The 288358-nt window shown below is 38.7% G+C and overlaps 2 protein-coding genes and 1 long non-coding RNA gene across 11 annotated transcripts in view; 2 read left to right on the top strand and 1 right to left on the bottom strand.

The window, feature by feature from the left end:
* The first annotated feature begins 9536 nt into the window (after positions 1 to 9536).
* LOC100665422 (DExD/H-box 60 like) lies at positions 9537 to 162248 on the top strand. Of its 5 annotated transcripts, none has more exons than XM_064273586.1 (41): positions 9537 to 9667; positions 18966 to 19044; positions 25819 to 25929; positions 26732 to 26830; positions 29220 to 29363; positions 29794 to 29863; positions 30447 to 30636; positions 36267 to 36608; positions 38409 to 38525; positions 39956 to 40117; positions 45181 to 45339; positions 48039 to 48180; positions 49272 to 49427; positions 63936 to 64041; positions 64695 to 64810; positions 69883 to 70037; positions 72014 to 72263; positions 75670 to 75836; positions 76420 to 76563; positions 78602 to 78751; positions 80809 to 80928; positions 81988 to 82083; positions 85931 to 86046; positions 88053 to 88195; positions 88305 to 88414; positions 93352 to 93456; positions 94044 to 94172; positions 95869 to 95993; positions 104614 to 104781; positions 108364 to 108511; positions 119133 to 119285; positions 122414 to 122518; positions 130452 to 130643; positions 139554 to 139658; positions 139920 to 140061; positions 141947 to 142059; positions 145061 to 145208; positions 154722 to 154864; positions 156427 to 156578; positions 157993 to 158055; positions 161064 to 162248. In XM_064273586.1, the coding sequence occupies exons 5-41, from the start codon at positions 29360 to 29362 to the stop codon at positions 161167 to 161169; spliced, it is 5112 nt and encodes a 1703-aa protein (XP_064129656.1). In that variant the 5' UTR covers positions 9537 to 9667; positions 18966 to 19044; positions 25819 to 25929; positions 26732 to 26830; positions 29220 to 29359; the 3' UTR covers positions 161170 to 162248. The 5 variants fall into 5 exon arrangements, with proteins under 5 accessions (XP_064129656.1, XP_064129657.1, XP_064129658.1 ...); XM_064273587.1 differs by having other exon boundaries at positions 76423 to 76563; XM_064273588.1 differs by lacking the exon at positions 81988 to 82083.
* Positions 162249 to 165726: 3478 nt separating this feature from the next.
* On the bottom strand, positions 165727 to 190693 carry LOC111752187 (uncharacterized). The gene is made up of 4 exons (XR_010318802.1): positions 190566 to 190693; positions 185994 to 186111; positions 182670 to 182742; positions 165727 to 166747 (listed from the first exon to the last, which is right to left on the bottom strand). It is a non-coding gene; the product is annotated as an uncharacterized LOC111752187 (long non-coding RNA).
* Positions 190662 to 288358, top strand: part of LOC100664849 (probable ATP-dependent RNA helicase DDX60) — a 103731-nt gene continuing 6034 nt past the window's right edge. The window contains exons 1-38 of one of the 5 annotated variants that reach the window (XM_064273584.1): positions 190662 to 190789; positions 191093 to 191150; positions 196074 to 196178; positions 196358 to 196421; positions 197088 to 197277; positions 199024 to 199365; positions 201537 to 201653; positions 206866 to 207009; positions 208700 to 208858; positions 211069 to 211204; positions 212813 to 212968; positions 215328 to 215433; positions 216424 to 216539; positions 218198 to 218358; positions 221626 to 221878; positions 223367 to 223533; positions 224220 to 224378; positions 225933 to 226082; positions 228012 to 228131; positions 229531 to 229626; positions 232305 to 232420; positions 233228 to 233355; positions 233458 to 233567; positions 240165 to 240269; positions 240809 to 240937; positions 242008 to 242132; positions 245469 to 245627; positions 247269 to 247416; positions 257360 to 257512; positions 260081 to 260185; positions 262411 to 262611; positions 266455 to 266559; positions 267107 to 267248; positions 268874 to 268995; positions 274485 to 274632; positions 275933 to 276078; positions 281269 to 281420; positions 281836 to 281898. In XM_064273584.1, coding sequence (XP_064129654.1) covers positions 196175 to 196178; positions 196358 to 196421; positions 197088 to 197277; positions 199024 to 199365; positions 201537 to 201653; positions 206866 to 207009; positions 208700 to 208858; positions 211069 to 211204; positions 212813 to 212968; positions 215328 to 215433; positions 216424 to 216539; positions 218198 to 218358; positions 221626 to 221878; positions 223367 to 223533; positions 224220 to 224378; positions 225933 to 226082; positions 228012 to 228131; positions 229531 to 229626; positions 232305 to 232420; positions 233228 to 233355; positions 233458 to 233567; positions 240165 to 240269; positions 240809 to 240937; positions 242008 to 242132; positions 245469 to 245627; positions 247269 to 247416; positions 257360 to 257512; positions 260081 to 260185; positions 262411 to 262611; positions 266455 to 266559; positions 267107 to 267248; positions 268874 to 268995; positions 274485 to 274632; positions 275933 to 276078; positions 281269 to 281420; positions 281836 to 281898 — 4997 coding nt within the window. In that variant the 5' untranslated portion in view covers positions 190662 to 190789; positions 191093 to 191150; positions 196074 to 196174. The other 4 variants (XM_064273583.1, XM_064273585.1, XM_023554969.2 and 1 more) reach the window with 4 other exon arrangements.

Raw genomic sequence — 288358 nt, forward strand, 5'->3', positions numbered from 1 at the left:
AACACAATCCTAAATATAGGAAAACCTTTATATAAAAACATGTTTAATCTCACATTATTTAGAATAGCAAAAACTTGGAACAACCTAAATGCCCAATTTAATAAACTCATAGAATTCTAAACTGTGATTTTTCTGAAGTATTTATAACAGCATAGAGAAATGCTCATTATATTATGCTAAGGGAAGTAAGAAGGAAACCAATTGTCTTTACAGTTTGAATATAAATTAAAAAAAAAAAAAAACCCAAATCTTTGCATGGCTGAAATTTTAATATTTTAAATTGAGTTTAATATAAAAAAAAAAAAATGAAGACTTCACAAAACTTGATGAGACCGTTTTGGTTTTTATTTCCCATTAGAGTGGAAGGGCAAATCTACCAAGATAACTGGGTTTTTAAAAATGGCTTTGGGGCTTATTTCACCTAAATCAAAACTAACAGCCTTTTGTTTCTCTTCAGGTTTCCATTTTAGTTGCCTCATGGAGATATAACAGGGAATACCAAACTGACAAGTAGAGTGGTCCCTTCCAGACAAATACAGACAGCTACATAACAATTTCAGAAACTTCTTGCCAAAGAAAATCTAGAGGAGAAGGATCTGGCTTTTCCTCTCAGGGAACACAGAAAGGAAGAGAGTATGACAAAAGAGGAAATCAGCCGTTGGACCAAAGAAGGATTTAAACACAGAAAAAAATGCCGACCACTGAAGACACAAAACCCTGAGGTCTGTCCACAGTCTACTTCTGTTAGCCTAGCAATTTGCTCAGCTATTGCTATTTTGGGAAAGAATTTCCACAGAGCTGGCATGTCTTCAGCCCCCGAGGTTTCCTCTGATTGACTGATCAACAGGTGTTGAAAAAGCCTGTGGCAGAAATATCACAGACCCAGTGTGTTCACTTGACTTCTATAACTGTGACAGCAGTTTCCTGTGTGCGTATTGTTTCTTAACCAAGCAGCCTTCCTGCAGTAGAAAAACTCAAAAGATTATTTGCAACACTTATAGGTAATTACTTTTTCATAGACACAGCATATATATTTATTAATACCACAGATTAATTTATGATTTTGTAAACTGACTATTGTACTAATAATTATACAACTGAAACCTAAATGAATGTGATACCGAGTGAACTTCTCAAAGAAATGTTGTCGGCATTGTAATTCTAAAAAATGTTGAACTACCTTGACTTAATTTTGTTTCCCATATAATTGTTGGAGAAAGAAGTAATATTGTATTTCCTTGAAAAGCTAACTGTCAAGAAAGCTGTTAGAACAATTTTCACCTCAGTATCAGAGATAAAAAAAAAATTTTTTTTATCAGAGATAAAGCAAAAAAGAAAAAACAGTTATATTGTCCAGCGCTTAAGTGATATAATTTATTATAGTCTTTTTACAATAAATTTTATTTCTTTTTTTTTTTCTTTAAAATCTATCCAAAGCAAAAAAAAAAAATGTACATGCATTTTTGGAATTTTCAATGAAAATAAGAAAATTTAAATAAGAACACAATTCTGGACTTATCTGTTATGTCATGCCTTCCTATCACACTCAGAAGTAAACGTCAAAGTCCCTATTATGATGTCTTCTCACTTTACCTTTCTGACCTTATATTCTACCCCTCTGGCCGTGGTGTTTCAGCTTCAGCCACACAGACCTCTGCTGGTTCCTAAACCCATGGGGCCCACCCCACCTCTGGGCTTTACTGTCACTCAGTCACCAGTGTTCTTTCTCAGAAAACAGAATGGTTGGTCTCCTCACGTCCTTCAGGTCTTCAGACAAAAGCCACCTTCTAAATGGGGGCTTTCCTGTCTACCATATTTAAATATAGTACCCCCCAACATTTTCTATTCCCTCTTCCCCATTGTGATTTGTCTTCTTAGAGCTTCTTGCTGTTTAACATAATGTATATTTTATTTAGTTATCTTGTTATTATCGTCTCCACTAGAATGTATGCTCTATGAAGGCAGTGAGTTGGCTTTTGTTCACTATTCTATCATTTGTGTATAAAAAAGTGCCTAGCACTTCATACAAAAAAAAAAAAAATGTTGTCATGGAGTCGATTCTAACTCGTGGTGACCCCATGTGGTGCAGAGTAGAACTGTCTCATAGAGTTTTCGTGGATGTGATCTTTCAGAAGCAGATTTGCCAGGCCTTTCTTTCAAGGTGCCTCTGGGTGGATCTCAGCTGCCAGCGTTTTGTTCAGTCAAGTGCTTAACCGGTCCTCAATGAACACGTGCTCAATGAATGCCTACAAAGAAATGCCTAGAAAGTATGATGCTTGAACGCAATTGGTTTGACGCTATTGTTACCACTCAAAGCAAGATTTTTAATACTTCCATCTGCCTCGTGCCTCAGAGAAGAACAGGTGAAGTAGTGCTTTATTCTTGATTCTCAGTCCTTCCCAAAGGGAACGATAAGGATACCTACATCCGATTGGTTTGTACCAGGTCACTTTTCAAAATTTAACTTACTTGACCCTTTAATAATTCTGTGAGTTAGGTCTTATCAGTTCTTTTTTACAGATAAAAAAGTGAGATTGAGTTAACTAACTTATCCAATAGTTGAAGCTAATATGTGGTGGAACTAATATTAGACAAGGAGACCTGGTGGCACAGTGATTAAGAGCTTGACTGCTAACCAAGAGGTCAGAGGTTGGAACACACCGGCTGCTCTACAAGAGAAAGGTAAAGATTTACAACCTTGGAAACCCCATGGGGCAGTTCTACTCTGTTCCATAGTTCACTACGAGCCAGAATTGACTAGAAGACACAATGGATTTTTTGATTTTCTAGTGTTTTAGCATGGTTGCACAGTGGTTAAGCTTAGGCTGCTAACGAAAAGGGCGGCAGCTTGAATCCACCAGCTGCTCCTTGGAAACTCTATGGGGCAGTTCTACTCTGTCCTATAGGGTCGCTGTGAGTTGAAATAGACTTGATGGCAATGGGTTAGTGTGTTAGCTGACCCCAAAACCTGAGGTACCTGGCATAACTAGAATAGCTGACCCATACCTAAATCGGACTCCATTCTGATTCACTCACATGACCTTAGTTAAACTTCTACTTATCACATGACTCTTTGTATGTCTGTAATTTAGGGTTGAAGCATAGCCTGTTACTTTAAGATGTAAGGAAGGGACCGGAATATGGTTGTTAGAGAAAGTTTGATGCAAATGCTCACGGAAGAGTGATTTATTCAGGGTGTTCCAGGATGTGATCAGACAGAATTGCTAATGTGAAGAAAGATTGTGGTTTGATGACCCCTTTATGACTTTTTGCCTTGCACCTCCCTCATACCTTTGACCACGTAGCTTTTGTTTATTGGACTCTGTAAAAAGCCTCACTCCCCTCCCACATTTCAAAGCACTGCTGTACTCTGCCTGAAGTGATGTACTGTCTCCTGATGCTATAATCTCTCTATTCCTCAATAAAACTCTTTACTTTCACTTGTAACAGAGTCTAAGTCTAGTGTTTCTTCTGCAACACTTGTATTAGTTTTGTCTGAATCAAAATGCTTGCTCATGATCACCAATCTATAGTGCTTGGTGGATCTAAAGAGATGAAATACTAACTGATAGATCTAATTTGGAAGCAATGAATAAACGTTAATGGATTTTAAACTAGAGAGGGACATGATCAGATTTACATGTTAGAGAAATGCCAGGCAGTAGAGTGGAAAATGGAAAGGAAGTGAATAGGCTGCAGCAGTAAACCAGATGAGAAAACATGAAGTTTGCTCTAGTCAATGGAAGAGGTGATAGAGAATATAGAATTTAGACATGTCAAGAGCTACAATTCATGGGAATTGAGGAAAGTGAGGGATCAACAATAGCCTCCAGACTTCTTACTTGAGTAGTTCGAAATACATGATGGAGTCATTAATCCTGACTGCGAATATAAGAAGAAAATTGGATTTGAAAGAGAATAGTGTGCTGAACTCAAGGGAGATTCATGTCCATCCCATGTACAAAATATATTCACCCCACTCCAATGTCCTAGAAAGCCCATTAGAAAAGGATACTGTTCCAAAACCTCAAATATTGTCAAGAGTCCCTAAGTCAAGGGCTAAGCAGTGTTATTTGGATTTGGTGATCAGTAGAGCAACATTGATGATGTTTGGCAGTGCAGCTTCAGGGCAGATTCTGGTCTAAAGGTTAAATTAAAAAAGTAACCATCAAGTCCAACTCACAATGACCCTTTAGGACAGAGTAGAACTGTCCCATAGGGTTTCCAAGGCTGTAAATCTTTACCTTTCTCCTATGTAGAGCTTAGAGTGGCTGGTGGGTTCGAAGTGCCGACTTCTCACTTAGCAGCCAAGTGCTCAACCACTGTGCAACCAGAGCTCCTTGGTAGACCAAGTCAATTACCTTTAAGAATTTGAAGAGGAAGAAGATAATGTAGACTACTCTCAAGGTACCAAGCTGAAAATGAAAAGGCAAATAGGACAGGGGTTTATTTTTGCAATTGTTGAAGATGGGAGTGACTTTATCATTTTAATGAATTAAGTGGTAAATGCCACTTGTACTTGATTCCTATTGCTGTTATAACAAATTAGCACAAACTTAGTGGCTAAAACTACAAAATTATTCTCTTTACAACTCTGGAGGTCAGAAGTAAAAAATCAAGGTGCTGTTCAGGGTGCATTACTTCTGGAGGCTTCAGGAAATAATCTGTTTCCTTGCTTTTTCCAGCTTCTAGAGAACATCCATATTCTTGGCTAATGGCCCTTTCCTCCATCTTGAAAGCCAGCTGCATAGTGTCATCTCTTCACTCTTACCTCCTGCCCCTCCTCTTCTAAAGACAATTATGATTATGTCAGCCCCATCTGGATATTCCAAGATTCTCTTCATCTCAAGAACCTTAAATTAATCACATCTGCAAGGTTTCTTTTACCATGTAAGGTAACACTCACAGGCTCTGTGAATTAGGACATGAATATCTTGGTGATGGTGGGGGGCATTATTTAGCTTACCACAACCCCACTATATGACTCACAATGATTCATGTCCATCCACATACAAAATAGATTCTCCCCATACCAAGGTAACTGAAAGCCTCAAGCCATTACAGCATCCACTCAAGTCCCTAATCTCATCAGCTCAAAGGTACCCAATATCATTATCTAAATCCGATATTGATGAGACTCTGGGTATCCCTGGGCAAAATTTCCCTCCATCTGTGGACATTTGAAACTAGGTAACAAGTCCTCTGTTCCCAAGTCTGTTCCCAAGATACAATGGTTGGGCAGGCAAATGATACCAGTTATAGATATTCCCATTCAAAATGGGAGAAAATGGAAGGGAAAAGAGAGTCACTGGTCCCAAGCAGTTTTTAGATACAGCAGGGCAAACTTTTATAGATCTCAAGGTCTGAGAATAATCCTTTGTGGTTCAACTTCACCCTCTAGTCTCAAGAGTCTGCCCCTGGACTCAAGGCTCCACCCTCGAGTAATCCTTACTTTTTCATGAAAGGTAGCAAGTGTTACAGCTAAGTAGTTTTATCAGCATGTTTTCTGCCTGTAGAATTTTGGGAGTCCTTCTGCTTCTTTCATTTTGTCCTCTCTTCATCCTCTTCAAACCCAAACTGGAACTGTTTCTGCTGATATAGCATTCTTAAGAACCTTCACGGTCTTCAGGAATTTACTCCATTAGACAACAGGCCCCTCCATAAATCTTTACTGATAATCCCCTATCTATTCCTTCCTTCTGCTGAGAAGACTGAGGGGGTTTATAAGTCATGCTTTTAATCTTTTCATGATCTTCAGTGTGATTGAACACTCTAACCTCTTAATCCTTTCGAGGCACTAGTAAAAGATTGTCCATCCATGTCTTTGGCTTCCTCTCCAGAGAACCTTTCCTGACAGTGAATCTCCTAATTTTAGCATCTTTTGCAATGTGAATAGGTTGAGATTTTCCCAATTCATCAGGTCCTGATTCCTCTTTGTTTAATAGTTTTTCCCTCTTCTAAGGACCCTTGTGATGACATCATGCCCACTTGGATAATCCAGGATAATCTCCCCATCTCAAGATCCTTAATATAATCACATTTGTAAAATTCTTTTTCTTATGTAAGGAGAGCGCTGGTGGCTCAGTGGTTAAGTGTTCAGCTGCTAACGAAAAGGTCAGCAGTTCAAGTTCACCAGCTGCTCCTTGGAAATCCAGTGGGGGCAGTTCTACTCTGTCCTATAGGGTCACTATGAGTTGGAATTGACTCAACAGCAACGAGTTTTATGTAAGGTAACCTATTCACAGGTTCTGGAGATTAAGACATGGACCTCTTTAGGGGGCTATTATTCAGTCTACCACACCAGAGAGAGTTTAAAAATTTAGGAGATTAAAGAATATCAGAGTGAGATTCCTGAGGAAGATGGAGGGAATCAAATCCAGATCCTGGGACTTTATTATGTCATGTATGGAGCTCCATGTTGTCGTTGTTAGGTGCCATTGACCCTACGTACAACAGAACAAAACACTGCCTGGTTCTTCACCATCCTCACAATCGTTCTGCTTGAGCCCATTTTTGCAGCCACTGTGTCAACCCACCTCATTGAGGGTCTTCCTCTTTTTCACTGACTCTCTATTTTACCAAGCATGATGTCCTTCTCCAGGAACTGATCCCTCCTGATAACATGTCCAAGGTATGTGAGATGTAGTCTCACCCTCTTTGTTTCTAAGGAGCATTCTGGAGCTCCCTGAAGTCTTAGATTTAAATAAGGATGCAGATAACAGATGGAAGTGTCAGACAGTTGAGAGCATTTTTTTATGAAACAGGAGGGAACTTGAAGAGAACAAAAATGCTGCAGGGTTATGATTGCAACTGTTAAAAAAAAATAAGGGAAAATAAAATATTATCAGCTGTGGTCATAAATAATAAATTTCAGGTAATAAATATTGCATAATTTCCTTCAGTGTCCTAGTACAGAAAAATAATGTTTTAATTGATAAGGCTGTCAAATTGCAGGGCAGGTGCAGAGAAAAGTCAGCGGATGAAGCAGTTAAGGGTGAGAGAATGGTTGAGTGACTGCTCACAGAGTTGAACCTGGAGGGGCAAAAGAGTGGGCTTGCTAAGGAGGCTGAGAGATTGAAAGGGAGGGCTCTGAAAAGGAGAAGTGTAGTTTATAATCCTCAAGCTCCTGAACAAAATCCAAGATTGGGTAATGAGAGCAGGTTGTTGAAGTGGAAGAGAACTGGATATCGGTTTAGAGTAGAGTTTATGTATATTGTGTACATACTTTGGTATGGAAAGTAGGAAGGGTGGAGTTAACATCTGGGGCCTCTCCACTTCATAAATCTATATCATTAAAATAGAAAACAAGAGAGGCTCATTTATATTAAAAACTTGTATGGTCCATTTCATAAAAAAAAAAAAAAAATCAAAATTAAATCGCATGTGCTTTGGGGTGGAACATTTCCAATGTAGCATTTAGCTCTTGTATGAGATGATTTAATAGGTACAGAAAATATTGCGGTTAGACATTATCTTTGGAGTTAGAACAAATTTTGAAATCTTGATAACCACGAACTAGCTGTAGGACCCTAGACAGATAATTTAATGTCTCTAAGCCCATGAGTGAAACCCTGGTGGTGTAGTGGTTAAGAGCTATGGCTGCTAACCAAAGGTTGGCAGTTCGAATCTGCCAGGCACTCCTTGGAAACCCTATGGGGCAGTTCTACTCTGTCGCTGAGTTGGAATCGACTTGATGGCAGTGGGTTCTTTTTAAGCCTATGAGTAGGAATTGACTTGATGGCAATGGGTTTTGGTGTTTTAGGTAAGCCTTATTCAGCAGTCCGTGGGTGGCAGAAATGGTTAAGCACTTGACTACTAATGGAAAGGCTGCTGGTTCGAATGCACCCAGAGGGACCTCAGATGAAAGGCCTGGTGGCCTACTTTTTAATGGTCACAGCCTTGAAAGCCCTACTGAGTGCAGTTCTACTGTGCACACAAGGGGCCGCCATGAGTTGGAATTAACTCAATGGAATGGGTTTGGTTTTTTGGTTTAAGCCTTATTTACTTCGATAAAATGGCAACAACAATAGTACACACCTCATGGGATTTTTGTGATAATTAAATGTAAAGACGCAGGTCAAGGGCTAGCATATTGCCTAGCACACAAAAATAGCTCAGCAAAAGCTATTATAAAAACCTAACCCGTTGCTGTCCAGCCGGTTCCAACTCAAAGCAATCCTACAGGACAGAGTAGAACTGACGACTAGAGTTTCCAAGGAGTGGACGGTGAATTTGGACTTTTGCTTAGCAGTCGAGCTCTTAGCCACTGCGCCACCAGTGCACCATTTTCTGCTGCTTAACGTTTTTTTTTTTTTAACTAAAGTGTTCCTACGCTACATAGGCCCAGAACAGTACCTGATACTAGTGAAGCGATGACATAAGATGAATTTATGACTTAATCATGGGCTAACTTCCAGGTTCTTTAGTTTTCTTTCTCAACATCATCATCATTAACAGACTATTTCCAATTAAAGAAAGAAAACCTGACAGAAGTGAGAAATGTTTGCACCACCTTTTTAAAAGAACTTGGTTTTCCAGCTTCTAGTAAGAAAATCTTTGCTATGTGGGGCTCTTTCCATTGTGGAAAAGCCACCCCTACCCTTTCTTTTCTTTGAAGATAAAAGTCCTGGTTTCCAATTTTCTCCATTATATTATAAATTCCACTCTGGGGTTCTCACCACCACCTAGAATTCCAAGATATTTTACATATGTACAACAGCAGGGAATTAAGTGCCTGGGACAGTAAATGGGAAAAATAGGCTGCTGTTGAAACCCTAATTGCAAACATTAACAGGTGCATGACAAAAATAAAGAGCATTTTTTTCTCAATTTAAATTCTTTGTGGTGTATGATTAGTGTAACAAATGTTCACAGTGCACTGCAACACTATTTAAAGTTTTTCATAAAGATGAACTTCTTAAAATGGAAACTCAAAGACTATGTCTTATATATATGCCAGCACCAGCACAGGGAAAGGAAAATTCCACCCCTTACCATGAAATTTCAGATTCCACAGTATCTGCATTTAATTTCTCAGCCTCTACATTTTCTTACTTACATTTGATTTAGATTAATCCCAGATTTTCCTGCGTTCACTCCTTTTATCTTTTCTGCCATTTGTTTTTCTTGCTAGTTGCCATGGAGTGGATTCGACTCATGGCACCCCAAGTGTGTAGAGTAGATGCAGAGTAGAACTGCTCCATAGGGTTTTCAAGGCTGTGACCGTTAGGAAGCAGATAGATAGGCCTGTTTTCCGAGGGGCCTCTGGGCTGTTCCATCTGCCAACCTTTTGGCTAATAGTTCAGTGCTTAACTGTTTTTCACCCCGGGCTCCCGCCTCTGCTATTACTTCCTAAAAATGCCCAGCTAGCTGGGGTGACGGACCAATCTCAGATGAATATTGTTGCTCAAGAAAATTGGGTAAAAGAATGCTGAAACTTGGGAAACATCAGGGAAAATGAAACCGAAACTCACTCCCTTCCAGTCAGGCTGACCAAGGCTGCTGGGCGCCCCGCCCCGCCCCGCCGGGAACACCCAGTTGGGTGGGCTCTGCGGTCTGAGGCACCTGCACCGCCCCCTGACTGCCCTCCCCTGCTTCCTCCCAGCAGCGTACACAGCACAGCGACACTTCAGAGGCTGCAGGCCCTGGTCAGGACGAGGAGCAGGAGGTACTCCGGACTGGCGGGGTGCTGGGGGGCTAAAGTGAGCAGTGTCCCTAGGAAGGGGTCTGGAACGGAGCTGCCCGGGGCGGTTCCAGATGTCGTTCTCCATCTGGGTGGCTCGGGCTGCCTAGAGCTGGGACCTGGGAACGCCCATCGCGCTTGGGAAGGGGGCGGGAAGGGGCCTCTACGCCCTGGGAAAGGCCAGGTGTGGGGAGAGACTGAGACCTGCTGGTGATCTCTGAGGTCTGGAGAAGAGGGGAGAAGGTCGGCTCACTGAAGTTACCCTCTTCAGACTTGTGTGTTTGTGGGCGGAAGTAGTTGTAATGTGTTGTATTGAGGAGAAAGTAAGGGAAGTCAGATCTCAGCACAACCAGTAAAACCTAGACTTTGACTGCAGGAAGACTACTTCTTCCTCCTGTCCTGCGTGTATGATATTTTTCTTTTCTTTTTTTAATATATATTTTTATTGTGCTTTAAGTGAAAGCCTACAAATCAAGTCAGTCTCTCATACAGAGCTTTATATACACCTTGCTATATGCTCCTAGTTGCTCTCCCCCTGATGAGACAGCACACTCCTCCCGGCCCTGTATTTCTGTGTCCATTCAGCCAGCTTCTGTCCCCCTCAGCCTTCACATCTCCCCTCCAGACAGGAGCTGCCCACATAGTCTCCAGTGTCTACCTGATCCGGGAAGTGGGAAGCTCACTCCTCACCAGTATCATTTACTGTCTTACAGACTGGTCCAATCCCTGTCTGAAGAGTTGGCTTTGAGAATGGTTCCTGTCTTGGACTAACAGAAGGTCTGGGGACCATGGCCTCTGGAGTCCTTCTAATCTCAGTCAGACCATTAAGTCTGGTCTTTTTATGAGAATTTGAGGTCTACATCCCACTGTTCTCCTGCTCCTTTAGGGATTCTCAGTTGTGTTCCCTGTCAGGGCAGTCATTGGTTGTAGCCAGGCACCATCTAGTTCTTCTGCTCTCAGGCTGATGTAGTCTCTGATTTATGTGGCCCATTCCGGCTTTTGGGCTCATACTTATCTTGTGTCTTTGGTGTTCTTCCTTCTCCTTTGCTCCATGTGTGTTGAGACCAATTGTTGTATCTTAGATGGTCGCTTGCTAGCGTTTAAGACCCCAGACACCACTCTCCAAAATGGGATGCTGAATGTTTTCTTAATAGATTTCATTATGCCAATTGACCTAGGTGTCCCCTGAAACCATGGTCCCCAAACCCCTCCCCTGCTACGCTGGACTTCAAAGCATTCACTTTATTCAGGGAACTTCTTTGCTTTTGGTTTAGTCCCGTTGTACTGACCTCTCCTGTATTGTGTGTTGTCCTTCCCTTCACCTAAATTAGTTTTTGTCTACTATCTAATTAGTGAGTTCTCCTCTCCCTCCCTCCCTCCCCCCTCTCATAACCACCAAAGAACATTTTCTTCTCTGTTTAAACTATTTCTTAAGTTCTTACAATAGTGGTGTCATACATTATTTGTCCTTTGCAACTGACTCATTTCACTCAGCATAATGCCTTCCAGATTCCTCCATGTTATGAAATGTTTCATGGATTCATCGTTGTTCTTTATCAATGCGTAATATTCCCCGTGATTTATTTATCCGTTCATCCGTTGATGAACCTTGGTTTCTTCCATCTTTTTGCTATTGTAAACAGTGCTGTAGTGAATATGGGTGCATCTATATATCTGTTCCTGTGACTACTCTTACTTCTCTAGGATACATTCCAAGGAATGGGATTGCTGGATCATATGGTAGTTCTATTTCTAGCTTTTTAAGGAAGCACCAAATCGATTTCCAAAGTGGTTGTACCATTTTACATTCCCACCAGCAGCGTAGAAGTCTTCCAGTCTCTCCACAACCTCTCCAACATTTATTATTTTGTGTTTTTTGGATTAATGCCAGCCTTGTTAGAGTGAGATGGAATCTCATTGTAGTTTTGATTTGCATTTCTCTAATGGCTAATGATCGTGAGCATTTCCTCATGTATGTGTTAGCTACCTGAATGTCTACGTTAGTGAAGTGCCTGTTCATATCCTTTGCCCACTTTTTAATTGGGTTATTTGTTTTTTTGTTAGTTGAGTTTTTGAAGTATCATGTAGATTTTAGAGGTCAGACGCTGATCAGAAATGTCATAGCTAAAAACTTTTTCCCAGTCTGTAGCTAATCATTTTATTCTTTTCATGAAGTCTTTGAATGAGCATAGGTGTTTGATTTTTATGAGCTCCCAGTTATCTAATTTCTCTTTTCCTGTTTGTACAGTTCTAGTAATATTTTGTATACTGTTTATGCTATGCATTAGGGCTCCTAGCACTGTCCCTATTTTTTCTTCCATAATCTTTATCGTTTTAGATTTTATATTTAGGTCTTTGATTCATTTTGAGTTGGTTTTTGTGCATGGTGTGAGGTATGGGTCTTGTTTCATTTTTTTGCAGATGGATATCCAGTTATGCCAATACCATTTGTTAAAAAGAGTGTATTTTCCCCATTTAACTGCTTTGGGGCCTTTGTCAAATATCAACTGCTCATATGTGGATGGATTTATGTCTGGATTCTCAATTCTGTTCCATTGGTTTATGTATCTGTTGTTGTACTAGTGCCAGGCTGTTTTGACTACTGTGGCGGCATAATGTGTTCTAAAATAAGGCAGAGTGAGGCCTCCCACTTTGTTGTTCTTTTTTTAGTAATGTTTTACTTATCTGGGGTCTCTTTCCCTTCCATATGAAGTTGGTGATTTGTTTCTCCATCTCGTTACAAAGTGTCATTGGAATTTGGATTGGAATTGCATTAAATTTGTAGATCTCTTTTGGTAGAATAGACATTTTTACAATGTTAAGTCTTCCTATCCATGAGCAAGGTATGTTTTTACACTTATGAAGCTCTCTTGGTTTCTTGCAGAAGTGTTTTGTAGTTTTCTTTGTATAAGTGTTTTACATCTCTGGTAGGATTTATTCCTAAGTATTTTATCTTCTTGGGGGCTACTGTAAATGGTATTGATTTGGTGATTTCCTCTTCAATGTTCTTTTTGTTGGTATAGAAAAATCCAACTGATTTTTGTATGTTTATCTTGTATCCCGATACTCTGCTGAACTCTTCTATTAGTTTCAGTAGTTTTCTGGAGGATTCCTCAGGGTTTTCTGTGTATAAGATCATGTCATCTGCAAATAGAGATACTTTTACCTCTTCCTTGCCAATCTGGATGCCATTTAATTCTTTATCTAGCTTAATTGCTCTGGCTAAGGCCTCCAGCACAATGTTGAATAAGAGCAGTGATAAAGGGCATCCTCGTCTAGTTCCTGATCTCAAGGGGAATGCTTTCAGGCTCTCTCCATTTAGGATGATGTTGGCTGTTGGCTTTGTATGTATGCCCTTTATTATGCTGAGGAATTTTCTTTGTATTCCTATTTTGCCGAGAGTTTTTATCGTGAGTGGGTTTTGAACTTTGTCAAATGCCTTTTCTGTATCAGTTGATAAAATCATATGATTCACGTCTTTTGTTTTATTTATATGATGGATTACATTAATTATTCTCCTAATGTTGAACGATCCCTGCATACCTGGTATGAATCCCACTTGGTCACGGTGAATTATTTTTTTGATATGTTGTTGAATTCTATTGGCTAGAATTTTGTTGAGGATTTTTGCATCTGTGTGTATGTGTATGTCTGTAATTTTCCTTTTTTGTGGTGTCATTACCTGGCTTTGGTATCAGGGATATGGTGACTTCATAGAATGAGTTTGGGAGTATTCCATCCTTTTCTATGCTCTGAAATACCTTCAGTAGTTGCGGTGTTAACTGTTCTCTGAAAGTTTTGAAGAACTCTGTAGTCAAGCTCTCTGGGCCAAGGCCTTTTTTTGTTGGGAGTTTTTTAATTACCCTTTCAATCTCTTCTTTCACTATGGGTCTATTTAGTTGTTCTACCTCTGTTTGTGTTAGTTTAGGTAGGTAGTGTGTTTCTAGGAATTCATCCATTTCCTCCAGGTTTTCAAATTTGTTAGAGTACGGTTTTTCATAGTAATCTGATATGATTCTTTTAATTTTGGTTGGATGTGTTGTAATATTGTCCATCTCATTTCTTATTCAGGTTATTTGCTTCCTTTTCTGTTTCTTTTGTCAGTTTGGCCAATGGTTTATCAACTTTGTTGATTTTTTCAAAGAACCAGCTTTTGGTCTTGTTAATTCTTTCAATTGTTTTTCTGTTTTCTATTTCATTTAGTTCTGCTCTAATTTTTATTATTTGTTTTCTTCTGGTGCCTGAGGTTTTCTTTTGCTGCTTTCTTTCTATTTGTTCAAGTTGTAGGGATAATTCTTTGATTTTGGTCCTTTCTTCTTCTTGTATATGTGCATTTATTGATATAAATTGACCTCTGAGCACTGCTTTTGCTGTGTCCCAAAGGTTTTGATAGGAAGTGTTTTCATTCTCATTGGATTCTATGAAGTTCTTTATTCCATCCTTAACGTCTTCTATAACCCAGCCTTTCTTTGAGCAGGGTATTGTTCAGTTTCCAAGTGTTTTTTTTTTTTTCCCTACTTTTTCTGTTATTGTTTTCTACTTTTATGGCCTTATGGTCACAGAAGATGCTTTGTAATATTTCAGTGTTTTGGATTCTGCTAAGGATTGCTTTAGGACCTAATATGTGGTCCATTCTAGAGAATGTTCCATGTGCAGTAGAAAAGAAAATATACTTGGCTGCTGTTGGGTGGAGTGTTCTATATATGTCTACGAGGTCAAGTTGGTTGATTGTGGTATTTGGATCTTCTGTGTCTTTATTGAACTTCTTTCTTGATGTCCTGTCCTTCACTGAAAGTGGTGTGTTGAAGTCTCCTACTATTATTGTGGAGCTGTCTGTCTCACTTTTCAATGCTGATAGAGTTTGTTTTATGTTACCTTGCAGCCCTGTCATTGGGTGCATAAATATTTTATATGGCTATATCCTCTTGGTATATTGTCCTTTTAATCCTTATATTGTGTCCTTCCTTATCCTTTATGATGAATTTAACTTTCAAGTCTATTTTGTCAGCAATTATTATTGCCACTCCTGCTCTGTTTTGATTGTTGTTTGTTTGAGATATTTTTTTCCATCCTTTGAGTTTTAGTTTGTTTGTGTCTCTAAGTCTAAGGTGTGTCTCTTGTAGGTAGCATATGGACAGATCTTGTTTTTTAATCCATTCTGCCACTCTCTGTCTCTTTATTGGTGCATTTATTCCATTTACATTCAGCATAATTATGGATGGGTATGGATTTAGTGCTATCATTTTGATGTATTTTTTTGTGTGTTGTTGACAATTTCTTTTTCCAACTTAATTTTGTGTGCTGAGTAGATTATGTATTGCCCTTTCCTCATATTCATTGTTGTTGATTTTGTTTTTTGCTTAATCTCTATTTTTTCTTATGTATTAGTATATTAGTTTGTCTCTTTTGCAGTTACGTTATTATTTATCCCTATTTTTCTAAATTTAAACCTATCTTTTATTTCTTTGTATCACCTTGTCTTCCTCTCCATACGGAAGATCTATGACTACATCTCTTAGTCCCTGTTTATTGTTTTAATGTTGTCTTCTTTTACATAATAAAATCACTGTTCCCCTGTTTTGAGCTTTTTTTATCTTGATTTATTTTTGTGCTTTCCCTGTCTGCGTTGACTTCTGAATGCTCTGCCCAGTGTTCTAGTCTTGGGTTGGTACCTGATATTATTGATTTTCTAACCAAAGAACTCCCTTTAGTATTTCTTGTAGTTTTGATTTGGTTTTGACGAATTCCCTTAACTTCTATTTATCTGGAAATGTCCTATTTCACCTTAATATTTGAGAGACAGTTTTGCTGGGTAGATGATAATTGGCTGGCAATTTTTTTCCTTCAATTTTTTATATAAGTCATCCCATTGTCTTCTTGCCTGCATGGTTCCTGCCGAGTAGTCTGAGTTTAATCTTATTGACTGTCCTTTGTAGGTGACTTTTTGTTTATCCCTAGCTGCTCTTAAAATTCTCTCTTTACCTTTAGTTTTGGCAAGTTTGATTATAATATGTCTTGATGACTTTCTTTTCAGATCTACCTTATATGGAGTTCGATGAACATCTTGGATAGATATCTTCTCATCTTTCATGATATCAGGGAAGCTTTCTGCCAACAAATCTTCAACAATTCTCTCTGTATTTTCTGTTATCCCTCCCTGTTGTGGTACTCCAATCACTTGTAGGTTATTTCTCTTTGATGGAATCCAACATGATTCTTAAGTTTTCTTCATTTTTTAAAATTCTTTTATCTGATTTTTCTTCAAATGTATTGTTGCCGAATGGTTTATCTTCAAGTTCTGAAATTCTGGCTTCCACTTGCCCAATTCTGCTCCTCTGACTTTCTATTGAGTTGTAGACTTCTGTAATTTTATTGTTAAACTTCTGAATTTCTGATTGCTGTCTGTCTATGGATTTTTCCAGCTTATTAAATTTTTCATTATGTTCCTGAATGATCTTTTTAATTTCTTCAACTGCTTTATCTGTATGTTCCTTGGCTTGTTCTGTGTATTGCCTGATCTCCTTTCTGATGTCTTGAAGGGTTCTGTATATTAATCTTTTGTATTCTGCCACTAGTAATTCCAGGAAGCCACTTTCATCTAGGAGATCCCTTGATTCTTTGTTTTTGGAGCTTGTTGAGGTAATCATGGTCTGTTTCTTTATGTGACTTGATCTTGACTGTTGCGTCTGAGCCATCTAGAATTTACTGTATTTGTTTAGTTTATGTTTGCTTGAGTGAGCTAACTTAATTATTTTTGCCTTTGGAGCTCTGACGTTCTTTCCCCAGATGGCTAGAGCTGTTATCTGTTATATCATTCCAGGAGTCCATTCACTTTTCATGTATGAATTCAGCTCAGGTGTCCAGGTAGCTGATCATCAAGTGTGTCCTACGGGCTCTGCCCTACAGTCTTAAAGGGGCAGGAGTGATTGGTGTAGGTACTGGTATCTAGTTCCAGCAGGGTGTCATGCTCTGAACAAGGCATGGGGCTGAGAATCGCCCCCCACATTTCTTCGAGGAAAGCGTGCCCCTGTTCCCTGGAGGAAACAGATGGGTGGGTTCTGCAGATGGACCATGGGCACCCAGTGTTTTTGGTTGTAAGGACTGGGAGGTACCAGCTATCCTTGGACCCTTGATGCTGGTGGCTGGGTGACCTGAGTGGAGCTACCAGTCCTTAGGCCTCTGATGTGGGTAGGTGAGGACCCTGTTTAGTAGGCAAAGCAATGTCAAACATCAAACACCCACCTCCCCACTGCACAGCTGAAACAGTTGTAGTCTGCCAACAAGGGCCTAGTCTCCTGAAATAGGCCCCCACAGATCCATGCAGAGGGGAAAGTTACTCAAAGTCCACAGACCATTTATGCCTGGACAGGAGCTGCTTCTGTCCTGAGCTCCCCCGGTTAGTAGAGATGTCAAATTATTTTTTCCCCCAATTGCAAATTTATTCCTTCTCCAAGGCTGGGAGGATAGCTCTAGGTGCTCAGCAGGGCCTATCTCAGGCCAGGGAAATCAGCCACTGAAGCCAGCTTGGGAGTGGGGGAGGGGTGTGGTAAAATATACACGGGTACTTAGCTTTTGCCGAGAGCACCATTCTTCTCTGGTTCCTGAGTAGGGTGTGTGGCTGGCTGGTTCTCCCTGAGGAAATTATCGCCAAACACTAGTACCAGCCTGCTGCAGTCGCTCCCGAGAATGGTGCCTGAGGGCTCCTGGCACTTCAGGTCTGGTAACTCCTCTCCCTTCTGAACTGTCTCTTCCTCCCCTGCCCCTCAGGGCATTTTCTAACCTTCCCTTTGAAGTTCAGGGTTCCTAGCTTGTGATACATATATTTGTTTAACTTGTTTTTCTGGGTCTTTGTTGTAAGAGGGCTTGCTGGAAGCCTCTGCTATTCTGCCATCTTGGCTCTGCCTCCTGTGTCCTAGTTTCTTGCTTTCTTTTGCTTTGGCATACCCAAATAGGCTACTAGAGTGAGCTAACTTGATTATTGAAGCCTTTGAAGCACTAATGTCCTGTTACCAGATGGCTAGAGGTGTTACCAGACATATGTATGAGCCTAGGAGTCCATTCACTATTCTTGTATAGATTCAGCTCAGGTGTCCTGATAGTTGGTCCCCTAGTGTATTGTGTAGGCTCTCACCTGCTGTCTTAGAGGAGCAGTGGTGATAGGTGTATGCACAGGTTTCTGGTTGTGGCAGGGGGTTACACTCATAGGAAGGCTGAGGGCTGACAGCCTTTCCCCAAGTGTCAGTGAGTAAGGAGTGTCCCTGTTCTCTAGAGTGTTCTGGTGGGTAGGCTCTGCAGCTGTACCTTAGGCACCCAGTGCTTATACTTCTAAGGACTGGTAGACACCACTATTCTTGGATCCCTTTCACAGGTACCTAGGTGATGTGGATGGAGCCTCCAGTCCTCAGACGTCTGCTGTGGGTAGGTGAGGGCCTTGTTTAATAGGCAGAGGTATCAAACCTCCAAAACCTGCTTCTCCACCATACGGCTGAAACAATTAAAGTCAGACCTCAAACAGATTTGCCCTTGCAATATAATAGCCAACTGTACCCATGCAGTGGTGAAGGATGAAGTCTGTGGATTGCTTGTGCCTGAACTGGAGCCACTCCTGCTCTGAGCTTCCAGATCAGGGGAGTTGGCAGAGTATTTTTCCCCCATTTGTTAATTTGTTCCTTCTCCAAGGCCAGGAGAATGGCTCAGGAACTGCAGCAGGACCTATCTCAGGCCCACGGAAATCTACTGTTAATGAAGCTGGCTGGGGCAGAGAGAGGAGGAATCGGAGAAGAGAGAGTTCTTTCAAAAGAAGGAGCTATTAGACTCATGCTCAGTAAATTAGACAAAATCACTTATCTTGTTCCGAGAGAGGTGTTTTATCTCAGATTCTGGAGGCGTATGTAGCCTGTGTGCACTGTCTGGGTCCCTGCCGAGATTGCCCCAGGGGATTAGGGCTGCATCCCATGCTTGCCTTCTTTCGCTGAAGCCGCTGTGTCCTAAACTCCACCATCAGTCCCGTGGCTGTCACACCAGGGAGTCAGGGGTGCACCACTCTGCTTGCCTTCTTTCGCTAAAGCTGCTGTGTCCCAGGAAACTACCATCAGCACCACCGCAGTTGCACCAAGGAACACGCCAAGGAATCAGAGCTGAGGCACTGCTATGGGCTCAGCAGCTCCTCACTGCTTCTGCACCGTCTCTCCCTCCCGTCACTCAGTCTGATTCCTTAACTTTGCCTTTGAAGCTCAGGGTTCCTTGCTTGTCATATATATAATTGATTCACTTGTTTTTTCAGATCTTTGTTATAAGAGGGATCACCGGAAGCATCTGACTACTTCTCCATCTTGGCCCTGCCTCCATATATGATATTTTCAGTGCGTATTTGGCATTTATCATTTTTCTCGGAAGGCCATTTGTTTGTCCCTCTCCCACTACCTTTCGTTTACAGAGTTGGATTTATAAATTCAAATTAATTTTCTAAGGTTTTCCATAACCAAAGAAGCTTATGTCATTTATGTAGGGGCCCTGAGAATCGTAAACACTTTCTTTAAACAGAGAATTACAGGTCTGAAGTTAACATTGGCATGACACAAATCTTCACGGGTTGAGTAATCTTCCTGAAAACATGGACATACCTTTCGAATCTAAGGTTTGCCATTTGCAGATTAGGAGAAAAATAGCTGCAGGCAGAAAAATAGCTGCAGGCAGTTGAGGGTGCTAAAATAATTGAGGATGGGTTTCTGCTTCCAAGGTTCCTGCTCTCCTCTAACTAAAAGATATTGTGAGTAGTTTGCTATGTATCCTTCCTGGTATTTTCTACTCAAAAACAAGTTTATGTCTCTACAAGTTTGTGTTGTGGCACAGCAACCCCATGTGTGTCAGAATAAAACAGTGCTCCATAAGGTTTTTAATGGCTGGTGTAGGACGTAGATCACCAGGCCTTTGTTCTGAAGTGACTCTGGGTGGATTTGAACCACCAACCTTTTGGTTAGCAACTGAGCAAGTTGTAGCTCCTCTCTCTCTCTCTATATATATATGTCTAATCTGTCTAGCTGTACAACTATACAGTTTTAAAACATAGTTGACTGTTAATCTGCTGATGTGCAACATGCTTTTCTTGCTTAGTGGTATATTGGTTCAAATCAGTCTCATTTAGGAATAGCTGTATAATATCCCATTGTATGCCATAATGTAATTGATTAGTTTAATTAGTTTTTTATACACATGGTTAAAAAAAAAATCAAGCAGAAGAGGACATAAAACAAAACAAAAATGACCGTCTCTACTAAACTGTGCCTCATAGTTTAGTCTCACATTTTTAGTTCTTTTGAAGGATTTATAAAGATATAAATCTATTTCTTGGCTATTTATATACTTATAACTATTTCTTATGGAGCTTTTGGAGCAACAGTTAAGTGCTCGGTCTGAACCCATCCCATCTGCTCCATGGGAGAAAAGACCTGTGGCAGTCTGCTCTCATAAAAGATTACGGCCTAGAATACACTATGAGGCAGTCCTACTTTGTCACATTGGGTCATGTGAGTTGAAATCAACTCGGCAGCAGCTAACAACGAGAAACTCTATCTCTTGGCTTATCATCTTTACACAAAATCTACTTACTTCCTGCTGTGAAAGAAAAGAGGTTTACCACATTTATCTACCCACCACTCCATCTTCCAATATGGGTTATATATTTTTAAGAATTCTTTTCACGGTTGACTTCATGAGTTTAAGTAATAGATCAGTGTTAGTTGTCCCCTGTGGTTATCCTCCCATGTGGTTATTCGAGTCTCTGCCTTCCATGGTGCTGCAGACTCACCTCCCACTCCTGTAAGTTTGGATACCGAGGGGGGTTTTACTGACATAACATCTCTTATACCAATTTTGGGAATAAAATTTTCTAAAACTGTATTTGGCTTCTGATTTTATTTGCTCAAGTCAGTACCCTGTGCCAGTAACCCCACCCAAAATTCTTATCTTCACTTCCTTAGTTCTCAGCCTCCTGCCTGTCTTAAATTAATCTATTGGATTTCCTGGGTGCTGCAAACGGGTAACACCTTCAGCTGCTAACCAAAAGGTCAGAGGTTTGAGTCTACTCAGAGACGCTTCGAAAGAAAGGTGTAGAGACCTGCTTCCGAAAAATCATGCATTGAAAACCCTACGTGGAACAGTTCTACTCTGACACACATGGGGTCAACCAAGAGTCGACTCGTTGGTGGCTTTTTTTTTCTCCCTCATTCATATCACTGTCAATAAGGAGTACAGAAATATTTGCTGTATGATACCTAAATTTCTCAACTTCTCCCATCTAACTCAAACCAGCCAGTTCTTTCGTAAGACATTTCTCCTTCTCACCCTCTTTCTCATTGGTAATAGCTTCCTCAAAATAGAAAGGCAGTAAACACTGATGTTATAACTTTTTTCAATCAGTTTCCCTAGAGCCTGGGACTTAGCTGGCATGTGGTGTGCTTCCTAATTTTGCAGGAGATTGATTTCACCAAGTATAGCTAATGATTGCTTTACACAGGTTTCCAGCTTTCAAGCCTGAGATACCTAGTTTCTCACTGTCTGTTACCTAGCCACAAGGCCCAAGATACATACAGGTAGTCTTCAACTTATGACCAGGTTCTGTTCTGATGTAAGCTGAATACTGCTTTTTTTTTTTAGGTTTCATTATCACTGCCTTTTATTATCAGTATTTTATCTTCATACATCCAATATTTGTCTTTGGGGTTGGAAATATTACATATAAATATCTGAGTAAATATCTGAGAATGATAACATCAGGAAATTACCCTCTGCAACATTGTATGTAGAGCATATTACTAATGATACGATGTAACAACAACAACAACAAAACACACATAGATGGTCATAAGTGCAGTTGTTTGTAACTCGAATACATTGTAAATCGGGGACTATCTTTACTGTTTAATTGATTTTATAATCCCTGTTTTCTCTCTTTCGGCATCTCTGAAATGAGGATTCATGTTAAAATCGGTGGCATATTATAGTTTGTCAATATTAAAAATATTTATTAGTACATGAAATAATTGTGCATCTTGCAATTTTTAGCTTATTATATTAGAAGAGGAGCCCTGGTGACACAGTGATTAAGAGCTCAGCTGGTAACTAAAAGGTCAGCAGTTCAAATCCACCAGCCACTCTTTGGGTCGCTATGAGTTGCAATCAACTGGACCACAATGGGTTTCATTTTTTTTTTTTAAATATTAGAAGAACTACATTTTTATAGAATAATGTAATGGCACCATTCACTTCTGATACTAATTTCTGTATTCCAAACCAAAAACCAAACCCAGTGCCGTTGAGTTGATTCCGACTCATAGCGACCCTATAGGACAGAGTAGAACTGCCCCACAGAGCTTCCAAGGAGCACCTGGTGGATTTGAACTGCAGACCCTTTGGTTAGCAGCCGTAGCTCTTAACCACTATGCCACCAGATTTTCCATTTCTGTATTAAGTGAAGTGAATATTAACTTCTGTAAAAATGAGAACTTCCACATTTCAGTGACATAACAAAATGGAAATTTACAGCTTATTCTTCTAGGAGTTCAAAGTAGTTTGCCCTGATCAACAGGTCACTGTCTTTCACACAGTGATTAAGGGACCTGATTCTTCCAGATTGTAGCTCCACCATCCACCAAAGTCTTAATATTCTTTCCATCGTGCTTTTTGGAAGGGAAATAAGATTAGAGAAGGCACACAACCCAAGGTCACACAACTAGTTAGTTGCAGAATTAGGAATTAAACTTGGGCATTCTGGCTTCAGGTCTGTCTTATTTATCTAGTGTTGCTATAACAGAAATACCTCAAGTGGATGGTTTAATAAAGAGAAATTTATTCAAGTCTAAATTCAGGGTGCCGGCTCCAGGGGAAGGCTTTCTTTTTCTGTCCACTTTTGGGGAAGATCCTTGTCATTAATCTACCCTGGTCAAGGAGCTTCTCAGTGCAGGGACCCCGGGTCCAAAGGATGCACTGCTTTCCTGGCTCTTGTTTCTTGGTGCTTTAAGGTCCCCATGTCTCCCTGCTTGCTTCTCTCTTTTGTACCTCAAAAGATACTGATTTAAGATAAAACCTAATATTGTAGATTGAGTCCTTCCTCCGTAACCTAACTGCCTCTAATCCAGCCTCATTAACATCATAGAGGTAGGATTTACAACACATACGAAAATCACATCAGATGCCAAAATGGTGGACAGTCACACAATACTGGGAATCATAGCCTAGCCAAGTTGACATGTATTTTTGGGGGACACAATTCAATCCATGACAAGGGCACCTGCTCCTACACACTTTACTGAACTGCCTCTTTCATTTCCATTGCTTTGTATCTAAACTGTCTTTTCACTTGGGCCGATTTTAGAATTTCTCTTTATCTTCGGAGCTCTGAATTGTTACCAGGATGTGTCATTTGAAAAAATTCTCTTCTTTCCTGTAAACATATCTGTTTTCTCAGAAGACAGGTCTTTTTCATTCTATTTATTTGGTTTATTTTCCTTGAATATATTCATATTATTAAAAAAAATATAGTGTTTAATAAAAATGCCGATTTTAGCTTCCCTAATTCGTTCCTCCCTTAAGTGAGAGTGAAGGCTGATTATGAAAGTCTAAGTGTATGTTTTGGGTGGAATCTGTTTTAAAAACAAGACTCTGAGATCCCATTCCTTCACACATCATTGCATGATGACTTATCTGAAAAATAATTTATAATATAAATTTCTGCGTGGAAATCCTCAGGCATGTCTAAAGGATAAAACATAATGATGTAGTCAGATCTTCGCTTAGAATCACAGTGGATTTAATGCTATAAATGGATTTTATTGGTGTTGCAAATACCATGGTCGATTTTACTGTAGCTGTTATAATCTTTTGAAATGGTGACTAACTTTGGGGGGTTAAGTTCCAAACAGAACAGGGTAATCTTTAGGTACACTGGATTGTATAAATTTTAAGTATATCAAAACTGTGTAAACAGATTTTATATTTATTTATGGGATTTAGTTCTAGGCTTATAAAATTATGGTTCTTTAACCTACATGAATGTCCAGTTAGACATTCAAAATTTATGCAAGATACAGAAAAATTTTTCACAGTCTGTGAATTGAAGGCATTTAGCATTTCTGTACTCCACCATTAAATACCAGTGTCACATTCAAAAGTTTTTAGTCCCATTTGAGAGCTATAGGGCTATTGTTTTCTCTCATTTGATTTATCCCCTTTTATTACTATCATTCAGGAATTCTCTTTTTCTTTTCTCGTACAGTTATACATATGTTATATTAAATGTATGAACTTTCTTTGACATCTTGGGAGGTAAGGGAGTCAGAGGTGTGCTTCACCCCATCATCTTGAACTGGAAGTCTCCATCTGGTACCCTTTCTTTCGTACATCTTCAGTCTCTCTTTCTACAGACTGTGCAAGCCTAAGGTCTGCTCAAGGTTTTTCTTCTTAAAAAGACCTCCATGGTTTTTGTACTCTCCACAAACTGTCCTATTTTTGTACTTTCCTAAAGGAACACACTCCTAAAGGAACAAGTAGGTTATCCTTGTCATCTCTGACTTCTCTCTTTTAATTCCTCTTCAAACCACTGATTTCAGGTTTATCCTCCATACAGGCATTCTTCCCTGGTGATGCAAATGGCTAAGTGCTAGACTACTAGCTAAAGGGTTGGCAGAGGTGCCTCTGAAGACAGGTCTGGCAATCTGCTCCTGATATGTCACAGCCTTGAAAACCCTGTGGAACAGTTCTATTCTGCACACATGGGGTCTCCATGAGTCGGAATCAACTACACAGGCATTCTCTGAAGAACACCCAAAGTCCTCAGTTTTAACAATGAAAATCTGATCAAGTCACTTACCTCTCAACCATGCAGTGAAGTCTGCTTATCCTTAGAATGAAACTCCTACTCAGTATCCTGTCCTAATGAGTCAGTCCTGGTCTAACTCTCCAACCTCAGCTTAGTTTATTCTATTTCACTTGACTCCTGTTATAGTGAGCCTCTGCCATTTCCTGGAGTATACCAAGCCTCTTCCCTGCCTTGGTACTTCACAATTTCAATTTCTTCTTGAAATACGTTTTCCATGCCTCTTTGCATGACTGCTCCTTTCTGTTCTTCAGGTCTCATCTTAAATATCACTTCCTTGGAGATATCTTTTCTACAGTCCTGTCTAATTCTTGATAATTCTCTATCAGCACCCATTCAGACTTTTTCATAGCATGTATCTTAGTCATCTAGTGCTGCTATAGCAGAAATACCACAAGTGGATGGTTTTAACAAAGAAATTTATTGTCTCACAGCCTAGGAGGCTAGAAGTCCGAATGCAGGGTGCCAGATCCAGGGGAAGTCTTTCTCTCTCTGTCAGCTCTGGAGGAAGGTCCTTGTCATCAATCTTTGCCTTGTCTAGGAGCTTTTCAGGCACAGGGACCCCAGATCCAAAGGATGCACTCTGCTCTCAGCGCTACTTTCTTGGTCGCATCAGGTCCCCGTGTCTCTCTGCTCGCCTCCCTTTTTTCTGTATCAAAAGAGATTGACTTAAGACACAACCTAATCTTATAGACTGAGTCTTGCCTTATTAACATAATGGTCGCTAATCCCACCTCATTAAAATCGTAGAGGTAGGATTTACAACACATAGCAAAATCACATCAGCTGACAAAATGGTGGACAATTATAAAATACTGGGACACTTTTTCTGGGGGGAAACGATTCTGTCCATAACAGCACATTATACCACTTTTAAATATATAGTTTTTGTTTATTTATTTACCCCACTAAAGTATAATTTCCCTGAGTCTGGAGACTACTTTGTCTTTTTGGGGGCCGTGTATCTTTATCACCAAGCACAGTGTCTGGCACACAGGAGGTGCTCACTAAATAGTTGTTGAATAAGTTTGTTCTTCTTTTTGTCCTGTCACTTTCCAGAGAATGTACTTGCTTTGGCTATAAGCATCTTCCTCATTACCAATCCTATCGCAATTTTTAGTCCTAACCCTTTTTCATTCCTTTGTGGCATTTGCCACTCTCCTTTTTGAAAACTGTGTTCCATTCTGTAATAACATTGAACTTAGTTTTTTCTGGTTCCTGCTCCACTCTGAATGACTCATCTTCTTCCATTGTCTCTTATTAGTTTCTTGAGATGGGAAAGAGATTGGTGCAGTTTGAAGAACTTGACAATCAATATGGCTAGTGTGATGTGAGAAAGGAGAAGTGAATGAAGGGTCTTTGAGTTTGTCCCAAGGTAAGAATTTGAGTGCAAATAGTTTGTTTTGGGATTGATCAGGCATGGTCAGGAGCTTATCTGGAGAGTGACCAAGAGTCACTGGCGGGTGAATGGGAAAGTAGACAGAAAAGGGAAGGCAACCAATAAAAGTTTTATTATGAAGCAGGTTTCCCAGTGCACAACTAAAGCCTGCTGGGAAACTCTGGAAGTTAGTGTAAAATATACACCTTACAGTTGTTTCCCTGAGGGTTGAGGAAGCTGGGTTATGTATACATGGAATCTCATTACTGGTTCTTTGAGTACTGTAACTGCAGAGAATTAATTCGCCATGATTTCTGGCAGGAAGAAAAGCTCATATCCAGAGTATGTAAGAATTCTAATAAAGGCAAATTTCTGCCATCTTCAGTATGGAAAGATCTGATATAATCAAGTGGCCAGTTGGTTTCCCTGAAGGATAGTGTCATATCAAGGGTTCAGCATAGGTCTCTGTTTTGAAAGCTCTGATATTCAGCAATGGCAGTAGCTAAATCAGCTTGGTGGGAGAACACCTGCAAAGCCTCCCATCTTCGCCACCGGAACTACTCTGTTCATGGCCCATTGTGCAAGCTCTAACAGGCGGAAGACTGAGATTGGCTGATATCTATTGGGAGAATCATTCTGCCTAGCTGGTGGTTTAGGCTCCTGAGTGGTGGATGATCTCCTATGATCATGGATTTGAGACACAAAGATCTGCACAGTTTGCACACACTCCCTTAGGTTGAGTCACATACTTCTTACCTAGAACTTTTTGCCTTCAATTTTCCGATCTTGCTTATTCTAGGTCCCTGACAAACCAGTGAAATCATTTGCCACTGCTCAGAAATCCCTGTATATCTTTACATCAAGTCACTTTCTCTTGCCCCTCCTCCAGCTGATGACCGTAAGTACTGCCAGAGCTCTGCCCTTCTGGAGGATGATGCCTCACTATTTTCTTGCTGAGCTACCACTGTTTGGAAATGTCGTTCAGCAACTGTTCATTGTAGTTTGCAACAACATATTGAGCTGACAAACCAAGAATGAGGCCCGAGTTTCTTTGCTGTGTCTCTATCAGCTTGATGTAGGAGACCTCAGGTGAGAGATGAGAAAGAGGCATCAGAACATCAGGGGTATGTGACATGGGATCCCCCAACTTGTTTGTGTAACCCACTTGTGTCCACTAGATCTGTTTGGCCATGATCTTTAACGTGCTGTGTCCACCATTCAATGGACTGCTGCGGAGCCTGCCTGACTTTATAATTTAGAAAGGCTGACAATACTTGGCTCCTGGTGGACATCTCTGATTGCATAGTTGCTTGATATACCATGGTAGAGAACTCCGTTACCATGAGAGATGGTAGAATATCAAGAGTTGCTGTGGAATAGGGGGCATGAGGGCCTTACTCACTTATGCCATTCCCTAATTTGCCCCACCTTCCCAACAAAAAAAAAATTTTTTTTTCCAACAGTTCCCTGCAGCTCTTCTTCATTATTCCAAATTTCCCTTTACAAATTAGAGTCCAAGACCCACCTCCTGACCCTTTTAGCCTGACTGTGGAACTGCTGCTCAGTGGTCACATAACTTTCTAAGCTAATTCTGTCACAGTGGTCAGTGTACTGTACTGTAAAGATTGATTTACTTCTCTGTAAAACCCATGAATTTTTGCTTCTTTTGTACCAAATATAATACTTGGTTAAAAAATATGTATGTATGGTGTTCAATAATTGAGAGAGAAAAAAACTGAGTTGAGTGAGTATCTTAATTTTCTAAGGCTGTTGTAACAGAAATACAAGAGGGTGGATTTAAAAAACAGAAATTTATTTTTTTCCACAGTTCTGGATCCTAAAAAGTCCAAATCAGGGGCTCGGCCATGTTGATTTCTTCCTTGTCAGTAGCCCCGGGCCTTCCTTGGTTCTTGGTGATCCTCACATGGCATCTGTCTACCCCAGTATGCACTTACGTCTATGTAACTCAGAAGTCATTAGCTTCAGGATCTACCCAATACTACTACGACCCAACTGATCGACTGATTACATTACATTAGATTGCATCATGGAAGGTTATTACATTACATTAGACTAGATTACATCCGCAGGTAGAGGTGTTAGAATTGCAACATATATTTTCGGGGACACGGTTCAGTCCATAACAGTGAGGAACCAAGCCCTAAACTTGCTCTTATGAACTCTTCTCCATCCACCCTAGCCAACTCTGATTTCTTCTACCTCTGATCTACACCAACTTAGTTAATTACCTTTAGTACTCAAAGAACTTACACATTTATATCTCTAGCCCAGAAGTCTGGTCCCTTTTCAGGGTGATCTCTCTTAAGTCCCACATCCATCCTCTTGTGTAATCTAGGGTCCAAGGAATCATCCTTGCCATCCCAACTTTTCCCTCTCTCCTGTATGCCATCTATCAACAAGTCCTGGCAAATTTATCTTCAAAACATCAACAAACATCCACATATCTTCAGCACGAAGTACTACCGTCTTATGTCAAGCCACCACCGTCTCTCTCCAGGACTATTTTGTAGCTTCCTGTGTGTTCCTCCACCTTGAATTTATGCCCTACTGAAGCCGGAGTGGAAACCCTGGTGGCATCGTGGTTAAGAGCTATGGTTGCAAACCAAAAGGTCAGCAGTTTAAATCTACCAGGCGCTCCTTGGAAACTCTATGGGGCAGTTCTACTCTGTCCTGTAGGGTTGCTGTGAATCAGAATTGATTTGATGGCACTGGATTTGGTTTTTTTGGTTTTGGAAGCCAGAGTAATCTTTTCCAAATACAGGTATAATCACATTATCACCAGCTTAAAAACCATCAATGGCTTATTTTTATTCTTAAGAGGAAAGCAAAACACCATGGTATGCCTTAAAAGATTCTACATAGCCTCCTATTTCTGTAACCTTATTTGGCACAACCTTACTCTTTACTCTGTCTGCTCCAGCCACACACTTTTTTTCTGAACCCAGTACTACCCACACTCTTCCTTGTCACAGGGCGTTTGCCTATGCTGTTCCCTCTGCCATGAATGCTTTTTATTGCTTTTTTTTGTCCAGTTAACTATAAGAAAATACTCATTCTTTAGATCTCATTTCAAGTATTAATTCTTTAGTGAAATTGCCTCTAATATCTGTGCCTTTTGTCACATTTGTGATTTTAAATTTTTGTATGATAATTTGATTAACGTCTACCTTGATCACTAGATTGTTTGCTTTGTGGAGGTTGTTACCATATCTGTCTTTGTTGAAGGAATAAATGCATTTCTTATTTTTTGTCTTCTTTTATTGCAGGGCTGCAATTTACATCAAATAATGTCATTTTAGAGGGGCCATTTGCATCAAATATAGTCATTTTAGAGGAGCCAAAATAGAAGACGTTCGCTATATTGAATAATTGCCAGTTCAATTCTAAGGCCTGCATAACAGTAACAATGGGTAATTTTCAATATTTGATGTTTGTAGTTTATAAAAGGAGCCCTTGTGGTGCAGTGTGTAAGTTCTTGACTGTGGCTCGAACCCATCTGCCACTCTGCTCCATGGGAGAAAGATGTGGTAGTCTTCTTCTGTAAAGATTACAGCCTGGAAACCCTATGAGGCAGCTCTATTCTGTCCTATAGGATTGTTATGAGTTGGAATAGGTTTGATTGGCAACGGGTCCCCTGCTCCAATGGGTAATTTATAAAACAACCGTCTCATAAAATACTCAGATCCAATAGTGTTATAAACGGTCGTATTGCATGTTCTCTTTCCCTAATAATAACTAAATGATACAGTTATTTTAAAAGTACTGATAGTTCAAAACAATTCAATTCCCTCCCTCCCTTCCTCCCTTCATTCCTTCCCTCCTTTCTTTTTTGCTTTTTAGGATTAAAACAACATACATTGTTTTTAGAGAAAATGACACAGTTTATTTTGCGTGAAATACCCAAAGCTCGGTAAGTACTGACGTACTGTTGAAATAAAAAGAAAAAAAAAAAAAACTTTGAAATTTTATGCTCTGTGTGTCCACATATCCATAAACTGATATGCGTATAAATGATTGCTCAACACTGTCATTTGGAACAACTCGATGGTGGTGGAATAGCCGTCTTCGTCCAATAGTTGTCAGTAGCTGTCATTGAACGGATTGTTTCCCAAAGCCATTAGATTTATGGAACGGGGAAATTGTGTTATGTATATATATTTGTGTCCAGAATAACAGGCTTTGGAATCAGATATTCCTGAGTTCAAATCCTGGCTCTGCCATTTAGTGTTAGATAAGTTGATTTGCCTTTCTGTGCCTAATTGTCTTTATGATGATATAGTAACTGTACTGCCACCTTCTTATGAAGGATAGCTGTAATGCTTAAAAAAAAGGAGGCTATATTTGAAAAGGCACAGCAGATCACCTGACATGAAGTAACTACTCAACAAATAGCTATTGATAATAATAATAACAATAATAATCCTGTCAACCACAGCATCTTTGTGGAAACGGCAGTCTGTATGTGATCTTTAACTGTTTGATTTTTATTTTAGGTATTCCAGTTTATTAAATGATTTTGTTGAATCTAATTATTTTGTGATTGATGGGGATTCGTTGCTTGTTACATGCCTGTGTGACAAATCGTTCAAGCAGGGGCAGGATCTGCACTTCTTCTATCTGGTTGAATGCTATCTTGTGGATCTTATGAGTAACGGAGCACAGTTTGCCGTAGTTTTCTTCAAGGTAATATATGGTGTCTAATGTCATTTTAGTCATTTAAAAATAAAACCTACTTTAAAAGCTACCTTTCTTAAAATAAAATCATTGTAGAAAATATAGGGAACGCAGATTAGCAGAAGAAAAACATCACTTATAATCTCACTACTCAGTTTTCAACGTTTTATTATGAAATTTTTCAAACGTAGAAAAGTTGAAAGACCATGCAAGGAATATACATATCCCCACCATCTAAATTCTGTAATTACATTTTATTATACTTGCTTTTTCATGTATCTATAAATATACCCAGCCTCTATTCGTCAATCCATATTGTTTTCAGTGCATTTCAAAGTAATTTGCAGACATTACATTTTACTCTTAAACATTTCAGCTTAACTAGGGTTCAATGTTATTTTACGGGTTTTTTTTTTTAAAGAAAATTTTACAGGAGATGAATCATACAAATCTTAAGTGTACCATTCAACAGGTTTTGACATATGCACTGCAAAGAGCTTTGCCAAATGCATGACTGTGTAGCTCCCAGTCTTATCAAGATATTGAACATGACCATCACTTTAGCATGTCGTCTATGCTTCTCCTCAGTCCATCCTATCTCCCCAATCCAGAAGCAACCAATGTTTAGATTTTTCCCTACCACATATTAGTTTTGCCTGTTCTAGAACTTCTAATAAATGGAATTGTAGAGTATGAACTCTTTGTGTAAGGCTCTTCCACTCAGCATATTTTGAGATTCATTCTTTTTGTTGTGTTTATCAGTACTTTGTTACTTGTAATTGTTGGATAGTATTCCATTGTATGGAGTTCTGGTGGCTCAGTGGTTAAGAGCTTGTCTGCTAACCAAAAGGTTGGCAGTTCGAATCCACCAGCCTTTCCTTGGAAACCGTAGCGGGCCATTCTACTCTGTCCTATAGGGGTCACTATGAGTCAGAATCGACTTGATGGCAATGGGTTCAGTTTTTTTTTTTTTTTAATTGTATACATGTGCTACGGTTTATTCATTCTCCAGGTGAAGGGCACGTAGGTTCTTTCCATGTTTCGTTTATTATGAATAAAGCTACTATAAGCATTCACATGCAAGTCTGGGAAGACGTAGGTTCTGGTGCTCTACATACTTGCCAACGTTTGCATTTGGTCAGTTTAGCCGTTCTGGTGGGTGCGTAGTACGTTAGTGTGGTTTACATCAGCATTTTCATAATAATTAATGATGTTGACCACTTTTTCAAGGGCTTGTTGTCTATCCATTTATCTTCCCTTATGTAGTATCAGCTCAAATCTTTTGCCCATGTTTATTGGATTCTTTATCTTTTTATTAATTTGTAGGAGTTCTTAATATACCCTGGATTTGGTCACTTGTCATATGCATATATTGCAAATATGTTTTACAAGTCTGTGCCTTGCCTCTTTATTTTCTTAATGCTGTCTTTGGATGACCAGCCATTTTTATTTTGATGAAGTCTAATTTGCCGTTAATTTATGGTTATTGTTCCCTGTATCCTGCTTAAGAAATCATTGCTTATCCCTTAGTCATAAAGATATTTTCCTGTATTATTTCCAGAAATTTTATAGATTTAACTTTTGCATTTGGGTAAATTTGTGTGTGTGTGGTATGTGAGGTAGGAATTGAGATTCCATTGTTTCAGCACGAATTGATGAAAAGATTTTTCTTTCTCCGCTGGTGTCTTTGTCAAAAATCAAATGACCATTTCTGGGCTCTTTTTTTTAAGAGTCAGAATTGACTTGATGGCACTGGGTTTTTTTTTTTTTTGATTATTTCCTCAAAAGATTTAACAATTTTTATATCACTACCACAATGTTCTGATTATTTTAACTTTACAATAAGTCTTAGAAAAACTTTCTTTTTTGTTCAGCTTTGCTATTTTAGGTTCTTTGCATCTCCGTATAAATTTTAAAATCAGTTTGCCAATTTCTATAAATAAATTTGGTGAAATTATATTCAATATACATCAAATCTGTAGATCAATATAGAGTCTTTCAATTTCTGGACCTAGTATATATATTTATTTACATATTCTATAATTTCTTGTGGCAACATTTTGTAGTTTTCAATGGAGGGTTTGCACATTTTTTGTTAAATATGTATCTAAATATTTCATGTTTTTGATCCTATTGTGAATTGAAGTTTTAAAAGTTAGTTTTCTTTTTACTGCTATTAGTAGATTGAAATGCAAATAGTTCTTGTATATTGACCTAGTATTCTGCAATCTTACTAAATCCACATATTAATTTTAGTATCTTTTTTGTAGATTCCTTAGAAGTTTGTACAAGTCTAATAAATAAAGACAGTTTTGTTTCCACTTTTTCAATTTTATTTCTTTTTTCTTGCCTTTCATAGTGACTGGTAACTTCAGTAAAATGTTGAAGTGGAGTGACTGGGCTTTTTTACCTTATTCTTGATCTTAGAGGGACAGTGTTCAGTATTTCACCTTTAGCTCTAATATTAGCTATGACTATTTGCATCAGATTGAGGAAATTCCTTGGTATCACTAGTTTTCTGAGAATTTTTATCATTAATGAGCATTAATTTTTTAAAAAATGCTTTTTCTACATCTGTTGAAATTACCCGAGCCCTGGTAGTTCAGTGGTGAAGTGCTGGGCTGCTAACCAAAAGTCAGCAGTTCAAACCTACCAGCTGCTCTGTGGGAGAAGGACGTGGCAGTCTGCTTCCATAAAGATCAAATCTGTTGTGGTCCAGTCAGTTCCCACTCACAGCAGCCCTATAGGACAGAGTATAACTGCCCATGGGTTTCCAAGGAGCAACTGGTGGATTCAAACTGCTGATGTTTTGGTTAGCAGCAGAGCTCTTAACCACTGTGCCACCAGGGCCCCCCATAAAGATTATAGCCTTGGAAACTGGATAGGGTAGTTCTGCCTTGTTGCTATGAGTCGGAATCGACTCCACGGCAATGGTTTTATTGAAATGATCACATGACTTTTCTCCTTTATTTTAATTTGGTGATTTATGTTGATTGATTTTTGAATACTGATTTAACCTATAATTCCAGAGTATGCCCAAATTGGTCATGATATATATTCTTTTTTATGTATTGCTGGATTTGATTCCCTAATATTTTGCTACACTTTTTTTTTTTTTGGTATCTGTATTCATGAGGGATATTGACCTGTAATTTTTTTTGTAATGTCTTCATCTGGTTTTGATGTCAGGGTTATGCTGACCTAATAAAATGTTTTGAGAACTGGTTCCTCCGTCTTTACTTTCTTATTGATGTTGTTATTTCCCTCGTAGATGAATTTGATAAAATTTTCCAGTGAAACCATCTAGGTCTGGAGTTTTCTTTGTGTGAATATTTTTGATAACAAATTCAATTGCTTTAATAGATTTAGGGCTATTTAGACTTTTTATTTTGTCTTGTGTTGGTTTTGTTAGTTGTATATGTCGTGGACTTTGTCCATTTTATTTTAAGTTGTCTAATATTTTTTTAATATTTTGGCATAAAATTGTTTATAATATTCTCTTATTTTTTTTAACATTTGGAAATTTGTAGTGATGTTTCCTCTTTTACTCCTTAGATTATTAATCTATGTATTGTCTCATATTCTTGATTACTCTAGTTAAAGGTTTATCAATGTCATTGATTTTTTTCAGACCTAGATTTTTATTTGCTTTATTTGTTTTATTTTATTTATTTATTGTCTATATTGTTTTTTTCTATTTCATTGATTCTTACCCCATCTGTATTCATTCATTTGCTCCCCTTCTCTTGTTTCTGTTTTCTCTCTTCTTTCTTCCTTTCCTCCCTTCTTCCCTCCCTCCTTTTCTCTCTCCTTCCTATCATCCTTCCCCTTCTTCCTTTTCTAACTTCTTATATTGTTACCTTAAGTTAAGATCTTTCCTCTCTTCTAGTATGAACATGAAAAATTTCATTCTAAGCACTACTTTTGCTGCATCCCATCAATTTGTATCTTTTTTTTTTTTTACTATTTAACTGGAAATATTTTCTAACACCTTTGTGAATTCCTCTTTGACCAATATATTACTTAGAAATGTATTGTTTTAGTTTGCAAATACTTTTTTTCCTACCTATATTTGATTTCTAATTTAATATCATTGTGGTCAGAGAAAATATTTATATAAAATTTCAGTTATTTTGAATGTATTGTAACTCATTTTATGGCCTGTTTTGACTACTGCATTATGTGTCTTTGAAAAGAATATATATTCTGCAATCCTTATTCAAATCCTTATGTGTAGTGTTATATATAAATGTCATTAAATCGAAGTGATTGATAGCTAAAATTAGTTTTCATTTTTGACGATGGATGTTTATCTTAAGGGCACCCAGAAACATGAAGTAGGACAGGAAATTTGTCAGTAGCCTCTTTGCTCTATGGATTCCCATCCTTAAACTCTAGGAAGCACTGTAGGATTCAAAACTCAGCATGAATTTTACTTACAGTGCAGTAGAATGGCAAATTCAAGGGAGACACCATCCTTTTTGTTGAGTTTATGTTGAGTATCTCTGACAGCATAATATATTCTGTTTTTTTTAAAAAATACAAATTGAATGGATTACAGTTTTAACAAATCCCAATTCAAAAACAGAAGGGTGTGATCACCCTCTGTCTCTATCCTACTCCACATAAGCAATCATTATTTTACTCTTAAGGATTCTGGTATCTGTCCATTCAATCTTTACAGTATTTTAGTTTAACATTACTGAAGGGGTAAGTATTGTTCTGATTTACACAAACAGAAGATTCAGGGTTCTTGTTTACTATTTATAATCTAGTTTAACCCCCCCAAAAAACCAAAGCCATTGCTGTCAATTCCGACTCATAGTGACCCTATAGGACAGAGTAGAACTGCCCCATAGGGCTTCCAAGGCTGTAAATCTTCACGGAAGCAGACTGCCCATCTTTCTCCTGCAGAGTGGTTGGTGGATTTGAACTGCTGACCTTTTGGTTAGCAGCTGAGTGCTTTAACCATTGCACCACCACAAGGGTTCCTATAATCTAGTTTACTTTATTAAAAATGGAAATTTTAACCTGCTGAGAAAAGACTTATTTGTTTAAGGAGGAGGCATAGTGACCTGGAACATTTTTATCTACCAGTTGTGATCCATGTCATCTTTCTAATTCAGGTGAAATATACCCATCCATTTGCTACCTTGACCCCTTTTGAAAGTGTAGGGTGAGGGAATGAGAAGGTGGAAATTGAAAGTGGTGGGAACTCTAAGTAGTGTCAAAAACAAAACGAAACAAAAAACAAAACCAAACCCATTGGCATCAAGTCAATTCCAACCCATAGTGACCCTAGAGGGCAGAATAGAACCGCCCCAGAGGATTTTCAGGGAAAGCTGGTGGGTTCGAACTGCCAACCTTTTGGTTAGCGGCCATATCACTTCACCACTGTGCCACCAGAGCTCCCTAACCAGTGTACGCCTGCTTAAAAGTGGACAATCTGTTTAAATCCAAATTTTGACTTATGAAAGGAGAGACTACAGTTTGCAAGCCTAGGCCCTGACTATATTTCAGAACAAAACAACTGGTCTACATGTAGTTTGATCCTATATCCCCCTGTACTCTAACCAACAAAATTAACAAACCCCTAAATGAAAAAACTTGAAATAATGTAATTTGTTTTTTCCTCACAGGATGCTGAATGTGCCTATTTTCCTTTTCCTGAACTTCTTCCACTGAGAACGGCTTTAATTCTCCACCTTCAACGCAATACTAACCTTGATGTACAGACGGAGATTTCTGGATGCTTATCCCTGGAGTGGGGACTTTTCTTGGAAGAGCGTCACCCATACTTCTTGATAGTTTCAGACGAAGGCCTGAATGATCTACAGACGCACCTTTTTAACTTTTTGATTATACACTCCTGGGGAATGGGGGTCCATGTTGTGCTTTCATCAGGGCAGGAATCTGATAGTCTCAGATTTTACGCATATGTTATGCAGAGCAAGCAGAGAAACCAAAAGTTTTCTAAGGAGGTAATTTACATTAATAAATCTCATTTGTTTTTTTTGTCCTGAAATTTTTCTTTTTTAATTCTCAAAATGACTTAACTCTATTCTTTCCATGCTATTTCTGGAACTTTTAGTCTCAGAAAAAGTGATAAATTTAACAGCACTAAAATGATTACAGTAGCTATATATTGAACACTTATAATGTGCTAGGTTCTTTCAATGAATTATCTCAAGTCTCGTAGTAATCCTATGAGGTAGATGGTAGTGCACAGATCTTCATCTGTAAAATAAAAGCTGGAGAGGTGAAGTCACTTGCTGAGAGTCGTATTAATGAATGGTTGCCAATGCATTTCAATAGAAAGAGTGTGACTCTGGCTTCTGTGGATTGATCACTAGGGGCTCTTACCTTTGAAAATAGTGGAAAGCTCACAATGTATTTAATTGGGGCCAAGTTTAGAGGTCCATGTATCTAAGATGAAAACCCTGGTGGTGTAGTGGATAAAAGTTTGGCTGCTAACCAAGAGGTCAGCAGTTTGAATCCACCAGGTGCTCCTTGGAAACCCTATGGGACAGTTCTACTCCATCCTGTAGGGTCTCTCTGAGTTGGAATTAACTCCATGGCAACTGGTTTCATTTTTTTTTTTTTGTATCTAAGACAGGCTAGTGAAACAATGCTAACGCAGAGGCCTTTAATGGGGAGTAAATGAAAAAGGTTAATAAAGAAGGAAATAAGTATGATGCTTTTACTTCTTCACATTAAGTCACCATTTCTGTAGGATTTTCAAGGCATTTTAGAATTTTAATTCCACAATTTTCTCAGCATATTGGTATATTTGGTATACGTTTTATACAGCAACTGGTGTGTAAAACTTTGGGAGTCTGAAATGTGTTAACGATTTTCTGAGTAAGTCTAGTTTTTATTTTAATTTTCACATTTTAAAATGAATTCTGTTGGTGGATGTTATTCAATATTTCATCAGAAATGATCTTTCAATTCAATTTATATTTTAGCTGACTTGTCGCAAATCCTCATCTTTTTGTAAATGTGACACCACAATTGTTTGAGTTTGAAAATCGTCTTCTAAATGTGCTGTATGGCAATAAAAAACAATGAAAACTCATTTTTCAGAAACACCCCTCCTGACAATTGGAAGCATACAGATGACAGTCATGCTTTTAGAGTGGTCCTTTTGCTTTCATAGTATTTCTATAACAATATTTTCCAGTATTTTTGCCGAAGCTGGAGAATTCACTTTCACGTTGGGGGAGGTACTGCTCTGGGTAAATCTCTATTTTGTGTGAGAAATACCAGCCTCTGCCTTTTAGGAATGCAGTACTAGTACCCTGTTTGGTCTCTCTTAAGAATATATGCATTTTTTTGCTTTTCGATAGACGATTTTATTTTCCATCAAATTATCTTCTAATTCATTGACTGTAATCACCTTCCTAAAAGAAGTGATTTTTGGACTGTTCAAATCAGTTTCTGAATGAACACTAAAATGGCATTATATGTTGAAATTGTTGAGGTTGGATGACGGATGCATGAAGGAGGGTTATGCTATTTTCTCTGATTTTCTATACTTTTGAAAACTTCTTAATAACAAGAAAATGCATTGTACCCCTCAATAAAATTTAAGTAGGCAAAGAGGAAATATTAATGTTTATCATAGCTTAAATAAAATTGTCCTCAAGACACATGAGTGTGATTTTACTTTAAGGTACATTGTAACATATATAGAATTCAAATATCTCCTTTTTTTTTTTGTAGTTGGGAAAAATGGTAATTCATTTAAAGTGCTTTATATAATTGTCTCTCTTTTACAGAATCAAGAGATGATTCAGAGTGCTTATAAAAGCCTGATACAATGCTTGGAAGAAAACAAAATGGTGGCATTAACACCTCACTTTGGACATTTAAGTTGGGACGATATGGTGGAAGAGGTACTGAAACGTTTATTTAAGTAAAAGTTTGAAAGAATTTGATAAGTCAGAAGCTATTTGTGAGTAGTCTAGGGCTTTAGACTAGGTTAGACTGCCTGAATAGATAAGTAATATCTGAATCTTAGAATATCACGCTCTTAATTTAGCTTGAATTGATCAGATGGCATACACCATACCAAAAAACCAAACCAAACCCAGTGCTGTCAAGTCGATTCCGACTCATAGCGACCCTATAGGACAGTGTAGAATTGCCCCATGGGGTTTCCAAGGAGTGCCTGGCAGATTTGAACTACCAATCTCTTGGTCAGCAGCCGTAGCACTTAACCACTACGCTACCAGGGTTTCCGACATACACCATATAATGTTCATTTCCGGCAACCATATTTTAAGGCATCTGCCATATAAACAGCCAAAATGAGAAATTAGTTATACCTTAAATCTAATTTCCTTAATACGTTTTCAAACAATGCTTTGCAATACTGCTTCCTCTGATGGGCAGTCTCTAAAAGCAGTCTTTTTATGCTTTATTCTTATTTGTAAATATTAAAAGATGATGCATCAGGAAGTTGAATACATAGAGAAGTAAGGAATATTCATCATTTACACTACTTGGAGTTTTTTTTCAGGAATTTAATGCCATATTTTTGCATAGTTGAGGACATATTGTGTATACGTTTAACACACACTTCATTAGAGTTATCACGTAAACATGATCTTACGGTATTAAGAATTTTTCTTAAGTTTAATATTTAATTTCCCTAATGCTAGACATTTAAATAACTTCAAAATGTTGGCTGCTATAAATAACCCTGTGATGAACATTTTGAGCTATACATCTTTTGTTCACATTTTGGATTATTATTTCTATACGCAGAATTCCCAGAACTTGAATCAAAATTAGATCAAGAGGCATTGAGACGTTCAATGATACTGATATATATTGCCAAATAGCTTTGCAGAATTCTGTATCTACCTGTATTTTCACTTGAATATATAAAAGAAATGATTCATCACACAATTTTTAATGTGTTTTTTTTTAAATAATTTGATGTTTTGATATTTAAAACACCATCGAATTACCCTTTTAACATATATTTCTTTGATTGTTAGTAATAATATTTTTATCATTAATTTGTATTTCTTGGTGAATTGTTCTGTTCATGCTTTGCTAAAGTCATGTATTTCTTGCTGAGTTACTTGAGTACTTTCCGTGTTCAGGTTTACAGTGAATCTCTGGCATATCGATTTTATTAATTTTCAGTTTTTTATCATTAAAATGATTATAAATTTTCAAACATAAATACTTAGAGTTCTATATAGTTAAATCTATATATATTTTTTCCTATGGTTTCTTCTGTCAGTAACATTTCTGAGTAAAAAAAAAAATTTTCTGAATAATTTGACAGTTGAAAAATTTTCTTCTCTGACAGGCATGTAAGACTTTGTCTCTGCTTAAGCAACTCTGGCCACAAGGGTCTGATATCCGGAGTGTTCTCTGTGTTACTTTATGTTCATTGTCCTTGAGAATGTACCATTGCTTCTTAGAAAACAAAAAGAATACGGCCTCTGGTCAGGAAACTGACGTTCATCAGGTGTGGTTGGTATAACTTCTTTTGGGCTGAACCTGGGTTTTCGATTTTGAAATGCTCTTGGCTTCTGACTACCATTTTCCTCACTGGGCGTTTAGCCCCCCCGCCTAATTTATATGTATTGATTAACAAAAAAGGGAAATATTAGAATCTATTTATAAGAAAACAGTGTGCTATATAACTTAGTATTTTCCTTAGAAAATAATGCACAGGAAGTTTTATCTGGTGTTTCACCTAGTACTTGTTCAACCTAGTTCTTCAAATCATTAGAGAAAGGAAGAAGAAATGCAGCAAATTTGGAGGGGGGGGCCTACTATGTTTAGGGATCTTTAAGTACTTTCCAACAACTTTTTAGTATAGGCATTATTGCTCTCTTCTGCCAAATTCGGGACACTGAGACTCAGACTTCAGTGACATACCTAAAGTTACCTGGCAAAAGGCAACCTGGGTTTTTACCAGGATGGTTGGCCTGGTTCCGCTATACACATACACACACACACACACACACACACACAGAGAATTTTATATGCAGTCTGGATACTGCTGTATTCTAAGCTAAATAACCCATTCTAAGAAAAAAAGGAAATATGACTGCACAGGATTCAATGAATTAGTATGTGAGAGGATTGTCAATTTTTAAAATCGATCAGTGTGTATTCACTGAGTAGTTATTCTTGGTAATATGCTATGCACTTTGGAGAGAGAGAAGCAATAGACATAGTACCTACCAAAACTGGTCATAAATTTCTTGGAAGGCAATTTTGATTTTTCTTTGAAACTGCTAGAGGAACTGCAGATTTATATACCCAACTGCCTACTCAACATTTTTGGCTGTGTAGTAGACATCTCACATTTAACACACCTGGAACCAAATCCCTCCCTCCAACATTCATCTTTTTCATTTTTCCCCATCTCAGCAAGTGACAGCACCATCCTTCTAGTTAAAAAAAAAAAAAAAACAAAACCCAGTGCTTTCTAGTTACTCAAGCAAAAAAAAAAAGGGGGGGGCGGCTATTAACCTTTGGGACATACCACAGAGAGCACAGTGTGGAGGACAGGAGAACCGCAGCGAGCTGTAAGCTTTTGGCAATTCTTTCTTCTTTCCTTTATTTAGATTTACCCTCTCTAGCTTTAATTTTACTGAGAGTGTATATCGATTTATTCATTCACCTAATTTTTACTGATTGGCTAATATGTGACAGAGGCACTGGTAGTTCAACGGTAGAATTCTCATGCCCCGTGCAGGAGACCTGGTTCAATTCTTAGCCAGTGCACGTCGTGTGCAGCCACCACCCATCAGTTAGTGGTAGCTTGTTGTTGTGAAACTGGTTTTAGCAGAGCTTCCAGACTAAGAAAGACTAGAAAGAACAGCCTGGCAATCTACTTCTGAAAATATAACAGTGAAAATGCTATGAATTACAATGATCCATCTGCAAAGATCAACAAAGACAACAAACCAAAGGCCAAACTGACAAAAGAAAAACAGGAGAGGAAGCAAATAACTGAAAAAGAAATGAGATGGGAGACATTATAACAAGCCCAACTGAAATAACAAGGATCATAGCAGAATACTATGAAAAACTGTACTCCAACAAATCTGAGAACCTAGAGGAAATTGATGAATTTCTAGAAACACACTACCTACCTAAACTTACATAAACATTCAGAGAAGAGCTCACACCAGTACTACTCAAACTGTTTCAGAGCATAAAAAAGGAAGGAATATTCCCAAATTCATACTATGAACCCAGCATAGCCCTGCTACTAAAGTCAGGCAAAGACACCACAAAAAAAGATATCATAGACCAATATCTCTCTTGAATATAGATGCAAAAACTCTCAAAAAAATTCTAGCTAATAGAACTCAGCATCATAAAAAAAAAAAAAAAAAAAAGATACACCATGACCAAGTGGAATTCATACCAGGTATGCAAAGATAGTTCAACATTAGAAAAGCGATCAATGTAATCCATCACATAAACAGAAAAAAAGAAAAGAATCACAGGATTATCTCAATTGACACAGAAAAAGCATTTGATGAAGTCCAATACCCATTCTTGGTAAAAACTCTCAATAAAATAGGAAATACAAGGGAAATTCCTCAGCCTAATAAAGGGCATCTATTTTTATCATCAGCTGATCTTTGACAAAGGACCAAAATCCTTGGAAACTCTGTGGGGCAGTTCTACTCTGTCTTACAGGGTCGCTGTGAGTCAGAATCAACTCTACAGAAACAGGTTTTTGGTATCAGCTGATCTTTGACAAAGAACAAAATTCCACTAAATGAGGAAAACACAGTCTTTTTAACAAATGGTGCTGGCAAAACTTGATGTCCATCTGTTAAAAAAGAAACAGGACCCATGCTTTACACCATACACAAAAACTAACTCAAAATGGATCAAAGGCCTAAATCTAAAACCTAAAAGGACAAAGATCATGGAAGAAAAAATAAGGACAATGCTGAGGGCCCTGATATATGGCATAAATAGAATATAAACTATAACTAACAGTGCACAAACACCAGAAGATAAACTAGATAATTGAGAGCTCCTGAAAATTACACACAAAAGACTTACCAAAAGAGTAAAAAGAGAACCTACAGACTGGAAAAAAATTTTTGACTATGACACATCCAATGAGGTCTAATCTCTCAAATCTGTAAAATACTTCAACACCTCAACAATAAAAAGACAATTAATGCAATTAAAAAATGGGCAAAAACTATGAAGAGCCATTTCACCAAAAAAGACATTCAGGCAGCTAACAGACACATGAGGAAATGCTCGTGAGCATTCGCCATTAGAGAAATGCAAGTCAAAACTACAATGGTATACCATCTCACCCCGTTACTACTGACACGAATAATAATAAAAAAAAAAACAGAAAACAACAAATGCTTGAGTGGCTACAAGGAGATTGGAACTCTTATGCATTGCTGGTGGGAATGTAAAATGGTACAACCACTATGGAAAATGATATGGCGCCTCCATAAAAAGCTAGAAATACCATATGATCCAGCAATCCCTCTCCTAGGAATATATCCTACAGAAATAAGAGCTGTAACACAAATAGACATATGCACACCTATGTTCATTGCAGCATTATTCTCAATAGCAAAAAGATGGAAACAACCTAAATGCTCATCAACAGATGAATGGATAAACAAATTATGTACATACGCACAATGGAGTACTACACAACAATAAAGAACAATGATGAATTCGTGAAGTATCTCACAACATGGATGAATCTGGAAGGTATTATGCTGAGCCAAATAAGTCAATCACAAAAGGGCAAATGTATGAGACAACTATTATAAAAACTCAAATAAAGGTTTATACACAGAAAACAAAAAACAATCTTTGATTGTTACAAGGGTGGGAAGGGGTTGGGAGCGTAAATCACTAACTAGGTAGTAGAGAAGTGTTAACTTTGGTGAAGGGAAAGATAACACACGATACAGGAAAGGCAGCATCTCTTGACCAAGGCAGTTAGAGAAACTTCTTAGATATGTCCAAACACTTTGAGGAACTGAGCTGCTGGTGCTGAGGGCTGGGGTCCATGGTCCTGTGGGACTTCTAGGTCAATTGGCGTAGTATAGTTCATAAAGAAAATGTTCTACATCCTACTTTGGTGAGTAGCGTCTGCGGCCTTAAAAGCTTGTCAGTGGCCACCTAAGACACATTTACTGGTTCTTTCCTATCTGGAGCAAAGGAGAATGAAGAAAACCAAAGACACAGGAATATATTAGTCCAAAGGACTAATGGACCACAGGAACCACAGCCTCCAACAGCCTAAGACCAGAATAACTAGATGATCCCCAGACACTATCACTGACCTCTCTGACAGGGATCACAACAGAGGGTCCCAGACAGAGCGGGAGAAAAATGCAGAACAAAATTCAAATTCACAAAAAAGACCAGACTTACTGGTCTGACAGAGACTGGAGCAATCCCTGAGTTTATGGCCCCTGGACACCTACTAACTCAGAACTGAAGCCACTCCTGAAGTCCGTCTTGCAGCCAAAGATTAGACTGGCCTATAAAACAAGCAATAACACATGTGAGAAACCTGCTTCTCAGTTCAAGCAAGTATAGGAGACCAAACAGGCAACACTTGCCCAAAAGCAAACATGAGAAGGCAGGAAGGGACAGGAAAACGCATGGTGACCCCATGCACAGCGGATCAAAACACTTCCCAGTTCAGAGTCATCGTCCCCTATGATCAGTTTCAGATTGTATCATTGTGATCCCTATGCTTTCCACTGGCTGATTTTTAGAAGTAGATTGCCAAGCCTTTCTTCCTGTTCACCATGATAGCAACACTCAGGCCTCCACTGACACACAGGTGGTGGCTGAGCACGTGGTGGGTTACCAGCCCTTCGCATATTTGGCTCAGATATCTACCACAAGAAGCTGAACATAACCATTTTCTCCCCCCCCATTGCTCTTTGACATGTTTTTCAGATAAGTGAACATGCTATGGTTTTGTTGTTACTGGTTTTAATGCTCTGAACTGGTAGAGCGTTTCTGTGGGGCTCCATCAGAGCCCTGGTGGTGTGGTGGTTAACAGCTTGGCTGCTAACCAAAAGGTCAGGAATTCAAATCCACCAGCTGCCCCTTGGAAGCCCTATGGGGGCAGTTCTACTCTTTCCTTCTAAGGTCATAAGGTCACTATGAGACAGAATTGACTCAACAGCAGTGGGTTTGGTTTGGTTTGGAGTATTAGTGCAGAGGAGCCTGGGTCAATGACTGTCTTTTCTGTGGGTGCAACACCTTTCCTTATCTGTTTTCTCAACTCATTTCAAGTGAGGCTTATCTGAATACCCTGAAAAATGCTCATGTGAACTGCTGTTAAGCCAAGAGTTTCCCTTCCCTCCCCCATCTCCTGTAAAGATGCGATTGAGTTTGTGTATGAAGAGGACTTTTCAAAAAGGTAGACTGAAGAATTTGATCATGTGTGACTCCTTCACAGCCAAACGCGGCTGCTTACTTTTGTGGGGCTGCCTGTTTATACACGATTTCAGAGCCTGCTGTTCTCTGACTTGCCTTCTTTATTTCACCCAGGTGGACAGTAATTGCTCAGGTCTGCAGGAGGTGGAAGATTTGTGTAGACTACATTGTCTCAGCGTGGCTCTTCTACTCTGCTTCCCTCTATCTCAGAGAGCTCGGACTCGAATCATCACTTCCCACTGGATTAAGAATATTCATACTTTCTTAAAAATGGTAAACATACTTTATATAAGTTGATGGTTTCAGCATGAGAGATAAAAATCATGATCACCATTAAAAGTATTCTGGAATAATGTCGGGTCTACTGAGCTGTAATAAATTAGCTGTATTAAAGAATACCATGATATATCTGTTCTACAGAGACATGAGAACTTTCGTATTTTTCCTTCCTTGATTCTCTGACAAGACCATGTTTTTGTTTAATCAACCACAGAAAATTACTTGGTTGAAGTTGTATTCTTGGTTTAGTTATTGAGTGCTGCGGTAACACAAATACTACCAGCGAGTGCCTTTAAAGAACAGAAAATTGTTTTCTCACAGTTCAAGAGGCTAAGAATTTGAATTCATGGCATGGTTCCAGGGGAGGTCCTTCCTGGTCTATTTCAGCTTCAAGCAGCTGCCAGCAATCCCTGTAGATGCATCTGCCTCCATTGCCTGTCTCCCTCTTTTTGTATGTGTCTGTGTCCATTCTGCTCTTTTTATAACTCAGAAGTGACTAGATTTAGAACGCATCCAAGTTGGGTATGACCTTGTTAACACAATAATGAAAACTCAGTTTTCAAACAGGATTATAGTTACAGGTATTAAAAACAAAAACAAAAACTACCAAACCTGTTGCTGTCGAGTCGATTCCAACTCATAGCAACCCTACAGGACAGAGTAGAACTGCCCCATAGAGTTTCCAAGGAGCTCCTGGTGGATTTGAACTGCCAACCTTTTGGTTAGCAGCCATAGCACTTAACTACTATGCCACCAGAGGGTACAGTTTAAGCTGTATAATTCTGTTCTTAGAGAAACTGAGAAAACCAATGTATGACTTCATTTTTTTCTGTTTATTATAAAAAACATTTGAAAGAAAAGTTGAAAATTGTAGAAAAATACATACTATGTACTCATAGTCCCACTACTCAGATCAATACTATGAACTGTTAATACTTCCGTTTAATTTCTTCCAGCTTTTTTTAGGGTATAGATTTGCTGTGATTATTTCTCATACGATTACACTCCTATGTATTATATATTATTTTATTTTAAAGCTCTTCTCAATTTTTTTCACAGTATTGGTTAGCAACTTGATAGATTCCCTGAAATAGGATTACTGTCCAAAAGCGTGGAAATTTTTGAGAATCTTGATACATATTGTCAAATTGTCAGCAAAGATGTTTTATAACCAATCTGTCAGGCAGCCAGTGTACGCTTGTTTACTGAAGGTATATTCACTGTGACAAACCCAGGGGTAGGGTGGAGAAAACATACAAACACATTTCCCCTCCCTACTCCTTCCATGGAGCTTTCCTTTTCAAGGAATTCAGATATCACTACAATCACTAATAAAATAATTCCAACTGTGAAAATGGTATGCAAGGGGAACTAGAGGACACTTTAGAAACTGGTGTTAGTCCAGATTTACTCAGTGTGGAAAGGATGGTTTCTCTGAAGAAGTGAAGAGAAGTAAAGTAACCCAAGGCCTGAAGAAGAGTAGGAATTAGCTAGGGAAAGAGAGGAAGCAAAGATTTTTGAGAGAGGAAACAGCATGTGTGAATGTCCCAAGGTCACAAGGATCTAAGATAATGTTCAGTGTGACTAGAGAAGAGAAACGATGACAAAACTGAAGAGATGGATATGAGAGGAACCGTTTATTACTATCTGTGGCTGTTTGGATTTAGGAAACCATAAAGATAATGAGCAATTACTGAAGGGTTTCAAGCTGGGGGTGACGTTGTTTAAAAAGTTTTCTGGTTGCAGTGCATAGAGTGCATTCTGGACACACAAAGCTAAAGATGAGGAAACCACCGAAAGGTTGATTTATATAAGTGATGATGGCGACATGGGTGAAGCTGGTGGCAATAGGGATGAGTAGAAGTGGAAAATGCAGGAGTTATTTAGGCTGTGGAACTGACAAGGTTAAGTAATTGGATGTAAGGCGTAAGGAAAAGGAAAAGTGGGAAAGGCGACTTCCATATTTTTTGTTTGACCAACTGTGTGGATGTTGCCATTGGAAGAACATTTTGAGGTGGAAAATAATGAGTTTTGGAAATAGTATGAGGCAGCAATGAGGAATCCAAAAGTGTATATCTAGAAGGCAGTGTAAGTGTGCTTCGGGCTGGAAATAAGGATTCAGGGACTCATTAGCCTATGGATGGTACCGGACACTATATCAATTACGCACTGTAGAGTAAAGAGAGAGCAGGTCTTGGTTCAGCGTCTGAGATATTCCAGAATTTAATGGTCAGGTGGAGGTGTGAGAATTGGAAGAAGACACTCAAAAGAAGTTACTGTAATAAATGGTAGAAAACTAGGAGAATGTGTTATCATGGAGGTCAAATATATAGTTTTTTTTAAAAGAGGTAGTGGTTTATATGCCAAATTCTGCAGATAGTTTAAGGAGGTTGAGTAGAGAAAAAGTGTACTGAACTTAATGACATAGGAGTCATAGTTGGTTATTATTATTTAATATAGAGTGGTGGGATGCAGAATACACAATGAGTGGAAGGTTATAAAATAAGGATACTGGAGGAAACTCTTTTCTTGGAGTTGGTTTTGATTTTAGTTCATCTCTAATCTTTGTAATTTTAACAACTTTATCAGGTTACCCAGAAATATCCCCATTGACATGTCTTATGGGGAAGTTATAAAGGTTATGAAATGATTATATGACTCCTTGCTAATAATGTTTAATTTTCAATTTTCAGAAAAAATGGTGTGAATACTTTATTCTAAGAAATATAAACAATTTTGGATCTTGGAATCTGAATCTAAATCATCTTTCTGACCTAAACGATGAGAACTTGTTAAAGAATATTGCCTTTTTCTATGAAATTGAAAATGTTCAAGGTAGTACCTTAGTAGACATTAAAATTATATCGTTATGTCAGAGATCTACCAAAATTATAAAAAACCCTTCCAAATTTACCAATACATAACACAATGATACTTTTGTTTCCTCCAGTTTTGGTTGTATATATACATAATGGAAACCCTGGTGGCATAGTGGCTAAGTGCTACAGCTGCTAACCAGAAGGCTGGCAGTCTGATTCCACCAGGTGCTCCTTGGGAACTCTATAGGGCAGTTCTACTCTGTTCTATAGGGTCACTATGAGTCATAATCGACTTCGATGGCAACGGGTTTTTTTTTTTTTGTATACATAATTATTGCATATTTTGCCTTTTCTTAGCTCCATATTATTTTTAAAAATTGAGTTTGATGTTATGATGTAATATTGATAGATGTATTTTTCATTTAAATGGATTCTTTTTTTATAATACTGCAGTTAATACAATCTTCTCACTATTATTGAATATTTAAGTGTGCTTTTCCTTTTCCTAAAAACAAAGCTTCTTGAAACATCTTGTAAATATAATTTTTCCTTCTTTGGACTGATTTTCTTAGAATAAATTTCCTGAAGTGGTTTATGTAGTTGAAGAATAATGAAACACTTTTTAAACGTTTTTCCTGAATGTACATTATTAAAGTTTCTTTGGCCCCTGGGATTTAACTGCCTTTGATGGCAAGCATAAAATTTAGCAACCATTACTATTTTTTTTTTTTTAATTCTCACCCTACAGGAATTCTGTAACCTCTCAAGAAACTGGTTTTTAATGTTTTTAAATTGTAAACTTTTATGTGGCATATTGCTCTTCATTTTTTAAGAGAATAATTACATGTTCATCATTGACATTATTTAATAAGAGAGCTAGCTATAGTTGTAACCCTCAGTAATTAAATTTATAGAGAAAATGATTTTTAAAAACCACTGCTATACTGTCATTGCTAATTTTTATGTAGCTGTGCTGTGGGACACACTTTTACTATTTGACAATCTTTCCAGAGCTCTATGAATTTAGTCCAAAAATGGCGCTTGTGTGTGTAGAGGGTGGGAGGAGTAATGACCTTTCAGGCTTTAATAGTTTTAATTTTTATGCAGAGTTACATATGAATTTGGGAGATTTGATTAAGAAGGATTATGAACACCTGTGGAATTCTGTGTGCCACCTGGTTAAAGAATTTGATGTTGGAAAACCTTTTCCTTTGAGAACAACAACAGGATATTTTCTTGGAAGGGCACTGTCACCAGTTCGAGGTAATAAGTCACCAGATTAAATTAAAATAAAAGCATGTTTACCCTGCAAACTGTTTAGAAGTTCTAATAATTCAATTCTTAAAAGTATATGTAATTGTATTTTATTGTGCATTTTTGTTTACTTTCGAATTGTTATAAAATATGCACATTTAAGTGTGTAAAGTGAACCGATCTGAAGTGTACAGCCCTATGAATTTTTACATATCTGTGTATATCTATGGGGTTGCTATGAGTCAGAATTGACTCAATGGCAGTGGTTTTTGTTTTGTCTGTATCTAGGAGGCCTGGTGGTACAGTGGTTAAGAGCTCAGTTTCTAACCAGAAGAATGGCAGTTCAAATCTACCAGCGGCTCCTTGGAAAGCCTATGGGGCAGTTCTCCTCTGTCTTGTAGGGTCACTATCAACTCGATGGCAAAGGGTTTGGTTTGGACTTTTTGATCTGTATCTATATCTATGTCTGTATCATCTATATCGAGTCATCACCCATATCATGATTGTCTTAGGCTGAGTTCTCTAGAGAAGCCAAACCAGTGAAGCATCTATATATATACACACAGAGAGAGAAAGAGATTTATATCAAGGGAAAGGCTCACGCAGTTGTAGAGGCTGGAAAGTTCAGCCCATGGGTCAGGCCAGAGGATTCTCCTGACTTACATAGCTTTGGGAGTTGGAGGAACCAAGATCCGAGGAATCCCAAGATCTGCAGTCAACCTGCTAGCTCAAGTCCCAAGAACTGAGGTCAGACAAATAGGAGCCGGCTGCAGGTTCCGGAGTGAGTAAAGCCCATGAGCCTTGCCAGAAAGTCTGGCTATATTGGATGTAGGCCACACCCCCAAGAAAACTCCCTTTCAATTGATTGACTACTCACAGCGGATCCCATCGTGGAGGTGATCCCATTATATCAGATCTCATCATGGAAGTGATTACATCATTATGCAACTGCCAAACTACATCATAACTGCCTAACACTGAGAGTCATGGCCCAGCCAAACTGACACACAACCCAAACAATCACAATGGTATATAATATTACCAGTACCTGAGATAGTTCCCGAATGCCACTTCCTGGTCAATCCTATCCCTACCCTCTCATCTCTTCAAGGTAAACACTATTCTGACTTTAACACCTATTTTGAGCTTCGTTTATATCTGGCTTTCTCCAGTCAACATAATGTATGAGAGATTCATGCATGTTGTATTTTAGGAGTATTTAGTTAAAATTATCATTGCCACAATGTGTCCCCTTGTATGAATATACCACAATTAATTTATCCATTTGGGACATTTCCCAATTATTGACTATTATGCATAAAACCATTAATGAATATTCTTATCTTTTTTTGGGTTTTTTTTTTAATACATATTTTTAGGTAGATATGTGCCTTTGTTTATTTTTTTAGTATGCACATAGATGTGCAGTTTTAGGAGTGACTGCTGCTGTCGAAATGTTTTCTAAGGTGGTTGTACCAGCTTATGCTCCACCCTCAATGTGGGCATTTTTGAGTTGTGAACATTTGTAATAGCTGATCTTTTTAATTTTGGCCATTCTGATGGGTGCATAGTGGCGGCTCATTGTGGTTTAAATTTTCATTTCCTTTGTGAGTGATAAGATTGAGTGATATTTCATATAAAATTGGCCATTTAGATATCTGCTTTTGTGAAGTGCCTGTTAAAGTTTTTTGCCCATTTAAAAAATATACATTGTCAATATTTCACAGTTAAGTCTGTGATTCTTAAATTGCTTTTTGTATATGGTGTGAGGAAGGAGTTATTTTTGAACCTCCATTCTATTTCACTGGTCTGTCCTTAAACCTTCGTTTATCCTTAAGCCAACCACATGACAAGGTGCAGAAACAAATACAAACATATTCATAACACAATAAGGAAGAAATACTCATAACTATTACAGTTCTTGTTTCTGCTCATGGTCACGTGGTTGTAGCTGGTATTTATAACTACCTTCTCCCACTGCCCATTCCATATTCCCTTTGCCCTTAGCAAATATTTGTACTAAGAAGGCCCTATGGGATATCTTGATTTCAGGCATACTCTTTGTTACCTCCACTGTGTAGTAGCAACCCAATTTCCCCTTAGTAATCAGGACCAATCAATCCAGCCAGTACAGTAACTCTCTTCGGTGCTACTGATTCATAGAGAAAGAGCCCCAAATGGCCAGTTGCCAGTCTGAAGTTACAATTCAATAGAGTCATAGTTGTGTCTCCTGGTGGGAGCATTCTTGTCTTTGGAATTAAGATCTCTAGACCAGCAGAACATAAGGTCACAAGGACTGAAAGCAAAATTTTTGCTAGTAGATCACTGGAGGTAATAGTGAGTAGAGCCACTCCCATGTCCATCTTTTGATTCCTGGACCTGTGAATTCTGACTGTGAAAGAAGTACCACCATTTAGATGCTGATTTAGAGCATATACAGCCTCCTGGAGGGAGCCCTGCAAGATATTGCCAGCCCTGTAAAGTATTACCACTTAGATCATACTGTAACTGCCTTCAGAAGGCCATTCCACTGTTTTATCAAGATAGGTGCTTCAGGATAGAGGGAATATGATAAGACCAGTGAATTCCACTAGCAAAGCCCATTGCCAACATCATTTGCTATGAAGTGAGTTTCTTGATCAGAAGCAATGCTCTGTGGAATACCATGACAATGAATAAGGCATTCTGTAAATCCATGGATAGATTTGGCAGGGAAGGAAAATCTACATCCAAAGTGTCTATTCTAGTAAAAACAAAACACTGCTTCTTCCATGATGGCCAGATTGTTTTTGGTGAGTGAATATCCATGTTGTTGAGCCCATGTATAACCTCTATCCCTGCCACTATGGCCGCTTTGTTCATGAGCCCATTGGGCAATGAGAGGAGTGAATGAAGAAAGAAGTTGAAAAGTATCCACATAATGGATCATCCTATCTACTTAATTATTAAAACTTACCTCTTCTGAGGTTACCCTTTGGTTAGCATTCACATAGGACACGAATATCTTGACATTATTTTCTCATTCAGGGAAATTACCTGACTTCCTTGACACCAATTTTACCATCATGTCCCTTCTGAGCCCCTGACCATCTACTCAAATCATTGGCCACAGCTTAGGACAGTATAGACTCATACCTCCAGCCATTTCTCCTTCTAAGCAAAATGAACATTCAAATGCACTGCTCAAAGTTCTTCCCAGTGGGAGAATCCCCCCTTCATCACTCTTGAAGCATGATTAATTACTTTTGTGTGTGGCCTTTCTAGCCACGGTCTTGAAACTCCCACCCGGGTGATTGGGCAGGACTATGTGATAAGGTAATTGTGGCCCACCAAGGGGATTGATCAGTTTTGCCTTAAAAGAGAGCCAATTCCAGAGTGGAGAGGAGGATCCTACCACCACCAAAGAACAGCCAGGAGTGGAGAGTGAGTGCTTTGGACCTGGGATCCCTGTGATGAAAAGCTCCTGGAAACAGGAGACTGAGAGAGAGAGATCAAGCTATAACCCTGAAGATAGTGAGAAGTGGTGGCAGGAGAGACCTGGCAGCAGAAGACAGCACAGTGAGCTTCCTGGTCCATGGAGAGAGAAAGCTGAGTGCCTTTGGGGAGAAACCTGGGGCCAGGGAGAAGTGTGCCTGTAAACACTGGGAAGAGGCTGTCCTGACGAAAGAACTGTATCCTGAGTGTTTCTGAGCCAGACACTGCCCCCAAGCCATTTTACAACTGCCCTTCAAGAATTTCTCACAAAGGCTCTGTAGTTGTTCAGCTATCCACTTTTGGGTGGTGCCTGCACATCATGCAAAACCGTCTGTAAACCAGGCCCAAGTTTTCTTTTCTTCAGCCAACGGGTTGTAGGAAACTCCCAGTTAGGCCAGAGATGCAGGCTGGGAGAGAGAATGTAATGTAGCAAGGGTAGGGACCATGGGTACTTGGGCCACTTCCTCCTGTAACATACTTATGTATTCAGGGCCTGTTTGAGCGTGATCTTATATGTACCATTTCCACTTTATAATACAGTGCTGCTTTGCATACTCAACTTTATGGACTGACAGGTCACACAACACCAGTTCATAAAGTGTAGTTCAGTTCACATGGCAACTTGGTGGCCCATGTTTAAGCATTCAGTCTCTATTAAGGCCTAGTAGCAGGGAAAAAATACTTCTCAAATGAAGAATAATTACCTGCAGAGGAGGCAATGCTTTACTTCAAAATTCCTAATTCTGCGATTAGGAGGCAATGCTTTACTTCAAAATTCCTAATTCTGCGATTCACCTACAGCAGCCTGTCAAAGACTCGGAATAGCCTCTCTATTGGCCACTGCCCCTTTAAGCACCATCACATTTGCTGGATCATATAGTCCAAGTGGCAGAGCGGCTTGCACAGCAGCCTGGACCTGTTGCAGAGCCTTCTGTTCTTGGCATCACTCAGACTAGCAGCTTTTTGGGTCCCTTGGTAAATGGGCCAGTGTGGCACACCCACATGAAGAATAATGTTGCCTCTAAAATCCAAAGATGTCCACTAGACATTCTGTCTTTTTTTTTTTTTTTCCTTGTAAAAGGGGTCTGATGCAGCAACTTAGCTTTTACCTTAGAACGGCTATCTCAGCATGCCCCATACCACTGGGCCCCTAGAAATTTCACTGAGGTGGGAAGCACCTGAATTTTTGTCCGGTTACTTATCCACTCTCTGGCATGCAGATGTCTTACCAATAAGTCTAGAGTTGTTGATACTTCCTCCTTACTAGGTCCAATCATTATAACGTCATCAACGTAGTAAACCAGTATGATGTCCTGTGGAAGGGAAAGGTGATCAAGGTCCCTTTAAATTATGGGCAGTAATTTAGTCCCTGGGCTAAATCCTTTAAGTTATGGACTGTCATTTAATCTCTGGACTAAATTATGAGGTAGGGCTGGACAGTGGATATACCCCTAAAGTAGGGCAGTAAATGTGCTTTGCTGACCTTGCAGGTGGAAAGCAAAATGCTTTTGGTGGTCTTTACTAACAGGTATGGAGAAAAAAACATTTGCCAGATCAGTAGCTACATACCAGGTACCAGGGATGTGTTACTTTGCTTAAACAATGAAACCACATCTAGAACAGCAGCTGCAATTGGAGTCACCACCTGGTTAAGCTTATGATAATCCACCGTGATTCTCCAGGATTCATCTGTGTTCTGCACAGGGCAAACAGGAAGTCACCACCCTTGCATCTTTTATGTCCTTGATGGTGTCACTATCTCTGCAATCCCATTAGGAAGTCCGTAGTAGTCCAAAGTATCTAAGACACAGTCTCCCCATCCTTTCTCCTAAGAGCATTTTGGTTGTCCTTCTTCCAAGACAAATTTGTTTGTTCTTTTGGCAGTCCATGGTATATTCAATATTCTTCATCAACACCACAATTCAAAGGCATCAACTCTTCTTCGGTCTTCCTTATTCATTGTCCAGCTTTCACATGCATATGATGCAATTGAAAATATCATGGCTTGGGTCAGGTGCACCTTAGTCTTCAACACTTTAAAGAGGTCCTTTGCAGTAGACTTGCCCAGTGCAACGTGTCTTTTGATTTCTTGACTGCTGCTTGCAGGGGTGTTGATTGTGGATCCAAGTAAAATGAAATCCTTGGCAACTTCAATCTTTTCTCCATTTACCATGATGTGGCTTATTGATGAGGATTTTTGTTTTCTTTATGTCGAGGTGCAATCCATACTGAAGGCTGTGGTCTTTAATCTTCATTAGTAAGTGCTTCAAGTCCTCTTCAGTTTCAGCAAGCAGGTTGTGTCATCTGCATAACGCAGGTTGTTGATGAGTCGTCCTCTGACCCTGATGCCCCATTCTTCTTCATATAGTCCAGCTCTTCGGATTATTTCCTTTTCCTCAATAAACAATCATCTTTGTAAAAGGCCATGGGCTCATTTGAGGAAGGCTGGGAGAAAGACTAACATTATACATTTTTGTCAGTGTAGCAGGGTCCTTCCACAAGGAGATTTGGCCTCCCTGTGCTTCAAAGGGCTCTGGGTCTATAAAAACAGGAGCCCTGGTTGTGTAGTGGTTAAGCGCTCAGCTTCTAACCAAAAGGTCAGTGGTTCGAACCCACCAATCACTCAGTGGGAGAAAGATGTGGCAGTCTGCTTCTGTAAAGATTACAGTCTTGGAAACCCTTGAGGCCAGTTCTACCCTGTCCTATAGGGTTGCTATGAGTCAGAATTGACTCAGCAGCAATGGGCTTGGGGGAAGCTTTAAAATGGCTCAAGTTTCAGAATTGATTGAGGGGACATCCCTCCCTGTTTTGATGATTCAAGTCAGGCTTATGTTCACTTGACCTAGAACCCTTCCTCTTATACAGATCAAGTAAGAATTAAGTAGACTTTCCATCTATTTCACATCTAGGGATACTGTGATCAACTAGGCAATGCCACAGATCCCTTCCAGTCAGACTATTCTGATTACTGCTTTGACTGTGCTGTCCATTACAGTAACCATGCCCACCTTGTCTTTGGCAATTAAGTGCCACCATTTCCCCTCTGACACACTTGGATCTAATTTATCCAATTGCATTTAGGGATTACAATTTGATGAAAGCAATTCCCACTGTACTTTTGACCTATAGCTTTTCTCCCCTCACAACTTTATTTCTCATAGTCGTGGTGAAAGGTGTATCCTCATTTCCTTCCCAGGATGGGTGAGCAGGTGTTAACATTACTATCACTCTAACATTTCAATCTCCTCAAGCCTTTGCATACCTACCTCTACCAAGACAGCTCTAGCATTTCAACTTCATTTACTGTAGGCCACCTTTTGGTCCATGTGTCAGCCAACCAACAAAACAAACTATTGGAGCCCTTTCTAGCCCCTCAAGCTACAACACTGAGTCCATAACATTTGGTGAGCCTATAGCAGTAAATTCAGCCTGATCCAACTTCATGGTCCTTCCACATTATCCTACATTCTTAATTCCCACACGCATTCCCCAGACTTATTTCTGTATAGAATTGAAAAGTCATGCACTTATTGTTGTTCTTGTATAGTTCATTTCCTCATGAGTTACACTTTGTACCGCACCCTTTAGAGCCTGCTGGGACTCAAGTTTAGTTACAAGTCTAGAAGCAAAGAGGAGTGGCAAAAAGGTCTTGAGGAGAATCAGCAATATTTTCTTGCAAAGCAACTACTTCAGAGGAAGTCATTAAAGATTCTTCAGGCAAAGCAGGATTAACTTATTCAAATAGTGATAGATGGGCTGCTGCTTCTACTACAAAGAAGACCCAGCAAAGTTCAGTGATTCCATGTCTTCGGCTTCACTGGGATTTTCCCATATATTCCCATACCAGTTTTCAGGATCTCACTCCTCCCCAATCAATGCCCTCACTTTAAGAGAAGATACCCTCTGAGGTTACACATTCAGTTTGTAATTAAGCCACTTACAGAATGACACTTTGGACTTCCTTTTCAGAAATCTCATCCCTGAGGTTATAAAAAAAAAAAAAAAAAAAAAGAGGTTATAGGAGGTGTTTATTTTGGGGCAGACATAGAAGCTTTAAGGTCATTTATGCATTGATAGAGCTAGGAATTTGAAGCCCGAAGCTCATCCTTTTCTTTCTGGACTTTGTCAGTGTAGTTAGGAACAACCAGCAAATCTCTTCTTAGTTTGACTAATATGTTCTATCAAATACATTGTCACTCAGAACTTTGCCTTTTATAGACATTTTATTAAGAGTAACCAATGGTGATATTTTGCATTTTTTGATTGCCACATTATGACATGGTCTATAAGTGCTCTCTATTCCAATGGAAATATAGTCATTATTGTCTTTAAATCTTTTCAGATCAGAGAACCAATTCCAGAAAAGCCAGAATCAATTCAGAAAACTAACCTTAAGATTCTGTTACCCTGAAACCACTTCCAATACCAAAATTTGTGTCAGTCAGGATTCTAACAGTGCAAAAGAACCAGTAGAATGTATGTGTGTATGTGTGAGTGTGAGTGTGTGTGTGTGTGTGTGTGCGCGCGCCCTGGTGGCTCAGTGGTTAAGCTCTTGGCTGCTAACCAAAAGGTCAGTAATTCAAATCTATCAGCTGCTCCTTGGAAACCCTATAGAGCAGTTCTATCTACTCTGTCCTGTAGGGTTGCTATGTGTCAAATTTGACTTGATGGCAATGAGTTTTATATACATACATACATATATATATATATATATATATAATGTCTGGACCAATGAGCAACATCATGATGAATGGAGAAAAGATTGAAGTTGTCAAGGATTTCATTTTACTTGGATCCACAATCAACACCCCTGAAAGCAGAAGTCAAAAAATCAAAAGACGCATTGCATTGGGTAAATCTGCTGCAAAGTACCTCTTCAAAGTGTTGAAGAATAAAGATGTCACCTTGAAGACTAAGGTGTGCCTGACCCAAGCCATGGTATTTTCAATCGCATCATATGCATGTGAAAGCTGGACAATGAATAAGGAAGACTGAAGAAGAATTGACTCCTTTGAATTGTGGTGTTGATGAAGAATATTGATTATACCATGGACTGCCCAAAGAATGAACAAATCTTTCTTAGAAGTACAACCAGAATGCTCCTTAGAGGCAAGGATGGCGAAACTGTGTCTTACATACTTTGGACGTGTTGTCAGGAGGGATCAGTCCCTGGAGAAGACATCATGCATGGCGGAGTACAGGGTCAGCGGAAAAGAGGAAGACCCTCAACGAGGTGGATTGACACAGGGGCAGCAACAATGAGTTCAAGTATAACAACGATTGTAAGGATGGCTCTGGACCGGGCAGTGTTTCGTTCTGTTGTGCATAGGGTCGCTATGAGTCGGAACCAACTCGACAGCACCTAACAACAACAACACAACAATATCCCAAAAAACCCAAAAACCAAACCCACTGCCATCAAGTTGATTCCAAGTCATAGTGACACTATAGGACAGAGTAGAACTGCCCGATAGAGTTTCCAAGGAGTGCCTGGCAGATTCGAACTGCCGACCTCTTGGTTAGCAGCCGTTGCACTTAACCACTACGCCACCAGGGTTTCCAACAACAGTATATATATTATTTTTTACATACATACACACACACACACACACACACACACAAAGACATTTATTGCAAGTAATTGGTTTACATGATTGTGGTATCGGCTAGGCAACTATGGAATCCATAGGGCACACCGCAAGGAAGGGCATATTAGAACTCTCCAGCACAGGTTGAAGCTGCAGTCCACAGGCAGAATTTCTTCTTCTTCAGCAAAGTCTCAGTTCTGCTCTTAAGGCCTTTCAACTAAATGGATCAGGCCCACTAGATTATCTATGATAATATTCCTTACTTAAAGTAAATAGATTACAGATTTTAATCATATCTACAAAGTTCATTTATAGCAACACCTAGTTAGTGTTTGATGGAATAACTAGGAACTCTAGTCTTGACAAGTTAACATGTAAAACTGACCATCACAGGGAGAACTGACACCTCAACAATATTGAGTCTTCCAGTTCCTGAACATAGCCTATCTCCCTATTTATTTAGGTTTTCTTTAATTTCTCTCAGCAGTGTCTTGTACCATTTAGTGCAGAGATCACATGTATTTTTTGTTATATTTCTAGGTATTTAATTTTTTGATGTTATGAATTATATTTTTTAAATTATTTTTCAATGATTTATTACTTAAATATAAACAATAGATGATTGTATGTTAATCCTGTATTTAAAGGGTTTTTGCTTTATTTTCAAACATTTGGGAATTTTTTCTAGCTGTCTCTGTCATTCAATTTTAGTGTAATTCCTCTGCAGTAGGAAAAAGCACTCTGTATATTTTCAATCTTTTGATATGCCCATATGTCCATTTTGGTAAATGTTCCATGTTCACTTACCACGAATGTGGTTTCTATACATGTTTTGTGCCGTATTCCATGTTGTTGTTGTTAGGTGCCATTGAGTCAGTTCCAACTCATTGTGACCCGGCGCGCAACAGAATGAAACACTGCCTGGTCCGGCTCCATACCGACAGTTGTTGCTTTGCTTGAACCCATTGTTGGGTTCCCATTGACATGCAGCCACCATGTCAATCCATCTCATTGAGAGTCTTCCTCTTTTTTGATGATCCTCTGTTTTACCAAGCATGACATCTTTCTCCAGGGACTGGTCCCTACTGACTACATGTCCGAAGTATGTGAGACATAGTCTCACCATCCTTGTTTCTATGGAGCATTCTGGTTGTACCTTTTCCAAGAGCAGTATTCTGTAGAGGTCATTTAAGTCAAGTTGCTTAATACAACCAAAAACTAAACCCATTGCTGTGGAGTCAATTCCTGCTCATAGTGACATAACCAAAAAACCCTTTGTCATCAAGTCGATTCCGACTCATAGCAACCCTATAGGACACAGTAGAAGTCCACAGGGTTTCCAGGGAGTGGCTGGCGGATTCGAACTGCCGACCTTTATGTTTAGCAGCTGAACTCTTAACCATTGCACCATCAGGGCCCCCATAGTGACAGAGTGCTGTTCAAATATTTTTGTACTGTTTCTGATTTCTTTTTTTGTCAGCTTATCCTATCATTTACTAAGAGAAGTATGTTTAAATGCTCAGCTATGACTGCGGAGTTGTCTATTCTTTTGTTTCATAAATTTTGTCTTATATAATTTGAAGCTATGTTACTAGGTGCAATTGAATATAACATTATATCTTCATTTTGAATATGCCATTTATCATTATCATTACGGATCATTATCATTATGTATCTGTAGAAATATTTCTTTTTAGTTTTTTTGTGGTGAAATATATGTAACATAAAATTTACCATTTTAACCATTTTTAAGTATACTATTCAGTGACATTAATTACACTAATATGTTGTGCAGCCATCGCCACTATTTCCAAAACTTTTTCATCACTTCAAACAGAAACTCAGTAGCCGTTAAGTAATAACTCCTTCTTCACTCCTTCCCCTAGAAACTAGTAGTCTACTTTTGTCTCTGCGCATTCGCCTATTATGGATATGTAGAAACAGTTCTTGCCTTAAAGTCTATTTTGCCTGATAAACCGAAAAAATGAAAGAAGAAACCAAACCCATTGCCATTGAGTTAACTCCAACTCATAGGAACTCTAAGGACAGAGTAGAACTGCCCCCAGGGTTCCCAAGGAGTGGTTGGTCGATTTGAACTGTACAACCTTCTGGCCAGCAGCCAAGCTCGTAAACACTACATCACTTTGGCTGATATTAATATACTAATCCAGCTCTCTTTTGGTTTCTTTTACATGGTCCATCTTTTTGCATTTTTTAACTTCCAACCTATCTGTATTTAAAGTGTATGTCTGTAGACAGCATATAGTTGGGCCTCATTTTTTCACATTGTCTGACAACTGTTATCTTTTACATGGAGTGTCTATCTTATTTATATTTAATATAATAAATTATAAAGTTGGGTCTAAGTTTACCATATTGCTATTTGCTTTCTATTTGTTTTTCTGTTCTGTGTTTTTTTTTAATCCTCCTTCGTATTAGACAAGTTTCATTTTGTATCCTCTGTTAGGCTTCCAATTACACATTTTTGTATTATTTGTGTAATGATTACTACAGAGGATACATTTTCGTTATTAATTTTTTATTCTGCCGTAAATTAGAACTCTTGACATTTCCTGAACATTCCAAGAACCTTACAACAGTTTAATTCCATTTTCTCCCCTCCTGTCTTCTCCTATAGTTTAAATGTATTTTACAACTGTTATGAATCTAAAAAATACCATTTTTATTGTTGGTTTAATAGGTCAATGTTCTTTTGTGTTTTTCCACCAAGTTACCCTTCTTGGTGTTCTTCATTCTTACCTGAAATTCCCTTAATTCACTGGAATTATTTTTCTTTCAGCCTGAAGGACTTCCTCTAATATTCCTTATGATGTGTGTCTGCTACCAATGAATTCCCTCAACTTCGTTTGCCCAAAATGTCTTTATTCCACCTTCGATTTTGAAGGATATTTTTGTGGTTAGAGAATTCTAGGTTTGCAGTTTTTTCTTATGGCATTTTAAAGATATCATTTCATTGTCTTCTGGCTTCCATGAATTCTGAAGAAAAGACTGCCCTCTGTGTTATTGGTGATCCTTTGTAGGCCCTGGTAATGTGATTTCTTTTCTCTTTATCTTTGGTTTTAAGCAGTTGTGTGTTAAAGTACCTAACTGTGGTTTTCTTTGTATTTGTACTGTTTGGGGTTTACTGAGCTTGTTGGATCTATAAGTTTATTCTTTTAATCAGTCTGGGCAAATCTTGACCATTGACTTTCCCATTCTTTCTCACTCTTCTTCTAGGATATCAAATTCCAGTATATTGAATAATTTGACTCTGTCCCATATGTCTCTTTCAGTCTATTTTCCTATTTCCATTATTTTTCTCTATTTCTGTTGGATATTTATCTCCTGTAATTAGGTTGATTCCAACTAAACTAGACCAAACCAAAAAAGCAAACCCATTGCCATCGAGTTGATTCCAATTCATAGTGACCGTATAGGACAGAGTAGAACTGCCCCACGGAGTTTCCAAGGAGAGCCTGGTGGATTTGAACTGCCAACCTTTTGGATAGGAGCCCTAGCATGTAACCACTAGACCACCAGGTTTTCCAACTGAACTAGATAATCAAGAACAAACTGTGTATCTGATTTCCATTTGCTGAAAATGGCTCTGTACATAGCCAGAAAAAAAAAAAATTGATACAATTTATCTTGAAGTAATAAACTCTTTGGATGACATTTAGTAAATATTTCGGATAATATATATTTTAAAAATCCTATTAAAAGCATAGCTGAAGTTAAAAAAAAAAAAGTAAGGAAAATATAAGGAAGAACAGGGATTAAGTCAAAACTGAAGCTATACTTCCTTGGAGGCATTTTCTGATCTCAGTGACGGAGGCAATTTTAACTGTCTTGTGTAGGGACAGGGGACAAGGGCAAACAAGGGAGGAGGAGTATCTTAGATTGTTGCACAAAACTGAGACACAAAGCTTCCACCTCAGGGACAGTGTGAAACAAATAAACAAAAAAGAAAAACTCTACCTTCAACAGAAGCAGATAAACTTATAAGAGTTTGAGACTACAGGGTTGCTTTACTCTTCCAGGAGTCTGGGATTTATATAATATGGCATCAGGGACCCTCAGTCAAAATATTAACTTTTCCCCATTTTTTGGTGTCCCCTAAGGACCTGCTAAATATTCTCTGTAGTAACATTCTATCAAATGGGCCCTCACACATATAAAGCCCTTCGATTGGTCTCAAATAGGACATGCACCCGTGCACACGCATGTGCGTGCACACACACACACACACAACTAGACACATCATAGTGCAACGGCAGGATATAAAAACAAAACTCTTCAAAGAATTGAGAGAAAATGGCTAAGTAGATAGAATAGATAGAACAGATAAAACACACTTAACAACAAAAGAAGGAAAAGATAATAGAGTAAGGCCTGTTTTCCAAGTTATGAGACAGAATAATAGTCATTGTAGGATAGTTACCCAGAAAAAGTACAATTTAAGAATGAGGAAATAATACAGGTTTTTCAGATACCTAAGAGCAGAGTTAACCACCATCATGCCCTCGCTAAAGATACTAGTATAGGATATAATTCTGGGAGAAGGAAATGATCCCTGAGGAAATGTCATACATGCAAGAGGAATACAAATAAATATTGTATGCATTAAAAGAAGGGTATTGTCTAGAATGGGAGCCTTGGTGGTGCAATGGTTAAGTCCTTGGCTGCTAATCAAAAGGTCAGAGGTTCGAAACCACCAGTGGCTCCGTGAGAGAAAAGATCTGGTGCTCTTCTCTTGTGAAACCTAGGAAACCCTATTGGGCAGTTCTACCCTGTCCTATAGAGTTGCTATGAGTCAGAACTGACCCGACGACAAACAACAATATTGTCCAGGATATAGGGGTGGAGGAGGTTATAATGATAACTTTAGTTGTCAAAATGTTATAGTTTTCTTCAGTTGTAATTACAAACAAGACTGAATAAAAATAATCCCCTTCGTCCGTCCGTATCATGTTTAGCTTGTAAGCCATATATAGGAACTTTGAAACTGAAGTTCATGAAGACCTGAAGAGTATTCTGTGGTGGATAAAAAAATTTCATTTTTACTTTTTCTTATTTGTTCTCATCATTTAATTTTCAAGGACATCTATATGTAGGTGATTCTTCTTTCTTTAACCGCTATTTATTTACCTTGACATAAGAAATAATGATACGAGAATTTGGAAATAGAAAGCCTGTATGTTTTTCTGTTTGTGTACCTATCTCTTGATCCATCTACTGCCGTTAACTACCAGCCTTTCTATATGGCTGTATACTATTTCTTTATACTCTGTCTTGCTTTAAAATGTTTGCCGTAAGGAATATTTCCTTAGGAAGAGCTAGATTAGTAAACATTAATAAGATTAATCTAAAATTATGTTTGTGAAATGTTGATAATAATGTTCAAAAGTCTTATAGGATAGTTACATACTTCCTTCCATTTTAATTTATATTTCAGAAACCTCCTTGGAAAACATGCCTAATTTGGGTTTTATTCCAATGACATCCGCTGTAATTGATGCATTTGTTGGAGACATGCTGAAGGATTTGCCTATTCTAAAGAGGTGCTTAATTTAGTGCTATAAACTTAGCGAATACTTGTGAAATGAATGATCACTAAAATGTCTATGTAACACGTTATATCTGAATACAGGAAGTTAGACATAATAATATGACTGTTACATATAATATATTTAAGTGAATGTGCTATCTAATGTACAAGCATGACGTGAACATTACTACCTAGGAGGCTGGGTGGAGCAAGCAGTTTGTGACTGGCCACTAACCTAAAGGTTGGTAGTTCAAACCCACCCAGTGGGTCCATGGAAGAATGCCCTGGCACACTGCTTCTGTAAAGCTTATAACTTACTCGGTGCCACATGGGGTCTCCGTGAGTCAGGGACCAACTTTACGGCAGCTACCAGCAGCAAGAACAACAGATAAAACTCTGTATAGTGTAAGCTTTGTGTGTAATCATTCAGCTCTGTGATATTTAGTAAACAGTTGTCAAGCTTGATGGAACTTGTATGGGAATAGTAGTGATTCGTGGTTCTTATGTCTCTTGAAAACCACTTGGTTTCTACCACCCACATCATATCAAAGAAACAGAAAAAAGGGTTGTAAAAATTTTGTATTATTATAAACTGGATTTTATGTGTGTTGATCTGCATTTGAAGGACTTAAAATTTAAAATAATGTTTTTTTTTCTTTTTTACAGTGATGATCCAGTTGTTACTTCACTAGTTAAACGGAAGAAATCTGTTGTACTTTTTCAATGGCATGCTCACAAGCTCCTTAGTGATGACTATGACAGGACCAAGTGTCAGTTTGATGGTGAGCTCTGTGACCATGATAAGTTAGAGTTTGTACGAATTGACTTCTTCTCTTTTGTTGAATGGGGGAAAAAATGCTATATTACAAACAAAGATTATATTTTTGAATGAGACTGGTCCACACATAATTAAGGAATCACTTGAGGAAGTATGCTATTTGAATAATTCCCACCATATTGACTGGCATGCAACTGTAGGTGTGCATACAGACGTATCTATTAAATGAAATGGAGATTTGGTCACCTTTTAGGAAGTATGCATACGTGGTCTTGTCACCAAAAATATGAGATGCTGTTACAAATCTGTCAGATTCCTAAAACTATGAATTATCACTTATAAATCCCCGGATGACACAAATGGCTAAGCACTCAACTACTAGACAAACGGTTGGTGGTTCGAACCCATCTAAAGGCATCAGAGCCATGAAAATTCTGTGGAGAACAGTTTTACTCTGAAACACATGGGGCCACCATGAGTTGGAATTGACTCAAAGGCAGTTTTTCGTTGTTGTTGTTTCTACTTCTGCAAGTCAAATATGCCAATACAACCATAGCCTTCTTAGAAATTTCAGCTCTTGCTACTCAGTTTTCTGGTTAACTGCTTGCTGATAAAGGCCAGCATAATTGTGCCCAAAGATACGGTCATGTGCCACATAATGTCCATTCAGGCAACGACCGGCTGCATATCTGTCTGTGGTCCCATAAGGTTCCAACTCATAGCCACCCTATAGGACAGAGTAGAACTGCCCCATAGAGTTTCCAAGGAGCACCTGGCAGATTAGAACTGCCGACCTTTTGGTTAGCAGCCATAGCTCTTAACCACTACGCCACCAGGGTTTCCAAGGTTATAATAGAGTTCAGAAATCCCAACTGGAGAACGGGACATAGTGGATGTAACCAGGCGTAGCAGATGCAACAGCTTCCCACAGGCAACACATGTATCTCATGTCTCATGTATACAAAACAATTGCTCTGTCAGGTGTATAATGGTACAATACGTATATAACCTATAATAAATATGTCTTGATCGTCATAATAAACACCTATGTTAATGGTTTATGTACATAATGTACTGTACTTTCTATCGTTCCCGGGTTACAAATGTCAGACTTACGTACAACCAGTAGTTACGAACCAACCCCATAAAGCCTATCACGTTAAAAATTCGAGGTATAGACAATAGTTTGTAATAACAAATGGGCCCTACTTTGTGACGTGCATGAAAACATTATTATTATTATTACAGTATTATTATGTTAAAGATGCTTTGTTGTATCTGGAAGTGTTTCTTTAATATTTTTTATGCATAGACAAGCACACTAAATACTGAGACAAACATTTGATTAACTGTACCTAACTGTTCTGACCATCAATTGCTCATATGCACGTTCAACCTAAAACTGAAGAAAATCAGAGCAAGTCCACGAGAGCCAAAATATGACCTTGAGTATATCCCACCTGAATTTAGAGACCATCTGAAGAACAGATTTGATGCATTGAACATTAGTGACTGAAGACCAGACGAATTGTGGAATGACATCAAGGACATCATACATGAAGAAAGCAAGAGGTCATTGAAAAGACAGGAAAGAAAGAAAAGACCAAGATGGATGTCAGAGGAGACTCTCAAACTTGCTCTCAAACGTCGAGCAGCTAAAGCAAAAGGAAGAATTGATGAAGTAAAAGAACTGAACAGAAGATTTCAAAGGACAGCTCGAGAGGACAAAGTAAAGTATTATAATGACATGTGCAACGAGCTGGAGATGGAAAACCAAAAGGGAAGAACATGCTTGGCATTTCTCAAGCTGAAAGAACTGAAGAAAAAATTCAAGCCTTGAGTTGCAATAGTGAAGGGTTCCATGGGGAAAATATTAAATGACACAGGAATCATCAAAAGAAGATGGAAGGAATACACCGAGTCATTATACCAAAAAGAATTAGTCGATGTTCACCCATTTCAAGAGGTGGCATATGATCAGAAAGTGATGGTACTGAAGGAAGAAGTCCAAGTTGCTCTGAAGGCATTGGCGAAAAACAAGGCTCCGGGAATTGATGGAATATCAGTTGAGATGTTTCAACAAACAGATGCAGCACTGGAGGTGCGCACTCATCTATGCCAAGAAATATGGAAGAGAGCTTCCTGACCAACTGACTGGAAGAGATACATATTTATGCCTATTCCCAAGAAAGGTGATCCAACTGAATGTGGAAATTTTAGAACAATATTATTAATATCACACACAAGCAAAATTTTGCTGAAGATCATTCAAAAACGGCTGCAGCAGTATATTGACAGGGAACTGCCAGAAATTCAGGCCGGTTTCAGAAGAGAACATGGAACCAAGGATATCATTGCTGATGTCAGGTGGATCCTGGCTGAAAGCAGAGAATACCAGAAGGATGTTTACCTGTGTTTCATTGACTATGCAAAGGTATTCGACTGTGTGGATCATAACAAACAATGTATAACATTACGAAGAATGGGAACTCCAGAACACTTAATTATGCTCATGAGGAACCTTTACATAGATCAAGAGGCGGCGGTTGTTTGTACAGAACAAGGGGATACTGATTGGTTTAAAGTCAGGAAATATCTGCGTCAGGGTTGTATTCTTTCACCATACCTATTCAATCTGTATGCTGAGCAAATAATACGAGAAGCTGGACTATATGAAGAAGAACAGGGTATCAGGATTGGAGGAAGACTCATTAACAACCTGCGTTATGCTGATGACACAACCTTGCTTGCTGAAAGTGAAGAGGACTTGAAGCACTTACTAATGAAGATCAAAGACCACAGCCTTCAATATGGATTACACCTCAACATAAAGAAAACAAAAATCCTCACAACTGGACCAATGAGCAACATCATGATAAACGGAGAAAAGATTGAAGTTGTTGAGGATGTCATTTTACCTGGATCCACGATCAACAGCCTTGGAAACAGCAGTCAAGAAATCAAAAGGCACGCTGCGTTGGGTAAACCTGCTGCAAAGGACTTCTTCAACGTGTTGAAGAGCAAAGATGTCACGTTGAAGACAGTTGCGTCTGACCCAAGCCGTGGTATTTTCAGTTGCATCATTTGCATGTGAAAGCTGGACAATGAATAAGGAAGACCGAAGAAGAGTTGATGCCTTTGAATTGTGGTGTTGGCAAAGAATATTGAATATGCCACGGACTGGCAAAAGAACTAACGAATCTGTCTTGGAAGAAGCGCGGCCAGAATGCTCCTTAGAGGCAAGGATGGCAAAACTGTGTCTTACGTACTTTGGACATGTTGTCAGGAGGGATCAGTCCCTGGTGAAGGACATCATGATTGACAGAGTACAGGGTCAGCGGAAAAGAGGAAGACCCTCATTGAGGTGGATTGACACGGTGGCTGCAACAATGAGCTCAAGTATTACAAGGATTGTAAGGATGGCGCAGGACCGGGCAGTGTTTCGTTCTGTCATGCATAGGGTTGCTATGGTCAGAACGGACTCGATGGCACCTAAGAACAACAACAGCAACTGTTCCGACTTAATATACAAATCTGACTTAAAGACAGATTTAGGAATGGAACTTGTTTGTAATCCAGGGACTGTCTGTACATAATACGGTGTTTGCACAGTGCCCAAATCACTTAACGTCCTGTTTCACAGATTGTACTATGGATGTTAAGCAACACATGACTGTAGGCAATAATGGGGCGGTGGGGTGGGTGGAGGCATGAAACCATTAAGACTGGGTCCTAAGAAAATGAATTAGAAGATCTTTTTTTCCCTGGTTCATTCTTTATCTTTGTTTCTCCAACCTCGTGTTTATTTCCACCATTTTGAAGACTTGTTAAACTTTTCAAAAGAATCTAGAAATATGTAAAGGAAGCATGTCAATTGTATTTACTAATCAGCTTGCTCATCTAACAAGGTACCGTAATTTTGGGTGGTGTACTTACAAATAGTTTGATTTATGGCCACGTGTGGAAACCCTGGTGACGCAGTGGTTAAAAGCTACGGCTGCTAATCAAAAGGTCAGCAGTTTGAATCTACCATGTGCTCCTTGGAAACTATGAGGCAGCTCTACTCTGTCCTTTAGGGTCGTCGTGGGTCGGAATCAAATCGACGGCAACAGGTTTGGTTTGGGTTTTGGTATAGATAAATACAGAAAAAAAAAAATCACCTCATTTTTAGCTTTTGTTTTTGCAAAGAATATTTCTTAGGTGTAAAATTACTGGAATTTTCTGCGTCACTTGAATTTATGTATAATCAACACCAAACCGTTGAGTCGATTCTGACTCATAGCAACCCTATAAGACAGAGTAGAGCTGCCCCATACGGTTCCCAAGGAGAGGCTGGTAGATTCAAACTGCTGACCTTTTGGTTAGCAGCCGAGCTCTCAATCACTGGGCCACCAGGGCCCCAGATTTCTGCATGGTGGAAGATAATTACTATTAGCTTTTTCCCTCAGGTGTCAAGCTCCTGAACATTTGGCTGTGGCCAGAAGTGGAGGTTTTCCTTTTTCAGGAATGCAAATATCCAGTATATTCTGTATCAGGAGTCCACAAACATTTTTCTTAAAGGGTCAGCTAGTAAATATTTTAGGCTTTACAAACTAAGGGGCCAAACGGAGGCTAATATGTAGATACTTACGTAACCATGTAGAAATAAAACCTCTGTTAGCTCTCAGGCCGTTGAAAAACAAAACAAAAAACCGGCGGCTGGTTGGATTTGACCTGTGGGCTGACCTCTGTTCTAGATGAATACATTCTTTGACTCTGCACTGACTTGCTTCTCTTCCACCGTCTCCTCCTGCCAAGTGGCAGATATAATGCCAAAGTATTCTCGAAGGTGGCCATTAGCAGAACTTTTTTTTTCCTTTCTCTTACTCAAATAAGGTACGGAATTATTTTCAAGCTTGCAATAGCCTGACCACCTTAGAAAAGGTAAGCAGACTAAATTACTGTTCTGGAGTTAAATAAAAAAAAAAAAAAAAAGAATATGTGGGGGGCGGATGGTGTGAAGAAGTAAGGAGAACATGATCCATATATAGTAATGTTTTAAAGTGTACTTTTACATTTTAAGTTTTTCTGTTTCAGAAAAATCTAGAGACCATCATGATGTTAATCTCCTGCAGAAGGATAGGACTTTTCAGCAATTTTATGGGAAATCATTAGAACCTGTCTTTAGAAAATTCATTGTAACTCAAAGTGCCCACCCAGAGGAAGAGTCCAGTGGAGGGAAAATATCACAGGTAGGCTCTATACATTTTACCTAATTTTTTTTTTATATCGTTTTACTTTCCTGAAGATGATAGTTACACATCTCTGTGGTATTCCTTCCCATACTTTTCTTCCTTATGCTTGCATATAAATGAGCTATTATATTACTTACTTGCTACCGGAAATTCCAAGAAAATCATGTAAAATTTAGTATTTTATCTTCTTTATAATAATGAAAGATTTAGCTAATAAAGTATGTCAGGCATGAATGGATCAAGAGCTTGGATCAGGAAATGTTGAATGAAAGTTAAAAGAAATCGTTGTTTATTAGTGAATTACAGGGAAAATCTTTTAACGTACAGGTAGTAAAATAGGCCTAAAGTAATCATCATCTTTATTATTCTACCTAAATTGTGAAAATTGTTTGTAATTTTATAAATCATTTATGCCCTTAATCTATCGAGGAGTTCTGTTTGGGCTGTACTTGTGGATGTACTTATTTAAAGAAAGAAAAAAAAACTTGCTATGAGTCAATTATGACTCGTAGTGACCCTGTGGCACAGAGTAGAACTACTCCGTGGAGTTTCCAAGGAGCCATTGTTGGATTTGAACTGCCCCGCATTTTGGTTCGCATCCGAGCTCTTAACCACAGCACCACCAGGGCTCTATGGATGTACTTGAAAACAAAAAGTCAAACCCACTGAGTCAATTCTGATTCATAGCGACCCTATAGGACAGAGTAGAACGGTCCCATAGGGTTTCCACAGAGCAACTGGTGGATTCCTAAGCTATTAACCACTTTGCTGCCAGCATCTCTTAGCACTGCTGTGAGGTCTCTCCTCTAGAACTTTTTTAAAGGTCCATAAGCTGGTTCTCCCACCACTTAAAACACTGTTTTTGGGTGAAAAGGCCAGAGACCTTACCTCCTCCAGGTAGTTGTCCTAAGGGTGGCCAGGTTTCCCGGCCTGGGCAGAGGCCCAGACTTTATTTAAGCACACGGATCAAAGGGAGAACAGGTTCAGATGCTGTCCCTGTCCACAACCATTCTGCAGGGGCCTCTAACAACTGACCCCTGCTCCAGAGGCTGGCCCCTGGGACAAGGTCCCTGGGATGAGGCCCTGGAGGACCCGGCAGTCCTGCCTCTGCCAAGAGGGTGCACCAGTGCTCAGAGCAGTTTCCCAAGGCGGTGGGAGTGGACAGCTCAGAGGAGCTAGGCCAGGCCGCTGGTAGGATCTCCGCAATCCAAACCAAATGAGAATCAAGTATTGCATCCAACATTTGGTAAAATTACCACCACATCCCAAGTGTGTATGACTTCTCTATTTCTCATCACGATTTCCGTTTTTTAAATAGATTTTATCCTTCCTCGTTGTTTGAGAGGTTAGTGCTTTACAAGGTGAAACTCCAAATTGTTGGTGGGGAGGTTGGGGGCTGGGGGTAGAGGAGACTCTGAAGGTTTTGTGGGGGCAGGGGGGAATGAACGCATGCGTGAATGAATGAATTAATCAGTGAATAAAAGGCTTCCCTATGGTAAAGCTCAATGGCTACTCTCTTCTTGAGGTAGGTGCTTCTTTACAGCCAAGGTAACCAACAGCGAGAGCCATGGGTTGCTGCAAACTATCCAGTGCTTGGCTGCTAACCAAAAGTTGAAGGGTCAAGTCCACCCAGAAGTGCCTTGAAAGAAAAGCCTGTTGATCTACTTCCAAAAAAAGTCATTGAAACCCCTGTGGATCCCAGTTCTACTCTTAACACACATGCGAACCCCATGAGTCAGAACGGACTCATGGGCACTGGAGGGAAAAAAAAAAAGACTGTGAGGACATCCAGTTGCAATTGTTTTCTTTCTCTTTGAAGGCCCCGAAAGGTGCATTTTCTTGACACAGACATTATAGTCAGTTTGGCAGTTCTAGTTATAAAGATCAAAGGGCATCTCATACTCTCACTGATGAAATTTCATCTTGGAATATTGCCGCTTTTTTCATGACTCACTTCTTTTTCTATTGAACAGGATACCAAACCCAAAAAACATACCAAAAAGCAAACCAGGAGGCCACTTTGCCAAAAACAGGAAGAAGAGGACCAACGGGATGATCTAATATCTTCTGTTGAAAAAGAGATGAGAGAGAATTTAAAATCTGGAATTAAGAAGTTGGAAGATTGTTTGATGTCATGTTCAAGGGGTCCGGTGAAATTTGCACTTGAAATGGTGGGGCTAACTGTCTGCTTTGAAACATGGAAAGAACACTGCCGAAGTGAAGGTATGTGACTCTATATTTTATGACTAAAGAATAATAATAAAAATTTTAATGATTATGTATATTTATTGAATGCATGGCTGAGCTAAAAACTTTACATACGTTATCTGATTTTATTCTCAATACAAATCTCTAAGATAGTTATTACTGTACCTATTTTATAGATGAGGAAGTAGAATTGTAAAAAAGTTAGGAGATAAGGTCTCAGCAGGAAAAAGATGGCATCCTCAAAAAGAATTTGAAGGAAATGTAGTGAAGGGACTCTTTCCAAAGGTGTGAACACAGTTAAGGGAATCAACAAGGGATAATGGGCTCAGCAGCAGCAGCATGGCCCATCAAAGCAAGGAAGTTGTTTGTAGTTGTTTTTGTTAGGTGCTGTCAAGTCGGTTCCAGCCCATGGTGACACCATGCACAATAGAATGGAACACCACCTGGTCCTGCGCCATCCTCACAATTGTTATACTTGAGTCCACTGTTGCAGCCACTGTGCCAATCCATCTCATTTAGGGTCTTCCTCTTTTGTTCTGACCCTCTATCAAGCATAATGTTCTCCAGGGACTGGTCCCTATGTCCAAAGTATGTGAGAAGAAGTCTCCTCATCCTTGCTTCTAAGGAGCATTCTGGATGAACTTCTTATAAGACAGATTTGCTCATTCTTCTGGCTGTCCCTGGAGTGTTCAGTATTCTTCACCAATACCATTATTCAAAGGCATCAATTCTTCTTCAGCCTTCCTTATTCATTTTCCAGCATTTGTATGCATATGAAGCAATTGAAAATACTGTGGCTTGGGGTCAGGCGTACCATAGTCTTCAAAGTTACATCTTTGCTTTTTAACACTTTAAAGTGGTCTTTTGTAGCAGATTTGCCCAGTGCAATGAGTTGTTTGATTTCTTGACGGTTTCTTCTATGGGTGTTGATTGTGGATCCAAGAAAAAATGAAATCCTTGACTACTTCAGTTTTTTCTCCCTTTATCATGATGTTGCTTATTGGTCCAGTTATGAGGATTTTTGTTTTCTTTCTGTTGAGGTGCAGCCCAAACTGAAGGCTATAGTTTTTGATCTGTTTACTACCCCTGACATCTGAAGTGGCTGTTGGGAGAAGATTCTCCGTGGGTCTTTCATGTTTCTGCAGGACTTGCAAGCAGAGGCACTGACCACTTTTATGGTAGACTATCTTTTCCAGGATGTTTGAATAGCAAATAGTCTGGAAAGATAGAGACGGTATCTCCCTCAATGGTTTGCACTCTGCTTCTACCTAAATGGAAACCCTGGTGGCGTAGTAGTTAAGTGCTACAGCTGCTAACCAAAGGGTCGGCAGTTTGAATCCGCCAGGTACTCCTTGGAAGCTCTATAGGGCAGTTCTACTCTGTCCTGTAGGGTCGCTATGAGTTGGAATCGACCCGATGGCACTGGGTTTGGTTTGGTTTTCTACCTAAATGTTGATGGTTCAAACCCACCCAGTGGCACTGCAAAAGAAAGGTCTGGTGACCTGCTTCTGTGAAGATTATAGCCAAGAAAATTCCATGGAGTAGTTCTACTCTGTAACACATAGGGATACCATGAATCAGAATGGACTCAACAGCAACAGAATTTTTGGGGGGCGGGGGGTTTAGAGTCAAGGGCAGATTTGTTTACTCTCCAGTGTAGTAAACATAATGTCTCCATCTAGAGCAAAGGGGCAGGATTGCATGAAGCCCATTATAAATGATTTGGGTTTTCAAAGTTTAGGGTTCCTCAGCTGTTACACAAACCCACTGTGCGGTCTCTCCCTGGTATCTGATTGTGGAGGATCTCCGTATCCACCCCCATGGAACTTAGGAGAAAAGGAGGACTGACACACACATGATGTCCATGCTCCTTGCTATGCCATAAATAATAAAACGAGAGACAATCTGTGCCCCAAGTGTCTCACGTGAAACTATAGCAGGCTAAATTGTTAACTTACAGATAGGGTCAAATCTCAGCCCTTCATAGTCCTGGAAAGGATCCAGGGAAGAGAGTGGTTGTCAGAACTCCCTGAGAGCTGTAGCTGTACAGGAGTAGATGTCCAATGGCTGCCCTAGATAGCGGAACGTAAGCATTGCCAGATCATGGCAGAAAGGGAGTGGAGTAGAACTGGGTCCTGCCTACCTAACATTCTACGTGCTCCCTGAGGCTTTGGTGACTCCTATGCCGTGCTTTATCAATGTCTCCAGTAGGTAGTAGAGGGACATTTTGGCTAAAGGTTTAGCAGAAATGAAGCATGCTTACCATTTTCTGGTATTATATCTCATATAGTCTGTGTTTTTATTCTTTATTTTCCTCAAGATTGAAATGTGGAAAGGTCAATTTTCTATCTCTACTTCAGAAAGAACTGGGACTGAGTAAAGATACATAATTGTGATGCTACATGAAATTACCTGAAGACTGACATGAGGAAGGGACAGTTTTCTATCTCTACTTCAGAAAGAACTGGGACTGAGTAAAGATACATAATTATGATGCTACATGAAATTATCACGTCTTTACATCTCCAGTTTGACAATTCCACCCTCAAGTAGTTCTTGTTGGTCACCTTGTTTTGAGTATCTTCCCATTCATATCCTTTTTGTCCATGCCACATGACTCCTCCCGTATGTCATTATTCTACTACCCAGCATCTGCTGTTGCAGAGCCAGTCCTTCAGTGGGCCCTTACATACAATGCTCACTACCATCTCTAGTTTATGTATTTTTCCTTATCCAGGATGTTGTATCAGTTAGGAATTGCCGTTGGTTTCTATTAACAGAGAGATGAATTAGCAATGGCTAAAAAAATTAAAAGAAGACAGAAGTGCATTTCTCTCTTGTGTCTGAGAAGTCCAGAGTCAGGCAGTCCGGAACCAGTTGCTGCTTTGGCAACTCAAGCGTGTCACTGGGAACTTAGTGGTTAAGAGCTATGGCTGCTAACCAAAAGGTCAGCAGTTCGAACCCACCAAGCACTCCTTGGAAACTCTATGGGGCAGTTGTACTCTGTCCTATAGGTCACTATGAGTTGGAATCGAATCGATGGCAACGGGTTTGGTTTTTTTTCATGTTTCATCGTCATTCTTCACTGTTGCTGGTGCATGGCTTGCATTCTGAATGTCATGTCTGGATGAGGTTGGCTGCTAGAGTACCAGCAGTCAACAGCAACTAAGAACAACAACACACTTACACAGCTATTTCTAAATTATTTAAAATGATAATAATGTATGACTAGGTGTAGGACTATTTTATTTTATTTAATCATGAGTTTTAATTCTTTATGCTCTATGACCTCCATTAAAGCCAACTAAAATAGTGCTTTAATCTAATTAGGTTAATTGATTGACTAGACGATTGTCATGAGTAATCAAGCATTTATTATTTTTGATGCTCTTTGTAACAATTTTTTTGTTTCTTTTACAAGGCAAGATTTCGAAAGATCTAAGTATAGCTGTCCATATGATGGAAAGGATCCATTCGCTCCTGCACAGATACCCAGAATTTTTATTAGAGCAAGATTATCAATTTATAGCCAAATGCCTTAAATATTTAGGTTTTAATGATGTGGCAAAGTCTTTAGATCCAACCCTGGTAAGTTAATTCAGATTTCTTATTACTTTTATATTTTAATCAATTTTAAAAATATTATAGAAAAATCGAAAGGGATCATAAAGTAGCTCATATATCCAATTATCACCTGAATGTATTTATTTTGATTCTAGTTTATAAAATGATAGTTTTGAGGCAATTTATTAGTAACCTAGCTGCCAAATTTGAAGTTAGAATTGGCAAATTTGTACGTATGTTTCCTAGAAGTAGAGATTAAATACCAGATGCTCTCCGGACACCACTTTGAACTGTCTTGGTAACAGAAAATGAATTCTGTACTTAACTCTAGCACAATATCTAAAAACTGTAGTGAGATCGAACAATAGGCTTTAATAAACTTCTAGTTCCCAGTACCAAGAAAAACATTTTTAAAATCAATATTTTCTGTTTCTTTTATCTGTAGAATGATGTTGTAGATGGTAAAAAAATCTTTTAACTTAAATATTACACTATTTTAAAAGCATGGTAAGAATGTCTCGTGCATGAATGTGCTCAGTAAATATGAAATGTTTATTCAATTTTGTAATTCGAGTTTATTTCAAGTAAAAGATCATTAAAATAATAGCAGATGACACATCATAAGAAGAAATACTCAGTTGACATTGAACCAGCTAGGTTTCAACTACAATACCTGGGCCATTGCTTGATACGAGATGAGAGAGAAGATCCAGATCCCAGGGTCCAGGATTTTAGTCCAGATACGTGGCAGGTAATGAAAGCAAACATTCTACTACTTACTTATTTAGTGTGATCTTAGGAGCTTCTTATTGCTGTGTCCCTACATGTTATATTTTTCATGAGCTTCTCAATCTCGAGTAATACCATCTGAAACAGTTTCATGGAAAAGGTTAACTGTAGACTTTTTTCCCATTTAAGGAATGTGACGCTTCATCTGTAAACTGTTTTCACGTGGGTACTGTGAGTGTTGAGGCTGGGTCTGCAACACCCAGTCATCTTAGTATAGAGGAACCTCCAAGAATTGTGTGTGGCAACAGAAATATTTGTGTATAGATGGAAATGTGCAGAGAAAAATTTTGGCTGTCCGAACAGGGACCTCATATCTAGGTATTCGATCATACTGCCCATGACTAGATAAGATAGTTAACCTGATGGTGCATTATATTATTGCAATTTATTAGTAACCTAACAAATTCCTTTGCTCTGTGATTGGTAGTAATCTAGTCACCGTCCAGGTTGGGTGTTTTCTGAAGAGAGAACTTTTTTCTAATGTGATCCCTCCACATTGCCTTGGATTTCTGTAGGAGAGCCGTGGGCAAGTAGGCTAAAAAAAGCATTTTAAGTGAACAGAAATAGGTGCCTAAGCCTTAGATAATTTGAACACTGAACTCCCAACATTTTAGCTGTTCTTTAATAAGCTTACATAAAATTGATAAAGACTGACAAATGAGGAAGCTGGAACCTGATTTTCTTTGTTTCTAGAGCAGGAGGATCAATTCTTCACTTTACTGTGGGTCACAAGGCCACCAGTTAGTCATCAGCCCTGTGCAAAGTGTAATTCTCATGAGTGCACTCTAGGGGTCACTGGGACAGGATCCTAAGTAAAAAGAATGTGTTCTTCCATCTTCTGCCCATCATACAGTGAGCAAACAGGATTAACATTGTTTGACTAGTCATAATTTTAATGTGGTATAAGAATAGGTTGAAGGAATGAGAATGAGTGATTCTGTCACACACCCTCAAGGTTGTGGTTGTTGTTGTTAGGTGCCATTGAGTCAGTTCTGGCTCATAGGTACCCTGTATGACAGGGTAGAATTGCCCCATAGGTTTCCAAGGAGCAGCTGGTGGATTTGAATTGCTGTTCTTTTGGTCAGCAGCCAGCGCTCTTAACCACAACACCAACAGGGCTCCGCCCTCGAAGTAGCTAGATGATTCTCTCCCATATCAGTAACGTAAACAGAATGTGATGAGCCATTGACTTTTTTTTTTTTTCCTTCTTGGCCTTATTTTCACCATTAGGAAAAAAATTATTGACATAGCATTACTAACTTAGAACTCAATTTGAAAAGCTTTTTAGTAAATGACAAATAATTGGGAAAAATGTTTTGAGAGTGAAAAGAATGTCTCACTCAGCCTCACTTCCCATTTATTCAGAAGCAAAACTCTCCCTCATGCTAAAAAGTAAAATAAAACCTTTTTTTTTTCTGAGGCAATACCATGAGTAAAGCAGACATTCTCCTGAATCACCCTTTTGGGCGTTTATCACATCCAACCTTCAGAGCTTCAGAGAATTCTCCTGAATGTATTGTAATTACAAAAAAAAAAAAAAAAAAGTTGCAGCTGAGTCAATTCCCACTCATAGCGATCCTATAGGACAGAGTAGAACTGCCCTATAGGGTTTCCAAGGAGCGGCTGGTGGATTCGAACTGCCAACCTGGCTAACAGCCCAAGTCTTTAACCACTGTGCCAACAGGGGCATCTAAGATAGAAGGCGAGGCCCTGGGTAATGTGAATGCTTAAGCACTGGGCTACTAACTGAAAAGTTGGCGGTTTAAATCCACCCAGAGGTGCCTCGGAAAAAAAGGCCTGGTGATCTATTTCTGAAAAAAAAAAAAACAGCCATTGAAAACCCTATAAAGTATAGTTCTAACCCAATACACATGGGGTCGCCATGAGTCTTAATCCACTCCTTGGCAACGGATTTTATTTTATTATGATAGAGGGTGCAAATGATACTGTCTTTGTTTGGTAACATGCTGTTTACTTCTGTGACACTCTGAACCCGACAGCGAGAGCTCCTGGATGTTGTGGATAATAACGAGTCAGCAGTGATTGTTGCCCCAACGTCCTCAGGCAAAACCTTTGCTTCCTACTACTGCATGGAGAAAGTGCTGAAGGAGAGCGACGAAGGGGTCCTTGTTTATGTTGCACCCACAAAGGTAGAACTCAAGCTAATACAAATCTCTTTCATTCCTGCGCCTCGTTTTTAAAAACCGTGCGTGTGGTCGTGTCGTGGATCTATTTTTCACTTGATTTTTTAATGTGCATGTTCACCTTGCAGTTACAGAGGGCATAACAACACTTTCCTTTCTTTTAATTGAGAGTCACCCGAGGTCCTAGCAGCTCTGCAGGGTTTACGATCTGCTGTTGGGCATTAACAGCTGGCCTGCCTTTGAAGTCGGGTTACAATGAAATATTTTCTTCGCGTCTAATACTGCTTGATGTTGAACTTGAGAATAAAATAAGCACCTCACACAAACCTTCGGCCATTTAGGCAGCATTTAGGTGGCAGTTTGATTTACACGAAGTATAAATTTACACATTCTCATTCTCGATGTTTGGACTTGATATATTTATTCTAAAGAGGGCAGACTTATTTGGGTGCCTGTCATTCTTCCCTGTTTGGTCTACAGAAAGTAGAATTCATGGCATTCCCTGAATGAAGGTACTCAGCTTTTTCTTCTGATGTGTAAGTGTTCTTTCCTTTTATTTTCCCGCTTCAATACAACCATGTTTTCTTTTCATTTTACTCTAGACTGGGTATTATCAGTTAGGGCTCATATGCCTACGCAAGTATCTCAAAGTAGGTAGGGTCAGCCACAACCAAACTGAGCCCCATGTTTCATTAAAACTAGGACTTCATTCTTATTTTTCCAAGTAGCTAAATTGTTTTTTATGATTAAAAAAAAAAAAATACAGTCTCATTGCTGGAAGTTTAGGGGGAAAAAAAGGAAAAAAATGAAGACTGTTAGAAATGGAATTGGTATGTCAAATGACTTTTGATGTATATTGATCTAAATTACCCTGCAAAAAGTTTGTTTCCATCAAAAGTTTTAGTGTGTCCGTTCTGCACAGCTTTTCCTTTCTATCACACTTTTTAATTCTTTTCTAAACGGACAGTTGAAAACTGGCATCTTTGATATTTTCATCAGCATTTCTGTGATTATTAATGAGTTCAGGCATCGGCTTTCTTTAGTGTATTACCTACCGCTCATGCATTCTGCACAACTTTGGGTGGGGGTGTCATCTTTTTATTGATTTTTCAGAACTCTGTGTATTAGGCTTATTTGTCCTTTCCGTGACATAAAAAGAGCAAACATTGCTTCCCATTTTATTTTGTCATTTCACTATCTTTATAGTTGTTTTAAGAAATCATATTTTGATGTTTTCACTTTAATATATCAATGGTGGCACAGTGGTTAAGAGCTTAGCTGATAACCAAACGGCCAGCTGTTTAAATCCAACATCTGCTCCTTGGAAACCCTGAGGGGCAGTTCCACTCTATCCTATAGGGTCGCTATGAGTCGAAATCAACTCAAAAACAACAGGATGGATGGGAATATATCAATATTTTCATTTATATAGTTCTGCAATTATTCTAATTTTCAAAAAGTATTCTACACTCAAGAATATAACAATGATTATATAATATTTTTATGGTTAGTTTTTTTTAATTGATATTTTACATGTTTACTCTTCTTTTCTTTTTCTCTTTTTCCTTTTTTTTTTTTTTTTGCATAAGGTGCAAGGTAGATAGAGGTTCTCTGGGTCAACTGGCCAAGCTACCTCCCCCATGCAACATATGATTCTGACAAAAGAAGTCTGGAAGTTCCCAACAAGAGAGCCACAAACCTATCTTGGCCATTCCCCTCTAGATCTTCCTTCTTTAGGAAACTCAGAAGTTCTCTTTAAACCTTGGTTATGTGGGCTTTCAGACGTTTCTTTTGATGTGTGGGTTTTTTTTTTTTTCTGGCTCTTCCTTTGGATGAAGCCCTGTGTGTTTGCATTTGACTTGCCATTGACTGCTATCAGTTAAGCCTAATTTGCTTAGTCAAGTAACTCAGGCAGCCGTCTAGTGTACCAAGGGATAGGAAAAGGGTTAAGCTTTCTAGGCTCTTCGAAGGATATACCTGTAGAGAGATTCTGTTGATCTCTGAGGTTTTACATATCTGTTCTCTACAAAGTGACTAATGGATTTTTTTTCCTTCTTAATCAGACCCTTGTTAGTCAAGTGGCAGCAACTGTGCAGAACCGTTTTACTAAAATGTTGCCAAATGATACAGCTTTATGTGGTGTTTACACACCGGATTACCGTTGTGATGCACTAAACTGCCAGGTATTGTATATCAATTAATGCATTTATTATTAAATCGTTGAACACTACTTATAGATCTCTTTTACTGGGAACCAGTAGTTATACAACTTTGTGGAAATAATTTCATTGAATTTATGAAATATGAAATTGCTATAAGGAAAATTTAAGATTGCTCTACTCTAAAGAATGAGAAAGAGGCTCACTCTCTAAGGACACTTACTCTGTGATCTGAAAAGTCAAATAATAGGTTATCGCATCTCATTCTAGTTTATGTTGTTGTTGTTAGGTGCTGTGGTATTGATTCTGACTCATAGCAACGCTGTGTACAACAGAAAGAAACACTGCCCGGTCCTGCGCCATCCTCACAATTGTTGCTATGCTTGAGCCCATTGTTGCAGCCACTGTGCATTCCATCTCGTTGAGGGTCTTCCTCTTTTTTGTTGACCCTCTACTTTACCAAGCATGATGTCCTTCTCTAGAGACTGATCCCTCTGATAATGTGTCCAAAGTATGTAGCTCTGACAAACTCAGTACATTATTAAATAATTATCTGAGCTCTTCTTTCCATTCAAAATTGCTAGTTCTTGTAAACAATATTTTAAGGATACTCATTATAAAAATGCATCTCAAGAGATTGTTTAGATAGTGTACCTTTTGTTAGATAAATCATAGAAAAGGGTAGTTAAGAAATTATTGAGCTCAAAGTTAAGAAATTAAGATTAAACAATAAATAAATAAAACCACCAATATGGAGAATTAGCTTTTTTTCATTTTCATCAATTCAAATGCTCATAAATATAAGGATTTATACTTCACTTGTCACTTGTCACAGATACACCCTAATCTTCATGAAACTGTCCCTCAGAAACAATACTCTATCCTAATTACCAGTAAGTACATATAATGAATCATGTACATATATTTTTTTAGGTTCCTATTTTTATTGCCATGACTCATTCTGTTATGCATAAGGTAACCATGAGTCAGAGCTCACTCAATGGCAATAACAACAACATATTACCATGTCTGGCACAAAATAAATGCTTAATAAACTTCCAAAATAATCATTCATATTTTTAGGTACTTGTAACGGTGCCTGCATGTTTTGAAATTCTGCTGCTCTCTCCTCATCGTCAATATTGGGTGGAAAGGATCAGATATGTTATATTTGATGAGGTAGGTTTGGTGTTATTTCTCTGGGTTGGTGTCCTAGTGTGCAAATGCACTGTAAATTCAAATTAAAGAATGTGGGGCTCTGTCAATGATGGTGATTATGTAAGTTGTTGTGTGAGTCATGGTACCAACAGGAAGCAGATGACATATTAAAATTAGCATAATTTTACCTGGGGTCTTAAATGCTAGCAAGTGGTCATCTAAGGTGCATCAATTGGTCTCAATCTACCTGGAGCAAAGGAGAATGAAGAACACTAAAGACACAAGGTAATTATGAGTCCAAGAGACAGAAAGGGCCACATAAACCAGAGACTACATCAGCCTGAGACCAGAAGAACTAGATGGTGTCTGGCTACAACCAATGACTGCCCTGACAAGGAACACAAGAGAGAACCCCTGAGGGAGCAGGAGAGCAGTGGGATGCAGACCCCAAATTCTCGTAAAAAGACTAGACTTAATGGTCTGACTGAGAGTAGAAGCACCCCAGAGGTCATGATCCCCAGACCTTCTGTTAGCCCAAGACAGGAATCATTCCCAAAGCCAACTCCCCAGACAGGGATTGGACTGGACAATGGGATGGAAAATGATACTGCTGAAGAGTGAGCTTCTTGGATCAAGTAGACACGCGAGACTATGTTGGCATCTGAAGGGGAGATGAGAGGGCAGAGGGGATCAGAAGCGGGCAGAATGGACACAAAAAGAGAGAGTGGAGGGAAGGAGTGTGCTGTCTCATTGGGGGGAGAGCAATTAGGAGTATATAGCAAGGTGTGTATAAATTTTTGTATGAGAGACTGACTTGATTTGTAAACTTTCACTTAAAGCACAATAAAAATTAAAAAGAAAAACAGCAACAACAAAAAATTAGCATAATTCCTAGAATAGTGGTTAAGAGCTTGGCTGCTAACCAAAAGACTGGCAGTTCAAATCCACCATCTGCTCCTTGGAAACCCTATGGGGCAATTCTACTCTGTACTATAAGGTAACTATGAGTCAGAATTGACTTAATGCAGCAGGTTTGGTTGTAGTTTTTTTGTTTATTTACAAAGGTGAGTGTGAGGAAGGCAACCAAGGTAAGTGTAGCAGTAGCAGCCCCAAGCTGTTATCATCTGTAGATAAGAAGGAAGGAGGAAGGAGTATAGAGCTCAAAAGGAGAGAGAGCCTGTAGACTCTCTTTGGGAAAAGCAGTGACCTTGGTGGAGGAACATAGCCAGCTGAAGTCAACCTCTTAAGGAGGGAGCTAAGAGAATATCAACGTTGACTTCACCGTCTTCCCCCCTTCCTGTCTCTTTCCTCTGCTTTCTGTTTGGCCAAATCCAACAGAAGCCAGAGAGCAGGAGGTGCAGGCAGTTGCGGCAGATCCTAAGGTCCGACTCCCTGGTCGGAAAGCAACATGGAGAATGGGGTAGATCCGGAGTAACCTAGCTTTATCTTTACATTTTTTGAAGGAGATTTAAATAGAAAGCAGGCTATGCATTTCTTCACTTCAAGGAATTTTCAGTTTAAGGGAGAACCAGATGTCAAAACTACAGGAAGTCTACCTTTTCCTTGCATGAAGTTTGGAGCAAGCTAGCATCCTGTCATTCTGCTTTCTTTTGCCCTGAAGTACTCTATTTCTTTTTTGTTCACTGAGCTCTATGTGTCTTGCTCACCTTGAATATTCCTATCCTAAGGAGAAACACAAAATGATGAAACCAAAACCCTTGATCTTCACAATCTGGAATCTTGGATTATGATCTAATCTCAAAATACATAAATACGATGATGTAAAAAATCTGTAGGAAGGTTTTGAAAATTAATGTCTGTTCTAGAAAGTTCAGAGAATATTGCTAATTGGTACAAAATGAAGGTGATTATCTGGCAAAGTGGCCTCTAATCTGATCAGATCAAAACCAAAAGGAATATGGAAATATACTGGCTTAAGTATCAATTATTTTTTGTTATTTGGTTGTGGTAATGTCTTTCCCGTTGAGTCCTGTCACAATTTATTCTGTTCAATTAAGACCAAATTTTGGGCCTCTTCTCTAAGTCTGGTTTAATTTGTATTATTTGGTTAAATCTAATTGATTCATTCATTTGGTGAATATTCACTGAGAGCCTACTAAGTGCCAGCCACTGATTGCACCTCTGGTGTACCAGCGACAACCTTATGGTTTAGTGAGGGAGAGAGGAATTAAACAAGGAAATATACCAGTGAATACTTAAGTACAACATTGTGATAAAAACTCTGAAGAAAATGATCAGGCTGTGGTGACCAATAATGGCAAAATGGGCACTAAGGACAACTTTGGAGTGGGTGCTCAGAAAAGGTATTTTTGAAGGAACAACTCTCAGTTGAGCTTTGTAGGGAAGTAGGGATAATCAGGCTAAGAGAGACAGACGAGCATTTTAAGTGGAGGGAGCAGTATATGTGAAGGCCTTGAGGTGGAACAAGTGTGTTCAAGGAATGAAAAGGCTAGTTTGTCTGGAACGAGAGGGAACAGTGGCTTGAGATGAGGTTGGAGTGGTGGACAGGGGCCAGATCATGCAGGGTATTACACGTCCACTTAAGGGCTTTGTATTTTGCTCTAAATGCAATGGAAGACATTGCAGGGGTTTAATAAGGGACACAGCCTGATTCAATTTAAATAAATTAAAAAAAATACCATTATAGCTATAATGTGAAAAATGTGTAGGGAAAGAGGAGAAGCTAAGAGAACAATCAGTAGGGTATTGTGAAAAAGCAGGTAATTTTTAGCTTGGTGCCAGTAGAGATGGAGAGGAAAACATGACTTCACAAGAGATTTTTGGAGATAGAATCAATAGGAGTTAGTGATGGATTTGCAAGGGGAATAATAAATCAACCTCACACACCAGCTGGTCATGTGGAAATCTTAGAATCCCACTATTCTACTCCCAACTATGAGGATATAACAAATCTCCACTTTCCCACCTCTCAGTTAGTTCTGGCACCAGCTACCCAGGCAGTACTTCCCTCACTGACCTAGCCAAGCTGAACTACGTTAGATCTCCCAAGTTAAAAGGACTCCGTCCTTCAGATTGCCAAATAGGCATATACCAGCTACAAACTCGGGAGTCCACGTGACACCCTTACTTCTACCTGAGGTTTAGGAGTTTTCCCACCACCTCTTCAGGACACCATTGCAGGCATCCATACAACATGCTTTCACCTGCTGGCTCCCACTACTCCTCTGGGTTTGATAATTTGCTGGAATGACTCACAGAACTCACAGAAAGTACTGTAATTATGATGGCAGATTTATTATAGCAATAGGATACAAGTCAGAATTAGCATAAAGAAGAGATGCATGAGGCGAGGTCTGGAAGGGTTCACAACCTGAAGTTTCTGTGTCCCAAAGGGGAGCACTGAACCTCCCACGTGTATTGATGTCTTTCACCAACCAGAGCTTTTAGTAGCTTCCTTGCGTAGTCATTATTGGGTCCTCATTGAATAATGCATGATTGATTAAATCATACCCCCTCCCTTCCTTTGTGGCCTGGACAATCCTCACTCATTTGCACAAATTCTCAGATGTAATCTGAAGGTTTAAAATAATAAAGGCACCTCTGCAGCTACTCAGGACGTTCTGAAGTTTTAGAATTATCTCTCAGGAATGAAAGACAAAGGCCACAATGAGTTCTTTGTTTCACAGATTAGTTATAGAGATTGAAGAAAAGTTTAGTGTCAGCTGTCCTTATAGTCTGAATTCATCACTATTTATTTATTTAGGCATGGCCAATTATATGAAACTGGGAAAATATGCATGGCTATTTCATGCTTCTCTAATTTGTTCATTTACCATTTTCAAATCAACTTTACAACTGAGGTTTTTTTTTTTTTTTTCTTTAATAGGTCCATTGTCTTGGTGGAGAAATTGAAGGAAAATATTGGGAGCACCTCCTTGTCATGATTCGATGTCCATTTCTGGTTCTTTCAGCTACCATAAGCAACCCTGAACGTTTCACTGAGTAGGTATTAGCTCCATTTTAGAGGGATGGTTATTACATATTGAATGCCTGACTTGTATACTATCTCTGCCAGTGTGCAGTCCTTAAGGTTATTTCCATAGTTTGTTCATCCTTGAATAATGCTATAACTTTCAGATAAATTTGTTACCTATTTTTGAAACTTCAGGGAATAAAACTTCTCAAAAATATCTCCCACAGCCAGATCTGGAATTGTGTAGGAAATTTTCCAAAAATTCTCAAATAAATGTCATCCAAAGTGATAGATTTATGCTCCCTTTTCTTTGTCCAGGGAGCCTTGGTGATGTGGTGATTAAAGTGTTCCTCTGCTAACTGAAAGGTTGGTGGTTCGAACCACCAGTGGCTCTGTGGGAGAAAGATGTAGCAGTCCACTTCTGTAAAGATTTACACCTTGGAAACTCTGTGGGGTTGCTATGAGTCGGAATCAACTTGACAGCAGTGGGTTTGGGTTTGGGTTTCTTTGTCCTTGTCCGAAAAGGAAAGCTAACATAGAAAACAACTATCTCTTGATCTTTGTAAAGGAACCTTTACCTAGATCAAGAGGCAGTGGTTCGAACAGGACAAGGGGATACTGATTGGTTTAAAGTCAGGAAAGGGGTGCGTCAGGGTTGTATTCTTTCACCATACCTATTTAATCTGTATGCTAAAAAAGTAATCCGAGAAGCTGGACTATATGAAGAAGAACGGGGTATCAGGATTGGAGGAAGACTCATTAACAACCTGCGTTATGCAGATGACACAACCTTGCTTGCTGAAAGTGAAGAGGACTTGAAGCACTTACTAATGAAGATCGAAGACTACAGCCTCAGTATGGACTGCACCTCAACATAAAGAAAACAAAAATCCTCACAACTGGACCAATGAGCAACATCACGATAAATGGTGAAAAGATTGAAGTTGTCAAGGATTTCATTTTACTTGGATCCACAATCAACAGCCATGGAAGCAGCAGTCAACAAATCAAAACACGCATTGCATTGGGCAAATCTACTGCAAAGGACCTGTTCAAAGTGTTGAAGAGCAAAGATGTCACCCGGAAGACTAAGGTGTGCCTGACCCAAGCCATGGTGTTTTTGATCGCATCATATGCATGTGAAAGCTGGACAATGAATAAGGAAGACTGAAGAAGAGTTGACACCTTTGAATTGGGTTGTTGGTGAAGAATATTGAATATACCGTGGACTGCCAGAAGAATGAACAAATCTGTCTTGGAAGAAGCGTGGCCGGAATGCTCCTTAGAGGCAAGGATGGTGAGACTGTGTCTTACATACTTTGGACATGTTGTCAGGAGGGATCAGTCCCTGGAGAAGGACATCATGCTTGGCAGAGTACAGGGTCAGCGGAAAAGAGGAAGACCCTCAACGAGGTGGATTGACACGGTGGCTACAACAATGAGCTCAAGCATAACAACGATTGTAAGGATGGCTCAGGACTGGGCAGTGTTTCGTTCTGTTGTGCGTAGGGTCGCTATGAGTCGGAACCGATTCGATGGCACCTAACAACAACATAGAAAAATCACTTGAACACAGCTCCTCACCTTGAGGCTTCTTAACATTGCTCCACCTTGCAGAAGGGGATCATGAAAATAACAAGTCTTATTTGAACATCAAATATTATTTTGTTAAGAGTTGATTGTCTCTAGGGACAACAATAACACATAATTCTTCCTCTGGGTAGGTATATTAACTCATATTATCCTTACAACAATCTTAGTAAGGAAGGTAATGTTATTATCCTCCATTTTATGAGGATTTATGAGGAACTTGCCTGCTTGAAATCCAGGGCTATTAAATGATACAGGATTGAAACTCAAACCAAAACCAGAAAAAAATCAGGGCCCCAGAATTCAACTTCAGTAGGTTAAATTCAGAGCCTATGTATTTAAGTATAATTTTTTGACCCATGGAATTTTATTTGCTTGAAATGTCTAAGTTCTTGGTAAGTAGTTCTATATTCTGCTTAAATAATATGCATATTTATTCTTTAAGGTGGCTAAAATCAGTAAAACAGTACTGGAAACAGGCAGACAAGATGATGGAAGAAGAATTTATTTCTGGAAAAAAGGGTGGCCGACGTTCCAACTCTCTCGAAGATAATTTGCATACAAATCAATCATATGAAGTTAGACTTGGTAAGCTTGATATACAAGTATAAGAATTTTTATGTCTTACTTTAAAATTACCTATATGCCAGTCATTACATGTTTTGTCAATTTGGATATTCTTGCTCTCCCTATTTAGTGATCTATGGAGAGAGATACAATGATTTGGAAAAGCATATATGTTCAGTAAAACATGACGATGTCTGTTTTGATCATTATCATCCATACGCTGCACTGACAACAGATTATGTAAGTATAAAGCCGTATTTGTCCTATCAGTAGAATTATTAGTGTGTATCACAATTGATAAGTGGCCTAATTGCTCTCCATAGAGTTGCAGCATACTTCTTTTACCACAGATCATCTTAACCTGGGGTCAACGGACAGCAAGCACAGACTTCATGGGAGAATGCAACCCCTCTAATAATTTTACGTGTGTACATTTTTCTGGGGAGAGGATTCATAATTTTCATCAGGTCCTCAAAGTTATGTGGGACATCCAACATTTAATAACTAACTCTAAAGAGGAAGTAATGGAAAATTCTAACTTGTGTTCTTTGATTAGCTTATTCCTTTTCTCTATTTCTAGACATTATCTCTCCCTGCCTAGCTGCTTCTTACATCTATTTCTGTCTTCCACTTCTCTGTGACTAACAGTGTAGTTACAGCTGTATGGGCATCTTTGTTCATGTTGGAATCTGATCACTATCAAGTGATCTAGACAAGAGACACTTCTCATTAACATGAAAATCTTGATAAATGTTTTCATAGTGGGTTGATAAGGTAGAGGCCTTAAGAGATCTCAGGTGGGGTACTGGGTTATGAGTGTGGGAGGATTTATTACTTTCTCTTGCTTATCTCTCTTTTCCAATCCTATTCCTGCGACTAGGTAATTTAACTGGTCTTTTCCCCAGGCTCCTGCAACTTAATCATACTAAAAATTCTGCTACTCCATTAATTGTCCTAAAAGACAGATGTAATCCTCTCTCTCTTCTCAAAAGCCTTCTATTTCTCTGCTCTGGAAACAAATAAGTTACAACCTTCTTACCTTGGCATCCAAGGTCTTCCATTACCTGAGCCAACACTCCTTTTTCACTCAAACTATTCATGTATCTTATCTGGATTTACCTCATGCTATATATATATATTTTTTTTTTATATTGTGCTGGAAACCCTGGTGGCATAGTGGCTAACAGCTAATGGCTGCTGACCAGGCGTTCCTTGGAAACCCTATGGGGCAGTTCTATCCTGTCCTTCAGAGTCGCTATGAGTCGGAATTGACCCGACAGCAGTGGGATACATATATATATAATGTCTCTGTGTATAGTATTTTTCTATATAGCATTTTTTATAGTTTACTCTGCTTAAAACAACCAAACAAACAAACCCACTGCCATCAAGTCAATTCTGACTCAGGGCGACCCTATAGCCCAGAGTAGAACTGCCCCATAGGGTTTCCAAGGAGCAGCTGGTGGATTTGAACTGCTGACCTTTTGGTTAGCAGCTGAGCTCTTAAACACTACACACGAGGTTTCCAAAAAGGTTATCTTTAAGAACCGTGAGTGCAGTTGTTTGGAGTACATGGGGAGGTTGTCAGTTTGGGTCATGTGACTTCCTTCTATTCTCAGTAGCTATTCACGAAACAACTGAGAAGCAACAGAATTACTACAGCTTGCTTTGACCCCGTATGACTTCCACATGGGCCTTGCTATTGTGTTAGAATTCTTAAGTCTTTATTCTTTTATATCATGTGTGGTGACAGGTACGGAGACTTATGGTTTTATAAATGTTTAGACAACTGTGGTTAAGTTTGTGAGGTGTGCATTTACAGAAGACTTCTCTTTGTATCTCTAAGGAAGCAATAACAAGAGCAAGTACCCATTGCTGTCGAGTTGATTCCGACTTATAGTGACCCTATCGGACAGAGTAGAACTGCCCCGTAAAGCTTCCAAGGAGTAGCTGGTGGATTCAAACAGTGGACCTTTTGGTTAGCAGCTATATCCCTCTTAACCACTGGGCCACTGTTGTTCCTAAAACCTGTTACCTTCCAGTCAGTTCTGACTCATAGTGACCCTATGGGACAGAGTAGAACTGCCCCATAGGATTTCCAAGAAGTGGCTGGTGGATTCAAACTGCCAACCTTTTGGTTAGCAGCCCAATGCTTAGTCATTGTGCCACCAGGGCTCCTCAAAAGCAAGTGGATCTATCCGAATGATCAAATTATCCCAGTTGTAGTATAGCATAAAAAAAAAAAAAAAAATAGCATACATCAGTTTAAATTGAAATTGCTGAGAAATGACAGAAAGCAGAATGAGTTGAGGAAACAAGAGAAGAACGAATGAGAACCATCTACCTTGATCCTTTCTTGTGTAATTCTCTCATGGAAATGGTTTCAGAAAGGAAGGATGGAGCAGAACCAGTGAGCTGGCCTTAATCCAACTGTGGTCAGGGATCACCTCAATCCATGTGTGACTTTGTCCTTGGCGAACAGGAGGCTGTTTAGCCTTCATCTCGAATTACGCTGCCATATATGGACAGTTGTTTAGTTCCCCAAGAGGCTGTCTGCACCAGGCAGTCCTAGAAAGAACTGCTGTGTATCCTCCCACTCAGTTCATCACCCGTGGCTTTTAGCTGAATGTCTTTTATTGATTTGTTTTTTGCAGAGTGTCAGTTGCTTAGTTCCCCAACAGGCTGTCTGCACAAGGCAGTCCTAGAAAGAACTGCTGTGTATCTTCCCACTCAGTTCATCACCTGTGGCTTTTAGCTGAATGTCTTTTATTGATTTGTTTTTTGCAGAGTGTCATAGTATAATAGAGTTGTGCTTATGAGTGAAGAGGTGGTATAAACTAATGATCTTTTCTATGTCACCTTTTTCTGACATAGGCCTCCTTAAGATATATCTGAAGTAGTGAAGAAGTGAACAATTGGGTTTAATACAGTTTTTAACCTTAGAGTTGACAAAACAAACAAAAAGCAATGTTACCATAAAGTCAATTTTAACTCATAGCAACCCTGTAGGACAGAGTAGAACTGCCCCATATGATTTCCAAGGGTGTAAATCTTTAGGGAAGCAGACTGGCACATCTTTCTCCTGTGGAGCGGCTGGTATATTTGAACCACCAACCTTTTGGTTAGCAGCTAATAGTTTAAGCATTGCACCACCAGGGCTCCTTAGAGTTGATAAACTGATGAAAAAAAAAATCCTGTAAGTTGACAGTCAATCGTCTTAATTAATAGGTGGAATGCTAACAAAATGCCAGGCATTTTAATAGCATATCATATATATTATCTCATTTAATCCTTATAACAATGTGTGGTACTGAGATAATTTTACCCACTTTATAGTTGAGTGAACTATCTCTAAATGAGTAAACTATCTGTCATTTAATCCTTATAACAATGTGAGGTATTGAGATAATTTTACCCATTTTATAGTTGAGTAAACTATCTATAAACTACGTCACTGTTATTCCAGGGACCAAAATAGGAAAATCATATTTGTAAGGTCCTGACAATTCTAGAAAACTCAAATTAAGTCAGGGATAGCTTCATATATAGGCAGAATATGTGGTCATCTGCAAGATATAACTCATAAGATACTGAAATCTCCTCCTTCCAAGAAATATGTCTTCACTAGTCTGTACAAATGTAGTCCTTGCCATCTAGCTAACTTTATAGATTTGATCAGAGAGATGTTAAAAGATGATTCCATATTATTTATGTTTCAAAAAACGAAAAATCAGCTGCCATCGAGTCGATCCTGACTCATGGCAACCTCATGTGTGTCAGAGTAGAACTGTGCCACACAGGGTTTTCAATGGCTGATTTTTCAGAAATAGATCTCGAAGCCTTTCTTCCTTGGAGCCCTGGTGATGCAATGGTTAAACATTCGACTGCTAACCAAAAGGTTGGCAGTTCAAATCCACCAGCCAATCTATGGAAACCCTGTGCGGCAGTTCTGCTCTGTCAAAATTGACTCAATACCAACAGTTTTTTTTTTTTTATTATTCCTTATGCTGCATAGCATAGTATAAAAAAAGGATATCCTTTTGAATCTCATCACAATCCTGAAAGATAGACAGTGGAAATATTGTCATTCCCATATATAGATGAAAGGACCAAAACCCAGGGAGCTAATAATTTGGAAAATAATTAGAGCTGTAGTTAAAACTCCAGTTTTACTGCATTTTCCACTGCACCAAGTATCATCTCCATTCTTTTCTAGCTGTTCGTCTTTGAAGCGGCTCCTTTAGCCCAGTATTTCCAATCTTCCATGCACTATTCATGGCTGTCTTTAGAAACAAGGACTCCATCTTTAAGTAATTTGAGAAAAAGCAGCATGCCATATCTCTTTCCTGGAGATTCACAGTACACATTAACATAAGAAAAATCTTCAGAAATCTTGAAATAAAGGTGCCTGTTTAATTTCGATTAGCAGAATATCTTCCACCCTTTAGAAACATTTTTTAAGAGTCATACTTTGGAAGATGTTATTCTAGTCCTTTTTCATACAATAGATGTGATTAGCCAAGTGAAAGTAAAAGATAAACTCTATGAGGACCGAATTTCTTTTCCTTGTGCCCGGGACAGTGCCTGGCACATAACTAGCATTAAAAGTATTTGTGAGAGGAATAAGTAGTGCATATATTCAAAAGACTTAAGACAGAGCCTGGTTAATAGCCTGAGCAGCCCTTGGGGAGATGTATCTTTGAGTGTCTGGAGGTGGTCTGAGAGAGAGCCTTTGTCTTCATGAAATCTAGGAAGCTCTTGTCTTGGATCTCGAACGAACAAAGAGCTTTGTCCTTTTTTACCTGGTTTGATGCCAGTAAAACCGTAAAGTCACCTTCATTACTCAATTTCAGTTTCAAAACTTACTTGTCTAGACTGAGCCTGCACTATAAGTGCTCCTATTTTCCAGCTGCCCAGCACTTTCATCAAGGCTGTAAAGAAGTTTCATAGAGAATTGTTTATTGCCTAGTACAAAAAGTCTAAGGAAATATGGGGTTTTTCTACTTCAGGGGGTGAGGGACACTTCTTGATTAAAATTTGGTTAACAATTACAGCCTCGGTATCTCTGGGTACGTGGATAATGACTTGCAGAATAAGATATGACACGAGGTAAGAGAAGGAAAAGTAAAAATTCCCATCTTATTCATTCATACAACAATTTATTTATTTATTCACAGATTGAAAAATATGGATTTCCTTGTGATCTTACCTTATCACCTCGAGAAAGCATCCAACTTTATGACACCATGGCTGAAGTCTGGAAAACTTGGCCCAGGGCTCAGGTACGTATATAAATATATATTCACAAAAACTAACTTTCGTTAATGCTGTCAAAGAAGATATGGAAAACTCACTCTTGGGTTAAGTACATGTATTCTCTGTAATCATTTGAAGCTGATCCTTTGAAATAATTGGTTATTCTTTATTTTTTGCAGACATTCTTCTTGACTTTTTTTGGTTACATTCATATGACGGAATATCCTGTAATTCTGAAAATATATTTTTTAAATATATTTAAAATAAAATTTTATTAAACTACAAATCTTAAAAATGCTTTCTTTTTTTTTTTTTTGTCTTTTGGTTCACTATACTTTAGTTCTTTTCGTATTTATAGCCCTCCATTCTTTTCATTCCACTTCCTTGTTTGTCAGTTTTCATCTTTTTGTTGACTTTGTTCTGTATTCTCTCCTTTGGAGAGTTCATCCATCATAATAGTTTTATCTATTAGAAGTTATAAGGAGCTAAAAAGATACTCAACAGCCTCTGCCCTCAAAGAGTTTGCAATTTGGTAGAGACACATAAATTTAAAGAGATCATTGTGTTTTTTATGTAGATTGCATAATTTAATTTTGTGGTAATTTTTTTGAAGGAATTGGATCCAGAGGAGTTCAGTCTTTTTAAGAATAAAGCATTGATTAAAAAGTATGATGCTAGAAAATATGAAGAAAACCTCAAGGCAGAATTAACTAGCTGGGTTAAAAATGGCAATGTAAAGAAGGTAATTTTCACGTTTTCTTGACAAGGTTTCTCTTAATTGTTAACTGTTTGGAGTTGTATCATCTAGCTGATGCCAGTTTTTTTAATGTTTTTCTTCCAATTTTCATTTTAGAAGTTTAATTGAAACATGTTATCCAGCGAATCTGAGTTAGACATAAAGAGGAGGAAACTGGTTCTGTATCTTACTCCAGTGCCCGCTGAACCATGTGCCGCAGTCTTTTTACAGCTTTAGATTGTTATAGCAGCTAAAAACCAAGTACCCGTTTCTAGTAGAATCCATGTTGATGCTGCTTTCCCATAGAAGGGCCTGGCTTCAGAATAATGACAGCTGAGAAAATTGGGAATTTCTTGAGAGGCCACTCCAAGTTGGTTTTAGAAAAATAAAGAGAAATTATGTAACTACAAGCAATTTATGAAACTCATGTAAAGTGTGATAGAGGAGGAAATAGAAATATATTTGAAGTGGGTTTAGGCAAATTTACAGATGATAAATGCATAAGTGGTATTAAAGAAAAAATTCTAACCAAGTTAGATTATAGATTTAATTTGGGTTTTTCAAACATTCATGAATTGACAGCACAATTTCAGTAACACTTGCTCTGCTGGACAAAAAAAAAAAGCTGGGTCTTTTTATAAGAGATAAAAGGGAGGCAGAACAAGAGAGAGAACAAAGCAGCTTTTATATATTTTGACCTACCATAAGGTCATGTAAGAATAGAACATATCTTTGTAATTTGAACTTTTTGGGGTAAATTTTCTTATTCTTTTACTCATTTATCTTTTTAGTGCTTTTAAAAAACCTTCTTATTTCAAGGAATGTATTGTGTAAGAAGAATATTAACCTATGTTATATTGTGTAAACAGTAGTATCCTTTTCTATGTATTTTTTCCAATTTTGTTGATGACTTTCACATTTTCATTTTGTTGTTTTACAACATAAATAGGTGTTCAATTTTTGTGGAGTCCAACATAGTGAAGTTTGCTCAGGTGATTTTTGTATCACCTTAAGTTTAAAAAACTTGCTCCAATCTGGTAGAGATATTTTATTACATTTCTTCTAGTTATTTGTCATTGATGTTTTATACTCTTTAAAATATTCAAAACCTATTTTACTGCCTAATTGGAGGGGAGGCCCTGAGTCGTCATCTCTTCCAACAACTGAACCAGCATCATTTTGTGAACAGTTCTTACTTTCCAGACTTATTTGTAGTACCTCGAAAAGATCATGTTATATCTTACGTCTATATTACTACCTATATTTTGATAACTCTTCTTTCTTATTGAGCAGTCTATACCGCTGTTAGAAGTCACTGGGTGGTGCAAGAGCTAAGTGCTGGGCTATTAACGAAAAGGTTGGCAGTTCAAACCCACCTAGGTGTGCCTTGGAAGAAGGCCCTGGTGACCTACTTCCAAAGAGTCACAGCCATGAAAACCCTACAGAGCCAGTCCTACTCTGAAACAAATGGGGTCACCCTGAGCTGGAATTGACTCAGTGGCAACTGGTCCTAGTAGGTCCTCTGTCGATTCTTGCCATAGTTTTGTAACTCATTTTAAAAGGATTATTTTTTTTTTAAATACACAAACACAAACAAAAGCTATCTGTGAAAAGCGCTCCAGATCTTACCCAAATAAAGAATTCCTTTATCTTATTTATACATACTCTTTTTTAAAATATCAATTTTTATTTACAACCCTAGGCCAAAAGCGTACTGGAGAAGCTCAGCCCTAAATCAGTGTCTAGTTCAAAAGATATGGTAAAAATATTTCCCCTTCTTGTTGAAAAGCTAAGAATAATGAATAAGTTACCGGCAATATTTTTTGGGTGAGTTATTAAAACCTAATTTGTTTTTGTGTATATTTCGTTTTGTTTTGTTTCCAGTTACCCTCATTCATATAAAGTCAGTACAATTAAATAAACTATACTATTTCGTGCATATTTTGCAAAAAAACCACTGTAAGTAGATTTTATTTTTAAAGAAATGGACATGTTTCTAGTTCAATCCTTACTTGTACTCTTTGTTCTTTTCATTTCTTTTGACACTTGTTTTTTGACCTTCTTTGACCTCTTTAGCCTTGTTAATTTTCTTATCAGTAACCATTATTACTTGAATATACATGGGTCCTTTAGAAGCAAAATTGCATATTCATGTACATGTGCAAAGCATATAAGATGCTTACAATTCTTGTAGAGTTATTTCTGGGCTGATATGTTTTGTTTTGAATTTATAGTTAGGAAAATGAAAACCCAGAGACATTTCTGAGTATAGTGTGCAGTGATACAAAGAGCTTGAGTGTGATTGAAGTATCTAGCTTTGATAAAGAGTACCAAAGTGGAACTTACTATTTAGTAACACTTTGAACCCTGGATCATCTCTAGTGACAACTTTGGGAACAGAACAGAAAGAAAAAAAATTATTTTGCCAAGATAATTTTAAATTATCCTCTAACTATGGAATCTTTTTATAAAATTAATTCCCAGGACCTTTACCCAATGATAATATTAAATTATGTAGATGCAAACGGATAACGCAAACACACAGTCATGTAGATGTGTTAAGAGACAGCAGTAAAGGCACGTATGTATTGTTATACATCCAAATGCTTATGTTGGTGGTAAGTGACAGAAACAAGATAATGATAGAGATTAGTATAGCTAAGAACACAAATTTTGAATATTGCAAGAAAATTTCTTCTTTGTCTTTTGTGATTGAGTCATAGCAAATTAAAAACAAGAGCAAAAAAAAAAAAGTGACAATACATACTGACATCACTTTCCAGTGTGGCTCTCAATGTTAGTTACAAAGGTAGTTTTGCATCTGTGAGATGTGCCTGAAAGTATAACTTGGAAATAGGAATATAAATAATAAGATTCATTATTTACACACTCATAAAATTTTTAAATAATTATTTTATGCAATAGCTAAGGTGTCATTCCAGCTGGGAATGGGGCACAGTTTCCCTGTTTCCTATTGGGAGTTCCACGACGCTGTCTTCTTGTCCTCCTCACCAGGGTCACTGCTGGCTTTGTCCCAAAATGGCCCTGCTGTGCTAGGCTGTCTGGCAGGGCACCTCTACTCTGTATCTCTCCCCATTTACTGCTGTCATTCAGTTTCTTTTTCCATTTGGTGTTTTATCTAATGCTATATCCTTTCATTTGATGCTCAAGGTTCCAGAGTTGTCATCTGTCTCTGTTTCACTTTGTTTCTTGTGTCTTTGCTGTAAAGGAATGGCATGGTGCACTAACTAGGCTGCCATCTTGAATTCTGCCTTTACTGCTATCATCTTGACAGATATCTTGGGAAAATAGTATGACTGGACATGTCTAACAGCCAGTATAGACTGGGGCCATCCAAGAAAGTCCTTACTACATGACTTGTGAGGCCATGAATTTCCTACTGCCTAGGGAATCGACTTAACAACAATGGGTTTTGGTGGTTTAGAGAGCAAGGAGCCCTGGTGGTGCAGTAGTTAAGAGCTCAGCTGCTAACCAAAAGGTCTGCAGTTTGAATCTACCAGCCACTCCTCAGAAACCCTATGGAAGAACATAGAATTAGAATTCAAACAATGGAAGAAAGAATTAGCTAGATAGAGGACAAATACCTTGGTACCAATTTGTTTGAGGAACAATCAGAAAAAAGAATTAAAAAAAAGAAGAAAACTTAAGAGTTATGTGGGATACTATAAAGAGGAATAATTTACGTGTGATGGGCATCCCAGAACAGGAGGAGAACAACAACAACAACAAAAAACCCACAGAGAATTTTTGAAGGTTTGCTGGAAGAAAACTTCCCCAATATCATGAAAGATGAGAAAATTTCCATCCAAGAAGCCCAGTGAACCCCATAGAGGATATATCCCAAAACACAGTCACCAAGGCATATCATAATCAAACTTTCCAAGTAAGAAGATAAAGAAAGAATTCTGAGAGCAGCTTGGGGAAAAAAAAATCACCTACAGAGGGACTCCAGTAAGACTAAGCTCTGATTTCTCGACAGAGACCATACAGGTAAGAAGACAATGGGATAACATATGTAAAGCCCTGAAGGAAAAGAATTGCCAATCAAGAATCAAATACCCAGCAAAATTGTCTCTCAAATATGATGACAAAATTAGGACATTCCCAGATAAGCAGGAATGAAGGGAATTTGTAAAAACCAGACCATCCTTAGAAGATAGAGAGCCAACAGCAGCAGACAACAACCTGAATGTAAGCCACATGACATCATTACCAAGATGCCAATTCAGATAGAGATATCTCCAAAGTAAGATAAAGCAACAGAACTGAAAACAGGGAACCAGAGACATCAACCTGAAATTGATAACAACTTGAAAACAAAAAGGGGGAATGAATGGTGTGGTTACAGAATTTCTATCTGGAGAGGAAGTCAAGGAGATATCTAAAAATAACAGACAGTTTTAAACATAGGATGGTAAAGGTAAACCTCACAGTAATGACAAAGAAAATGAGCAAAACTGCCCACCAAAACAAAGAAGAAAATCAAGGACTCAGTAAAAACAAAATCAACAAAAATGAAGGAAGTAGAAAGACAATCCATGAATAAAAAGAACTCAGCACAGAAAATTAATCAGAGCAAAGGAACTGTCAACACCACACACACAAAAAACCATAACAATATGACAGCAGTAAAGTCCTATGTAAAAATAATCAAACTGATTGTAAACAGGTTAAATACACCAGTCAAGAGACAGTGTCAGAACGGATTAAAAAAATGACTCATCGATATGTTGCCTACAAGAAACACACCTTAGAGACAAAGACATAAAGAGGTTAAAAAAAAAAATCGAAGGATGGAAAAAAATATATCAAGCAAAGAGTAAGCAAAAAAAGCGGGAGTGACAATATTAATCTCTAATAAAATAGGCTTTAAATCAAACTCCATCAAAAGAGACAAAGAAGGACATTATGTAATGATTAAGGGATCAACCCACCAAGAGGACATAACCATAATAAATATTTATGCAACCAATGACAGAGCTCCAGAGTTTATAAAACAAACTCTAATAGAAATGAAAAGAGAAACGGACAATTCTACAGTAACAGTAGGAGACTTTAAAACACCATTTTTGACAATAGAACAACTAGATAGAAGCTCAACAAAGATACAACGATCTAAATAACACAGTCAACCAACTTGACCTCACAGACATATACAGAGCTCTCCACTCAATGACAGTGCAGTACACATTCTTCTCCAGTGCACATGGATCATTCTCTAGAATAGACCGTATTCTAGGCCACAAAGAAGCTTCAATACATTAAAAAATATTGAAAGAATACAAAGCTAGAAATCAATAACAGGAAAAACAATCAAATACTTGGAACTTGAACAATGCCATGCTTAAAACCACTGGGTAATAGAAAAAATTAAAAATGAAATAAAAAAATTCCTAGAATCAAACAAGAATGAAAACACAACATACGAAAACCTTTGAGACACAGCAAAAACAGTGCTCAGAGGCCAGTTTATAGTAGTAAAAGCACACATCAAAAAAGAAGAAAGGACCAGAATTAATACCATACCCCTACAACTTGAACAAACAGAAAAAGAGCAGCAAAAGAAGCCACACCTGCTAGAAGAAAGGAAATAATAAAGATTAGGGCAGAAAAAAATGAAACAAAAACCAGAAAAACAATCATCAAGATTAGAAGCTGGTTCTTTGAAAGGATCAATAAAATTAACGAACCACTGACCAAACTGACAAAAGAAAAAAAGGAGAGGATGGAAATAACTGAAATAAGAAATGAGGTGGGTGACATCACAACAGAACCAACTGAAATAAAAAGGATCATAACAGCATACTTCAAAAAATTGTACTCCAACAAATTTGAAAATGTAGAAGAAATCTACAAATTTCTAGAGACACACTGCCTACCTAAACTAACACAAACTGAGAATGAAAATCTGAACAGACCCATAACAAAAGAAGAAATTGAAGAGGTCATTAAAAAACTACAAAAAAAAAAAAAGAGCCCTGGCCCGAACAGTTTTGCTGGAGAACTCTACCAAACATTCCGAGAAGAGTTGACACCAATACCACTCAAAACTATTACAGAGCGTAAGAAAGGAAGGAATACTCCCAATTCATTCTATAAAGCCAGTGTGACACTGACACCAAAGCTAGGCAAAGACATCACTAAAAAAAGAAAATTATAGACCAATATCCCTCATGAATATTGATAGAAAAATTGTCAACAAAATTCTAGCCAATAGAATTCAACATCATAAAAAAAAAAAAAAATACACCATGACCATGTGGGGTTCTTACCAGGTATGCAAGGATGGTTCAACAGTAGGAAATGAATCAATGTATTCCACCACACAAATAAAACGAAGGAAAAGAATCACATGATCATCTCAATCAATGCATAAAAGGCATTTGACAAAGTCCAACACCCATTCATAATAAAAACTCTCACCAAAAGAGGAATAGAAGGGAAATTCCTCAACATAATGAAGGGCATATACACAAAACCAATGGCCAACATTATTCTCAATGGAGAGAGTCTGAAAGCATTTCCCCTGGGAATAGGAACCAGATAAGGATGCTCTTTATCACCACTCTTATTCAACATTTTACTGGAAGTCCTAGCTACAGCGTTAAGGCAAGAAGGGGAAATAAAGAGCATCCAAATTGGAAAGGAAGGTGTAAAACTACCCCTATTCACAGATGACATGTCCTGTACATAGAAAATCCCTGAGAATCCACAAGAAAGCTACTAAAACTAATAGAAGAATTCAGCAAAGTGGTGGGGTACAAGATAAACATATCAAAATCAGTCAGATTCCTTTACACTAACAAAAAGAACTCTGAAAATGAAATCAGGAAAACTATACCATTTACTATAAAACCGACCTCCCAAAAGATAAAATACTTGAGAATAAACCTGATTAGGGACGTAAAAGACTTATACAAAGAAAACTACAAAACACTACTGCAGGAAACCAAAAGAGACCTTCATGAATGGAAAAACATACAGTGCTCATGGACAGGAAGACTTAACAATGCGAATGTCAACACTAGCCAAATGAATCTATAGATTTAATGGAATCCTGGTCTGTATTACAACATTTTTGAATGAGATGGAAAACCTAATCACCAACTTTATGTGGAAAGGAAAGAGCCCCCATACAAGTAAAACATTACTGAAAAAGAACAAAGTAGAAGGCCTCTCACTACATGATCTCAGAACCTACAAAACAGCTATGGTAGTCAAAACAGCCCAGTACTGGTAAGACGACAGACACATAGACCAGTGAAATAGAATCGAGAACCCAAAAATAAATCCATCAACCTATGGACATCTAATCTTCGACAAAGGGTTAAAGTCCATTAAAAGTGGAAGGGATAGTCTCTCCAAAAAATGGTGCTGGCAAAACTAGACATCCATTTGCAGAAAAATGAAACGGGATTCATACCTCACCTCATACACAAAAACTAACTCCAAATGAATCAAAGACCTACATGTAAAACCAACAACTATAATGTCCATGAAAGAAAACATAGGGACAAAGCTAGGGGCCCTAATATATGGTATAAATAGAATATAAAGCATAACTAAAAATGCACAAACTCTAGAAGATAAAGTAGATAACTGAGACCTCCTAAAAGTCAAACACTTGTGCTTATCCAAAGGCTTTTCAAAGAGAGTAAAAAGAGAACCTACAGACGGGGAAAAAATCTTTGGCAATGACATATCTGATAAAGATTTAATCTGTAAAATATAAAGAAAACTTCAACAACTCAAAAATAAAAAGACAAGCAACTCAATCACAAAATGGGCAAAGAACACGATCAGACACTTCACCAAAGAGGACATTCAGGCGGCCAACAAATACACAAAAAGATGCTCTCTGCCATTAGCCGTTAAAACTCACACCCAAAACCTGTTGTCGTTGAGTTGTTTCCAACTCATAGTGACCCTATAGGACAGAGTAGAACTTCCCCATACGGCTTCCATGGAACAGATACTGGATTCGAACTGGTGACCTTTTGGTTTGCAGCCAAACGCATAACCATGGTGCCACCAAGGCTCCCATTAGCTATTAGATGCAAATCAAAACCACAATGAGATACCATCTTACCCCTGCATGAATGGCACTGATCAAAAATTCAGAAAAGAGTAAATGCTAGTGAGGTTATGGGGAGATTGAAACTCTTATACGTTTCTGGTAGGAATGTAAAATGGTGCAACCACTATGGAAAACCATATGGTACTTCCTTAAAAAGCTAGAAATAGAAATACCATATGATTCAGAAATCCCACTCCTAGGAATATATCCTAAAGAAATAAGAGCCTTCACATGAATAGACATATGCACGCCCATGTTCACTGCAGCATTATTCACAGTAGCAAAAAGACGGAAACAAACTAAGAGCCCATCGATAGAAGAATGGCTAAACAAATGAAGGTACATACATACAATGGAACACTATACAACAAAGAACAATGAGGAATCCACAAAACATCTCACAACATGGATGTATGTGGAGGGCATTATGCTGAGTGAAATAAGTCAATTCACAAAAGGACAAATATTGTATGAGACCCTGTCTTAGTCATCTAGTGCTGCTATAACAAATACCACAAGTAGGTGGCTTTAACAAAGAGAAATTTATTCTCTTACAATCTAATGGGTTACAAGTCCAAATTCAGGGCATCAGTTCCAGGGGAAGGCTTTCTTTCTCTCTCTGCCGGCTCTGGAGGAAGGCCTTTCTCTGGTCGAGGAGCTTCTCAGGAGCAGGGACCCCATGTCCAAAGGATGCGCTCTGCTCCTGGTGCTGCTTTCTTGGTAGTATGAGGTTCCCCCACTCTCTGCTTGCTTCTCTTTCCTCTTATCTCCTGAGAGATAAAAGGCAGTACAGGCCACACCCCAGAGAAAATCCCTTTACATTGGATCAGGGATGTGGCCTGAGCAAGGGTGTTACATCCCATCCTAGTCCTCTTTAACTACAGGCAGAGATTATCATTTATAACACATAGGAAAATCACAAAATGGAGGACAACCGCACATGGCCTAACCAAGTTGACACAAGTTTTTGGGCATCACAATTTAATCCATTACAGACCCCTATTGTATAAATCCAAGAAAAGGTTTACACACAGAGAGAAATAATCTTTGATTGTTACGAGGGGAGCGGTGGAAGGGGAAATCACTAAGTAAATAACAGACAAGTGTTAACTTTGGTGAAGGAGAAGACAATATGCAATATAGGGGAAGTCAGTACAACTTGACCGAAGCAAAGAAAGACACTTGAGTAACACACGGGGAAAAAAAAAAAAAGTAACCACAATAAAAACTGTAGTATATATACCCCTACCACAACAGTAAAAAGAAATAGTAACTTAAAAGCAGATACACGGGCACATATATATGCTGAATAGGGGAAGGAGAGCATATCAGAGTATACCCACGTACATATATAGGTTAGGCTGTGTTTATTTTTACATATATATTTGTATGTACAGCATGTATATTCATATGTATAATAGAGCACAAAGGGGGCACAGTCATAGAATTTTCCTAGACACATCCAAACACCTCAAGAGACTGAGCTACTGGGGCTGAGGGCTGGGGTCCATGGTCTCGGGGAACATCTAGATCAATTGGCATAACATGGTTCATAAAGAGAATGTTCTACATTCTACTTTGGTGAGTAGCATCTGGGGTCTTAAAAGCTTTTGAGCAGCCATTTAAGATACATCTATTGGTCCTATCCTGTCTGGAGCAAAGGAAAATGAAGAAACCAAATACACAAGGGAAACTTAAGTCCAGAGAACTAATGGACCACGTGATCCACAGTCTCCACAAGCCTGATCCCAGAAGAACTAGATGGTGACCAGATACCTCCACCGACTGGTCTGACAGGGATCACAGTAGAGGGTCCTGGACAGAGGGGGAGAAAAATGTAGAACAAAATTCAAACACACAGAAAAAGACCAGACTTACTAGTCTGACAGAGACAGGAGGAACCCCGAGACCATGGCCCCCAGACACCTAACTCAGAACTAAGGCCACTCCCAAAGTCCACCTTTCCCCCAAAGATTAGACAGCCCAATAAAACAAATAATAACACACATGAGGAACATGCTTCTTAGATCAATCAAGTATATGAAATCAAATGGGCAACACCTGCCCGAAAGCAAAGACAAAAAGGCAGGAAGGGACAGGAAAACTGGATGAATGGACACAGGGAACCAGGAATGGAAAGGGGGAGAGTGCTGACACATTGCAGGGATTGCAACCAAAGTCACAGATCAATTGGGTATAAATTTTTGAAAGAGAAACTAATTTGCACAGTAAACTTTCACCTAAAGCATTAAAAAAAAAAAAAAAAAAAAAAAGACGATAACAGGAGGTGGAAATATGATCTGAATGGGAAAATACTCTCTTCATGGCATTCTTTTCATTTGTTTGAAGTTTTAGGAATGGAGATTTGGAAGAAATTGCTAGAAGTTTGTGCACTTTTCTGGAGGAGAAGCCAGAGAGCAAAAGCCCCCCCAAAACTGACCAGTGTCATAGCTATGACAATGACATAGCTAAATGCCTTAAAAACAAGGAAAAAATTATGAAGAAACAAAAAACAATGTACGTATTACATAAACAAATTCACAGTGTGGAAGTTTTCCTGATAGTATCATGGTTACATGGACGAGCAGAGAATGATCTAGAAAATGAATTGCCATACCAATTTTATGTCGGAGGTAGAACTTCATTTCTGTGGTTACTCTTCCTTGTTCTCAACATCTAATTAATTCTGACTGTTCTATAGCCAACGTATTTCTTCTTTCCTTACAGTTCTCTTCATCCTCACTCCCTGATTCTGTCCTATTTCAGGACCTTGGCATCTCTTTGTCTGGGCATTCGTATAGGTTTCCCCTTTTGTGATTCTCTACTCTTGGTTCCCCCACTGCAGTGTAACGCACATATGTAACTCTCAGGTATGATCGTTCCAACGTGCAGTTTTAATAACATTATTCCATGTACAAATCTTTCTTAATTGTCTAGTAAAGTTGATAAAAGCTAGACTCTTTGGCATTGTACACAAAGCCTCTTCATACTTTGATCCAATCTCCCTCTTTGGTGTCATCCCCTGGTACTCCTCTCTGGAAACAGTCTTTCATAGTTCTCCACCTATGAAGCACTCACCACCTCCGTGCGTTCATCTGAATCTCTGTACTAGGTAATGTATCTATCTGGAGCGCCTTCCCTTCTGTCTGCCCGTTGAGCTTGTGCTTACTGTTTTTTCAGTTCAAAATCTATCTTCTCTCTGAAGTTTTTAGTGATTTCCCCAGTTAGACTTAGTACTCTTTTTCTTTTGTGCCATTTTGAACCAGTACAGCAATGATCAAACTGTATTACAGTTGTATCTTCCTTTTCCATACATTGCAAGTTCCCTTACAACAGGGACTGTGTGTTTTCCTGTTTTTTACCCACAGTACTAGCATATTGCCTAGTAGATGATAATTACTGAGTAAATGCTCGTTGAAGAAGTGATTGACCTTCCTTCAATATTGAAACATTTTCACAGTCTCCATAATTTTAGATATTTCCTCGAGTCTAGAGCAGAGTCTCTCTTGATCTCATCACTGAGTTTATCTTTTTTAGGCTTGTGTAATTATCTTAGACATACAGGAAGTGTAAGGAGCCCCGGTGGCACAATGGTTAAGTGCTTGGCTGCTAATCAAAAGGTTGGCAGTACGAACCCACCCAGCAACTCTGTGGAAGAAAAACCCAGTGATCTGCTCCCTCAAAGAGTATAGCCTAGAAAATTCTATGAGGCAGTTCTACTTTGTCACATGGGGTTGCTATGAGTTGGAATCTTCTTGACAGCACCCAACAACAAAAAGAATCCAGGAGAGAGGTGTAGGAGCTTATGGCCTTCTCAGTGACTGATTCTCTTTAGCTAGCCCTTTTTCAGAGCTGGGAGCAACATTTCAAGTTGGCTGTATAATGAACAATATAGATTACTAAAAGTAAAGGGTATGTCATGCTGTGATCAGTTTATGGGCAGCCAAGAGGGGTCTCTGCTCCCAGTGCTAAGAGTTGAAGTGCCCTTCTCTAGCCCTTCTCTTGCTGAGCCCCTCACCGTGACACCAGGAATCGATAGGACCAAGTGGGATGTGTTGCCCTGTTCTTCACAGTGCCATACTCCCTCCTCGCTTCATCACCGTGTTCTGGTTGCTCAGGGTCCCAGAATTCTCTTCCCAGATGGTTCCAAGTCCACTGTCAGGGCCTGCATTGACCTCTTCCTGGATCTGTCCTCCCAAGGGCAGACTGTACAGCCAATGTAAGCTCCTTTAGGTGTGAGGGGTGATAGAAGGTAAATGTTTGAAGAGGTGAATAGAGCTTGAATTTGAGGGCTATGGCTTCCTCATGAGTTTGCATAAGGTTCCACATGATAGGTTGGAGTCAGGGGTCTGAAGGGAAGTGGGTCTCCAAGCAAGGGGCTGGGGTCCAGCTCTCCCTTGACCATACTGTGCTGGTGTGGATCTCTAAGGAGTTCAAGAAATCTAAGGTGCGGCCTTCCGGGATGTTACCAACATCGGAGGAGAAACATTTAATTCCATGATTGCTAGCTTGATTTATAGGGTCACTGTGGGGTCACTATGAGTTGGAATCGAGTCAAAAGCAGTTGGTTAGCTTGATTTATATAACTTTTAAGTAGTTAGACACATGGCATCAGAGTTTCTATTTGTGCTCTTGATCCAGATCCCATAAAGTTTAGAGGTAAGCCTGGAAAAGGTCCTTCTCCCCTAGTTAAGACGTAATATTGAAGCCTCTACCAAGGCTTTTCCAGCTCTGCTATGGTTCCCCTCCCCCTCCTTTCCCTTCGCAGCCCGCCAAGCTGTGGTCTCTAACCCCGGTTTGGCCCGAGTCCGTCAAGCCCCGGCCCCTAACCGCGGTTTGAATTTGGCGCTGGATCTCTGTGCATGCACAAGCCAGCATCTTGGCGCATGCACAGGACCGGAAGAACTGTGTCCTTAGCTGACCTCTGACCTGAGCATCGCAGGCGGGGAAGATATTCTCTAGCGCACCGCAGCACCCAAGCCCCTTTGCAAAGTGAAAGGTCCCACCATTGCAATATGAGTCAATACCCAGATCTCCAAATTTGGGCATAGGAGGCTTGGGGTTTCAGATTTCGGGCACCAATCCCTGGGCCCTGGGGACTCGAGGATATAAAAGCTCCCTGCTCCCCTTGGGTGGGGAGCTCATGATCTTTCAGCTGCTGGGCCCCACTTAGCTCCTTGTTTGCACAAACAATAAATCCCCACTTTATATTTCTCTTGCAGTTGGTGGCATATGTCCGTCTTATTTGGACAGGCTAATAGGACAGGACAAGAACCTGAGTTTGGTTACGATATTAAAAAACAAAACAAAACCTGCTGCCGTCAAGTTGATTCCAATGCATGGTGACGCCATGTGTTACAGAATAGAACTGATCTCCCCAGGGTTTTCTTGGCTGTCAGCTTTATGGAAGCACCAGACCTTTCTTCCACCATGCTGCTGGGTGGGTTTGAACTGCTAACCTCTCAGCTGGTAGTTAAGCACAAACCACTGGTGCTACACAGGGAGCTATGATATAATATTATGAGGGGAAATACCAAGTACTGTAGAATACACAGCAGTTTGTTTCCTCATAGTTGGTGTTCTCCTTGGTGCACAGGAAAGGAAAAGACTTGAAAAATCAGAGGGGCTTGGTGACCTGGAGGTCTGTAGAAAGCTATAACAAGGAGGGATAATTGGTTATGTAGCCCGAAGGCATGAGAGCCAAAACTTGGGTGTATGGAGGAGAGAGGGAGAATGACCTGAGAGGAGCAAGAAGGGCGCCCCCTCCAGGACCAGTGGTCTGAAGACTGAGTAAGAGAAAATGGCCACCACTCAGGAGAGCTGCAGGAACAGCAGATTCTCCTGAGGAGAAGTAGATTCCTGTTCCAGCAAGAAGGTGAAGGGGTCGTTGAGAGAAAAGGAAGAGGTAATAGGGCATCTTGCTGTTGAGGGTCCATGAGTTTACCAACAGTGGCAGAACATTCGAGGAAGTAGACTCAGTCAGTATTGATAGAGCTGGTCTGGGTGGTGAAGGGTGATCTGAGAAGTCTTGGGCTTCTTAAGGTGTTTGAATATAATTTTCATTGTTTAAAAATTGTCTGTTTACTTTTTTAATGGCAGGGATAAAAATGATCAGTTAAAGGCCAGAAAATTCGAAATAAAGCTAGCATATACAGTTGAACATCTTCATTTCCTGGAGGATCTGAAGAAGATTCAGGAAATCCCCCAGGACCGCACATACGCTGATGTGAACGCGCTGGACACCAAGGTCAGCATGTGGATGGGCTCCATATGCCAGGGAATTACAATTTGTCTGTTGTAACACTCATTGTAGTGATGGTTTAATGTAATTATCTTTGAAAACTAAGTGAAATCCCTACTAGAAATAACATGTTTGTGTAATATCTTTTAAATATTATTCTCTGTGTAATGTATTTGCTGTACAATGCTATCCAAACTTGACGGACTAAAGTTCTACAGAGAATTTTTTCTTTCATACTAATTGGCCTATGAGAGTGTCAGCCTTTTATTTTGCTTCATGGTACTCTTCTGGATTACTATATGGCCTGACTCAAGTATTCAATCCCACATGCTGCATTTTAATGCTGGTCATATTTGGGTGAAGTCCCTGGGTGTTATAAATGGTTAACTGCTTGGCTGTTAACCAAAAGGTTGGGGGTTTGAGTCTACCCAGGGGCACCTCAGAAGAAAGGCCTGGCAATCTACTGAAAAATCAACCCAAACCAAACCAAACTCAGTGCTGTCGAGTCGATTCTGACTCATAGTGACCCTATAGGACAGAGTAGAACTGCCCCATAGAGATTCCAAGGAGCACCTGGCGGATTTGAACTCCTGACCCTTTGGTTCACAGCTGTAGCACTTAACCACTACGCCACCAGCTCAGCCACTGGAAACCCCATGGAGCACAGTTCTACCCCGACACACATGGGGTCACCATGAGTCAGAATTGACTTGATTAACAACTGTTTTCTTTAAATATATTTAGGTATGTGTGGTACAATATGTATTAAATAATAACTGTAGAATTTCTCAATTTCAGAGACCTTCTATATCGTATCCAAGATATTCCATTAAACGGGTATTGGAATATCCAAGATGTTATGATATTCCTTCAGTTTTTTTTTAAATAATTTTTATTGTGCTTTAAGTGAAAGTTTACAAATCAAGTCAGTCTGTCACATATAAGCTTATATACACCCATTTACTCTCCCCCTAATGAGTCAGCCCACTCCCTTCTTCCAGTCTCTCCTTTCGTGACCGTTTTGCCAGTTTCTAACCCTCTCTACCCTCCCATCTCCCCTCCAGACAGGAGATGCCAGTACAGTCTCAAGTGTCCACCTGATACAAGTACCTCCCTCTTCATCAGCATCTCTCTCCAGCCCATTGTCTCGTCCCTTCCATATCTAATGAGTAGTCTTCGGGAATGGTTCCTGTCCTGGGCCAACAGAAGGTTTGGGGACCGTGACCGCTGGGATTCTTCTAGTCTCAGTCAGACCATTAAGTCTGGTCTTTTTATGAGAATTTGGGATCTGCATCCCACTGTTCTCCTGCTCCCTCATGAGTTCTCTGTTGTGTTCCCTGTCAGGGCAATCATCAGTTCTGGCTGGGCACCATCTAGTTCTTCTGGTCTCAGGATGATGTAAGTCTCTGGTTCACGTGGCCCTTTCTGTCTCGGGCTCATAGTTATCGTGTGACTTTGGTGTTCTTCATTCTCCTTTGATCCAGATGGGTTGAAACCAATTGATGCATCTTAGATGGCTGCTTGTTAGCATTTAAGACCCCAGATGCCACACTTCAAAGTGGGATGCAGAATGTTTTCATAATAGAGTTTATTATGCCAATTGACTTAGAAGTCCCCTTAAGCCATAGTCGCAAACCCCCGCCCTTGCTCCGCTGACCTTCGAAGCATTCCGTTTATCCCAGAAACTTCTGTGCTTTTAGTCCAGTCCCGTTGAGCTGACCTTCCGTGTATTGAGTATTGAGTATTGTCCTTCCCTTCACCTAAAGTAGTTCTTATCTACTAACTCATCAGTAAATAACCCTCTCCCACCCTCCTTCCCTCCCCCCTCTCGTAACCACAAAAGAATGTGTTCTTCTCAGTTTATACTATTTCTCAAGAACTTATAAAAGTGGTCTTATACAGTATTGGTCCTTTTGCATCTGATTAATTTCACTCAGCATAATGCCTTCCAGGTTCTTCCATGTTAGGATATGTTTCACAGATTAGTCACTGTTCTTTATCGATGCATACTATTCCATTGCGTGAATGTACCGTAACTTATTTAACCATTCATCTATTGATGGACACCTTGGTTACTTCCAGCTTTTTGCTATTGTAAACAGTGCTGCAATAAACATGGGTGTGCAATATATCTGTTCGTGTAAAGGCCCTTATTTCTCTAGGGTATATTCCGAGGAGTGGGATTTCTGGGTTGTATGGTAGTTCTATTTCTAACTTTTTTTTTTTCCTTTCCATTCTTGCCTTTTTTTTTTTTAATTAACTTTTATTAAGCTTCAAGTGAACATTTACAAATCCAATCAGTCTGTCACATGTAAGTTTACATACATCTTACTCCCTTCTCCCACTTGCTCTCCCCCTGTTGAGTCAGCCCTTTCAGTCTCTTGTTTCGTGCCAATTTTGCCATCTTCCCTCTCTCTCTATCTTCCCATCCCCCCTCCAGTCAAGAGTTGCCAACACACTCTCCAGTGTCCACCTGATTTAATTAGCTCACTCTTCATCAGCATCTCTCTCCCCCCCGCTGACCAGTCCCTTTCATGTCTGATGAGTTGTCTTCGGAGATGGTTCCTGTCCTGTGCCAACAGAAGGTCTGGGGATCATTGCCGCCGGGATTCCTCTAGTCACAGTCAGACCATTAAGTATGGTCATTTTATGAGAATTTGGGGTCTGTATCCCACTGATCTCCTGCTCCCTCAGGAGTTCTCTGTTGTGCTCCCTGACAGGGCAGTCATCGATTGTGGCCGGGCACCAACTAGTTCTTCTGGTCTCAGGATGATGTAGGTCTCTGGTTCATGTGGCCCTTTCTGTCTCTTGGGTTCTTAGTTGTCGTGTGACCTTGGTGTTCTTCATTTTCCTTTGCTCCAGGAAATTGGGTTGAGACCAATTGATGCATCTTAGATGGCCGCTTGTTAGCATTTAGGACCCCAGACACCACATTTCAAAGTGGGATGCAGAATGTTTTCATAATAGAACTATTTTACCAATTGACTTAGAAGTCCCCTCAAACCATGTTCCCCAGACCCCCGCCCCTGCTCCGCTGACCTTTGAAGCATTCATTTTATCCCGGAAACCTCTTTGCTTTTAGTCCAGTCCAATTGGGCTGACCTTCCTTGTATTCAGTGTTGTCTTTCCCTTCACCCAAAGCAGTTCTTATCTACTGATTGATCAATAAAAAACCCTCTCCGTCCCTCCCTCCCTCCCCCCTTCGTAACCACAAAAGTATGTGTTCTTCTCAGTTTTTTCTATTTCTCAAGATCTTATAATAGTGGTCTTATACAATATTTGTCCTTTTGCCTCTGACTCATTTCGCTCAGCATAATGCCTTCCACATTCCTCCATGTTATGAAATGTTTCAGAGATTCGTCACTGTTCTTTATCGATGCGTAATATTCCATTGTGTGAATATACCACAATTTATTTAACCATTCATCCGTTGATGGACACCTTGGTTGCTTCCAGCTTTTTGCTATTGTAAACAGAGCTGCAATAAACATGGGTGTGCATATATCTGTTTGTGTGAAGGCTCTTGTATCTCTAGGGTATATTCCGAGGAGTGGGATTTCTGGATTGTGTGGTAGTTCTATTTCTAACTGTTTAAGATAACGCCAGATGGATTTCCAAAGTGGTTGTACCATTTTACATTCCCACCAGCAGTGTATGAGAGTTCCAATCTCTCCGCAGCCTCTCCAACATTTATTATTTTGTGTTTTTTGGATTAATGCCAGTCTAGTTGGTGTGAGATGGAATCTCATCGTAGTTTTAATTTGCATTTCTCTAATGGCTAATGATCGGGAGCATTTTCTCATGTATCTGTGGGCTGCCTGAATATCTTCTTTAGTGAAATGTGTGTTCATATCCTTTGCCCACTTCTTGATTGGGTTGTTTGTCTTTTTGTGGTTGAGTTTTGACAGAATCATGTAGATTTTAGAGATCAGGCACTGGTCTGAGATGTCATAGCTGAAAATTCTTTCCCAGTCTGTAGGTGGTCTTTTTACTCTTTTGGTGAAGTCTTTAGATGAGCATAGGTCTTTGATTTTTAGGAGCTCCCAGTTATCTGGTTTCTCTTCGTCATTTTTAGTAATGCTTTGTATTCTGTTTATGCCTTGTATTAGGGCTCCTAAGGTTGTCCCTATTTTTTCTTCCGTGATCTTTATCATTTTAGTCTTTATGTTTAGGTCTTTGATCCACTTGGAGTTAGTTTTTGTGCATGGTGTGAGGTATGGGTCCTGTTTCATTTTTTTGCAATTGGATATCCAGTTATGCCAGCACCATTTGTTAAAAAGACTATCTTTTCCCCAATTAACTGACACTGGGCCTTTGTCAAATATCAGCTGCTCATACGTGGATGGATTTATATCTGGGTTCTCAATTCTGTTCCATTGGTCTAGGTGCTTGTTATTGTACCAATACCAGGCTGTTTTGACTACTGTGGCTGTATAATATGTTCTAAAATCAGGTAGAGTGAGGCCTCCCACCTTCTTCTTCTTTTTCAGTAATGCTTTACTTATCCGGGGCTTCTTTCTCTTCCATATGAAGTTGGTGATTTGTTTCTCTATCACATTAAAAAATGACATTGGAATTTGTATCGGAAGTGCATTGTATGTATAGATGGCTTTTGGTAGAATAGACATTTTTACTATGTTAAGTCTTCCTATCCTTGAGCAAGGTATGTTTTTCCACTTATGTAGGTCTCTTTTAGTTTCTTGCACTAGTACTTTGTAGTTTTCTTTGTATAGGTCTTTTACATCTTTGGTAAGATTTATTCCTAAGTATCTTATCTTCTTGGGGGCTACTGTGAATGGTATTGATTTGGTTATTTCCTCTTCGATGTTCTTTTTGTTGATGTAGAGGAATCCAAGTGATTTTTTTGTTTATCTTATAACCTGAGACTCTGCCAAACTCTTCTGTTAGTTTCAGTAGTTTTCTGGAGGATTTCTTAGGGCTTTCTGTGTATAAGATCATGTCATCTGCAAATAGAGATACTTTTACTTCTTCCTTGCCAGTCCGGATGCCCTTTATTTCTTTGTCTAGCCTAATTGCTGTGGCTAGGACCTCTAGCACAATGTTGAATAAGAACGGTGATAAAGGGCATCCTTGTCTGGTTCCCGTTCTCAAGGGAAATGCTTTCAGGCTCTCTCCATTTAGAATGATGATGGCTGTTGGCTTTGTATAGATGCCCTTTATTATGTTGAGGAATTTTCTTTCAATTCCTATATTGCTGAGAGTTTTTATCATGAATGGGTGTTGGACTTTGTCAAATACCTTTTCTGCATCAATTGATAAGATCATGTGGTTTTTGTCTTTTATTTTATTTATATCATGGATTACATTAAAGGTTTTTCTAATATTAAACCAACCTTGCATACCTGGTATAAATCCCACTTGGTTGTGGTGGATTATTTTTTTGATATGTTGTTGAATTCTATTGGCTAGAATTTTGTTGAGGATTTTTGCATTTATGTTCATGAGGGATATATGTCTGTATCAGGGATATGGTGGCTTCATAGAATGAGTTAGGTAGTATTCCATCATTTTCTATGCTTTTAAATAGCTTTAGTAGTAGTGGTGTTAACTCTTCTCTGAAAGTTTGGTAGAACTCTGCAGTGAAGCCATTCGGGCCAGGGCTTTTTTTTGTTGGGAGTTTTTTGATTACCTTATCAATCTGTTTTTTTGTTATGGGTTGATTTAGTTGTTCTACTTCTGATTGTGTTAGTTTAGGTAGGTAGTGTTTTTCTAGGAATTCATCCATTTCTTCTAGGTTTGCAAATTTGTTAGAGTACAATTTTTCAAAATAATCTGATATGATTCTTTTAATTTTAGTTGGGTCTGTTGTGATATGGCCCATCTCGCCTCTTATTCAGGTTATTTGTTTCCTTTCCTGTATTTCTTTAGTCAGTCTGGCCAATGGTTTATCAATTTTGTTAATTTTTTCAAAGAACCAGTTTTTGACTTTGTTAATTCTTTCAATTGTTTTTTTGTTCTCTATTTCATTTAGTTCAGCTCTAATTTTTATTATTTGTTTTCTTCTGGTGCCTGATGGATTCTTTTGTTGCTCTCTTTCTATTTGTTCAAGTTGTAGGGACAGCTCTCTGATTTTGGCTCTTTCTTCTTTTTGTATGCTGTCATTTTGATGCCTTTTTGTGTGTGTTGTTGAGAATTTCATTTTTCCACTTAGTTTTTTGTGCTGAGACATTTTTCTTTGTAAATTGTGTGTTCCTTATTTTCATAGTAGTCGAATTTATGTTTGCTGAGTCATTATGTTTTTCTTGGTTTTTATTTTGAGTTAGGAAATTGTTAGACCTCTTTGTGGTTACCTTAATATTTGCCCCTATTTTTCTAAGTAAAAACTTAACTTGTATCGTCCTATATCACCTTGTTTTCCTCTCCATATGGCAGTTCTATGCCTCCTGTATTTAGTCCCTCTTTTTGATTATTGTGATCTTTCACATAATGACTTCAATGATTCCCTGTTTTGAGCATTTTTTCTTTTTTAAAATTAATCTTAATTTGTTTTTGTGATTTCCTTATTTGAGCTGATATCAGGATGTTCTGTTCTGTGTCATTGTGTTGTTTTGTTATCTGATGTTATTGATTTTCTGACCAAACAATTTCCTTTAGTATTTCTTGTGGCTTTGGTTTGGTTTTTGCAAATTCCCTAAGCTTGTGTTTATCTGTCAATGTTTTAATTTTGCCTTCATATTTGAGAGAGAGTTCTGCTGGATAAATGATCCTTGGCTGGCAGTTTTTCTCCTTCAGTGCTCTATATATGCCATCCCATTGCCTTCTTGACTGCATGGTTTCTGCTGAGTAGTCTTAACTTATTCTTATTGATTCTCCTTTGTAGGGGACCTTTCTTTTCTCCCTGGCTGCTTTTAAAATTTTCTTTTTATCTTTGGTTGTGGCAAGTTTGATGATAATATGTCTTGGTGATTTTCTTTTTGGATCAATCTTATATGGGGTTCGATGAGCATCTTGTAGATATCCTTTTATCTTTCATGATGTCAGGGAAGTTTTCTGCCAACAGATCTTCAACTGTTCTCTCCGTATTTTCTGTTATCCCTCCTTGTTCTGGAACTCCAATCACATGCAAGTTATTCTTCTTGATAGAGTCCCACGTGATTCTTAGGGTTTCTTCATTTTTTTAAATTCTTTTATCTGATTTTTCTTCAGCTAAAAATATTGGTGTCAATTGCCTTATTCTTCAACTCCCCCACTCTGCATTCCAATTCCTTGATTCTGCTCCTCTGACTTCCTATCGAGTTGTCTAATTCTGTAATTTTACTGTTAATGTTTTGGATTTCTGAATGCTGTCTCTCTATAGATTCTTGTAGCTTATTAATTTTTCCACTATGTTCTTGAATAATCTTTTTGGTTTCTTCAACTGCTTTATCAGTGTGTTCCTTGGCTTTTTGTGTGATTGCCTTATTTCATTTTTGAGGTCATCCCGGATGTCTTGAAGCATTCTGTAAATTATTTTTTTATATTCTGCATCTGGCAATTCCAGGATTGTATCTTCATTTGGGAAAGATTTTGATTCATTAATTTGGGGAGTTGTAGAAGCAATCATGGTCTGCTTCTTTATGTCGTTTGATATCGACTGCTGTCTCCGAGCCATCTATAAGATATTGTAATGATTTATTTTATATTTGCTCACTGAGTCTTATCTTGTTTTGTTTGGGCTACTAGATTGCGCTGTCTTGATTGTTGTAGGCTTTGAATCAGTTATGTCCTCTTACCAGCTGGTTTGGGCCGGTACCAGAAATATAAGCCTAAGAGTCCATTCACTATTCTTGAGTAGAATCTGATTTTAGGTCACCAAGTGTGTGGGGTAGACTGTCACTTATTCACTTAGAGGAGTAGTGGTGATAGTTGTGTGCACCAGATTCTAGTAGCAGCAGGAGGCCACATTACGGGGGGAGCAGGATGCTGACAGGCTTCCCCCAAGTGCCAGTGAGGTAGGTGTGTCTCTATTCCTAAAGCACTTTGGTGGGTGGGCTCTGCAGCTGTACCTTAGGCACCCAATGCATGTACCTCTACAGATTGGTAGATGTCACTATCCTCAGACCCCTATGGCAGGAGGTTAGGTGGTTTGGGTGGAGCTTCAGCCCTCAGTTCCCCATTGTGGGTCAGTGAGGGCTCTGTTGAATACGCAGAAATATCAGACCTAGGAAACTTGTCTTTCCAGTAATCCGCTAAAACAATTACAGTCAGATCACTATCAGAATTGCCTTTGCATTATAATAGCCACCTTGTTCCCTGTAGGGATGAAAGCCCAAGACTATGGATCACAAGTGCTTGGCTGGAGCTGGTTCTGTATTTTTAGTCCAATTTCAAGAAGTCAGGGAATGATTCTTTGTCCCTGGGTTTTTTGTAGCTGCTTCTCTCAGGCCAGGAGAATGGGTTAGGAAAAGACAAAACAAACAAAGAAAACGAAAACCGCAGAGCAATTCACTCTCTGGCCCGGGCAATTCCAATGTTAATGAAGCCGCCTGGGAAGGGGAGAGGATGGATCAGATAGATAGGAGAGATTACACCCAGGAATATAGACAGAGTTACTTATCTTGCTTGGGATTACCATTTTATCTGAGATTCCCAAGGGGCGTGTCGACTGTGTGTGCTGGCTGGGTAGAGATTGCCCCCAAGGGTCAGGCCCACGTCCTGTGCATGTGCTGTCCCAGAAGCCGTGGTTAGTTCCTCCGCTCCCAGTCCAAAGCCCAGCCCCAAGGTTCCCCGGCTGGGATGCCACATTCCCAGCTCCAAAATCAGTCACTGCCTCCCCATGACTTCTCCTCCTGTCAGCTGCGTCACTGAGCTGCCTGTGTGCACTGGCTGGGCTTCCCCTGGGGTCACTTCAGGGGGCTAGGGCTGTGCCCCCTGTTTGCACCGTCTCAGGATGCCATGCTCAGCTCCCCTACACCCAGCCCAAAGCCCGGCGCCAAGGTTTTCTGACTGAAACGCTGGCTCCAGGCTCTGAAAATGGTCACTGCTTCCCCGTGGTTGTTCATTCTCTTGTTATCCGCGTCAGTGTGCAGCCTGCTTGAGCTGGCTGAGTCTCTGTGGAGGGTACGCCAGGGGGCTAGGGGTTAGGGCTGTGTCCCGTGCCTGCCCCGCCTCAGCAAGCCACAATCAGCCCTGCCACTCAGCACCAGGGAACCGTGGGGGCTCAAGGCGGTGGGGTGGGTCGCAGGTTCCAGAAGCGGTCGCCGGTTCAGGGTGCAGCTTTTCGCTCACCTGTCACTCAGGTCAACTCTTTAGATCTGCGTTGATGGTCAGAGTTCGTAGATTGTCATGTATGAGTTCGATTCACTTGTTTTTCTGAGTCTTTGTTGCAAGAGGGATCCGAGGTAGCATCTGCTCAGTCAGCCGTCTTGGCCCCGCCCTCCTCCTTCAGTTTTTTTAACTGATGCGAATAATTCATATTCATTGTAGAAATATTTGAACGTACAAAGCAAAAAAAAAAAAAAAAGTCACCACACAGATATATTCACTGTCCTTACAGAATTTTTTGTGCCTATACACATAAACACACCCACACCCATTTCATCTATTTATTCACTAATAAAGTAGGATCATATTATGCAAATTACTTTCCTTTCCTCATTTACCTATTTATTGCTTGTTAATAATTATAGAGTTACATCATTATTTTAATAGCTTCATTGTATTTGTTTATATGGATGAGCCCTGGTGGCGCCATGGTTAAGCGTTTGGCTGCTAACCAAAAGGCTAGCAGTTCAAATCCATCAGCTGCTCCTTGGAAACCCTGTAGGGCAGTTCCTTTCTGTCCTATAGGGTCTCTATAAGTTGAAATCAACTCAATGGCAATGGGTTTGTTTTCTTTTTCTTTTTTTTAAAATTTAACCAGTCTTCTTGCCCTTGGCTTCATACATTATTTTCATTATTTTTTCTTGTTTTTAAGAGTAGTGTTTACCTTGAATGTCTTTGCCAATACCTGGCTTTCCTCCTTAGGGTAAATTCCCTAGAAGTGGAATCATGAGGGTACTGACATTTTCAAGGCTTTGGATGTGAGTTGTGACTCATTTGCCTACCCATTCCTGGGTTGAGCAAATGATTAAGTGCTCGACTACTGGCCAAAAAGTTGGTGGTTCAAACCCAACCTGAGGGCCTTGGAAGACAAACCCGGTGATCTGCTCCCAAAAGGTCACAGTCTTGAAAACCCTATAGAGCGGTTCTACTCTGCACACAGGGGATCACTGTAAGTCAGAATCAACTCATGGCAACTAATAACGACAACAACATAGGGTAGGGAACCAGCTGTGCCTTCTTGGTAGAGTCCCTCTCTAAGTGGGGGTGAAGGGGTGGGGAGAGCCCCTAAAGCTCCAGCAGAAAACTCGTCTCCCTCAGGTAGCAGTCAGTTTTGACTCGCCCCTGCCCTGGGCAGCTCCCTTTGGTATATGACTATCTCTGCTCTCAGACAGTCTGCTTGAAGAAGAGGGAAGATTGTTTCTGTAGTTATAAAATATTCTTTTGCTTTTAGAGGCTCAGTAGCAAATAGAAGTCTCGCTTTGTGCAAGGTATAAACGATTTGTTCATGTAAATAACCTTCGGTTCTAATGGAAATTGAAATTAAAAAATGTATTATTAACTATCCTGTACTTCTTTCTTTTAGTCTCTGCGAGCAGCGTTTGAACGAGTAGAACCAACGAGAAAATCTAAAACGTTGAAGGCTTTGGCACAAAGGGGTATTGGATTTCATCACAATTCCATGTATTTTAAAGAAAGAGAGTTTGTGGAGATACTCTTTGCAAAAGGGTTTATCAAGGTAGGTAATTATTTTGCATTTTAAAGCTGAAGTTATATATACATGATGCTGAATGCCAATGAAAAGTGAAAAATCATACGAGTTTTCTCATCTAGTCTGTGTCTTTTTGTTACAGCACATTTACAGCTTCTCCATCTAGTCCATTTATTTGAGCTTAGAGGATGTTTAAGGTATAGTTTTGATTGGACCTTTTTCTAATCTCTTAACTCAGCTAGAGGAAGATGTATCTCTTTCCCAGGAATTGGAAAAATCTTGTCCTAGCCTAACGTGTGCTAGACAGAGTTTATAGATTTGGTACCTCTAAATGGACATGGAGCAGAGCATGGTACCTTAAAGCGCTCTTGAACAAACACTTGTTAACTTATTGTTAGTATGTCCCAGGAGGATGTAACGTTCTCTTTCTAGGTGGATAAAATAGTCTGCATAAATTCACCAAGAAAGTTCATATAATTACCTAGTACATCTGCTTTTTGGTAATTTGAAAAAATAGGCACCAGCTTCTTCAAATTATTCACATTAAAATGGTAATATTTTATTGCGTGCATGTGTATGGGTGAGAGAGAGAGAAAGAGATACAGCGAGAGAGAAGGGGAGAGGATGGGAGAGGAGACGCAGGAATGAGTAGAAGGGGTGTTATTCAGGATATTTATCTTTGTAATATTAAGAAAAGAAATAGGTGTATAAGATATCAGGAAACCCTGGTGGCTTAGGGGTTAAGAGCTACAGCTGCTGACAAAAAGGTTGGCAGTTCAAATGTACCAGGTGCTCCTTGGAAACTCAATGAGGCAGTTCTACTCTGTCCTATAGGGTCGCTATGAGTCGGAATCGATTTGATAGCAATGCGTTTTTTTTTTTAATAAGCTATCATAATAAATGTTTTTTCTTGCTATTTAGCAAGATGAAAAATATGATGAGCAACTGTTCAGTTTTCCCTTTAGCATGTACCAAGACAGTTTATTTATCATTCTTAAGGGCAAAAACCAGAGATAACACAGCCGTTAATTGTTGACAAGGATCACCCCTGTTGTGTTCATCACACGTGGTACTGTTATCACATGCAGACCTTGTTCCATAGTAGTTGCTCAATAAATGAATGCATAACCAGATTGCTATGGTAGGTTAATTCTGGAAATGATGATAATTTGCTACACAGAACACATTTTTAAATGCTACTCATTATAATTAAAACCTGAATTTTAATGCTTTGAGTCTTTTCACCTTTTTTCTTATTACTGAACTTTAAAAAAGAACAAGTAATGGGCTGTGATTAGATAGACTTATTAGAAAGTCATTTTGCTTACTCTCTATCATCACACAGAAACCCTGGTGGCATAGTGGTTAAGAGCTAGGGCCGCTGACTGAAAGGTTGGCAGTTCAAATTCACCAGGCGCTCTTTGGAAACTCTGTGAGGCAGCTCTACTCATAGGGTTGCTGTCATGGATAGAATTGTGTCCCCCCCAAAATGTGGCTGGGCCATGATTCCCAGTATTGTGTGGGATTGTAACACCTTATTTAGGTCACCTCCCTGATCCAATGTAAAGGGAGTTTCCCTGGGGTATGGTCTGCACCACCTTTTATCTTACAAGAGGTAAAAAGAAAGTAAAACAAGTAGAGAGTTGGGGACCTTATACCACCAAGAAAGCAGAGCATGTCCTTTGGACCCAGGGTCCCAAAGCCTGAAGAAGCTCCTTGACCAGGGGAAGATTGAGGACAAGGACCTTCCTCCAGACCCAACAGAGAGAGAAAGCCTTTCCCCTAGAGCCAATGCCCTGAATTTGGACCTTTAGCCTACTATATTGTGAAGAAATAAATTTCTCTTTGTTAAAGCCATCCACTTGTGATATTTCTGTTATAGCAGAACTAGATGACTAAGACAGTCACTATGAGCTGAAATCAACTCGACAGCAATGGGTAATATCATTAAATATTTTAAATAATTATGGTATAGATGAACATCAATGTTTTTGATAGAAAGAGAAGACAATTATATGTACCCATCATCAGATAGATGAATGGGCACACAGCTGAATTACAGGTAAACTGTAAAATTTGCTCTACTTCCTCCCTTCCCCTACAGTTAGCATTATAAATAAGGGGAAAATATAACTTTACTATGTTTAATTTACTGTGTTTTAATTACAGATTGCTAATTATTAGCATGCTTAAGTTATAAAGCCAGTTGCCATCAAGTCGATTTCCACTCATGGTGACCCTATGTGTGTCAGAGTAGAGCTGTGCTCCATAGGGTTTTCAGTGGCTGATTTTTCAGAAGTAGATCACTGGTGCTTTCTTCTGAGGTGCCTCTGGGTTTACCCCAACCTCCAACCTTTCAGTCAACAGCCAAACTCATTAATGGTTTGTACCACCCGGGGTCTCCAGTTGCACATTTCAAGCTTTCATAAATAAAGAATGATGGTAGGGGAAGGACATTGTTGAGAAGTGCGTAAGGAAAGCTCTTATTACCTATTTTGGGGAAATTCATACGATAGTTGTTCATTCACTCATTCATTCCTTAATTTATTGAACACATGTTTATTGTGGATCTATCATGTACTAAGTACTCTTCCAGGTGCTGAGTATACATCAACAGATAAGACAGATAAATATCCTTGCCCTCGTGATACGTAGGGTCTAGGAGGGACTCATAAACATGGTAATTTTAGAAAGAGTGGCTCAAGAAATCCTTTCTGACATTTAAGCAAGGTTGCAGGTTCGAATCCACCCAGAGGCACCTTGGAAGAAAGGCCTGGTGATCTACTTTTGAAAAATCAGCTGTTGGAAATCCTGTGGAGCACATTTCTACTCTGACACACATGGCGTCACCATGAGTCAAAATCAACTCAATGGAAACTTTTTTTTTTTAAGGAGGATCAGAAAGAGCCTGCAAATGAAAATTGGGGGGAAGCAGTTCTAGGCAGAAGAAACGGCAACAATTAAGACCCTAAGTAGCAAGTGATGTGCTTGGTATACTCAGGATCCAGCAGGAAGAGCGTTGCTGGGATGTTAGCTTTCCCACTCTGTTTTAATTCAGAAGTTCAAAGAGTTTTTCAGTGAATGAAGCAGTAATTATATCTTGTGTCCTTATAGACCTGCTACATTTTGAATGAGATCTTTTATTGTTTTTCTAGGTAGTGACAGCTACTGGAACTCTTGCCTTAGGAATCCACATGCCATGTAAATCTGTTGTTTTTGTTCAAGACTCAGTCTACCTGGATGCTTTAAATTACAGACAGGTATTACGATGTGCTTTATAATGCATGAACTCTCTTACTCTGCTGAAAGGTGAACATGAGATAGTGAAAAAGGTGGCATTTTCATTTACGAACAGGTTCCAATTTGTGGTCTTCACTTTGTATGTGGCAGAAAATTGCATTTTCATGTCCTTTTTTAAGAGGTGTCTCATATTCTTTCATGCCATGTGATTTATTTGCTTTACTGATTTTCTCACAATGAGTGTTAAAGAGCTTAACAGTCTTAGTATCATTTCTTGTATTTTGTTGAGAAGTGCAGAACTGTTCTGATTCTTGATCCTTCTTAATGACTTTTTATTTTTTTTATGGTGTCTGTAAAATCTTCATAATGTTTTGAAATTTTGTGCTTCATCTGTTTCCTTTAATTTGTCCTCTTCTGTTTCATCAATTCCTGGACCTTGTGATGATTCTGTCATGTAAATCAGGTTGTTATTGCTGTTAGTTTCCCTCAAGTAGAATTCAACTCATTGCAACCACGTGTGTGCAGAGTAGAACTTCCCCATAGACTTTTAATGCTGTGACCTTTTGGAATCCGATAGCCAGGTCTTACTTCTGAAAACTCTGCCCTGCACCAACCCCTGGCCCTGCCTCGCCAAGTGCCGCTCCACTAAGCAGCATCAGTGTAGACCTCTGGACCCCAGACCCTGGCCCTGTCCTGCCAAGTGCTGCACCCACTGTGCAGCACAGGTACAGATCCCTGGGTCCCTGGACCCCAACCTGTGCTGCCTCCTGTCCCGACCCTACTGAGCACCATGACTTGAGACCCTATCCCACCAAAAGCCATGCCCCCAAGTGGCACCCCAGGCCCCCAGACCCTGCCCTGTGCTGCCCAAAGCCCCATGCCACCAAGGGCCATACCCTCATTTGAGACTTGTACAGACCTCCAGATCCCTGGACCCTGCCTTACCATGCCACCCCAGACCCACCCCACCAGCCCCAATTCATGCCGTAGACAAATGACTCACCCTCCCCTCCACCACCAGACCTGCCCTGATGCACCGTAGTTGAGTGACTGGCCCTGCCCATCTGGACAGGGTAGTGATAACTATCGTGCCCATAGGTGAGCAAGCAACAAAAGACACCCAGCCATAACCAAATAAAACAAAAAGGCAGGATGAAACAATCAAACATACAATCAATAAATGAAAATAATTCCTGAATGTCTTGGAAACAGCAGACGATATAAAAACATATTAAAAAAAAAAAAAAAAAAAACAAGAGAGAATGACTCACCAACGTAAAAAACCAGATGATCTTCAGTTAGAAGAAAAGCCACTGGAACTACCTGATAGGGAATTCAAAAGTCTAAAATTCTAGCTTCTCCAAGAGATTAGGAAAGAAATGAAAGGAAAACATAGACAAAACTAAGGAAAAAATAGACACAATCTTGGAGAATACAGAAAAAATCAGGGAAAACACAAATAAAGCAATGGAAGAATTTAGTAAAAAAATAAAGAAGAAAATGTCAAAATAAACAATTGGAAATCATACAAAAGCAGTGATTAGAAATCCAAAAGGTAAATAAGAAGATCTCAGAAATGGACAACACAAAAGAAAGTTTTAAGAGCAAATTTGAAACAATGGAAGACAGGATCAGCAAAATTGAAGACAGACTCTTGAGTATCACTTTTTTTGAGGAAAAATCAGAGAAAAGAATGAAGAAAACCTAAGAATTACGTGGGACATGATCAAGAGCAAACATGTGCATGTGATGGAAGTTCCAGAACAAGAGGAGAAAATGGGAAACACAGAGAGGGTCGTTGAAGATTTGCTAACAGAAAATTTCCCTTAATATCATGAAAGATGAAAAGCTGACCATCTGTTATGGATTGAATTGTGTCCCCCTAAAAATATGTGTCAACTTGGCTAGGCCATGATTTCCAGTACTGTGTGACTGTCCACCATTTTCTCATCTGATGTGATTTTCCTATGTGTTGTAAATCCTGCCTCTATGATGTTAATGAGGCAGGATTAGAGGCAGTTATGTTAATGAGGCAGGATTCAAGCTACACAATTAGGTTGTGTCTTAAGCCAATCTCGTCTGAGATATAAAAGAGAGAAGTAAGCAGAGAGACATGAGGACCTCACAGTACCAAGAAAGCAGTACCAGGAAAAGAGCGCGTGCTTTGGACACTGGGTCCCTGCACTGAGAAGCTCCTCAGCTGGGGAAGATTGACGACAAGGGCCTTCTCCGAGAGGTGACAGAGAGAGAAAGCCTTTCACTGGAGCTGACAACCTGAATTCAAATTTCTAGCCTACCAGAATGTGAGAGAAGAAATTTTTCTTTGTTAAAGTGATCCACTTGTGATATTTCTGTTATAGCAGCACTAGATAACGAAGACACCATCCAAGAAGCTCAGTGAACCCCATATAGGATAGACCCCCTCAAAGAGGCAACAAGACATATCACAATCATACTCGCCAAAACCAAAGACAAAGAAAGAATCCTGAGAGCAGCTTGAGAAAAACGAAAAGTCACATACAAAGGGAAAACAATACTACTAATCTCTGGTTACTTGACAGAAACCCGTCAGGCAAGAAGGCAATGGGATGACATATATAAAACCTGGAAAGAAAAAAATTGCCAACTGAGAAAAATATATCTCACAAAACTCTCATTTACATATAATGGTGAAATCAGGACATTTCCAGATAAACAGAAATTAAGGGAATATATAAAAACCAAAACAAACTTACAAGAATTGTTAAAGGAAATCCTTCAGTTACAGAACCAAAAGCATCAGACAACAACCTGACTCTAGGACCTAGGACAGCATCAGCCAGATACTAGCCTAGGTGATGAACTCTCAAGGATAAGACAAAGCTAAAAGATTTACAACAGGGAACCAGAGACATAAATCTGTAAATGACAGCAATGTCAGAATAGTAAAAGAGGGAATAAATGCTGTAGGTATAGAACTTTCAAATGGAGAGGAAATCAAGGTGATATCAAGTAATAAAAGACTGTTCAAACTTAGGGAAATGGGATAAATTTAAAGGTAACCAAGAAGAATGTTAACAAACATACTTATCAAAAAAAAGAAGAAAAATGTAAAGGCTCAGTAAACACAAACTCTACAAAAATGGAAGAAATGAAAAAAAGAATTTCAGAACAAAAGGAAGTCAGCGCAGGAGAGTAACAGGAACAAAGAAAACGTCAGCACCACAAAAAAAGGCACTACAAAATGATAGCAATAAACTCACACCTATCAATAATCACACTTAATGTAATGGCTTAAATGCCCTGATAAAGAGACAGAGAGTGACAAAATGCGTTAAAGACCCATCAATATGTTGTCTACAAGAGACATACCTGAGAAACAAAGACATAAATATATTAAAAATCAAAGGATAAAAAATATATCTCTAGCAAACAGCAACCACAAAAGAGCAAGAGTGGGCAGTTCTAATCGCAAACAAAATAAACTTTAAGGCAAAATCCACCATAAAAGACAACTTTAATGCAAAATCCACCATAAAAGACAATAACCATAATAAATATCTACTCACTCAACAACAGAGCTCCAAAATACATAAAACAAACTCTAATAGCACCAAAAGAGTCTCCACAATAGTAGTCGGAGACTTCAGCATATCCCTCTTGGAAAAGAACAGAACATCTAGAAAGAAACTCAGCAAAGATACAGAAGATCTAAAGGCCACAATCAACCAACTTGACTTCATAGACATACTTTGAACACTCCACCCAACGGCAGCAAAATATACCTTCTTTTCCAATGCACCTGGAATGTTCTCCAGAATAGACCACATCTTAGCCATAAGCAACCCTCAACACAATCCAAAACCTTGAGATAATACAAAGCATTGTCTCTGGTCACAATGCCATAAATAGAAATTAATAACAGGAAGAGCAAGGGGAAAAGAACATAGAAACTGAATAACACTTTGTGTAAACACTACTGGGTAATAGAAAATATCAGAGACTGAATAAAGAAATTCCTAGAATCAAATGAGAATGAAAACACATCATACCAAAACCTTTGGGATGCAGCAAAGGCAATGCCCAGAGGTCAATTTATAGCAATAGATGCACACATCAAAAAAGAAGAAAGAGATAATATCAAAACGTTAGCTTTTCAACTTGAACAGATAGTAAAGGAACAGCAAAAGAAGCCCACAGCCATCAGAAGAAAAGAAATAATGAAGATCAGAGCAGAAATAAATGAAATAAAGAGGAGAAAAATAATAGAAAGAACCAACGAAACCAAAAGTTGGTTCTTTGAATGAATCAATGAAATCAACATATTATTGGCCAAACTGACAAAAGAAAAACAGGAAAAGAAGCAAATAACCCAAGTAAATAATGAAATGGGGTACATTATAACAGACCCAAGTGAAATAAAAAAGAATCATAACAAAGTATTATGAAAAACTATACTGCAACAAGTTAGAAAACAGAGGAAATGAACAAATTTCTGGAAACACACTATCTACGTAAACTAACACAAACTGAGGTATAGGGTCTGAACAGACTCACCAAGAGAAAAGGTTGAAAAGGTAATAGTAAAAAAAAAAACTTCCAGCAACAACAACAAAAATACCAGCCCAGATTGCTTCACTGAAGAATTCTACCAAACGTTCAGAGAAGAGCTCACACCAGTACTAGTCAAACTTTTTCAGAATGTAGAAAAGGAATGGATGTTCCTGAATTCACTGTATGAAGCCAGCAAAATCCTGATATCAAAACCAGGCAAAGACACCACAAAAAAAGAAAATTACAGACTACTATCTCTCATGAATATAGATGCAAAAATTCTCAACAAAATTATAGCCGAAAGAATTCAGCATCATATCAAAAAAATAATACACTACAACCTAGTGACATTCATACTAGGTATGCAAGGATTGTTCAACAGTAGAAAATCAATCAGTGTAATCAGCCACATAAACAAAACAGAAAAATCACATGATCACCTCAATCAACACAGAAAAGGTGTTTGACAAAGTTCAATACCCATTCCTGATAAAAACTCTGAATAATGTAGAAATAGAAGGGAAATTCCTCAACATAATGAATGTATTTATACAAAACCAACGGGCAACATCATTCTTAATGGAGAGAGGCTAAAAACATTCTCCAGAAAATGGGAACAAGACAAAGATGCCCGTTATTTAACTCCTATTTAACAGTGTGCTGGAAGTTCTAGCTAGAGCAATAAGGAAAGAAAAAGAAATAATGGGCATTCAAATTGGTAAAGAAGAAGTAAAACTATCCCTATTCATGGATGATATGATACTATACATCTACACATACACTATGCATATACATATACTATACTAAACCTTAAAGACTCCACAAGAAAACTACTGGAACTAGTAGAAAGATTCAGTGGAGTAGCAGGATACAAGATCAACATACAGAAATTAGCTGGATTCCTATACATCAACAAAGAGAACATTGAAAAGGAAATCAAGAAAACAATACCATTTATAATAGCCACTAAAAAGATGGAACACTTAGGAATAAATCTAAGCAAGGACATAAAAGTACTATACAAAGAAAACTACTAAACACTATTGTGAGAAACCAAAAGAGACCTACATAAATGGAAAAACATACCATGCTCATGGATAGGAAGACTCAACATTGTGAAAATGTCAATTCTACCCAAAGCAATCTTCAAATGCAATGCAATCCTGATCCAAATACCAACAGCATTCATTTTAACAAGGTGAAAAACTAGTCATTAACTTTATATGGTAAGAAAAGAGGGCCTGGATAAGTAAAGCATTATTGAAGAATAACAAAGTAGGAGGCCTCACGCTACCTGACCTCAGAACAGCAACAGTAGTCAAAACAGCCTGGTACTGGTACAATGAAAGACACATGGATGAAACAGAATCGAGAACCCACATGTAAATCCATCCACCTGTGGTCAACGATCTTTGAAAAAAGCCAAAAGTCCATTAAAGAGGAGTAAAGACGGTCTTTTTAACAAATGATGCAGGCAAAACTGGATGTCCATCATCTAAAAAATGAAACAGGACCCGTACCTTACACCATACACAAAAACCAATTCAAAATGGATCAAAGACCTAAATATAAAACCAAAAACCATAAAGATCATGGAAGAAAAAATAAGGTCAACACTAGGGGCCATGATATATAGTATAAATAGGATACAAACCATAACTAATGATACACAGACACCAGAAGATAAGCTAGATAACTGGGATCTTCTAAAAATTAAACATTTATGCTCATCAAAAGACTTCACCCAAAGAGGAAAAACAGAACCTACAGAATGGGAAAAACTTTCTGGCTATGACATATCCAGCAAATATCTAATCTCTAAAATCTATAAAAAATTTTTTTTTTTCTAAAATCTATAGGAAAATCCAACACCTCTACAACAAAAAGGCAAATAATCCAATGAAAAAATGGGGAAAGGATATGAACAGACACTTCACCAAAAAAGACATTCCAGTGGCTAGCAGACACCTGAGGAAATGCTCCTGATTGCTAGCCATCGGAGAAATAAATGCAGATCAAAACTACAATGACATGCCATCTCACCTGGACATTATTGGCACACACACAAAAAAAACGGAATATAACAAATGTAAGAGAGGCTACGGGGAGATTGGAACTCTTATGCAGTACTGGTGGGAATGCAAAATGGAAAATACCATATGACCTATCAATCCCACTCCTAGGGATATATCCTAGAGAAATAAGAGCCGTCACATGGATAGATGCACACCCATGTTCATTGTAGCATTGCTGACATAGCAAAAAAGATGCAAACAACCTAAGTCCCCATTTACAGATGAATGGATAAACAAACTATGGTACACAACAGAATACTACGCAATGATAAAGAACAACGATGAATCTGTAGAACGTCTCACAGCATGGATGAATCTGGAGGGCATTATGAAATAAGTCAATCACAAATGGACAAATTGTAGAAACTCATGAAAAGGTTTACACACAAAGAAACAATCTTTGATGGTTACGAAGGAGGGAAGGGATAAGGAGGGAAAAATACTAACTAGACAATAGATAAGAGGTAACTTTGGTGAAGAGAAAAGCAGTACACCGTACTAGAAAAGTCAGCATAACTTGACTAAGACAAAGTCATAGAAGCTTCCTAGACACATCCAGACTCCCTGAGGGACCAAATTACTGGGCTGAGGGCTGGGGACCATGGTTTCATATGCATGTGAAAGCTGGACAGTGAAAAAGGAAGACTGAATTATGGTGTTGGTGAAGAATATTGAATATACAATGGACTGCCAGAAGAATGAACAAATCTGTCTTGGAAGAAGTACAGCCAGAGTGCTCCTTGGAAGAGAGAATGGCGAGACTTGTCTCGTACTTTGGACATGTTATTGGGAGGGCCTAGTCCTTGGAGAAAGACGTTGTGCTTGGTCAGTGAAAGAGAAGAAGACCCCCAAAGAGATGGATTGACACAGTGGCTCCAAGGATAGCAGTGGTTGTGAGGATGGCACAGGGCCAGGCACTGTTTCATTCTGGCGTTCATGGGGTTGCTATGAGCCGGAACCAACTTGAAGGCACCTAACATCTTACTCCTTAGAGTGGGCATTTTTCGTACCCTATCTAGCCTTCCTATTTCTAATCATTGTAAATTATTTTTTATGTATCATTTTACAATGTCTAATACAGTTGTCTACATCATATGGATATCTGATAAAGATATAAGTCCCACTCAGTTGTCTATATCATATGGATATCTGATAAAGATATAAGTCCCATTTTCCGTTTTACCTCACCAACAGTGGATTTCATAAGTGACACAGGAAAAATTAGCTTCAGGACTACATGAGCAATCTAGCTAATCCAGGGTAACAACTGTGAAGTAATAGATATTTGAACTTCATAGGAAATTATTTAGGAAAGCTTTACATTTTGGTACTGTTCTTTTTCTAGATGGCTGGACGTGCTGGAAGACGAGGTCAAGACAAGCTGGGAGACGTTTATTTCTTTGATATTCCGCTGCCCAAAATAGAAAGGCTCATTACATCCAGTGTTCCTGAGCTAAGAGGACAGTTCCCTCTCAGCATAACCCTGGTCCTGAGACTCATGCTGTTGGCTTCCAAGAAACATGATTCCAAAGCAGAGGTGCCCTGTTAGCATTGTGTGATAAGAATATAGCCTGGCTATACTTGGGCTGCATTTTTCCGCAAGTCTGTAGCAATAATTCTTCAGTTTAATCAGTCCTTTCATGCTTTGTATTTTCTTAAATATTATGTGATTTATTTAGGGCAGAAAAAATAAGATATTTACTTTCATTTGGTTCACCACTAGTATTTCTAGGTATAGACTTTTAAAATTGATAGTGTTTATTATATGCTGAAAGGAGCCCTGATGGCATAGTGGTTAAGTACTGGGCTGCTAACTGAAATGTGGGCAGTTCAAACCCACCAGCTGCTCCACAGGAGAAGGATGTGGCAGTCTGCTTCCATAAAGATTATAGCCTTGGAAACCCTATGGGGCAATTCTACTCTGCCTTATAGGGTCACTGAGTTGGAATTGACTTGACAGCACACAACAATTGTATGCTGAACTTTTCAATTGTCATACTCAGGTATTTTTTGCACTAAGGAAAACATTTCTTAAATTATATTTTGTTTTGCCTTTTTCTTGGTTGCTTAGGTTTCTTCTTTAGGAAAAGCTTTAATAGAGTCTGTATTGCTAAGTCTCTGTAATTTCCTTCATTGTGGCAGGGTTTCTGAATTCATCTTCACAGATGCTGTTTTTCTTAATGTCAGTTCTACTTCTTTGATGACACAGATAAGGATTTCAGTTTAGTTACTGAGCAGTGGGGTGCTGTGGTAACAAATACCTAAGAATGTTGAAGGGGGTTTTGAATTGGGTAATGGGTAGAGGGTAGAAGAGTTGATAGTAACAACCTAGATTGCCTTGAAGAGACTGTTGGTAGAATTCTGGAAATTAAGTGTGATTCTGCTGAGATCTGAGGTAGAATTGAGACGTCATGAACAGAATGTTACTAGAAATGTGGACATTATGTGTGCTTCTGGTGAGGCTTTAAAAGGAAATGATGGATATGCTATTGGGCATGGGAGGAAAGCAATCCTTATAAAATGACAAAGATCTTGGCTGAATTGTGTTAGAATGTTCTGTGGTAGAACTTGTAACTTATGAACTCAGATATAGTTAGCTCAGGAGATTTCTAAGCAAAATATTCAAGGTGCAGACTGGCTTTTTATTGCTTCTTATATTAAAATGTGGGAGGAAGGAGATAGATTGAAAATGGACTGTGCAGAAAGAAACCAGAATTTACAGATTTGGAAAACTGCATTGTAAAAATTGAGAGCTTTCCCTGAAAAGGGCATCAAGGGTGTGGCTACAAAACATTTGCTAAAGAGGTTATGCCTGTGACTTATGGATCTAATCAACCATCTCAGCGAAACCCTGCAAGCTTAGACTGAAAGGGCAGACACAGGACAAAATGAAAGAAAGTTATTTGCCTCCTGGAATTCTACAGTCAGGAAATGGGCCAATGGAACTACCTGGTTGGGAACATCTGTTATCTTCCAAGAAAAGGAAGTGATCTTGGGAGCAGTTTAGAGACCAGGAGGACTATCTGAAAGTGCATGTGTCAGAGAGGAAAGCTGCTTTCTCTGTTCCGAAGGGTGGGGTTACCACTAAGTTTTTAAAGGGTGTGGCTGTCACCTAGTTTTCAAAGGGTGTGGCTACCATCTAGTTTTCAAAGGGTGGGGCCGCTACCTAGTTTTCAAAAGGTGAGGCTGCCAGCTAAGTTTCAAAGAATGGGGCTGCCACCTTGGTTCTGGAGGGTGGGACTGCCATTCTTGTGGGATGGAAAAAATAAGGTTGCCACCCAGACTTGAAGTAAGCAGGACCAGTGACCCAGTGATCCAGGAGAATGGATCTGCCACTCCAGACCCTCAGAGGGAGTAATTTGATGCTCTAGTGGACCGGGACAATGTGACTTTTCAAAGCTGAGGGATTTGGGTTGCTATGCCAGTGGGCCAGGAAAGCATGGCCACTGACCAGGGCCTCAGGGGCTCTGCTCAGAGTCAAGAGCATGGGCCTGACACCCAGATGTGCCTGGAGAACCCAGAATTATTTGTAAGCCTTGACATTTAATGGACCCATGGTACCCATGGCTCCTTCTTTCTCTCCAGTTTCTCCCTTTTTGAATGGGAATGTCTACCTTATGCCTGTCCCACCATTGTGCTTTGGATGCAGATAACTCTTATGCTAGGTTTCACAGGTCCACTCAGATGGAGAGGAATCTTTGCTCTAGGACAGAAAACAGCCAGTCTCACCCATACTTGATTTAGATGACTCAGAAGATGAGATTTTGGACTTAGAATGGATGCTGTGATGGGTTACGACTTCTGGTGATGCTGGGATGCAGTGAATGTATTTTGCATGTGAGGAGAACATGAATTTGTGGGGAGGAGGTAAAGGGCAGAATGTTATGGATTGAGTTGTATACTCCAAAAAGAAATGTGGAATTCCTAAATTTACTGTCTCACAGTTCTGGAGGCTGGAAGTCTGAATTCAGGACATAGGCAGGTCTATGCTCTCCCATTCTTTGTGAGCTCTAGCAAAAGATCCTTGTTTCTCTCTTTCAGTTTTATAGGCCCAAGTGCTTCTTTCTATTCCTTATCTGGTAGAGGAATCCTCACATGCTATCTTTTGCTTGTATGTAACTCGCCTTTTTAGAAGACACCACTCAGAAGGGATTAGGACCCATCTGTCCCAGTATGACATCATTAAGTTAACTGATAGCATGTGCACAGGAAAAAACAAAAACCTGTTTCTTCAAAAAGTCACATTCACAGGTGCAAGGGTTAGGACTCCAGGATCTTTTTGGAGGATGCAGTTCAATCCATAACACTCTGCCCTCTGGCCCCCCAAAATTCATGTCCTTTCCACATGCAAAATACATTCACCAGATCCTACCATTCCCAAAGGTCTTAACCCATTCTCATCCCTGGGTGGTCCCTTTCTTCCTGGAACCAAGGTGGCCCTACCCTTTGAAACCTAGGTGGACACTCTACCCTTTGAAACCTAGGAAGTAGAAGACCTGACCCCTGTGCACCTTTCAACAGTCGTGCTAGTTTCTGAGCTGCTCCCAGAGTAGTTCTTTTCTTTTCTTGAGGGACGGCAGATAGTTATAGCCAAGTTGTTCCATTTTCACCTTTCCCGCCAGTAGAATTCCAGGAATTAGCTTTATTTCCTTTTTTTCCCATCTCTGTCCCTTTCAATCTAAACTGACAGTGTTTCTGCTGAGGTAGTTTTTTGGATCTATAGCTCACATGCCATGTTGGTTATCTAGTGCTGCTGTAACAGAAATACCACAAATCAATGGCTTTAACAAAGAGAAATTTATTTCCTCACAGTAAAGTGGGCTAAAAGTCTAAACTCAGGGCGTCAACTGCAAGGGAAGCCTTTCTCTGTTCGTCGGCTCTGCAGGAAGGTCCTTGTTCTCAATCTTCCTCAGGTAGAGGGGCTTCTCAGGCTAAGCAACTCTGGGTCCAAAGGACGCACTCTACTCCTGGTACTGCTTTCTTGGTGGTATGAGGTCCCTTTCTCTGCTCGCTTCTCTTTCCTTTTTATCTCTTAAAGAGATAAAAGGTGGTGCAGGCTAAACCCCAGGGAAGCTCCCTTTACATTGATTGGCTCAGGGATGTGACCTGGTAAGGGTGGTGTTACAATCCCACCCTAATTCTCTTTAACATAAAATTACAACCACAAAATGGAGGACAACCACACAACACTGGCAGTCATGGCCCAGCCAAATGGATACACACACTATTTGGGGGACAAATTCAACCCATGGCACGTGCCTAATCTCTTAGGCAAAGGACTTTGTAGCCACAACCTTGTTGTCCTTTCCAGGGACTCTGAATATTTACAAATCTTTGAATTCTTGTTTCTTTTCCCACAGTTCATTTCTTATTTAATCTCTTTATTCCCACATCTTATTGTAAGAGACAAGGAGAAACCAGGCAATACCTTGAAGATTTTGTTCAGAAATTTCCTCAGCTAAATACCCAAGTTCATCAGTGGCAAGCTCTACTTTCCACAAAACATTTGAACACAATTCAGCCAATTTCTTTGCCATGTTACAAGTCATGTCCACATTTTCAGGTGTTTGTTAAAGCAGCACCCCCACTCTCTGGTACTAAATTTTTAGTTTCCTAGCACTTCCATGACCAAATACCACAAAGCTGGTGGTGATAAAGAACAGAAGTTTATGTTCTCAAAGTTCTGGAGGCAAGAAATCCAAATTCAGGGTATTAGTAAGGCTATATTCTCTCCCTGTCAGTTCTAGGGGAGGATCCACTCTTGTCTCCTTCCATTTATGTAGCCCCAAGCATTTCTTGGCGGTCCGTGACTTGTAGATGGAGCCTCACATGCTGCCTTTTCCTTGTGTGTGACTCTGTGTCCATGTCTGTCCTCTTTTATAAAAAGCCACTCAGAAAGAACTGGGGTTAGGACTCACCCTACTCTGGTATGACTTAACTTAACTGGTAACGTCTACACATAAAAACCCTACTTTTCCAAACAAGATCCCATTCACAGGTGCGGGGGTTAGGGCATCAATAGTATAAAAACAAAAAAAACCAAACCCTTTGCCTCAAGTCAATTCCGACTCATAACGACCCTATAGGACAGAGTAGAACTGCCACATAGGGTTTCCAAGGAGCGCCTGGTGGTTTCAAACTGCTGACCTTTTGGTTAGTAGCCATAGCTCTTAATCACAATGCCACCAGGGTTTCCATTAACGGTACACTGGTTAACAAATGATTAATGTCCTCAGCAGCTAACTAAAAAGGTTGGAGTTTCAAGTACACCCAGAGTACACGCAGAGGTACACCCAGAAAAAAGGCCTGGTGATCTACCTGTTAAATATCAGCGATTGAAAACCTTACGGATCCTAGGTCTACTCTGACACACATGGGGTCATCGTGAATCAAAATCATCTTGATGGCAACTGGTTTTGTGTGTGTGCTTAAAACGATTTTTTGACCTCAATTTATTTTCTTCTTATTTTTGCCTTGTATCATAGGAGATGTACTTTTTGACATCCCATTTGGAATCCTAAAATACATTTTCAAAAATTGTTTTGTTTTCTATAGAAAATTACTTTATAGACCAGTTCTTTCTGAGTGTAAAAGCCCACTTAGTATGGTCTAGAGCACCCCACACCATCAGGCCCTCTATTACTTCTTTGATGTTATTTCCAACTACTCTTCCTTTCCTCTCTGAACTTCCGTCTCACTATCTGGTCTCATACTCTTTAATATGTCAGACATTCTCCAGTCTTTGGGCCTTCATTCTTCATCTCCCTTCTACCTGGAAGTTGTTAGAGTAGAGCCTGGAACAAAGTAAGAACTCAATAAAAGTTGCTGAAGTAATAATTAAGTCCTTAAGATGATGCTTATGTTCTCTTGTGGAAAATTGATTTATAAACTCCATGTTGGTTTTTGTTTCCCTATTTGAACCTATTTTCTATATATGAGGAATATACATTTATCTAGATCTGTTGTTTGCCAAATATAGATGTAGGGATTTCCCTGGATTCATATTCTGCTTAGAAGTAGTTCAAATATCTTTTTTTGTTTGTTTGTTGGAACATTTTTTTGTGTTCAGGTGAAAGTTCACAGAGTGAATCAGTTTCCCATTCAATAATTTATACACAAATTGTTCTGTGATATTGGTTGCAATCCCCACAATGTGTCAGCACTCTCCCCAATTCTGCCCTGAGTTCCCCCTTTCCATTCATTGGTTTTCCAATCCCTTCTTCCTTTCTCATCTTTGCTTTTGGGCGATTGTTGCCCTTTTATTTTTCTATAGTTGATTGTTCTAGGGAGCAGTTTCCTCATGGGTGTTATTGTTTATCTTATAGGCCTGTCTATTATTTGCCTGAAAGGTGGTCTCCAGGAATGGCTTCAGTTCCAAGTTAGAAGAGTGTCTAAGGTCCATAATCTTGGGGGTTCCTCCAGTCTGTATCAGACCAGTAAGTCTGGTCTTTTTTTCTATGTATTTGAATTCCGTTCTACATCTTTCTCCCACTGTAACTGAGGCTTTCTATTGTGCTTCTGGTCAGAGCGGTTGGTAGTGGCAGCCAGGTACCATCTAGTTCTTCTGGTCACAGGCTTGTGGAGGCTGTGGTTCATGTGGACCATTAGTCCTTTGGACTAATGGCTTCCTTAAGTCTTTGGTTTTCTTCACTTTCCTTTGCTCCTAACAAGAAGAGACCAATAGTTGTATCTTAGATGGCCACTTGCAAGCTTTTAAGACCCCGGACACTACTTGTCAAAACAGAATGCAGAACATTGTCTTTATAAACTGTGTTATGCCAGTTGACTTAGATGTCTCCTGAGACTATGGTCCCCAGCCCTCAAGCCCAGTAACTCAGTCCCACAAGGTGTTTGGTTATGTCTAAGAAATTTCTCTTGAAGTGCCCCTTGTGTGCTCTATTGTTTATATGAATATACATGTAGCACATACAAATATGTGTATAGAAATATCCACAACCTCATCTATATATGCACATGAGTGTACTCCCATACACCCTCCCATACCTACTCAGCATACTATATACCTATGTATCCACTAGTAAATTATCATTATTACTGTTGTCGCGGGATTGTGCGTATTACAGTATTTACCGCAGTTGCCTTTTATTTTTGCCTGCCTCTCGGTGTCTTTCTTTGCCTTGGTCATGTTGTGCTGACATTCCTTTTATTGTGTATTACCTTTCACTTCACCAGAATTAATATGTGTCTACTACCTAGTTATGGATTCTCCCTTTTTCTCCCTTGCATCCCTTATAACCATCAAAGCATGTTTCTCTGTGTGTAAATACATTCCAAACTTTTTGAAATAGTGGTCTCATACAATATTTGTCCTTTCGTGGTTGACTTACTTCACTCAGCATAATGTCCTCCTCCAGATTCATCCATGTTGTGCGGTGTTTCATGGATTCATCATTTTTCTTTATTGTTGTGTAGTATTCCATCATGTGCAGGTACTACAGTTTATCCTTTTATTTGTTGATGGGCACTTAGGTTGTTTCCACTTTTTTGCTATTGTGAATAATGCTGGATTGAACATGTGTGCGCATATGTCTATTCTTGATGGCTGTTATTTCTCTAGGATATATACGTGGAAATGGGATTTCTGGATCATATGGTATTTCTATTTCTAGCTTTTTAAGGAAGCACCATATCATTTTCCATAGTGGTTGTACCATTTTACATTCCCACCAGCAGTGTATAAGAGTTTCAGTCTGTCCACAACCTTGCCAGCGTTTTTTTTTTTTTTTTTTTGATCAGTGCCATTATTGCCAGGGTGAGATGGTATCTCACTGTAGTTTTGATTTGCATCTCTGTAATGGCTAATGATTGGGAGCCTCTCTTCATGTGTTAGCCACCCGAACATCTTCCGTTCATGTCCTTTGCCCATTTTTGAATTGGATTATTTGTCTTTTTGTTGTTAAGGTGTTGAAGTTTCCTATAAATTTAGACATGAGACCCTTGTCAGATACGTCGTGACTGACCAAAATTTTTTCCCAGTCTGTAGGTTCTCTTTTTACTCTTTTGAAGAAGGCTTTTGATGAGTGTAAGTTTTTAATTTTAAGGAGGTCCCAGTTATCTAGTTTATTTTCTGCAGTTTGTGCATTTCAAATATCTTTTAATATATATAGCTGGGTAGTTGATTGATAGGCATAGTTTCTGGCTCAACTCTCAGTGTCTAGAAGGTTTTTCTTTAATGTCTCTCTGCCATATTGAGGGGGATTTTCTTCTATCTCACCGCCTGGCTTGCTGACTTGTTGATCAGATGAATGTCATTAAGTCTATACTTCTAAGGATGAAATCTGCCTCCATGACTCCTTCACCCTGCCTCTTATCCCATTGTTTTCTGACTGTTGTAGCCTCTAACTCAGTGTAGAGAAGGATTTTAAAGATGTTATAGGGAAGGGCATTCTGGATTCCCCAGAAAAAGGGAATGTTGTCTAGGTATATTTACTTTTCTCCCTCCTTTCTTTCTATCCTTCCTTTCTTACATGTTGACCTCATAGGCAGAGGGAATTCCTCCATGATTCTAAAAAATGTCAACCTAAAGATAGTCCTGTGGCACAGTGGTTAAGAGCTTGGCTGTTAACCAAAAGGTGGGCAGTTCGAATCCACCAGCTACACCTTGGAAACCCTGTGGGGCAGTTCTACTCTGTCCTGTAGGCTCGCTGTGAGTCAGAATTGACTCAACGGCAGTGGATGGGCTAAGAAGTTTTTTTCATTTACTGAAACTACATGAGTATTTCATTTAAAAATTGAAAGATACCTGCATGAATAGTTAGATGCCATTTTATTGGAAACTAAGAAATATTTCTATTCCATTGATTATAAAATGCCTAACTCATTATTTTCGGTGGCATACTTTAACACTCAGAACTATATAATGATCTGATATGCTTTTAGAATGGCCTAAGAATGATAAAGGAGCCCTGGTGGTGCAACTAGTTAAGCGCTGAGCTGCTGGCCGAATGGTTGGCAGTTCGAAACCACCCAACAGCTTCACAGGAGAAGACCTGGTGATCTGCTCCTGTAAAGATTACAGCCTAGGAAACCCTGTCGCATGGGGTTGTTATAGGCTGAAAACCTACTTGATGGCCCCTAACAACAGCAACAAAGATAAACCGGTAAACTGGAATGGCTTTCCTACTGTATTCTTTCAGGCCACTATTGGTCACCGTGGTTCCTGAGAATTACCAGATTTTTTTTTGTTAATCCATGTTATTTCTAACAGTTTTGCTTTTTGTGATCTATTTTGTTTAAGGAAGCATGTACATGTGAAAACACAGTCCAAAGAATAAGCTGAAATCATGAAACTTAGTTTCATGTAAGATATATTTTGGGAATGTGATGTATTATCTATCTGGGATATATGTGTAATATCTATCATATAAAATGATTTACTGATATTGTTTAAAACTGGATAAATTATATTGAGGACTCCTTTTTAAAGGTGCTGTCAATGCTGAAGCATTCACTGCTTTTCTACAAGCGACCCAGAGCCATGGAGATGTTGAAAGTCTACTTCTTATTTTCTTTGCAATTCCTGGTGAAAGAGGTAGGACTGTGCCTTGACTGTTCGTTCTATGTGATTATTACTCTGGGGATTTCTTGACATGTCAACCAACTGAATTCTTTACAAGCTATACGCAGTGGTTAGTGTTACTTGTCGTTGATATAACTGTCAAATAAGGACAGATAAATTTGACCAATTACTCTTGTATTAAGTAGTATTTTCCTGGTAAACAACTTAATGTTGCTTATGAATTTAAATGCATAGTAGGTTGAATCAAACCAAATATTTGATTTTGTTTTTTAGGGCTATTTAGATCAAAACGGTAAACCGATGAGGTTTGCAGGACTCGTATCATGTTTGCGTGGCCATGAACCTTCTAATTTTGTCTTCGTCAGTTTTCTTGAGAGAGGTCTTTTCCATAACCTCTGTCAGCCATCCAGGAAAGGTAAGCTTGTGGTTTCTTGAGGTTTTACATAAGTAGTCCAGAAATAGCAACATACTTGTAAAACAACAAACGCCTCAGAAATCTTTTTTTTTTTTAAACAAAGAAATATTAAGTAAATGTTCAGATTTACAGATGCCAAAAAAATTAGAAAATGGATGTCAACTTATTTTTATTCTAATAGAGATCATTTGGGAAATATTTGTATATCATCTAATTAATTAAGAATATTTGCAGAATCTAGAGTAGGGAAGTATATACAGACCAAAGTTTATTAGTAGGAGGGTTAGGGAAAGGAGGACTCTTTGCTTAGGGGACACTGAGCTTCTGCTAAGGGTCATGGAATATAATGATGCTGTGGGGGGAGTGTCTGACCTCCTCTAACTTCACAAAAGTGTAGGAGAATCAAGATCAACAGCCCAAGGCTGATTCCTGTAAGGTGGAGGTCAGACATGCCTCCTCTGTCCACCATCTTTACCAAATCTGGTACCAACAGTCCCTCCCATGGCACTCTCTACTTCTCTGCTGGGTTTGATAATTCACTGCAGTGGCCAAACAGAACTCACAGACAATACTCATGATTTTGGGGTTTATTAGGGAAGTAATAGTTACAGTTCAGGCTCAGGAATGCTCGGGATACAGTTCTTCTATCAGGACAGCCTCTTCCCAGCTATGCTCTCTAGTGCATCTCTCCCTGGCCTCAGGCCTCTGCCCAAAGACACTTTCTCTCTCTGTGGGCCGGGAAGCCCACTACGCCATCTTCTGTTGCCAGGTCTCTGCTGCTGGGTCTCGCTGCCTTCAGTGTTACAACTCACTCTCTGGCTCCTGGTTCTAGAAGCTTTTTAGTGCAGCGATCCTGGGTCCAAAGGCCATGCTGGCTCCTGGCTGTTCTTCCTTGGTGGTGGTGGTATTCTTTCTTTTCTGCCTCTGAGGTGGCTCATTTCAAGCCCAACAGGATGGCAAAATTAACCAATCCCTTTGGTGGGCACAATTACCCTATTACACAATCCTGCCCAGTCACTTGGGTGAGAGTTACGAGACCATGGCTACAAAGGCCACACAAAATTGATCAATGGCACAGAATGGAAAAATCTGGAAATGGATAATGGTGATGGTTGCACAACATGATGGACACAATTAATGCCACTGAAGTGTACGTGTAAAAAATGTTCATATGGCAAATGTGATGTTACATATATATTTACCACAATTAAAAAAAAAAAGGAATATTTGCAGAAGAGGAAGTAGAGACTCAGAGAAATTGAGTAGCTTTCCCAAGGTCCTTCAATTTCAGTAAGTGTCAGGGCCCACTTAAAACTAGCCATGTCCTAAGGACTATATGGTACAGCACCTGTGTGTTATGAAGAGCAGAGAGTAAGTCAAGATGACCAGAACCTAGAGCTAGTTTTGGGAAGTATTAGTGGGTAAGGTTTAGAATTTAATTATGAGATGGATTTTGAAATGCCCTAAGTGCCAGGCCAGGGAAACTGTATTTTATTTATTAGGCATTGAAAAACCATCAGGAATTTTTGAGTGGAGGAGAGACACGATCATAGTCATGCCCTGGAAAGATTGATCATCCTCAAGGATGGCCTGAAGCCAGGAAAGTCCAGGTCAAGAAACCAGTTCTTAGGCAACCTGGGGGTAGGAACTCAGGTAAGGGTAGCAAGAGTGGAAAAGAAGATACAGAATGTGAAGCTGCCCGGATTTACTAAAAATAAATATATACGTAGCATGGCAGGTAGAGCCGATTTCTTAGGTATTCATTTACTAGAAATATTTACCTTCCATGAAAGGAAATACAATATAAAAAAAGTAAGGAGAAAATACATGCAATCACCACTGTTCTCTTTTATAATAATACTCTTTATTTGGTTATGCTCAAAAGGATTTCCTCAGCATGTGATGGAGAATTTAATGTTAGTATTGGCCAATTTGTTTGGAAGAAAATATATTCCAGCAAAATCCCAAAATGCTAATTCCACGTTTTTTCAACCAAAGGTAAGGTTTATAACACCTATAATTATATAATAAAGATGGTTATTAAATATATACACCTGGAAGAGATTCAGCGGCTGTAGGGTTGTATTAATATAAGCTATTCCATTCATGTTCTATAATGTTCAGCTGGCTGTTCTATAATCAGAACTCTGTTGAATATTTAATTCAAATAGCTTCCTTTACTAATCTAGCAAATGATTAATGTCTTAAGCTTTGCATTTCATTGGAGCTCATTACAGCATTCAGTGGCAATAGAAGTAGACAGCCTTTTCAATAAAACCATAGTCCCATAGCTAGGTCTGTAGTTACACCTATGGGAAGGGATGCAGGGAAGGGACTTAGATCATGAGCTCAGATATTCTCTTGAGAAGTTACAGGGGTGGTCACCTAAGAAAGAATTCCCTAACAAGAGGGTTATTCAAGGGAGTATAAGCAGGAAAATGATCTTCTAACTTTGCTTGCCACATTTTATTTGGTCCTAATTCTTTCTTAAAAATAAACAAAGAAGTCCTACAAAAATGACAGACCAGCAAATTAAAAAAACAAAACAAGAAAACCTGAGAATGTAGATAAAGCTACTTCCTATCAGACAACCCTAGTGAATAAATGACCAAAAGGGGATTTGTGCTAATCTATGCTTTCCAACCCCATAATGCTCAGGCACAGAGCTGTTCTACCACTGGATATACTTCCAGACCTGCTGACCCAACTTTAGTACTGACACGTCTCCATTCTACAGACCACTGAAAAACGCCAGGATCTTTGGTCTTAAAAATAAAGAAACCGTAGAAATCAATGCAATTAACATGATTCTCAGTTGGGTCTGCTCTTGCTTTGCTATAAAAGAGATTATCAAATGCTAGAGAGATGATAGAGGCATACAACCATTAGCCATCCTGGGATTATCGGAAAGAGCTAAAGAGAATTGCAAAGGGGGCGGATTTTTTTATTTTTCAAAACTGATTTAGTAATTACCTAATGCTCTCTCTGTGTGACATGTAAAAGTCCACTCATGCAGCACTCATGCTAAGTGTCCCTTGCTTTTGGAATAACAGCTCTAAATTATTTCATGAACAAAGAATTATTGAGCAATCACTACGTGAAAACTGTCATAGAAAAATCAAAGAGTTAGGAGACATAGTTGCTGCTTGCAAAGAGCTTGCTCTCCAGCTGGGACCAGGTGACATGCTCCTGGGAAGAGAGAGCTCAGGGCACAGGGTGTGTACGATAAGGAGCAGACGTGCCCTAGCCTGATGCCCAACAGCAGGTACAATGGGAGGCCTATGGAAGGTGGAGCAGTAAATATTTGCAGAATGACTGAGTGACGACCTCATCACGTTGCCCTTCCTGCAGAGTCACCTTCCTTGACCTGTTGTTTGCTCTGAGTCCATCCACAGATGGTAAGACTCTCGTAAAAAACAGCCCTGTGAAAACTGTCACACTGTCAATTGTAAGGAATTGGTTAGGGACATTATATCCACACGTTGTGCTGTTTATAAGAACATCTCTGAGAAATTCCTATCTGGTGCTAGTGCTGAGTAAAAACAGTTGCCATGGAGTTGACTCCAAATCGTGGTGGCCCCTTGTACGTCAGAACAGAACTGTGCTCCATAGGGTTTTCAATGGCTGATTTTTCAAAGTAGATCACCAGGCTTTTCTTCTGAGGTGCCTCTGGGTAGACGTGAGCCTCTGCCCTCTCAGTTAGCGCCTGAGCACCTTACCCATTTGCACCATGAGTAGGCGTGTACCTCAAGGACACTGTGAAATGTGTAAATGGTCAGGTTTTCTTTTCACACTTGCTGCTAGGAACCTTGAAGTATGTGTGGCCCATTCTAGGCTCTCTTCATTGTTTCCCTTTTTTTTAACCTCATTTTAACTCATATTATCTTATTGTATTAATTTCACCCTTATAAAGTACCTTAATTCTTGGAAGAGTGCAGAGAATGAATAAATTAAAGAAACTAACAAATATTAGAAGTATAAATTGTAATAGAAGGAAACTGAGGACATTCCTAATGTCACAGCCTTGTACCCCATGCTGTTTAACCTTACTAAATGCAGAAAGACTTCATTTTAATGTATGCAATTGGGGAACTGACCCAGCTCGCAATACCAGCTGCTTCTCTACCTGCTACCTGTGTGACTTAGACCAAATTTACCTCCACCAGGCTTAGTTCCCTCATCTATAAAATGTGAATGAAAATGCTGATTTCATAGGGTTGTTCTACAGATTAAGTGAACTAACCTGTATGCGTGCTTGGCACAGCATGGTGCTGGCACATAACAAGAACTAAGTAAGTAACTGATGTCCACTATCGCTACACTGGAGGCCTGGTGGCTCAGTGGTTAAGAGCTTGGCTGCTAACCAAAAGATCAGCAGTTCAAATCCACCAGGCACTCTTTGGAAACCCTATGGGGGGCTGTGAGTTGGGATTGACTTCACGGCACCAGGTTTGGTTTTTGGTGTTCTTGTTACTACACTAAGGAGCCCTGGTGGTGCAGTTGTTAAACACTCGGTTACTAACTGAAAGGTTAGCCGTTGGAACCCACCAGCTGTTCAGTGGGAGAAAGATGTGTCGGTCTGCTTCTGTAAACATTTACAGCCTGGGAAACCCTATGGGGCAGTTCTACTGTGTCCTGTAGGGTCGCTAGGAGTCAGAATCGAATCCACAGCCATGGATTACTTCCCTAACTTGTTGGCTGCTCTCTAAATATGCCCCTTGAGTAAATTGTGAAATAAACACAAGGTTAAGATCAGTTTAAGGCATGCATCTCTTCAAATGGCAGTTTTTATTAAGAGGCAAGATTCTTGCATTTATAAATATTGGCTGAAATGAAAAAGAAATTCTACCTTGATCTCACAATGACTAGACTAAGCGGTAACTTTAATGAGGGAACATGAATCTAGAGAATTAAGCTGCAACCTTTTCCCCAAGTGGTTTGATTCTGTTAATGAAGGTAAAGAGGCCTTTCTGAAAAGTCTTTTGCCCGTTGCCCGCAGGTGTTCCTTGATGAACTTCCAGAGGAGTTTAAAGCTGCTTTGCAGGAGTATAATTTGAACGTGGCAAAGGACTTTGCTTCCTTCCTGCTGATTTCTTCCAAGCTGGTGAACATGACAAAGGAATATCAACTCCCCTTGTCAAGAATCAGTAAGCACACTTGAGTTCCACTCTGGGCAACTTAATAAATATCCCTGCCTAACAATCTCGGATGCTTCAAACCCAGTAAAAGGAGCTCACTGCAGAGCAGTTGTATTAACCTGGGCATTTTTTTTTTTCTATTAATTTTTTTTTTTATTAACTTTTATTGAGCTTCAAGTGAACGTTTACAAATCAAGTCAGACTGTCACATATAAGTTTATATACACCTTACTCCGTACTCCCACTTGCTCTCCCCCTAATGAGTCAGCCCTTCCAGTCTCTCCTTTCGTGACAATTTTGCCAGCTTCCAACTCTCTCTATCCTCCCATCCCCCCTCCAGACAGGAGATGCCAACACCGTCTCAAGTGTCCACCTGATATAATTAGCTCACTCTTCATCAGCATCTCTCTCCTACCCACTGTCCAGTCCCTTTCATGTCTGATGAGTTGTCTTTGGGAATGGTTCCTGTCCTGTGCCAACAGAAGGTTTGGGGACCATGACCGCTGGGATTCCTCTAGTCTCAGTCAGACCATTAAGTCTGGTCTTTTTGTGAGAATTTGGGGTCTGCATCCCACTGATCTCCTGCTCCCTCAGGGGTTCTCTGTTGTGCTCCCTGTCAGGGCAGTCGTCGATTGTGGCCGGGCACCAACTAGTTCTTCTGGTCTCAGGATGATGTAGGTCTCTGGTTCATGTGGCCCTTTCTGTCTCTTGGGCTCTTAGTTATCGTGTGACCTTAGTGTTCTTCATTCTTCTTTGATGCAGGTGGGTTGAGACCAATTGATGCATCTTAGATGGCCGCTTGTTAGCATTTAAGACCCCAGACACCACATTTCAAAGTGGGATGCAGAATGTTTTCATAATAGAATTATTTTGCCAATTGACTTAGAAGTCCCCTTAAACCATGGTCCCCAAACCCCCGCCCTTGCTCTGCTGACCTTTGAAGCATTCAGTTTATCCCAGAAACTTCTTTGCTTTTGGTCCAGTCCAGTTGAGCTGACCTTCCATGTATTGAGTATTGTCCTTCCCTTCACCTAAAGCAGTTCTTATCTACTAATTAATCAGTAAAAAACCCTTTCGCACCCTCCCTCCCTCCCCCCCGTAACCACAAAAGTATGTGTTCTTCTCAGTTCATACTATTTCTCAAGATCTTATACTAGTGGTCTTATACAATATTTGTCCTTTTGCCTCTGACTAATTTCGCTCAGCATAATGCCTTCCAGGTTCCTCCATGTTATGAAATGTTTCACAGATTCGTCACTGTTCTTTATCGATGCGTAGTATTCCATTGTGTGAATATACCACAATTTATTTACCCATTCTTCCGTTGATGGACACCTTGATTGCTTCCAGCTTTTTGCTATTGTGAACAGAGCTGCAATAAACATGGGTGTGCATATATCTGTTTGTGTGAAGGCCCTTGTATCTCTAGGGTATATTCCAAGGAGTGGGATTTCTGGGTTGTATGGTAGTTCTATTTCTAACTGTTTAAGATAACGCCAGATAGATTTCCAAAGTGGTTGTATCATTTTACATTCCCACGAGCAGTGTATAAGAGTTCCAATCTCTCCGCAGCCTCTCCAACATTTATTATTTTGTGTTTTTTGGATTAATGCCAGCCTTGTTGGAGTGAGATGGAATCTCATCGTAGTTTTAATTTGCATTTCTCTAATGGCTAATGATCGAGAGCATTTTCTCATGTATCTGTTAGCTGCCTGAATATCTTCTTTAGTGAAGTATGTGTTCATATCCTTTGCCCACTTCTTGATTGGGTTGTTTGTCTTTTTGTGCTTGAGTTTTGACAGAATCATATAGATTTTAGAGATCAGGCGCTGGTCTGAGATGTCCTAGCTGAAAATTCTTTCCCAGTCTGTAGGTGGTCTTTTTACTCTTTTGGTGAAGTCTTTAGATGAGCATAGGTCTTTGATTTTTAGGAGCTCCCAGTTATCTGGTTTCTGTTCGTCATTTTTGGTAATGTTTTGTATTCTGTTTATGCCTTGTATTAGGGCTCCTAAGGTTGTCCCTATTTTTTCTTCCATGATCTTTATCGTTTTAGTCTTTATGTTTAGGTCTTTGATCCACTTGGAGTTAGTTTTTGTGCATGGTGTGAGGTATGGGTCCGGTTTCATTTTTTTGCCAATGGATATCCAGTTATGCCAGCACCATTTGTTAAAAAGACTATCTTTTCCCCAATTAACTGACACTGGGCCTTTGTCAAATATCAGCTGCTCATACATGGATGGATTTATATCTGGGTTCTCAATTCTGTTCCACTGGTCTGTGTGTCTGTAGTTGTACCAGTACCAGGCTGTTTTGACTACTGTGGCTGTATAATAAGTTCTGAAATCAGGTAGAGTGAGGCCTCCCACTTTCTTCTTCTTTTTCAGTAATGCTTTGCTTACCCGAGGCTTCTTTCCCTTCCATATGAAGTTGGTGATTTGTTTCTCCATCACCTTAAAAAATGACATTGGAATTTGTATCGGAAGTGCATTGTATGTATAGATGGCTTTTGGTAGAATAGACATTTTTACTATGTTAAGTCTTCCTACCCATGAGCAAGGTATGTTTTTCCACTTAAGTAGGTCTCTTTTAGTTTCTTGCACTAGTACTTTGTAGTTTTCTTTGTATAGGTCTTTTACATCTTTGGTAAGATTTATTCCTAAGTATTTTATCTTCTTCTTGGGGGCTACTGTGAATGGTATTGATTTGGTGATTTCCTCTTCGAGGTTCTTTTTGTTGATGTAGAGGAATCCAAGTGATTTTTGTGTGTTTATCTTATAACCTGAGACTCTGCCAAACTCTCCTATTAGTTTCGGTAGTTTTCTGGAGGATTCCTTGGGGTTTTCTGTGTATAAGATCATGTCATCTGCAAATAGAGATAATTTTACTTTCTCTTTGCCAATCTGGATGCCCTTTATTTCTTTGTCTAGCCTAATTGCCCTGGCTAGGACTTCTAGCATGATGTTCAATAAGAGCGGTGATAAAGGGCATCCTTGTCTGGTTCCCGTTCTCAAGGGAAATGCTTTCAGGCTCTCTCCATTTAGAGTGATATTGGCTGTTGGCTTTGCATAGATGCCCTTTATTATGTCGAGGAATTTTCCTTCAATTCCTATTTTGGTGAGAGTTTTTATCATAAATGGGTGTTGGACTTTGTCAAATGCCTTTTCTGCATCAATTGATAAGATCATGTGGTTTTTGTCTTTTGTTTTATTTATATGGTGGATTACATTAATGGTTTTTCTAATATTAAACCAACCTTGCATACCTGGTATAAATCCCACTTGGTCGTGGTGGATTATTTTTTTGATATGTTGTTGAATTCTATTGGCTAGGATTTTGTTGAGGATTTTTGCATCTGTGTTCATGAGGGATATAGGTCTGTAATTTTTTTTTTTTGTGATGTCTTTACTTGGTTTTGGTATCAGGGAGATGGTGGCTTCATAGAATGAGTTGGGTAGTATTCCGTCATTTTCTATGCTTTGAAATACCCTTAGTAGTAGTGGTATTAACTTTTCTCTGAAAGTTTGGTAGAGCTCTGCAGTGAAGCCGTCCGGGCCAGGGCTTTTTTTTGTTGGGAGTTTTTTGATTACCGTTTCAATCTCTTTTTTTGTTATGGGTCTGTTTAGTTGTTCTACTTCTGATTGTGTTAGTTTAGGTAGGTAGTGTTTTTCCAGGAATTCATCCATTTCTTCTAGGTTTGCAAATTTGTTAGAGTACAATTTTTCGTAATAATCTGATATGATTCTTTTAATTTCAGTTGGGTCTGTTGTGATGTGACCCTTCTCGTTTCTTATTCAGGTTATTTGTTTCCTTTCCTGTATTTCTTTAGTCAGTCTAGCCAGTGGTTTATCAATTTTGTTAATTTTTTCAAAGAACCAGCTTTTGGCTTTGTCAATTCTTTCAATTGTTTTTCTGTTCTCTAACTCATTTAGTTCAGCTCTAATTTTTATTATTTGTCTTCTTCTGGTGCCTGATGGGTTCTTTTGTTGCTCACTTTCTATTTGTTCAAGTTGTCGGGACAGTTCTCTGATTTTGGCTCTTTCTTCTTTTTGTATGTGTGCATTTATCGATATAAATTGGCCTCTGAGCACTGCTTTTGCTGTGTCCCAGAGGTTTTGATAGGAAGTATTTTCATTCTCATTGCATTCTATGAATTTCCTTATTCCCTCCTTAATGTCTTCTATAACCCAGTCTTTTTTCAGGAGGGTATTGTTCAGTTTCCAAGTGTTTGATTTCTTTTCCCTAATTTTTCTGTTATTGATTTCCACTTTTATGGCCTTGTGGTCTGAGAAGATGCTTTGTAATATTTCGATGTTTTGGATTCTGCAAAGGTTTGTTTTATGACCTAATATGTGGTCTATTCTAGAGAATGTTCCATGTGTGCTAGAAAAAAAAGTATACTTTGCAGCAGTTGGATGGAGAGTTCTGTATGTCAGTGAGGTCAAGTTGGTTGATTGTTGTCATTAGGTCTTCCGTGTCTCTGTTGAGGTTCTTACTGGATGTCCTGTCCTTTTCCGAAAGTGGTGTGTTGAAGTCTCCTACTATAATTTTTTTACTATAATTGTGGAGGTGTCTATCTCACTTTTCAGTTCTGTTAAAATTTGATTTATGTATCTTGCAGCCCTGTCATTGGGTGCATAAATATTTAATATGGTTATGTCTTCCTGGTCAATTGTCCCTTTTATCATTATGTAGTGTCCTTCTTTATCCTTTGTGGTGGATTTAAGTCTAAAGTCTATTTTGTCAGAAATTAATATTGCTACTCCTCTTCTTTTTTGCTTATTGTTTGCTTGATATATTTTTTTTCCATCCTTTGAGTTTTAGTTTGTTTGTGTCTCTAAGTCTAAGGTGTGTCTCTTTTAGGCAGCGTATAGATGGATCGTGTTTCTTTATCCAGTCCGAGACTCTCTGTCTCTTTATGGGTTCATTTAGTCCATTTACATTCAGCGTAATTATAGATAAATAAGTGTTTAGTGTTGTCATTTTGATGCCTTTTTATGTGTGTTGTTGACAATTTCATTTTTCACTTACTTTTTTGTGCTGAGATGTTTTTCTTTGTAAATTGTGTGTTCCTCATTTTCATAGTATTTGACTTTATGTTTGTTGAGTTGTTACGTTTTTCTTGGTTTTTATTTTGAGTTATGGAGTTGTTATACCTCTTTGTGGTTACCTTAATATTTACCCCTATTTTTCTAAGTAAAAACCTAACTTGTATTCTCCTATATCGCCTTGCATCCCTCTCCATATGGCAGTTCTATGCCACCTGTATTTAGTCCCTCTTTTTGATTATTGTGATCTTTTACATATTGACTTCAATGATTCCCTGTTTTGAGCAATTTTTTTTTTTTAATTAATCTTAATTTGTTTTTGTGATTTCCCTATTTGAGTTCATATCAGGGTGTTCTGTTCTGTGACCTTGTGTTGTGCTGGTATCTGATATTACTGGTTTTCTGACCAAACAATTTCCTTTAGTATTTCTTGTAGCTTTGGTTTGGTTTTTGCAAATTCTCTAAGCTTGTGTTTATCTGTAAATATCTTAATTTCGCCTTCATATTTCAGAGAGAGTTTGCTGGATATATGATCCTTGGCTGGCAGTTTTTTTGCTTCAGTGCTCTATATGTCATCTCATTGCCTTCTTGACTGCATGGTTTCTGCCGAGTAGTCTGAACTTACTGATTCTCCCTTGAAGGAGACCTTTCTTTTCTCCCTGGCTGCTTTTAAAATTTTCTCTTTATCTTTGGTTTTGGCAGGTTTGATGATAATATGTCTTGGTGTTTTTCTTTTTGGATCGATCTTAAATGGGGTTCGATGAGCATCTTGGATAGATATCCTTTCGTCTTTCATGATGTCAGGGAAGTTTTCTGTCAGCAGATCTTCAACTATTTTCTCTGTGTTTTCTGTCCTCCCTCCCTGTTCTGGGACTCCAATCACACGCAAGTTATCCTTCTTGATAGAGTCCCACATGATTCTTAGGGTTTCTTCGTTTTTTTAAATTCTTTTATCTGATTTTTTTTCAGCTATGTTGGTGTTAATTCCCTGGTCCTCCAGATTTCCCACTCTGCATTCTAATTGCTCGAGTCTGCTCCTCTGATTTCCTATTGCGTTGTCTAATTCTGTAATTTTATTGTTAATCTTTTGGATTTCTGCATGCTGTCTCTCTATGGATTCTTGCAACTTATTAATTTTTCCACTATGTTCCTGAATAATCTTTTTGAGTTCCTCAACTGTTTTATCAGTGTGTTCCTTGGCTTTTTCTGCAGTTTGCCTTATTTCATTTCTGAGGTCATCCCTGATGTCTTGAAGCATTCTGTAAATTAGTTTTTTATATTCTGTATCTGATAATTCCAGGATTGTATCTTCATTTGGGAAAGATTTTGATTCTTTTGTTTGGGGGGTTGTAGAAGCTGTCATGGTCTGCTTCTGGTTTGATATCGACTGCTGTTTTCGAGCCATCACTAAGATATTCTAGTGATTTATTCTACATTTGCTCACTGAGTCTTATCCTGTTTTGTTTTCTTTCAATATACGTGGATGGGCTACTAGATTGTGCTGTCTTGTTTGTTGTAGCCCTTGACTTACTTATGACCTATTAATAGCTGGTTTGGGCTGTTGCCAGATACATGTGCCTGAGTCTATTCACTATTGTTCAGTGGAATCTGATTTTGGGTCAAGTGTGTGCTGCACCCTAACACCTATCTACCTCGAGAAGTAGTGGTAATAGTTGTGTGCACCAGATTCTGTTAGCAGCTGGGGTTCACACTCCGGGGGGGCAGGATGCTGACAGGCTTCCCCCAAGTGTCAGTGAGGTAGGTGTGTCTCTATTCCTAAAGCATCTTGGTGGGAGGGCTCTGCAGCTGTACCTTAGGCCCCCAATGCAAGTACCTCTACAGATTGGTAGGTGTCACCCTCCTTAGACCCCTAAGGCAAGATTCTAGGTGGTCTGGGGGGAGCTTCAGCCCTCAGTTCCCTGTTGTGGGTCAGTGAGGGCTCTGTTGAATAAGCAGAGATATCAGACCTGGGAAACTTGTTTTTCCAGTAAATCCACCAGAAAAAATGCAGTCAGATCCCTATCAGAAATGCCTTTCCATTATAATAGGCACCTTGTTCCCTGTAGGGATGAAAGCCGAAGATATGGATCATATATGCTTGGCTGGAGCTGGTTCTGTGTTTTTAGTCCAATTAGGGAAGGATTTTTGGTCCCTGGGTTTTTTGTGGTTGCTTCTGTCAGGCGGGAAGAATGGGTTAGGAAAAGACCAAAAAAAAAAGGGAAAAGCAAAGCCGCGGAGCCGGAGCCGTTCTCCCTCTGGCTCAGGAAATTTCAATGTTAATGAAGCCGCCTGGGAAGGGGAGGGAAGGGTTCAGAAAAACAGGAGAGAGTAGCACCCTGGAATATAGCCAAAGTTGCTTATCTTGCTTGGGACGACTATTTCATCTGAGATTCCCGAGAGGCGGGTCGCCTATGTGTGCTGGCTGTGTAGGGATTGCCCCCGAGCTTCTGGCCAGCTGAAGCCGCGGTCAGATCCTCCGCTGCCAGTCCAAAGCCCAGTGTCAAGGTTCCCCTGCTGGGACGCTGCACTCCTGGCTCCAAAACCAGTCACTGCCTCCTGGGGACTTCTCCCACCAGCCGTGTTGCCATGCCGCCCACGCGGACTGGCTGGGCCCCCTCCCGGGATCAGTTCAGGGGGGTAGGGCTGTGCCCCATGTTTGCGCCGTCACGAGATGTTGTGTTCAGCTCCCCTGCGCCCAGTCCTAAGCCCGGCGCCAAGGTTACCTGACTGGTACGCTGGCTCCAGGCTCCGAAAAGAGTCGCTGCTTCCCCGTAGTTGTTCGTTCTCCGTCTCTGTCACTCAGGTGAACTCTTTAAATCTGTGTTTGTTGTTCAGGGTTCGTAGATTGTCATGTATGTGATCGATTCTCTTGTTTTTCCGAGTCTTTGTTGCAAGAGGGATCCGAGGTAGCGTCTACCTAGTCAGCCATCTTGGCCCCTCTCCCTAACCTGGGCATTTTATCCTGGAAGAAGAAGTTAGCCGATCATACAGCGTGATGATACCTTCTGCTTCCCAAAGGAAGAAACTTAATAATTACTCACCTATTAACTGGACAATGGCAGAACAAATTTTAAGAAGTCATTCACGAGCAACTTTGAATGAAGGTCACTTTTGTGTTGAGGCTATAAAATGGGACCAGAAAACATGGCAGACAGGGAGGAAATAGGCGTGGTTTCTGTTATTCTTTCGCCTGAGAGGCAGGGTAAGCTTAGTGGTTACAAACAATAAACTGAGTCAAACCAAAAAAACCAAACACACTGCTGTTGAGGCAATTCCGACTCATAGCGACCCTATAGGACAGAGTAGAACTGCCCAATATGGTTTCCAAGGAGCAGCCGGTGGATTCGAATTATTGACCTTTTGGTTAGCAGCCAATTGCTTAACCACTGTACCACCAGGGCGCCAGAAGCTGAGTACCAGGATCCAAGTCTAGACTCTTCTAGTTAATAGCTGTGAGATCTTATGCCAGCTTCTTAGCCTTTTTGTGTCTCAATTTTGTTACCTGTAAAATGTTACCTTACAGTATTGCTGGAGGGTTAAGAGCGTGTATTTATGTTTGTGGAGTACTGTAAACCATGTGTGACACATAGTAAGCTCTGTAAGTCTATTCCGTCCAACATGTTGGTTACCACCCACATGTTGCTACTTAAATTTAAATTAATTAAAAGTGAAAAATAAAATAAAAAATTCAATTCCTCAGTCACACTAGCCACAGTTCACCTGCTCAGTGAAATGCAGCTACTGGTTTCCACTTTGGACATAGCAGAGATAGAACACTCTGTCACTGCAGAAAGTTCTGTTGGGTAGTACAGATATCAGTGTTTGCTTTTATCGTTATTTTCTAGTTTTTAGAAATTATTAGATCCGGAACCGTCTAGGGAAGAATAAATGGCAAGAAGAGACTAGGATAACAGTAAGGAATGGAACTGTGGGGAGTAATTCCCCATATCCTGTATATCCTAACTTGTCCGTAATTGGAATAAAAGACAGAGGTGTCTTGTAGTTCTCCAAGTCCAATTGACATAGGAAGCAGCATCAGCAAAAACAGACAATAAAGATGGAGCAAAGAGAACATCACAGAGACAGCACCATGAGAGTGTGTGAATATCCTACCTCCATCATAAAAAGGAGCCATATGTGAGCGTATGACCCAGTGCTTCACAAGTCCAGTGAGACAGTACCTAGAACGTGAATGGGAAATATGCTTCATCTTCTATAGCTTACCTGAACATTGTGTCTAGAAGGATTCTGAGGTTATGTCTGCATTCAGTAGGAAATAAATAACAGGTAGTAAAAAGAGCAATGCCAATAATGTTAGCAGTCAACATTGAATGATTACTCAGGGCCCAGCTGAGTTAATCATTTTATATATCATATCTCAATCAGTCTTCATTATGAGGTCTGCCATGGGCAGATGAATATCAACCACTGTGGTATGATTCTTAAAACCTAATGTGACCCAATCCATTTTGGTCAGAATTCACAGGTAACAGATATGAAGGCTCCCAACTCGTGTCTCACTTGATGAACTCCAAGAAAGGGAGAGTGGCCATTTCACCATTTGCTTGTCTCTCTGGGAATACAGATGCTGATTTGCTTCGGCCAGAGATTGTCAACTGTGTAAGTGGAGAGTGCACCTTATAAATAAAACTTCGTTAAGAGAGAATAGAGTTACACTGCTTTACAACCTAGTAGGAATTAGACCACAACACTGAATAGTTTCCAGTCACCCCAACACCAGTGTCCAAGAGAGCAATGCCCTGGAGGCCAGTATGATTTCAGTCTCGATGGAGGTGAACTGAGGGACTCTGCCTCTTCTTGGAGACTTCCTAAACACTCTCTTTTTTCACCCAGATTTTCTGCAGAAGGAGCAAACAGAATTGCCTCACCTTTTCTCAAAATTGATTATAGACCCCGTAGTGCTGTCACTACTTCAGATCTCAGGGACTCTTTGGGACAGTGGTCTCCAAAGTGGCACACAAAGCACTAGAACTCTGAGAGATTCTGGACAAAATATTATGTGTTGGAAGATTTTACATTTAATTTAAATGATGAGACATGTATTTAGCTTTAATAATATTTAATAATATAGCTCGCTACTTCTGCCTTAACTGGATTTTATTCCCTGATTGCGTAGTCACGTTTCATGTAAAGCAGTGGTCTTCCGATATATTTGCTTAAGTAACATCTAAAAGAATTTGGAAAAGTTATGAATCCTCTTATCCTTTGTGGGTTGATGTCTAAATTTTTTTTTAACCAAAGTGTAATGAGTTGTAATATTGTATTTTCTGGTTCATTATACTGATTGACATTTTAAAATGGAACTGTTATAACACACTTTTAAATGCATCCAATAGAATATAAATATCAAAATTATTTGACAACCATAGCATTCAAATGTGTGTGTGTGATCAACTTCTTTAAAGTTTCAAATTCTACATCATTTCCTTTTCTACTTGAACTTGTATTTTCATCCCATTTTTCACACAGAGTTTAATTTTACACTCCCACTAGCAGGGTATATGAATTCCTCCTGACTGCATACATTGAATTTGCAAAATATACCTGGAGCCCTAGAAGCGTAGTTTTTCTGTTTGCTTTTCTTCTCTTTCTTTTGCCCCTTTTCCTCCTTCTCCTTTTCCTCTTCCCCCTCTTCCTCTGTTTCCTTCTCTTGGGTAAGTGGAGATCAAAAGATGGTGTGAGCTATTCAGATGCATCCTGTTCTTTGGGCCCACAGAGACACGAGCCACACAACACTCCTTCCAAGTTTGTGTCTAGCTCCATCCTACTTCTACCAGTTAGATTATGATGAAAATTCTACCTTAAAAATCAGCTTTAGATTATTTTTTGCTTAGCGAATCTTGCTAACAGTATAGCAAATGGATGGTTGAATTGCCCTCAGTATACTTTGAAGGTTCCTGTTTTCCCAAGTTGGGTATACTGTCCTCTCAGCATGCTTGTTGTGGTGTTGCCCGCTGTGTGTGAGACACCCCTTTCCCTCATCATGATGAGTCCCCCGTTCCACTTGATCTCTACAAGAGTCCACTTCTCGCTTGCCCCCTCCCACTCCATCCTTTTCAGAATGTACTTAAAGAAACTGGAATTCATGAAAGAAATCATAAATTGTAAGCAATTATCCTTTACAAAGAAATGGTGACTTAAGAGGAAATGTATTTTTTCAGGTCATTCTGCGGACAATCGGTATCAAGACCAAGCAGGCTCCTGTGCTGTGGTCACAAAAAATTGATAACCGAGGAAGAAGAATGCCACTTAGTGCTTATGCACTTGATTTCTATAAGCATGGTTCCTTGACAGAATTAACACGAGACAATGGGTAGGTTTATATGTTGGGTGTGTAAGATACATATCTAGCTCTCTCTATCCCTCTCTCTCCCTTTCTTTCCCCTCTTCTATGTCCCTCCCTCCCTACCTACCTACTTACCTATCTACCTACCTATTTTATACTATAATACACTATTTTCATCTATTATTTATATAGTAAAAATTTATATTATATATTTAATAAACATAATATTAATCATGTAACACATACTAGATCTCTTTCTAACAGACTAATCCCTAGTAATTAAAAATGTTAGCATTATTTCAGTTTTGGATATACCACCAAAATATTCATTCTTGGCCTGGCTTTGCTGTACATAAGCCTGAAGACCAAAAAAAAAAAAAAAAAAATTGGCTATACCATAACTCAAAAATACATTTTTATTGTTTATTATATACTATTTATTCTTTAAATGGATTATTTAAAACTTAAATAAAGAATGTTTAGTGCTACCCAGGAGTATATCAAAAGTCCTTTTTTGGGGTGGGGCGGAAATAAATATCTATTTTTTTTCCACAAATGGGACCTGGAGGAAGAACATTGTGGAATTTCTAAGTGAGAAAGTGAACTTGGCAGTTGTCTGTTAGAATGTGGCACTTGTTCTGTCCCTTGGTAAGAAAATCATTTTACAAAGCAGTAATTAGGGATGAATACATTTGGACTCACATGAGGAGTGGAGAATCCGGTAGGTAGAAATGGGGAGGAGCATGCTTTTAAGCAGAGATTCAGGAAGTCAAGGTATATTTTATATAAATAAAATAATTCTGATTGAAATTCATTTTAAGTGTTTTCATGTTCTTGACAAACCTTGAGGTATGTCAGTTTTTCTTAAATCTCATTCTTAGTGGCAAGTAAAGTAGAAATGACATTAGTAAGTAAACCTCTTTTTTTCCCCATTTTAATCTCTAGTCCCCACTCGATTTTCTAAGCTTTACTTTATATATTTTGTCACCCCACCCAGAAGGTCAATACCTCTCTCAATTTCTTGTGGTTATGACATTTGTGACTCTTGACTTCATTATGATCAGTATAGCAGAATGATTCATCTACTGCGTGTGTAGAGTAGGACAATTTCTAGAATAAAGTTAAAAAGGTTTCTAGTACAGTAAAACCTGCAAAAGCCAGAACCTGTGTAAGGCAGAAACCTATATTAGGAAAACTCAAGTATTTCCCTTTAAAACAAGTGATAGAAAAGTGGTAAGACTGTACCCTGTCAAAGGCGGAAAACATGTGAGACCCAGAAAAACAAGGTAGTCCCATTGAGTTTTGGCTCTCATAGGTTTCACTGTGTAAAGTTAGTTTAGACAGAGAAAGTTGAACAATCATGGACAGACCCACTATTAAAGCGTGCGTTAATGAATTCTTTTGTTTGTATATTTTTGAATTAAAATTTTTGTTCTCTTAGGATGTCTACTGGAGAAGTTTTAAGACTTTTAAAAGATTTTGCATCCTACATCCGAACTATCAGGTATGTTCTAAGCTGAGTTTGATTTTCTCAATAATGTAATGGCACTTTAGCAAATGTTGAGCTCTTACTGTGTGCCCAGTTCATGATATCCTTGAAGGAGCACGCCCAGAGATACTGTTGAGCATCCTAGCTTCTATGCAACTCGTCTTCCTAAGGCTCTGCAGGCCCTACCCTCATGACCTTGTTGCACTATTTTCTCGATTAAGATTCATCTCCAAGTCCATTTGGAATGAAGGTCCATCCAGACCAGAGCTTCAAAGGCACTATCCCAAGGCCCCATAAATCCCCAGGCCTGATCATACCCAATTTTACAAACCCCGAGCATTCACTCTGAATCAGATACAGGGGACTCCAAGGGCCATACCGTTAGAGCTCCATTAGGTCTATAGTTTATATCCACTTCATTGAACTTAAATCTCTCTCGTACTCAGTGTTTTCCACAGGCCCATCTGACTCTGGCATCTCCTATTGGATTCTTGTGCCCATCTGTACAGTGTCCTCTAGGGGTCCAAGAAATTATGAATTCTTTATAGACATTCCCACCTCTAGGCACCATTGATCATCTAGCTTTTGTCTAGTTCTATATTCTCTAAAACCTCCAGTTCTTACCCACTTCACACATGATCAGGTATGCATGGTCTTTCACTTAAAATTAATTAATTTTAAGGGGAGATTTTATTTGGGGGTCCTTGTTAGTGAGAATATATTTGTGGTTTTCTTTGGTCAGAACTGAGTCAGATCCTTTGAGGAACTCTCTACAGAGATTGAGATTCTTGGGAAGCCCCTGCTAAGGCAGTAGGGAGCTGCTTTGCCCACCTGGGGTACCTCTACATAGGGAATTCCTTGAGTGGCTCATAGCTCCAAAGCTACAATCACCACAGTAGTCTCAGAAGTTCCAGAGATGTTTAACGTATCTCAGGAGGACCAGGGATCACTCACGCACATATTCATTCATTCACTCAGCCATAAATGTATAAATGTATTGCTGTGTTAGAGGGACTCTTCTGTGCACTTCAGATATAAAGTATCATATCTCTGCTGCAAACTGTCTTGTAGATGGTTATGTGTGGTAAGTACTATGATTGAGCTACACACAAATTACTATGTTAACACAAGTAACTGGACGGCTAATGCTACTGGAATAAGAGAAGGCTTTAAAGCAGGAATAGTTTTAGGCAGGTCTTAAAGGATGTGAGAATTCATTAAACAAATTAAAAAGGGGGTGGTAGGAGAGGATCCCAGGCAGAGGGAAGAGTGTGTCTAGAGGTACAGTAATACTAACATTCCTGATGTGTCAGGGATAGACCTCAAGCTCAGCATGGTGGAGTGCAGAATAGGGGGGTTATGATAGGGGTAGGGGAAGATACTGATGATAAGTGAAGAATCTTTGATTCAAGACCCAATTATTGTCTACTTTGAATTTTTTGTTGATACCATGTATTTTCATTAATGGAAGCACACAGAATCATTGATTGTGTCTGAATTTTTGGTAGGTAATATGGGTTTTTTATTACCTTCCCTCCACAAGCCTACCCACAAAGTTCAGTGGGAGAACATGTTGTCCTACTAATTCTACCGCCAGAGTCCCAGAGTGCCACCAAAATCCACTGGGATATATGTGTCCCAAATAAAAATTTTCTATTTTTCCTACCACAATTCAGACACCTCGTACAATACCCTATAAAAACAGCAATTTGTGACACATGCCTGTTTCTTTGGTTTCCAACTGTTATGCAGGCCCCCTCCTACTGGCTGCATGTACTGTCAGTGGGAAAGCAGTTTCCCAAGAAACCTGAGAGACAGATAATGTGGGTGGGCAACTGTATATCCCACCGGTCATGAAAGGGTTAAAGGGAATTTCCTCTACATGGGAAAGGGTCTTAATTGCTACATCATGGAATCTGGATTTAAAGTTGTAGACAGTGGTGAGACAGGAAGTTTCTAAGGATGAGTGTGATATAGGTCTGTGTTTTAGAGATTTACTCTGACAGGTATGTAGATTGACCCAATAGATAGAGAAACTGAAGGCAGGGAGCTAAATTAGCAGGGAAAGACCATAACCCAAGGCAGACAGAATGAAGACTTGAACAGCATCATTAAGGACGGGTGGAAGGGATTAGAGAGACATTTAAGAAGCAGAATCTATGCAAGTGGGGCAAGAGGTGCTGATGGTAACTGAAATTTCTCATTTGGCTAATGACAAAATTCACAAAAACAGGGAACAGAAGAGGATGGTGGCATTACTGTACCTCTAGACATACTCTTGCCTTGGGATTTAAATGTATTGAAGTGGTATCTGTGGGACATTTCGGGGGAAAATGTCCAGTAGTCAGAAGTATAGGTATGCAACTGAGGAGGAACATCTGACTTGGGGATAAAGACATGATCATTTCTAGTATTCAGTTACTAAGGACTGGGAAAAAACTGAAACTGGTGTAAATAAGGTGGGGTATGATTACAAAAAAGGTGACAAAATGTCAACTCACAATTGCTTTCCATGCTAGCTGAGAGAGCCACTCTTGGGAGTCTCTGTCCTCTCTGTTTCACCCTGGTTTCCTAGTTCCTAAGATATATGGGTAAGGGCAGGAATTTCTTTCACTTATTCAGTGACGGTGAGTTTCAAAAATAATGGTCACCATAGTGGAAAAGCCAGAAGATGGCTCCAAGAAGAGTCATGGAGAAAAGAAAAGGAGTTGAATAACTGCTGCTAGGTGCTAGAGACATGGGATTCAGTTATTTTTCAAATGTACAGGGTGAATTTAGAGGTAAGATGGGTAACTGCATGAGGAGGCATCTCTCTGTCTTTTCTCTGACTATACCGTGTATTTTGGAAAGGTTTTATGAGGTAATTGTGCATCTTATTATTATTCCACGTATTTTCTCATAAGTATTTACACCAAGTGGATCTTTGGGTAAAATAATCACTTCTCCCAACATGGAGAAAGCTCTTTTTATAATATCAGTTGTTACTCATGTGTGGGCTTTTTTTTTTTTTTTCTGTTTTACAGTCTTTCCTTGAGTGAACTATGTGAAAATAAGAATGACAACGTTGTCTTGGCATTTAAAGAACTGAGAAAAATCTTCTGTGAAAAACTTGAAAAAGTCCAAAACTGAAATGCATCCAAATCACTTGGACTATTGCTTCAAGAGTGTTTCAAGCCCAACTATGTGGTTTTCAGCCCTTTGCCAGAAACATATTTGAGCCGATGCAGTGAAATGGAAAGAGGAATTGTCATGGAGTCAAATAGAATTGGACTCAGATATTAACTCTTCTCTTCCTTAGCTGGATAACCTTAGTTTCCTTTTGGTAAAGTGAGAGTGGAAATGCATATCTCCAGTTGTTTTAAGGATTAAGTGAAGTAATACATGAAAAGGCACTGGAAGAAGCATTGACTCCATTTTTTTTTTTTGTGTGTGTGTAGCTAAAATTAGGTGCATAGCAGAATTTTAATTTCACACTGTCAAGTTTTTGAGTATGTTCCTAACCTGTTGATTTTTCTATCAGTGATCCATAAATCAAAAAGGACCAAGTTAATTTCAAGCAATCAATTATGTAAAAAGAACTTCTGAGACTACAAGACAACCACATAGAAGAGTTTATAAACCACTCTCCTGATGATAGAAGTACATGTTGATTCAGCCTTTTTTTTTTTTTTGAGTAGCTATGATAGATTTTGAGTCTCTCACACTTTGTTTTTCCCAAATAATCAATGGTACACTTTTCTACTTACTGGCAGTGATTAAGAATGATGTATGTGACTGAGGAGTCCCCTGGGTGGTAAAGTTAATGCACTCAGCTGCTAACTGAAAGGTTGTAGGTTCGAGTTCACCCAGAAGCACCTTGGAAAAAAGGCTTAGTGACCTACTTCGGGAAAATCAACCACCGAAAACTCTGTGGAGCACAGTTCTACTCTGACACACATAGGGTCACCGTGAGCGAGAATCAACTTGACAGCAACTTCTTTATGTGACTGAAGAAAAAATAATCACTCTGTGAAGCTGAGACAAATATTACATTTAGGGAATTTTCTTTCCCAGGGTCATGCTTAAACCTCCCCCACCCAAAAGAAAAAAAAAAAAGAACAAAAACCCACCACAACAGAAATAGATAAGCACTTAAGGACAATTAAGGCTGTAAAAATGAGTAGAGTACTCTAAGGATAGCAAAAAAAAAAAAAAAAAAAATCTTCTTTCTAACTATACCTAACCAGCAGCGGATTTAGAAATTAGGAAATATGATTCTCAAAGCTATTAAAATAGTTTCAACTAGCAAATTGCAAGTAGTACTTTTTACGTAAATGTGGGCTTTGTATAAGATGCTCTCGGAAAAGAATTAGCTCATGATTTGGTATTACTGCACCTGTGCATAATAAATGACTGGACGCCAATAAAGAAATAAAAAGTTTTAATCAGTTTACCATTGTCTCTTTGTGCGAAATCTGTTTGTCAGTCAGTCCGTTATGCAGTAGATGTTTGGCTTTCATTGTTTTCTCTCTCGATCACAGCTTCAGGTTGCAGACTGCAAAATCTGTTCTAAGCCCAGAGCAGCTGATTCTCGGGGTGAAAGACCTAATGCATCCTATCACCCCGAATGCCTCATCAAGACATCCTCTACATTACGAAATTACTTACAGCTCTATTAAATGGGCTCAGAAAATGTCAGCATTTCACTTTGTCCAGAAATGGAAAACTCGCTTTTCATTAAAACTGACTCATAATTCACTTGTATCAGGCATGTGCCACAATCAGGCGTGACTATTTTCTTGGAGCTAATCTTGAATTTGTATTTTGAAGTTAGCATAAGACTGCAGTCTTAGAAAAAAACAGACATCTGTAGACCCTAGGGATTTCCATTGTCTCATTTTCTACTCAAAATAATCTTGATACATTCGTTTGCGCCATCTGCTTGTAGTTCCAGGTCTCTGGTTGGGAGATGAAATCTGTTTTTTTTTTCAGATGACTGAGTCAATCTGTAGCCCTCCTATTTTGGAAGGATAATAGAGTGTGTCAGCTGCAACCTGGTATCTGTTCCAAAAGGGGAGATATTCCTAACCTTTTCCAAAGACTCTCCTTGGGCAGATACCATTGGCAGTGATGCTGTCCAGTCATAATCACATCGCTTCATTTGAGGGTCTAATTGGCAGACCCTCTGTGTTCATTGTTCTTTCCTTCTTTTTCCTTCTTTCTCTGTTTCTGTCTTTCCTTCCTTCTTTTCCTCCCTCCCTACTTCCTCTCTCTTTCCAGGAATATTAAAAAGCAACTTGGCACAGCAATTTTGCATAGAACTCTGATAGTGTTTCATGTTTCATTTATTACAATAATGTGAAATTTCCCTTTCAATGAGTTCCTTCCCTAAAATTTTTGGAATATGGAAATATTGAATGGAGATAATATTTCTCTGGTGGGTAAAGCAGTAAGCCGTAAAGCTGTCTGCTTTGGATCAGAGAAGCAGAGTTGGCTGGTTGGCATAAAAAAGAAAAGAGTGAAATGCCTTTTGAGAAGCAATAATAAATGTCAGAAAGACAATGGTGATGGCATCTGAGTCCCTAGCTCATTCTTTCATTCATAAACATATATTGAATACCTATTGTGTGTTACATTGATCAAAAATCTGGAAATAAATGAGTAATTAAGATAGAAAAAAAAATTCCTTGCTCTTAAGCAGTTGGCGTTCTATGGGATAGGCAGATAATGAACATGTAAGCAAATATTAAACAAACAAAGTCGTTGCCACTGAGTCAATTACATAGGGTTTTCTTGGCTGTAATCTTTACAGAAGCAGATCGCCAGGACTTTCTTCCATGGTGCATAGATGATACAATTTTATATAAGAATAGATTCCATGACAAAACAGAAAGTGACAAAGAAAGTTGAGGGAGGAAACAAGCCACACAGTTTGGGGGGAAGAAATTTCCAAGCTGAAGCAACAGCAGTTCAATAGCTTTGAGGAGAGAGTGAACTTGCGTTCAAGAGATAGTGAGAAGGCCAGCATGGCGGGTGTGGAGCAAACAAGGAGAACCATAAGAGGAGAATGTGGAGGGATAGCAGGGGGATCACATAATGTGGGGTCTTGTAGACTGTGGGTTTGAAATATTAAAGAAAACCATATAATTTTGGACATGATATTGGCATGATCTGACTTGCATTTACAAATGATGTTTCTGGTGACTATGAGAATAGTCAGAGGAGGTAGGAGGAGAAGCCCGCTACTATGATAATGATAAGGCTTAGATTTGGTTGGATACAGTTGGAAGGGAAAGATTGCTCAAATTCAAGTAAAACTGAAAGAACTTGCAGATGGACCTTGTAAGTAATATGGGATTAAGAGAGGAATCAAGGATGACCTCAAGGATTTTGACTCGTGTTCAAGTGAGCACCATTTATGCGATGGAGAAGACAGGTATGGCGTTGTGAAGGGACCAAGAGTTCTGTTTTGAACTTATTTAGTTTGAGAAGCCTAAAGACGAGGGCTTGAGATATAAATACATATTAGCATACAAATGTAATATAAAGCCATGGGAGCAAATGGGATCACAGAGAGTGAGTGTAAATAGACAAGAGGTGAGACTTGCTTCAGTCTGATGTTTAAAATTTAGAAATCAATGAAGGAGCCAGAAAAGGAGACTGAGGAGTGGCCAGTGAGGTGAGAGAAAAACAAGGAAATGTGGTATTCTGTAAGTCTAGTGTTGCAAATGTAGAAAGTGTTTCAAAAAGGAGGAAGTAATCAACTACGTGGAACCAGGGATATCATTGCTGATGTCAGATGGATCCTGGCTGAAAGCAGAGAATACCAAAAGCATGGTGTTTTATTGACTATGCAAAGGCATTCGACTGTGCAGATCATAACAAATTATGGATAACATTTTGAAGAATGGGAATTCCAGAACACTTGTGTTCATGAGGAGTCTGTACATAGATCAAGAGGCAGTTGTTCAGACAGAACAAGTGGATAACAACTGGTTTAAACTTGGGAAAGGTGTGCGTCAGGATTGTATTATTTCACCATACCTACTGAATCTCTATGCTGTGCAAATAACAGAAGCTGGACTATATGAAGAAGAACGGGGCATCAGGATTGGAGGAAAACTCATTAACAACCTGAGCTATGCAGATGACACAACCTTGCTTGCTCTAAGTGAAGAGGACTTGAAGCACTTACCGATGAAGACCAAAGACCACAGCCTTCAGTATGGATTATACCTCAACATAAAGAAAACAAAAATCCTCACAACTGGACCAGTAAGACACATCGTGACAAATGGAGAAAAGATTGAAGTTGTCAAGGATTTCATTTTACTTGGATCCACAATCAACAGCCATGGAAGCAGCAGTCAAGAAATTAAAAGATGCATCGCTTTGGGCAAATCTGTTGCAAAGGATCTCTTTAAAATGTTGCAAAGCAAAGATGTCACTTTGAAGACTAAGTAAGGTGTGTCTGACCCAAGCCATGCTATTTTCAATTGCTTCATATGCATGTGAAAGCTGGACAATGAATAAGGAAGACAGAAGAAGGACTGACACCTTTGAATTGTGGTGTTGGTGAGGAATATTGAATACATCATGGACTGCCAAAAGAACAAACAAATTTGTCTTAGAGGAAGTACAACCAGAATGCTCCTTAAAAGCAAGGATGGCGAGACTGCATCTTACATACTTTGGACATGTTGTTAGGAGGAATCAATCTGTGAAGAAGAACATCATGCTTGGTAAAGTACAGGGTCAGTGGAAAAGAAGAAGACCTCAGTGAGATGGATTGACACAGTGGCTGCAACAATGCGCTCAAGCTTAACAATGATTGTGAGCATGCCGCAGGACCAGGCAGTGTTTCGTTCTGAGTCGGAATTGACTCGATGGCACCTAACAACAACAACAACAACAATCAACTACGTAGAAGTTAGAGTATAGTGAGAATAGATGTAGCAATGTGGGAGACTGCTAGTTTCCCTGACAAGTACAATTTCACAAGGGAGTGATCAAGATAAAAGTGTGATGGAGTAGGTTGAGGAAAGATGGGGAGATGAGGAAGTAAAGAAGACTGTAATATTCAGTAGTTTTAATATAAAAGGAAGTAGAAATATGGAGTGAGGGTTGAGGTCATTTACAAGATCAAGGGAGGATTTTTTTTTAAATGGGGGAATTAATAGCAGGCTTGGAGCCCTAGTGGAGCAATGGTTAAGAGCTTGGGTGCTTGGCTGCTAACCAAAACGTTGGCAGTTTGATTTCACCAGCTGCTCCTTGGAAACTCTACAGGGCAGTTCTGCTCTGTCTTATAGGGTTGCTATCAGTCAGAATAGACTCGACGGTAACGGGTTTGGGTTTTTGGTTGTATTAGCAGTTTATTAGTATAGAGGGAGAAATTGATAAAGCACAGGTATATTAGCTTCGTATGACTGTGTAGCAAATTATCACAAGCTTGGTGGCCTAAAAAACTGAAACTTATTCTTTCACAGCTCTGGAAGAAAGAAGTCTGAGATCACTATCACTGGGTTGAAATCAAGGCGTCCCATGGCCACCTTCTCTCTGGACACTGCCAGGGAGAATCTTTTCCTTGCAAGTTCTGGCTTCCAGAGCCGCATTCCTGGATAATGGCCTCTTCCTCCATCCTCAAAGGCAGCAACCTAGCATCTTCAAATCTCCTTCAGCTCCTATGGTCATATCACCTTGTGGGATCAAATCTCCCTCTGCCTTTCTTCTATAAAAAAAAACATTTGTGATTGCACTTACGGTCAACCCAGGTAATCCAGGATAACCTTCTTATCTTCAAATCTTGATGTAATTACATCTGCAACATCACCTTTGCCATATAAAGTAACACTCACAAATTCCCTGGGTTATGATTTGGGCGTATTTGGGGGCCATTATTCAGCCTCTCACAACAGGAGAGAGGTGATTATTCCAGGAGCAAAGTCTTTGACTAGGTAAGAGTGGTTGGGTTTGGATCAAAAACAACAACAGAAAACAGGGGAAGAAGTACTGATGCTGAGGTTTGGCATATTTGGTGGTGGGAAGATGGTAGTACTTGCTCCTGAAACCAGAGAAATTCCAGACCTTGAATTCTATGAGACACTCCAGAATCCTAATAATAAATTCCCTCTTTGCCTAAAATACTTCGAGAAGGGCTTCTCTCATTTGTAACCAAAGGATTCCTGATTAATTCAAAGTTAGTTATTTAATAGTTTATTTGAAACCATACTTTCTTCATAATTACTCCCAAAGAGATTTCTTATTTTTCATATTTACAAACAGCGAGGTTGTTTGCAGGGGGCTGTGTTCATTTTCCTTTCCAAATGACATTTGGATTTTCTGAAATTGGACTTGTATTTATTTTGACACTTGGTAAGTACGTCTTCTTATGTGCTTTCTAGGAATGTATATTTACAAGTCAGCTCTTTTGGCCAAATAAATCTCCCAGCCTTTATCTATAGTTGGCAATAATTTGATGAGTAAACAAAAACCAAACCAAACCCGTTGTCATCAAGTTGATTTCAACTCATAGTGACCCTATAGAACAGAGTAGAACTGCCCCATCCAGTTTCCACGGAGCACTTGGTGGATTTGAACTGCTGAGTGTTTGGTTAGCAACCATAACACTCAACCACTTATACCACCAGGGTTTCCAATTTGATGAGTAGCCCTGATTTAACCATTTTGAATAATTCAGTTGAATAGTAGGGCTGTTTATTTTCCTGGGCTGTTTTCTGGAACTCTCCATTATAGCCAGATAAGATAAAATTATGGGAAGGGATATTTATCATAGGATAACTATGTAATTCCTGTGTAGGAATGATTGCGTTGATTTTTAATAGTGATATATTGCCAGCAAATGGCCACATTTAAATAATTTATGAGAGGACATATTCCTTATACTTATATTCAATTAGGAATTTTAGCAAATGTCAACAAGTAATATGGGCCTGGAATCTTTCCCTATCAACCTCAGGCTGGATTCAAGAAAATTTCACTTATAACTTAAAGCAATGTGATATGAAAATACACTGTAATATTTTAACTGGAATCCAGAGACTATATAGTAGTTTTGTTTAGTAAGCTCTAACTTTTTGAAAGATAAATACATAAACATCACATATTATAACTGAAAACACCTATTAGTAATGTCTTCACTGATTTCTTATGTCCGGTAAGTTATTTTAGAAATTCTTTGAAAATATAATCCATAAATTCAAATCTCACTAAAAAATACCTCATTTTAAGCTAGATAATTACATTCTTATTTTCTGTGAAATATAATACACAATCTTCATACGAGTTGGCTCCATTTAATTTTGGGGGGATTGATAGCACCCATTTGGCATGCTTACGATTATAATAGAAAATGTAGTTCTGTGACAGCAACCAAAAAAAAAAAAAAAAACCAAACCCAGTGCTGTCGAGTCGAATCCGTCTCATGGCAACCCTATAGGACAGAGTAGAACTGCCCCATAGGGTTACCATGGAGCATCTGGTGGATTCGAACTATCGACCTTTTGGTTAGCAGCAGAGCTCTTAACCACTACATGACCATGGCTCCTCTCTGACAGCATGGGTGGATATAACGCAGGCAGGTACACCTTGTGTGTTATTTATTTTCCAAAGACTACCAAATTCTCACTGCCTTTCCTCTCCAAATGAAAGCAAAAGCAAAGCATCTCCTAAATAGTATCATAATTTCAGGAAAACTACTACTATATTTTTAGCCATTTAAAAAAATCCCTTAAAGTGTTGCAGTACTAGTCAGTACATTTTACAGACCTTTTCAATGCTTGGTCAGTTTGAAGACCCTAAAACGGACATAAATTTCAGGTGAGCATTTCTTCTCTGGGAGAGTGGCAATTAGCCTTGTGTGTTCTGGTGGCGCAGTGGTTAAGAGCTCAGCTGCTAACCAAAAGGTCAGACTTTGACTCCACCAGCCACTCCTTGGAAATCCTATGGAGCAGTTCTACTCTGTCCTACAGGGTCGCTGTGAGTCAGAATTGACCCAACGGCAACGGGTTTGGTTTGTTTGTTTTTGTTTTTATTCATTAAAGACTGCTTGGTCTGTGGTCACTTTGAGATGACAGTGGCCTCAGATTCCCATCTGTCCTCTTACTTCGCTCAACTATGTTTGGTAACTGAACTTATGTTTCAGCAGACTGCCTCCATCAGGAATTCCAGCAGCAGGCTGGGAGGCAGCACCAGGTCTAAGGGCTGGGTTCTTAGAAAATAAAGGCACTTAGCCTTTTTTTTTAGCCTAGAAAGGAATTATATTTGGGGATCTACTGAACATAAGATTATACATGTTCCTCTCTACTCTGATTTGTGGCTGGAAATCACCACCTGTTCTTTTGTCTTTAGTCAATTAAAAGTACAGTATAAGATCTTTAAGGAGAAACAAAATCGACACTTTTAAAATAAGTGCTAATCTCTCTATAAAAATGTTGGTGGTTCGAGTCTAACCAGAGGCATCTAGGAAGAAAGGCCTGGCAATCTACTTCTGAAAATTCAGCCATGAAAACCCTATGAAGCACAGTTCTGCTCTGACTCAACTGGGGCACCATGAGTTGGAGTCAACTTGACAGCAATTTTTTTTTTTATAGGGTGGGATGCTTGTTCAGGAGAAGTATGGGTCTTCTCAAAAAACAAAAAAAAACCCACTGCCATCCAGTCGATTCCAACTCATAGAGACCCTATAGGGCAGAGTAGAACTGCCTGGTAGAGTTTCCAAGAAGTGCCTGGAGGATTCGAACTGCTGACCTCTTGGTTAGCAGCCGCAGCACTTAACCACTACGCCATGAGGGTTTCCATGGGCCTTCCTATAGTTGTAAAAATGCTTTATAACCAGTTTATCACCTAATCTGTAATATCTTGTTCTATTGCAGTTTAATATTTTGATCCTGCAAGTAGAGGTAATAAGAACAAAACATACCTATTCTAAGATCAGGTAGCAGAACCCTATCTAAGAGGGAAACAACGTAATAAAAAAACTCTGTTTCCAGTCTCACAGTTCAGTTTCACAACTTCAAAGTACTCTTTATCTAGATAATACCTTTCCATCAAATTTGACCCAGTTTACTTAAATGAGCTTCTTAGCGATGAGGGGAAGCTTATGGATGAGGGGAAGCTTATGGAGTTCCCCTCTTCTCAACTGGTTGAGCCATGTGAATTTTCTTTATAGCAAAGTAAGGCTTACATTTTTCTCCAATACTGATACTTTAAAAATATGATCGTTGTTGAAACTGGATACTCTTATGGCCATTTCATACTGAGTACCTTTGTACTTATTAATATAATAATTCCACAATTTTCTAGAAAAAGAACTTGGGTAACTGAACACAAATGTTTTCCTCCTAAGCTTCCCTCCACCACCCAAAGAATTGTGCAAACCTATAAAGAGAGAGATTGGGAGAAGAGATAGTAAAAGATGTCAGAAATCAACACGATTGTTGGAAAATGGCACACAGAGGAAGAAGTGCTCTAACGATGAGAGTGTGGCATAGCCCTCGTCTTCAGGGGCTGTCGGGTTTCCAAGGAGCAGTTGGTGGATTTGAACTGCCAACCTTTTGGTTAGCAGTCAAAACTTAAACTCCTGCAGGAGACACTGAAAAAAACCCAGTGCCGTGGAGGAGAAGCAAATGATTGCTTGACAGAACCCCAGGGAGGCTGAAATAATGGAGTCGCCAGACACATCCAATGCAAATTAGTTTCACTGGAAATCTATGAAACCATGCAGGCAAGAGATAGGAGCTGAAAACAGGGAACTGATTGAGACAATGCCTATGGAACAGCAGGGACTCTGTAGGATAGAACAGAACTGCCCCACACTTTCCATCCATAATCTTTATGGATACAGACCGCCACTTTGTTCTCCTGGGGAGTAGCTGGTGGGTTGAGCCCCCGACGTTTTGGTTAGCAGCCAAGTGCTTAAGCCACTGTGGCACCTGAGTTGCAATTAACTCCATGGCAGTGGGTTTGGGGTTTGGTGCCCATCCCCACTTCAGGCAGCCAGGAGACAACCCTCCCTTATGCCTGGAGAAAAGTGGGAAGGGAAAACTTATTCTCCAGAAAAATTAAACTGGAAAGACTTCAGAGCTAAGGACACAAAATACAGGAGACATTAGATGAACCACTGGAAGGAATCTGGGGGAATTGCATTAGAGAGAGAGAAATAGGGGGGTCCAACTGTACCTGTAATTTTCTTTCTTAAAATATGACGGAAATATGTGAAAGTGTTAACATTTGATAAATCTTGACGGTGTTGTGTTTGTTACGTTATCTTCTGACCATTTTGTGTTTCAAGATGTCATATTTGGAAAGTTAATACAAAAAGTCTGTGTCCTAAGGCACAATGAATATAGAAGAGAATATAGGAATCAAAATATTGTAACAAGTCCAGGATATTTGTTTCATTAGGGAATAGAATATTAAGCTTGATTTGGTAGGTGGTGAATAACACCATATACACAATGTTCTTTTCAAATAAAATAAATGCTAAAATTTTCTCAACAGAACTATATAAATCCACCCTATATCAATGTTTTTAAATGCTTTATTGTTGTATTGATAGCACATTGTTCAGTCTTATGCATTCGCCGCCCCCCCAGTCTTAACTGTACCCACACAGTAACTTTTATAAATCTCAGTTTTTCAGGTTAACATTACAACCCCATTTTGATGTGTGTGCTTAGAAAATGCACTCTTATTTTAGAATTTTCTTTTATAAACTATGACTCCTGTGGTCTTACTTGCAAATGAGTGAAAATAAAATTTTCTCTTTCTTTAGGATTGAGGAGAGTGGTGCAGTGGTTTAAGTGCTCAGCAGCCAACCTAACACCAGCCACTCCGCAGGAGAAAGATATGGCAGCCTGCTTCCATAAAGCCTTGGGTACTCTATGGGGCAGTGCGCTATGAGTCCAAATCGCCTTGATGGCAGCGGGTTTTTTTTTTTTTTTTTTTGGTACATCCTGTGGAAGGGCTGCTGATTCACACCTTTCTGTAAGTATAAAGAAGTTACAAGTTTCAGGTGTAAAAGTCCTCAAATGACATTGATTTTTATGTGTGATTGAAATAATCCTGCTGAATTATCTGTAGAGAGAGGGGCTGGCGCTTCTAGGGAAGGTAGAACACCTCCACCTGGCCCCAGCCCAGGAGAGGCTAGGGTTCTCAGAGCCCTTCTGGAAGGACAGAGGGGTGGTGGGAACGTGATTGGCCAATGGATGCTCATGCCGGATAGCCACAGCAGGACCTTGGCAGAGACACCTGGACACTGAGCACTGGACGTCATGGCCTTGGGAACTGCAGTGTAAGTGGTGGGTTACTCTACTTTTCAACCAACCGTGGGGGCTAACACAATGACTCTCAGTGGCGGTCATGATGGACGACTAACCAGAGGGAGGCCTCTCCCACATTTCCCTGGATTGCCTGACCTCTAAATCCTGGTTTAACCCATGGAAGGTAGGAAGCCTGAAGAAGAGCAGGGAAAGCAAAAAAGCTTATAAGCCCGAGAGGGGTCTCAGAGCTGGATATGATTTCACTGAAAAAGAGAAGGAAATGTATATCGTGAACATTTCTTGTATATTGCGCACAGTGGAACAAATAACACTCGTTTAAAAATACTATAATAATTTGACAAACCAAATTCTTTTCCTTGGAAAATCTGCACTGGCGGTTATTACAAGGTTGAATTGAATCACTAAAGCTGAGTGAGTTACACAGTTTCCCACGCACTTTCTCATTTAATCGTCCCAGGTTTGGGAGGTGGGACCTGTGGCCCTCTCACTGGGTCCCAGCACAGTTTCCAGGTGGTTGCTTCTCCACCTTATAAACATTACTGTTCTTTCGAAGCAGTTGCATTTGAATTGACCATTTTCCATCCTACCTTATTCAATTAAGACTTTGCAACGAGTCGGGTTCCCAGTTCTCTCTTCACCTCAAGTCCTGCCATTGCTCTGGGAGACTGCAGCACCTATTTATTATTTATTCCCTACCCTGGCATATCGGTTCTTTGACCTGCTCATCTCTAGTAATATTCATCTCTGTTCTTCTTCACCCCCCTGGCTCTATAGCCACACTTGGATGTGTTCCACTCCCAAAATCCTAAATCAAAGTATGAATTAGTTATCTATAACTGGATTACAAATGTGTTCCACTTCCAGAATCCTAAATCAAAGTATGAATTAGTTATCTATAACTGGATTACAAATTATCCCAAAACTTAATGCCTTAAAAAACAAACATTTGTTTTGATGTTTGTTTCTTAGCATGTTTCTCTCCAGAGTATTAAAAATGGCCTTTTTTTTATAGTTATAGAAATATAGATAACATTTGCCTTTTCGACATTTCTCATGTGTACAATTCAGTGTCACCAATTATACTGATCATGTACAAACATCACCAATTAAATGAATAATTCCTTTTATAAGGATCAACACAAAGCTGGTTCCTTTGAGATGGAGTTTGAAGATGTCCCAAATGTCCAACTTTTCCAAATTGCTGTACCACTCCATCATCTCTAACGTCAACTATTCCTCCTCCCCTCACTACTCTCCCACCTGTCTTTGGGTTCTGTAATTCACTGCAACATTTTGCAGAACTCACAAACCATACTAAATGGCTCATGCAGTTGTGGAGACTGACAAGTCCCCAATCTGTGGGTCAGGCGTAGGCTTCTCCCGACCCATGTGACTGCAGGGGCTGACAAACCCAAACTGGCAAGTCAGACCACAGGCTGCTGGCTTACAAGGCTGCGGAAGCTGGCGTGTCAGGTCAGACGATAGGCTGCTGACCCACAGGGCTACAGAGGATGGTGAATCCCAGAACTGGCAAATCAGAAGGTAGGCTGCTGGCTCAAGTCCCAAGAACTGGAGGGTAAATGATCAGAAATTGGATACATGATGCAGATGCAGAGAGATGGAGCCCTGTCAGGGCACCCATGTATATACCTTGGAAGCAGGCCACACCCCAAGGAAGGGCATAACTTGAGTAAGGATAAGACTTGAGTCATGCCTTCCTGCAAGGCTGTGACTCAGGATACACCCCACACCAATCCTGCTTCATCAACATGTAGAGGTCAGGATCCACAACACATAAAGTGGAGGAAAACCATACAATACTGGAACTCATGGCCTAGCCAAGTTGACACATAACTCCAACCATCATATGTTCCATATACCTTATTTGTATAGTCCCACTCAGTCATTGCATGTGAGTCACAAAGACCATGGCTGTTGTTATTGTTAGGTGCTGTCAAGTCGGTTCCAACTCATAGAGACCCTATGCACAACAGAACGAAACACTGCCCAGTCCTGTGCCATCATTAAAATCATTGTTATGCCTGAGCCCATTGTTGCAGCCGCTGTGTCAATTCACCTTGTTGAGGGTCTTCCTCTTTTCCCCTGACCCTGTACTTTGCCAAGCATGTTATCCTTCTCTAGAGACTGATCCCTCGTGAAAATTTGTCCAAAGTATGTAAGACACAGTCTCGCCATCCTTGCTTCTAAGGAGCATTCTGGTTGTACTTCTAAGACAGATTTGTTCGTTCTTCTGGCAATCCATGGTATATTCAACATTCTTTGCCAACACCACAATTCAAAGGCATCAATTCTTTTTCCATCTTTCTTATTCACTGTCCAGCTTTCACCATGCATATGATGTGATTGAAAATACTATGGCTTGGGTCAGGCGCACCTTAGTTTTCAAGGTGACATCTTTGCGCTTCAACACTTTAAAGAGGTCCTTTGCAGCAGATTTACCCAATGCAATGCATCTTTTGATTTATTGACTGCTGTTTCCATGGCTGTTGATTGTGGATCCAAGTAAAATGAAATCCTTGACAACTTCAATCTTTTCTACATTTATCGTGATGTTGCTCACTGGTCCAGTTGTGAGGATTTTTGTTTTCTTTATGTTGAGGTGCAATGCATACTGAAGGCTGTGGTCTTTGATCTTCATTAGTAAGTGCTTCAAGTCCTCTTCACTTTCAGCAAGCAAGATTGTGTCATCTGTATGATGCAAGTTGTTAATGAGCCTTCCTCCAATCCTGATGCCCCATTCTTCATATAGTCCAGCTTCTCATATTATTTGTTCAGCATACAGATTAAATAGGTATGGTGAAAGAATACAACCCTGGCACACAACTTTCCTGACTTTAAACCATGCAGTATCCCTTTGTTCTGTCCGAAAAACTGCCTCTTGATCTATGTAAAGGTTCCTCATGAGCACAATTAAGTGTTCTGGAATTTCCATTCTTCGCAGTGTTATCCATAATCTGTTATGATCCACACAGTCGAATGCCTTTGCATAGTCAATAAAACACAGGTAAACATCCTTCTGGTATTCTCTGCTTTCAGCCAGGATCCATCTGACATCAGCAATGATATCCCTGGTTCCACGTCCCCTTCTGAAACCAGCCTGAATTTCTGGCAGTTCTCTGTCCATATACTGCTGCGGCCATTTTTGACTGATCTTCAGCAAAATTTTGCTTGTGTGGGATATTAATGATATTGTTCTATAATTTCCACATTCGGTTGGCTCACCTTTCTTGGGAATAGGCATAAATATGGATATCTTCCAGTCAGTTGGCCAGGAGGCTGTCTTCCATATTTCTTGGCATAGACGAGTGAGCACCTCCAGTGCTGCATCTGTTTGTTGAAACATCTCAATGGATATTCCATCAATTCCTGGAGCCTTGTTTTTCGCCAATGCCTTCAGAGCAGCTTGGACTTCATCCTTCAGTACCATGGGTTCCTGATCATATGCCACCTCTTGAAATCGCTGAACATTGACTAATTCTTTTTGGTATAATGACTCTGTGTATTCCTTCCATCTTCTTTTGAGGCTTCCTGCATCATTTAATATTTTCTCCATAGAATCCTTCACTATTGCAACTCAATGCTTGAATTTTTTCTTCAGTTCTTGCAGCTTGAGAAACGTTGAGTTGTTCTTCCCTTTTGGTTTTCCATTTCCAGCTCTTTGCATGTCATTATAATACTTTACTTTGTCTTCTCGAGCCGCCCTTTGAAATCTTCTGTACAGTTCTTTAACTTCATCAATTCTTCCTTTTGCTTTAGCAGCTTGACGTTTGAGAGCAAGTTTCAGAGTCTCCTCTGACATCCATCTTGGTGTTTTCTTTCCTGTCTTTTCAATGACCTCCTGCTTTCTTCATGGATGATGTCCTTCCACAACTCGTGTGGTCTTCGGTCACCAGTGTTCAATGCATCAAATCTATTCTTCAGATGGTCTCTAAATTCAGGTGGGATATACTCAAGGTCATATTTTGGCTCTTGTGGACTTGCCCTGATTTTCTTCAGTTTCAGCTTTAACTTGCATATGAGCAATTGATGGTCCATTCCACAGTTGGCCCCTGGCCTTGTTCTGACTGATGATATTGAGCTTTTCCATCATCTCTTTCCACAGATGTAGTCAATTTGATTTCTGTGTCTTCTGTCTGACAAGGTCCATGTGTATAGTCACCATTTATGTTGGTGAAAGAAGGTATTTGCAATGAAGAAGTCGTTGGTCTTGCAAAATTCTATCATTCCATCTCCGGCATTGTTTCTATCACCAAGGCCATATTTTCCAACTACTGATCCTTCTTCGTTTCCAAGTTTTGCATTAAAATCACCAGTAATTATCAATGCATCTTGATTGCATGTTCGATCAATTTCAGATTGCAGCAGCTAGACCATGGCTAAAAGGGCCATATTAAGTAATTCATTGTGCAACACCAATATCCTTATTAATTTAAATCCCTAAAAGAAGTCTCCTCTATTTCAAGCCAGCCCTTGCCTATAAATCTTCAGATCTATTTACAAGTAGAACAGTTTCTCCACATTTTAAATGTTCATACTTTAAAACGTTCGGATTCTTTGACCCACTCTATCATTGTATCTACTCTGAAGGCATACGTGAAATCATGTTCCTTCTATATGAGTGATGGTAGGAAAACATTGGAAACAACCAAAATATACAATTTATGGAGTGATTAAGCAAACTCAGGGAATTTTAAAGTGGCCATTGAAAGTGATGTTTACAAAGTGTGTATAATAGCATAGAAGTTAAATGTATGGTGCTAATGGGAACAAGAGGGAAACCATTTGTATACACAATATCATTTGATTTTTAGTGGGTGAAGGTTTTAATTCTTTAAATTGAGTTGCCATTTAAAAAAAATGAAAACTTTGCCAGATGAGAGTTTGATTTTTTCCCACAATATAAGTTCAAAAGAAATCTACCAAGATAATTGGATACTTAACAATTATTTTGAGGCTTATTTGCCCCAAATAAAAACTAACAGCCTTTTTCCCCCCCAAAGTTTGCATTTTACGTGCCTCATGGAAAATGCAAAGGAATACCAAACTTGCAAGTGGAATGGCCGCTGCCAGACAGCTATAGAGAGCTGTACAGTAATTTCAGAAACTGCTTACCAAAAAAGGCTAGTGTAGAAGGCTGTTGCTTTTCATCCCTGGGAAAACAGGAAGAGAAAGTATGACAAAGGAGGTAATCAGGTTTTGGAACAAATAAGATTTAAATATTTAAAAAATGCCAACCATTGAAGACATTTGGTCTGCCACACCAAGTCTTGGGTCTGTCCATTGTCTACTTCTGTTAGCCTATAATTTGCTCAGTTCTTGCTATTTTGGGAAAGAATTTCCAGCCAGCTGCCATAGTTTTTTTTTGCCATAGCTTTAGCCTCCAAGGCTTCCTTTCATTGAATACTCAACAGTTTGAAAAAGCCTGTGGCAGAAATATCACAGACTGAGCGTTCTTACTTTAATTCTATACATTTATAGTGGTTTGGTTTGAATGTATTATCTTAAACATAGAGCCTTTTTATTTACTTCTGCAGGAAAAAGAGCTAAATAAGTTATTGTTGACATAATCACTTTTCTGTAGATAAAGCATATGCATTTATCAATAAAAGATTTATGATTTATAAGTTTATGAGTTGGAATCGACTCCTTGGCAATGGGTTTATTGAGGTAATGATCACACAATTAAAACTAAATAAATTTAGTAGAGAAAGAACTTTTCTTTCTAAAGGAAGGTGTTGGTATTATAACCTTCAGAAGGTCTTCAACAGTCTTGGCTTAATTTTATTTCAGCTTAATTTTATTATAGCTGGAGAAATAAGTAGCATTGAATTTTCTTACTAAGTGAAATGTTAGGTAGGCTCTCAAAACAACAATCATATCAGAATCAGAGAAAAAGCAAAAAAAGAAAGAGTATGTTATAACTCTATTACAGAGTTAATAGATTAGTGTTAAATTGCTGAACTCTTAAATAATAGACGTGTTATATATTGTTATACTAAATTTATCCCTTAAATTAGTTCCTCTAAGTTGCAATAGAATTAGAAGAAATATATGTACATGTGTTTTTTTTTAATTTTCAGAAAATAAAAATTAAGAACAAAATTCTGAATATATTTACTATGTCATGCCTTCCTATCGCACTCAGAGTAAAAGTCAAAGTTCTTATTACAATCCCTGGAGTCATTATATCCGTCTTCTCACTTTACCTTTCTGGCCTTATATTCTACACCTGTGGCCCTGGTGTTTCAGCTTCAGCCACACAGACCTCTGCTGGTTCCTAAACCCACGAGGCTCACCCCGCCTCCGGGCTTTGCTGTCACTCAGTCACGCGTGTTCTTCCCCAGAAAACAGAATGGTTGGTCTTTTCACGTCCTTCAGGTCTTCAGTCAAAAGCCACCTTCTAAATGGGGGCTTCCTGTCTACCATATTTAAAATATAGCACCCCCCAACATTTTCTGTTCCCTCTTCCCAACTCTGATTTCTTCTTAGAGCTTCTTGCTGTTCAACATAATGCAGATTTTGCTTATTTATCTTGTTACTATTTTCTCCATTGAGGCATCAGAGTTAGTGGTAGAATTCTCACCTTCCCTGGGGGGACCTGGGTTCAATTCCTGACCAACAAACCTCACGCGCAGCTAACGCCCATCTGTCAGTGGAGGCTTAGGTGTTTCTATGATGTTGAGCACATTTCAGCAGAGATTCCAGACTAAGACAGATAAGGAAGAAAGGCCTGGCAATCTACTTCCAAAAATCAATCAGTAAAAACCTTATAGATCACAACTGTCTGATCTGCGATTGATCATGGGAAGGGTGTAGGACTGAGCAGTGTTTTGTTCTATTGTGCATGGGGTCACCATGAGTCAGGGTCAACCTCATAGCTGCTAACAGCAAGAATATTTTCTTCACTAAAATCTATGTTATGAAGGCATGGAGTTTTATATAGTTTTGTCTCCTACTATAACCCCACTATATAAAAAAGTAGAAGCTATGAAGAGCTATCTAGAAAACATGGTATTTAAATGTGATTGGTTTGGCACTATGGATGTTATTCAGAACAATTTTCACTGCTTCAGTTAGTCTCATACCTCAGGGAAGGACATCATCTTGGTCAACCAGTGCTGCTATAACAGAAATACCACAAGTGGATGGCTTTAGCAAAGAGAAGGTTATTCTCTCACAGTCTACCCAGAACAGTCTAGTAGGCTAGAAGTCCAAATTTAGGGCACCAGATCGAGGGGAAGACTTTCTTCCTCTGTGGGCTCTAGAAGAAGGTCCTTGTCATCAGTCTTTCCTTGGTCTGGGAGCTTCTCAGGTGCAGAGACCCCAGGTCCAAAGGATGCACTCTGCTCCCGATGCAGCTTTCTAGGTGGTATGAGGTCCCTACTCTCTGCTTGCTTCCCTTTCCTTATATCTCTTGTAAGAAAAAAAGTGGTAAAGGCCACACTCCAGGGAAACTCCCTTTATATTGGATCAGGGATGTGACCTTAGTGAGGGTGTTACAATCCCACCCTAATCCTCTTTAACATAAAATTATAATCGCAAAATGGGGACAACAACAGAATACTGGGAATCACAGCCTAACCAAGTTGACACACATTTTTGGGGAACACAATTCAATCCATGACATTCCACCCTTTGCCCCCCCTCCAAATTCATGTCCTTGCTACATGTAAGACATATTCACCACATCATATCATAAAAAAAATCTTAAATCAACTCCAAGTCCAAAATCCAAAAATTCCTCTTCATCTGTGAAATCCAGAATACAAGTTATCTGCTTTCAAAGTATAATGGCAGAACAGGCACAAGCTAGCCATTTCCATTACAAATACGAGAAATTGAAGGGACCAAGCAAGTCAGCAGAACATATTACATTAGCCTTCAAGGCTTGAAAATAATCCTCTGTTCTCTGAGACATTTACAGAATGGCGCTGCCCTCCAGACTCTAGGTATTGGATACAATCTCTGGATTCTGAGTGGAGACCCCTCAGCTCTGGGCTTCAGCTCTGGCTTCCAGGCCTACTAGGAGGGCAACTCTGCTCCCTAAGTTTTAGAAGCACCGTTCTTCTAGTCCATCTGAGTGGTGACTTTACCCTTAGAAATACCAGAGGCCATGGCTCCACCGTTTGAAATTCTAGAGGTCATGGTCATACCTTTTGAGACTGAGACAGCTCAGCTTCCTGTGTTCCTTGGCCTCTTGGCCCTCAGGCCTCACACCTGCATCTGCCCTGCTGGGGCAAGTGTTTCAAAGCTCAGTAGCTCCATTGATAAGTGCCTGGAGGCACCCCACTCCGCCAGGAAGCCCCATGTGCACAGGAACTCAACAATCTTGCTCCATGGGTAGGCTCCAGCACTGTCTGGCACTGGACTCCTGGTTCTGCTGCTGCCAGTCCTCTACTGCTGCTTCTCACCATCTGCGCCTTCTGCGATGTTACTAGTTCTCCTTACTTCCTCCTCTGTCTTCTTCCCATTCACAGTTTTAAAACTGCTTCCACATTTTAGGTATCTGTTAGAGCAGCACCCTACTCTTGCTACCAAATTCTGTCTTAGTCATCTAGTGCTGCTATAACAGAAATACCACAAATGGATGGCTTCATCAAAGAGAAGTTTATTCTTTCACAGTTCAGTAGTCCAGAAGTCTGAATTCAGGGCACTGGCTCCAGGGGAAGGTTTTCTCTCTCTGTGGGCTCTGGAGGAAAATCCTTGTCATCAGTCTTCCCTTGGTCTGAGAGCTTCTCAGGTGCAGGGAGACTGGGTCCAAAGGATGCCCTCTGCTCCCAGTGCTGCTTTCTTGGTGGCATGAGGTCCCTACTTTCTGCTTGCTTTCCTTTCATCTTTTGTAAGATATAGGTCACATTCCAAGGAAACTCTGTTTACATTGGATCAGGGATGTGACCTTACTTAGTAAGGGTGTTACAATCCTACCCTAACTCTCTTTATCATAAAATTAGAATCACAAAATGGAGGACAACCACATAATACTAGGAATCACGGCCTAACGAAGTTGACACATATTTTGAGAGCAATTAGGAGTATATAGCAAGGTGTATTTAAATTTTTGTAAGAAAGACTGACTTGATTTGTAAACTTTCACTTAAAGCACAATAAAAATTAAAAAAAAAAAAGATTGGTTTGAACTTAGAAAAATAAAGGTAAATATTAAGGTAACCACAAAGGAAACTAACAATCAACATACCAAAATAAAAAACAAGAAAACATAAAGACTCAACAAATACAAAATCAACAATAATGAAAAAGATGAAAATAAAATGACTTCATCAAAAGAGTAAAAAGACAACCTACAGAGTGAGAAAAAATTTTTGGCTATGACATATCTGATCAGGGTGTGATCTCTAAAATCTATAAGACACTGCAAAACTTCAACAACAAAAAGGTCAAATAACTCAATTAAAAAATGGGCAAAGGATATGAACAGGCAATTCACCAAAGAAGACATTCAGGTGGCTAACAGATAAATGAGGAAATGCTCACAATCATTAGCCATTAGAGAAATGCAAATCAAAACTACAATGAGATACCATCTTACCCTGACAAGGCTAGCACTAATCCAAAAAACACAAAATCACAGATGTTGGAGAGGTTGTGGAGAGACTGGAACACTTATACACTGCTGGTGGAAATGTCAAATGGTACAACCACTTTGGAAGTTAATTTGGCACTTCATTAAAAAGCTAGAAATAGAAGTACCATACGATCCAGCAATCCCACTCCTTGGAATACATCCTAGAGAAATAAGAGCTATCACACGAATAGATGATATATGCATGCCCATGTTCACTACAGCACTGTTCACAATAGCAAAAATATAGAAACAACCTAGGTGCCCATCAATAGACAAATGGATAAACAAATTATGGTATATTCACGCAATGGAATATTATACAATGAAAAACAACAATGATGAACCCATGAAATATCTATAACATTCAATCTGGAAGGCATTTGCGACTCAAATTAGTTGCAAAAGGACAAATATTGTATGAGAGTATTATTATAAGAACTCAAGAAAAGTTTTAAATACAGAAGAAAACATTCTTTGGTGGTTATGATGGTGGGGAGGGAGGGAGAGGGATATTCACTAACTAGACTAGATAGTAGACAATAATTATCTTCGGTGAAGGGAAGGACAATATGCAACACAGGGGAAGTCAGCACAACGGGACTAAACCAAAAGGTAAGAGGTTTCCTGAACACAGCCAAACACTTTGAGGGACAAAGTAGCGGGTACGGGGGTCTGGGGACCATGGTCAGGGACGTCTAGGCCAACAGGCATAACAAAGTTTATTAAGAAAATGTTCTGCATCACACCTTGGTGCGTGGCGTCTGGGGTCTTAAAAGCTTGCGGGCGGTCATCTGAACGCATCAATTGGTCCAAACCCACCTGGAGCAAAGGAAAATGAAGAACACCAAAGACACAAGGAAAATGTTAGCCCAAGAGACAAAAGGGCTACAGAAACTAGAGACTTCAGCCTGAGACCAGAACTAGATGGTGCCCGGCTACCACCAATGAATGCCCTGACAGGGAACACAACAGAGTCCCCGATGGAGCAGGAAAAAGTGGGGTGCAGAACTCAAATTCACATAAAAAGACCAGGCTTAATGGTCTGACTGAGACTGAAGGGACCCCAGAAGACATGGCTCCCGGACTCTGTTAACTCAGAACTAAAACCATTCCTGAAGCCAACTCTTCAAAGATTAGACTGGAGTATAAAACATAATACTTGTGAAGAGTATGCTTCATAGTTCAAGTAGATATGGGAGACTACATGGGAAGCTCCTGTTCAGGGGCGAGATGAGAAGGCAGAAAGGGATAGGAGCTGGTTGAATACAAACAGGAAATCCACGTGGAAAGGGGGAGCGTGCTGTCACATTATAGGGATTACAACTAGGGTCATGTGACAATATGTATATACATTTTTACTTGAGAAACTAACTTGAGCTATAAGCTTTCACCTAAAGCACAATTAAAAAAATAGCCATTAAAAAAAAATTAGTGTAACAAAATATATTAATTATGAGTAGATATGTTTTGAATTGGGCAGCGTTAACTTGATGGCATTGGGAAGGCCCTCCAAAGAAGGCTTACGTTGTAGGGGAAAAAACATCACAAAGTTTAGTGAAGCAAAAAGAAATTTTTATTCCACATATATTCAAAAAGACAAAAGGGGGAACGGGACAAACATGCTGCCAGAGCCATGTCTGCCCAAGTCCAGAGAATATTACACAAATAAGCAAGAATGGGAAAATGGACAAGCATGCTGCCACAGCCATGTCTGCCCAGAGTCCAAGGAAGGTAACAGAGTCATCAGTACATATTCACGTTACAAATGGGCAAAACCATTGAAAGCTTCATCTTCTCACTGATTGGCTAGAAACTGTGACCCTATATTTTGAATTGCCTTTCTTAACAATCATTGGTACAGGTTTCAGAAACGACAGTCAGGAGGGTCTTCATTGGTCCAATAAATTTTCTATTCATATATGCTAATAGAAAAAGGTAAGAGTGGAAAGTCTTTTGTCTTCTGGCTTATGTGAAAGGTTCCCTAAAAGATATTTTCCAAGGTTATTTTATCTATTGTCTTTATCTCAGGGTCCAGTTGATGTGTCCTTGTGAGTCCTTGTGAGCCCTTGTGAGCCCAATTCCAGCTGGGTCACATTCTCTATGCTCAAAGACAGAAAATAATGACTCCAATATTATTTTCTAAATCAGTTAGCATTTTAGATTATATAGGCTGGGTCCTCTCCTAAAGGTCATTGTAAGTCTTCAAAAAGCCCAATGCCTAAGCCAAAACAATCTTAGCTAAACTGCTTACCAGGCTGTTGTTTCTCCTGAAGGTGATTTTAGGAAAACCATTCCTTAAAGTCTCTGGTCCGAAAGGACACCTAAGGGCAAATGGCCTGAGTGGGTCACCCAAACTCCATGGACCCAGAAATCTGGATTCCAGGAGGATTAAAATGATTTATCAAACCCAAGTGAGTAGTTGGAGCCTGCTCAGAAGTGAGGGGGGTTTGGGAGCCCTTGAGCTTATAGCTGGGATCCTGAGGGGTTAGACCCAAACCCAAATTTGTAGCCAGCAGGTCAGAAGAGAGTGTGTCCTGGAGACTCTCAAGCTTGTGGCTGACATCTGAGGTCTTTAGTCGATTCAGCGGACTCAAGGACTGTGTCCTTTAACTTGTGAGGTCAGACCTAGCTCTGGGTGGTTAAGATCAGGGAAGAAAATGCTGCATGTGAAGCTGGTGGTCTGAACAGAAGTGGCTGAGAAATGAGAAGGTAGGATTTGGTATTTATCCACTCAGTCATTATACCAACTCCATTACTTACAGATAGGGAAGTTGAGGCTTAGTTAACTAACTTATTAACAGTTTCGAAGCTAGTAAGTGGTAGAACCAGGATTAGGCAGAGCTAAGTAGAAATCCTTGCTCTACTAAACTTTCAGGGTTTGATTTAGGAAATATTGGAGTCATTATTTCCTGTCCTTGAGCATAGAGAATATGACCCAGCTAGAGCTGGTCTCATGAGGACTCTCAAGGACACACCAACCGGGCCCTGAGGTACGAAGGCAATAGATAGGATAATCTTAGAAAATATCTTTCAGGGAATCTTTCATCCAAGCCAGAACACAAAAGACTTTCCACTCTTATCTTTATTAGCACATAGTGAATATTTGCTGGACCAGTGAAGACCCTCCTGACTGTCATTACTGAAACCTATACCAATGATTGTCCACATGGACAATTCAAGACGTCGGGTCACAGTTTCCAGCCCATCTGTGAAACGGTGAAGCTTCCGATGGTTTTGCCCTGTAGCGTTAATATATATTGATGACGCTGTAATATTTTCTGGACTCGGACACACATGGCTGTGGCAGCATGCTTGTCCGCTTCCCATTTTTGCCTTTTTGAAAATATGCTGAATAAAACTTTCTTTTTGCTTTACTAAACTTTGTGATGTTTTTGCCCTACAAGTTAAAAACCAAACCCGTTACCACTGAGTCCATTCCAACCCATAGTGATCCTATAGGTGATCCTACTGGACAGAGCAGAACTGTCCCATAGAGTCTCCAAGCAGTGCCTGGTGGATTCAAACTGCCAACCTTCTGGTTTGTAGCCATAACACTTAACCATTATGCCATCAGGGTTTCCAACTATAGGGAGTTTCAAAGAGAGGGAATATGACCAGATTCAATCCAGGAGCAATGAGGAAGTGGGAAGTATTTTTAACAAGGACCTGATGGGATCAGTTTTACATAGTAAATGATAAATTCGGGTGGCAAATGCAATGGAGGGGCAGGCTGGGGTCAATAATCCAGATGAGAAATGATGAAGCTTGCTCCAGACTTCAGAGAATGGGAGAGAAGAGATTATAGATTCCCAAGTGTTAGGAGTTAGAATTTACTGGGGTTTGAGGTGTTGGGGAAACATAATTAAAAAGCAAAATTTACTCCGAACCCAGAAAGCCTTTCCACAGATACAGAAGCAAATGAAAAGCTTTATTATTGAATAAGCATTAAACCTGAAAGTGAGGCACCACAGGCAATCTACTACAGAGACTGCAAAGAGAGTGGACACAACTCATTACATTCATATTCAAGATAAGAGTGCTCATTTCCTGATATCTTTCTGGCCGCATACCTGAAGTAATGCTCATGGCCTTCCAGGAAGCTGGTAGGCAGGGTGTGATCTTCCTTGAGGATTACGTTTGAAAAGTCTTGGCTCTGGGGTTCTTGAGGAAACATCCTTGATTGACATACTTTTCAAAGAGACAGAGAATTGACAATTACAAGTTATCGAAAGTGAATTCTGAAAGAACAGAGAAGGGCACCGCTTCCCTTATTTTCAAAGAGGAGGATTAATACTTACTATTTTCAAGTTGTATTTGTCCTTACAGAGGAAAGTGAGGGTTGCATTAATTATATAATGAGCACATTAATCATTTAACTAAATTGTTCAATTTAATCAATTAATTACTTACACAATGATTGTACAGATCCCGATAAAGTAGGAAGAAAAAAAGACCTGGAAAAGAATGGTATAGCTGAAATCAAGGGAGAAAAAGCTTTTTCAAAAAAAGGGACTGGTGAAGAATCTTGCAAATGCTGTAGAGATGGATATAAATCAATTAAGGACTAAGCAAGAATTGTTTGGATTTCTCAATGAGTAGACTATCACTGGTGATCTTCGATATAGCAGGTTCAAGGCAGATTCTGGACTAATGGTGGCTGAGCAGTTTGGAGTGGTGTGAAGAAGTGTAGACAATGTGAGGACTACTTACACCATACCATGGCAAAAAGAAAGGACGACATAGGACAGGGAACCATTTTCATTATTTAAAAGTTGAAGTGACATCTTTTAGTGAATTGAGCAATACATTTCAGTTGAGAGGGAAATGTCAAAGATACAAAAGACTGAAAAATAATGTGATGAGATCCTTGAGGGTGGAGGGAATCAAATCCAAATCTTAGGGGGTTAGCTAGGTTCTGTACAGATGGAATGCCACCTGTCCTTCTCACACTCTAAGTAAGGATGGTATATGGAGTTATCATAAAGAGACAATTTACATTTCAGCAAGGAGGATTAAAGCCTATTATTTTCAATTCATATTTGTCCTTGGAAAAAATGACAAATCCCTTTGAAAAAAGAGATGTTCTATTATTAAAGAGACTTGTGGAGAAGAGTAAACTGCTGTAGGGTTGTAACAGTCATTGCAAAAAATGCAAAACAGAGTTAATGAGGGAAAAAGAAAAAAGAACCAGCTGTGTGTGTAAACAGTAAATCTGATAGGCTATATACTGGGTAATTGCCCTCACTGTTCAGGTGCAAAAAAAAAAAGTTTGATTGACCCAGATTATCAAATTGCATACAAGTGCAGAGGGAAGGTGGTGACTGAGGTAAATGAGCATGTTAATTAGAGAAAGGTTTAAGTGTGAACCCCCATAGTTCATCCTGGTAAGACAAACGTGCAGCAGTCTTAAGGGGTAAAGGCACCGGGTGTAAAGGGAGGGTTCTTGACAAGTGGAAATGGAGTTAGCGGTTCTCAAGATTCTGGACACAGTTCAGGCTGTGGTTGTGAAAGGAGATTGTTGAAGTGGAAAAGAAAAACTGGACTAGAGTTTCTGTGCATTGTTTATATAAACTGGGTTGGAAAACTGAGGAGGATGTGTTGCAGGACAAGGCTTCCCAGCTCGGGACTAAGCCCTGCCCAGGTTCTTGCCTTCTACTGACCAAGAAAGGCTCAGAGGTTCCACATGAACAAAGGTTTATTAGCGACAGAAAGAGAGTAAAGGCTCATGAGCCAGGGAAAAAAGAGGCACCAGGCAACGCTACTCTCTGTTCCCCAGAACAAAGGTTTTGCTGGGGCTTATATGGGTTTGGCCAGGATAACAGAGTATATGAATATTTAGTAGGTTTCTTTCAAGGGGCGGGTACTTCTCAGAATGGCGGTGCATGCTAAAATAGGTTGCATGCGCATCTGGAATCCAAGATGGAACCCACAGCAAAGGCTCCTGGGACTGGATGGCAGGACTTATTATGGAGTGCCACGCCCATGCAGTTCTTCCTGTGGTGCTGGTTTGATTCCTGTCGCAGGGACTTGCATCAGGCAGAAGTCATCACTCAGTCACCTTGTGGCTGTCTCTGCATGCTCCAGGGCAGCACGCTCCAGGGCCAGTTCCTCTGAAAAACATCTTACAAGGGAGTATATTGTTTGTTCTTTCCTTATCATACATTCAAGGATGGTGGTTTTGCTTTAGCCAAACACATAGTATAGTAAGTAAGTTGCAAGCTGCAGGTGTTGCAGGGCTCCTTGCGTAGGGGCTCAGTCCCTGTTTCTTCCCTTTCTCAGATGGAGTCAAAGATTATTGCGTTTACCTCTAGTCATTAAATGTCAAAACAATTATAGACCCAAGACTGTGGCCATGGACACACTGCTAACTCAGAATTGAAGCCACTCCAGAAGTTCACCTTTCTGCCAAAGATTAAAGATGCCTATAAAACAACCACTTCTTCATTGCAGATACCTTTTTCAACAACATAAACAGCAACTATACACATGGATCTCAGTGGATGGAAAATAGATGAATTAAATCGACGGCACCTGTGGAAAGAGATGCCAGAGAAGCTCAATACCATCAGTCAGAACAGGCCAGGGGGTCCACTGTGGAGCAGACTATCACTTGCTCATATGTTAAGTTCAAGTTGAAGCTGAAGGAAATTAAAACAAGTCCGCAAGAGCCAAAATACGACCATGAGTATATCCCAACTGAATATGGAGACCATCTCAAAAATAGATTTGAGGCATTGAATGCTAATGACCGAAGACCAGATGAATTGTTGGAAGACACCAAGGACATCAAAAATGAAGAAATCAAAAGGTCATTCCAGAGATGGGAAGGAAAGAAAAGACCAAAAAGAATGTCAGAAGAGACTCTGGAAGTTGGTCTTGAATGTAGAGTAGCTAAAGCAAATGGAAGAAATGAGGATGTAAAAGAGCTGAACAGAAGAAAACAAAAATCCTCACAACTGGAACAACAAGCAACATCATGATAAATGGAGAAAAGACTGACGTTTTCAAGGATTTCATTTTACTTGAATCTACAATGTGCACGGAAGCAGCAGTCAGAAAATAAAATGACGCATTGCCTTGGACAGACCTGCTGCAAAAGACCTATTTAAAGTGTTAAAAAGCAAAGATGTCACTTTGAAGACTAAGGTGCGATTGACCCAAGCCATATTTTCAACCGCCTCGTATGCATGCAACAGATAGGCAATGAATAAGGAAGATGGAAGAAGAACTGATGCCTTTGAATTATGGTGTTGGTGGAGAATATTGAATATACCATGGACTGCCAAAAGAATGGACAAGTCTGTCTTGGAGGAAATAAAGCCAGAGTGCTCCTTGGAAGTGAGGATGGCGAGACTTCATCTCGCATACTCTGGACATGTTATCAGGAGGGACCAGTCCCTGGAGAAGGACATCATACTTGGTAAAGTAGAGGGTCATCAAAAAAGAGGAAAACCCTCAAAGAGATGGACTGACACAGTGGATTCAACAACGGGTTCAAACATAACAAAGTATGGCTAAGGAAGGGGCAGTGTTTCATTCTGTGGTACGCAGGGTTGCTGAGTCGGAAACCAACGACAACAATAAAACAAACAATAACACACGTGAGGAACGTGCTTCTTAGTTCAATTAAGTATACGAGACCAACGGGGCAACACTTGCCCAAAAGCAAAGACGAGAAGGCAGGAAGGTGCAGGAAAACTGGACGAATGGACATGGGGAACCTGCGGTTGAAAGAGGGAAAGTGCTGACACCCTGCGGGGATTGCAACCAACGTCACAAAACAATTTGTGTACAAAATGAGTGAGAGATTAATTTGTGCTGTAAAGTTTCACCTAAAGCATAAAAAATAAGAATATCATATAAATTAAAAAAAAAAAAAAAAAACGCACATCTCAACAATTTTCTTAAAATGTTGCCTGGACAGTTTTGAGGTCCTGGCTGGAGGCTGGTCCGGTTTCCTTCTTAAAAAGCAGTTGTAAAATCCAATCACTTCCCTTATCTGGCTTTTCTACTCCTGGGCTATGCTAATCTTCCAGGGGTCAAATACCAATGCCTAGGCACTGCCCTAGGTGCCTGCAGAATTATTCAAAATACCCAACCTCCAGGAAGTCCAGGAAACCTACCTTTCACCCTGCTTTCCGGGTGCAAGCCATCTCCTACAATTGTAGGTTGTTACCCTGTTATTGGGAGCTACCTCCTATGTGGCCCTGCACAATGGCGAGCTGTGTTCTCCCTGATGAGTAACACAAAACCTTTAAAACTTCCATGGTTTCTCCCTCTTGCTAGAGAAGGTAGGAAGCTACTCACTGATGTCCAGCTTCTCATAATATAAACTCGAAGTCTATGTATGCTTATCTACATTTTTTTTTTTTTTAATTTATGTTATTTTGCCTCAGCAAGGCCCCACATCTTACTGTGGAATTTCAGATTTCAGGGTGTTTTACATTTCCTCTGTTTCTAAATTCTGCCTCTTCTTGGTTTTATCTTGTTTAAATGGCCCAAATTTCTCTGCCTCAATTCCTTCTACATTTATGCTCAAATTTCAAAGCCCATATTATTGACTGTGCTATCACTCCCTTACTCCCTTAAGGTTCTCATTAAAGGAAAGGATGCTAAGACCCACTTTTCCCAAACCCACTCACCGCACATGTAAACGGAAACTGAAACTTAACCGCTCCTGATACGAAAAACGAAACTGAAGCGCACTGGCTGGGTATAAGATTGGCTGCGGAGGCTGGGGAGCTCCCAGTAGGCTGCCCAGACCTGCGGTCCCCTTCCAGCTTCCATTAGAGCTCCGCGCGCTCTGTCCCCTCTCTCCGGCTCCCTCCTCGCCGGAGGCGCACCGCAGGCTCTTCTGAAGTTGCAGGTCCGGGGCCAGGCCCTGGGGGTTAGGAGCGGGAAGTTGTCAGTGCCCGAGGGGAGAGGCTGTGCGGTGGACGTAGGGGTGTCTCCAGGAAGGGGTCGACAGCTGGGGGCGCCCAATGGGGCCGCCGAGGGGGCGGAGTAGGGGCCCTCTGGTGACGTAAGAAGACCAGGAATAAGGAAAAGCAGGGAAAACTGAAACCTGCTGCTGTCCGCGCTGAGGTTTGAAGAGGGGAGTGTTCACGCTTTTAAGGAACTCTCCGCAGTCGGAATCGACTCGACGTCAACGGGTTTGGGTTTCTTCTAGGGGGAAGGAGTCCTGGTGGCGCAGTGATTAAGCGCTCGGCTGCTAACCGATAGGAAAGGTAGGCAGTTGGAAGCCGCAAGCCCGTCTGGGCTCTTTGGGAGAAAGGTGTGGCAGTGTGCTACCTTGAAGATCTGCAGCCTTGGAAACCCTCTGGGACAGTTCTCTGTCCTGTAGGGTCGCTGCGAGTCTGCTGGACTGGGTAATGTTTTTTTGTTTTGTTTTGTTTTCTCCTTCAAGTGGGGACAGGGGATTTGGGGATTAGGGATATTGAGGATAAACTAGGGGAGCCAGATCTGAGCACAGCCCGTAAAACCTAGTCACAGCAGGAAACCTGCTTCGTCCTCTGTCTAGAAGGTAGAGCATTTTCTTCACCCAAATGAGCGTTCATCATTTCCCCAGAATGGACCACACCCCCCAAAAAATTTCTTTTTATAAAGGTTCGTTTAAAGATTGATAATTTATGTTCCAATTTTCCGTTATCCTCATCCCACTCTACAATCTTAGTTCTCTCCTCCTGGAATTATTATTATACGGCTTTAGAACTGTTTGATCCACCCTCTATAATTCTTGGTATTATCTCTTTTTCCATTTCTTGGTCTTTTTCTTCTGTCTTCTAAGAAATTTCTTGGACTTTAACCACCAGATCACCAATGTGGAATTCACGGTGTCCATTTTATTGTTTTGTCTGCTGATTTTTTTCCTAAAATTATATTTTAAATTTTTATGAGCTCTTGCTCTCGTTTTATTTATTTTGCTGTGGTCATCTGTCATTTTGTTAGATATTGTCATTTTAGTTCTTTGAGAAGACTTAATCGGATTTTTTTGAAGGATTATTCTGTCCCCAAATCATCTGTTTATTTCATCTGGTTTCTTCTTTTTAATGCTTTTTTTGATTCAGGTATCTAGTAATTCTAATATGGGTTTCTTCCTTCCTCTTTTCCTTTCTTTCCTTCAGAGTAGTCCCTGGGTGGTGCAAATCGTTGATGAACTAAGCTGCTGATTGGGGGGAGGAGGGGGGCAGCTAATTGAAAACCCTATGGAGCACAGTTCTACTGTGCCACATATGGGTTTGCCCTGAATCAGAATCCACTCAGTGGCAACTGGTTTCTTCTGCCACAATGACTGTTACTGAAAACATGTACATTGCCCAACAGCTACACACCTCTCTTAAGTAATTGTGGTTATTAATGATAGTAAGCTATTTTTTCTTTCTATTTAGGTTAATTATATTTTCAAATACTTACTAAACTGTGAAGACATAAATGCCTATTAATTTGTTTGGACCTAACTACCCACTAAATGAAACTATTTTTCTACGTATTTATTCCTGTGATACTGAGACAGGAGCAGATTAACCAGTAAACTGGATACACAAGGGCTTCCTTGTGTTTACTTACTAATCTGTAGTGTACAATTTCACATGGGTTTCACCACATCAGGAGAAATTGTGATTTACAGATGAATGGGAAAGCCTGTGTGTACACTGCTTGTTGGGTAATCCGTCCCTGTACTGAGGGTATCATGAACCTCTGGGAATGTATGATTTATTTCATTTTGTGGAATTTTAACAGTATCTCTTTTGGGGGAACTCTGCTCCCTTCTGTAGCATATTGGGCCTGGATTTTCCCTTGCCTGCTCCTTTCCCACTAACTCAGCTTTTTTCCATTTGAGCTTGGTACAATATGGAGACCTGAATGACAGCAATGTCTATGTGTAATCAGTGAGGCTGAGAATTTCGTAGGATGGATGACAGAGAGTTTTCAGGGAAATGTCCAAACCCCTTACATGAACACAAGATTCTTCATAATCTGGTCCATACACACCTTTTCAGCTTCATCTCAGTCAAGTCCCCCAGTGCTATGCCACGCAGAACAACCTGCAGAATCTCAAACATGTCAGGTAGTCTCATTTATCTGTGCATTAAATTGGTGCTGTTTCTGCTATATGGAATGACATCCTCTATATCTCTTATTTTCCCCAACATGCTTCCGTGATTCATCATCTTTTCAACTTGTTCTCAGAACACAGTGGTCCAACCCCTTCAGTCTAATTGAGGAACTCGTCAATTCTTTGACAGCTTGCTGTGCCATTTCTGCCAGAGAACTCAACACATTATATTGTAATGCTTGCTTTGGTAATTCTCTTTAAATCCTCACCAGGTTGTAAGGGAATAGGACCATGGTTGTGTTTTCGCATGTGTCGCAGCAAGTACAATACTTGATGATGAGTAGATGCTCTATACACTTTTGAGAAAAGATGGACTAACTGATTACACTTTGCTAATTAGTTTTAGCATCCATCAGTGGACCTTGTCTGTAACAGTTATTACTGATGTTTTTACCTAATGGTGATTTTTTGTTTCATTCTTTCCTTAATTGGAATTCTATCGTAGGGAAGTCCTGTTCTATCTCTCCTGTTTATTTATTATGTAAGAATTTTTATTCACTTGTCTAACTAAAAAAATACCAACAAGCAGGGTACACACAGGCTTTCCCATTCATGGTAGACCATGCTTAAACTTCTGTTTTCATTAAGTCTTTCCTAACCACCCCAGCCCATAATTATTTCTTATTCTTATGAGTTTACTCATTTCTACAGTCATATGCTACCTTGCATTATTATTTTAATACTTCATATCAGTGTGTACCTTCCTATTATATGTTCTTTAATGGCATGAATTATGAACCTCTAGCTCTGTCTGTCTGCATATTTAATGTTTTAAAGTCCTGTCACACTATATGGCATATTGAGGAATGTCTTGGTATTGGACAGATTGGACAAGTGCATTTTCTTCTACCTCTTTGGCAGTTCTTTCTGAGTTACTTATGGAGACTTTTCTCTCTCCTGCCATTTATTAAATATTAGTGATCCTCAAGACTGGATTTTTGGGTCTCTTTTCCCATGGTGCTCTCTGCCCCTGTTGAAGCAAGTTCAACCATATCAAGGGCCTCAATCACCATTAATACACAAATGACTCACACTTTAGATCTCATGTAGACCATGTGTTTGACTTTTAGACCTATATATTCAACTGCTTATGTGACATGTTCTATGGAAACGCAAAAGCAACTCAGACTATACACAAATGAACTTATGGTCTTTCCTTGAAATGTAGTCTTGGTCCAAAGTTTCCTATCCATGGAATGACTTAGTCATCAATCTGTTGCATACGATAGAATCCTAAGTCATCCTTGACAGCTCCCTCTGTCCTTTCCTGTCCACTTATATCCAATCCATTCCAAAATTATGTCAAACTCATCTACTAAATATCCCTCAGCTAAGTCCACATATCTCTAGCTCTGTTAGATCAAACTACCGTTAAATTGTACAGGCAATTCCCCAGTGATGAGCATCCAACTTCCAAACAACCTGTAGTTACAAACCAACCCCTGTAAAACCTATTATGTTAAAAATTCGAGGTACATTCAATGGTTAGTAATAACAAATGGATGTTACTTTGACGTGCATCAAGACATTATTATTACTGTATTATTATGTTGAATATGTTTTAGTTTATCTGGAAGTGTTCTTTAAAGTTTTTTATGCATAGAAAGGCACACTATATACTATATACTAAGACAAACATTTGACTGAGTGATGTTAGATACAAACTGTATCTAACTTTTTGACTTACTATAAATTTGACTTAAGTCAGATTTAGCAACTGAACTCGTTTGTAATCCAGGGACTGCCCGTATGATATGAAATTACCATGTTACTCTCCTGAAAAACAACTTTCTCTCTGCCAGCAGAAATTTGAACTTTGCTCATGCCCTTTCTATTCTCTGTACCTTTTGGGTGTTGTTATCAGTACATGAGGACTGACATCCTGTTGACTTTTGTTGTTCTTGTATTCCCAGTTGTTGTTAGGTGCTGTTGAGTCGGTTCTGACTCATAGTGACCTTATAGGACAGAGTGGAACTGCCCCATAAACTTTCCAAGGAGCAGCTGGAGGATTTGAACTACTGACCTTTTGGTTAGTAGCTGAGCTCTTAACCACTATGCCACCAGGGCTTCCTCTGTACCTCGGCCAGAGTAATCTTTTAGAAATGCAAAGGTAATCATAGTATCGCCTGATTAAAACCCGTCAATTGCTTATTTTTTATTTTGCTTATGAAGAAGAAAATTCTACAACATACCTTTAAAGGCTCAGCATGTCCCTCTGTTTCTTTAAACTTTTTAGTGGTTAAGTGATAAGGCTGCTAACCAAGAGGTCAGCAGTTCGAATCCACCAGGCGCTCCTTGAAAACTCTATCGGGCAGTTCTACTCTGTCCTATAGGGTCGCTATGAGTCGGAATCGACTTGACGGCAGTGGATTTGGTTTTTTTTGGTTTTTAGCTAAAAAAGTCTTCCCTTCACTCTCTGTACTCCAGCAAGACTGGCTTCTTCTGGGAGTCTGGTTTCATCCACACATCTTCATGACACATGATTTTTACATATGATATTCCCCCTGCCTGCAATGTTATTTTCTCTCTCTCGCTTTCTTTTCTTTTCTTAATTCTTGTTCTATCCTTCAGAACTCAGCTCAAGCATTACTTCTTTAGGGAAGTGTCCTCTGACCTCTCTGACTTAGCCACATGTGCAATTTTCTATTGTGTCTATGATTATCTGATAGATTCTAGGTCCATGAAGACTGACATCATGTTGACTTTTGTTGTTCTTGTGTTCCCAGTGCCTAACATTTCCCAAGGTGGTGCTCAGTTTCCCACAGTTTGTGCTCCACTGTTAACCTAAAGATTGGCAGTTTAAGCCCACCCAGCAGTACCACAGAAGAAAAGGCCTAGTGATCTGCTTCCCTTGTGATTACAGGCAAGAAAACCCTATGAAGCAGTTCTACTCTGTAACACATGGGGTCACCATGAGTTGGATCCAGCTCGACTACAAGTAACCACAACAACATTTGGTTTAACACATAGTGATCATTCAATATATATTTGTTGAAGGAATAAACCAATTATTTTTATTTTTCTTTTATTTTAGGTCTGCCATTTTTATTAATAACTGCCATTTAAAGATACTAAAGTAAACTTGCTATATTTACTATTTACCAGTTCTGATTAGAGGCACATAGAGCAGCAAGAATGGGTAATTTTCAATTTATAATTTTTATAGATTATAAACAATGATTCCATAAGCTGCATAATGGAATTAAAAAAATGGTATTACTGTTTCTTCTTTCCCAAATAATAACCAAATGATAGCTTCATTATAAAGGATTGATGTTTGAAAATAATACATTTTCTTTCTCTTCGTTTTATGTTTAGAAGAGTACACAATGTTTTTAGAGAAAATCTCACAGTTCATTTTGGAGGAAATGCCAAAAGCTGAGTGAGTATTTTGGTAGTAATAAATAATAAATAAAGAGTTGGGAAGTCATATTCCCTATATATCTTATTTGGCTTTAAAGATATATTTTATCTCTCAAGATAGCCCTTTTAGAGTTGTTTGGTGGTGGTGGAAATGGCTTTTTCTTGCTTTTTTTGGCTATGGCTGTCAATGAACGTATTGCCTTATGGAGGAATGAGATTGATGAAATAAAAATAATAAGGTAACTATTTGAGTGGTGCAAATAGTTAAGGCACTCAACTGCTAACTAAAAGGTTGGAGATTTGAGCCTACTCAGAGATGCCTGGGAAGAAAGGCCTGATGAGGTATTTGTGAAAAATCAGCCCTTGAAAACTCTATGGAGCACAGTTCCACTTTGACACACATGGCGTTGCCATGCGTTGGAGTCAATTCACAGCCACTGGTTACTGGTTTTACATTCAGAATACAGATATTAAAGTCAGGTGTTCTTAAGTACGATCCAGACCATGCCACGTGGCCTTGGATAATTTGTTCTATCTTTCAGAGCCTCAGTTTACTTATCTATAAAATGGTAATGATCCTACCTTCTTCTTATGAAGGATACTTGTGCATATGAATATATTTGAAAAGCCTTAGCTTTTATTGGGAATTATTTAATCTGTATGTGATTTTTGTCTTTCATTTTAGATATTCCAGTTTATTCAATGATTTTGTTGAATCTGAATTTTTTGTGATTGATGGAGATTCATTACTTATCACATGCCTCTGTGAGAAATCATTAAACCTGGGGCAGAGTCTCCACTTCTTCTACCTGGTTGAACGCTATCTTGTGGATCTTATGAGTAAGGGAGGACAGTTTGCCATCGTTTTCTTCAAGGTAACCTCTAACAGTTGAGTTGAATGATTTTCTATGATAGAACAAAAACTAAAATCCACTAAATTATGTTATAAGTAATGTTTTCTTTTTACAAAGTAATCTATAAAAATTCAGAAAATTTGAAGAGAGGAATAGAGAAAGTTGCTCGTAATCCTGGTATCCAGAGATTATTACATTTAAGATTATCTTTTACTCATAATGATGGAATACATTGTAAGGACCTCGAGCGTGAGAAATCTTCTCAGTAGCAGCCTGGTTCATCTCTGGACTCTAGTCCTCCAGCTCTGAGGATTACTTTTATCTTCAAACCTCAGCAGTTTTGAGCCAAAAAGAATGGTAGACTCGCTAACCTGTGTCATTATTGTTTACTCTTTAGTGAATATCCCCAAGAGAATACTATGTCTTGTTTTTCTTTTTTAAAATTATCTTATGATTCAATCAAATTTAGCCATTTAAATACAGATATTATCATCTTAAGTTTCTCTAGAGAAACAGAATTGGTGAATATATATATATATATATATATATATATATATATATATATATATATATGAGAGAAACACACATACACATTGACCGGTTTACTTCAAGCATTTGGCTCACAGGATTGTGGGGGACTGGCAAGTCCAAAATCTGTAGGTCAGGCTCTTGGCTGAAGATGCCTTCAGGTTTGTATCCCAGGATCCGTAGGTCAAGTGACAGAAGGAGTGCATAGTGAAGAAAAAGAGAGTTCTGCCAAAATAGCTATGACCTGAAGGCAGAACACATATTAAGGAAACTCTCTTTTCAACTGGTTAGTTGATTACATTAAATTACTTTGTGGAGGATCATTACATTACATTACATTAAGTTATGGAACAGCAGCTAGACTAGTGTTTGGCCAAACCCCTGGGAATCATAGCCTAGTTAAATTGGCACATAAAATTCACCATCACAGATATGTATAACCACTAGCATACCTTCCCCATCCTGTTCCTGAAGGTAACCGATATATTACTCTTAAGGATTTTGGTATATATCTGTTCAATCATTTTGCAATTCAGTTTATTATTATTATTTGAGCATTGTTGCTGGTTGCAAGCAGTGTTCTGAGTAAAGAGTCAGGATGCTGGTCTAATGTTTATAATCTAGCTTAGTGAATTATAGGTTTTGTTCTGCTGAGAATAACCTCTACTGCTTAATTAAAAGTCACAATGACCTGCAACAGTCCTCCCTAACAAAGAGATCCACCTCAGTTTCCCACTCCAGATAATTTATATTCACCATTTTTTTTTTTGAGCCCTGGTGATGCAGTAGTTAAGAGCTAGATCTACTGACCAAAAGGTCAGCAGTTCGAATCTACCAGCTGCTCCTTGGAAACCCTGTGGGGCAGTTCTACTCTGTCCTGTAGGGTCACTATGAGTCAGAATCAACTTGGTGGCAGTGGGTCTTTTTTTTGGATTCTACGTTTAGATTTTTCTGTCCTTTTTCTTTTTGAAATGGGATTGGAGAGGAAAAAATTAGAGAGTGTGAAAGGAAAGTATGATAAGCCCTGAGCACTCTGTGTTTAAATCCAAATTGTGATTAATGACAAACATTGGTTGAAATGACATCAAGGCTTAAAAGTCTATTTCCTGACTTTAAACCAGAACGAAACTGGGTTGGATCCTATTCCCTTAATGCCGTTAATGATATGTGTTAACCAGCTAAACTAATAAGCTACTGAATGATAATTTCAAAATCATGTACCTCCCCTCTACCCTACAGGATGCTGAATATGCATATATAAGTTTTCCTGAACTTCTTCCTTTGAGAAGTGCTTTAATTCTTCATCTTCAGCGTAATACCACCATTGATGTTCAAACTGAATTTTCAGGATGCTTATCTCCAGAGTGGGAATATTTCTTGGAAGAGCGTTATCCGTATTTCCTGATAGTTTCAGATGAAGGCCTGAATGACGTACAGACATACCTTTTCAACTTTTTAATCATGCATTCTTGGGGAATGAAGGTCAATGTCGTGCTTTCTTCAGGACAGGAGTCTGATATTCTCCGACTTTATGCATACCTTCTGCCAAGCAAGCATAAAAACCAAATATTCTTCAAAATGGTAATGTATAACTCAACAGCAATTTTCTCCTGAGATTTTACAAAATTTCCTGAATGACTTGACTCAATTTTCTTTCTTCTTCTTCCATGGAAATTATCACAAGTTTAACGGAGAGATGAATAAAAATGATAATAATTACAAAGAAAACCCCAAACCAAACCCATTGTTGTTGAGTTGATTCCGACTCAGGGAGACCCTGTAGGACTGAATAGAACTGCCCCATAGGGTTTCCAAAAAGCAGCTGGTGGATTCAAACTGCCAGTCTTTTGGTTAGCAGCCTGAGCTCTTAACCACTGTGCCACCAGGGCTCCAATAATTACAAAGTAGTCATTTACTGAGCACTAAAAAAAAAAAAAAATTTTATATATTTTTTTATTGCTATGATATCATCGACTTGACAGCACTGGTACTGAGTTTTGCTATGAGTTGGAATCGACTCGACGGCACTGGGTTTGGTTTTGGTTTTTTGGTATTGCTAATAACGGAGCCTTGGTAGTGCAGTGGTTAAGAATTTAGGCTGCTAACTGAAAGGTCTGCGGTTCGAACCCACCAGCCGCTCCACGGGAGAAAGATGTGGCAGCCTGGGTCTGTAAAGATTTACAGCCTCCGGAAACTTATGGGGCAGTTCTACTCTGTCCTACAGGGTTACTGTGAGTTGGAATTGATTCAACAGCAGGGGGTTTGGTTTTGGTTTTTATTGTCATAACAGTGAATTACTTTATTTAACCCCTTTATAACAGTCCTCGAAGGTAGGTATGTTAGTTCAGTCTGTTTTACAGATGAGGAAATGGGTACTTGTATAACTCATGCCCTCCTGATCAGCACCAAATGAATAACAAAGAATTGATTTGAAAAGAGGCAGACCGACTCCAGCCCTTTTGTGTTTAATTGTTTTGTCAGATACCGCTTCCAAGCTAATGAAGGCCGGAAGTGTTAAACACTGGTGAGATGGTGGCTAGTGTGGTGGCCTTTAATGAGAAAACAATGAAGAAGCTTAATTGAGAAGGAAAGAAAAAAAGGAGATAATTTTATTTTTTAGCGTTGTTATTCTGTAGAATTTTCAGAGTATTTAAAGTTTTAGTTCTGTGATCTTACTATTTCGTTATATCAGTGCATTTGATAATTGGCGTATTTAAATTTTGGGAGTAAAAAATGCATGCTGAGTTTATAAGTAAAATTAGCTTTTGTTGTAATTTTCACTAAAAAAATTTTTTTTCACTACTCAGTGAATTCTGAATATGGAGATAAGGCTATATCTTATTAAAATGATTTTTGAACCAATTAGCATTTGTACTCTTTGATAATTGTGTGACTCTGCTCGTGGTGTTGAGAGATATCCAAATGCGATGAGGTCGTTATTTTGCTTTAGTTTGCACTCCGGTCTTTGAGCTGTTTCCAGCTCAGGTTGCCTACTGTGAGCCTGAAAAGTCCAAGGCTTCAGCTTTGTACTGGGAGGAAATCCTGCTGTCAGTTGATCTTCTGTGTGAGCAGTTCTTGAGTCTGAGTTTTAAGAGTGCTTGTTAAACAATCTTTCCTTAAGAAGAATGTTATTAATTTTTATTTTTTAAATAGAGGACTTAATTTTTTTATAAAATAATTTATTTCCTAATTTATTGAATAGTCACCTTAACGAGGTTGTTTTTTTCATCAGTTTGAGGACTATGTGAAATACAATTAAAAATCATTGTATGTTGATAATGGCTGTTGCTGAGTGATAGGTACTTGGGGGAAAGTTATGGTATTGTTTATATGCGTGCTTGAAAATGTTCAAAATAAAGATATAATGCCGGTAGGGTGTTTCTTTTTGGGATGTTGAAAATGTTCTGAAATTAGATTGTGATGAGGGTAGTACAATTCTGTAAATTTATGAAAAATTACTGATTTAATCACTTCAGTGAATTTTATGTTATAGTAATTATACCTTCATGAAACTATTAAAATATTAAATGCACTCTATCCCTAGACAAAAATTGAATTTGGCAAAGAGGAATGAGTACTTTTTAGCAGGCTTTGAAAACATTACCGACTATGTGCAATTACACGAGTGTATATTTTTTTACCTAGAAATACATTGTAACGTAACTGTGACGTAAATACCTGATTTTCTGAAGCTAGAGAATAATTAAATATTTTACTTATGACAGTTTGTGTGACCTTCCTCCCTTTTCCAGAATGAAAAGAAGATTGAGGATGCTTACAAAACCCTGATTAAACAATTGGAAAATGATAGAGTTTTAAAATTAGCACCTCTTTTTAAAGGTTTTTCTTCGACGGATATGATGAAAGAGGTACTGAAACTTTTTAGAAACCTTTGTATTTTGAACTAATTTTTTAATTGTACAGAAGTTGCAAAAATGTTAGAATTCCTATATTCTCACCCAGCTTCCCCTAATGTTAACTGCTTACATGACTTCGGTACATTGATCAAAAGTAGGAAGTTAACATTGGTACAGTACTATTAAAGAAGCCCTTGTGGTACAGTGGTTAAGCGCTTTTCTGCTAACCAAAAGGCCAGGGGTTCGAACCCACCAGCTATGCCATGGGAGAAAGATGTGGCAGTCGGCGTCTGTGAAGATTACAGCCTTGGGAACACTATAGGGCAGTTCTACTCCGTCCTCTAGGGGCGCTATGGGTCAGAGTCGACTTGACAGCAGTGGGTAAAATACTATTAACTAACTTGATTTGAATTTCACTTGGTTTTCCTCTAATGTCCTTTTTCTCTTTCAGAAACCTCTCCAGGATCCTACTTGCAGTTAGTTGTTATTTCTCTTTATTCTCCTCCAACCTGTAACAGTTTCTCAGTCTCTCCTTGTCTTTCATATTCTTGACACTTTTGAAGAGTATTGGTCAGTTATTTTTTGAATGTCCCTCAATTTGGGGTTGTCTGATGTTTTCTTACGATTGGAATGAGGTTATGCATTTTTTTGCAAGAATACCACAGAGCTGAGATTATGTCCTCATTGCCTTGTATCAAGGGGTTCATGATGTTGATATACGTTGATACTCGTGAACGTGGTGCCAGTCAGCTTTCGCTGCCACGAAGTCGCTATCTTTCCCTTTGGAGTTAATAGACATTCTGAGGGCGATGCTGTGCGACATGACAATCCTATTTTTTTCTTACACTTTGCTAATTAGTTTTAGCATCCATCAGTGGACCTTGTCTGCAACAGTTATTACTGATGTTTTTACCTAATGGTGATTTTCTGTTTTATTCTTTCCTTAATTGGAATCTATCGTAGGGAAGTCCTGTTCTATCTCTCCAGTTTCTTTATTCTGTAAGAATTTTTATTCACTTATCTAACTAAAAAATAAATATCTTTTTGGTGCTTTCATTGTATTCAATTGAATTTACAGATTAAACTAAGGAGAACTGACATCTTCATAATGTTGAGTCATTCTGTACAAGAAGAGGGGGTGTTTTTACATTTGTTCAAGTCTACTGTTGTGTCTTTCGGAAGTATTAAAAACTTTTCCTGATATATGTTTTGTACATTTCTTGTTAATTTTATTCTTTAAGCATTTGATTTTTTTGGTTGTTATTGTAGATGGGATGTTCTCTCTTTATTGTTTGGCCGTATGAATGCTATAGATTTTTGCAAGTTAATTTTATATCCTGACACCTCATTAATTTTTTTTACTTTTAATTTTTTGGATTAGTTTTATCATTGATTCTCTGGGGATTTCTGTGTTTAGTGTTATATCGCCTGTAGGTACTGTTTTACTTTTTTTTACCCTTTCTTATGCCTGTAAATTGCTTTTTCATGTCTAATAGCATCAGTAAATAAATCTAGTACACTGTTGAATAGTAGCAGAGGTATTGGGCATCTTTGCCTTGTTCCTGATCTTAGTGGAAATGCATCTAGTATCTCCCCATTCAATCAGATACGGGCTTTATAATGTTAAGAAAGTAGCCCTCAGTTCCTATTTTCTTCAGTGTTTTTTTTTTTTTTGTCATGAATAGGTGTTGAATTTTGTCAAAGGCTTTGCCCTTTTCAAATTCGCAGATATAATCATATGATTTTTTTTCTTTAGCTTTATTAATATGGTGTATAATATTATGTTATTTCCCAATATCGAACCAATTCTGCATTCTTGAAGTGAATCCCACTTGGTTATGGTGTATTATTTTTGTTACGTGGTGTTGGATTCTGTTTGTTAATATTTTGTTGAGATTTTTTGCATCAATATGCATGAATGGTATCCTGTAGTTTTCTTTCTTTGTGCCGTCTGTCGGGTTTACAGATCAGTATTGTTTTCCCTTTTCTTTTCAATATTCTGGAATAATTTGTGGAGCATCCAGACTCTCTGGTCTTTGAAGTTTTGATAGAATTCTCCTGTGAAATCATCTGGGCCTCGGTGCTTTTTTTGTGGGATAGTTACTTAATAAGTAGCTTTTTATGACTTTTAACTAAACTCTTATATTTCCATGGTTATTTTCCCTTGTCTTTTTATTTTTTATATATTAGTGATTTCTCCCATTTTTTTCTAAGAGAACTTTTTTTTTTTAAAGTAAATTCTACTTCTATTGCATTGGGATCAGTGTGCTGTTCGTAGTAACTCTACTTACGGAAGTTACTGACGTTTTCTTTGTGATCTAATATGTGATAAACTTTTGTGGATGTCTAGGGACACTTAAGAAGAATGAGTATCCGTTTCACCAGAATGTAGACTTTGATCTATAAGATCTACTCTATTGATTATGAGTTATCTGTGTCCTTACTTATGTTGTTCTGTCTCCTTACTTACGTTTTGTCAACTTGATTTCTACTGTACTGAATGTGGCGTATTAAGTTCTTTTATTATTAGTGTGCTTCTGTGTGTATTTCCTTGTATCTTCTGTAGCTTTTGCACTATAAAGATGGCTGCTGTGTTATGTGGTACATAAATATTTATAAGGATGGTATCTTCATTACATATCGTAGCTTTTAGAATAATGGAGTGTACTTTTTCACATTTAATGCTTTTGAGCTTACATTCTACTTAGCATGATATCAAGATTGCTGCCCCCTGCTCTCTTCTTGTTTCTGTTTGCCTGGTATACTTTTTTCCACTTTTGGTCTTGACGCTATCATAAAATTTTCTAATGAAGTGTATTTTGGTGTCTTTGAATGATGAGCTTTGTATTTTGTGCTATTTTATTTAAAAGAATTTTTTTGGATGTAGGCGGTTTTGCATTTTTGTTATGGTAATTATGTTTGTACTTAATACCTTTTTTAATGCCCTGTGTTTTTATTAGCTTTCATTATCTGGTTTATGAGTTTTTTTTTATCCCCCCAGCCTCCTTTAACAACCATCTATTGCCTATGGTGGGTTTTCTTGGACTGACATTTTAAATATTAGCTCTGCTCTGTTGTTTCGTTGTTCTTCTGCAGGGTCTCCAGATAATACAATATTGTTCCATCTGTATCTGTTTTCCATTTCTGCTATTTTCTCTCTGACTCTTTTTATGTCTTTCTTTATGTGATTTTCATATTCTTGGTTATTTTCTTACTGTTCTTCAATGCCTCTTAATATATGTTTATTGAGACTGTTCTTTGGGCATCTTACAGTTAATTTTTTATTTCTAACACAACTGCTGTAAACATGAATTTTATGAATTAAATGAAAAATTTTGTTCATTTTCTCCCTTTTTTTTTTTTTTCCAGTTCTGTTTCTTGTTTATGGGTTGCTAAATGAAGACGGTTTTTATATTCTCAAATGATTGTGTATATTTAGTTATATATGGTACATAGAGCTGGATATTTCTTTTGCTTTATGGTTGATATTACTTTTTTATAGTGGTGGTGGAATAGATTTTCCTCAGTTGATTTGTGTGCAATTTCGTTTCCTGCTACTTTTTTCCCCATTATTCCTCTAGATATTTTTCTTTCCTTTTATTCATTTTTATGACATTGAGATGTGTTAACAAGACTCCTAATTTAACAATGCCGTTTCCTGTCAGTCTAGCACAGTCCAGGCATGATGGGCATGGTTTTTGTTTTTTGATTTATTTTGATGGAGGTTGAGTTCTCTGATTTTGTGGTTTTCTTTTATCTTTCAGAGCCCTAAATATTCTCCTTTGTTTTTCCTTCCCCTTCACCACTTGATTACTAAAGGATACTTCTCCCTTCCTTATAGATACATGCACCCCCACCCCAGCCCCGCCAAGTATGTTGTTTTGAAAATTGCCTGCTTAAATAGTTCCTGTCTTGCTTTGAACCTACCGGTGGCTACATGGGAGACAAGACCTGGTGATCTGCTCCCATAAAGATTACAGTCTAGGAAACCTATGGGGCTCTTCTACTCTGTCCTGTAGGTCACCGTGAGTCAGAATTGACTTGACTGTACACAGCAATCATGACAACATTCTTTTAAATCATACTTGCCATTTTAAGTGGAGTCTTGATTCCTTAAATCATGTGTTTGGCCCTTTATAAGGCGTCTGTCTTTTTAAACCACTTTTTTGCTCCCTTATATGCCAAATGACCTTTGCATTGAGCATACATTGACATTCCTTCTTTTAGTCTGTGCTCCATTCTGCCTGGTTTCTTTTTAAATATTTTTGGACTTAGGATAGCTTTACTCTTTCTAGTGGTTGTTCCAATTCACTTTTTGCTAACATCCCTCCTCCACGTTTCCTGCAGTTTTCTTCATCCCTCTCTGGCCACTACAAAGCCTTGAAGTGGGATGGAAGTATGAGGGATTGCAGAGCTGGACTTTGTTGATTATTTATTACACACAACTATTTTGCACTATCACTGTTCTCACTGCTCAAGTTATGTGTAGTTATAAAAATATTTTATGTTATTTGGGATGGAGGTTTTAGGGAGTAGATTACTACGGACTCTATTGTCTTCAACTAAATGGAAGCCCCAAAAACTATGTATATATGTAAATATTTACATATGTACGCATGTGTATATGCACGTATAACCCATTGCCGTGAAGTCAATTCTGACTCGTAGTGACCCTAAAGGACAGAGTAGAGCCGCCCCATAGGGTTTCCAAGGAGCAGCTGGTGGATTTGAACTGCCAACGTCTTGGTTAGCAGCCGAGCTCTTAACCACTGACAGGGAGGCTGGAAATTTTTTTCTATTTTATTAATATTTATTTTTATTTTTGAATTATCCACTCATGCCTTATATTGTTAGGCATTTTCTTCCTGATTTATAAGAGCTCTTTACATATTTAAATTTTTAATGGTCTCACGACATAATTGTAATTATTTTCCCATTTTTAAATTTTGTTCATCATTTTGTAACAGACATATTTACATGTCTGTGTAGTCAGATCTTTCCATTTTTTCTTTATGGTTTCTTCTAATAAGATGACTTGAGTTGTTTCACTGTTGTTCTTCAAGGTCTCCGATAATACAAGTGTTCTTCCATCTTTGTGTTCCATTTCTACTTTTTATGCTGTTTTCATTTCTACTATTTATAACATTCTAGTATTTATACTATTTACTATTATTTCTGCTATTTTCTAAATACCATGACATTTGAAAATTTTCTTCTGTGACAGGCATGTAAGAGTATGTCTCTGCTTAAGCAGCTCTGGCCACTAGGATCTGACATTCGGTGTGTTTTTTGTGTTACTTCATGCTCCCTGTCCTTGAGTATGTACCATCGCTTTTTGGAAAACAGCAAGAAGACTGCCTCTGGTCAGGTAACTAACATGCAATATGTATGATAGTCATCGCCTTACTGGGCAGTACCGTGGCTCTCCACTTTTCTGGTTTTATTGATTTTCATCTACCGTTTCCTTCATTTGGTACTTAATGATTTATTTCCTTAATTTATTTACATAAACTTTTGAAACTAGGGGAAAAACCTGGAGTTTATGTTTATAAGAAAACATCTATTGTGCTGTTATATGATTTAGTGCTTTGCTGTTTTATGCTGTTTCACTTAGTACGTATTTAATTTGTCTAATCACTCAAAAAAAAAAAGCAAAAGAGGAAATGAGAAGAAAAGAAAGTGGCACTTGTTGGGAGCCTACTACGTTTCCACATTCTGGGCTTTTTATACACATTGCGCCATTAAATTTTCACCACAGCATTTCAACAGAGCCATTATTGTCCCTGTGCCACAGATGGTAACGCGGGATCTTGGATAGTCCAGGTAACATTCCTGAAATCATAGGTAGAAATTCACAATCCGAATTGAGCCCAGTTCTGTCTTGTGTTGGCTCCAAAATAACAAACTGTCTTTTAAAAGAGCATTCCTGTTCTAGTTAGTGTCTTGGTGTCATTACAACTGGAAAGATACTAAAGTTCATAACCTTCTTTTTGACTTATAGGGCCTGTTAAGAAACTGTTGACTAGCCTGGATTCTCTCCCCAACTAAGCACTCATCCCTACATAGATGTGCTCATACATGTGCATACAAACACACACGTGTACACTTACTAATTTGTGTACAGTCTGAGTGCTGGGGGAATCTTGGCTGAAGATTCCTATCTAAAAAAAGTGAAGTTTTGCCTCTTCCTTCCATAATTTCAGAATTGGATAGGACTCATCATTTTTTACGTAGCTTCCTTTCTATTTACTTTACCAATATATGCTTGAATCTTTTTTTTGTGAAACTTTTCTACATAATTAGGCCTGCCATTTTTAATTGTTCTCACATAAAATGATACAAAGCCAAATCTATCTGTCTGGAACGTCTAATCATTAGACCCTGTTTGGCACTGTAAAGGTAACCTGAGTAAGTCTTAGACTCAATTCACAGGCAAACCTGCATGTTTGGAGCTGCAGTGGTTAAGGGCTTGGCTGCTAACCAAAGGGTTGGGAGTCTGAACGCACCAGCTGCTACTTGGAAACCCTATGGGGCAGTTCTGCTCTGTCCAGTAGAGTCACTATGAGTTAGAATTGGCTCAATGGCAACGGGTATGAGGTATTTGTCACATGATGTGAAATATGCCCACTTATTTCCTCTTTATCTCAGTGGACACGTTCTTCAGGTATGTTACCATCCTGGTTACCTCACACTGGACATTTTAAACCTTACTTTAAAAATAGGATGTCTTAAATGGAGTAGAGCCTTTCATGTGTGTCTCATGACTTTATTAGCTGTTTGGTCGGCTCATTTAAGTTTGGCTCAATGGAAACTCCTGAAAAATGGTTTATATGAACTGCTCTTAAGCTGGAAGTTTCTGATGTCTTTTCCCCCACTTTCATGTAAATGCAGTGGTTTATGTATAAAGAGAAGGACTTTCTTAAAAGCATAGATTGAAAAATGTAATAATATGTAATTCCATGCAACAAAATGTGGTTGTCCACTTTTGTTGTGCCGTCTGTTAATTATGCTGGTTCCTAGCCTGTTCTCTGGCTTACCTTCTGTTTGTTTCTATTCAGGTGAATCATAATTACTTAGCCCTGCAGGAGGTGGAAGATTTGTGTAGAATGCATTGCCTCAGTGTGGCTTTTCTACTCCACTTACCTCTTTCTCAAAGAGCTCGGGCTAGATTCGTTACTTCCCATTGGATTAAGGACATTCAGACTTTCTTTAAAATGGTAAATACACTCTTTGTTAGTCTTTTTGTTGTTGTTTGTTTCAGTGGTTTGATAGATAAAAACCACAATCACCTTCAAAAGTAGTTTTCTATTGGAGCAATGTCAGCCGTTTGGGGACCTTAGGTTTCATGGCTTAAGTCAATCATTTTGTTGATTTTTAACAGCTGTATTTGGTCATAATAACAAAAACCATGATATATACCTAACCTATGGAGAAAAGTCGCTCTGTTTTTCATTCCTGAAATCTCTTACATGATCAGCTGTTTGTGTCATCAACTAGAGAAGATTGTTTGTGGCTATTGTGTTCTGTTCTTGAGAAAAAGTCAATATATTAGTTTATTGCTTTTGTCTCTTATAAAGGACGTTTAGAAAACCTTGGAGACTTTAGGGATAGCTCCATGGCATTTAGTCTAAATCTTGGCACATGTAGCCTACACTGGAGGCACTTCTTGGGTGAAGTGAATAAAATGAGGAATTTCTACTGCATCGTCTTCACATATGACTGCTTACCCAGTGGCATGATGGGAAGGATCAGGGAGAGTAACCTACCTGGTGGTGGTTCTTAAAGAATATTCCCTGGACCAGCAGCGTCAGCATTGCCTGGGAACTTCTTAGAAATGCATATTCTTAGGCCTACACTAGACCTACTGAATCAGAAGCTCTGAGGATGGGGCCCAGTGATCTGTGTTTTAACAAACTGTTCAGGTGAGGCTGATGCATGCTGACGTTGCTAACCACTGCTCTATGTCTCGTCATCCAGTAACCTAGTGCCGTCAAGTTGATTCCGACTCATAACTCCCCATTATTTAGTTTGTGGATAAAGGCTACATTCTAGGTGGGAGGTCCCCCCTTCTTTGATATTAATGACTTCATTGTGAACTTTGGGTAGCTGCCCTTGCTCCTGAGGTTAGATTTGGGCTGTTCGTACAGTAGCTGTTCATACAGTTGAGAATTTGAAATATGCGTAGCCTGAATTGAGATGTGCTGTTTAGAATAAAATACACACTGGATTTCAAAAATTTAGTATGAAAAACAATGTAAAATATCTTGTTAATATTTTATACTGATTACATGGTGAAAGATATTTTGGATATATTGGGTTAAGTTAAAATATTAAAATTTCTTTCTTTTTTTTTTTTTTTAAATGTGGCCTGAAGAAATTTAAGCACTACAAGGCAGTTCTACTCTGTCCTATAGGGTTGCTATGAGTCGGAATCAACTTGACGGTAATGAGTTTGGTTTTCTGGTTGTAGGAGATTTAATATGTGCGGCTTGTCCATATTACATTTCTATTGAGTGGCACAGGGTTGGAGATCCATGGCAATGCAGAGAAGTCAGTTGTTCCCGTTAGGAAGGGAGCTTGTTTTTCATCAACAAGGGAGGGTTGATCAGAATCACCTCAGGTCTTCCCTTCTCAACTTAATTCCCCCTACACTATCGTTGACTGAGAGGTTGACTGGGTTCTCACTTGCTGAGGTTGCTCACTCATGTCTGCTGTGAATGTGAAGTGTGGTCAGTGAAGATATTCTGCTTCTGCTGGGTAGGAACATAGCCTCTCGATCATAAACACAATAGGTGTACATAAGCGTAGGTGGATGCGGTTCTTTGAATCTGAAGGATTTGGCATTTTCTTGATCTCTGAACAATCAAAATTACTCTTTAAAAAACCCTGTCTTGACCTGAAAGTAAAATTGGAAGATACTAAAACCTAAGTAAAGAACAGAGGCTCATTTGAAAGCAGGTGTCTTCTTGTGGCCATTAGTCTGTATCTGTGGATCACAGCGTGAGGAAAAAAAGAATAGTAAGAGTCAAATACTGATTGCCCCAATTCGGGAAAAATTTGTTTTTTGTTCAGTTTTGATTTTATTTTAAACTTTAATCTTTTGGAGCCCTGGTGGTGCAGTGGTTAAGAATTCGGCTGCTAACCAAAAGGTCAGCAGTTCGAATCTACCAGGTGCTCCTTGGAAACTCTATGGGGCAGTTCTACTCGGTCCTATAGGGTTGCTCTTAGTAGGAATTAACTCAGGGGCAATGGGATTTTTTAATCTTTTAAGCCATGAAACCTTCATCATTACTCAGCCTGAGTGGGGTTTCATTAATTAGAAACGAAACAGCCCTTTCAGTTGGATTATAGAAGTGTTCGAAGTCATTCTGTGGTTTATTGCTAATATGAAAATTGTCAATAACTTGGATTTATTTTCAATTTTCAGAAAAAGTGGTGTGATCATTTCATCCTAAGTAATATAAACACTTTTGAGAATCTGGATTTAACTCATCTTTCTGACTTAAATGATGAGCCTTTGCTGAAGAATATTGCTTTTTACTATGAAAATGAATATGTTCAAGGTACCACAATGGTTATACTTTTATTCAGAGATGAACATTATAAAGTAATGGAAATTTCAAAAGCACTATAATTCTAATACATAGTTCAGCAATCATCTTTCTTTCTCCAGTTTTTGGTTGCGTATGTATATAATTTTTGTTTAGTTTTTATCAGAGTGAGTGCACTGTTTTAAAACATTTCTTCACTAATATTACTCCAGAATATTTTTGGAAGAAAATATTTGTTTGGGTGTTTGGCTTCTCCACATAATTTTAACCGTTGTAATTTTCATTTAAATACACGTATAATGCTTCTTCATAGTATTGTCTTTAATGTAATCATTCCACTACAATTAGAGATTTAGGATTTTTTTTTCCCTGAAATTAAAGCTGCTTTATATATTTGTTATAGCAATTTAAGGAGTCCTAGTTTTTTTTTAGTGGTGTAGTTGTTCAGCGTTTGGCTGCTAACTGAAAGGTTGGCCGCTTGAACTCACCAGTCACTCTTTAGAAGAAAGATGTGGCAGTCTGCTTCCATAAAGATTACAGCCTTGGAAACCCTGTGGGGCAGATCTACTCTGTCCTATAAGGTCGCTATGAGTAATAATTGACTAGATGGCGATGGGTTTTTTTTACATGCAATTTATTTTTCTTCCTTTGAGTTTTTTTTTTTTTTTTTAAAGAATAAATTTTCTGGTGTTTTCTTAATAGTCAAGGACAAATAAAACACATTTTTAGAAAAATATCACTGATTGAGCATTACTGAAACATTTTTCACCTCTAGGATTTGGTTCCTTCATGTTACTTCACGTTAAGCATTAGAATAACTACATGTAAATTTAGCAATCCACCACAAATTTTTTCAGTTTCCCAAGTATCATACTTTAAATCATTGTATTGATTGTAAACTTATGTTTGACATAACATCTTTTATTACCTTAAAGAATAAATATTTGTTATTATTAGCTAAGGAGCCTTGGTGGTGCAGTGGCTGCTGACTGGAAGGAAATTCAGCTATTTGAATCCATCAGCTGCTCCATAGGAGAACGATGTGGCAGTCTGCTTCCGTAAAGATTTCAGCCTTGGAAACCCTATGGGGCAGTTCTTTTCTGTCCTATAGGGTCACTATGACTTAAATTTAACTCCAAGGCAATGAGTTTGCTTTGATTTTATTATTAGCTAGGGTCCTTGGGTGGCGCAAATAGTTAAGTGCTCAACTACTAACCAGAAGGTTGGCGGTTTGAACCCACACAGAGATGACTTGGAAGATAGGCCTTGAAAAGCCTGTGAGGCAGTTCTGCTCTGCATACACGGGGTCATTAGGAGTCAGAGTCACTCGACAGCAACTGACAACAACATTATTAGCTAAGATAGTTAAAATTTTAAAACTTACTTATCAAATATGATAAGAAGAGAGTTTTAAAAATTTATAACCTCATGGGCAACACTAGTGACCATTTTTCTTTAGGTACAAAAAAACACGTTTTTTTTTTTTTTTTATTACAGCGTGGAACTCACTTAAAATTCACCGTTTGACAATCACGTTAGCTCTGTGAATTTAGTTAAAATGTGTGCTTGTGTATATGTGTCCAGGACTTTTAATATTTAGTGTTTTTAATTGTCATGTAGGCCTACGTTTGAATTTGGGAAGCGTCATTATGAAGGATTATGAACACGTCTGGAATACTGTGTCAAACTTGGTCACAGAGTTTTTGGTTGGAAAGCCACTTCCTCTGCGAACAACAAAACTTAATTTTCTCAAAAAGAATCCTTCACCCATTAAAGGTAATAAATTCATAGATTAATTTGAAATGAAAAAATCGTTCTTCTGAAATGGTTTGAAAGCACCACTAATTCAATACTAAAAGTATAAATCATTTTTTGGCAGTATGCATTTTCATAGTAAAAATAAATTACCATTATTGTAGTATTTTTGGGTGTAGTATGTTATGACTGTAATAATTTTGAAGAAAGAGCCCTGGTGGCACAGTGGTTAAAAACTTGGCTGCCAACCGAAAGGTCAGAGGTTCCAACCCACCAGCTGCTCCAGGGAGAAAGATGTGGTAGTCTGCTTCGGAGAAAATTACAGCCTAGAAAACCTGGTGAGGCAGTTCTCCTGTGTCCTGTGTTTTGCTTATAATTAGTGTTGTTACCAGTTTTTATAAAAGCCAGATATATGTAACTTCCATTAGCAAAAATATGACAGTATAGATAAACTAGAAAATCTCTTTATGCAAAACTTGAAATACTAGATAAGAGACACCAAACATCTTATAATTTTAGGTAAACTCGAAACAGACTCCCCAGTAACAATGATAGCAGTTAGAATATAATGGAATTATATAAAATTCTTAAAATATTTAAGAATGAAGAAATAATGTGGACATTTTGAGGGGAACAAAGATTGATTATCCATCATCACAGCATAATTGAAGATATTTCTAGATAATGAATTTCAGAAAGAAGGATATCCCAGAAGGAACGTGTGAAAGAAAGCAACTGGGAACTTAGAATACATTGATATAAAGATATTTTTTAGAATGTGGGGGAAGAACATATATCCTTTTTCTTTCTGTTAAGATGGGTTCCATCAGACAAAGACCTTGAGTGCAGATAGTTTATTGATTACAGGAAGATCCAGTATGGCATTGGCGAAGTAAGATCAGAAAGGGAAGAAACCAATGCAGGATGCTTAATGAGTAGCTTACTACTGTGGGCAAACCAAAAACAAACCCGTTGCTGTAGAGTTCATTCTGACCCATAGCAACCCTGTAAGATAGGGTAGAACTGCCCCATAGAGTTTCCAAGGAGCAGCTGGTAGATTTCAACTGCCAACCATTTGGTTAGCAGTCGTAGCTCTTAACTACTGTGTACTGGGAATCTCTGGGAATGGCGTAGGAACCACCTCTGAGCTGGGGTATTCATCCTCCAACTGCTGTCATGTTTTTCACATCTTTGGCTGAGAATTGTCCCTGGGTGTATTAAATCCTGGCACTCTAGCCTGCTTCACATGGGCTCTGAGACGTAAAGTGCTCAGGCGTAGTTATAGTCAAAGGCATCAGTGCAAACACAGGAACAGCGAGCACCGATGGGATGATAGATGAAGCGAGAGCAATGACTACTATGCTTACCTAGAATTACGAGACAAACACTGAACGAAACATAATTCATAAGCCCATTATGTTTGGGATGTAATTTATCTCAACTTTTTTTATAAAACTACATATATGTATATTTGTACAGGTTTTTAACCCAGCCCTTGACAATATTTTCTACTTTCAGGAGTTCTATTTGTTATTTTAAAATGTGACTCACACTTAAAAATAAGATGGGAAAATATTAGAGATGTTACGTATGTATTATATATGTGTATTTACATTTGAATCGACTTGATGGCAGTGGGTTTTTTTGGTGGGTTAAGTATATGTACATATATACAGATGTATATATGTATGTTATATATTTATACCATAATAAAATGAAAGGAGGCTCACGAGGATATTGCAATGATATCAAATAATGTCATTTTCATCTGTAGATTTCCTTGTTTTTAAAATTTTATTTTAAAAACTAAAGTGTGTATATGTAGGTGATTTCTGAGTGAGATACCATCTTCAAGATTCTTGCCTCGTAATACCAAAAAAAAAAAAAAAAAACCTAAACCTTTTGCTGTTGAGTTGATTCCGACTCATAGTGACCCTACAGGACAGAGTAGAACTGTCCCATAGAGTTCCAAGGAGTGACTGGTGGATTTGAATTGCTGACCTTTTGGTTAGCAGCCAGGCTCTTAACCACTGTGCCACCAAGGCTAAGAAATGTGTATTTGGAAACAGGAAACATTGGTGTCTTTCTGTCTGTGTGTCTGTCTATCCGTATCTGTTATCATCTATTACCTACTTATCGGCCTACCTACCTACCTGCCTGCCAAATGGCATCTATTTCTTTATATTCTCCTGTGATCCAAAATGTTTTAATGTAGGAAATCGTGTGATGGGAAGGGCTGAAAATGATAAATGTAAATAAATTCAATGTAAATTTTTTCTAAATGTGAAATTTTAGAAAATAATGCCTAACTTTCCTATAATTTTTCCTAAAGCAAAAGTTTCACATTTGACCTTATCTTAATTTTATTTTTTGTTTTCAGAAAGCTCCATGGAAGAGATGCCTAATTTGGGTTTTATTCCAGTGTCATGTAAGCTGGTTGATGAGTTTGTTGGAGACATTTTGAAAGATTTGCCTTTTCTAAAGAGGTATAGTGCCTAAGTGGGCCTCTGTAAATGTTTATGAAATGGATGATTTACTCGGTAAAGATTCTCTGAAATGAAATATATTAAACAGTAATTTAGATGTAATATGGGTTTATAAATCACAATGGATTTCATATCAAATTTCTTAATGCTCTACTAGGTAAAAAGCTGTATGATTTTGATCTTGGAGTCAAACTACTTGTCTTAGGCTCGGTTCTCTAGAGAAGCAAAACTATATATATATATAGAGAGAGAGAGATTTATATCAAGGAAATGGCTCATAGGGTTATAGGGGCTGGAATGGTCCAAGTTTGTGGGTAGGGATAAAGGCTTCACCTCATTCATGTAGCCACAGAGGTTGACAGACCCAAGATCGGCAGGCCAGAGAGCAGGGCTCTTATTCATAGGCTGTGAAGATCCATGAATCCCAAGATTGGCAGGAGAGACCGCAGGTAAGCTGCTAGCTCAACTCCCAAGATATGGAGATCAGATGAACAAGAGCCAGCTGCAGGTTCCAGCAAGAGCAAAAAGCCCCCAAGCCTTGCCAGAATGTTCACTTGTATTCGGTGCAGGCCACACGCCCAAGGAAACTTGTCTTACAACTGATTGGCTGCTCGTAGCAGTTCCCATCATGGGGGTAATCACTTATTGAACCTCAACAGGGACGTGAGTACAACATTATACGACTGCCAAAACACTGAGAATCATGACCCAGCCTAGTTGACACACAACCTTAATCATCATACCACTGTGGTAGGTTTTGAATTTGAATTTTTGTTGATGTTGATGAGGCTGTTAGAGAAATGGAGTGGGTTCTGGGTTCTTACATTTAAAAGAAACAACTCTTCGGATTCTACCATTCACTTCCACATCACTGAAAGACATATGAGGTTATGATTTTATAAAATACGAGTATGAAATAAAATCTGTGCTGCATAGTATTTGGAAGCATGCAATTTAAAATATGCATATATTTCTTTTTTTTCCTCATAGAGATGACCCGACTGTTGCTTCCCTGGTTAAACAGAAGGAATTTGATGAACTTGTACATTGGCACTCCCACAGACCGCTTAGTGATGAATATGACCAGACAAAGAGTCACTTTGATGGTGAGCTCTGTGACTCCTGTGGAATGAATGTCACTCTCTGATTTTTATTGTCTAGTGAAAAATGGGAAACGCTGGTGGTGTAGTGGTTAAGTGCTATGGCTGCTAACCAAAGGGTCGGCAGTTCAAATCCACCAGGCGCTCCTTGGAAACTCTGTGAGGGAGTTCTACTCTGTCGTATAGGGTCCCTATGAGTTGGAATTGACTCGACGGCACTGGGTTTGGTTTTTGGTGGTTAATGAAAAGTGATTGTATTATGAGTCATAAAATTATTATTTTAGAATAGATACAGTTTGCAAGATGTCTAGATGTACATCTGGAAGGTTCATGATAAAAATTTTCTACTTCATTTACTGTCTTGCATATGCAGGTAGGTCCAAAGATTTCTTAGGAAGAAGTATGCAAATATGGCATTTGTCTCCAAAAATATCAGAAGCTGTTTTAAGGAAAGATGTTGTGTTGTTTAAGAAATCTGTGTTATTTCTTTATCTCAAGTATATTGACAAAATCATAGTCTTTTCAGCAATTAGAACTGCTTTCACACCATCCATTTAATTTCTTATAACAAGTGCAAGTATTTTGCCTGCCTTCATTCTCAGGGCAGTTGAAGCTGTAAAAATGGGCCCTTAACCCCTAAGAGTAGTTCAGTAGAGATTGAATTAGGGACCTTGTCTCTCTGGTTCATGCATTGTTTCAGTTTGACTTTCTCCACCGCATGTTCACCCCAGAGCTCTGGTGGCACAGTAGTTAAGTGCTTGGCTGCTCACCAAAAGGTTGGCAGTTCGAATCCACCAGTCGCTCTTTGGAAACCCTCTGGGGTAGTTCTGCTGTGTCCTGTAGGGTGCCTGTGAGTCGGAATTGAACAGACGGCAATGAATTTATGTTCACCCCACCTTCTTAGGACTGACAAATTTACTTTCAGAAGAATCTAAAAGTGTGCATATACGCATGCTCATATGCAAGACTTATCAGTCTCCTTATATAAATGGTGAACAAAAGACTGCAAGGTGTGAGGGAAAAGTTTAGATTAGCCATTAACAACCTTCACAGTGGTTTGATTTGATACATGTAATACTTGGACATGGGAGAATTAATCAGTTATTCCCTTTATAAGTGAGTACAATAAAGGGTTTTCTTTGGTTTTGAGAGTAAGTCATATCTTGATTACGAGAATTTCCTCTGCCATTCCTATTCTACAATAGTGAAAGAGAGTTTAAGTTTTCTCAGTTGCCAAGCTCCTGACTCTGTGGCGGTGGTCTGCAGTAGGGACTTTCCTCTCCAGGGATGCAGGAAACCAGAGTACCGTAAATGACTATCTTCTTGACTCTGCGTCTGCCTTCCTCTTCTTAACCCTATTGACAGGATACATGGCAGAGGTAATAATGCCCAGAATCATTTTTTTTTTTTTGTAGCCCCCTGATACTTGCTTTAGGACGTAGACAATGAAAGAGTGTTTTGTCACCTCCGTCTTTTAAATAAGATAAGGAATCATTTTACAGATAAGAGGTAGCCTGAGTTAATATCCCCTCTTTAGCGAAGATGGTTAGACTGAACGATTCTTTAAAACTAAAGAAAAGTGCATGTCTGGGTGGGATGATGTGAAGTAGTTACAACATTTTTGAAAAAAAAGTAGTAATGTTATATTGTCTTTCCTTTTTCAGAACAATCTAGAGATCCTCGTGCTCTTAGATCCATACAAAAGTTTCATGTTTTTCAACGATTTTATGGGAATTCATTAGAATCAGTCTCTTCAAAAGTCATTGTAACTCAAACCATTAAGCCAAAGAAGACTCTCAGTGGACCCAAGAGCAAAAAGACACATGTAGGTTCCACAAATTCTATCAAATGTTTTTACTTTGCTTTTCCTTTTCTTGAAGTGATGTTTATATTTGCTCACCTCTTGGGTGGTTTCTTTCCATGCTCTGCTTTTTGTTTTTATATGTGATTGCATACTGTCTAAGAAAATCCAACTTGCACATAAAATGTTACAGACGGCCCTCACAGGGGGGGTCACTGTGAGTTGAAAATGACTCGACAGCACCTAACAACAACAACATACATAATAAAATATTTAATTGGTAAAGAATAAAAAGTATCATATTATTAAAAGCTTGAATTTAGAAAATTTGCATTAAGATTGAAAAATAGTTGTTTACTAGATAGTGCCAATGAAAGTATTTTTTACATATAGGTGGTAAAAGTATGAAATACTTAGCTGGGTTTTTTTTTTTTTTTGGCCAGATTTGTAAAGATTTTGTCTCGGCTTTCCCCAGGTATTTAAGTAATTAATGAATCTATCACCTTTGTTTGGGTGGAAGGTGAGAACTCTATACTTTCTGTGTAGATTTGATTCCTACAGCTTTCTTCCCTCTTGGGTTGCCATTGTCCTACCTCTTTCCCAAGGGCCAGAGCTGGATGAAGTAAAGGGAGTAAATAAGGAAAGTTTAAACCTATTCCTGGAGTACTAATATTAATAACTTATGACATGGAAAATGATCAGTTAATGTGCCCGATGATATCAATATCTAAGTAAATACAGTTTATGTTGAAACTGTATTTACTGAAGAGGAGACCTGGTGGTGCAGTGATTAAGCACTTGGCTGCTAACCGAAAGGTTGTGGTTCGAATCCACCAGCTGCTCCATGAAAGATGTGGAAGTCTGATTTCCTAAAGATTAGAGTCTTGGAAACCGTATAGGATACTTCTGCTCTGTCCTGTAGGATCACTATGAGTCAGAATTGGCTTCATGGCAACAGGTTTTAAAGGAATGACTTTGTTGTCTTTTTTTTTTTTTTGTAAAAATGGACACCTCATTAGGCTTTAGTCCATTTTTGCTGGCCTCAAATTTGGGAGTTAGGGAAAGAGACTTAATTTCACTGAAAGACCCTCCTGAAGTCAAAGGTTTTAAATATTAGAGGGAGCATCAGCTTAACAAGGGTTATGAACAAAGGCGTTGGTTAGAGTGATCTGCCTTACCAAATTGAAGGAACCGCCCTAAAGATACGAGAAATGAAGCGCATAAAGGCCTGAGAAGAGAAAACATCCCCATTCCCACTTTGGAATACTGATTTCATGGAAGCTTTTTCAGCCATCAGTAAAGTGCACCATCTCTTGGTCAGGCCACCAGCTCGTTAACAAATGGGGAGTGGATGCATCAGAACTCCAGCAGACAGACCTTTCTCCTGGGATTGTTTTTAAACAAAGCTCCTTTATTTTCTGCTGACGGTGTTGTTAAGTAATGATCACTAATTAGTTTCCAAGGTTCTCAGTCCTTTGGGAAGCCTCTGTCATTGCACTGCATAGAAAGGTCCAGCAGAAATGGAAGCTGCTCCGCCTCCTTCTCTCTTTTAGCTCTGTGTGTCAAAAGAGGCTTCCCTAATGTCCAGCTAGGTGTTCGCTGTTTCTCTCCTTGAGGTGACTACCTCTTTTTTTTTTTTTTTAAATAATTGTGCTTTAAGTGAAAGTTTACAAATCAAGTCAGTCTCTCACGTATAAACTTATATACACCTTACTACATACTCCCATTTACTCTCCACCTAATGGCGACTACCTCTTTTTATGTTCGAAGCCAATTTAAGTGTTAGTGAGACCACCCGATTACCTCTTTTCCTTTTTTATGTAGGGGTACAGAGAGGCTTCTTCTGTTTTGGGGGGGATGTTATAAAATAGCAAGTTTGCAGATGTTTTTATTACACAGTTCAAGATATTAAGATGGAAAACAAAATCTCACTTTTTTTTTTCATTGTTAAATTCTAAATAAATTATCTTGAAAGATTTAAACATTCTTAGCGCTGTATACAAGTCCCTGGGTGGTCTAAATAGTTAGCGTGCTCAGCTGCTAACTGAAAAGTTGGAAATTCAAGTCTACCCAGAGACACCTCGAAAGAAAGACTTGGCAATCTAATTCTGAAACATCAGCTGCTGAAAACCCTATGGAGCACAGTTCTACTCTGACACACACGGGGTCGCCAAGAGTCAGAATCGACTCACTGGCAGTTGTACTGTTTAGTGCTGTGTAAATGTGCTCTTCTAGCAAGAATTCAATGAGTCTGCAAGTCAAGACGAGACAGACGTTGTGAGTGGCAAATAACATGTCCTACTGAGGCAGAAGCATGCTAGGTTAACCCAACACAGTGGGTTAAAACAGTGGGAACACTAAAATATTACGTATTGGCATAAAATATTTAGAGTGACCATAGCTGTTAATTGACTTAATTAAAAGCAAACATTTACGTATTAATTTTATAACTCCTCAGAATAGTGCGTGGTATGTTGGAATTCTCATGCTATTTCAGTAGTTCTCTATTTGTTTTCTCTTGGTAGAATAATGTCAGGTTTGTAAAAGCATAGTAAAAATGGGTCCATAGTGCGTTTTAAGTCAATCTGAAAGCCAGAGCAAATCAGTTAGATAGCCAGAGCAAACCTGTTCAATTCATATTATTCTTCTGTGTGTTCCTTCTTCCTTTCATGCCTTTTCTCTTATTCACTCATCAAGCATTATGACCAGCTGCTTTGTGCTCGATGAACATGGCACTTTCTTGTCTCAAGAATGTCAGTCTGGAGAAGAATGATAGTAAAATCATGGCTGCAGGATACGCTGATGAGTGCTTTCATAGAGCAAGTATAGCAGAAGGAAAGAGGAAGGATACTTAACTCAGGCTTGGGAGAATCAGAGACGGCTTCCTGGAGGAAGTGTCTTGAAAGATAAAAAAGGGCTTGGAAGGCGATTAGGAAGGAATGGAAGAGGAAAGACAGTTCCAGAGAGGGCAGCAGACATGAAAGAACAGTGGCCTGGTGTCTCTTTGGTTTTATTATATTTACTCCTTTATTCATAATCTACACTGCTCAGAAATCTAGAAAGTTATCTTCAGAGAGACTTTATACTCATTAAATTGAATTCTCCTGAGTTTTCAATGAGCAGAGGCTTTAATTTTAAGACACGGACACCGAAAGAGAAATTGAACTTATTCAATAATGGGATGATGGTCAAAGTTATCAATACAACTTAAACATACTGTTTCACTAGTGGGTTGTCATCTTGGAATACCTCCAGCTTGTTTCATGATGTATTTCTTTCCTTTTTGGGCAGGAGACCAAAGCTGAAATAATCACTAGAGAAAATAAGAAGAGGTTATTTGCCAAGGAAGAACAGAAAGAAGAACAAAAATGGAATTCTCTGTCATCTTCAATTGAACAGGAAATGCAAGAGAATTTAACTTCTGGAATAAAGAACCTGGAAGATTTTTTGAAGTCATGTAAAAGTAATTCAGTGAAGTTTAAAGTTGAAATGGTAGGGCTGAATGCCTGCTTGAAAGCATGGAAAGAACATTGCCGAGGTGAAGGTATGAGGCTCTTTGTTTTCTTGATTTGCGAATTGAAGAATCAATAAAAACATGATTATAGCTTCCATTTGTTAACTAGAAATTTGTACTAGAAGCCTTACCTACATTATTTTATTCTCCAAGATAAGTATTAATATGTTTATTTTTCCAATGAGAAATGAAATCTTGGAGAGGGTCTCAGCATCAAATATGCAGCGTATTCAAAAGTGCAATCAAAGATAACTGAAAAAAAGAGCTATTCACAAAAGGGAACCAACGTAGACGGTGAGGTACCCAGGGAGAATCTGTCACTTCTCCTTCATCCCCAAAGAGTAAATTTTTACTTTCTGAGTAGAACTAGTATCATGCCTTCCTGTCACACTTAGTTCTTCTGAAGGTTCCTGTGGTTTATCACGTACTCTGCTTTGTCAGTTTCTACAGCAGGTTGTAGAAAAGAAAAAAAGAGGAAGATAAAGAGAAATGGGGCTGGGTAGAGAAGTATAAATTGATAACAGGTGAAATGATCATGTATTATAATGCTCCCAAACTGGCAATTCTAAGAAATTTAGTTGACCTCTCAGTCTTGAGCACGTTCATACCCAAATCTGTTTAATACCTGGTCACCAGATTGTTTTTTAATTCCACATCCTCATTCTGCTATCTGCAGTCTGCTTTGGCAAAGCCAGCCTCTTGCTGTATAGAGCATGACAGTGAGAGGCGTAAGCTTGAGCTTCTCAGTTTTTCCCCATCCAGAATGTTTTATTAGCTAGGGTCAGCAAAATATGAATCTCCTGAATCTGAGACTTCAAATAGACTGGTTGAATTGAAGGACTCCAGTGATTTTTCCAAATACTTATCTATGGTCATAAATATATGTTGCTAAGTTTTTGACCAGATATTTAAAGTCATTTGGATATTTTCTTTATCTTTGAACATAGTAGAGAAGACATCTGAGGGTAATGGAGAAAAGATTGGGTCTCCAGAAAGTTACACAAACCTGAAGTTTAACAATCTTATTTCAATCGCACGGAACCCTGGTAGCGCAGTGATTAAGTGGCTGCTAACCGAAAGGTCGGGGCAGTATCAAACCCACCAGCCACTCTGTGGGAGAAGGATGTGGTAGTCTGCTTCCACAAAGATTAGAGCCTTGGAAACCCTATGAGCGGTTCTACTCTGTCCTGTAGGGTCGCTATGAGTCGTAATTGACTAAATAGCAACGAGTTGTGGGATTTCTATTATGAACGGTGAAGGATTTCTTTTTTCTAAATACTTACACAGCTATTTCTCAGTTATCTGTGGAGATGATGAAACGTGGATAGTTTGCGCTTTAATTTTATTTTAGTCCTTAAGTTCAATCCTCTGTATTCTAAAGCCTCCATTAATATCAGTTAAACAGTAAGTTTAGTGAGGTCAGATTAATTGGTAGATGGAATGATGAATCATGGATAATTGAACATTTATTATTTTTGATGGTCTCCGTGACTGTTTTATTGTTTACTCCTTACCAAGGTAAAATCTCAAAAGATTTAAGTATCGCTGTTGAAGTGATGAAAAGGATCCACTCCTTGATGGATAAATACCCAGAACTTTTGCAAGAGGCAGATCATCAATTCATAGCCAAATGCCTTAAGTATCTAGGATTCGATGAGTTGGCAAGTTCTTTACATCCAACCCAGGTAATATTTTTAGAATACCTCCATTTCTAATACCCTAGAGTAATTATTAAAACCTGTTGCTGTTGAGTCGATTCCAACTCATAGTGACCCTGTAGGACAGAGTAGAACTGTCCCATAGGGTTTCCAAGGAGCGGCTGGTGGATTCGACCTGCCGACCTTTTGGTTAGCAAACTGTTGTGCCACCAGGGCTCTAGAGTAATTATTAGGCATATATAAAGTATCTGATAGTTGTTCGTTGTAGTTTTTTTTTTTTTTACAGAGAGTGTTTACTCTGAGTTTATAATCATTAGTAGTAACCTAGTTGCCCAAATATGAAGTAATATAGAACTAGAAAAATCTGAATAAATGTTTGCCTGGAAAAACATTAAATGCCAGACAAGCTCTGAACTCTTAAAACCAGTCCTGTACTTAATTCTGATAAGATATCTCAAAACTAATGTTATTCTTCAATAACCTAAACGTATCAGGTGGTAGCTGCCAGTACTGGGATGTAAATGATGAAAGTCTTAATGCCTGCTAATTTATTCTTAGTTAAGATGATGATTTAGGTGGTAAAGGATTTCTTCAATCAATGTTAAACATTTTGAAAGGTGGAAAACTGCTTTTGACACAGAAGATACACAGTAAAAATATTTTAATTACTTAAATGGCGGCATAATTTAAACTCACTTTAAAAAATAATTCAGATTTCAGGAGACGAGATAAAGGAGAAGAAAAAGAATAAATATTCAGTCGACATTGGACCTGTTCAGTTTCAGCTACAATTCATGGGCCATTATTTGATACGAGATGAGAGAAAAGATCCAGATCCCAGAATCCTGGATTTTATTCCTGACACATGGCAGGTAACCATGTGGAATGAAACATTCTGTCATTTTCCGATTAAGTGTAAACTCAATCGTTTCTCACTCTGGTGTCCCTACACATTGTGTTTGGCAGGAACTTCTTAATATTGTTTCATGCCATTGGAAATAATTATCATGGAAAATGTAAAATGTAGACCCTTCCTCCCCACTATTTAAAGAAAGTGAAACTTTTATTTAACACATAGAGCAATTCCTTGGAGGCACTTTGGTGGACTCATATATTTATGAAGTTCTGTCTGTGTCATTCAACCTTATCATTATGGAGCAGCCTCCAAATTTCACCTGTGTCAATAGGAGTTTATATTTAAATATATAAACAAGTATAGAGAAATTTGAGTAGTTTAAACAGTATAGACAGTTTAGCTATTTGCACACTGCACCTGTCACCATTGTAGCTATTCTTCTACAAGTGTATGTGAAATTAATATTGACATATAAAGTTTGGAATAAAATGGCGTGTTTCTGTATCAATCGAGCAATGTAAAAGTGCTGACAAATTGAAGATTTTTACTGATAATACATAGTTTCATGGGTTTAATCTAATAGACTTTCACATTCAGAATCTGACTTGACCTTTCTTCCGGTGATGACGGTGGAAAACCTTAAAAAATTCATGCTTCCTTTTCTTGAGTGGAGCCCTGGTGGCGCAGTGATGAAGAGCTACTGCTGCCAACCAAAATGCCAGCAATTTGAATCCACCAGACCCTTCTTGAAAACCCTATGGGGCAGTTCTGCTCTGTCCTATAGGGTCGCTATGAGTTGCAGTCGACTCGATGGCAGTGGGTTTGTTTTTTCCTTGAGCCTGAGGACCAAATTCCTCACTTCAGCCGTAGGACACAGGGCAGCCGAGCGGTCACCGTTACTTCCAGTCACATTGTAATTCTTTCAGTGCTCACTTCACTATGAGATGTGGCCGGGAGTGAACTAGATTGAAGAGGGCGTGTAGTGTGGGGAGCTGGGGTATTTTCCCATGTTCTCTACAGGATTATAATTCTTTGACTAGTCGTCATTTTGAATGATAAAAGCATAGGCTGAAGGGATAAGAACTTGTGAAGCACTCACTTGCCCTCCAGGGTAGGAACCTGGTATTCTTCCTTATAGAAGATAGGAGAGAGTAATAAAATTACTAATCTTTGATTTTTTTTTTTAACCTCAGCCATTTTTCACCATCAAAAAAATACATATTGGGTACTCGTTAGAATATAATGTCTCACAGCCAATCTACACTTGCTATATGACAAGTAATTACAAAAAAAAAATCCTTCCAATAAAAAATGATATTCAGTCGCACTCGCCATTTTTCAGATACAAAACTCAACTTCCACTTACTCAAAAAATAAAAATAAATTTTAAAAAAGCTGTCTTCTGAGAGAATGATGTGAGCTCTTCAGATTTTTGTAGAAATCTCTGTGTGTTTGCAGCATCCATTCTGTGTGCAGTTTGGAGAATTATGTTGAAAAGTATTAATTAGTAATTTGTTTTGTTAACACGCTGTTCACTTTCTTGACATAACTGGTGTTCTTCAACCTGCAGCGAGAGCTCCTGGATGTTGTAGATAATAACGAGTCAGCAGTGATTGTTGCCCCAACGTCCTCAGGCAAAACCTATGCCTCTTACTACTGCATGGAGAAAGTGCTGAAGGAGAGCAACGAAGGGGTGGTTGTTTATGTTGCACCTACAAAGGTAGAGCTCAAGCGATTATGGTTTTCCCCTCTCATTCCTTTTAAAATAATGCATAGAGTAATGTAGTGGATCCATTTCATTTTGTAACCTGCATTCTCTCCTTACAGTTTAAGGGGGCATATTAACACTTTGCTTAGAGCCGTGGTCCTATCTTTAGGTATTACGCTTGAATTGAGAGAAGTCTCGGTACTTCGTTGGGCAACGCTGAGAGTCACCTAAGTCCCTAACATTGACTCTGCGGGCTTTATGGGATATATCTGACAGGTTGTTGGGCGTTAGCAACTGGTCCTGGCTTGTCTCTCAAGCTGCGTTATTTTGTGCTATTTATTTCATGTCTAACAGGGCTTGATTTTGAACTTGAAAACAGAAAGCATGATCTTTGTCATTCAGGAGAAAGTCTGATTTACAGGAAGTATCAATTTATATATTCTCATTATCAACCTCTTGCATTTAATGAGGTTAAGGAGTCCTGGTAGAGCAGTAGTTAAAATGATTGACTGCTAACCGAAAGGTTGGTGGTTCAAAACCACCAGCAGCTCTGCGGGAGAAAGATGTGACAGTCTGCTTCAGTAGAGATTTATAGCCTTGGGAACCCTATGAGGTTGCTATGAGTTGGAATCCATTCGATGGCAGATTTAGTTGGGATGACTAATTCTTTCCATTTTAGTCTATAGAAAAATGTGCGGTGTTGAATGACTTGTGATTACTCCCAACCAAATTGAGCCATATGATTAGTTGAAATTAGTATTGTAGCTTTGATTATAGTTTTTTTGTTTTGATTTTCATGATTATTAGAGCAATAAGCACTCTTTGCAGGAAATTATTAAGATATATCAAGAAAAAAATTAAGATTATATAAGTGGAATTACTAAGTCAAATGCAATACATATTGCTAAATTACTTTCCTGAAAGTTTGAATCCATTTTTATTCCCACTGGAAGTATATGGTGGTGTCTATTCTCTTACCTTATCCAACATCCCTTATTACCATTTAAAATAAGTTTTTGCCATACTCATACACTGAAAACTGTTATTCATATTTAAATTCACATTTCTGTGATTACAGTGATACGGGCATCTTTATGTATGGTTTTTGAACATTAGGATTTCTTTGTGAGCTACTTATTAATGCATTTGCCCATTTTTCTTTTTGTTGGGGAAGGGTTGTTTTTCTGTTGATTTATCAGAACTTTGTATAATAAACACATTCACCCTTTCTCTGGCATAGATATAGCAAATATTTTTAACATGTATCCTTTTATCTTTTCACTGTATTTAAGGTCACTACAATTATAATAATAGTCAGATATTAATATCCCCACTTAGGGTTTCTGTGTGTGTGCTCAAATGAGAATATATGACAATGTCCACTTTATAGTACATTTATGGTTACATATTAAAATGTACATTTTCATCTATATAGATTTTTGGGAGGACTAAAATGGAAAATGGAGGGCTGTTCGTAGGTTTTCCCACGCTGACCAGGCTACCTGCCTGGCCTAAAGCATGGGCTAGTCATTCATTTAGATATTTAAATTGAAGAAGTCAAGGAGCCCCAAACACAGGAGCCACACATCTATCTTTGCTGTCCCTCACTTGACCTTCTGTAGAAGATTCAAGCTCATCTTTATGCCTCAGTCATCTAGACGTTCAGCTGTCTCTTCTCATGTGTGGGGTCCTTTCCTGTTCTTTCTTTTTGATGAAGCCATCTATTTTTTTTTTTTTTTCTTTCCATTTTACTCTAGATTGAGGTTTATCAATGAAGTTTATACTCTTAGTCAGGTATCTGAAAGAACACTTTTAGTGTAGATGAGTATTATTAATTTTCTGTGTTCGTGGAAGAACAGTTTTAGCAGATTCTGTGGCGGTCAGCTTTCACCTGTCTGTATTCTATTATGTTACTAACAGATCTCTTTCCTTGTCCATCAGGCCCTTGTTAATCAAGTGGCAGCAACTGTTGAGAATCGTTTTGCCAAAAACCTACCAAGTGGTGAAGCTCTGTGTGGTGTTTTTATAAGGGATTATCGTCATGACGCCCTCAACTGTCAGGTAGGGTATATTAATTAATGACTTTATTATCAAATTATGGTACAGTACTTACATAGCTCTTTCACTAGGATTTCAACATCTTCACAAGGCTGTATGACATCATTTCCGACCGACTAAATTGCTTCAGAGAAAATTTAATATCGCTGCATTCCAAAGAATGAGAGATAGAACTCATCTTTCCCTGACGACGCTTACATTTTGAATTCAGATTTCAGTAAACGCTCACTGCATCTTGGCTTATAAATGGATTCAAAGTTATATGGAAGTCCCAATAAGCAATAAGAAAATTAACAAACACCAGTTTCCAATCATAATTTCTTCTTCTTGATAAGTCAAAAATGTTGTATTACTGATATTATACTTAGTGTCAGGTAAATCATAGAGAAATACAGATTTTCCTTAGTAAACCCCAAGGTAAAACGAAGACTCAACAAAACAAGGGCTATAGTACATTGTGTGGTAGACACAAAGATGTGCTGTCCAGATCACCCTTCAAGGAAGACTTGCTGCCCAGCTATGGGAAGTGTGGTCAGGACAGATACTAGCTGTCAGCTCTCCCAGGTCTGCCTCAGAAGTCCTGAGCTAGGCAGGGGTATAAAAATCTGGCCATAGTGCCTTGGTATGGGACAGCTCTGACAGGCAATACTCCAGTACTCTAAGCCGGGGTGACCAAGGCTTTGTCAGGCCTGCTTTACAGTTTGACTTCTCTTCTGCCCCAACTTTTAATAGTTGTTGATCCTTAATGAACGTCTTGCATCCCAAATTCCATCTCAGAGTCAAGTTTTAGAGAACCAAATTTAAGACAATTAACCATTTCTATTCATAACATTCTGAATAATCATACATTTAAGAATTTAAACTTCAGAGCTGGCATTTTACTGTTTTTGACCTACGAAAGTTGCGATTTCATATTTTTCAAACTAATACATCACAATTTTAATGAAACTCGTTTTCAGAGGCATTATTATATTCTAAGGTCGTGGGTGGTGCAAATGGTTTTCAGTTGATTGCTAAACAAAAGACTGGCAGTTTAAACCCACCCAGTAGTGCCATGAAAGGAATGCTTTGCTCTCTGCTTCCTTAAAGATTATACCCAAGAAAACCGTATGGAGCAGTTCTACTCTGTAACTCCTAGGGTCACCATGTGTCAGAATTGACTTAACCGCAGTGGGTTTGGTTTTAGTATTATATCCTATTAGCAGGTCTTCTCTGTCCTGCAGGGTCACAATATATTGGAATTGACTCAACGGCAATGGGTTTGGTGTTTTTGTTTTTCAGTAGGTATAATCAGGAACTCATAAACTTTTTTTTTTTTTTTTTTAGATATGTGTATTCATATAACTGTCTGCCTATAGTAAGTGCTGACAAATGTTAGTTCACACAATATTATTACTTTTAGGTACTTATTACAGTGCCTGCCTGCCTTGAAATTCTGCTCATTGCTCCTCATCGCCAAAAATGGGTAAAAAAGATCAGATATGTTATATTTGATGAGGTATGTTTGGTGTTTATTTCTCTGTGTTGATGTTCTATTGTGAGTGTGTGCTATAATGAGGATTTTTGGTGCTTCAGGATATCAGGCCCCTTGGTCAAGGTTCAGGTTGGAGGGGGACTTCCTTTGGAACTATCTCCCCAGTAAATTACAATCAATCTTCTTGTTCCATTTTCCTATTGTGACTCCATAGGGTAATCAGTATACTCTGTAGATCTTCATATGAGAGAGGAACTTTTCATTGATGATTCCTGTTTCAAGGGACAATAATTCACCCACCATGTCATAAATTTCCATGGATATGGATTTCAAAACCCAATCTTTGATCTCTAAGGCACAGAATATTGGTTTACAATTGCCAACAATATTGGCAATTATGTAATTTATATCATGGGTCATGGTCCCAACAGAGAATGAATTGCAAGTTCAAAATTCAAGAATTCAAGAAGGGTGTTTTTTAAAAGGTATGTGTACGAGGGAAATTATAAGAGGTAGTTCTGTAATTCAGAACTTGTAGCTTACCCCTAATCCTAAAAGGATGAGGTGAGGAAGCAGTTACTGAAATTCAAAAGGGGGTTCCTGCTGAATTGACCGTATTATGAGGCACTCTTCTTACCTTGGTTGATATATACAACCAGATCAAGGTAATCTTCCAGTTAGGGAGCCAAGGGAATAAAGACCTCAACTTCATTCACCCCCTTCCTCTGATCAATTGCCAGCATTCTCCATTGGCCAAATCCAATAGAAACAGAGAGTATGGGAGCACTTTTCAGGTAATCCTTATAGGTCAGTTTCCCTGGGTGGAGAGAGCAAGGTGGAAATTTATAGGGACAAATAGAAGATACTTAGCACAGCTATAAAGCAGCATTACTAACAATATTTACTCAAAGTGATTCAACACATTAAAAATGTTTGTTCCTTTGCTACAAGGTTTTTTCAGCTTAAAGGGCAAATAGATGACAAACCTCTATTTAATTTACCTTTTTATTGTTTTATACTTTGGAGCTACCACATAGTAGCAAATAATACTTTTTGATTTGTTTGATTCTGAATTGATTTGTTCAATCCCGAATAACTCCTTGTATTAGTTATTTTTGGTTAATCTGTGTAAATTGTTTCCTGAAGGCCTCGAATATTCCTTAAAAAAAAAAAAAAAAAGCAAAACAAAAACAACTTTGTCTTTGCAATCTGGAACCTTGAATTGTAGTCTAATGTCAAAACTCTGAAGTGATATGAAATTGGATACTCTCAGTTTTCCCAATTTTATATAAGAGTAAATCTGATGGGTTTCGAAGGTTAATATCGGGTCCATCAGAGTCAGAGAAACATGCTACCTAGTACGAAGCCTAAGGTTGGTATTCAGCAAGTGGTATATTATCTGGCCAGGACAAAGCCAATGAGTAGTGGAAATATTATTATTTTTTGTATTATTAGGCTCCTCTGAGAGTAAGCCCTTTTCAGTTGATTGTGAGGTGTCCTAATCTGTTTTAACAAACACCACATTTGAGAATCTTCCCTGAATCTACTTCAGTTTGCTCTGTTCGGTCAAAAGGCGTTCATTCCTTTATTCAGGAAATATTTATAGGGTATCGTCTCAGCATCAGGCACTGTGTCAGCACTGGGGGTACCCACATGTAAGGCCACAGTTTAACTGAGAAGGAGGCATTAAACTAGTAAGCACACACGTGACTTTATTAGTCCACATTGGGCTATACTGTGAAGAGAAAGAGCAGGCTGTGATGACTGCAATAATGGCAGGGTGGGCTAGGGAGGACATCCAGACTGGGTGATCAGAAAAGTGTTCCCTAGACGTTAACGTTAAGCTGAACTCAATAGATTAAGTGGCAGTAGCCTGAGTAAGAGGGAGGGTAACAGCATTTTGAGCATAGGAAACAATATATGTGTGAAAACAAGTAGAAAAGCAACAAAGCAAAAGCCAGTATGCCTGGAGCAGATTAAATGTGGTGAAGAGTGGCTTGAAATGAAGCTAGAAAGTTAAGCAGGGGTCAAATTATGTCAGGCATTACATGTCCCGTTAAGGGATTTGTAAGGAAACCCTGGTGGCATAGTGATTAAGAGTTTGGCTGCTAACCAAAAGGTCAGCAGTTCAAATCTACCAGGTGCTCTTTGGAAATCCTATGGGGCAGTTCTGTTCTGTTCTACAGTGTCCCTATGAATCGAAATCGACTCAGTGGCAACAGGCTTTGGTTTTTTCGTAAAGAGTTTGTATTTAGTTCCATGTGTAATGGGATGATACTAAGCAAATTTAAATAGGGCCATGAACCGATCTATATTTGTCTTTTAAACCTGTCATTATGGTTGTGTTTGAAGAATGTAGGGGGCAGGAATAGAGGCAAGGACAGCAGCCAGGATATTGTGGTAGAGGTAAGACATAATGGTGGCTTGATTAGAAATGGAGATGGAGAGGAATACATAAATGTGAAAAAAAATTCTGTAAGTAAGAAAAAGAGGAATTTGCGATGGATTGGCTAAGGGGATTGTAGAAAATTTAGGTGTCAAAATTTTTTTATTGCCCGAATCTGCCAATATTTATTTAATTTTGGCATGGGTAATCAAAGGTAACTGGGGAACTATGAATGAGTATTTCAGGTTTCCATGTCTTATTTTCACTTATAATTTTTAAGTCAGCTTTTCAACTGAGAACTTCTTTTCTTTAATAGGTCCATTGTCTTGGTGGAGAAATTGGAGCAGAAGTCTGGGAGCACCTCCTTGTCATGATCCGATGTCCCTTTTTGGCTCTTTCAGCTACAATAAGCAACCCAGAACATCTCACTGAGTATGTATTGGTCCCACTTGGGACGGAATGCTTATCTATTTTGAATGTTTGAGTTTTATGTTTTCTATATGGATTCTGAAGAGTTTCATAACTTTTAAGTGAATTTTTTAACTCTTATCTCTTCGTCTGCAAAGAACAGAGCCCCTCTATTGTATCCTGGCAGGTGCTGACCAAAGTCATCCTCTATAAAGAAAAATCCAGGACTCCCCCAGCCAGATCTGAAATTGAGTAGGAAATACTCCCTCATATTCAGAAATGGTTCATCAGAAATGATATATTTTTCTTTGTCCTTCACCAAGAAATAAAGAATAAAATGGCGTAATGACATCCTCAGCCATGGACCCTGAGTTTTCTTCATACGACTCTCAGTTGTAGAAGATAGAAAAATAGCAAATCCTTATTAGTTGACAGTGACAGATTATTTTGTCACAGAGCTTGATTTTTTTTTTTTCCTCTAGTCATATTTTTTTTTAGTCATAATAATAATTATAGCAAAGACACCAATAAGGCTTTCTCAGTACCAGGTACTATTCTAAGTGCTTTGCATGTATTAATTTATCTTGTGTATCTGACAATCTTAATGGAAAATGAGGCTCAGAGAGGTAAAGTGACTCGACCAAAAGAGCCACAGCTCATAGATAAGGAAGCTGAGATTCAATCTCGGGTGGTCTGACTCCAGAGCCTTATTCTCTTAAGTATAAATGTAAGGCACATAAGATTTATTTATTTATTTTTAAATTATTTAATTTCCTGTGAAAGAACTCCCTGTTCTGCCTAAATAATACGGAAATGTATTTTTTTGGTAAGGTGGCTACAATCAGTAAAGAGATACTGGAAGCAGATGGACAATGTAATTGGAAAAAGTACTGCTTCAAAAAGAAAGAACTCTCACAAAGACTCCTTGCAGATAAAGCAATCGTATAAAGTTAGACTTGGTATGTTTGGTACATCCATAAGCGTTTTTATATTTTACTTAAAAATGATTCTAGCCATTGCATGCCAGTTGATTTGTAAATACCTTGTGTTTCATGTTTTAGTTCTCTATGGAGAGCGATACAATGATTTAGAGAAGCACATATGTTCCGTGAAAGACGACGATGTTTGTTTTGATCACTTTCACCCGTGCGCTGCCCTCACAGCAGAGCATGTAAGTAATACTTTAGCCATGTTTATTCTGAGTAATATAAATATTTAGTGTATGTATCGACTGGACAGCACTGGGTTTGGTTTTGGTTTTATCATAATTGAAAAGCTGTCTGATTCTCATCAGAACTGCAAGAAAAAAATACCCCACAATGGATATTTTAACCTTAGTTTTAAGGGTACCTGTACCCAGGATGGTCTTCATAGTTTTCATTGGTTTCTCAATAGTGTCTGAATCCACACAGCCTGAAAATGACTAAAATTTTTTACTCTGAATCCTGTGGTTAATTTTCCTTATTTCCGGACATTGTTTTTGTCCACTTTCCTTCTGGCAGCACCCATGTCTTTCTGTCCACCTCTCTGCCTATGACTGTTCCTTCAGTGGTATTGTGAGGTGTCATGGAATCGATTCTGACTCATAGTGACCCTGTTTGACAGACTGGGTTTCCTAGGCTGTAGTCTTTATAGAAGCAGATCCCCAGGACTTTCTCTCAAAAAGCCACTGGGTGAGTTCAAACAACTAACTTTTTGGTTAGCAGCTGAGCACTTAACTGTTGTGCCACCAGGGCTCCTTCCCTTCAGTGTGGCTCCAACTTTGCGTGAACATCACCTAGTATATATGAGAATCTGGTCACTGTAAGTTAGTTTAAACAAGATAAGGCACTTCTAACATAACAATCGCAATGTAATTTTTTGCTGGTGGAACAATAAAGCGGAGGCCTTAAGAGGGTGTCGTTTGTGGTACTGGGGTGTGAATGGGGGAAGATTCGTTAATGTTTATTGCATATCTTTTGATACTTCCTGTGTCGTTTGATATTTTCTCCATAGACTCCTTCACTATTGCAACTGGAGGCTTGAATTTTTTCTTCAGTTCTTTCAGCTTGAGAAACGCCAAGCGTGTTCTTCCCTTTTGGTTTTCTATCTCCAGCTCTTGGCACATGTCGTTATGCTTTACTTTGTCTTCTCGATCTGCCCTTTGAAATCTGTTCAGTTCTTTTACTTCATTATTTCTTCTTTTTGCTTTAGCTGCTCAACTTTTGAGAGCAAGTTTCAGAGTCTCCTCTGACATCCATCTTAGTCTTTTCCTTCGTTCCTTTTTTTCCCATGACCTCTTGCTTTTTTCATGTATGATGTCCTTGATATCATTCCACAACTCGTCTGGTCTTCAGTCACTAGCGTTCAGTGTGTCAAATCTGTTCTTCAGATGGTCTCTAAATTCAGGTTGGATATACTCAAGGTCATATTTTGGCTCTCGTGGACCTGCTCTGATTTTTTTCGGTTTCAGCTTGAACTTGCATATGAGCAATTGATGGTCTGTTCCACAGTCGGCCCCTGGCCTCGTTCTGACTGATGATATTGAGCTTTTCCATCGTCTCTTTCCACAGATGTAGTCAATTTGATTCCTGTGTGTTCCATCTGGTGAGGTCCATGTATATAGTCATCATTTATATTGGTGAAAGAAGGTATTTGTAATGAAGAAGTCGTTGGTCTTGAAAAATTCTATCATTCCATCTCCGGCATTGTTTCTATTGCCAAGGCCATGTTTTCCAACTACCGATCCTTCTTTTTGTTTCAGACTTTCACATTCCAATCACCAGTAATTATCAATGCATCTTGATTGCATGTTCGATCAATTTCAGACTGCAGCAGCTGATAAAAATCTTCAATTTCTTCATCTTTGGCCTTAGTGGCTGGTACGGAAATTTAAATTATAGTCATGTTACCTGGTCTTCCTCTTGGGTGTATGGATATTATCCTATCACTGAGAGCGTTGTACTTCAGGATAGATCTTGAAATGTTCTTTTTGAACACCACCACCATTCCTCTTCGCGTGGTCATTCCCAGCATAGTAGACTGTATGATTGTCTGGTTCAAGATGGCCAATACCAGTCCATTTCAGCTCACTAATGCCCAGGATATCGATGTTTATGCATTCCATTTCATTTTTGACGGTTTCCAATTTTCCTAGATTCATACTTCGTACATTTCAGGTTCCTATTATTAATGGATGTTTGCAGCTGTTTCTTCTCATTTGAGTCATGCCACATCAGCAAATGAAGGTCCCGAAAGCTTTACTCCATCCACGTCATTAAGGTCAACTCTACTTTAAGGAGACAGCTCTTCCCCAGTCATCTTTTGAGTGCCTTCCAACCTGGGGGGCTCATCTTCCAGCACTGTATCAGACAATGTTCCACTGCTATTCATAAGGTGTTCACTAGCTAATGCTTTTCAGAAGTAGACTGCCGGGTCCTTCTTCCTAGTCTGTCTTAGTCTGGAAGCTCAGCTGAAACCTGTCCTCCATGGGTGACCCTGCTGGTATCTGAATACCAGTGGCATAGCTTCCAGCATCACAGCAACATGCAAGCCCCCACAGTACGACAAACTGACAGACGTGGGTGTAACAATGAGCTCAAGCATAACAACAATTGTAAGGATGGGGTAGGACTGGGCAGTGTTTTGGTGTTGCGCATAGGGTCTCTATGACTCAGAACCGACTCCGTGGCACCTAACAACAACAACAATATTGCATAACTATCTTTCATCTTACTCCTGTGACTAGGTCGTTCAGGCTCTCCTTGCCTCTCAAAGAGATAGTGACATTCATCAGTAGTTTAGCTGACTTCCTTTTAAGACCTAGTAGCAGGTTAAATATATTCTTAATTCTCCTGGCAGGTTGTTGTTGTATGCCGTGGAGTTGATTCTGACTTGTACCAACCCTATAGGGCAGAGTAGAACTGCCCTATAGCGTTTCCTAGGCTGTAATCTTTACGAGAGCAGATCACCAGATCTTTTCTCCTGCGGAGCGACTGGTGGGTTTGAACCACTGATCTTCTGGTTACCAGGCAAGCACTTAACATTGGCCACCAGGGTTCCTTGCTGGCAGATTAATCCTTCTAAAATATAATTCTGATCTAGGCAAGCCTTCAATGGCTTTCCTCTGGAAAAGGATAAATGTACAACTTTTTGGCTTGACATCGAAGGTCTTCTGTGGCCTGGCCCCAATCTCCTTTCCACACATGCACTTGATATATTTTAGTGCTAGAAGCCCTCATGCTATGTATTGTGCCTGGAATATTTCATCCCAGAGTCCACTGCCAGTTGTCCAGATCCTATTAATCTCCCATGACTTTTCTCCTCCCTCCCTTTCTTTCTTTCTTTCTTTCCCTTCCTTTCTTTCCTCCTCTGTTCCTTCCTTTCTCTTTTACTTTTTTCATATATGTTACCTTCTTCCCTCTCTTTCTTCCTTCCCGATATCCAGCAATTATCTCGTTTCATCCATTGGTTATCTTATTTTCATCTGTATCTGACGTTTTAACTGCATATTTTTAAAAGTTACGTGTTCTCCTTAGGATGGTTCAAGGCAGGTTGTCTTTAAGCAGCTCTGAGTACAGTGGTGTAGAGTTTGGCAGGATTATCACTTCGGTACAAGTGCCTTTCCTGTCTTCTCACTGGCTATTTATGGAACAACTGGAAAGTGACAGATCTGCTGCAGTGTGCCCTGAACCCATATGACTTCTGCGAAGGCCCTGCTGTTGCATGAGAATTCGTAAGACTTCTAGACTTTTGTGGCAGGAATAGCAGACAAAAACAAAGGCTCAGGCATTACATTATGGTTTGACAGCTGTGGTTAAGTGTGTGTAGCATTGACCTTTTCTAAAGTAGTAGCGATAAAAAGTAGGTAGACCTCTCCAAATGAGTAAACAATTGCTGATCTTACGTTGTGTACTGCAGATTAATATGAAAGAGCTGAGAGGCAAGTAAAAGAATAAACTATGGCAACATGAAGAAAAGCACCTTCTACCTTGGTCCTCTCTTCTGTACCTCTCTCATGGGAATGGTTTCAGAAGAGAAGGGTTGGGACAGGATGAGTGAGCTGGCCTTAATCCAGCTGTGGTGAGGGATTGCCTTCAGTCCATGTGTGACTTGTTCCTGGACAAAGAGCAGAGTTGTTTGGCCTTTATCACCAATTATGATGCAGTACAGGAACAGCTGCTTGGCTCTGGAGAGAGGTCAGCCCTGGGCAGACCCTGAAATAACTGCTGTGTGTCTCTTCCTGCTCAGTTTGGAGCAATGCTTGTCACCACATATAAGATTAGGATCAATATGGTTTGCAAAAAGAGCGTCATGCTATAATACAATTGTGTTCATGAGTGAAGAATAGTAGACATCTATGAACTTTTATTTACCTTCCTTTTCTACCTAGACTGGCTTAAGTTTTGCCAGCTCCTTAGGTACTGTGTGGGAAACCCAGGTAGCATAGTGGTTAAGTGCTACAGCTGCTAACCAAAGGGTTGGCAGTTCGAATCCACCAGGTGCTCCTTGGAAACTCTCTGGGGCAGTTCTACCCTGTCCTATAGGGTCGCTATGAGTCAGAATCGACTCGATGGCACTGGGTTTGGTTTTTGATAGGTATTGTGTAGGGAAGGGCAGCGGAATTAAATTCCTAGCTTTTAACCGTAGAATTATTAAACTGACTTTAAAAATTAAAAACCGTAAGTGGAAAATTAATTAATTTGATTTGATCGAAGCATCAGCCATGTGCCAGGCATTTTACTAAACCTGTTACCTAGATTACCTAATTTAATCCTCACAATAAAGCTGTGGCATAGGAAGCATTATCCCTCATTTTAGAAATAAGGAAACTCAGGCCTCTGTAAAAAGCTAAGAGACCTTAAGAAATTGAAAGCACTCTAGTAACCAAAACAGAAGATTTATATGTTAAACATCATGATAATTCTTATAAAACACATAATAATTTATTTTAGTTAGAATAAGTAACATTCTTCAAGTGATTCTAAAAGAAAAAATTGCCGTCATTCCTAAACAGTATCTGCATTTATCATTCTGGTATAATGTGGTCTTTGCCATCTAGCTAGCTTTAAGTGCTCAAACTGGGATGCTAAATGATAACTCCATCCATTTATTTGCATGCTTTAGTTTAAAAAAGTTTAAAAAGCGTTTGCTGATGTATTAATCTTGTTTGCTCCTTCCACAGTCTGTAAGTTGGAAGTGCAGATATTTTCATTCCTACATTGTGGATGAGAAAATAGCAGTTAGAACTGAAATTAGAATAGACATTCTAACCTGAACTCTTCTGTACTTTCCATTCTACCAAACATCATCTCCATCTTTTTTTTTCCAACTGCGTTGTGTTTGGAGTGGATTCTTTAGCTCAGAATTTCCAAGTGTGTGTTTCATAGACTGTTAATAGCTATTTATTAAAACCAGCGTCTTACTGTCAAATCATTTTGAGAAGAAATCTGCATACTATAGTTCCTTCTTTGAGATTTTAACGTTTCCAATGAGAAGTCTTGAAAAAGCCTGTTTAATAGAGCACCAGTGAAATTCCTTCCCTTTTCTTAAAGAAGGTCGTTGTTGTTAGATACTATCGAGTTGGTTCTGACTCACAGCAGCCCCATATACAACAGAGTGAAACACTGCCCAGTCCTGCGCCATCTTCACAATAGTTATGCTTAAGGACATAGCTGCAGCCACTGTCAGCCCACCTCATTGAAAGGTCCTCTTCTTTTTCTCTGATCTTCTACTTTACCAAGCATGATGTCCTTCTCCAGGGACCGGTCTCTCCTGATAACATGCCCAAAGTACGTGAGATGGAGTCTTGCCATCCTTGCTTCTAAGGTGCATTCTGGCTGTACTTGTTTTGAAGAATACTTATTAACATTTCAGGGATCATGGTGTCACACAAAATTGATTCATAATAGTAGAGGTTGAAACCCGCAGAAGATACTACATGTAAACTTTTTGAGAACAGGAATTTTTAATTTCCATCTTAAAATATGTGTAGATGAAATGAATGGTAAACACATCCAAAAGGCTTAAGGCAGAACCAAATCAGTGATCTGGTGAGAAGTTTCTTTGCATGTCTAAAGATGGTCTTAGAGTCTTGTCTTGAAGTTGGCCTAGCTCTTATCTTTGAACTTAAACAAATAAGCTTTGCACTTTGAGCCTGGCCTAAAAAAAAAAAAAAAGCCTGGTACCCATAAATTCACTGGGTGGTGCCAATGGTTAAGCACTTGACTACTTACTGAAAAGTTGGTGGTTCAAATTCACCCACAGGTGCCTTGGAAGACAGGCCTGCTGGTCTGTTTGCAAAGGGCATAGCCTTAAAAACCCTATGTAGTTGCAGCTCTACTCTGACAAGCATGGGATTGCCATGAGTCGGAATAGACTTGATGGCAACTGGGTTTTTCGGTGCCCATAAACACAAAGACTCATCGTCATCATTGAGCTGATTTCAGTTGCAGTTATAGGGTATCAGTTGCATCTGCTTGTCTAAACCAAGTCCACATTTCTTCCAGCTATCTGGTAACCTGTTTTGAGTTCTAAAGGCAGTTCATAGAGAATTAGCTGAGCTAAAGAAAACATAAAATGTTTTTGATGGGCATTTGGGGTTTTTCTACGTTAGTGTCTCAGGGGTCCTCCTGGTCAGTGTTTTGTTAGCATTTGGCACCTACCAGCATTTGAATATTTTAATTTAGTGTCCTTTGATATCTTTGGGTTCACGGATAGTGGCTACGAGCAAAGGATAGGATGTAAGACTAAATAAAGAGTAAAAAGTTTCCTTTTATTTTAAACACAGATTGAAACGTATGGGTTCCCATCTGATCTTAGCCTTTCACCTCGAGAAAGCCTCCAGCTTTATGACACCATGGTTCAAGCCTGGAAAACTTGGCCCAGAGCCCAGGTAAGTAATAACCATGGAAATGAATTTAAATCGATGCGATTAAAGAGGATGGTAACGTTCCTCTTCAGAAAAACCAACCCTCACCCTTTCTAATCACTTCAACCTGATCTTTTTTTAAAATGATCGGTGACCCCTTTGCCAAATAAGTGGCCTCTTCTCAGACATTGTTCTTAACATTTTATGTTTGATTTTAATGGGGTGGAACACCATTGAATCCCGACTGTATTCCTTCTTTCGATTTCCGCGATACATACTTCAGGGCCCTCTACCTCTTGGATTTGTATTACTTCATTTTCTTTCACTGAATTCTCCTTCCTCTCTGCTCTGCTTGCTGTCAGCTCTCACCTTCTCCTTGGCCTTGCTCTACATTTTGTCCTTTGGAGAGTTCCTCCATCTTAGTATGCAGGAAAGGTAAGAAGAAGCTCAACAGCTTCTACCCTTAAAGAAGCTTGTGATGTTGTTAATAAAACACACAATTGAGAGACATCTGTGGATGTTCTTGCGTGATTTTCTTTAATTCTGTGGTGTTTGTTTTCAAGGAACTGTGTCCAGAGAAATACATTCATTTTAAGAACAAAATAGTCATTAAAAAGTTGGATGCTAGAAAATATGAAGAGAGCTTAAAGGCAGAATTAACAAACTGGATTAAAAATGGCAATATAGAGGAGGTAATTTTCACACATGTTTTGGGCAGAGCACTCTGTATTGTTGTTGCATTGTGTTGTTCAGATAATACGATTTTCTGTTTTTTCTTTTAATCTTTAATTTTCATTGTAGGAGTTTAAGCTGAAATGTACAGTCTGGTGATTCTGAGGTAGGGGAAAAAAGACAATGAGAGAGAGGAGCAGAGCTGATCCTTTTTGCATTGGCAGTAGTGTGACTAGTCTCAGAATGGTAGCTGAGGATGATTTTTTACTCCTTTCTCTTTTTGTGTCAGAGTGTGGATTTAAAAATTTTTTATTTCAAGTTGTAGGAGCTATTTGTATATTAGAACCTTAACCCAGAGCCATCTTAGTTATGAGTATTTATTTTAAGTAGGTTGATGGTCTTTACATTTTTATTTTACTCTATTGTTACAATCTGAGTTTTCCTAGAAAATTGGACTGTGTATATGCCACATATATCAGACTTTTCTCATATAAGCGTCCATTATTTTTAATTTAGAAAACCTCTTCCCATCCAGAGACAAGTTAGTGCAAGTAACTTGTATTTTCTTCTAATTATTTTGTCATTAAAAACAACACCAACAATGACAAAACCTGTTAAATGTATTTGGAAGTTATTTTTCTGCACAACAGGAATAAACTTTAATTCTGTCCTGCAGAACCAACATCATTAACTGAACAGTCCTTCTCTTGCTGACTGATTTTTGCTACCTTAAAAAATTACATGTAGAAAAATATGGGAACAGTTAAGATTGATGGTTGAACAACATGACAAACATATTTAATGTTACTGAATTGTACATGTCAAGATTGTTGAAATGGCAACTGTTTTGTTATGTACATATTTACCACAATAAAAAATTGCATGTCAATGTGATATTTAGTGTATAATATATGTACATATATGTATTTTTTTAGTGTATTGGTTTGTCCATTTTCATCATATACTTTCATAAGACTATTTTAAGGAGCCAAAGAAACATAAGTCAGACAATTATGAAAATTTTAGCTAAAAATATTAGTTTTTTTCTTTGTTATACAGAACTTAAGTCATTTTTTTTTCACTGCTGCAGGCCAAAATGGTACTGTACGATCTTAGTTCGGGTATAACTGATAGTACAGACATCACGGAACAAATGTTTCCACTTCTTGTTGAAAAGCTAAGGAAATTGGGGAAGTTACCTGCACTATTTTTTATGTAAGTTACTTAATTTGTTTTTGTTTGTAATTTCTATTAGACTCATTCTGTTAAAGTGAGTAGAGTTATAGAAACGTTAGTTTTATAATCTACAATTCAGTACCATTTAGAGTGCTTGTGAACGGTTAAAGATCTTATTTTAGAAAGCATACCTTTTGAGCTCAATTCTTGTAAAATATTTTTACTTGTGCTATTAGAAATTATTTCATTTGCTACCCCATTTTTTGTTTTCTTTTTACTGTAAACTTGTATTTTTATTTAGGTCTTATTAATTTTCAGTAATGCCTAGGTTATTAAAAAAGCAAATTGAATGTATATGCACACAAATATCACACATGAAATTAAAGCATCCTCATAATTTGCTTGATATTTATTAGCAGGGTATGTTTTCGTTTTTAGTTATAAAACTGTGCCCTAGAAGCACTGATTCCTTGCCAAGTTTTATATAACACAGAATTACTTAGAATGTAATTGTCCAGTTTCAAAAGTGGAAAGTGTAATTTATTAAATAGACAACACCCTACCAATGATGCTGTATTACTAATTACCTTATATCTGTTTACATGTGAGCATATATATCATTAAGCTTTGCCACCTAAACAAGATTCTGTGACTTTATTTTATATGAAGCTTTCATGACTTAATGCAGTTTTGAAATTATTGATAGTAAGGAAAGTCTTCTGATCCCAGACTATGTTTAAAGGTTATTCCAGTGTATAGAATGTTATCCATTCTAGAGTATTATTGAGACAAAGAATAAATAATTGTTTACTCTCAGGAAGTTACAGTGCTCACCTACGTAACTTTCTGGCATGGTTATGGATTTTAGTTAGAAACAAAAGCAATCTTGTACCTCTGGGATATTTCTATTTCTGTAAAATAGAAATCCCAAAAGAACCAGGTTCGTTAGTCACATATTTATACACACTAAAAATATTTAAAAAGTAAAATATTACACAAAAACGGTAAAGATTTGATTTTACTCAGAGAATTAGATCTTGGCACATTTGTATGAAATTTTGGATTCTTCACAAAACATATGAAAATTCTTGCTCTTAGGCAGCTTGATTTATTCCTAAGCAGCCTGGGTGCCACAATAGTTAAGCGCTTGACCGCTAACTAAAGAGTTGGCATTTTGAACCTACCCAGAGGCTCCACTGCTCCGTGGCAATCTGCTCCCTTAAAGATTACAACACCCTAGAAAACACATGGGATAGTTCTACTCTTTAACACATGCGATCGCTGAGTTGGAATCAACTCAACAGCACCTAACAACAGTAGCCGCAGTTCAGTCAAGAACTCTGAAGACTTGTTGAGGCTCAAAGTAGACCTCTGAGAGCTTTTTGAATAGTAATATAACCAGCAACCTGCTTTAATCTGGTTCTAGAAAGAAATACCTGCTGCATATTTAGCGTCAGGGTGTGCTTAAGAACACATACTTCATGGTCAAGCCCACGCCTGGATCCCAGCTCTGCCTGTATTAGCTGTGTTACTGTCACTTGTAGACACTTACATTAGCGCATTGAGCCTCAGTTGCCTCACCGGCAAGCTGAGATGATAAAAACAAGAATACATAGGATTTGGGTGAGAATTAAAGTTTAAAAGCATGTAGTACTCCAGTCTCTAGATTATATTCTTTATATATATGTTATCAGAGATATTTAAGATAAAAAATATTTCCATGTGATCTATATTTTAAAAATGAAGTAGTGTGGTGAAAATGATACCATTGAATACCAGTAATACGTGCCTGGGCCACAGTAACTTGCGTTAATGCAAAAAGACAGGCAGACAACATAATGTAATGGTGAAGAACACGGGCCAGACCCTGTCATATACCAACTGCAGGATTTTGGTCAGGTCATTTAAACTCTTTATGTCTCCATTTTGTCACCTGCAAGATAAGGATAATAATAACACTTCGGTCATAGGGTTGTTGCAAGGATTAATTGAGTTTAATACATTTAAGCCCTTTAGATTAAAGCTGACAATAGTAAGTACAGTATAAGTGTTCACTGCTGTTATGTTTTGTTGTCTACCAAGTCAAGCATCTTGCCACGTGGATCTGACTGTGACTTCCTTAATCTTTACTTCGCCAGTGTGTCAGTTCATTTACTGTTCACCAGCTAGCAACATACGCTATTAATGCTAGCTCTGAAAGCCTTTAGAAAAGCCCTTTGCCTCACAGTTTACATTTAAGAAGATTTATTGTGTAAACCCAATCTGTGAGTTGCTATAATAAGCTATGGTTAGAACAGCGATACTGGCTATTGGCTACTTTGAGCCACAACATTTTGCCAACAAGGTATTGTAGGCAAATGAAACTTCCCTGGCTTTTTCAGTGCTCCTGTAAAATGTCTCCTGAGGCAGGGAAATGCATGTGATGTAAAGATACGGGCTATTTGATTTTATTCCCCTATAAGCATGGCGAAGTGGTTAAAAGTTTGGCTACTAACGAAAAGATCTGCAGTTCCGATCCACCAGGCACTCCTTGGCAACCCTGTGGGGCAGTTCTATTCTGTCCTATAGGGTCACTATAAGTTGGAATCGACTCTGCGGCAATGAGTTTGGTTTTGGTTTTTTATAAGCATTTTACCCTTCATATACCATGAGAATTAGATCTGTAGCTTATTGTCTAATTAATTGCCCAGTGCAGAGATTGCCAAATGGTTTCAGCCTGGGCTAGATCCCTAGGTAAGTCCCAAGTTACTAGGAAGACTGAAGTGCTATCTTTGTAGGCATTTATGTTTCAAAATGTACAAACCCCAGACCTTGCAGACATCTGTAAATCATAGAGCCCAAGGACATCTGGGTTTTTTATCTGATACCTGGAAATAAGTAGTCACATTCCAAAAAATTAGGTTGAGAATCTGTGATCTTTTTCTTCCTGTTGTAAAGAGGAAAAGTTTGGCTTCTGTTTTGTTCTGTTTTTCTCATCTTTTAGTAGGGGTGAATTTGGCTGTCTTTCTCCTCTATATAAAAGAAGAAAATCCATTGTTCTCTGTCCCTCACTCATGGTGTATCTGATCACTCTTATGGGAAAAATTTTCACGACTCTCGTTGCATTGCTCCAACAAGAAAAATATATTTATCTTCTACCTATTGTACGAATGAGGTCTGGGGAAAGGGACCTGACGTACCTATTATTTGCTCTAAGGTAGTTAATAAGAAGGCTGTCTCTGATCTAGAATACTTTGTGCGTGCATTATGGAAAAAATAATTAATGTTGAAAAACCAATAGGAGTGTGTTAAGATGATAACAATATTTGGACTTATGGTTTGAATTTTATGTATGGTATTATTCTCAAGGCAAACATTCTTTTCATTTGTTTCAAGATTCAATCTAAAAGATGTGGAAAAAAGGGCTCACAGTGTAAGCAATTTTCTGAAGGAAAAGCAGGAGAGTAAAAGGCCTCCCAAAGCTGATAAAGAGGCCCATGTCATGGCTAACAAACTTCGGAAAGTTAAAAAATCCATGGAAAAGGAAAGGATAATGTAAGTATTTATTTAAACCAATTGGCTGTTAAAGGATTAAAATACAAATTCCAGTAGGAAACATACATTGAATGTGGTACACGAGGTGGTTCCAATTATTGCTTGACCTTCTTTCCAAATAGAAAGAATGGATGGGAGAATGGGGCAAAGATAAGTGACCATAATCATATATTCCTTAGGTGTGTAGATCAGTCTCATTTAGTACTTGATAGAAGAAGGACCATAACCTACAAACCTAGGTAGACTATGTAATCTGACAATATGTTCAGTTCATCCCTCAAAATAAATGTATCTTTGACTTATAAGTCACATGACTTATGACTGTCACTCAAGCCCTTGGAAAGCTTCAGTTAATCTGTACACATTGATTTAAGTTATAATATGGAAGTCTCACTAGTTTACCATCACAGTCATATAGGTGAGCATAGAATGGGTTCTAGAATGAATTGAAATGCCATTATGCTTGGTAGGACTTTGCTGTGGTCACTCCACTTCCTTGTTCCTAATGTCTACTTCTGATAATTCTATGTCCAGAATATTTATTTTCTACCTATTATTACTCTCCATTTTTAGTCATTCACTGGTTTAGAAGCAGAGGTTCTGTTTTTTGGATTATAGATTCACCATTCTCCAATCTAGCCAACATATGATCTTTCTGACATTCAAATTGATGAAATTGTACTATTCTCAATCTTCTTCCTTGCTGTGCTGATGAAATCTAAAATCTATGCTTATTATTGATATGCCAACATGTTTTGGTCCTTGCCTTCATCTCTTTAGCCTCACTTCCAACTACTCTCCTCTAGCAATGTTCAACATTTATGGTTCTCCTCACATGACTTGTTCTTCCACCTTTATACTTTTCCATGAACTGACCCATGTACCTAGAGTACTTTCCTTCATGATTGCCCCCAAACCTTATAACTTTTGCTATCTCCTATCTGAATCTTGCCTTGATTCTCCCAGATAGACATGGTACCCTTTCTTCTGTGCTCTTCCTACACTTTTAGGATTCAGTAGATCAGTTATCATAATGAATTGCAGTTGTTAGTTATTTTATCTTTTTTTTCCCCTAAATTGTAAGTTCCTCTGCAAAGAGACCACGTAATTTCCTCTTTTTATCTCCACTGCTTAGCACATTGCCTTGCAAGTAATAGTTGCTCATGGTCCAACAGGCAATATTTGTTTCATGAATAGATTTTTAAAAAAATAAATGGTAGATATGTCCTTCTCAGTTGAACTAGCTCTTACAAGGAAGGCGAATGCTCTGGAATTGGCAATATGGAGCCAGGAGAACACCCACCTCACCTGTATGCCTAGCGTCGGAGACTGAGGAAGAGAAAATGATCACGTTAATAAGCTGCAGGGAAAGCAAGATCCTCTGAAGAAAACTGCCTTTTGTCTACAACAGGAATGGAAGGGAACAGAGAAATACACTATGAGTACATAGGGGAATTTTTTTGTGAGGTATCATAATTCTGGAGGCTAATGAGGAAGTGCATTAGAGCAAGGAGGGTGAGTCAGGATAGGTACATGATGAGTGTAAACGTTTGGGGGATGAAGATAATCCGGGAAGTCTTGGGCTTCCTATGGTGGCTGAATATGAATATTCATTACTTAAAATTTCATTCTTATAAACAGAGATGAAAAAAGTCAGAAAAAGGCCAGAAAAATGGATCAAAGCCTAATACATGAAGCTGAACATAACGATCTACAGAAGACTCTAGAGAAGAACCTGGAAATCCCTAAGGATTGCACATACGCTAATCAAAAAGCAGTAGACGCTGAGGTCAGCACTTAGAATGGAATCATTCTCTAGAAAATTGTGCCCCCCATCAGGCTATAATTGCCGCAGATAGCTGCAATGCATATTAAAAGGATTTATAGACTGTTTCTTGTTGTTAACAGTTTGCTCCTGAGAGTGTCTGTCCTTTCATTATTTCTATTATGCTGGTTTATAGACAGAATTCTAGAATTCAGACTCATGTGTTTCATTTGAATGTTGGCCATATTTGGAAACGTAGGCAAATACACTTTTAGTAGTATTCACAGAATTTCTCAAAATCAGAGACTTCTGTAATATCCAAGCCTTTGACTCAAGAGTCATTACAATTTCTAAAAGTGTTATGCCATTTCTTCTTTAAAATGTTTTTGTTATGAAAATAATGCTTATGGTAAACAAATTTGAACATACAAATTAGCAATAATAAAAGCAGTGTTATCACTTAGAAGTAATCATTCCGTTTCTGGATGAAACTTTTTCTGTTCCTTCAGATACACCAAGTGTGTGCACACGTGCGTGCGCGCGCGCACACACACACACTTGTATTAAACATACGGGTAATATTATATAAATAATGCCCACCTTCTACGTTTGTTTGGCAACTGCTTCCTCCCCTGGAGGATATTTTCACAAGCTATACTAATATTTTTAAGCAACATGTAAAAAAAATTGGCATAGCTATGCTTATGAAAATACCACACAGGGGAGGGAACGGTTGGCAAACATAGAAGGTACATGCTACCCAGTGCCATCGAGTCTATTCCGATTCATAGCGACCTCCTTGTGTAAAAATAGAGTACCTACTCATTTCTTGTATTTTTTTTTATATTAACTTTTATTGAGCTTCAAGTGAACGTTTACAAATCAAGTCAGTCTGTCACATATGTTTATATACATCTTACTCCATACTCCCTCTTGCTCTCCCCCTAATGAGTCAGCCCTTCCAGTCTCTCCTTTCGTGACAATTTTGCCAGCTTCCAACTCTCTCTATCCTCCCATCCCCCCTCCAGACAGGAGATGCCAACACAGTCTCAAGTGTCCACCTGATATAATTAGCTCACTCTTCATCAGCATCTCTCTCCTACCCACTGTCCAGTCCCTTTCATGTCTGATGAGTTGTCTTCGGGGATGGTTCCTGTCCTGTGCCAACAGAAGGTTTGGGGACCATGACCACCGGGATTCCTCTAGTCTCAGTCAGACCCTTAAGTCTGGTCTTTTTATGAGAATTTGGGGTCTGCATCCCACTGATCTCCTGCTCCCTCAGGGGTTCTCTGTTGTGCTCCCTGTCAGGGCAGTCATCGATTGTGGCCGGGCACCAACTAGTTCTTCTGGTCTCAGGATGATGTAGGTCTCTGGTTCATGTGGCCCTTTCTGTCTCTTGGGCTCTTAGTTGTCGTGTGACCTTGGTGTTCTTCATTCTCCTTTGCTCCAGGTGGGTTGAGACCAATTGATGCATCTTAGATGGCCGCTTGTTAGCATTTAAGACCCCAGATCCCCCATTTCAAAGTGGGATGCAGAATGTTTTCATAATAGAATTATTTTGCCAATTGTTATTTCTTGTATTTTTAACAAAAATCAGATTATATTATATACTATTTTGTAACCTGTTTCGTCTCTAACTAATATGTTCCTTTGTAACCGCCATGCACTTATACTGTAATTTTAATGGCTCCTTGATAGTCCATTGTATGGATAACAGTAGTTTAGGTAATTAGTCTTTTTTAAAATTTTTCTGTGTTTTAGGTGAAGGTTTACAGCGCAAATTAGTTTCTCATTCAGAAATCTATACATATATTGTTTTGTAACATTGGTTGCAATCCCCGCAATGTGTCAGCACTCTCCCTCTTTCCCTTTCCACTCTGGGTTCTCCGCGTCCATTTGTCCAGTTTTCCTGTCCCTTCCTGTCTTCTCATCTTTGTTTTTGGGTAGGTGTTGCTCATTTGGTCTCATATTGCCCATTTAAACTAAGAAGTACATTCCTCACGCATACTGTTTGTTTTGTATTGTTGTTGTTAGGTGCCGTTGAGTCAGTTCCGACTCATAGCAACACTATGCACAACAGGGTCCTGGGCCATCCTTACAATTGTTGTTATGCTTAAGTCCATTGTTGCAGCCACTGTGTCAGTCCACCTTGTTGAGGGTCTTCCTCTTTTCCACTGACCCTGTACTTTGTTTTATAGCCCTCTCTAATCTTTGGCTGAAGGGTAGACTTTGGGAGTGGCTTTAAGTTCTGAGTTAAAAGGGTGTCGGGGCCTATAACTTTCTGTCCAGGACCCTCTGTTGTGATCCTTGTCAGAGCAGTTAATGGTGGTAGACAGACACCATCTAGTTCTTCTGGGCTCAGGCTGGTGGAGGCTGTGGTACTTGTGCTCCATTAGTCCTTTGGACTAATATTTCCCTTGTGTCTTTGGTTGTCTTCATTCTCCTTTGCTCCGGATGGGATGAGACCAAAAGATTTATCATAGATGGCCGCTTACAGGCCTTTAGGACCCCGATGCTACTCACCAAAGTAGAATGTAGAACATTTTCTATATGACTTTTTGTTTTGCTATTTGACCTAGATGACCTTTGTCACCATGGTCCTGAGCCCTCAGTCCCTGTAACACAGTTCCTTAGGGTGTTTGGATGTGTCTATGAAACTTCTATGACTTTGCTTTGATCAAGTTGGGCTGACTTCGCCTATATTGTACACTGTCTTTCCCTTCACCAAAGTTAACACTTGGCCTACTTGTCTACTTAATGATTTCCCTGCCCCTGCCCTCCCCTCTTTCATAACCATCAAAGATTTCATTCTGTGTTAACCTTTTTGTGAGTTTTTATAAATAGTGGTCCTATATAATTTTTATTCTTTGTAGTTGACTTATATCACTCAACGTAACGCCCTCCAGATTCATCCGTGTTGTGAGATATTTCGCAGATCATCGTTGTTTTCTATCTTTGCATAGTATTCCATTTGTGCGTATGTACCATAATTTGTTTATGCATTCATCAGTTGGTGGGCCCTTAGGTTATTTCCATCTTTTTGATATTGTGAGTAATACTGCAATGAACATGGGTGTGCATATGCCTATTCATGTGATGACTTATTTCTCTAGGATCTGTTCCTAGGAATTGTATTGCTGGATCATTTGGTATTTCTATTTCTAGCTTTTTAAGGAAGTGCCATATTGTTTTCCAGAGTGGTTGTACTGTTTAGCATTCCCACCAGCAGTGCATAAGAGTTTTAATCTCCCTGCAACCTCTTCAACACTTGCTATTTTCTCTTATTTTGATTAGTACCAGTAGTAATGTTGGGGTGAGATGGTATCTCAGTGTAGTTTTGATTTGCATTTATTTCTCTAATGGGTAATGATCGTGAATATTTCCTCATGTGTCTGTTAGCTGACTCAGTGTCTTCTTTGGTGAAGTGTCTATCCTTTGCCCATTTTTTCATTGTATTATTTGTCTTCTTGTTTTTGAGGTGTTGCAGTATCTTGTAGATTTTAGAGATTAGACTGTTGTCAGATATGTTGTAACCAAAATTTTTTTCCCAGACTGTATATTCTTTTTGTACTCTTTTGGTGAAGTTTTGATGAGCATAAGTGTTTAATTTTTAGGAGCTCTCAGTTACCTAGTTTATCTTATGGCATTTGTATATTGTTAAATATGGTTTATATTCCATTTATGCCATGTACTAGGGCCCTTAGCATCGGCACTAATTTTTCTTCTGTGACCTTTATCCTTTTAGGTTTTATCTTTAGGTCTTCATTCCATTTTGGATTAGTTTTTAGTATTGTATGAGGTATGGGTCATGTTTCATTTTTTTTACAGATGGACATCCAGTTTTGCCTGCACTGTTTGTTAAAGAGACTGTCTTTTCCCCATTTAACGGACTTTGGGCCTTTGTTGAAGATCAGGTGACTGTAGGTGGATGGATTTACACCTGGGTTCTCAATTCTGTTCCATCGGTCTATGAGACTGTGGCTGTACCAGTACCAGGCTGTTTTGACTACCATGGCTGTATAGTAGGTTCTGAGGTCAGGTAGTGTGAGGCCCCGTACTTTTTTCTTCTTTTTCAGTAATTCTTTACTTATTGTAGGCCTCTTTCCTTCCCATACAAAGTTAGCGATTAGCTTTTCCATCTCTTTAAAGGATGCTGTTGGTATTTAGATTGGGATTACATTATATCTGTAGATCTCTGTGGGTAGAATTGACATTTTCACAATGTTGAGCTTTCCTATCCATGAGCGTGGTGATAAAGGGCATCCTTGTCTTGTTCTCATTGTCAGGGGGAATGCTTCCAGCCTCTTTCAGTTGGGAATGATGTTAGCTGTTGGTTTTGTATAGATGCCATTTATTATGTTGAGGAATTTCTCTTCTATTCCTATTTTGCTGAAAGGTTTTATGAGGAATGGGTGTTTGACTTTATTAAATGCCCTTTCTTCATTGATTGAGATGATTGTTTGATTCTTTTCATTTGTTGTATTTATGTGGTAGACTACATTGATTGATTTTCTAATGTTGAGCCATCCTTGCATACCTGGTATGAATCCCACTTGGTTATGGTGTTTTTTTTTTTTTTTTTATATGCTGTTGAATTGTATTGGCTAGAATTTTGATAGGAATTTTTGCATCTATATTCATAAGAGATGTTGGTCTGAAATTTTCTTTTATTGTTGTGTCTTTGCCTGTCTTTGGTATCAGGGTTATGCTGGCTTTATAGAATCAAGTCAGAAGTATCGCTTCCTTTTCTATGATCTAAAAGTTTTTGTAGTACTGGTATGAGCTCTTCTCTGAATGTTTGGTAGAATTCTCCAGTGAAACTGTCCAGGCCAGGGCTTTTTTTTGGTTGGGAGTTTTTGTTATTACCTCTTCAGTCTCTTTTTTTATATGCCTTTTCAGGTTTTCTTAGTTTGTGTTAGTTTAGGTAGGAAGTGTGTTTCTAGAAATTCATCCATTTCCTCTAGGCTCTCAAATTTGGTGGAATACAATTTTTCATAGTATTCTGTTATTATCCTGTTTATTTCAGCTGGTCCTGTTGTAATGTCCCCATCTCATTTGTTATTTGGGTTATTTGCTTCCTCTCCTGTTTTTCTTTTGTCGTTTTGGCCAGTGGTTTGTTGATTTTTTTCAAAGAACTAACTTTTGGTCTTGATTCTTTGTATTGTTTTTCTGTTCTCTGTTTCATTTATTTCTGCTCTAATCTTTATTATTTCCTTTCTTCTGGTGGCTCTGGGCATCTTTGCAGTTCTCTTTCTATTTGTTCGAGTTGTAGGGCTGATGTTTTGATTTTGGCCTGTTCTTTTGTGATGTGTGCATTTATTATTATAAATTGACCTCTCTGCACTGTCTTCGTTGTGTCCCAAAGGTTTTGGTATGATGTGTTTTCATTCTCATTTGATTCTAGGAGTTTTTGATTCTATCGTTGGTTTCTTGTATTACCGAGTTGTTTTTAATCAAGGTGCTGTTCAGTTTCCATGTATTTGATTTTTTTCCCTTGCTCTCCCTGTTATTGATTTCTACTTTTATAGTGTTGTGATTGAGAAAATGCTTTGTTTTATTTTGATGTTTTGGATTGCACTGACAGTTTCTTTATGGCCCAAAATGTGTTTTATTCTGGAGAGTGTTTCATGTGCATTGGAAAAGAATGTATACTTTACTGTTGTTGGGCAGTGTTCTATATATGCCTGTGAGGTCAAATTGGTTGATTTTGGCCTTTAGAGCCACTTTTTCTTTGTTGAGTTTCTCTCTAGATGTTCTGTCCTTTACCCAGAGTGGTGTGTTGAAGTCTCCTATGATTATTGTGGAACTGTCAGTTTCTCTTTTCAGTGCTGTTAGTTTGTTTTATGCATTTTGGAGCCCTGTCATTGGGTGTGTAGGTATTTATTACGGTTATGTCTTCTTGGGTTGTCCTTTTAATCTTTATATAATGTCTTTCTTTGACTTTTATGGTTGATTTTTCCTTAAAGTCAGTTTTATCTGAGATTAATATTGCCACTCCTGCTCTTTTTGAATTACTGTTTGCTTGATATTTTTTTCCATCATTTGATTTTTTAATATATTTATGTCTTTGTGTCTAAGGTGTGGCTCTTGTAGACAGCATATTGATGGGTAATGCTTTTTTATCTATTCTGCCACTCCGTCTCTTTACAGGTGCTTTTAAGCCATTTCCTTTTGGTATGATTATCGATAGGTATTAATTTATTGCTATCATACTGTTTTGTCTTGTGGTGCTGACGTTTTCTTTGTTCCTTTTACTATCCTTTGCTGAGTTCCTTTGTGCTGATTTTCTTTTCCTTTATTACTACAGATTTTGTGTTTATTAAGACTTTATTTTTTTCTTCTTTTTTATTCTGGCAGCAGGTTTGTTTACTTTCTTTGTGGTCACCTCGAAATTTACCCTTATCTTCCTATGTTTGAACCAGTCTTTTATTACTCGATATTGCCTTAACTTCCTCTCCATTTGAAAGTTCGAAACTTACACTGTTCATTCCCCCTTTTATTCTTTTGACATCATCATCACTTACAGATTGACCTCTAAGTTTCTCTGTTTTAAGTCTTTTAGCTTTTTTATTATTGAGAGTTCTTCACCTTGTCTGGTATATAGATTGGTGCTGTCCTATGCCCTAGGCTTTGTTTGTTGTCTGATATTGTTGGTTCTCTAACTGAAGGACACCCTTTAATATTTCTCGTAAGTTTGTTTTGGTGCTTATGAATTCCCTTAATTTCTGTTTATCTGGAAATGTCCTGTTTTTTACCACTGTATTTGAGAGAGAGTTTTGCAGGACATATTATTCTTAGTTGACAGTTTCTTTTCTTTCGAGGTATTATATATGTCAACCCATCGCCTTCTTGTCTGAATAGCTTCTGCTGAATAATCAGAGCTTAGTCTTGTTTTCCCTTTGTAAGTGACTTTTCATTTTTCATGAGCTGCTCTCAGGATTCTCTCTTTGTCTTTGGTTTTGTCCAGTGTGATTATGACATGTGTTGGTGACCTTCTTTTTGTGTCTATCCTATATGAGGTTTGTTGAACTTCTTAAATGGTCCGCTTTTCTTCTTCCGTGATATTTGTGAAGTTTTCTGCCAGCAAATCTTCAACATCTTCTCTGTTTTCCATTTTCTCTCCCTATTCTGGAACTCTGATCACGGGAAGATTTTTGCTCTTGATTGTGTCCCACAAAATTCTTAGATTTTCTTCGTTATTTTCTCTAATTTTTCCTCAAAGTGGCATCTATCAATTTGTCTTTAGTCCTGCTGATTCTGTCTTCCATTGTTTCACATTTGCTGTTAAACCTTCTATTGCATTGTCTGTTTCAGGAATTCTGTTGTTTCTTTTGGATTTCTAGTTGCCGTTTTTATATAATTTCTAATTGTTTATTTTCATATTTTGTCCTTGTACTATTCTCCCGAATTCTTCTATTGTTTTGTCTGTGGTTTCCTTGATATTGGGTATATTTTCATTGTGTGTGTGGGTTTTCCTTGATCTCTGTCTTAGTTATCTAGTGCTGTTATAAGAGAAATACCTCAATCGGATAGACTTAACAAATTTTTTTTTTTCTCACGGTCTAGCAGGTTAGAAGTCCTAATTCAGGGAGTCAGTTCCTGGGGAAGGCTGTCTTTCTGTTGGTTCTGGGGGAACGTCCATGTCATCAATCTTTCCCTGGTCTAGGAGCTTCTCAGCACAGGGACCATTGGTCCACAGGACGTGCTCTGCTCCCTATGCTTCTTTCTTGGTAGCATAAGGTCCCTCTTCTTTCTGCTTGATTCTCTCTTTTATATCTTAAAAGAGATTGACCAAAATACAACCTAATCCTGTCCATTGAGTCCTGCTACATTAACATAACTGCCTCTAATCCTGTGTCATTAACAACATAGAGATTTGGATTTACAATACATGAGATAATCACATCAGATCTCAAAATCATTTACAACTGTACACTACAGGGAATCGTGGACTAGCCAAGTTGACACACATTTTTGGGAGACACAATTCAATCTCTAACAATCTCTTTCCCAATCTCTTGGAGAGCCCTAAATATTAGTCTTTTGAATTTTATCAGGTCACTGCCTTTTCTTGTACTAGAAGGTCATCTGATTCTTTTTTGGTCACTTGCTGGAGCCATCTTGTCCTCCTTTTTTTATGGTTTATTTTATCTGCCATTCCTGAGACATTAAGGTATTCTTTTCTTTATTTACTAATTTTATGTTTGTTTCATCCTGCTTCTTTGATTATTTTGTTATGGCAGTGTGGGCAGGCCAGGCATGCTTTGCTGCTTGCTTGTGTGCTTGTTGCTTTTTCTCACCACCATGCCCATGTGGGCAAGGCAGCAGGAGGCAGGGCAAGCCTGCTTTGCTGTGTATTAGTTTGGTGAGGTAGCTGAGGCCGGACTAGGTGGGTGCTGTCTGCGTCCTGATATTGGTCCAGGGAGATTCACAGCCCCTTGCCATATAGGTAGGGGTGTCAGCTGGGAAGTGGTATGGGCTCACTTCCCACCATTCAGCAGCTTGTCCAGTGGTGAGAGAGGAGGGGCATTGTGGGTCCAGTGCAGCCATGGGCCTGAGCACCAGGAATGCTCTTGCCATGGCAGAATGGTGGAGGCCAGTGGAAAGAGGGGTGGAGTATGGGGCTAGCTGGGGTGGGGGCGAGAAAAGCAAAGAGGAAAAAAAAGGGTAGCCAGCAAGTAGGGGCAGGGTGGACCTGGGGCTGGTGGGAAGTGAGGGGGAGGTGGTGTATGGAGCTAGGTGGAAGGTAGATAGAAAAAAAAAAAGAACAAAAAATATAAAATAAATGGTGGCACAATGTGTGCCAGCAGGTGGGGGTGGGGCAGACCTTGGAAGTGGTGGGCCAGTGTGCTAGTGGCACTCTATCAACAGTGGTGCATCCAGGGCCTGTGGGAAGGGGAAGAGGTGGGATACAGAGGTAGGTGGGAGGGAGAAAAATAGGAAGAAAGCAAAAAAAAAAAAAACACAGTGGGGCAGGCAGGTGGTGGTAGGAGGGCGTTGGGTTGGTGGCAGGTAGGTGGTTGTCTAACCTAGGTGGCGTGGTGTGGCCTGATGGGAAGGGGAAGGGGAAGGGGTGGGATAGTGCGTTTCTCTGGTTACCAGTCCGTGCAGTTTTCTTCCCGTACTCCCTGCCCAGGATCCTTGCTGGCTGTGTTCCAATATGGTGGCACTGTGCCATTTTTTTTGGCAGGAGATCTCTACTCTTTCTCTGTCCTCATTCTCTGTTTTCTTTCAGTTTCTTCTTCCATTTGGTGCTTGATCTAGTTCTTTATCCCTTCATTTGATGCTTAGGGTTCTAGGATTGATGTTTTTATCTCTTTTAGCTTTTCAGGTCTTTGCTGCAGAGGGATGGCATGATGTGTCTATCTAGCGTGCCGTGTTGGCTCTGCCTCTCTGTAACTAGCCTATTGCTTAAGATAGTTAGGTTTTTTTTTTTCTTTTTTTCCTTTTTTCCCCTCTCATTATAAGTGTTTATGTTTGTGCATATAACTCTGTATACAACTGAATTTCCTCCGTAGAGCATGGATACTTTAAATGCCATTTTTGACTGATTAAAAGTGAAAAGTAAGCTTTCCCTGACCATATGGGCTAGGCAGCCAGTTCTGCCTCCATGGTGGAGTCTCTGACTCCCCGGGGGGAGAACTCCAAAGGCTTCAGTAGAAAACTAATCTCCCTCAGGCAGCCGCAGGTTATGCATTCAAAGCTGCACTGGGTGTTTTATGTACTGCTTTATCAGTATTTTTCACACCTGAAGTGGGATGCAGGCACACAGTTCAAAAAATTAAGAGGATTTCCCCATAGTTTCTGTTGCTGCCATGCAGTATTCTCTTTACTCATATAGAGTTGGTTTCAAACAGTTGCCTCATTTAACCAAATTATTATATAATCTGTGTGATATTTTCATTTAAACATTTTTTATTCTGATTTAAGAAACTATCAAAATCTCTAAACCTCTTTCTTCTTTTAGACTTTGCAGATAGTGTTTGATCGAGTAAAATTCCAAAGAAAAGGTGAAGAACTGAAAACTTTGGCAGAAAGGGGTATTGGATATCATCACAGCTGTTTGAGCGCCAAAGAAAAACAATTAGTTGAGGTTCTCTTTAGGAAAGGATTCATTAGGGTAGGTATATTTTTTCATTCTAAAAATAAAAACTGTGTATACATGAAGCTGAATGTCAATGAAAAGTAAACAAATCATCGTCATTTTTTTCTCATCCAACTTATATACCTTTTTTTTTTTTTTCACAGCACATGATGTGACTGCATTTGCCCTGTTAATTTAATTGGGGAAAGAGGATTTGGGGTGTATCATTCCCCTTTATAACTTTTCCCCGAGAAAAAATATTTCCCTAAACAGATACTTTTCCAGTTATTTCTGTAATGAAGTATGCCTATGATAATTTAGGCACAAGTGCTTGCTTTTTCATTATTTAATATCCAGAGAATTTTGTCAGTTGTTCACATCATTTCGGCTGCAGATACCCTTTCATGGGCTTGGGGGACATTTACGATAGAGTCTTGGTCAGATCTTTTTCTGATATATTAGCTGAAATAAGAGCAAGAACGTATCTCTTCCTGGGGGCCTGTTGTGTATCTACACAGAGGTTTTAGAAATCACTGGTCACTTTCTGTACTATCACTGCTAGTGGACAAGGGGAAGGTGACCTTAAATAGCTCGCAAGCCAAACCCTTGTTATCTTTTGTTTAGTATATGCGTGGGGATTGTCTAGATAAATTCTCAGCAGTGTCCTAGTAAATTTGGAACCTGACTAATATTTAAAAATAGACTCTGACTCTTCAGGTTTCCATATTAAAGTTTGTATGACGTACATTATCCTTTGTGTGTGTGTGTTTTTTTGTGTATGAGAAAGAGAGAGACAGACAGAGAGACACAGACAGAGAGAAGTTGATAGTCATTCTGTTACCCTGCATAGCATCTTATAATCTTCGTAAAGGAAATATTGAGGAAAGCCTGATGTAATTAAATAGTAATTGCTGTTATCTGGCAAAACAAGATGTATCATTAACTACTTGGCTTAGTTCTTATATTAAACAACAGCCAGTTATTTATTTGTCATTCTAAAGGTCAATAACCAGAGACAAGTTTTTATACAAATTGTGAATCGAGGGCAAGAGGCACACCTATTTGGTTAGCATTTTCAGTGTCTAATATAATACCTGTTAAATAATAGTTGCTCAGTTAGTTTAATGAATGAAGACCAGATACTATAGGAAGGATATTAGGAAAACACAAAACAGAAACAAAACATTTGCTATCGAGTTGATTCTGACTCATGGCAATCCCATGTAAGATTAGGATAGTGCTCCGTAGGGTTTTCAGTGGCTGAGTTTTTAGAGGTAGATCACCAGCCTTGTCTTCTGAGGTGCCTCTGGGTAGACTCAAACTTCCAGTGTTTCAGTTTGGAGCTGACCATTAACCGTTTACACAACCCCGCAACTCCTTTGTGGAAATAGTGATAGCTTTGTTCTAGAGAATACATTTTTAAAAAGGCTTTTATTGTAATTATTTTCTAGATTTAATGTTTTTACTCCCTTTTTTTTGTTGTTCTTGTAGAACTGTAGAAGAACTGCAAATAAATGATGTGTTGTACCTTGATGGATGTAGATACAGATGTCCGAAAGAATAATTAGAGACAAACACAGACTTAAAATGTTAAAATTAATCATCCGCTATAGTGATATCAATATAAAGAGAAAGGGAGGCCAGTTAGAAACCCCTAGCACTGTATGACAAAAAATGAACAAAAAGCCAGATTATCTAGGTAAACTTTAAAGTTTATCATACTCCTTTTCCTTCAGTGATCATAGCACTTCAGGGGAAAAAAAAAGAAACTCTATTTTGCTCTTTTTTACTTAGATATGTTATTTCCATAAATATAACCTCCACAAACAAATTATAGTCAAGAAGGTAGGCAATTGCCCAGAAGTGTGTTTGGAAAAGGAAAACTCTTTTCTAGCCACTTATTAAAAATGTATTTATTGACCACCTAGCATGTGCCAGGAATCCCTGGGTGGTGCAAACCATTAATGCACCTTTCGGTTAGAAGTTCAAATACACTCAGAGACACCTTGGAAGAAAAAGGTATGATGATCTACTTCCAAAAAGTCAGCCACTGAAGACCCGATGGAGCACTGTTCTACTCTGACACACAGGGGGTTGCCATGAGCCAGAGTTCACTTCAAAGTTGGTACTCGTATCATGTGCTAGGTCCTCTCCTTGGTGCTGGCAGTCCAACAGTGAGTGATGTTTGGAGTTTGTTGTGGGACGATTAAACAAACAAGTAGCATACCTTTAGGTAGTCACTAATACTATGACTATAAATAATGTGAGGTAGAAGATGAATAATGCTGGTAAAGGGTGGTTATTTTAGACCTGGTGGTCCAGAAATTCCTCTCTGACATTTGGGCAAAGAACTGAAGGAGTCACGCAAATGAATATTTGGAGGGAGCACATTCCGTATCAAACAGTGACAGCCTGACCCCGAGCCGGGGACGTGCTTAGTATGTTTGAGAAATTGCAAGAACACCAAGTTGGCTACTATCTTTAGCTTTTCCACTGTGGTTTTAACTGAAGTTCAGATATTTGTTTCAGAAACTGTATGGCAGAAGACCCTTGCATTCTACTGAAATGCTGGTTTTTGAAGTCATTGTTTTATTCTCTTTCTAGGTGGTGACAGCTACAGGGACACTTGCTTTAGGAATCAACATGCCTTGTAAATCTGTGGTTTTTGCTCAAAACTCAGTCTATCTGGATGCTTTAAATTACAGACAGGTATTGCAGTGTATATAAACTCTCTTATCTGTCTTACTGAAATATGACCCCAGAATAGTAAAAACTGTGAATCTTTAGTTTGCAGACATACAGCATTTCAGACTTTGCGCATGTCTGCATTTGTCCTCGCCTGGCTGTTACTTTCAGCTGTGGTATAATGGAAAGCACTTGGGATTATCTGACATTTGCTAACCAGATGTGTGACCTTGGGTGAGAGATCTAAACTGCCAGACCCTTCATTCATATCTCCAGGATAGGGGTGATAACTACTATCCTACAACATTCAGAAAAACACGACTTTCGACGTATTTGAGTTACGACCAACCACACTCACAAGCGTCTCTTTTTTTTTTTTTGGTACATCTTACAGTTAGTGATCTGTACTATATACAGTGCTGTAGCACGTAATTTGCTAATGTCATCATTCTCAGATGTTCAAATCACTAGCAAATGTTCAAAGATCAAATTTATAATGATACTGATAATAAAAAGGCAATAATAATGAAAACTAACAAAAAAAAGTATTCGACTTACATCAGAACAGACTTAGGACAGAGTCGTCCGAACGGAACGTGTCGTAAGCTGGGGACTACCTATACAGGAGAGAAATGCATCAAGATGCTCGATAAACATTTGTTTATTCATTTACTGTACACAGTTTTGAATTTCAGAGTTATATATGATGTTTTCCTTCCTCTTCTGTGCTCCTAGTACCCAACCCATTACCAAACTCATTCAGGTTATCTCCCGTCTTGGTATTTGATTTCCGTCCCATAGTTTTGGCTACCACATCCTTCCTCATACATTCTTGGTCTTGAATTATCATTATTTTTAAAATTTATTTTATCTTTTGTAGCTGTTGTTGAGCAATACACAGCAGAACATACACCAATCCAAAAATTTCTAAATGTAGAAATCACTGACATTGATTACATTCTTCAAGTTGTGCAACTATTCACACCCTCATTTTCTGAATTGTTCCTACTCATTAACATAAACTCACAGCCTCCTAAGGTTTCTATCTAATCTTTTGAGTTGCTGTTAGTTTGATCTTATATAGATAGTTCTTAAGACAGCACCAAGCTCAAGGCAGACAGTCTTTACCAATTAAGCTAAATTATTATATTATTAAAATTGTTTCCCTGAATTTCAGTTCTCCTTATTCTAGTCTGTCCTACAGGTAGCTGACAATGTAGTTTTCTTTTGTATAACATTATTGCTCAGGCTCATTTGATGAATATTTTGAATTTTTATCAAAGAGCCACTTCCCTCTACCTCTCTGAACACTTATATTTATTCTCCATTCATAACTTTTTCCTACCCAATATAATATTGTTATTATTTCCCACCACTTTACCAATCCCTGTTTCCTTGATTTCATGCTGTGCTTTGCATGGACTGTCCTCCCATCTCAATTTTGGGAATCTCATCTGTAGGATCCTTGACAGAGAGTGATATGATTTTGGAATGATGTCCATGGCAGTCAAAATGCCAGGGTTTGAATCCTGACTCTTCCTCTTCCTGGTTGGTTGACTATGGACAAGTTTCTTACATGCCTCATGCCTCTGTTTCCTCATTGTACAATGAGGATAATGATTGTATATACTTCATATGGTTGTTGTAAGCTCTATATTAAAAATATACGTAAGGACTTAGCACATTCTAAACACTTCATAAATGAGAACTAATCTAACTTCTGTAAAAAGTTAATTTTTTGTTTTTTAACTCGCCTTAACTAAGTTGCCTTCCTGAATTTTATCTCACTCGTGCATTTCCTCGATTCGTGTTCTAGGGGCTTAGGTAAACAGTTTTAATTTTATGATTTGCAACTCCACACATTTGTATGTGAGAGAAAGAGCAAGAGAAGGGGAGAAAGGAGAGGGGAAGAGAAAATGGGTTATATCAGAGTTCAGCTGCAAGCGCCTTGAAATCAGGGTCTACTTGTTGCTGCTTGTTTATTTCTTCTATATACCATCATATAAATGCCTGGTAGATTCATTGGCATGCACTGAGTACCTCATAATGCAAGTATCTTGCTTTCAGCTCTCTATCAGCCACCGTAAATTTTCTAAGTGTTACATAGTTGGATATTTATTTCAGTTAATTAATGCTTTGACACATGCATAATTTGCTTATTCCAATGCAACGTAAAAAGCTCATTTCTTATACTTTGATGGGAAAAATATTTAGCGAAGCTTTACATTGTGGTATTACTCTGTTTCCAGATGTCTGGACGTGCTGGAAGACGAGGTCAAGACCTGCTGGGAGATGTGTATTTCTTTAATATTCCACTGCCTAAAATAGAAAAACTCATAAAATCCAATGTTCCCGAGCTGCGAGGGCAGTTCCCTGTCAGCATAACCCTGATCCTGAGGCTTATGCTGCTGGCCGCCAAGGGAGATGACCCAGAGGATGCCCAAGCAAAGGTGCCTTGTTAACACTATGTGAGGCTCGGCCTGCATCACTGGCCTGATGGTTGTCTGGCTGCTGTTCTTTTACAAGTCTGTAGCAATAACCCTTCATTTCATTGGCCCTTTCACACTTGGTAGTTTCATGAGTAGTATGGGAATGGAGCATGGTGAGACTGATAATTAGCTTTGTTTGTCTCACTGTCAGACATAGAATTTGTGCCTGAATGGGCATTGGGAATCACCCAGGATTACTGTTTTCATGTGTCATAGGCATTTTCCTACAGTAATTAAGAGGATGGTTGTAGATTTAAAAAGATCTAGGTTAGATTTCAGTTTCTACTGTTTATTGGTTGGGTGACCTTAAATTTCATTAAGTACTCTCAGAAGTAAAATGGGAATAATACTTACCTGTAGATTATTAAAAAACCAGTTGCCGTTGAGTTGATTCCGACTCATAGCAATCTTATAGGACAGAGTAGAACTGCCCCATAGAGTTTCCAAGGAGCACTTGTGGACGTGAACTGCCAACCTTTTGGTTAGAAGCCATAGCTCTTAACCACTATGCCACCAGCGTTTCCTTATAGATTATAGTGAGAGCTAACTAAATAAATGCATGTAAAGACCTTACGTTCATCCTTGGTTCAAAGTAAATGAATAATTGTGAGTTATTATGATTATTAACCTTGACTTTTCACGTTTACAGTATTATCTCAGAGGTTCATTTTTTAAAAAAATGTTCTTTAAAGGCAAGAATGAAGTGATAAATTGCATGGATTTCTACTTTTTTTCTTCCTCTTATGTTTGGTTTTTCATGGAGACCTAGGACTAGAGAATAGAACTAGATTTATGACTGTGTAAGTGTACATTGTGGTAAAATAGATTTGTTTGCATCTTAAATCTGGTTTTATGTCAGCTTTTATAATTTTACTAATTAGGATTTTAAATTGATGGGAAGTTTAAACATTTTAGAATAATTAAGGAAGGTATAATTGGAAAAGGCAGATTAATTCTGTTTTACCAAACAAATCACTGTCCTAAATCATAGAAACTCAAAGAAAAGGTTTGTCATTATGGTTTTCTAATAAAAAGGTTTATTTTTACATGAAATAACCCAAGTTGATTAAAGAATATTTGGAAAATGCAGAGAGTTGAAAGAAGAAAAAAGGCATTCATATCTAGTTCTACCACCCAAAGACAATCATATTATCATTTTGTTTTTTTTTTCAGTCATTTTCCGAGGCATGGATGTGCATGGCTTTTAAACACTGATATAGTTGTATGTTTAATTTAATTTATATTGTCCATATGCCTTATGCTGGTGTGCCTTGTTTCATAGAAGCTGTATCTTTTGGCATCCATTGAGAATGCCAGATAAATTTTCAAAACATCAAATAAATTTTCAAAACAAGTTTTTGCTTCACATAGAAAACAATTCCCATAGGCTAGCTCTTTTTTACAGTAAAAGCCACTGTCCTTGTCATGCTCTGTGAGACTCTACAGAATTTGGTCCCAGTTATCTCATTGATCTCACCAACTTTTGCTCTCCCACCTGGGCCCACTGCCTGCTCCACGAACACTCCAGGGACATTCCAGCCTCAGGACTATTGCTCTTGCTGTGCTTCCTCTACCTGTAAGATCTCCTCGCAGATACATGCATGGCCTAACTCTCTCACCTGCTTCAAGTCTTTGCTCTAATGTTACTGTCAGTCAGGCTACCTATTGTGAGTGTATCTCATGTCTGCTGCACTGATGATACTTCTTCCTCGTTTCATGAGCCATGTATCACTTCTGACGTAGCAGCAAATCTATGTATTTATCTATCTAATTACCTATATCCTCTATATCTATCTATCTATAGGGTAGCTATGAGTGGGAATCGACTCGACGGCACACGACAACAACATCTGTCTTTTCAAATTTATTTTCTATTCCAACTAGAATGTAAGCACCCTAGGGGCAGCGATGTTTTTCTCAGTGATGTTTTTTATCATCATCTCTCAGAATAGAACCAGGAACATAGCTGTTGTTATTTGCTATCAGGTCATTTCCGACTCACGGCGACGTCATGTGTGCAGGGTAGAACTGCACCATAGGGTCTTCAAGGCTGTGATCTTTCAGAAGCAGATCGATAGGCCTGTCTCCTGAGGTGCCACTGGGTGGGTTTGAACCTCCAACCTTTTGGGTAGTAGTAGGGCATTTAACTGTGTGCACAACTCAGGGACTCCTCTAGTACACAGTAGGCATTCAAAAATGTTTGTAAAATGACAGTAGTTTTAGGAAGATAATGCATTTTCTTATGAACTATTGTTCCGTACACAACAGGCTGTGGGTTTTTCTGTTTTCTCATGTTGGAGTGAAGGTCTCTCTCTCCAAATCTGGTGATTTGCCAAGCAGTAGGGTGTATGGATTTCTTCTGGTTTTTCTCTCTGTTCTCCCAAATGCTGTTCAACTACCTTTTCAAAAGCCCACAGCATGCTAAAGCTGGATTCAGATTGGTATGTACAGCTTCTAGCTCAAATCTCAGTACTTAGCAATTTTCGTCTTCCCCTTCTACTGCCAGTCTCACTGATGCATTCATCATTTGGATGCCATTAGTTACTGAAAACTCCGGTATGTGTTGCTGTTAGGATTCTTGCTATTTTAGTAAGACTTAATTATGGGAAACCCTGGTGGCATAGTGGTTAAGTGCTACGGCTGCTAACCAAAGGATCGGCAGTTCGAATCTGCCAGGCGGTCCTTGGAAACTCTATGGGGCAGTTCTACTCTGTCCTATAGGGTCACTCTGAGTCAGAATCGACTTGACGGCCCTGGGTTATACCTCTAAGGTTACAGTGAACCACCATGAGTCCCTCATCTCCTTTACTACTCTGCTGTTTTCTGGCAGTCTCTGTAGTATTCTGTAGTCTCTGACTAAATGTAGAGTGAGACAGAGAAGAGGTTACAGAAAAAGGCATTTTGGTTCCCTCAAAAGGTAACACTCCACAGTAAAAGAGATGGATATTACACCTCCTCCCTCCCTCCCTCCCTCCTTCCCTCCTTCCCTGCCTCCTTCCTTTCTTACCTCCCTTCCTCCTTCCTCCTCTCTCCTTCCTTCCTTTCCTCCTCTGCTTCCTTCCTTCTCTCCTTTCTTCCTTACCTCCTTTCCTTCTTCCTTCCTTGTTATTTTCCTTCCTTTCATTTTTATCTTCCTTCCTTCCTTTGAGCTAGTCCATTGGTCTTATAAAAATTTTTTTTTTTTTTTTTTTTTTAGTGAGTGTAAATTCATCCTAGATTCCATAAACTATCAAACCTAAAGCAGGTAGGCTTAAGTTGTGGTGTTCTTGGGTATTTTACCTTTTATTGGAACTTCACGGACATTTTAGTGGGAAGTTGACAGAAACCCAAACTGCTTCTTCAATGCCATCTATACTGGAAACCAAGAAATGTTTTTATTGCTTTGATTTAAATCCATCTAGTTCCATTATTTTTACAACAATAGGTCAGGACGTGAAACAATAGGTCTTATTTTCTTCCAGAATAATCTAAGAGCTATAAGCTTTTAAACTGGATTGGCTTTCATACTTTCTTCTTACAGGCCATTTCTGGTCATTGTTGTTGCAGACAGTTACCAGATGATTTGTCCCAGCTTGTTTCATTTCTTATGGTTCTGTTTTATGTGCTCTGTTTTGTTCAGGGAAGGATGTGTCATATAAAATCATGGTAAAACAAATAATACAAAATCTAATGACTCTTATGTAATTATGGTATTTAATTTATTATCTGTGTAATATATATGGGAAATAAAGGTTTTGTATTACCACTTGTGAATATATTTCATAATACTTAACATTGAATGAATGAAAGTACTCCTCTTTGAAGGTGCTGTCCGTACTAAAGCATTCATTGATGACCTTCAAGCAGCCCAGAGTCATGGAGATGTTAAAGCTTTACTTCATGTTTTCTTTGCAGTTCCTGGTGAAGGAGGTATGATTGTGCTTTGTCTATTTGTGAAATACCATTGCTACTAACTAGATTTTTTTATCATGCTGCACTAACTGTAATCTTTAGAAGAATGTGTTTAATAATTAATATTGCTAATATAGTTCAGTGGTAGAATTCTTGCCTTCCATACATGAGACCCAGTTTTGATTCTTGGCCAGGGCACTTCACGTGCAGCTAGAACTCATCCCGCAGTGGAGGCTTTCATGCTGTGGTGATGCTGAACAGGTTCAGTGGGGCTTCCAGACAAGGAAGAAAGGCCTGGCAATCTACGTCTGAAAAAATCAGCTGATGAAAATCTTATGGATTACAATGGGCCAGTCCCGTTGTGCTTGGGGCTGCCATGAGTCCAGGGCTGACTATGGCAGCTAACAACAATAGTTGACATAATTATCAAAGTTGGGCCTGGTGATGTTTATCAGTATCTCTTACATTGGCATAAATACTGTATTAAACTGGTACTTAATAAGTTACTATTAATTTATATAAATGGTGAATTGAATCAAACTAACAATTTGTTTTTATTCTTTAGGGCTATTTAGATCAAGAAGGTAATCCGATGGGGTTTGCTGGACTTGTATCACATTTGTATTATCATGAGCCTTCTAATCTTGTTTTTGTCAGCTTTCTTGTGAGAGGCCTTTTCCATAATCTCTGTCAGCCAACCAGGAAAGGTAAGCTTGAGGTTACATATCCGTAGTCTGAAAATAGCAACAGATTTGTAGCAAGCTAGTACTTGGGGAATTTTTTTTTTCTACATAGAAAATATAAATAAACATTCAGGTAATTTACATATCCTCAAATAGATACTGAAAATAAAGTTGTATACCTACTAACAGATTACATGGGTTGCAGCCATATTTTGAGACACCAATTTAAAAATGTCAACTTCAGCAGAGAATTTGAATGGCTCAAGTATATTTACTGAAAAAGAAAGAAAATCCAGGAATCACGTAATACTTAACTTCAGTGATTCATTGCCTCCAGGTTTCAGAACATATATTTAAGTGCTATACAATTTTTAAAATAATAACTTCTCATTAAAGACAATATAGGCTCATCATAGAAAAAATTTAAAATATATAAATTTAGAAAAGCCATATGTTAGAAATAAAAATCACCCATAATTTTACTGCCCATAGGTAATCACTGTTAACATTGGTGAATATTTTCTTCTGATCATATTTTCTTTGAATATAATCGTATCATATATATTTAAATAACCGATATGATAATTGTATACTCTAGCATCCTGTTTTTGCCTAAACGTGTCATAAGTTTTGTCCATATAGTACACCTTTGAAAATAAATTTCATCTGTAATTCCCATCTAATACTCCATTTAACGTCGCTGCTACTAAAAAGCTTTTCTTTTTTATATTTAACAACAAATAACTTACATACAGTCCTTTAAAGAAACGTTTCTGCTTTGTAGTATTTGTGCTGAAAATTGCATAGTTCCTACTGCCTGGTGAATTAAGTGCTTTTCACGGTATTATCTTTTTCATAACTGATAGGAATACTCCAGTTGGCAACACAGGTCTAGTCAGTATAGTCTGAACATGCATTGTTCTGGGAAACAAAGTTTTACTCAGTAATTTATGCTGAGGAAGAGAAGAAATCACCTCAGACAACAGGAAATTTGGGTGTTTGTATCAGAGAGAGAGGGAGAGAGTGTGTGTGTGTTAGCACAGGGATAGAAAATTTGATAACAACTTCATGAGGTAGATGATATGACTATCGCCATTTTGTAAATGAGGAAACTGAGTCACAGAGAAGTTAAACACGTTGCCAAGGTCACCCAGTTTTTCTAAGTGTCGGAGTTAAGATCAAATAGGTGGTGGGACTTCAGAATCCAAGGTATTATATATGGCAACTTTTTAACCCCTAGGGCAAGTGCCTATGTGTTACGAAGAATAGAGAGTCGACCTTAATATGAGTGACAGGAATGGAAGGCAGTAGACAAGGTCGGCAGGCTATCTGTGGGCTGAATTTTGCAGTGTCTTAAGCTAAGGGAACTGAAGTTTGTTTATAAGGCATCGAGATTCCATCAAAGATTTTTTAGTAGGAGAGAGATATGATCCTAAAATGCTTTTGGAAAACTGATCATCCACTCAGATGGACTACAGGGATGGAGCTGTAAAACCACCAATAGATACAGTCATTCCTCACTTGCAGTATTTGTTATAAAATTTTAGTTTCCATGAAATGAAATGCATTATAACATTCGATTTAACTCTCTGTGAAAATGGGATCAACACACTATTCCTGTTTACAACAAGATACTTTGTTTTGAATAGGCTCAAAACATTTTTCTCAAGATGTTATGGAAAAGCTAATGTTGGTATTAGCACACCTGTTTGGAAGAAAATATATTCCAGCAAAGTTCCTACATGCTGCTGTCAAGTTTCATCAGTCAAAGGTAAAATTATGATTCTTGTAAACGTTAATAACTAAGATAATTAAACGTATGTTACCAGGAAATAATGAAGCCCTAGTAGACTTTTTAAAAATACAGAAAAGGTTTATTTATTTTGTAGAGTAGTTTGATCTTCTGTAATTAGTGTTCTGTTGAGTTCGTAATTCATAAGTCTCCACCTGTAAATGTCTTAAGGAAAAAAAGGGTCAAAAGTCTCATTTTATTTATGGTTTTCATTCGATGGCTTCAAATTATAGCATTCAGCAAATGAAGAAAAGACATAGATAATTATATATTTAAAGGAAATAAAGGAGCCCCGGAGGCACAGTGCTTAAAGCACTTAGCTGCTAACTTGAAAGGTCGGCAGTTGGAACCCACCAGCCATTTCGCAGGAAGAAGCTGCTGCAGTCAGCTTCCATAAAGATTTACAGCCTTAGAAACCCTATGGGGCAGTCCTGTTCTGTCATACATGGCCATTGTGAGTCGGGATGGACTCAGTTGCTTTTTTTTTTTTTTTAAAGAAAACAGTAGTTCCTGTAACTGAATCTGCAGTTCCTTTGGAATGGGGCTTTAGGGAGTAGTCCATGTTGTGAACCATAATGACTTCATTGAGAAAGTATTGGATTAGTCAAAGAACACATCCTTTGACTCACAGAGACCAAAGGCTGGAAAACTCTTTTCAGCTTTATTTTCAATGTTTTATTTGTTAATGATTCCTTATCATTAAATCAACTAAAAACCACTACTAATGCACTCCATTAGAGTCTGAGAAAGTGGATAGGCTGATTTTTACTAAATAACCTTAGTGGCAAGATGACAAAGAACAAAAATAGAAGAGTTAGTCTATATTGCCCAGTTGTCAAATTATAAATCTAGGTAAGTGGACAAAACTTTAGCCATTTATCTATCGCCTTCATATTTTTCACCATATAGTCATCCTTGTTGAACTATTATTTGTTTAAATATTATTCAGAAAAGAAAAGTCAGTATCTCTGTTCTTTAAAAGGTCATCATAAAAATAAATGCAATGCAAGAAGTTTCCGAGCTGAGTCCTGCTTTCTGTCTCTCTCTGTTTAAAGATCCTTGACAGTTCTTCACTTCCAGCAAGGACATAGTAGATGGCCTTCACTCCTTCTGCAACAGAAAGCCGTGGGAGCAATGAGAACTAGATTAAGTAAAATTTCATAGTGGCAAGAACTATTCCAAGATGTAATTAAAAATTATCAGCCATGGTTTTCCTCAGAGGATTTGTCTATTCTGGACATGGGCTGAGAAATGATCTTAGCCTTGGCAGATGACATCTCTGTGAGATTTAAAAAAAAAAAAGCTCAATATAACTTTTAGGGCAGTCTGGAAACTTGAGAGACTTCAAACATAGAGCAGTTTTCACCATGGAACATTTAGCACCATGTCTGCCTGAGGTGGGGTGGAGCTACATCAAAAGGTTTTAAAAGATAGAGTGATATTTTCCTATTTCTTGTAGTGCTTATGAAACAAACAAACAAAAAAACCCACTAGAGGAAAGGGAAGACCTTCCTTCATGTATAGGCTTGTATCCTTGTCAAGATATTTTCTAAAGCCATTTAGGGCTGGAGGATGAAAAAAGCAGGCTGGAACCTAGGAAGGGAAGAGCTGGATTGCAGTGTTTTAGGGCTGAGAAGACTGAGACCCACCTGTCTGCTAATAAAAATCTCAGCAGAGACCTGACCTAGGAACAGACAAAAACAAGATCTAAACTGAGTCTTAATGAAGCTACAAAACAGTACCAACCCACTTCAATCTGTACTTGAATTGAGCTGATCACTCTCATTCTCTAGGCCAAAAGAAAAATGGGGAACACATTCTGGTGAACAAGATCATCACCTGAAGCCTATAAAATCTTGTATAAATACTTGCCAAACCAAAAACCAAACCCATTGCCACCAAGGCACTCCCAGCTCAGTGACTCTATAGGACAGACTAGAACTGCCCCATAGGGTTTCCAAAGCTGTAATCTTTATGGAAGCAGACTGCCACATCTTTCTCCACAGAGTGCTGGTAGGTTCAAACCACTGACCCTTTGGTTAGCAGCTGAGTGCTTAACTACAGCACCAGTAGTGCTCTTCAAATACTTTCCAGTGTAAAAAAATATTAGAAAAGTGAGTTAGGAAGAATATATGACCAATAAGTATGAGGAAAAGCAGGCAATGGAAGTAAACCCACAGATGATCCAGATTCTGGAGTTAGGGTACAAGAGCTTTAAGTATGATTAATATTTTTAAGAAAATAAGGAAAGTGATAGAAAATGTAAATGATAGGATGGAGAATTTTACCATATAACTAGAACATATAAAAACAAGTAAAGGGACATTTTAGAATTGAAAATTACAATATCTGAAATTCAGAATATACGTATCAGAATCCAGGATCAGTGACCTGGAAGACATCTCAATCAAAAATCTTGAAATTGTAGCAGAGAGAGTGAGAGAAGTAAAATAAAAGCCGATAGTATTAGAGCCGACCTTTTGGTTAGCAGCTGAGCTCTTAACCATTGCACCACCAGGGCTCCTGGAAGAAGGAGAGCAACCCTTAAGTGGGAAGCATGAAAATGCAGCACAAGATGAACTAGGTCAGAAATGGAAATGTCTGGGTAGACGTAAATTCATACCATCTGTAGTAAAAAAAAAAATTGTAATTTGGAATTTGAGACAAATGTAGAACTACAGTGCATGATAATCAACGCAAGAGTTGGGAGGGGTGATAGAATCAGAATGTTTTAAAGTTCTAGCTGTATTAAGTGCTTTAAAGTTAATAGTATTAAGCTTTAGTAAGTTAAAGGTGCATCTTGTAATCTCTGAGTAAACAACTAAAACACTAGTAAAAGAATACACGAATAAATAGAAAAAATACTGAATAAAAAAGCGCAAGAAGGGAGGAGAATGGAACATATAATAGATGGTCCAAATACGAAATACAGTAAAACCTATGAGAGCTGGAAATCGATGGGAATGCCTTGTTTTTCTGGATCTCACAAGTTTTCTGCCTTTGATAGGGTGCACTTTTCTGTCTCTCTGTTAAGCATCCTACCTCATAAACACCCAGTGACTTTTCCTTCTCTGACAGATTTTTTCCTTACACAGGTTACAGCTTTCACAGATATTACTGTAGTAAGATAGTGTGTGTGTGTGTGTATGTGAGTAAAATTAGAGATACACCTGTTTCATGAAAACAGATGCAAAAATTCCTAACAAAATATATATATACATATGTATATATGTGTATATATACACACACACGTAAAAGGAGCCCTGGTGGCTCAGCGGTTAAAGCGATTGACTGCTAACCAGAAGGTTGACAGTTTGAAACTACCAGCAGCTCTACAGAAGAAAGATGTGGAAGTCTGCTTCCACAGAGATTTACAGCCTTGGAAACCCTATGGGGTTGCTATGAGTCAGCATTGACTCAATGGCAGTGGGTTTGGTTTGGGTATGTATGTATGTGTGTATATATATATATGTATCAGTTTGCTGTACTGTGTCAGCTTGCGTGTTTTTGAGATGCTGGATGCTATGCCACTGGTATTTCTAATACCATCAGGTCCCCCTTGGTGGACAGATTTTAGCAGAACTTCCAGCTTAAGACAGACTAGGAAGAAAGGCATGGCTATCTACTTCTGAAGATTAGCCAATGAAAACTACGGATCACAACAGAACATTGTTTGAATCACTTACCTTGGGTACATCATGAGGAAGGACCAGTTGCTAGAGGAAAGACATCATGTCTGGTGAAGTAAAGGGTCCATGAAGATTGTAAAGGAGACCCTTGGTGAGGTGGATTGGCATAATAGCTCCAATGATGAAATGATGAACTTAAACATGTTGACAATCACAATGGTGATGCATGACCATGACCATGAGTTGGAGTCAACTCAAGAGCAATTATCTACCTATCTCTATATAAATAATTGCATCAAATATAAATATACAAAATAGAGGACTAGGATTGCCAGATTAGGTTTTTCAAAAGCAAAAGAAAACAAAGCTCTATACTCTTTATACAAGTCATACCTTAGTTATAAGATCCCAGAGAGGTGCAAAGTAAATAGTGGGAAAAGACATGCCAGATAAACACTAATCAAAAGAATCAGAAACATCCCAGTGAAGATTAAACAAATTCCTTTCTAAGTACATACAGGTGAAAAAAGGAATAAAATGGAAATTAGAAAATATTTTAAATTAAATAATAATGATGACAACTACCGATACTCGTAGGATGTAACTCATGCGAAGACTAGAGGGAATTTACAAGCTTAACTCCATATATTAGAAATAAAAACTTAAAAATCAGTGACTTAACCTTTCATCTCAAGAAGCTAGGAAAAATAAAATAAAATATGAATTCTAACCTAAGGAAAACAGAAGGAAAGAAATAATAAAGATGAGAACAGAAGTAAAGTAAATTGAAACAGTTGTACAGGAGGGAAGTTAACAAAGCCAGTGTTGGTTCTCTGTGAAGATTAATAAAATTGATTTACCTCTAGCAAGACTCAATAAGAAGAAAGGGAGAAAAGTCACTAATTACCAACATCAGGAGAAAAAATGGGACATTACCACAGATCATATGGATACCAAAAGGGCTAAAAGGGGCTTTTGTTAACAAATTTATGTCAGCAAATATGACTATTTGGATAAAATAGACAAATTTTTAGAAAAATGCAACTCTCCAAAATTGACCAAAAAGACGAAGAAAATCTCAAGTGTCTGATATCTACTAAAGAAATACAATGTATTATTTAAAAACTTTCTCACAAAGCAAATCCCAGGTTCAGATAGCTGCACTGTTGAATTCCTTCAAATATTTAAGGAATAACCCAGTTTTTTTTACAAACGATTCTAGAGAAGAAAAGAGGGAATAATTAACTAACTCTTTCTAAAGAACAAAACTTAATGTTAACACATAATCTGACAAGCACCTTACAGTGAGTAAAATTAGAGGTACACCTGTTTCATGAAAAGAGACGCAAAAATTCCTAACCAAATATTCACAAAATGAATTCAGCGAGATTTTAAAATATGAATAAGGGAGATTTATTCCAGGTATGCAAGGGTGTTTTAACGTCTTGCTTTCTCTCCAGTGTGTCACTAAATTAAAGAGCCACAAATTTAATGTCACCTGAAGGCAAGCTTCTATTTAGAAAGTTTTAATTAGCATCAAACTATATTATTAACAGTAAAATATTTTCTTTTATATATGTAACTAGAAACTAAAGGTGCCTTTCATCTCAATTTCGCAAATGAAGGAACTAAGCAGTGACTTTATTAAATAGGTAGAAAACTACAGAATTATATTGCAGTGGTCTTTATCCCTCCTTTCCCAAAGTTTGCATTTCTAATGAAGGTATATAAACCCACCCACTGCTGTCGAGTCAATTCCGACTCATAGCGACCCTATAGGACAGAGTAGAACTGCCCCATGATGAAGGTGTATAGAAGTCAAAACTGTCTGTCCTGTAGGTGTTCCTTGATGACCTCCCTAAGGATTTTGATGATGCCTTACATGAGCATAACATGAATGTGACACAGGACTTCGCCTCTTTCCTACTCATTGTTTCCAGACTGGCTGATATGAGCCAGGAATACGAACTCCCACTGTCAAATATCAGTAAGTATATTTTAGTTCCATTGTGGAACAATTTAAAGAAGAAATAACCTCGCCTAAGTATATTTCATCCTAGAAAAATAGTAGAGCCCTGGTAAGGTCAACCCTCCTTCGAATAAGGGAATCCCTTCTGTTTTCCAAAGAAAGAAACTTTATGATTATTGGAAGTTAAAAAGGCAGTGAAGAATGAAACTAAAGTCATTTCCAAACTATGTTCTTTGAAGTTTGCTTTTGGGTGAAGCCTGGAAAGGAGTCAGAACACCTATGAGACGAAGAGAAACTAGGCGCTCTTCTGTCACTTTTTCTTGAGAGGGAATATGCTTAGCGTTCATAAACATAGACTCTGGGCGTATTACCGGGTCCAGACTCTCATTCTGCTACTTATTAGCAGTGAGACCTTGCACAAATGACTCAATCTTTTTCCGCCTTACTTTTCTCAACGAATTTATAAGAATGAGAATAATGCCATCTACTTAGTTTCGGTGAGCTTGAACTGAGTAAGTTAATATATATCAATGTTTTAAAATAGTGCCTGGCACAGAGTAAACATTATTAGTGCTTGCTTTTCTTTTTTCTTTTTCATAAACTATCAGATGGAAACCTCTAGGAGGAAGAGAAAGAAAACAAACAACAATAAAACCAGGAACTACGATAATGGGAAACAGTTCAGCCAGGGTAGCAATTTCCCCTTATCATCATACGCTAACAGTCTAACTGGAATAAAAGTCCAGGATATGGAGTTTGTTCCCCGTCCCCTAGTAAAGTAGGAGCAGCTTGAACAAAACCGTCACAGAAGTGGCAGGATGGGAGTGTGTGAATTTTCCACCTCCATTACAAATTGAAGCCAAGCTTGAGTGTATAATTTGATGCTTTGCAGGAGCAGGAATGGAGAATATATTTCTTCTCACCTTCCATTTCCAAACCCACTGATACTGGGTGCAGGGAACACCCTGTCTAGATGGATTCTGGGGCCTAGTCTGGGTTCAGTGGGAAAAAGTGCCAATTTAACACCAATTCTGTTTAAAACAATATATAATTGAAATTTAATCTTTCATTTCCTGTTGATCAAAACAACTCAAACAAAATAACAAATTCTGATGACAGTGATAATAGTATTGATAACTAACATCTAGTGAATGGCACGCTGTGCTAATCACTGTATGTATGTGTCTCTCATCAGTCTTCATTACAACGTCTGCCTGGGAAAATTGAGTGATTCCACGTATAGCATGGTCTAGAACGAGTGCTTAAGGCTTGACAGTTTGGCTGATTTTTACAAACTAATTTATCCCAATTGATTCAGAATTTACAGGTAAAGAATGTAAAGACTCCCAGCTTGTGGCACGCTTGATGAACCACAAGGAAGGAAGAAAAGCCATTTCACCATTTGTTTGCCTTTCTGGGATCACAGATGTCGATTTGTTTCAACCACAGACTGTAATAAACCATGTAAGTGCAGAACAGGGTTTATGAACACATTTATAGAGTGTTTAAGAGAGAATGGATTTACTCTGCTAGGAAGTCTAGAAAGGACTTCAAGATCCCCCAAATCAACAAAAATATCCAGGGAAATGGTATGATCGAGGCTGGTATGATTTCAGAGTTGACTGGAGGAACCTTCTCCTTTATAGAAAATTTCCAGGCACCACCATTTTTGAAGACTCGAGGGAGATTGGCATAGGTTTGCTGCTGGAATAGCACATAGAACTATCTTCAGGCTTTCTCAGTATTGCTGGAGATGTTTTAAATCCCATTTATACTCTGGATAAGTGGTCTCCAAAATGGAGTACACAGAACTAAACACATTTGGATGATCCTAGATAATCCACTTGAGTTTTGGAAGAAACTTGTAGAAATTTTTATTTTAAAAGAAAGAAAATAAGTTTTATTACCTTTGCTTTCGTGGATTGACTCTGGTGTCCTAAATCTATTCTATCCCCAAACCAGATAGTCACTTTACTAGGTAAAACAGTTGTGTATCACCTAAAAGAATCTTGAAAAACTATGTACACCTTTGTGCACTTTAAATGGATGTGTGCGTATTTTATCTTAAATAGTTTGTAATAATTTTTCCAGCTTCAGAAAAATGTTAATATGTTAAAATGAAATTATTACATCATACTTTTAAATGTATAAAATGGAGTATAAATACCAAGGTGTTTTGATACTCATAATTGTCAAAAGTTTATAAAAAAAATCCTAAGTGAGCTTTTTAAATAAGAGTTTAAAGTTTTCTATAATTCTTTTTCTTTTGGACTTGCATTTGCATTTCACATTTTTACATAGATTTGTCTTAATATATTTTTCTCTGCTAAAAAGTTATGCAATTTAAATTTAATGTTTATTGTTAATCTCAGCAACTTAAATATAATACAGATTTTGGTAAGTAATTGTTAAATGTAAAATAATATAGTATATGACAGACATATCTTTATGAGATAGGTTTCTTTTTTAATTAGTACATACATCCATTGATGAATATTATTTCTAGAATCAGAGTTTCAGCACCAAATCAATGATGTGAGTGCTGAGTAACCTTATTTTATATAAATAAATGGGAATGGAAGAATTTTTGTTGCAACAATGTCACAGTATTTTTTGAAGTCCTCGTGAGGTATATTCCCCAAGTCATCTCATGATCTGTCATCAAAAAGAGATTTTTTAATAATTTATTTTATTTTTGTTGTCGAGAATGGACACATCAAAACATACACTAATTCAAGTTTTCTGTATGTATAATTCAGTTATAATGATTACATTCTTCAAGTTGTGCAACCATTCTCATCCTCATTTGCTGAGTTGTTCCTCCTCCTGTAACACAAACTCACTGCCCCCTAAGTTTTCTATCTAATGTTTTGAGTTGAATTTGATCCATAAAGATAGACCTTAAAAGAGCACAATGCTCAAGGCAGACATTGGTTACTAGTTAAGCTAAACTATTGTTTGATTTTAATACTTCAGGGGATATTTTTTGTTTAAAGTTCAAGGATTAAAGATTATCTCAGGGCAACAGTTTCAGGGGTTCATGCAGCCTCCATGGTTCCGGAAAGTCTAGTGTTTATGAGATTTTGAAATTTTGTTCTGCATTTTCTCCCTTTTGATCAGCATTCTTCTATATAATCTTTGATCAAAATGTTCAGTAATGGTAGCCTGGCACCGTGCAGTTCTTCTGGTCTCATGGCAAAGGATGCAGTTGTTCACAGAGACAATTAACATCACATTCCATTTCCTCCTCCTATTCCTGGCTCTCCTTCCTTCTTTGTTGTTCCAGGTACATGCTCTCCTTCTTTCTTTGTTGTTTCAGGTACATAGACACCAATTGTTGTACTTTAGATGGCTGCTCGCAAGCTTTTAAGACCCCAGGCACTACATTTTTAATGATATCCTTATTAATAATTTGATTAGATCCACCTTCAATTTTTTTGAAGTCAGTAGTTGGAAATCATCTAACTTGTTACAAAAAAAAACTTTTTTTTGTCCTTATTTGTTACCCTGTATGTTTTCAAATCCCAGGGAAATATACCATACTGAGTTGGAAAGGGCTATTTGTTTTGTAAAGTGAGAGAAATGTATTCATGAAAGGTAACTTCCAAAACAGATCAATTTTAGGGAAGTGTAGACCTGGAGGAAACCCTGGTGGCGTAGTGGTTAAGTGCTACGGCTGCTAACCAAAGGGTTAGCAGTTTGAATCCGCCAGGCATTCCTTGGAAACTCTATGGGGCAGTTCTACTCTGTCCTGTAGGGTCGCTATGAGTCAGAATCGACTCGAGGGCACTGGGTTTGGTTTTTTTGATTATAGACCTGGAAGTTGAAGATTTGGAAATTCCTTCCTAACCATTGTCTATGCCTGCATTCCCCTTGAGAATTCTCCATAATCCCTAGGGATACATGTGCTTTGATATAAAGCACACTAAGTATTTTGATCAAGAAGTGAAGTTTCCACAACATGGAGGTTATGACAGCAGGAATTCACTTGTTTGTTCATTTTCTGTTATTGATATACACTGCAATGTTTGCATACCTAGTTAGTACATTGACAGATATTATCTGGTTTTCACTTAAATAACTGTCAAAAACTGGACATTTGTCATAAAATTACTACTGAAAACGAAAGGTAGATGGAAACTAATACTAATCATGATAGGAAGGGAAATCAAACAATAAGAAAATAACAGATAGCCAGGAGCTCTTACAAGAAGTTTTTAAAAAGATTACCCAAACAAGTGTGAGATGTCCGTCCTCAAATTAAGAATTATGAATATTATTTAAAATACGCATGCACTGTATTTTTCCGCAAATAGCATGAGCTTTCTGCATTTGTTTGCCAACTGCTCCCTTTCCCCGTTTCGTAAGCATGCTATGCTAATTTTTTTTTTTTTTTTTTACAGAAACATGTAAAAAAAAATGGTATAGTGGCACTTACATAAATACCTCATGGGGTAGGGAGCAGTTGGCAAACAAATGTAGAAGGCGCATGTATTTGTGTAAAAATACAGTACATTTACTCTTACTGATGATGTCCCTCTGGGTAAATATATATTTTATCTTTACATGTTAGCTAATTATAGTATGAGGCCATAACAATTAATTGTTGTTACTTAAATATTAAGCACTTAGAACATAAATAATAAATACTTGTAAGCTGTGTTTATATAGTAATAATATAAAATAAAACATCCTTTAAAGTATTACCTGTTTTGTTTAGGTCATCCTTTTCTAGGAATTCTTTTTGTGCATTATTATAATGTCCATGACTCCTAGTGTAATGCTCAACCTTGTTTTGGATGATAGGGTGTGTGGCTAAAAAACAAACTGCAGACCACTGCTCCGGATCCTGTGTGGAGCCTGATTAGGCGAGCTCTCCTGGGTTTTTGGTCCAGTCTGAGTGGGTGGCTTATAACATACTACCTTTAAAGAATGTGCACATTTAACATACAAATAGTAAAGGACTGCATGTTAACTTTTGAGAATTTTATGAAGTTTTCTTGTTCTGTATCTTAGTTAAAATTATAATTATTTGCATAAGAGGTTTATAATTAATCATGCTAAAAAAATGACAGCTCAGTTAATAAGTATCACAATTCCCTTGTCTGTCCATTGTACAACTGACGCAATTTAATGGACGTAATGTACCATTTGTTTTGTTTCCTTTATGTAAGTTTTTGCATGGACTTTTGGAGGGGTGCTGATAACAGTTATAATGGTATATAATGTCTGTGTCTGATTGCCACACAATCACCATCAATTAAAAAAAGACCTGTAAGGTACCTGATATGAACTGATTGAGATTCACAGTTGTTCCTGACGATGTTCTAGAGACAAGGGACTAGTTCTATCTCATATGTCTGAAGCACCTTGTACTGGTGAATACTTAGAGTGAGAGCATACCACTGGATGGCAGTCTGCCCCTTGCCTTACCCAATTCACTTTGTACAACTTCACTTTACTAGTGTAGGATATAATCTTTTATCACATATTTTGCTTTTATTCTTTATTACCTTTTAGCATAATAATAAATATCCATTAATAAATGTGTGCAAATAACCTATAGATGAGTTATAAAACATAAACGGTAAATGAACACCCACGACTGAGGAATAAGCATTTACTAGTGTGTTCCTGGAACCCTGGTGGTGTGGTGGTTAAGAGCTCGGCTGCTAACCAAAAGATTGGCTGTTTGAATCCACCAGTGGCTCCTTGGAAACCCTATGGGGCAGTTCTACCCTGTGCTATAGGATGACTATGAGTCAGAATTGACTTGACCACAATGGGTTTGGTTTGGTTTTTTTTAGTTGCCTTCCTTCTTTTCCCAGTGTACCCACTAACCTGAATCTTGTGATTTTCATTCCCCTCTGGGTCATAAGAATAAGAATATTCATCATTCCATGATACTGCCAAGTCATTTTAGAAAGTAGTATCAATTTAGCCAGCCATGTACCAGAGTTCCAACTGACCCTTATCAAGTATAGTTTGCAAAAAAGTGAACAGACATGGAAAACTATTGTTTTTTATTTTCCTTCTTTTCTTTCCTCCTCTTCCTCTTTCTACCGCTCCCCTTCCTCCCTTCCTTTTTCCCTACCCGCCTTTGTTCCTCTCTCCTCCTCCTCCTCCTCCTTCTTTATGGTGATTGGGTTTTAAAGTCTGTTAGAGTTGTTCATTTTAATTCTTCTCTTGTGGACATACAGGCTCCTCGACATCATGTTTGCAGAGGTATTCTCTGCACCAATTAGGATAATGATTGAATTTTAAGTTAGCTTTTCTTTCTTAGTGAATCTTGCTGAAAATTACAGAGGGTGGACAATTGGAATTGCCACGGTATGCTAAAAAACAAAAACAAAAACCAAACCCAGTGCCATTGAGTCGATTCCGACGGGTATGCTAGGGAGACAATAATTTTCATAGATGGAGCTCCTCTATCCTGGAGGCTTGCTCAGATTGGCACTACCATTTGTGTGTAAAAGACACTCTCCTCCCTCCCCGTGGCCCCTTGCAGTAATTATCTCTGTCTCCCTCTTCTGTCTTTTGAAGTGTGTGCTTTAAAAACATTGATTAAAGGAAATAACTACAAAGCACAATATAAGAAATCATAAAATGTCTTTACCCATAAATGGCACATTAAGAGAAAATGCCTTTCTTCAGGTCGTTCTGCGCACAATAGGTATCAATGGCAACCAGGCTCCTCTGCTGTGGTCACAACGATTTGATAACAAAGGAAGAAGAATGCCACTTAACGCTTACGCACTTGATTTCTATAAACATGGTTCCTTGAAAGGATTAGTGCAGGACAACAGGTATGTCTCATCTATTTCTGTATCCGTAGAATGACTTCTAAGAATTTAGGGCAAAATCCATTTTTTTTTTTCCAATGTCAAGTTTAGATTAACCATGCTAAGTGTACTGGATCGTTTTCTTTAAACTAATGACAAGAGACAATAACAAGAGTGAATAACAAATTCTTTGTTTTTTTCTTGATGGTTTACCAGCAAAATCTTGGCCCTTGGCCTAGTTCACTTGACATAAAGATACTCTAAATATATAAATGTTTGCATATACTCAGAGATATTACTATTCATTCTTATCCTATTTATTCATGATTAGAATTGAAAAGTGTTTGAATAACAATACCATCCTATCTATTGTCTGAGAGGAATATGAAGTGCTTTATGTTTTATATGTCATTAATTTTCAAAATGTTGTTTTGTTTAGGATACATGAAGGTGAAGCTTACACGTTATTGAAAGATTTTGCACTCACAATTAAATCTATCAGGTGTGTGATATATTTTAAATATTGATTTCTGATTGTCCTAATAATTTAAGGGTAATTTAAAAAGTGTTGAGCTCTTACTATGAGTCAGGTACTTGAAGGTGCTGTTTAGCCTCCTGGGTGCTCTGCATTTCAACTCCCAAGTCTGTGCAGGACTTTCCCTCAACTCCCTGTTGCATGGTTTCTGTAATAGAATTAATGCCAAAGTCCATTTGAGATAAAGCTCCATCTCTCCAGAGCCTCAGTCCCAGGCACCACTTACCAACAGCCAAAAATATTCCAAAGCCTCATTGATCCCTCATTGATCCCTAGCTTCAGAGGGCTCATTAGGTCTCTGGTTTACATCCACTCACATACTCTTGAATCTCTGCCTTTCACCAATGTTTTCTCCAGACCTTGCCAAATTCCGAGCTCTCATTTTGACTTGCTATCTTCATCTTTAACAGATCCTAGTGGGAACCCAGGCAAGCCTGATCTCCATGTGGATACCGCAATCTCTAGGTGCCATTGATCACTAGGTGTTGCCTAGTTAAATGTCCATCTTCCTAAAGCCTCCAGTCATATTGCCCTTCATTACTTACTTGATGGGCTTCTCTTTGTTCTGTCACTAAATACACACACACGCACACACACACACACACACACACACACAATGTGCCATGAGTCCCTTCTTTATTTCTGTGGTCTGTCTGAGCTGAATCAGGCCCTTGGGACTCTTTCTACAGAGAGTGAAACTTTTGGGATGCTAGAGCAAAAGTGGTTTGCTATACCAATCTGGGGTATTTCTAGTTGGAGTTTTTCTTTCTTTTACTGAGTTTTTGGTGAAAGTTTCCACAACAAGCTTCCATTTGACAGTTTCCATACAAATTGTTCAGTGACATTAGTTACACTTATCACAATGTGTCAACATTCTGTTAAATTGTTGTTCTGTTTGTTCCATTTCCAGTATACTAGTTTCCCTGCCCCCTTATCTTCTCATCTTTGCTTTTGAGTAATTGTTGATCTTTTGGTCTGATACAGTTGGTTTTTAAGTAGAACACTGATCTTACGGGTAATAGCCTTTATTTTGTGTGCCACTCTGGTATTTCACTAGACGGTGATCTCAGTGGATAAGCTTAGTTTTAGGTTTTAAGAGTGTCTCAGGGCTATAGTCTCAGGGAGTCTCCTGTTTCCTACTGTTCCAGTTTGTCTGGCTTTTTTTTTTTTTAATAAGAATTTTAGTTCCCCACATTTTTCTCACATTCCATCTGAGACCATCTATTATGACCCCTGTCAGAGTGGTCATTGGTGGTAGCTGGGCACCATCTAGTTCTTCTGATCTCAGGGTAGATGAGGTCATGGCCCATGTAGACTTGTTTCTACTCTGAGCTTTTGCTTACCTTCTTACTGTTCTGCTCCTGGTGTGTAGAGACCCACAGTTGTGACTTAGATGGCCTCTCTCAAGCTTTTAAGACCCCAGACACTACTCACGTCACCAGGATGCAAATCATGATTTTTGCGAACTGTGTTATGTCATTCGACTGAGTTGTCCTAGAAGACTGTGGTCCTAAGCTTTCAAACCCAGAAAACCAACCTTGGAAGGTGCCTGGTTATGTCTGAGGAGTATCCAGATTTGTGTCTTCAATGAAAATATGTGCCTGCACCCACATATTTGTATTTACACATACCCATAGATACTACTCTCTGTTCTCACCTATGTACACACCTGGACCCACACGTATACCAACATGTCTGTACCCACCCATATGTGCTGAAACACTAATTTATAGCTTGGTTGTGTTGTGCTTACTACATCCACACTTGGTGCTACTTTTCCCATCACCAGAAGTAATAAGTCTCTACAATCTAAAGTGTATTTTTCCCTCCCCCCTTCCTCTCTCTTTATATATATCTATTTTTTATCTTCATATAAAAGAGGAATCGTACAGTATTTGCTTGACTGATTTCACTTAGCATTATGCTCTCCAGGTCCATCCTTGTTATAATATGTTTTGTGGACTCATCATTGCTCTTTATGGTTGTGCTGTATTCTATCATGGTACATACGTACCACTATTTGCTTATCCATTCATCTGTTGATGGGCACTTCAGTTGTTTCCATTTATCTGCTATTTGAATAAAGCAGCAGTGAACATAGGTGTGTATATGTCTGTCCCTGTCTTTATTTTTAGGTCTCTAGGTGGTTAAGAGCTCGGCTGCTAACCAAAAGGTCCGAAGTTCAAATCTACCAGCCACTCCTTGGAAACCCTACAGGGCAGTTCTACTCTGTCCTGCTGGGTCACTATGAGTTGGAATTGACTCAACAGCAAAGGGGTCATAGGGTATATACCTAGGAGTAGGATTGCTGGATCATAGGGTAGATTTATTTCTAGTTTTTTGAGAAAGTGCCATACCGTTTTCCATAGTGGTTGTACCATTGTACAGTCCATTCAGCAGTGGATAAGAGTTCCAATCTCTCCACAACGTCACCATTTGTTGTTACCTGTTTTTGTTTTGTTTTGTTTTGTTTTGAAATTACTGCCATTTTAGCTGGGGCAAGATGGTATCCATTGCAGTTTTGATCTGCATCTCTCTAATGGCTAATGATTGTGAGCATCTTTTCAGGCATTTGTTGGCTGCTTGGATGTACTCTTTGGTGAAGGTTCTGTTCATGTCCTTTGCCCATTTTGTGACTGGGTTGTTTGTCTTTTCATTGTTGAGTTGTTACAGTTTTGTATGGATTTTAGAGTTAGACCCTTATCAGATAAGTAATTTCTGAACATTTTTTCCCAGTCTGTAGGTTGTCTGTTTACTCTTTGAATAAAGTCTTTTGATGACTATAGTTTTTAATTTTTATAAGGTACTATTTATCTGGAAACCATGGTGGCGTAGTGGCTAAGTGGTGCGGCTGCTAACCAAAGGATCGGCAGTTTGAATCCTCCAGGCGCTCCTTGGAAACTCTATGGGGCAGTTCTACTCTGTCCTGTAGGGTTGCTATGAGTTGGAATCAACTCGACAACACTTGGTATGCTGGGGTACTGGATACTATTTATCTATTTTTTCTTCTTCCATTCATGCATTTGTTGTTATGTTTGTTTTCCGATTTTTAGAAAAGATCAGGCACCATAGTTTTCTCCCTGGACTTTTATGGTTTTAGGTTTAACATTTAAGTCTTTGTCCATTTCGCGTTAGTTTTTGTGTATGGTATAAAGTATGGGTCCTGTTTCATTTTTCTGCAGGTGGATATCCAGTTTTGCCAGCACCATGTATTAAAGAGACTGTTTCTACCCCACTAAGTGGATTTTGACCCTTTGTCGAAAATCAGTTGTCCATAGGTGGCTTGGTTTAATTCTGAATTCCAGTTCTGTTCCACTGGTCTATGTGTCTATCATTGAACCAATAGCAGACTGTTTTGATTATATGGCTGAATAGTATATTTTGATATCAGGGAGTGTGAGGCCTCTTGCTTTGTTCTTTTTCTTCAATATTGCTTTGGCTATTCAGGGTTTCATTCCCTCATATGAAGTTGGTCATTAGTTTTTCCATTTTAGTAAAAATGTTATTGGGATTTGTATCGGGATTGCCTTGTATCTGTAAATCGGTTTAGTTAGAATTGACATTTTCACTGTATTAAGCCTTCCAATCCATGAGCATGGGATATCTTTCCATTTTTGTAGGTCTCTTTTAGTCTCTTATATAGGGTCGCTATGAGTCGGAATCGACTCGACGGCACTGGGTTTGGTTTTGGTTTTTTAGTAGTATTTTATAATTTTTATTGCATAAGTCTTTTATGTCCCTGGTTAGGTTGATTTCTAGGTATTTTACCGATTTGGGGGTTATCGTAAATGGTATTGTTTTCTTGGTTTCTGTTTTAGGGTACTCTTTGTTACTGTAGAGGAACCCAACTGGTTTTTATTTGTTGATCCTGCAACAGTGCTAAATTTTTCTATCAGCTTCAGCAGTTTTCTTGTGGAATCTTTAGGGCCTTCTATGTATAGGATCATGTCATCTGCAAATAGAGACAGTTTAACTTCTTCCATTCTGATTTGGATACCTTTTATTTCTCTTTCTTGTCTTACTGCTGTGTCTAGGAATTCCAGTACAAGTTGAATAAGAGTGGTGGTAATAGGCATCCTTGTCTCATTCCCATTCTCAAAGACTCTCAGCATTTCTCCTTGAATATTATGTTCGCTGTTGGTTTTGCCTATATGCTCTTATTATGTTGAGAAATTTCCCTGTATTCCTATTTTGCTGAGAGTTTTTATCAGGAAAGTGTGTTGAATTTTATCAGATTGAATGATTTTTCTACATCAATTGATATGATCATATAGTTCTTTTCCTTTGTTTTATTTATGTAGTGGATTACATTGATTTTCTAATGTTGAACCACCCTTGTAATGCTGGTATGTATCTCACTTGATTCATGGTATATGATTTTTTTTTTGATATGTTGCTGAAGCCTGTTGGCTAGAATTTTGTTGAAAATTTTTGCATCTATGTCAATAAAAGATATTGGTCTGTAATTTTCTTTTTTTTTTTTTGTAATATCTTTGCATGGTTTAGGTGTCAGGGTTATTCAGGCTTCAGAGAATTTGGTACTATTCCTCCCTTTTCTGTGTTTTTGAAGAGATTGAGTAGGATTGGTGCCAACTCTTCTGTGAATGCTTTGTAGAATTCTTCAATGTAGCCATGTGGTCATGAGCTTTTTTGTTGTTCTCGTTGGCAGATTTTTGATCACATCTTAAATCTCTTCTTTTGTAATGGGTCTGTTTAAATTTTCTACCTCAGTTTGTGTTAGCTTGGGTAGATAATGTGTTTCTAGGAATTTGTCCATTTCATATAGGCTTTCAAATTTTTTGGAGTACAGTTTTTCATAGTAATCAGTTATAATTGTATCTCTTTTGAATTGGTAGTTATGTCACAAATTTCATTTCTTAATTTGGTTATTTGCCTCTTCTGGTTTTTTTCTTTTGTCAGTCTAGCCAGTGATTTGTCTATTTTATTGATTCTTTCAAAGAACCAACTTCTGGTTTTGTTGATTCTTTCTATTGTTTTTCTATTTCATTTATTTCTGGCCTGATTTTTATTATTTCCTTTTTTTCTGGTAGCTTTTGGCTTCTTTTGCTCTTCCTTTTCTATTTGTTCAAGTTGTCAATTTAAGTTAATGATTTTGGGTCTTTCTTACTTAATATAGGCATTTATTGCTATGAATTTCCCTCTGAGTACTGCTTTTGCTATGTCCCAAAGTTTTCAACATGTAATTTCACTTTTGATTTCTTATATGATTGAATAGCTTTTTAGTAGTGTATTATTTAGTTTTCATGGTTTTTTTTTTTCATTATTTTTCCTGTTGTTGATTTCTAGCTTCATACCACTATGGTCCAAGAAGATGCTCTGTATGATTTCAATCTTTTTAAATTTGTTGAGACTTGTTTTCTGACTTAGCATGTGGTCCATTCTGGAAAATGATCCATATGCACTGGAGAAGAATGTATATTATTCTGATGCTGGGGGAAGTGTACTATATACGTCCACTAGTTCCAGTTGGCTTATGGTTTTATTTAAGGCCTAAGTGCCCTTAGTGATCTTCTTTTCAGATGTTCTGTCTATAATTAAAAGTGGTGTGTTTAAGTCCCCTACTCTTATTCTGGAGTTGTCTGTTTTTCATTTCATATTAGTCAGTATTTGCTTCATATATTTTGGAACATTCCTATTAGGTGCATATATATTTATAATTGTTATATCTTACTAGATTTACCTTTTTATTATTATGTAATGTCTTTGTCTCTTGTAATGGATTTTGATTTAAAGCCTATTTTATCTGCTATCTATATGGCCACCCTGCTCTTTTTTGTTTATTATTTACATGGAATATTTTTCTCCATCCTTTTATTTTCAGTCTGTTTGTGCCGTTACGTCTAAGGTGTGTTTCTTGTAGACAGGAAAAGGATGGCTCATGTTCCTTATCCATTCTGTCACACTCTGCCTTCTGCATGGGGCTTTTGGACCATTTACATTTAAGGTTATTCCAAAAAACAAAGGGTCTACCTTATTTTCCTATTTGGTTTTTGAGTGTTTTGTATTTTCTTTTTTTTTATTGTTGTTTTTCTGTTTTTGTTTGTATTTGGCTGCTTTCTTGTAGTAAGCCTTTTTTCTTTTTTCCTTCTTTTCTTCTGGATGTTTTTTCTCAGTGATTTCTTAGTACATACCACACACAAGTAGTAAGTAAGTCCCCAGGTTATGAACATCTGACTTATATACAACCTGTAGTTAATAAACCAACCTCCGTAAAGCCTATTATATTAAAAATTCAAGGTAGGTGCAGTGGTTCGCTACTTTGAAAGGTGCATCAAAACATTATTATTTGTATGTTATTATGTTAAAGATGTTTTGGTGAATTTGGAAGTGTTTCTTTAATGTTTTCTATGCACAGAAAGGTACACTATATACTATATACTGAGACAAACATTTGACTAACTGATGT

Source organism: Loxodonta africana, chromosome 21 (genome assembly GCF_030014295.1).
Source record: "Loxodonta africana isolate mLoxAfr1 chromosome 21, mLoxAfr1.hap2, whole genome shotgun sequence".
NCBI classification, from domain to species: Eukaryota; Metazoa; Chordata; class Mammalia; order Proboscidea; family Elephantidae; genus Loxodonta; species Loxodonta africana.

What these genes read in the sequence shown, in the direction of transcription:
- LOC100665422 (XM_064273586.1), top strand. An exon ending in AGTCTTTAGATCCAACCCTG is followed by an intron (nt 75,837 to 76,419) that starts GTAAGTTAATTC and finishes TTAAAATAATAG; the next exon opens with CAGATGACACATCATAAGAA. An exon ending in ACTCCCCTTGTCAAGAATCA is followed by an intron (nt 145,209 to 154,721) that starts GTAAGCACACTT and finishes CATTTTGGTCAG; the next exon opens with AATTCACAGGTAACAGATAT.